This window comes from Lissotriton vulgaris, chromosome 5, assembly GCF_964263255.1.
Source record: "Lissotriton vulgaris chromosome 5, aLisVul1.2, whole genome shotgun sequence".
NCBI lineage: Eukaryota > Metazoa > Chordata > Amphibia > Caudata > Salamandridae > Lissotriton > Lissotriton vulgaris.
In genome coordinates, this window is record NC_141693.1 from 465,397,435 (window position 1) to 465,685,792 (window position 288,358).

Sequence of the window (288,358 nt, forward strand, 5' to 3'; positions counted from 1 at the left end):
TTTACATAAGTATGCAAATACTACCTACCAAAATGCCAGACCCTCTTTTATGCAAAGTCTGCCATCTATTGTGGAATGGAGCAGTTGCATAGCATTAGTGAGTCTTGGGTGGTTCCAGGAAAACTTGCACCAACACTGGTGATGTGAAAATCTTGTATGCACATTGATTGAGTGGGAATGTTTTTGACTGAGGTACACTTTCTCCCAGGCATGATGTGGCACCAATGCAATATGTATTCCACCTATAACACCAAGAACATGTGATATTCCTCCAAAACCATGGAACTCGGCCTTGATGTTGTTAAAAGTATCACTATCTATAGGAAATTAGATGACGTCATTCATAGACCTGAACATAACATTGAGGACTTGGCTGAGGACAGCTTGGAAAGTTTGCTGTGACAACCCACTGGAGTCACTTACAGTGTACTAGAAGGAGCCAGTAGCAGAGAAATGTAAAATCGCATTATCTTCACAATAGGTGAAAAGGCTGTCTGGATTTTAAAGTTTGGCAAAGGTTGTGGCTGAAACTGCAAAGATAAGGCTTCTAAACTGCCTTGATTCAGCTTGTACATCCTAATGGTGTGCCTTTCCTGCATGACTGCCAAATCAAACGTGGTTTGAAGTCTCTTTCTATTCACTGAGGTATCCATCCCCTACTTCATTGGGCTAGTGGATGAACATATCTGAAAAATATGAGTCAAATGGATCATTATTATTATTTGGGAAGACATGGGTATTGTCCATAATAATCAAATCATGTACGGAAGAGCACATGCACACTGACAAGTTTGAAAAATGTTAACATTTTCAAACAAGCATTTGCAATGCGATAGGTCTCGCATTAGTAAAATTAGAGGTATTAGTATTGTAAATGACACATTTTTTATTTATGTTTTTGTTATGAAAATAGCTAAATTAATAACTTTGTCATTTACAATGCCAATAGTGTTAACTTTTGCAAATTTGACACCTATAGCATTTGTAATGCAATATGTGTTGTATTTACATGACTTAGATGTATTAATATTAAAAATAACAATGGGTTGTATTTTTTCAATAATTAATTCTTAAATAAAAGTTATTGTAATTTATAATGACAATAGCTTAAACTTTTGCAAATAACTTTTTGGAAGATTATGTTTAGTGTATTTTATTGTGATGAAAATAGAAGAACAGAAGTGAAATATTAACACTTTTTTGTGACATTTGTAATAAAGTTTGAAACATTGAGAGAACATATTTGAATCAGTTGTTGTTGAATGGTTGCACAGATTGATGCTGTGGTGGCTCTGAATGATGTGGCGGTGACAAGTGATGCTGTGGCGTTCAGTGATGCTGTGGTAGCGCATAGTGATGTTGTGGTGCCCCTGAGTGATGCTGTGGTGATGCGATGGATAGTGAGGGCGATAGATAGATAGAGGGAGGGCGAAAGATAGATAGAGGGAGGGCGAGAGATAGAGGCAGGGTGAGAGATAGAGCCAGGGCGCGAGGGATGGAGTGTGGGCGAGGGATGGAGTGTGGGTGAGGGATGGAGTGTGGGCGAGGGATGGAGTGTGGGGCGCGGGAGGGATGGAGTGTGGGGCGGGGGAGGGATGGAGTGCGGGGCGGGGAGGGATGGATGGAGTCGGGGAATGGATGGATGGATGGATGGAGTGCGGGGATGGATGGATGGAGTGTGGGGATGGATGGATGGAGTGGGGGGCGTCGATGGATGAAGTGGGGGGATGGATGGAGTGGGATGGATGGATGGATGGATGGAGTGGGATGGATGGATGGATGGAGTGGGATGGATGGATGGATGGATGGATGGAGCAGGGGGATGGATGGATGGAGTGGGGGGATGGATGGATGGAGTGGGATGGATGGATGGAGTGGGGGGATGGATGGATGGAGTGGGATGGATGGATGGAGTGGGGGGATGGATGGATGGATGGATGGATGGAGTGGGGGATGGATGGATGGATGGAGTGGGGGGATGGATGGATGGATGGATGTAGTGGGGGGATGGATGGATGGAGTGGGGGGATGGATGGATGGAGGGGTAGAAGACAGGTAGAGGGGAGGTAGAGGGGTAGTAGAGGGGTAGAGCGGTAGTAGAGGGGTAATAGAGGTGTAGTAGAGGGGTAGTTTGGTAGAGGGGTAGTATGGTAGAGGGGGTAGAGAGGTAGAGTAGAGGTAGAGGGGTAGAAGAAAGGTAGAAGAGTAGTAGATGGGTGGTAGAGGTGTAGAAGAGGGGTAGTAGAGGGGTAGAGAGGTAGAGTAGAGGGGTAGAAGAGAGGCAGAGTAGAGGTAGAGGGGTAGAAGAGAGGTCGAGGGGAGGTAGTGGGGTAATAGAGGGGTAGTAGAGGGGTAAAAGAGGTGTATAGGGGTAGTAGAGGGGTAGTAGAGGGTAGAAGAGGGGTAGAAGAGGGGTAGAAGAGGGGTAGAGAGGTAGAGTAGAGGTAGAGTAGAGGTAGAGGGGTAGAAGAGAGGTAGAGGGGTAGAATAGAGGGAGAGTAGAGTTAGAGTGGTAGTAGAGGGGTAGTAGAGGTGGTATTATGTGTGGTGTATTTATGTAGTATTGAGTAGAGTGTAATTATGTGGCGTGTTATTACGTGGCACAGAGTGGAGTGTGAGAGGGAAGAGTGATAAAGAGAGGGAGAGGGAGTGAGAGAAAGAGAGCTAGAGAGAGAAAGAGAGAGAGATTTCGAAAAGAGACAGAGAAAGATAGAAATAGAGGAGAGAGTGAAAGAGTGAGAGAGAGAGCAAGAGAGCGCGGGAGAGACAGAAAGAGAAAGGAGAGAGATAGAGATGGAGGAGAGAAAGAGATAGAAGGGAGAGAGAAAAAGAGATAGAGAGGGGAGAGGAAAGAAAAGGAAAGAGTGAGAAAGAGAGGGGGAGAGAGAGAGATAGCGAGAGCTGTGAGAAATGTGGGCACTAGGAGGTGCTGTACAACTGGTTCTGTATTCTGCACCTACGTTGTTGAAGCTCTGGCCCTCCCCAAAGCAGAGACTTAAAAAGTCCCATACATTCGAAGATATTTTTTTTCCAAGGATGTTGTGAGATACTAACCTGCAGTTCTAATCTGCCCTTATTATAAATAATTGTTAAAAGGAATTTCTCCCTCAAAATAATTCCTTCGGATACGCTCGCTAAGGTTTGCTTATTACAGCCAATTACTTGTATCCTGCAAACAAATGGCTACGCAGGATTGCTTTACAAACAAGACAAGCTGGAATTAGCCAAATGTCGAGACATAGCTCACTGAGAACATCAAAGCTGTGAGAAGCTGTCTGAAGAGAAGGAAACGAAGCCGTAATTGAAGGCAGAGTGAAACCCTGGTGTAAAATAGCAGCAGGGAAGGGGGCGGAGAGGAGGCGCTGAAGGAGAGCTGGAACACGCTTTAAAAAGCCTCAGTAATAATAAAAACAAGCATTGGCGCCGCGCGGCAAAATAATAGTTGCTCTTGCGTTTTTCGTTTTTTTTTCAAATCTTACTTTTAACAGAAAAATAAAAAAACATTTCTAGTCGAGCAATCTTGTGTTTTTTTTATTTAAACAATGAGAGCATTTTCACAGAGGTAATAGCCAGATATCATGCGGTTTCGCTTTTACATCCCTCAAAGTAGAATAAAAACAATTTACTTGAGATTAGCAAACAGCTCAATGCGTGTACGTGGTATTTGTATAGCACAAAGCCAAACACCAGATTACTGTGCAGAGTCAAAGGCACAGATCCAGTGAATAAATGATTGGATGAATCGCTGGGTTCTGAAAATGTATTGCATGTAGAATCCACACAGTACAAAGGCTGAGCAGACACTGGGCACGAGTAGTCAGATCAGCATTGGGGCTAGCTATAATTTTAATCACGAGTTTCCTGCTTATGTAAGGGCAGCAGGCACCAAGAGATTTATGTAGTTGGATGCAAAGTCTTCCATGTAGAAACAAGCTCAATGTGCAAGCGCATAGCGTGCTAGAGAGAAGGGGGGGGGTGATAAGCGTGAGGCCGTCAAAGTAAAAGCCGTGGGCAGTGAATAAATTAGGGGAGGAGAAATGCCTGAGGCACAGCGCACGCTGGGGGATGCCTGTGGGAGGGAGGCTGGTGGCTTTGATGTGCACGTGCCTTTTAAGTCAATGCACTTGCGCATTGAGCTTGCTTTTCACGGGCACAGCATCAAATAGCCCGATGGTTAAGCTCTGGTTAAGCCCCAATATCTCTCGCAAGCTCAATGCGCAAGCGCATTGACAGGTTCGACCTAAAAACTGTATTTTTATTATTCATTATATTTGTTGGTATCAATAAATATTGTCATTCTGTTTCCATGAGTAAACCTTTAAGAATGCTCACAAAACCTAATATCATAATTGAGTGAATTAACTTAGAAATTCATTATATTTTATTTTTATATATTTTTAATGTCATACATCATTGTATGTATGTTGTGTAATTTTTATTACTTTTCTTAAGTCTACCTACTGTAACATTTATTACACTGTGTACGACATACATGTATAGTTATTATTGTAGGCGTTCTTCTTGCTATTGACAGAAGTAATGTCATGGCTGACAGATCTGTGCATCAGTAATGCACTCACCATCCGCCATATTGTCAGGCATGCCATGTGGCAAAAAATGTAGTGTTATGGTGGTGTAACAAACATGGCGGATGCCTGACTTATCGGTCATGGAGGACTAACACCTATTTGGAATCCGTGCATATCTTTTTCGTCAACAAGCCACACATTTATTACAATGGTACCTTTTTTAAAAACAAAATGCTATTGAATTTTTCCCATTTTATGCAAGAAGAACAGAACATGGGTCACAACAGAAAAGCACAAATTATACCAAAGAGTAACATCACAAATTGTCTTTCCATGAAATCACAATAATAATACACAAAAAAAATTTGAGAATAATAACACAATACAGAAGAGAGGAACCAATACTTAAGCCAATTCCCCTTGCATCCAGTCCGTAACCGGTGCCCAGATCTTCACACCTAGTGCTCTTTTTTTCCGGCCCTTCGTTCTATATATGGCAATTTCCATATTATATGTAGATAACAGGCGGGCTCGCCATGTCTCAAAGGCTGGGGGGGCTGGGCTGATCCAATCTTGCGTAATACAAGCCCGTATTAATGCCATACAAATGAATAATAAGCGTTTCCTCTCTTCTGATAAAGTATCCGTTGTTGCCCCTATCAAAAGCCATTCCCCTGTTAATGTAACTGTCGACCCAAACAATACTGCCAGAAATTTCTGAACTGCAGAGATTAATTTAGTTAGCTGTGGACAAAGAAAAAACATATGTAGTGCATCGGCTGCAAATTCCCCACATCTGCTGCACGAGGTGCCCATTGTCGTCCCCCATTTTGAAATCTTAAAAGGTGTATAATAAAGGTCAAATAAAGCCATATAATGCTGTGAGCGAGATCTACCAGTAATTAAAATCCTGTTTGCTAACATAATTGATTCTTCTATCTGAATAACATCCCTAATCAATCTTGCTGACCATTTATTTTGATATAACTCTATACCATCTGAACATGATGAGATAATCAATTTATAATTATGACTTATAGATTTTTTAGTAAACATACTGTCAATAAGAGGGATTCTCTGCATGTGAGATCGCATTTGTTCTCATAAAGAATTAAAAAATCTATGAATCTGTAAATATTTAAAAAAATCATTTCCTAACAAATTATATTTCTCTTGTAGTTCAGCAAAAGAAAAAAGATGGTCATTATTCCACAAATAACCCACATAGTGAATGCCTTTAATACACCATCTATTCATAACAGAATCCTGAAAAATTGGGGAAGGGCCCCTGGTGCTGCAAGAGGTTTATAAACCGAGATCTTTACCATACCTAGTTGTCGCTTTATTGATCTCTAAACCATATAAGCTGCTCTCAAGGTCTTAAATTTAGTTTTTTTTAAATAACTAGGCTCTATGACTTTAATTAAGCATCCCCGACACTCTTCTCCTAATGCAAATTCAAATATTGATGGTGAATGACTCAGTGGAATCCGTGCCTTTTCCCCAATTACCAACGGGCTAATAAACTGTATAACAGATGCAAAGTAATAAAACAGAAAGTGCGGTATGCCCCAGCCTCCCTATCTTTCAGTAGTATCATCTTTTTATAAGCCCTTCTCTGACGTCTAAAGCCCCATAAAAATCTTGTTGACATTCTTTCCAACTGTTTAAAGTATCTAAGAGGAAATTCAAGAGGAATAGCATGAAACATATACAAAAACTTAGGGAGTATTAACATTTTTAAAACATTAGCCCGACCATACAAGGATAAATGAAAATGATCTATTCTCTCCAACAATGAGTTTGCCTTTTTCAGTACCGCATTTAGATTTAATTCCGGAATAAGAGAAACTGGTGATGTAATTTTAATACCCAAATATGTAGCTTCCGGCACCGTTTTAATTAGAATCGGAGGATCCTGCCCTATATATAGTATTTGGGTTTTAGAAATATTCAGCTTATATCCTGAAAAGGATCCAAACTGGGTTGCTAAGTCCTCAATTATAGGCATTGCCCTTTGAATGTCTGTTGTTACCACAACAATGTCATCTGCATATGCGAGTGCTCTATAATTCATGCAAGACACTTGCACTTGCTTATTATCCTCTGATTGATTTAGCTTGTTTAAAAAAATATCAATATAAAGGGCAAACAACAGCAGGGAGCAAGGAAATCCCTGCCGAGTTCCACGCAAAATAGCCAGAGAAGCGGATTCCTGACCAGCTAATTTAACAGAGGACGTCGTAGAAGCATAAAGGGCTTTTAATGCTAAAATCATCTGGGGCCCAAAGCCCTTCAAATAAAGCAAATCCCATAAGTACGGCCAGGCTACCCTGTCGAAAGCCTTTTCGGCATACAACAGGGTAATACCAAGTGCCGTCTTAGTCGCCTGAGACCAATCCATCAAGGCAATTACGCGCCGTATATGGTCTCTAATATCCCGATTGGGAATACAACCATGCTGTAGATGTGAAACTATGGATGAAATTATACCGAGATACGATAGGCTAAAATCTCTGAGTATATCTTACTATCTGCATTAATTAAAGATATAGGTCTATAGGAAGCCGGAAAAAGAGGCGACTTATCTTTCTTCAGAAAAGCCATAATGATTGAATGTCGCCAAGACTCCGGTGCATTATCTTTCTGTGCTTCTTGGAAAGTTAAAAGCAGATGGCGAAATATTCTATAAAATTCCAACGGAATGCCATCTGGCCCTACAGCCTTTCCAATAGCAAGTGACAGAATAGCGTTTTCTATATCTTCCCATGTAATATCTTTATCTAATGCTGCCGCCTGTTCTGACGTGATTTTAGATATATTACCACTACCAAAAAAATTCAGGATACAATCAGATAAATAAGGTGTCATTTCATCTTTGTAATGTTTGCTATAGTATTATCGAAAGACCTCTAGAACCTCATCCGGCTTTTCGTAAATTTGTCCTGTCTCCTCCTGAACTCTGTTGATACAGTTAATAGTTTCTTTTGGCTGGATCGTTTTGGCTAAGATATGATCTGCGTTCTCTCCTACCTCATACACTTGTGTGCGAAAGACTGCTATCTGTTCCACTAATTTCTTGGCAAAGATCTCATAAAGCCTTGATTTATGAATAGCCAAATTTGATGTTATTTGTTCCCTATCTTTAATAAGCCCGATAGCTATTATAAGTTTAGCTTCACATTCCTGTAAATTCCTAAAATGTACTGCTAATACATCACAAGAGTTTCTTTGATTATTTATTGAATAAGATAGGGTCTCTCCACATATCCCTGCTTTAAAGGCATCCCAAATTATTTGTACTGAACCAGATCCACAATTAAATTCCATAAATTCTGTTATCCATTTTCCCATATGTTCAATATATAAGGGATCTGCCAGTAATTTACGTTCAAATTACCATGAGCTCTTTTTTGGCATACCACTACGTTCTAGATTTATCTCTACCAGAATAGGATTATGATCGGATATTGTTTCGGGAAATATCTCATACCGAAGATCGTTAACTAACCGGGAAGTAACAAAAAAATAATCCAAACGAACAAATTTCTGATAGGGAGCTGAAAAAAATGTATAGCCTGGAGCAGCACTATGTTTAACAAATCCAACGTCCGATAGCCCGAATTCCTTCACTAGGCCTCTTATAGCTTTATAAGTCTTCTTTTTTTGCCCTAGATACATCACATCACTAGTTATATCAAAATGTCCCTCAAGGTGAATATTAATGTCTCCACATAGTATCAAAGGAGCGGGCCAACCAGCTAGCTCAATGCTGAGGTAATTTAACATTTCTGGATCGTCCAAATTAGGACCGTATATTGAGCAAATAGTCCACAAATTACCTGCAACAGAAATCTCACTTATAACCTATCTACCATATGAATCAGTTTTAACCCGTTTACAGCTCCCCACCCCACTTTTCATCAGAATTGCTACTCCCCTTGTGGTAGTCCCTTGCCGAGTACAGCCAACAGTTTGCATACCTAAATCATTAAGCCAACGTCTATCATTCCACATCAGATGAGTTTCCTGTAGACAAAGTATATCTATCCTCATACTCTGGAGTATCTGTGATGCTATTCCTCTTTTCTTTTTATCATTTAACCCACAGATAATCCATGAGCATATCCTTAATTTACCCATCTTCATACCTCAGCTGGATTCCCAACAGTAGACCAAGAGATACAGCTTTCGCCCCATCATTGACAACTACACTCTCCACAGCAAAATAATATTTACTTGACACATTACAACATTTTCTTATATTAGAACAGCATGTTCTGTCCTTACTTGCCCCACCACCATACCACCCCCACCCCCACCCCCAACCTGTGCCCTCCCTCGCCCCACCCTTGCCCACCCTCAATCCCACCCAAACAAGGCAAAGGGACTGATGGTACCTTAACCCCTTTACTGCTAAGGCATTATTCTTCTTCTCATATAATTTCCATTGAAATCAATGGAAAGTCCATGACGAGTTACCCTTGTCATTAGCGGCGAAGAGGTTAATACCGAAATCTGTCATTCAATGTCTACGCATACATTGACTTATATTTGTATCATATTTATGAGCATTTTTTGAGGGCTATTATGTCAATTGCCTCCTACACATCAAATAAAGCAGACCCCTTCAACTGTTGCTTCTCAGTTTCTGCAGCTGGAACCCAACAAGGTATAGGTGACAGGCCCCCGAAAGTAACCCCAGAGGAAGTGGAAATACTTGTGGAGGAGGTCCGACAAACTACAGCCCGCTGTATGGTCCAGCAGAGTCAGGTAAGCACCTTAAATCCTATGCTGTTTGAAAATGTTTTTGTGTGTAAATTTGTGAAAGAATTAAGAAAATAATAAGTAATGTTAAAATACTGCCATCATCCATAAGTGGTAGCTATTATAAATCTATTTATGGCCCAATATAAATCATAATCCAAGATATTGGAAATTGGCATGTAGTGTTGACTAGGCGGTAAACTCCAATCCGTTCAAGGAGTTTGTGGTGTTTTCTGCACTCCGTGCTCCGCGGAGTTCCCGGAGTGCAGAAAACTCCGCTCCGCATAGTGCAGTGAAGTTTATTCCCTGCTCGCGCTCGCCAATGGTAAGTTGACAAGCGCAAGCTGCAGCTCAGGTAGAATTTCTACTCGAGTGGCAGGAAGATCAGTGCAAACGGTACTTCACACTGCACAACGCCTTCTTGAAGTTCCACGTAACGAAACTCCACGAACTCCGCCCAGGCCTGGTGTTGACCTTGTGTGTCTTTCATTTCATTTTTCAGTGTTGCTGAGATTGAAATTATTTAACAACAAGGGGTGGTGATGGACAGAGTTTCTGAATTAAGCAGAATACTCTCACCCAGTCAAGAGATCAGGGCTAGATCCAACACCGTTTTTTAGCTCACTGCACCATCCCAGTTCAGAACCTGGCTATATGCAAATTAGTCTGTTCCTGTCCCAGTGCATGATGGGAACAGGGCAAACCAAACTACCAAGCCAATTCTTACACTGGGAAGGAAACAAGCTTCCGGGGACCGGTTTCTGGCATTTCAGCCGTCGTCGGCCCGGCTTGCTTGAATCCTGATGGTGCAATGAGCAAGGGACTCACATCTGAGTATACCCTTCCACGCTTAGGGTGGACAAAATATTTAACAACAAGGGGTGGTGATGGACAGAGTTTCTGAATTAAGCAGAATACTCTCACCCAGTCAAGAGATCAGGGCTAGATCCAACACCGTTTTTTAGCTCACTGCACCATCCCAGTTCAGAACCTGGCTATATGCAAATTAGTCTGTTCCTGTCCCAGTGCATGATGGGAACAGGGCAAACCAAACTACCAAGCCAATTCTTACACTGGGAAGGAAACAAGCTTCCGGGGACCGGTTTCTGGCATTTCAGCCGTCGTCGGCCCGGCTTGCTTGAATCCTGATGGTGCAATGAGCAAGGGACTCACATCTGAGTATACCCTTCCACGCTTAGGGTGGACAAAATATTTAACAACAAGGGGTGGTGATGGACAGAGTTTCTGAATTAAGCAGAATACTCTCACCCAGTCAAGAGATCAGGGCTAGATCCAACACCGTTTTTTAGCTCACTGCACCATCCCAGTTCAGAACCTGGCTATATGCAAATTAGTCTGTTCCTGTCCCAGTGCATGATGGGAACAGGGCAAACCAAACTACCAAGCCAATTCTTACACTGGGAAGGAAACAAGCTTCCGGGGACCGGTTTCTGGCATTTCAGCCGTCGTCGGCCCGGCTTGCTTGAATCCTGATGGTGCAATGAGCAAGGGACTCACATCTGAGTATACCCTTCCACGCTTAGGGTGGACAAAATATTTAACAACAAGGGGTGGTGATGGATAGAGTTTCTGAATTAAGCAGAATACTCTCACCCAGTCAAGAGATCAGGGCTAGATCCAACACCGTTTTTTAGCTCACTGCACCATCCCAGTTCAGAACCCGGCTATATGCAAATTAGTCTGTTCCTGTCCCAGTGCATGATGGGAACAGGGCAAACCAAACTACCAAGCCAATTCTTACACTGGGAAGGAAACAAGCTTCCGGGGACCGGTTTCTGGCATTTCAGCCGTCGTCGGCCCGGCTTGCTTGAATCCTGATGGTGCAATGAGCAAGGGACTCACATCGCAAAATATTTAACAACATGGGGTGGTGATGGACAGAGTTTCTGAATTAAGCAGAATACTCTCACCCAGTCAAGAGATCAGGGCTAGATCCAACACCGTTTTTTAGCTCACTGCACCATCCCAGTTCAGAACCTGGCTATATGCAAATTAGTCTGTTCCTGTCCCAGTGCATGATGGGAACAGGGCAAACCAAACTACCAAGCCAATTCTTACACTGGGAAGGAAACAAGCTTCCGGGGACCGGTTTCTGGCATTTCAGCCGTCGTCGGCCCGGCTTGCTTGAATCCTGATGGTGCAATGAGCAAGGGACTCACATCTGAGTATACCCTTCGACGCTTAGGGTGGACAAAATATTTAACAACAAGGGGTGGTGATGGACAGAGTTTCTGAATTAAGCAGAATACTCTCACCCAGTCAAGAGATCAGGGCTAGATCCAACACCGTTTTTTAGCTCACTGCACCATCCCAGTTCAGAACCTGGCTATATGCAAATTAGTCTGTTCCTGTCCCAGTGCATGATGGGAACAGGGCAAACCAAACTACCAAGCCAATTCTTACACTGGGAAGGAAACAAGCTTCCGGGGACCGGTTTCTGGCATTTCAGCCGTCGTCGGCCCGGCTTGCTTGAATCCTGATGGTGCAATGAGCAAGGGACTCACATCTGAGTATACCCTTCCACGCTTAGGGTGGACAAAATATTTAACAACAAGGGGTGGTGATGGACAGAGTTTCTGAATTAAGCAGAATACTCCCACCCAGTCAAGAGATCAGGGCTAGATCCAACACCGTTTTTTAGCTCACTGCACCATCCCAGTTCAGAACCTGGCTATATGCAAATTAGTCTGTTCCTGTCCCAGTGCATGATGGGAACAGGGCAAACCAAACTACCAAGCCAATTCTTACACTGGGAAGGAAACAAGCTTCCGGGGACCGGTTTCTGGCATTTCAGCCATCGTCGGCCCGGCTTGCTTGAATCCTGATGGTGCAATGAGCAAGGGACTCACATCTGAGTATACCCTTCCACGCTTAGGGTGGACAAAATATTTAACAACAAGGGGTGGTGATGGACAGAGTTTCTGAATTAAGCAGAATACTCTCACCCAGTCAAGAGATCAGGGCTAGATCCAACACCGTTTTTTAGCTCACTGCACCATCCCAGTTCAGAACCTGGCTATATGCAAATTAGTCTGTTCCTGTCCCAGTGCATGATGGGAACAGGGCAAACCAAACTACCAAGCCAATTCTTACACTGGGAAGGAAACAAGCTTCCGGGGACCGGTTTCTGGCATTTCAGCCGTCGTCGGCCCGGCTTGCTTGAATCCTGATGGTGCAATGAGCAAGGGACTCACATCTGAGTATACCCTTCCACGCTTAGGGTGGACAAAATATTTAACAACAAGGGGTGGTGATGGACAGAGTTTCTGAATTAAGCAGAATACTCTCACCCAGTCAAGAGATCAGGGCTAGATCCAACACCGTTTTTTAGCTCACTGCACCATCCCAGTTCAGAACCTGGCTATATGCAAATTAGTCTGTTCCTGTCCCAGTGCATGATGGGAACAGGGCAAACCAAACTACCAAGCCAATTCTTACACTGGGAAGGAAACAAGCTTCCGGGGACCGGTTTCTGGCATTTCAGCCGTCGTCGACATGAGTCCCTTTCTCACTGCACCATCAGGATTCAAGCAAGCCGGGCCGAAGAAGGCTGAAATGCCAGAAACCGGTCCCTGGTAGCTTGTCTCCTTTCTGGTGAAGAATTGGCTTGGTAGTTTAGTCTGCCCTGTTCCCATGATGCACTGGGCCAGGGACAGACTGATTTGCATATAGCCAGGTTCTGAGCTGGGATGGTGCAGTGAGATAAATAACGGTGATGGATCAAGCCCTGATCTTTGGACTGGGTAAGAGTGGTCTGCTTAATTCAGACACTCTGTTCATCACCACCCCCTTTTCTGAATAGTTTTTGGCCACTATAGGTGTGGCAGGGTATACTCAGACATGAGTCCCTTTCTCACTGCACCATCAGGATTCAAGCAAGCCGGGCCGAAGAAGGCTGAAATGCCAGAAACCGGTCCCTGGTAGCGTGTCTCCTTTCTGGTGAAGAATTGGCTTGGTAGTTTAGTCTGCCCTGTTCCCATGATGCACTGGGCCAGGGACAGACTGATTTGCATATAGCCAGGTTCTGAGCTGGGATGGTGCAGTGAGATAAATAACGGTGATGGATCAAGCCCTGATCTTTGGACTGGGTAAGAGTGGTCTGCTTAATTCAGACACTCTGTTCATCACCACCCCCTTTTCTGAATAGTTTTTGGCCACTATAGGTGTGGCAGGGTATACTCAGACATGAGTCCCTTTCTCACTGCACCATCAGGATTCAAGCAAGCCGGGCCGAAGAAGGCTGATATGCCAGAAACCGGTCCCTGGTAGCTTGTCTCCTTTCTGGTGAAGAATTGGCTTGGTAGTTTAGAATGCCCTGTTCCCATGATGCACTGGGCCAGGGACAGACTGATTTGCATATAGCCAGGTTCTGAGCTGGGATGGTGCAGTGAGATAAATAACGGTGATGGATCAAGCCCTGATCTTTGGACTGGGTAAGAGTGGTCTGCTTAATTCAGACACTCTGTTCATCACCACCCCCTTTTCTGAATAGTTTTTGGCCACTATAGGTGTGGCAGGGTATACTCAGACATGAGTCCCTTTCTTACTGCACCATCAGGATTCAAGCAAGCTGGGCCGAAGAAGGCTGAAATGCCAGAAACCGGTCCCTGGTAGCTTGTCTCCTTTCTGGTGAAGAATTGGCTTGGTAGTTTAGTCTGCCCTGTTCCCATGATGCACTGGGCCAGGGACAGACTGATTTGCATATAGCCAGGTTCTGAGCTGGGATGGTGCAGTGAGATAAATAACGGTGATGGATCAAGCCCTGATCTTTGGACTGGGTAAGAGTGGTCTGCTTAATTCAGACACTCTGTTCATCACCACCCCCTTTTCTGAATATTTTTTGGCCACTATAGGTGTGGCAGGGTATACTCAGACATGAGTCCCTTTCTCACTGCACCATCAGGATTCAAGCAAGCCGGGCCGAAGAAGGCTGAAATGCCACAAACCGGTCCCTGGTAGCTTCTCTCCTTTCTGGTGAAGAATTGGCTTGGTAGTTTAGTCTGCCCTGTTCCCATGATGCACTGGGCCAGGGACAGACTGATTTGCATATAGCCAGGTTCTGAGCTGGGATGGCGCAGTGAGATAAATAACGGTGATGGATCAAGCCCTGATCTTTGGACTGGGTAAGAGTGGTCTGCTTAATTCAGACACTCTGTTCATCACCACCCCCTTTTCTGAAGAGATTGAAATTAGTCTTACAATTTAGAACTGTAAAAACATAGCGCCTTGGGCAAACACCCATATTTTCTTTGTTAAAATGAATACATTCTAAAAAAAGTAATTACAAAACTTGTGAATTATATATTACTGACATTTTTTAATTTAGGGAGCCAATATTTGTACAAGAATACCACTACTGGGGCGTGGCCAGCAGCATGGTCGAGTAGCCACGTTGACCGCTGGCCCCAGTTGAAATCCTGTTGTAATCCTGTTCTTCTTCACCACCACACCGATTTACTGGCGACTACTGAGCACCGGAAAGCAGTGGCATGCCTGGAAATCTGTGCCGTGGCTTCCCTGACATGAAATAGAGACCTTTCCAGCGCTGTGGTCAGCGCGCCGTCTCCCTCAAGATGGCACCTGCACTGCGGTGATGGAGGCCTGGGACCAGAGCTGTGGTGCTCCTGTCGAACCTGGCGGCGGGAGGTGCAGACAACTACAGACGTTGACCAATGCGGTTGCAGCTGCGAACTGCTTCGAACTCCAGCGGCGCCATTAGCGGTCTTCGACCACGCTGGGGCACTTTGAATGAATGCAGCTGATGGTGTGGGAGTCGGGGACCCCCGAGCTACTCCCCACCTCATGCTGCTGAGAGGAGAGTCTCTGCGGCAGGAGTGATCGACTTCGGGTCGCCGCCCATCTCCTAGAGCCCTGCGGTGGATTCTGAGGTGGGGGGACAGCCTCACGGAGTTTCCGGTATGTGAGATTGTGGCCCGAGGCTGGCACTCGGCGGATGAAGCACCTGGTGCCTGCTGCACCTGCCCTCATCCTGATGTAGACTGTACCCTGCTGCTGGCCTGGCAGTGAGTCTCGGCATAGGGATCCCAGAAGGCACCCTCGTCTCTGCCTCCCGACCGCTCTGTACTGGGACGGCAGTCACGGCTCATGAGAAGTTGCACAGGGCGGCTGTGTTCCGACCATTGGGCCAGCCGCAAGGGGTGGCTCACCACCGGAGGTTGCTGCAGTCTACCTCGAAGGGCCTGCTACCCTGGTGCGAGTGCTGGTGCCTTGCCCTGGGGCCCCCACCAATGGGGTTGTGATGGCCATTCCTGCTCCTGCCCGTGGCGCTGCCCAGTATTGAGGGTGAGTACCGAGGGTGAGTCCCGGTCGGGCCACTGACGCATTACCCCCCCCTCCATTCAACCCACACTTCCATGGACTGTAACATTATAGGAGGGGATCAGGGGGTAGTAACCCATATTGAGGGTTATACTTCTCTCTTCTGTTGTTTGCTCTGGGCTCCGAAACGTGGCTGTGCTTCGTCCGCTGCCTGCCCTTGCCTACACCTGTATCCTGGAATCCACCAACCTTCGCAGTTGAGCATATTTATGTGGTGAGTTGGTGTTGAGTCGCCTGATACCTGGATCTTGCGCAGTTCACGTGTTGCATGCAGTGACCACCGAGCGAAATACCCCAATTAGCCTACTGAGCCGAGGGCACCTAATCATATTCCCTACACCCTACCTGGCACGAATGTGCGGACTCTGACTATTGTGCGCCTATCCAGCGCTAAGGGTAGTAACTCTCCCTGTGGACCGGCACTAATGTGAGGGCGCTCTTAAAGCCCTCCACTGGTTTTCATGACCGGCCCAGTGCTGCCGCAATTGACCTGGAGACGTTGGGACGCCCGGGGGACGAGGAGTGATGGAGTCATCGATGACTCGCCGAGGGATGGGGCTGTGAGAAGATACATTTGGACATACTCTGGTGCAGGGTCACCCACGATAGCGAAGGATAAAGAACTTAAAACATCCCAACAGGGAAAACTGGACCGCTATGCCAAGGTGCTCCCAGCAACGACGGGTGCGAAGGGCGGCCCTGCTCCTCTCCCAGACAATTCGACCATATTGCAAGCCATACATGAGTCAAGAGAAAGCTTGGAGAGGAAGATGGTGGAGATACGTTCAGACGTGACGCTACTTCATCACGACCTCCGCAAGGTCTCTGAACGAGTGACCGAGGCAGAGCACTGCATCTCAGAACTTGAGGATGTCTCCCAGACCACACAGACAGATGTAACAGGACTCAAGGCTTCTATGGCAGAGGTGGCCTGTAGGGTGGACGACGTGGAAAATAGGGCCGAAGGAACAACCTGCGATTTATTGGTTTTGAAGAAAAAACAGAGGGGTCAGATTTGGGACAATTCTTTTGACATTCCTAAAGGACACCCTACCACATGCACCATTCTCGACCTGTTTTGTCATAGAACGGGCGCATAGAATGCCGAATCTCCCTACGCCTCCGGGGGCTTCTCCGTGACCCCTGATAGATCGTTTTCTGAGCTTTCAGGTCAGAGATTTGATATTGCACGAGCTGCGAAAGAAGCAGAGACGGACTTTTCACCCGGTCAAGGTGAAGCTAAGGGCGCTTGGACTTCAGTATATGCTACTGTTCCCGGCCAAACTGAAGGTTATCTTTCAAGGCTCCACATTGTTTTTTCAAACTCCAAATGAGGCATGGTCCTGCATTGAGGAGCGGCCACAGTTGCCACGTGGGACAAAAAATGCCTCGTTCCAACTCTCGGAGAAGCGAGGGGCCCAAGTCAAGAACAACCCAAAGAAAAGCGTCGAAGACGAGTGTTTAGAATCCGGAATGCAGCTGGGGGCGCGCTGGGAAGGACATTGAGATCCAGAGACACTGGGGAACACCTGTTGGAGTCTGAGGAGGAGGTGGTTTGAACACGCCCGTCGCGAACCCTGATCAGATCAGATGATTCAGCAGATGGGGACAGTGAGCACCCGCTGCTTGAAAGCATTCAACAACTAGTAGCATCGGAGCTGACCCTGCCTGAAGCCGGTGCACAGCAGCAACAACCGCCCAGCAATAGCGAAGAGGACTGAGAAGCGGGCCAGGTAGCCTCCAAAAGACAGTAAGACTACCCTAAGGCTTAGTGGGCATTACAGGACTTAGGCCTGTGCCGAGGAAGTACATTGTGTGCTTTTGTTTTATTATTGTGTAGTTAATTGATTGGGGGAAGGGAGGGCTACAGGCCTCTTAGTGGATTACCCGTGCCTGAGTTGTCATGTTGACGAATTGGGTGGTGGTGTGGGTACCTGAAGAGTGTGGGGTGGGGGTAACCTGTACACTGTTTTGCGTATTGAGTTGAGACTGTTCTATGGGTAAGGAGATTGTTTGGCTCAATCTGTTAGACAAAATGCTAGGGCGGGGCAGGAGGGTGGACCTCTGGTGGGACATTGGGCAGGTGACCAACCGAGAGACATTTTACAATGATAGAAAACAAATATACAGTACTGACATGGAATGTTAACGGATTATGCAATAAAGTCAAGAGGGGGATGGTAACTCGGTATCTCAGGAGGCTTAAACCAGATATCATATTTCTACAAGAAACACACCTTTTGGGCTCGAGCTGTTCCTTCCTGGGAAGGGGGCAATATACCACTCTGGCACATGCAGGATTTACCAAAGGTTCATGAGGGGTGGCAATACTCATTAAAAAGTCTCCTCCATTTCATGTCACACAACAATGAGTGGACGCAGACGGGACATACATTGCAGTACAGGGCATATGGAAGTGCAAGACGTTTTTACTTATTAGTGAATATGCACACCCACAAGTACAGCAGCGTAATTTGGATGGAATAACTGAGCTCCTCTTACACTCTGGCCCTTCCATACATATAATAGGGGGTGATTTTAATGATGTGAATGATCCCACTTTAGACCGCACCCAAATCCGACCTGGATCCCACGGGCCCACAATGTTGGCTCAATTCTTAGACACCCTGGGACTGACTGACCTGTGGCGGTGACACCACCCACATCTGCGAACGTACTCTTACTTTTCAGGGCCCACAGAGTATTCTCACGGATGGACTACCTCCTCCCCCCGGCAGGAGAGGTCCGACAGGTGGACACCATAGAATACCTAGCTTGGGGCATCTCTGATCACTTGCCTCTCCTAATGAAGGTGGGCGGAAGGGGGGTCACCAAGCAGCGTAGAGGCAATTGAACTCATGGGCATTGCAGAATATGAAAGTTACTAAGGAGCTTCGGGTGGAGTCCGAACTTTATTTTCGTGAGAATGAAGGCTAGGTACAATCCGCGGTCACTTTGTGGGAGGCATACAAGATGGTACCCCGGCGATAGAGCGCAAAATATAATTGCCCACAAAAAGAAATGTGAAGCCCAGGAGATTGAAGATTTAGAACACAAGCTCTTAAACCTAGAGGGAAGCAACCCTACCATGCTAACCGACCATACCCTTCGCGAAATTGAAATAACTAAAAGAGACTATCTAGCGCTTGCGACCAACGAGATGAGGGCACAATAATTGGCAACCCAACATCGGCTTTATGAAACAGGGCATTGAGCGGGGAAATTGCTTGCATGGTTAGGAAGGAAGGAACTAGAGAAACAATGGATAATATCTATCAAAGAAAACACTATCACACATACCACACGTGAAGTTATAGCAGGGGCCTTTAAAAGATACTATCCTGCACTATATGCAGCCAAACCCCAGACCGAGGAGCCACAAATACACCAATACTTAAATGCAATTGATCTACCCTCACTCTCACAAGAGGAGAAAGACAGTCTAGAGGGGGATTTGACGTTAGAAGAAGTGACCGAGGCCATTGGCCAGCAGAGAGCGCACAAAACCCCGGGTCCTAACGGTCTTCTGAGTGAATTTTTTAAACTGAATAGCACATTGCTGGCACCACACTTGCTTAAGATGTTCAAGGCGTCAAAGGAACAAGGGATTTTGCCACAGGAACTCTGTGTAGCCACGGTGGTGGTCATTCCTAAGGTGGGGAAACCCTCAGATGATTGTGGGTCAAATCACCCCATATTCCTGCTCAATATCGAGACGAAGATTCTGGCCACAATACTTGCCATGCGTCTCCTGACAGTTTTTATCCCCCTGATATAAAGGGATCAGTCAGGCTTTATGCCGAAACGGGTCACATGTTTTAATTTACGCTGTCTAGCTAACTGGATAGACACGGTACAGAGTTGAAATAGCCCCCATCTGCTCCTTTCGCTTGACGCCAAGAAGGCATTTGACACAATTCATTGGCCCTTCATGAGATGCACCTTGGAAAAGCTGGGCTTGACACGGTTTTCCGAGAGTAGTTGGCACTATTATATAACGCACCTGAGGCTAGAGTCAGGGTCAATGGGGTTGCTTCTGCGAGTTGGCCTATCCAGCGCGGCACTAGACAGGGATGCCCCCTATCTCCCCTATTGTTTTCCCTCATCCTGGAACCATTGGCCTGTGTGGTTAGAACCCACCAAGGACTTGGTGGCTTTGTAGATGAGTCCCGTCTTTTGGACGAGGAACGCATATCACTATATGCAAATGACATTTTGCTCTATGTCATGCCCCAGTTTGAGACACTCCCCAAATATTGCAGATATTTGAAGCACAGGCTATATGATTGACTGGAATAGGTCCACCCTATATCCGCTGAGTGGGGCAGTAGAGCCTTACACCTACCCGAGCTGTTTGCGGCTTTCTACGGAGGGGTTTACCTACTTGGGACTCGATATATCCATTGACTGCATAGCTAGAATGGAACATAATATTAGACGAGTTCTTCTGAACTTTCAGGAAGATGTTAAGAGGTGGAGGAAACTCCCTCTGACCATCATGGGGAGGGCTGCCATGTATAAGATGGTAACGCTCCCCCAGCTCCTTTACATTTGGCAAAATACCTATTACAAACTACCAGACACAATTCTCACTGCCATTAACAGTGAACTACGTCTCCTTCTGTGGGACAAAGCTCATCCACGAATAGTGCTGAAAACTTTACAACGCAATCCATACAATGGGGGTTTCGCCTTGCTGGATATTAGAGGTTACTATAGAGCAGCCCATCTTATAGTCATCAACGAATGGAACCATGCGCCGAGAGATCATTCTACCTATAGGCTGGAAAGACTGCAATCCCGAAACCGCACTCAATTACACTACATATATGGGGGAGCTGGTGGCGCATGTCTACTACCAGTCACCCAACGAGTGCTGGCGGCTTGGAAGAGTGCGGAATAGCAGATGAAATGGGATGGGAAGCCTACGCAGGAGACCCCTCTGTGGGAGGGTGCTAGACTGCCCGCGATCAGAAAACTGAGGGGCTTTAGGAAATTCAACCTCATAGGTATCTCCAAAATAGGAGACCTGTTGGAGAGTGGCTCACTAGCCTCGTTCGCTTCACTTCAGTCTAAATACCAACTTCATGATTCCCAAGCTTATGCCTACCTTAGACTTAAACACGCCTGGCACGCTGAGGGGTTGGACGCTGAGACACTGCCAGAATATGCCCCGTTAGAAGGTAGGCTCCTACAAGAGGAGATCCCGACCCAAGCCAAATCCTTGACATATAAGACGCAAATCAACAATATACCTGACAACCTTGGTCCGCTCCTAGCCAAATGGGAACTCACCACCGGCCCACTAGATGATATTGATTGGGAAGCTGCCCTCATACACCTGCGTGAAGTAGCGATTAGATTGAGACTGCGCCTCATACAATACAAGATCCTACATAGAACGTATTTTGACAGGGCACGCTTACACTCTATGGGGAGGGCTGATAACCCAGATTGCCTTAGATGCCACACAGAATGTGGTACGTATATATAAGGGTGAGGGGGCTCAACGACTTCCTACTCTCACAGAGTGGAGGTCCACTATGGATCTATACATGGTCGCAGAAAAGGTGATCTACAAGGCAAGAGGGTGCCCTCGTAAATTCCGAAAAATCTGGACACCATGGATAGAGTATTATGACTTGGATCTAGACATTGAAGAGGGCGGAATGGGCCTTCTCATATGGAACACAGGATATCAGTAATGTTTGTGATGAAGTAATAAATCTACCAACTCTAAATCAGGCCATGAAAAGGCATCTATCCAACATAATTTGTTTTACATGTTTATAATATCCACTTAAAATAGACTGGTTTTATTTCTGTTACAGTTGAGAGTTGCTAACACATCTAACATAATAACATACTTAACAATAGTCACAGTTTATTTGTGTGGCTGCTAATAACATATACTTAACTTTTTTGCTTCTTCTCTTACTCTCTGTAGGGCATCCTTCCTTATAAGAAGAACATTTGGTGAGTCATTGCCAGGTAAATGAGCCACCATGGGGCCTAGGGACAGCTCAGAGTTCATAGTTGCAAAAGACGGGAGGGCCTTCGGTGGTGGACAAGACTCGCAGTGCATTCTGTCTGAAAGCCATGGAGCAATGACAAGTGGGTAAGTGAATTAAACGGGCAACAATACTCATGTTATTTAGATGCAGATTATAGTTAAACAAATGTCAGAATCTAAATAATTCTTTGGGTGGATGGTCACCTACCCCAAGAACAAATTTCCTTTACTTGTCACAGTGAACCCTTAAAGTCACTAAATGACCCTGAACTCAACTCTCTGGTAGAAATGGTACAGAGCAGACAGTCTTAATTTAAGGTAATTATTCATGCAATAAAACTAGAAAATAAAGTCAAACTAAACAATAAAAACACTCAAAGAAAACCCCATTTCCTGCATGGCCACCCCAGATGTTTCGACATTGGGGGGAGCCCTTTGCAAGGACTATTTTTCTTGCTTTAATCTGATTGTGCCTAGCCACACAAGTGGGGTAATGGTTTTATTAGGACAAGTGTGTGAACTCAAGATAGTAGGAATTTTTTTGATTACTGGAGATTCGAGAAGCATCCATCCCAGAAATAGAAGTAAAATGACATTTTAGGCAAAGTTGAGGTTTGAAAAGCATTGTGGGTTAAGAAAAGGTAGAACGATCCACACTAGCCAGGACACCATGGACTCACATAGGTGTCTAGTTTTCAGAAATATTTGGTTTTGGTAGGTTTCCCTGGATGGAGGCTGAACCCAGGCCCAAAACTCACAACAAAATACATTGCAAAATAAAGGGTTGGTTTTGAGAGGAGAAATGTGATTGGTCTAGGTTGCATTTTGAGGCCTATCCTGTCTTAGGCACTGGACCACCCACACAAGTGTGGTTCAGTTTTTATCAGGAATGCTGGGTGGTAGGAAATGTGAGGATCCCCATAGATTTCAGAACTTTTTCTCACAGATTTTATCTAAGTTTGAGGTCTGCAACCCCTAAAGTGTAAAAAAACATTGTGGGATCCCTATGAGTCACCCCACTCTAGACTCCTATGGGTGTTTAGTTATCATAAATGTCTGTGTTTTGTATGTTACTCTAATTGGTGGGTGAGCAAGGGGCCAAAGTCCACAGCTATCCACATTGTAAATAAATGTGTTTATTTTGCTGGGTGAAATGTGATGTCTCCCTGTTCTGCCTTTGGGGTGTTTTGTGTTGTGGGTGCTAGGCCAGCCACATAAGTGGGGGACCATTTTTATCAAGAGACACGTGGGAATACACAAAATAAGAATGTTTGTAATTATCCATTGGACTTTTCTGCGTTTTTGGCTTGCAAATGTAAGCCATTGTTAAAGAAAAAGCACATTTTGCAAAATGACATCTGAACCACATGATAGTATGAATAACCCTAAATTAAGAGGTGAAGAAATTACCACTGTGTGGAAACTCAGTTTCTTGTGTACATTTCAGAAATACATAGTTTTGGTTCATTCCTATTTTTTATTCATTAGATTTGACCATATACATTGCTTCATAGTCAGTACACAACAAATCATTATGAGCTGCTTCGCACAGTTGTTGGCTTAGGGAATTGTGTTTTTGATGAACCCTGTATATCTTCGTGAAGAGAAGGGTCTGATCGATGTAATGGTTTATTACTTTTGGAAATCGGCTATGATGAGATAAAATCAGTTGTCACCAATTGCTATGTTTTTTGATTTATTTTTATTATATTTTAGTTTTACAATTGGTTTCTTTCGGAAAACATTCAGGGATCTACTCAAAAGGCCTCCTGCTGAATTCAGCATTTTGTCTACTTTTCAGAAATGTATTGCTCTCTGGGATTACCCATTGTTTCACACCACTTTCTGTAATAAACTGCAAGTAGGATGAAAGCACAGAAATTAGGAAAATTGACTACCAATAATAATGCAAAAACTGTGGTAAATAAATGATGTTTTGATTCAACTCTGCTTGTTTCTGAAAGCTGGGATGAAGGTGCTCCTAGCACAGCAGCCTTTGGTTGATGTCAATTTTAGAAAACAAACATTTTCTTCCACAGCATTTTTGTTCCTATATTTTCCCCAAATGTATTTCTTGATGCCCTTCAGGGAAATCCCCAAATCCTGGGTGCCTTTGGAATCCCCAAGATGTTGGAAAAATCAGAACGCAAATTTGGCATGGATACCTTACGTGGAAACATTCTATGAAGGCAGAAGAGTTAAGTACCCAAAATATAAAAAAAGGACTCTCCACTGGAGAAAAAAACCTCAGCAGCAAGGAGGTTACACATTCATGTATTTAATTCCTCTTCTTAGATTTTGCCTTTTTGATATCATTTTGTTTGTTGGTTTTCTTCTATTTTAATAAATTGGAGTGGTAGTTTTATTGTGCTGTGTTTCTGCCTTTTAAATGGTTTTGCTACTTCTAAATGCTTTACATATTTTGTTCTACTTTGTTCCATAGCAACCAGGGGTTGAGCTCAGGTTTAAATTACTGAAACCAATGCCTTGACAAAACAGGTTAGTGACTCAATTAATTGAGATGGACTACCATCCACCACAATGAATCGTTAACTTTCCTACCATGCTGATACCTAAACAAGACTCCTGTCTTGTCAGATTTGAGCCTAAGGAAATTAGATTATATTCCGAAGTCACTCTAAAACAGGCCTGGGTATTAGCTTGTGAGTGATTGACTTTTTCAGAGATAGTGACTATAATTTGGCTGTCATCTATGTATGAGATAGTCTCAAAGCCAAACAATCATATTAGCATGAACAAGGAGAGCAGGCACACATCAGAAGGTGCAGCGCTAAGTGCAGAGCCCTAGGGTGTCCCACATGATATGGTAGTGGTAGTGTGCGCAAAGAGAGCAAGAGACACAGCCTGTGTTCTGTCTGTCAAAAATGACACTGACCATTTCAGGGTATGTCTGAACACCTCAATATGATAATGCCTTTCTAAAAAGATGGAATGTTAAAAAGAGTCAAAAGCTGTTGAGAGGCCTAAAAGGACCAGTGCAGCTGAACCTCTCTGGCCCAATATCATTCTTAGATTGTCTGTAACAGCCAAACATGCAGTTTCTGTGCTACGGTTAGCTTAAAAGCAAGCCCAACTGGGGTTATTAGTAACAGACATTGGCGGCTCCTCCATGGGGGCGAAGGAGCGTCACCCCACTGCTTTCTCGCATTTCAAGAAACAGAAACATAAAATGGTATTATAAATACCATTTTATGTTTCTGCTACTGGCAATGCAAGAAAGCAGAAGGGTTTGGTTGGTGGCAGGCAGGTAAGCGTTCCTGCTCGAGGACAGGGGAGGAGTGGCTCCCCCACTGTTGTGGGCGCTGCCTGTTTGGTCGGCGCGGTGGGGCCGACCAAACCAGTCATTCGTATTCTGCCGCTTTCCTACATGGAAAAAATGGCCTCCCCATAGGCGCTTGGATGGGGGCCATCCCGACCCATCACAACACTGCCATTGCAGCGTTGTGATTTGCTTAGGGGAGGGGAGGGAGGCTGCCTGTGGCTGCTTCCTGTTGCAGAGAAGACGACGGCAAAGGTATGTTAATTTTTATTTTTATTTTAACGCCCCCTCTCCACCCCCTGCACCTCCGCCCCCCCCCCCCCACCCGCAAGTAATGCCGGCCGCAACTGAGAGCAGATAAGCTTCGAGAAATTTATAAAGCTGTTTCTAATCATTTTTTTCGAAAAATTTGGGTGGCACAGTGAACAAAGATATGTGCCTGACATTTAGACATAGAATATGTGGCCTGGTTCCAAAAGTCACCAGGACTCTAACACGCACTACTAAAGATACAAATTCTCCTATGATTCGTTTAGTTCAATTTTTTATCAACAATTCAAAGAATGTAAACATCACAATTACTTTTTATTCTCATACATGATTGCTTGCGAAGTCAGCAATTATTTCATCATTGTGACATTTTAAATACAAACAAATTCACATTTCCAAAGAAATAAAAACCCAATGCAAAAGAAACCCAAGACAGTTAACAAGAGGATCGTTTTTATGTCCAAATACTCGGCAGCTTCCAGAGACATAAAGAGAATAAAGAGAATAATTCAGAAAAGATGGGAGATCTTGTTAGCTGAGAAAGACTTCGGGACATTGTTCGCTGACAGGCCATTATTCGCTTATAAAAGAGCTCGAAATTTGAAAGAACTATTAAATAAACCAGCAAAGGAGATTGCACAACATCAGGAAATCTACAAAGGCACAACTCGATGCTTTAACTGTAAGAACTGTAATAATGCTATACTAGGAAATGTTCTACTACACCCGCGCACAGGTGAAAAAATACAACTTAGGCACACTACCAACTGCAATTCGGAGCATGTAGTCTATTCAATCAAATGTCCTTGTGGACTACTGTATATTGGGAAGACCGACAGGAAACTAAAGTTGAGACTTTCTGAACATAAAAGTCGGATTCGCAATAAAAACCACACATCTCCGTTGTCAGCAATTATTTCATCATTGTGACATTTTAAATACAAACAAATTCACATTTCCAAAGAAATAAAAACCCAATGCATTTCGGGGCTTTAGCCCCTTCGTCGGGGGTCTGCTTTAAAAGAAAAGAACAAGGAAACTTTGTTACTTTTGGAGCTTACGGAGGTTTCTGAATTTCTACAATGTATTGAATTTAGCGGTTCTTACCACGGAAATGGGTGAACACAATCAGTCCTTTACTGATTTGTTAGCAGTAATATATCTAAAGGAAAAATATTATGTGATTAAAAATGGGGTTTCTTTTGTTTAAACAGAAACTACAGGGTTGTTGTGGTAAATAAGGTTACCTGAATCTTTTTGAGTATTAGGATGTCTGTGGGTTTCTTAAAAGCGCATATGTGAAAAACCTGCGAGCCTTATGGATATAACGTTGGTGTCGCTATAACTTGAAACACGATTCACTGTGGATACAAAAAATACAAGGAGGATGGACCTATTAGGGAACTTGCTATTAATGTCAAGGTCGGTCCGTTACACGTAAAACACTTACTCGAGAGTAAGCTTACCGTTTACACGAACTGCTGCCTTTCAGAAAGCGTCCTGCGCCAAGCCTGTTGACCGGAGCTGTCTCTAACTGTCGGAAGTCTTTTCTTTATTGCTGGTTCGTTGCTATACGATGCGTAGCAATAGACAAGGGGTTCATATTGGTTTAAGCTAATTCAGTCGCCATTATCAAATGGTGAAGGTTGTTAATGCTGAAGGATACTTTATATGCAGTATAGAAAAGCTCCCACATGAACAACAATCGTCGGGACATTGCTCGCTGACAGGCCATTATTCGCTTATAAAAGAGCTCAAAATTTGAAAGAACTATTAAATAAACCAGCAAAGGAGATTGCACAACATCAGGAAATCTACAAAGGCACAACTCGATGCATTAACTGTCAGAACTGTAATAATGCTATACTAGGAAATGTTCTACTACACCTGCGCACGGGTGAAAAAATACAACTTAGGCACAATACCAACTGCAATTCGGAGCATGTAGTCTATTCAATCAAATGTCCTTGTGGACTACTGTATATTGGGAAGACCAACAGGAAACTAAAGTTGAGACTTTCTGAATATAAAAGTCGGATTCGCAATAAAAACCACACATCTCCGTTGGCCAAGCATTGGACTGAAACGGGTCACTCTATAGCTCAATTACGATTTCAAATTATCGAATTAATTCCGCAGAGACTAGGACTGGACAATGCGAAAATCCTTCTCCAGGGAGAAGCTTTCTGGATACGCAAATTACAAACACTTACCCCGAATGGGTTAAATGATAAAATGGAGATGATTTGCTTTCTTTGAGTTTCAAACACTTGACCCCCTAGGGACTCAAACACACAGTGACATGTATGTTCACACAATACTACATAACATCAATGCACACGAATGAAAGAGTTAGAATGCAGCAGAATAGAGCCTCTTTAACATATGAGCTTTTCTCAATAATATGAGTTTTCACTACTGAATAGTATGTAAATAGGCAGGAGGAAACACACAGATTATTGTTATATTTTCAATGTTTCGTATTTATTTGTTTTCGTTGCATTTCATTTTTTAATTCACACGCAATTGTATAAGTACTGATGACTAATGTTCATGTGGAAGCTCTTAAACACTGTATAACAAGCGCATCTTCCGTCATAAACAACTCTCATCATTTAATAATGGCGACCGAATTAGCCTTAAAACTAATAAAAACTCCTCGTCTAATTCCAAAGCAAATCAATTTCTCATGCAAGCTTTGGAGACAACCTGCTCAAAAACCCTATGGGATAATAATCTGTCATTTGTTGTCCTAAAACAGACCCTAAATAAAGTGGCCAAACTTCATTCGTTAATCTTGGACAAAGAAATGTTCTCCCATTGTTCGCACTCATGGGCTGTGATGAATGGCTATAAGACATTGACAGCTGCAAAATACCTGGAAACAACTTACTATATTTTTCTTAAGAAAAAGCTGATGGCGTTGAGACTTGGTGACTTTCCCACACAAGCAAATGAACCTGCCTGGAAATTGCTTGATGATTGATTGATGCTTTATTTCGATATGCACATATCATAAAAGCAGTACAAAAGATAAAAACAGCATGTCGAAAAAAGTAAGACTGTACATTTAGTATAAGAATAAAACAATTAGATCAGCATAAATTAGATAAAAAGAGAATTAAATTGATATGGACAGTCTTCTAGTTCTAATCAACCAAGCACATTTTAAAAACTTAGCAACAGCACAAACAATGGGAGGGGCTGTGTTAGTTAAAAGAATCCGAAGTGCAACGGAGTGCTGACGAGTACCCAGTTCTCTGCAGATGGGACCGAGCCAACGTGATCTGGGGCGACCGTAGTCCGGGCATTCAAAAAGAAAATGTGGCACCGTCTCTGGCTTGTCATGACAAAGAGCACAGAAGCATGATATAGGCTGGGATTTATTCCACCTCGAACAAAAGTCGGCCAAGGGTAGGGTTCCTAACCGAAATTTAATGTACAAGGACCTATCCATAGCCACTGATATAATGTCCATGTACGGCTCATACATGACAGCGTCTTTTAACAGCAGAAAAGCTGCGGTGGTTTTGCAGTGCTGCTGGCTTCTCAAGCGCTTCATACAAACCCACTCCCAAAAAAGTTTTTTTAAAGTCTCCTTCGGAGGAGCGGAGTGGCTATGCCAGCAAGAGTCCAGGCCTAGGTCCCCTAAAAGGTGTTTTATATCCTTCAGCCATTTGATACTACGCCAACCGTCAGAGTGCATCACCTCTGCCAGACCATTGGCATAGGATTTTAGCTCCGGGACCCTCCACAAACGTGCCCAAAGCAAAAGGGGTCGAAGCCGAGCCTGGTCCCTTATGGATTTGCAGCCAGTGTCCATGAGCACTGGGATGGTCGGGCTACTCGATGGAATGGCAAGGAGATCCTTGATGAATTTATTTTCAGCCTTGCTCAGTGAATCAACTTTGCCCGAGCCCCACAGTTCCGCTCCATAAAGTGACGCAGGGACCGCACGTGCTTTGTATATCTCAAGTAGAGGGGCAACACAATGTTTTGAAGAGTTGTTAAACTCCTTAAGAAGGGCGCCCCCCACCCTTTTGTGGGCCAATGTCATTTTGTCAATGTGGGCAGTCCAGCTCATCACATCGTTCAGTCGGATTCCCAGATAATCAAATTCTGCCACTCTTTCTAGAGGTATGGAGTTCAGGATGGGAGGGCGGCCAAGTTTGCGAGGTGGATGCATAACTAGGTACTTAGTCTTATCTACGTTAATAACAAGGCCCTTAGTGGTACAGAAGTCCTGAAAGCGGTTCAGCAGTGTCTGAAGACCTTGGGGGGTTTTAGAGATGAGGAGGGTGTCGTCGGCGAACAGCAAGGTTGGAATTTTTACTCCTCCCAGGGTGGGAGCGTCTGCTGGTTCGCCCAGTAGGTGATCTACCACCCCATTAATGTAGAGGGAGAATAAGGTAGGGGCCAGAACGCAGCCCTGCCTTACTCCCCTCTCGACCCTGATCTTATCGGTCTTTTCCCCATTCAACCCCCATCTAACCTGGGCATAGGTGTTGGTGTGCAGGTTGATAAGGAGGTTTAATATGTACGGGGGCATCCCTAAACCGTAAAGGACCCTCCAGAGTTCCTCCCTAGGTACCAGGTCAAAGGCAGTCTTAAGGTCAATAAAGGCCAAATAAAGACTGCCTTTGCCCAGTACCACCACCTTCCAGTATAATAACAAGAGCCTGAAGACCTGTTCGATAGTTCCTGTACCTGAACGGAACCCGGCTTGCATATCGGACAGGATGTGATTATCGTCCACCCATTGGGAGATCCTCCCCAAGATGGCTTTCCCCGCCAATTTCTGGCTTGAGTCTATTAGGCTTATAGGCCTATAATTCCCGGGTAGATCCCGACTGCCCTTTTTATAGATGGGGACCACCTCCGCACCTCTCCAGGAGTCTGGCACAGGGCCTCCCCCAATGATTGCGTTGAGGAGTGCAGTGATTAGTACCCCCCATTCTTCCGGATAAGCGCGGAGGATATCGCCTGGTAAGCCATCCGGACCAGCTGCTTTCAATGGAACCAGGGTTTTGATCTGCTTTGTTACATCCAAAACAGAAAAAAGTTCCAGGTCACGAACTAGGGTAAAGGGTGGGAGGTTAAAAGAATCGTTAAGTGGGCCTTCAACAGCAGAGTAAAGTTTTTGGAAGTGAGAGAACCAAATCTGGGCATTGATGGTACAGGTCCTCCGGGTATCGTCAGGACGGTTCCTTTTGCCCACCAAGTCCCAAAAACCTTTGGCATCTTTCCCACGACTGGCAGCCAGGAGGTCCTGCCAGAAATTATCCTCCCACTCCATCCTAGCATTTTTTTGGCAGAGTGCATAGTATCTTCTTGCCTCCCTAGCCTTGGACGGTAGTTTGGACTTGACTGCCTCAATGAGAAGTGACTTCGCCTCCCTACACTTCTGATTGTACCAGCCCTGTCCCGATCTTGAGCCTGGTTTCCTTCTGCTCGAATTAGCTGGGACTACAAAGAGGTCACTAATAGCCTGAGTTATGACACAGTACCTAGGTGCCACCTCCATCAGCCCTTCCTCTTGGGGGTCGAGATTGACTAGGGCTGAGGCAAGGAGCTGCCTAATGGCAGAAGTTTTCTCCTCTGAAAGTGCCAACTTCGCCCACTTTAGCCGTCGTCCACAGTTTGTAACCACTGACAGGTCCGGGGCGGGGTTACTAGAAAATCTACTCGCGGTGATATTAAGACACCTGTAGGACAAGGTGAGGGACAGGAGATTGTGGTCACTCTCAACCGATGGTACAATCACCATGTCCTCCACCATGCTCCACAGGTGTATGTCAAGGAGAAAATAGTCGATCCGTGACATGTGCCCTGGCCTGTTGTAGGTGTGGGCCCCTGCTTTGTCGGACCTTGTCCTGCCATTAGCAGCCCTGAGACCAAACTCCATAGCTAGTGAGTTGATCTGGAGGGCCACTTCTGTCCATTTTTTAATAGGACTAAGCTCGAGGGGCGGAATCCCCCACCCACTATCATATTCCTCTTGATCTGTTAGGATTTCTAGGTCCAGGGGCTCAAAAGTGCAGTTCAGGTCACCCGCCAACAAGGTACAGGACCTATGAGAAGATAAGCGGAGATGGGCTTCCAGACAGGCTATTACTGGGGATTCTCTACCCCCCTTTGTGCCTCGGGCGTAGATGTTAAAAATGTTTAAGATAACTCGGCCCTGGGAATTTCTCAGCAATATATTAAGGAGATCCGGGCAATTAGTGTCCCGCTCCACCACCCTGCAATTAAGTTTTGAGGCCACCCAGATAAGTAGGCCACCCGAGGGGCGGCCCCTACCAGTTGCACTATGTACTGCCGGCAAAAAGTGGGTGGAATATCCCGCCTTGTGTAGGGGCACCCGACTCCAGGTTTCCTGGAACAGGCATATGGAGTATTGCTCCACAAGCTCGTTCCAGTCCGGCAGCGCTAGCTTCCTCTCGAGGCCTGCCACATTCCAGCTGAAAACCCTAATCGGGGGGTCCGTCACAGCCGTAATGCGACAATCCTCGACAGGGAGCGGTATGTCCAAAACACCCACACCAGGGAGGCTAGCCAGTAGGTTAAAAGATGCCCCGGTCTCCCCTTGCTCTTCTACAAGCTCGGCTGTAGCCTGAATTTGCGATGAGGACGAGGGGCTATTTGTTTTAAGGTAAGGTATTGGCTCAACAACAGGGCTCGGAGCCACAGGGACCTCCCCGGAAACATCCCAGAGTCAGCAACCCCAGGATCCCCAGTTCGGTATCACTGGAGCTAGGAAAAGCTGCTGTGGGAAAACTCCCGGGGGAGAGTGGCCGTGAACGGTATTCTCCACAGGAAATTGGCCCCCAGAACTGCTAATGTGGGTGGGTTGCTCAAGGTGAAAGGAGGAAGAGTTCGTAATGGACCGGGGGTAAAAGAATGTTAAGTCGACTACGTCGATACCCGTTCCAACCGTGGGTTGTCCTTGGGAGCATATCAGATGGGCAACCCTAACATCTTGGAAATTTATCACCACGCAATCCCCTTCGAGAGATTTTTTCCCGTTTCCAATCCATCCCACCCTGCGTACACCAAGAATTATGCCATCCACTCCCGAAGGCAAGGGCCTGTTGGCTCTCAGCCAGTGGATGACCTTATTCTTAAGTGCCTGATGGTTTTCCTGCTGGGTACTCCCGATAGGGGGGACTTTGGTGAGGATAACAACATACGGGTGGCACTCAGGGGGGAGGTTAACTGGGGGACACTTTCGTCTGATATTCTGAGGAAAGCCTGAGGGAGGAGGGTTTGTGGGTGGGACAGGAATGGGTATAGACTTAAGGGTTGATGCTATGCCACCAGTTGTAACAGGTGAAGCGGCCCCAGGTTGCGAAGTTGGGCCCGTTCCTCCCTTCTGATGTTGCCTTAGGCCTTAAGTAGGCGCCAAGGTTGTTACTACTGGGGGAGGGATAGCATGCACTTGGGCAGCATGGGTGGAGACATTCGGCCTTGTCTGCCTAGGGCCATCCTGAGGGGCAACCGAGATAGTATTCCCAGAGACTGGTCGCTTGGGCGGCCGCGGCAGCTGCTCTCCTGAAGGGGGTCTCACTGGAACCTCTATCCTAGTGTTCTTATCTATCCTGTCTGTCTTATCCTCACTGAGCTTTGGCTGAAGTTTGAACAGGGTTTTGAGGGAAAAGAAATTATCCCTGGTTGCCTGTTCAAAGCAGTCGAGCCTATCCCCCAACCTCTTAACTTGGTCAGTAAGTGGTACCAAAAGAGGCCTGACCAGCTTCTCGATCGACTCCAGAGAGGGACCCACATTGGCTGGGTCAGGCGCTGATGGGACCAGCAAGGAAGGTAGTACTGTGTCAGCTGCAATTGGAGCGGTAATGGGAATCCCTGAAGATACAGGTCCTACGGCGCCCGGGGAGGAAAGACCCCTCTGGGGCGGGCACCTGGCGTGCTTAGTGAGCGAGGGTGGACAGCCCTTTCGAATGTTAATTGCCCTTTTCCCCTTCCTTTTGTTGAGCCCCTGAGTAGAACAAATCTTAGGCGGAGGTTGTGGGTCGAGAGCAGGAGCATCAGGGCAGTGTTGGGACTGGTTGCCAGGTGGACATGCTATGGAAGACTCGGTGCAGGGCTCTATAAGCACGGCACAAGGGCTGGTGGAGTGGTTACCAGTCTGCGAGCTTTCTGCCCCATCTGTACCACCCTCTAATGGTGCAATGTAAGAATCCCCAGGTAGGTCCCCAGGCAAGCGTGCAAGGGCAATAGAGTTTTGTGAGGACAACACTATTGCTGGAGATGTGCTTTTGGAAGGAGGAAAGTCAAGAGAAAGGCGCCGTTCTGATATGGCGAGTTCATTGTCGATGACAGCCGCCACCCTAGTAAGGAACTTGTCCATAGAGCCAAACATAGTGCCCCCAGGGGTACTTTCACCGCCACCCCTCAAGGCCTTACCGGAACGTGTTGACATGCTGGGTTCCGGCCCCACAGTGAGGCACCACGAACTGAGACCTGTGCGGTGGATGTAAGGGGGGTGGCCCTGCCCTGCCTCCTCCTGCCCCGGACGGCCACAGACGGCCCGCCCTCTGCCCGGGCTCCGCCCGGCGCCGTCCGCGCGCGTCCGCGACGCGGAGGGAGTTCCGCGATTTTGAGCACCTCCTGGTGCGCGGGACAGGAAGTGGTGGTGGTATCCGGCCGCTAGGGATGCTGGGAACCGTAGTTCCTCCCCGCGGCAGCCAAGGTGGTAGGAGGCGCCGTCAACGGGGATCACCAACGGCGTCAGGAGCCCAGCACCCAGCAGCAGCAAGCAGGAAGCAACAGCAGTGCCCAAGGGTGAGTGCGAACAAACTCCTGCAAGGGTCCCCGCTCCACCGAGGGAGCTCCGCGATTTTGAGCACCTCCTGGTGCGCGGGACAGGAAGTGGTGGTGGTATCCGGCCGCTAGGGATGCTGGGAACCGTAGTTCCTCCCCGCGGCAGCCAAGGTGGTAGGAGGCGCCGTCAACGGGGATCACCAACGGCGTCAGGAGCCCAGCACCCAGCAGCAGCAAGCAGGAAGCAACAGCAGTGCCCAAGGGTGAGTGCGAACAAACTCCTGCTAGGGTCCCCGCTCCACCGAGGGAGCTCCGCGATTTTGAGCACCTCCTGGTGCGCGGGACAGGAAGTGGTGGTGGTATCCGGCCGCTAGGGATGCTGGGAACCGTAGTTCCTCCCCGCGGCAGCCAAGGTGGTAGGAGGCGCCGTCAACGGGGATCACCAACGGCGTCAGGAGCCCAGCACCCAGCAGCAGCAAGCAGGAAGCAACAGCAGTGCCCAAGGGTGAGTGCGAACAAACTCCTGCAAGGGTCCCCGCTCCACCGAGGGAGCTCCGCGATTTTGAGCACCTCCTGGTGCGCGGGACAGGAAGTGGTGGTGGTATCCGGCCGCTAGGGATGCTGGGAACCGTAGTTCCTCCCCGCGGCAGCCAAGGTGGTAGGAGGCGCCGTCAACGGGGATCACCAACGGCGTCAGGAGCCCAGCACCCAGCAGCAGCAAGCAGGAAGCAACAGCAGTGCCCAAGGGTGAGTGCGAACAAACTCCTGCAAGGGTCCCGTGATGACGTTTCTTGTCGACTGTGTGGTAGCCCTAAAGAGGACCTAATACACATAATTTGTCACTGTAAGATGCTATCCAAGGAACGGTCACACCTAAAGGAAAGTTATCAGTCCATGAAACTACGAACATGTAGATCAGCCATTATTGGAAGCCTGGATACTACTGCTCCAAGAATACACTGCAAGCTGGTGAAGTTCTTGCAGGCATTTGAGAAACGTATAAAAACAATATGAACAATTAATGCTTTGAATTTTTTAACATTGTAACACTTTTTAGCGACAGATTTGTAAATTTTATATTTGTGTGTGACATTCATCAAATTGTTATGATTTTAATTAACTAAACAATAAAGTTTAAATTTCAATTTCCTCGTCTATTGCTATACATCGTATAGCAACAAACCAGCAATAAAGAAACGACTTTCGTTAGTTAGGGAAAGCTCCGGACGACAGGTTTGGCATAGGACGCTTTCTGAAAGTTAACTACTCGTGTAATTTCATTTACACGCAATTTCACATGTACCGACGATTGTTGTTCATGTGGGAGCTTTTCTATACTGCATATAAAGTATCCTTCAGCATTAACAACCTTCACCATTTGATAATGGCGACTGAATTAGCTTAAACCAATATGAACCCCTTGTCTATTGCTATGCATCGTATAGCAACGAACCAGCAATAAAGAAAGGACTTCCGACAGTTAGAGACAGCTCCGGTCGACAGGCTTGGCGCAGGACGCTTTCTGAAAGGCAGCAGTTCGCGTAAACGGTAAGCTTACTCTCGAGTATGGGGCAGATTTATGATGCCCTTGCGCCGCAATTGCGTCACTTTATTTGACGCAACTGCGGCGCAAACAATGCGCCCTATTTACAACGTGACGCATCTAGGAGATGCGTCACGTTGTAAAGCCCTGCGCCATAAGGAGGCGTTCCTGCGCAGGGGGGGGGGGGCGTTCCTGCACAGGAACGCCTCCTGAAAGTGGCTGAGTTAAATCTATGAGATTTCACTCAGTCACTTTCAGGCCAATGCTGTGTCAAAACCCTGCGCCTGCTTGAAGCAGGCGTAGGTCTTGATGCAGCATTGTGTAGATGGGGCACCCCCGAGCCTTGCTGGAGCTGCGTCGCGCTTGCGACGCAACTCCAGCAATGCGCCACCTTTACGGCACAGATGTGTCACGCATCTGTGCCGTATTTGCACCATGGTGCGCCGCATCATAAATGCGGCGCACCATGGGTGGCGGAGCTGTGGCGCACGTTAACTAGCGCATCCCTGGGGATGCGCCAGTTAACATAAATCTGCCCCTAAGTGTTTTACATGTAACGGACCAACCTCGACATTAATAGCAAGTTCCCTAATAGGTCCATCCTTCTTGTATTTTTTGTATCCGCAGTGAATCGTGTTTCAAGTTATAGCGAGACCAACGTTATATCCATAATGCTCGCAGGTTTTTCACATATGCGCGTTTAAGAAACCCACAGACATCCTAATACTCAAAAAGATTCAGGTAACCTTATTTACCACAACAACCCTGTAGTTTCTGTTTAAACAAAAGAAACCCCATTTTTAATCACATAATATTTTTCCTTTAGATATATTACTGCTAACAAATCAGTAAAGGACTGATTGTGTTCACCCATTTCCGTGGTAAGAACCGCTAAATTCAATACATTGTAGAAATTCAGAAACCTCCGTAAGCTCCAAAAGTAACAAAGTTTCCTTGTTCTTTTCTTTTAAAGCAGACCCCCGATGGAGGGGCTAAAGCCCCTAAATGCATTGGGTTTTTATTTCTTTGGAAATGTGAATTTGTTTGTATTTAAAATGTCACAATGATGAAATAATTGCTGACTTCGCAAGCAATCATGTATGAGAATAAAAAGTAATTGTGATGTTTACATTCTTTGAATTGTTGATAAAAAATTGAACTAAACGAATCATAGGAGAATTTGTATCTTTAGTAGTGCGTGTTAGAGTCCTCGTGACTTTTGGAACCAGGCCACATATTCTTTATCACAGTGGGCAGGCACTAATCTAACACAGCACACATACCTAATTAACACTCAAAAATATTGTGCAAACTGAGTGCAGGACCCTTTCTCATTCATTTGACATTTAGACATAGCCTTAAGGTCTAGTGAATGTTATTTTTAAGAGTGAGAGGACTCTTGCATGCTTACAGAGCAGAGGGACCTCTACTGTCATGATGGAGGTAGTGTAAAGAGTGAATAGGATAGGAGCCAAAACCTTTGCTACCATTGCAAAGACACTGGGCGTACATGGTTCTAGAAGCGAGTCACACTTTATTGAAGGTATCATCAATTTCACTGCCTGTTCAGAGAGAGGAAGGAAGGCAGCAAGTGAGGCTCCATTAGGTGCACCGGAGCTGCTGTGCTGACACTTCAAGCTCACTGGAGAAGCTAGAAGCTCGACGCTCTTGTAAATGTTATCACACAGTTACAGTGAAGGGAAAACAAGCTGCGAGCTGGCTGAGGATGGCGAAAACCTTTCACATTATTAAAGATTTCACGTCCTGAGTTCATCTTTGCCACCGTTTCATTGGTTACATTTCTTTACCCTACACCAGATTAGTCAGCATAATCTTGTTGATGATCATTAAATGCATTGTCGCCATAGAGTCATAAAATAAAGTAATTTGAGTTGGAAATCAAGTGCCATTGTAAAAGTGCTGATGTCAGCGACAGCAAGTTCACCTGTTAATTGTACTCAGAAGCCTAAAACGACATTCGTACATTGAAGATTGGGCCCGCCTCACAACATGTGCCAATGGTTCGCGCTCCAGTTACCACACCCAGAGCACACACATAAAGAAATCTCATCATGCCGAAATCTATTCAACAGGAAGTGAGAAACGCACAGATAGGTGGAGGTGAGATGTCACATTCTAAACGTGACGGCTTTAAGGTGGAGACAAGACGTCACATTCTAAATGTGACGGCTCTAAAACCCCTCACTGCAAAAGAACTGACGTTACAAGTTCAGATTGTTTAAGGACCATACTTTTTCGTACCCATTCATTTTCAAATACCTAAATTAGACCATTCCTTCCTAGGCTCATGAAAAGTGCAATATGATTGACTTAGGTAAGCTCAATTTTCCTTAAACAAAATGGCATGATTGATATATACTCCTTCATATCCTTGATTAGTTATTAATCACAAAAGAGACACAGACTCTTGTTCTTTTTTTCTTGCGTTCTCCAATTTGACAAATATCTCAAAACCCAATACCTTCGAAAAAATATCTGTGATAGTTCATATCCCGAACAGAAAGCTAGCACTTTTTTGCATTTTTGTCATCTAATCTGACCCACTGAGAATTTCTTTAAAAGCGTAAAAATCCGTATTTATCCCTCCCAGACTCCACATTAGCCATCCCTTACAGGAATCCTCCATGCCTCAGCATGTCTCATCCATGGCCTGAAGAAATATGATCACAGCACTATAAGCACGATTGAACTCCAATGCCTCCTCTTTCCAGCCGGCATCATTTTCAAAACCAGCTGGATCATTTACAAATCCATTACGAACAGAACCCCCACTTATAGCTCTCGTCACATCTGTAGCAAGGCCCCAATCATACTGGAGACTAAGAAGTGTAAAAAAGAACAGACAAGGCCACAGGCTTTCCATTTGTGCAATCAGAATCGGAACCAATATCCCTGTATCGGTCAGGACAGCTCAAATGCTGCTCCAATTTTGGAAAGACCTGAAGGCACACCTCTTTAAAGAACACTGCATTCCAATGCAGTAACAGTACACCTCAGCAGTAACAGTACACCCTGCTCCTAGAATTCGGCTACCTCTTCAATCACTTGTTGACTGTATGCCTGCCCAGTGGCGGTCACCACAAAGGGAGTGGGGTGGGTGCAGGGAACGCTGGAAGGGGAGAATGGGGGGAGGACGCACGGGGTGTAAGAATATATAAAAAATAAAATAACTTACCTTAAGGTGCCAGCCACCTCCCGCGTCAAGCTTTCTCTTCTCTTTCTTGTCCCATCAGACACTGGGACCATGTTACAGACTCCCATTGAATCCCAGGCACTGCTAGGAGTGCAGCGCAGGGATTGGCCTGAATGGGCTGATAAGACATTGTACTTAGGCCAGGGAGTCTGTGGGGTTCCTCCAGCCCAGCTGTTCAAAGCGGCCGGGCTGGAGAAACCTAAGTGCGCATGCGTGTTTTGTTTAGCCTGAGACGGCCGGCCAAACACGTGCGCACTTAGGGAGTGCGCATAGCACTCCTCCTCCCGTGCCTCGCCGCTCCCTGCACAAGCTGAACATCATTTTATTTTTCACTTGCTGGTTTTGAGCTAGGCAGTGGGGCGACGCTCCTCCACCATTGCAGAGGAGCTGCCCCTGTGCTTGCCTTTAACCCTGATCAGCACTCTGCTGCCTTTTGGCTAGGTTTGCACTTTATAAAATACCACAAAATACATACACATTGATTCAAGATTTACTTTTTGGAAAAAGCTGGCATGTATATGGGTAGACATGATCAGGAAAATAAACTGAAGGTTAGAAAATGTGTCCATTTTTGTTTAGATGGTCTGGCCAATAAGATTTCAAGCAGAATGTCTACTCCTATCCAGCAGATTTTGTATATTTTCCTGACTCTCAATAACATGAAATCTAAATAAATCTCCCACTTTGTGTGGTGTATGAATCCACAAATATTTAGCTGGTTGCTTTAACTTATGTAAATAGAAGCACATGAAACCAGCTCTGAAAGTATTGCAAAGGCTGTTTGTCAAAGCCGGAATTCAAGTCAAGGTTCTCTGCACACAGCCTCCACACATCCTTCGGAAAAAAGTTGCATTTAGCGCCACAATATCACAGCTGATCATCTGCTTCAAATGTCACATATCTGTACATACAAGGTTAAAAAAATGTTTAGTAACCTACTTCCATTTTCGAAATCTGAAACTATTCACTTTCATTTCTGGAAACCTTTGAACACTGGTCTATTCAAGCTCTCCTAATTATTATTATTATTAATATTATTATTATTATTATTATTATTATTATATCATTTATAGAGCGCACTGCAACCCTACGGGCATCCTGGCGCTTAGAAAAATGCGACTAAGAAGTGAACAGCAATGGGCAGGGAGGGGAAATGAACAGGATACTCCTCGGGTGGTTAGACTTTAGGGAAGAGCCAGGTCTTTACCTTTTTGCAGAAAGGCAGCAGTTCACTGGTTTTCCTGATCGCAATTGGAAGGCTATTCCAGAGGTGGGCTGCTGCTATGCTAAAGGCTCTGCCACCTTGAGTTGCTTTCCTGATTCTAGGAATACTGATAAGGTTAGTGGATGAGGAGCGGAGGGTCCGTGTGGGCTCATACCATTGGAATTTGTTTTGTAGAGGTTTGGGACCCAGATCATGTACTGCTTTGAAGACAGTACATAGAGATTTAAAGTGGATCCTCTGGGGCACGGGCAGCCAGTGCAGCTCGACCAATGCTAGAGTAGTGGAGGATCGGCGTCCTCGAGAGAGTGCCATTTTGGCTGCTGCCGCCTGGATACTCTGAAGTCTGGAAATCAGATATGCAGGAGATTTCAGTAGCAGCGCGTTGCAGTAGTCCAGGCGGCTAAGAATGGTACTCCTGACTACGGTTGCTCTGGTCTGTGCTGGGAGGAGAGGCAGCAGCTTTAGGAGGCCCCGCATTAGGGTGAAGCAACTGCTCACTTGTTTGTTTACGTTGGTCTCCAGGTTTAAATTTTCATTGAAGCTGACCCCCAAGTTCCGCACCGTCTTTACTGGTGTCATAGGTCCATCTGAGGCTAAAGGCCAGAAGTCAGCAGGCAGGCTTCTGGCAATTCTTCCCACTTTACATTGCATAACCTCTGTTTTACCGCTATTAAATTGTAGCGAATTGCTTTTTAGCCATGTTGCCATTTCCCGCATGCAGGTGTGGAAGGTCTCAAGTGATTCTGCATGGGCGCCATTAAGGGAGATCATCAGCTGCGTGTCATCCGCATAATAGTAGACATATAGGGAGTCTTGCGTCTGTGATTGCAGAACATCATATTTGGGCGTTCGCTCTATCTGACTGGATATGTTCTCCTCCTCTGTGCTTGCTTTTGCTAACTGTTCAGCATCTCTTTCCAGGTTTGTGTGCTTTGAAGTAACTGAAAAGCTATGTGTAGTGCAATTCAAACCCTCAAATGAAGTAAATACGCCATGGGGCTTTGCTTACAGTGTATTTGTGACATCGCCAATGTTCCATTTTTAGTTGAAAATCATTCCAGATGTATCCCTGAAAAAATGTTTTGTGACTTCCTCTTTTAACATGCAAAAATATTCTCTGTGTATTTTTATATCTATACAAAACAGAAAAAGCACAAACACAATTACTAGCATTTTTCCTTTTTTGGCTACGGGAACATATGTATCCCCTTGATTAACCATTTGCACTACATTTCCATCGATTTTGTGTGCGTTCACTTCCCCTTTCCACCCTATAAGGGTGTTACCGACCTGACGGATCCCACGCAACAGAGATCACGAACTGTTTTTTCTTAGTGCCCACACCGTCATCCGCTCCCACCACACATATTACACATTTTGTCCATATAATGATTACGCAGGACACATTGTTATGGGTAAAGAACTGCTGCAGGTTTATTTTCATACAACAAAGTATGACGTTCGTGGGTTATCTTACGGGTGATCAAAGGCAGGCAGCCCCGCCAAATGAGCCAGCCAGCGTGTTTGGTTGACGCCCGGACAGCGCAGTACCTTTGTAGATCCCTCTTCTGGATCACCTGATCTTGTCTTATACTCCCGCCCCTTTCAGGGCAGAGCGGTATGGCACACCCCCGGTTGGTCAGGCCCCCCAACCGCCCGAAGGACTAACGGGGCGCCGTCACGGTTTTCCCGAAACCTCCTGCGGCTCCAGGTCTTTGGCTCAGGCACCCTTACTGTGCCAGGCAGAGGTACCCTTACTGTACCAGTCTGCCGCAGAGGTATCCTTACTGTACCCGTCTGCCTCCAGATCGCCCTGTAACTCCGCCTGCAACACAAGAGAAATAATTAAAACATTCCATATGTGCGCCGCCTGCCCAGCTGCTGGGAACGAGGATAGGGTGGGTGCAGCACGGCAGGCGGGCAGCGATCCTCCACGGGGCAATTTTTCTAAAAAGAGGCCGATCTGGAGGCGGCCGGGGCATGAGTACCCGGCCCGCCCCCCCTAGGAGAGCGCCCTCCCCCGGAAGTGCATCCTTGGTATCCCCGGGGGAGGGGCTGGTGATGCTCCGAGAGCCTCCCGTCCTAACCTTGAAGAAGGAGGGGCTACGACTAGTGGCCACTAAGGGGGCTGCCCTGCTGATGTCCCCCTGCTTGGGACGCGGGCAGCGGATTAGAGCCCACACTGTCATCCGCTCCCACCACACATATTACACATTTTGTCCATATAATGATTATTCAGGACACATTGTTATGGGTAAAGAACTGCTGCAGGTCTATTTTCATACAACAAAGTATGACGTTCGTGGGTTATCTTACGGGTGATCTAAGGCAGGCAGCCCCCCGCTGCCCCGCCCGCCTAATGAGCCAGCCAGCGCAGTGGGTCGACGCACGGACAGCGCAGCACCTTTGTAGATCCCTCTTCCGGATCATGTGATCTTGTCTTATACTCCCGCCCCTTTCAGGGCGGAGCGGTATGGCACACCCCCGGTTGGTCAGGCCCCCCCAACCGCCCGAAGGACTATCTGGGCACCGTGGCAGTTTTCCCAGAACCTCCTGCGGCTCCGGGTCTTTGGCTCAGGCACCCTTACTGTGCCAGGCAGAGGTACCCTTACTGTACCAGTCTGCCGCAGAGGTACCCTTACTGTACCCGTCTGCCTCCAGATCGCCCTGTAATTCCGCCACAGCTCTGGAGGAGGCTGCCGTCGATGACAGAGCCCCCCACCTCAGAGTTTCCTACTTCCATCCAGTGCCTCGCGCACCTCAAGGACGAACTTTATCCATGCCGACTTCACCACCTTGACCAGACAACTTCGTAATTATGTTCAAATTATCCCTGGTGCCCATAGGAATGGTGTCACAGCAGGTATGAGGGAATAATTGTGAGGTGTCTATCCTTAGACACTGCACATATCGCGAAGTGCCAACCACAGATGGCCGGGCCCTGTTATCCACCTGTGGCCCTTGATACTTATACCATTAAGGTGTTGAACTACACGCTAGTGGGTCACGTGTTTAGCTATAGTCCTTTGGGAAGATTCTCTGGGGAACCAAATGTGTCCCTGCCGAAGCTGTTTCACCCCCTTCAGCCCATTGGTGCCCCAGCCCGTCGCTTTTAAGGCTCCTTACCCTGGCCTTGTGAGGGGGTTATGGGCCCCGCACCCCCAGTCTATGTGTCCAAACTATATTTCCCGTACCGGCTTCAGCTGGTGTGGGCGGCTGAACCTGCCCAGGCGGGGCACAACAATGGCCATATCCCACCTTGGAAACTCTCCTGCCATGGGATAAGAGACTTAGAAACGGTGTCCCTGAGTCCTTGTCATTTTAAAAAGCGGGGGGGAATACCTGAACGCAGAACTCTCGTCCCTTTCTGGGCCAACGGACACCAGAACAACTTTCTGCAATCCTTGTAGCCAAATTATGTTGACCCCACGTTCTCCACAGGTTATTGCATCGCAACCCTCAATTAACTGGCAACTACCACCACTGCGTAGCTCCTGGCTCTAGCCCAGGTGTTTGTCTTGGATGGGCTTGAGCCTCCATCTCTTGGTGCATGCTTGCAACCTTCATGCATCACCTTGGTTGCCAGCCCCTGGCTGTCTCAAGCTTAGCTAAGCCCCTGCTGAAATCACCTGCCTGTGTATGCCGACCAAGCTATCTAACTAGGCGTCCTGAGCAACCAAGGCTTACCTCTATAGGCCTGTCACTGATTGTCTCCTTCATGCGTTCGGCGCGATTTTGAGACCTACTTAGACAATCCCCTTCCAGTGCCCTCTGCAGGGTAACTACACCACTGTCTCATGACTAGTCATCCCTGTTGGGCATTCGTTGGACCCCCGGCGGCTCAACAAGCACTCTATCCAGATGGAAATCCAGTTGGGAAACTTGGGACACTATTACTTTCTCACTGTGCACCTTTGGGCATGGAAATACTGCCTTAGATCTCCCCACCTCAGAACCTGAATAACAATTAAATAAATCTGACTCAGGCTATATGCTTACTAGTGCACCAGCCCAGGGCCCTCCCCTAGGTGTGAACACTGCAGATCGAATTAGGACTGTTGTTATTACCTGCCCACATCTACAAAAGGAGCACTCCATCTGAAACCAGGCCAGCTGTTGGGTTAGTCCATGCTTCCTAGTTGCATAAACTACTAAGCAACCATTTAGCTTCCTCGCCTAGCCAACTGAGAGCTCACCGCCCCCATACATGTCTGCCCAAGTCTCCACTGCCCCGTGTGACATTTCCATCCTTCGATGTACTAAGGGTGTCTAAGACTAAGAATGAGACTTATTCCTGGTACTAAACAATGAGGATGGGGGGAGCCAATTACAGTAATTACTCCCATTAGACCAGCAAGGAACTCTCAGAAGACCATGGTTTGGGGCAGCCTTTGTAAGATACCCGTTCTTGGAGTGTGCATGCGTGAGACAGACATATATACCATATTTTGGGAGACAATCTACCCTCGTGGTTACTCCTCATGTCACCTATGCGCAGATGCCAGCAGCTGCCTATCGTACTTGGGCACACTTGGGACAAATGTCATGGTCATTTGTGCAACCGCTACGCTTAACACTGCCTATACTCCCCTACCAGCAGTCAGAACTTCATTGTGACCTCGCCCCCTAGAGCCCCTAACCAGGAACAACATTCGGGCCCCCAGCTCGGAGAACGCCCTGGCTATTGCTGCTTACGTTACCACCTGACCTTCTCAGATTGGTGCTTGCGTATTTGATCCGCTTTTCCTGTAATTTGAAAAGGGTTAAAATCCAATCCCGGACGTTCTGACTCAGCCCCAACACACTGGCCCCAGTGTGTCCTCCCCGTGTACCAGCTCCCGGCCCTGGCACGCCAGCCGGCTAGGCGTGATCTGCCCCTTCTAGGGCGAACCCACGCTTTTCTGGAAGAAAGCACAAATCCATGGAAAGCTCCCCCAACCCATGATGATAGGTACGCCTACGCTCACTCGATCGCCAGGATCAGAGCCCCTTATTTGCGCACCAGCTGCTGTCCCACAAACACATTCTATAATGCACATGGGATGCATAATATGTCCAGATCAGCCAGTTGGTTTAAGGAAAACGCATTTCGATTTATTATGGAGGAATGCAAGAATCACCCTTGGTCTGCCACTGCTTCTGGAATAAACACCCCAATTATTGCCCAGTAAAACCACTGTTGTCCAGGCACAACAGATGATCTTTGAAGAGAGAACATCACAATATTACCATGGGGCTACCTTATATGTCCGGACTCATCAGTAAACTAATGTATTACTTTAATGAGTGTAACCTGCGCGCCCCATGCCAGGGACAGTAATGACAACTGGGGAGAACCTGGGTCTCCCTGACCTTAGCACATTGCCACCATTGTGCTATGACCCTTATACCTGTTGACAGTTCAGGTGGCCCCCCCATGGGAGTAGGGCGGTTCTCCAGCGTGGATCCTGCATTAGAGACAGAAAACATTCATTAGAAGCCCTGCCCCCCCTCATCTACCAATCCTGTTTTTTCTGCAATGTGACAGGGGCCCATAATGCCCCACGCGCTGCCCAGACCAAGCCTGTTTGGAGTTTGATGACTTGTTTGTCTCCATTACCTCTCTATTATCTGAAAAGACCTTACAACTAGACATTATACTCTCCTAGACTCTGGGAGTGTCCTTCCAGTGTGTACCCGTGGTTTGAGAGCTTGCCCATCGTTGCAGTGCTATCCTTCACCCTGAGGTTGGTACTCAATTGTAAGGCGGGACAAAGAGGCAACACTGAACACTAGCAAGCAGGGAGTTTTAGGAAATTGACATAGACAACTGAAAATCAATAGCATGAAAGGGGGATGGACTTTAAACACACAGATTGATCATAGCAGGTCTCAAAGAGACAGCTGCGCTGTCTAATTCGACCTAAAAAGGCCCATTGAATTATTTAATCTGATCAATTTGAATGAGCGCAGATTTCTGCGTCTGCAATAGAGATAGATCTACCAAATAGCCAAGGTGGAAGGATTGGTGCTTGAGTCTGACTTAAGAATGGGAATTTTCAAATGTACTTAGAGAGTGCAGGCATGTGCAGTCAGACCCTGATTAAAGCAAAGATCTCTGATGCCAGTCTGCTTTCTTAATTACTAGCTCAACAGTGTGTAAGGCCTTTCCATTTGAATTCTCACCAGGCCTCGCAAGGGCTTAGTGGAACATGCATCTTTTGTCATGAGAGCTTGGTGATTCAAATCATGTGTAAAGCATACACCCTACTTCTGATAAGAGTCTGTGGATTAGTTTTACTCATCTTTTCACAAATGCAACACATGGGATGATAAATAGCTGTGTCTCAAAGGGACGTGGAATATATATTAAGGGTGTGGCTTAAAACAGGCAAGCCAAAACCTGTGCTTAGCATAGTGTGCCGCCCAACTGGCATTTTGCTCTTTCTGTCATTGCATCCAGATATCTAATACATCAAATAACAATACACCTACAAGGTGGCCTGGCTGATGAGGGCAGTTAGCCCAAGACCGGTCCCAGGATGCTTGTTTCCGATCCAGGGAAGGCCAGGCTTGGCAGTTTGGGCTGGACTATTCCCCTGAGCAACAGGGTCAAGACTGATTTGCATATTGCTGTGTATGAACTGAGGTGGCGCAGTGAGCTAAAGAACGATGGTGGATACAACCCAGATCTGTGACTGGGGGTGAGTGCCTGAAAAGTTTCAGTGCTCCGTCCGTCATCTCATTGTGTCTATTTTAGTAGATGAGGATTTGCATCCAAAAATACACACGTGTGTCACGATCTGCCCAAGAAATGCTTCAGTAAGATAAATGTAACGCTCTCCATCCATCATGTATGGGTATGTTGATTGGTAAATAACCTGTCCATTCGCACTGCTGTCAAGAACTTGGCCAACTCGCACCTTACATGTTATAGGCAACATGACCCTAATTAACTGTCATGCCTATGAGTATTATAATGCAGGCGAGTTCGGTAAAGTCAGTGGCTTGTGGGGGCTGCGTGGAGAGGAAAAACCCGCCCTGCCCCTGCTAGCTCGGCATAACGATAGCAGGTCCGGTGTCAGTGGAATGCCTGATGATGTCTGTTGAAGAGGAACTCTGAACACGATTGCATATGTATTTATCTATTGTAAATTGTTTATCTTTCTCATGGTGCAAGTAAACCCTACAATACAGTCTTTGATTTATGGCAGGGGCTGTTAGTACTTTGTCCACAGCATTATATTGCTATTTGTGTTGTGTTTTCGTGTTTCCTTGGAATATAACTGCTCTAGAATTAAATGAAAGTTCACAGAAGCGCATGCGCAGAGAGCTTTAGGATTGGATGCGTGCGAGATAAAAGAGGCTGTGGCTATTATAAAAGATTTATATGTTGCCTCATTACTGTGTGATGTCTCACTCGACCAGGGCCAAGCAAGCTTCTCCCGTCGTGGATCCACCTTCTAAGCTCCAGTGAGGATAACAAACACCTTTGCAAGACACGCACGTGACCGAGAGCGTGTCTGAGCAGGCACCCAGGACTCACCTTTAGCCAAAAAGCTAGGGGGCATATTACCAACAACTAGCGATAATTTTTGTCTCTAACTTGTTTAGAGACAAAAATTATCGCCGCACATCGGCGATTTTTATCGCAGATAAACCTTGCTATTAACAAGGTTTATCGCAAATGCGATAAAAAACGGCCGAAATACATGAATATCGCTGAAAAGTCAGCGATATTCATGCATTATCGAGCAAATGCTCTTAGCCATGTTATCCACCTCCCATTGGATAACATGGCTAAGAACTGCTCAGGGCAGGTGTTAGCTTTTGGAGATATTCGCGCTTAGCACGAATATCTCCAAAAGTTGGTAATAGGAGATAGCGATGTTAGGGACTGTTTCCAGTCGCTAACATCTTGGCACGCCCACTTTGCATGTCATTAGTGATAAATATCACTGACATGCAAAGCAAGGCCCAAGATGGTCGCTATCTCCTATTAGCTGTCACTAACTGGTGTTAGCGACAGCTTGGTAATAGGGAGATAATTTTATCTCCTCTTTCTTGGCTTTTAAAGCCAAAAAAGCAGAGATAAACCCCCTTGATAATATGCCCCTAGGTTATTAAGCTCTTTAAGAGAAGTGGAAGCATTCCAGCACAGGTCCCTTAACACAACATTTGGAATTCTACCGCGGGCATCGGTGGAAGCTTCTCGGCTCCCGGCACCTGGCCTTAACGCTTTTATTTGGTTCCAATAGGTTTTACTGCGGCAATAACAGGCCATGCCTGAAACGTCTGCATTTGCGTCACGTACGACTCTGTTCGTACAAACTATCAGATGAGGATGGGACGGATTATCAAACAGGCAAGTTACAGTTTGCTTCTGGATAGAGATTTACTTGACCTTTAATTGCCTTCCAGCATTCAAAAATAGGCTTTCAACCGCCATTGAACACATCTGCAGTATGAATCAATAATCCGTCCTCCTCGAAGCTGCGAACGAGACACAAGTCATCGCCTGTGGCCAGAAGATGTGCATCTCTCCCGTGACTTCTATCATAAACCAAATCACGTAGGAAGAGGGTTGTGCTGACTAAACGTTCATTCAAAGCTCCCAGCAGGGAACATGATGAACTGTATGCAGTGTGGTTAGTGCGCTGAAGTGCCTCGTTTACAACATCTTTGGGCCCTGGTGTCAGTTTACGGTGGTAAGGCCCTAGTCAGGGCACAAAACACAAAAGCTAAAAATTCTGTGCTTAGCATAGTGTGCCGCCCGACTTATATTTTGCGGTTTCTGTCATATCATCCAGATATATGATACAGTAAGTACCATCATACCTACTAATGATCGCCTACATGTGCGCTTCGGAAAAATGCTCCCTGAGCTATACTACCGATCCATGTCACACCCTCCCGCCCCAGGACGTATTGTGGGGCTGGCGGGGTCAGTTGGGCGGGGCCGCTACTAAGTCGAATGGTTAAACGCGGCAACTAGTGGGCACGGGCGGTCAGCCCCTGTGATGGGCAAGCGGCGAGGCAACCCTAACCACTAATCCGCCCTCCGCCGTGCTACTAACACCCACAAAGCGGTGGTGAGGGGGAGTTGTTATAAAACGCAAATTTGGATAATTAATACAGCACAGGCCGAGGATCAACCCTGCTCTCCAGAAACCCAGGAGACCGCAGACACGAGGCACATCACGCGCAACAGGGCAGCGCGCCTCAGCCCCACTGCGTACCAGCCCCAGGCACAGCCGCCGCCAACCAGATTGGGACCAACAACCTCGGATGAACCCACCAGAGAAAGTGGGGGAGAGCGCCCGGGGCGAGGCCCAACCTAGCGCACCCCTCGATAAGCCTAAAACAGAACTCCCTGCTAGGCCGAAAGTCTCTGGTATCAGAGTGCCCGTTGCGTCAAGGATGTATTCATTTTTTGTTAGACACAGGGAGATTAAGAGATCCCAGAATGCCGAGCGTCCCTACCGTGACTAAAACCCAGCTAAGCAGCGACGAGGTCGACCACTCTAGGGGAGGGAAGGGGGGGCTACTCGCCCGCAGTGCACTGAACCGGCTCTAGACACAACCCGCCGCGGTTAAAGTTATGGAGGACGGGAGCCCACCCCGCCTCCACGTGACCGGAGTGATGAGGGGCTTCAGAAGAGAGGAAGCCCCAATGCCATCATAAAGGAGGATGGGAGCCCACCCCGCCTCTAAGCGCCCGATGCCTTCCGTAGCGGAGGCCTAGCGTCCCTGCCTCGGCATGCTGCCTTAGAACAACCGGGCGGGGGTGTGGCTCACGAGGAAGTTAAAGGTTGCCGCACCGAAGATCTGAACATTTAGCCAAAGGGGGTATTGTCAGATCGATCCTCTGTACGCCCCTCCTTCCCCCATCCAACCGCCCTGACCGATCTCCTGCCCCCTCGCAAAGCCAAGCCTGCCCGCACGCTAAACCATGCCATCTGGCCATCTCTTCCCCCCTCCCTGTGGTACTCGGACCACAGGCCCCTGTGCAACCTGGGCTTAACCCAGGGACAGGGAAGGGGGTGGGGCGAGAGCGTGGCACTTACCGGAACAACGACGGCAGGATGGCGCTGCAGCGCGACAGGCGGTCAGCGATGGGGAAGGGGTGGGAAGATAGACTCGGTGTAGTATGCGACCTGCCTGCCAACAGCCTCAGCGGCCCGCGCTAAGCCGGCCTCCCGGCCCAGCCGCAACCGCCAGAAGGGGGGGAACGGGCATAAGAAGGGCTTCACTGGACTTACTAGGTCATGCAGCACAGTAGGCGGGCAGCGATTCTCCACTGGGCAATTTTTCTAAAAAGAGGCCGATCTGGAGGCAGCCGGGGCATAAGTATCCGGCCCGCCCCCCCACAAGAGCGCCCTCCCCGGGAAGTGCATCCTTGGTGTCCCCGGGGGAGGGGTTGGTGATGCTCCGAGAGCCTCCCCTCCTAACCTTAAAGAAGGGGGGGCTATGACTAGTGGCCACTAAGGGGGCTGCCCTGCTGATGTCCCCCTGCGTGGGACGCGGGCAGCGGCATTCTTGTCTGTCCCAGAAGGCATGCAGAGGGGAGGAGTCACGTCTCTCTACACGACCCAGAAAAGGAGGGTGACAAAGACCGGCGCATTGAAGGAGAACGCCTACAAAAACTAGAGAGACAGCATCTTTGCCGCGACGAGCGGGGAAGAGATGGAGGAACCGAAGAAACAGCAGGACAGAGAGCAAGCGTCAGGCTAGTTCATGAAGAGGCTGACATCCCGCGAGAGCAGCAGAAATTACCGGAAGAAGCGGAGTCCCCTGACCGTCGGCCGGCTCCCGAACCCCGCCACATCCCAGGAGTGAGGTGGCTCCACCAGGGTGCTGGCAGAGAGAAACTTCAAAGGATCTGCAAAAGAAGAAGACGCAATAAACTTCAAGATTGGGACTTTATGTTTGCCTATTACACACAGCTTGGTTGTTTCGTTTTTCCTCTCAATAAAGTATAAAGAACTTTACACCTATCCTGTGTGGTTGGTAAAACACTAAAACCTACGGATGGTTACAAAGGGATTTATGACCACATGTATGACCGCTAGGTTTTGCGACTTGCGATTTTTAGCTACTTGCAATTTGGAAGTCGCAAAACCTGATGTACAACAGTGTCTGACACAATGTTTGCGATTCCCAAATGGGTCGCAAGGGACCGGCCTCATTAATATTCACAGGGCTAGGTTCAATTTGTGACCCATTGGGAATGGCCGGCATTCACTGGGATGGTGGCCTGCTGGGGTCCCAGGAGTGACGTGGCTCCAACAGGGTGCTGGCGGAGAAAAACTTCAAAGGACCTGCAAAAGAAGAAGACACAATAAACTTCAAGATTGGGACTTTATGTTTGCCGATTACACACAGCTTGGTTGTTTCGTTTTTCCTCTCAATAAAGTATAAAGAACTTTACACCTATCCTGTGTGGTTGGTAAAACACTAAAACCTACAGATGGTTACAAAGGGATTTATGACCACATGTATGACCGCCAGGTTTTGCGACTTGCGATTTTTAGCTACTTGCAATTTGGAAGTCGCAAAACCTGATGTACAACAGTGTCTGACACAATGTTTGCGATTCCCAAATGGGTCGCAAGGGACCTGCCTCATTAATATTCACAGGGCTAGGTTCAATTTGTGACCCATTGGGAATGGCCGGCATTCACTGGGATGGTGGCCTGCTGGGGTCAGTAGACCACCACGTCTGTAACTGCTTTTTAAATAAAGCATTTTGTTCTAAAAAATGCATCCCAGGTTCCTTAAAGGAAAATGGGATGCATTACAAAAAATATATTGAAACGTTTTCTTTTCATTTTTTTTAGAGTGAGCAGTGGTCCGTGGAACCACTGCCTGCTCTGAAAAAATGTTGATGCCTGCGAATGGCTTCCCCTGGGACCCCTTCCCATTTGCGAATGGCTTACAACCAATTTTAAATTGGTGGAAATCTGCAAATATTTTGTGACCGCATTAGTGGTTACAAAATATTCATACATACCAGTGCGACTCGCTATTAGGAAGGGACGCCCTTTACACGTCCCTTCCTAATAGCGACTTGCAAACCCAATTTTGTGAGTCAATAATAGGTTACCGACTTGCAAAACCGGGTTGGTACATAGGAAAATTAATTTTACCAATCGCGAACGGCCCAAAATGCATCATGCATTGGGCCCTAACTCCTCTCCTTTGTAGGAGTATTTCCGTCTACTTCCAAGGGCACAAGGGGTCAGAAAATGGTTTGTGAATATCCACAACCCGTAGGATTGTGGGTATTCAGAAACATTCAGGGCATTCCCACCCTGGTTCACCTAACCCACAGCCTGTACGAGCTATTTAAAAGTGCATTGTATGATGCTGAAATCTCTGTAATTATAAAACGGCTTCTTAGCATAATCTGTTGTGGGACCTAAACTGCTCAAAGTTGCCCATTTACTACTGACTTCGTCTCAAAATACCTTTGTATTAATGTTGGCATCAAGCGCTCTAGTAGGTGCTGTAGTGTGCCCAATTAAAGTCAACAATCATCTCTAATCCCTCCACTTACAATAACTTAAATACCATCTGTTAAAACCTACAGCATGTTTCTTGTTTATTTTATTTCCCCTTTAAATAACTATACAGACATATGAGTCCAGTTTACAAAAATGCTTTCAATTACACAAGTGAATGAAAACACAGCCTGCTAGCTAGAATGATGGATGGACGCCCCCATTTGCTAAAGGGCCCCTGCTTTGTTTCCTAATCTTTAAAAAATAAATACAGACGACGTGATTAATGGCAGTAAATGAGTAGGATTTGTTCTGCTACAGGAAAAAGAACAGTACTCCAATTGTTTGCTATGTTTCCGAATAGATCCCTCAAGTTTTAAATAGAGACATCTTAAGGGTAAGTAAGAGAGGCCGGCTGAGGGGCCATTTAAAGTGCTCACCAAAGTAAGACTATCAATCAGTGCTCTTGAATGTAAAGTTACACTAATGAGCCTTGCTACTGTGCATGTTTACATTAACCCACTGAGAGGGCAGCTCAGCAGCCGGATCCCAGCAGTGCTCCAGCGGAAGCCATGATAAATGGCACAAAGGGCGAGATTCGCAGGCCAAGGAGCTGTGAATACACAACTGCTGCTCGTGCACAGCCTACGGCAACAACGAGCCATGCTAAAAGTGCACAGACAAATGTGTGTTATTTTTGACAGCTAAAAAATGTCTGCCAAAAATAGATTCGGGCTTAAATTTAGCGGCCGTTTAACATTCATCACAGCTTCTAGTGAGGTTCTCATACACAGAACATACAGAGGTGTATTACAAAACATTGTGAGAAATTATGCCTCAACCTATACATTCTGGGTTATGGAAGGACTGTTATGCAACAACTGAGCACATTGGCAAATGTAATCCTTCGCAAGACGGCCAATGCACCACTTCTTTTACAAAATGCTTGGTGTAATACTCCCAGATGACTTATGAGCACCCACACAGGGTCTATTTTGTGACCTCCCTTGAACAGCAGGAGAAAGGTGTAAATAGCTCTCAGCTTGTGCCTGATGCTCTCTCTCGTGTCACCAAGGAGTGACACTTTTTAGATGATTATTTTGTCGCCAAAGGGCGTGGGAAAGACCAATGAACTAGTCCCTTTTTCCCCAAAAAGTCTAATACCTTGGTAAGTTGAGCACTTGCTTCTGAGACTAATCTGCAACCTGCAGGGCACAGGGTCAGACCCAGAGAGGACCCACTCAGCCTTTCCTTCCTTGAATTCACCAAAAGGAGAACTGTCAACGTTGGCAATAAAATACAACTAAAAAACTTCAGGATTAAGTGCTTCATTAAAAAAATATATACTTTTTGTTATTTGTAATTATGAACATTTGCAAGTTTGCATTGCTGCACAGTGCGTGTTTTACTATATATTTCAGGTCTATTTTTACACAGAAACTGTCTGATTGGCCTACATGGAGAACTAGATGTCTGGTGGGTCAGGGCCCCACTTGCATGCCAGTCAGAATGGCTGGGGGACACGTTTATTAAGGTGAAACTGATGCATTCATTATTTAAATGTAATTAGGGAATCTCCAGGCCCATCATGCTTTAGTAAACGCGGGTGCCAGGCCAGAAGCTTCAGCACCATTAGAGCGTCAGGTTCTGCCCTCAGACCTCTTAATGTCTGGCAGATGTCTGGTGGGGTAAGGGTCCTGCCACCCTGCTGACATGAATAACATTCCTCATTACTGTCCCTGCTTCCAGAGTCACCTCCTGTTGGCTTCTTGAGAACCAGTACAATGCTGAAGGGGTGAGACAACACTCCACATGTGTCCCAGCCAACACCAGAAGTAGAGCATGCCAATAGTGTGCAAGCCGAAGAGCAGTGACCAGGGCTAGGTGAGGTGAGAATCATGTTGCTCACTCCACCAGTGAATCCCTATAAGACTGGATGACCTGTGTGCAGCCAATGAATCCTCAATCCGTCAGGAGATACAAATTCACAGTCATTCAATATCACCAAAGAAACAGTGTGTTGCCCATAGAACAGGCAAAAAACAAGGGGAACTCGAAAGGTCTGCATGAAATTACTGATTTGGAAAGTTCCATGCAACAAAAAGCGCATTCCATTCCAGGAAAATCATTGGAAAAGAAGGCTCAAATGTGGTGTATGTCATGTAACATCTGTGTTGAGCTCATGGAAGCAATATTTAGGATGTCCCTCTAAGCTGTAACTTTTCAAGGTTTCCTGCCAATGTTCAATGTATGGCATACAATAATCATAAAAATAATAACACTTAAATTTCTAAAGCACATAGCTACCTCTTACAAGGTGTCCCAATGCTTAGTACAGGTATTAACAGGCGTTAATGCAGCTATTAAACCCCCATAAATCCAGAGCGAAAAATAACAAGTTTTTAAAGACCTTCCAACTGGGTCTGATGAACCTACAGTGGCAAAGCATTCCACAATTTTGTCACTAAATAGCTGACTTTCTTCACTTTGGGAACAATCGCCAATATCTACCTTGCTGATCTTAAATTCATCGATGGTGCATATGGTCTAGCAAAGAATTGAAGGTAACGTGGACGTTTGTTAGCAAATGCCTTGTGACAATAACACAAGGCTTTGAAAGAGGATCTCTGCATCACCAGAAGCCAATGACACTTCTTAAGTATGGCCTCAATCAATGTATGCTTTGGCAAGTTCAATAAAAGACATGCAGTACAGTTCTGCACTCCCTGGAGTCTCTTGATCTGCCCCAGTGTTACTCCAAGATACAAAACATTACAATAGTTAAGCCTAGACACAATCAGGCCCTGAACTATTGTTTGGCCAACTCTTGCAAAAAGCACACATTTTCCTCAACATCTTAAACTGGTCAAAACATTTTCCTGCCACTACAGTGATTTGACTGTCAAAAGGCATTTTGTCACTTTAAAAGCCAAGAAAGCGGAGATAAAGTTATCTCCCTATTACCTAGCTGTCGCTAACACCAGTTAGCGACAGCTAGTAGGAGATAGCGACCATCTTGGGCCCCACTTTGCATGTCAGTGATATTTATCACTAATGACATGCAAAGTGGGCGTGCCAAGATGTTAGCGACTGGAAACAGTCGCTAACATCCCTATCTCCTATTACCAACTTTTGGAGATATTCACGCTAAGCGCGAATATCTCCAAAAGCTAACACCTGCCCCTGAGCAGTTCTTAGCCATGTTATCCAATGGTAGGTGGATAACATGGCTAAGAGCATTAGCTCGGTAATGCATGAATATCGCTGACTTTTCAGCGATATTCATGCATTTCGGCCGATTTTTATCGCTTAGGAGATAAACTTTGATAATAGCAAGGTTCCTAAGCGATAAAAATCGCCGCAGCTGGGCGATAAGAATATCGCCGCTAAACCAACATAGCAATAATTATCACTAGTTGTTGGTAATATGCCCCCTTGTTTTATATCTCTGAGGAATGGGTAAAAATCAGAAATCTTTTTTATGGATGTTCTGCTCTGTTAATTGCAGATGTTCGATTTTCCCTATTTTTCTCCTTGAAGTAACTATATTTGTCTTTGTGGCGAAACTGCTTTCCTTAAGCATCCTGCAAGTCTATTATCATTTGAGGTTTTTTGTTACACCGTACTTACATGCTTATCCTTTTTTAGTAGGGAAAATCTCTCGGGTATTTACCATGTTGTTGAACCAGAATATTGTTGTCAGAACATCATCCGACATAAACATTGTGTCCTAAGTATTGTTTAAGGAAATATTATCCCATAAGTGTTAATAATAGAAAACATGCATCCAAAAGAAAGCTATTTCTTTACTTTATATTCTGACAATACAACATTTTACCACATTTGTAATTGTCACAACTTTCCAACTACCATGGAAACACACGTGGTCCTATGGCAGAAAATTGCAAATATGGAGGAACTAAATAGCTAATCTTGAGCTCAACTGCACAAAGAAGAATTGGTACTTGCATACTTGTCACTACTCTTAGCATGTTATTTAGATGCTGAATCAGTCCTCACCAGATGAAAAAATATTACAAACACAATGCTCTCAGGCCAAACAAGGGAATCTTCATTTAGTCAAAACTACGTTTCAGTATAACAGTATATAATATACAAATCTCTTCTCTGTAAAAACAGAAAAAAAGTGATGCAGAGCAGTGCCAGTGAGTTGTGACAAAGATGACAACGAGTAGTCAGGTTACAGAGTAAAATATGAAACAACTTGGCTGTTTTATGTAAAATTACAGTGAGACAATCACAAAATGTATTTTCCAATGTTAAGGTTTATGTGTTAATGACGTTTCGGCCCAAAGACTAATTATATAGAAGAACGTGCGTGCCATCATCGGGAGAGAATGCAAGGTTGCACCCTCCAGCGAGTCGAAATATATGCTACAGAGAACTGCAAAAGCTGCTAAAACTCAGGTCAGCAAAACTATACATCAACAATTTCTGAATTCAACTATTGGATACGCAATGTTGGATTCCTCAGAGCTCACCGATTAGACATCATTGATTTAAAACAGGGGTGATAATATGAGGAATGCTTCTACTTTTCACTGCCATAATTCCGATAACCTTGAAGAAAATATTAGCTTTATGAAGTGATGGCCTTTTCTATTGCTGACACAGATCCTTGTCTGCTTCTGGTGCTTCGTGTGCTGTTGAACTTGCTGATCTCAGGATTCTTCTAGGAAAGTGCTGTTTTCTATTTGAGCAGGAGTGGGGGTTTGCCCACATCTGTTGCACCAATCTTTTGTAATACAGTTCATCGGCATATAATTTACAAGGAAAGCTCCCATTTCAGGGCAGGATGTTTGTACTTTGAAAGGCCAGAAGGTCTGCTGCAAAATCTGAGAATGCCAGATTTGCTTGCCATACAACACAGCAGTCTCTCACCAAATAACACTGGACTCCTGGACACATTACAACTGTTGTTAAATTCTTCTGGCCTTCTTATAGGCATAAATGCCTTTAATCTCGTTGTCAGTTTCAGGTCAGCCATGCTTTGCCCGAGTCCTGCACAGGATATATCCAAGATCTCAAGAGATGACCCGCAGGTAAATTTTATGCACAGGGGAGATCACTGATACACAGTGCTTCACTGGAAAAAAAACACTCCTACTGAAAATCTCCTGCTAGGACAAATAACTCCAGAAATAAATGTTTGTCAAAATGTAATGTCTTCAATGCCCTGTGCAGGATAATAGCCTAGTATCATTAATGTGCTAGAAAATAAAATGCTATTAGAATTGTATTGTATTGCATTTTAATTGCATTTATATAGCACTTACTACCCCTGACGAGGCGGCAAAGCCCTTTTTCGGTGGGTAGCACACTACTCCGGGACCCATAGAGGATTAGTGTTGAATTATTATAGTGAAACTTCCAAGTACATTTTAAGTGGTGGTTAGTGGTGAATTAATATGGTGAAATATGAGGTAATTTCAGTGGTGGATATTAGTCTGTTACTTGGAGTGAGAAGGATAGCGGGGAGATAAAAGGAGAAGAAAGATTTGCATTCATATAGCACTTGTTACCCCTGATGGGTGTTGAAGCACTTTTCTGGCGAGCAGCACGCCACTCCGGAACCCCTAAAGGATTAGTGTTGAAAATTAGTATAGTATAAATATGAAGTAAATTGATTAGTAGATATGTTATTCAGTATTTGGGCAGTATATTAGTATAGTTGAATATGGAATTTGAGAAGTGAACATGCTAGTCTGTTAATTTTAATTGAAAAGGATAGTGGAGGGATAAAAGAGTGAAGGATTTTTTTTTTTTTAGGTCTTAGCAGTAGGAAGAGGCTTTTGGATGAGTAAAAAGGAGGTTTGGAGGGGAGGAGTCAGAGGGGAGAGTTTAGAAAGGTTTGTTTTAGGGGATCGGTGTAGTAAAAAGAGGTGTCAGATGATGCAAGGAGGGGTAGAGCAGGAGAGAGTCTAAAAAGGGTTATTTTGGCGATCATAGTAGTGGTATGGGGTTTGGGATAAATGAGAGAGTTGATGTAGAGGATATATTGATAGATGTATAGGATGAGAGATAGGGTGGTGCATTGGAAGGAGTAGTAGAAAGAAGTTTGAAATGAGTCAGAGGTTGGGCTAGAAGATATATTGAGTGAAGTATAGGCTGAGAAATAGGCTAGTGCATTGGAAATGCTAAATTAGAAGAAAGTGATAAATATATAGATCCATAAGTACATTGAAATTATATAGATACTTAAAGGAAGTAAGTATATTTAGATTAAATATATTAATAGAGGCACAGGATGAGAAATAGAGTAGTGCATTGGATATGCTTTTTCAGGAGAAAAGTAACAGACACACAGATCCAAGTACATGGAAGTTACATAATGGAAGTATGTACATGTAGACCAAAGATGATTTTTATTTATTGATTAATATTAATATTATTATTAATATTTTTTCTTGTCTCTTACAACATAATTATTTTACATGTTTTATAAAGTAATACACAAAGATAGGTACATATCTATAGTGAAAACAAATGCTTATATACAGAGGGATATGCTGTAAATTTCTCTTTCTATATGGTGCTTATGTGGGGAAGAGCCAAATCTTGAATAGTTTTCTAAAGATAAGGTGGTTGTCGGTGGATCTTATGTTGGGGAGTAAAAAGTTCCATAGTTTGGCTGCTTGAACAGAGAAGGATGTGACACCCATGGCTTTTTTCTTGTATGGTGGGATTTTGAGGTGAGATGCTCCTTTAGAGTGAATGTGTTTGGTGATTTTATTCCTGATGAAGAGTGGTCCTATTCCATGTATTGCTCTGTGAGTAATACAAAGCAGCTTGAACGAGGATCTTTTGGCAACCGGTAACCAATGCAGGGCTTTCAAGGCAGGGGAGATGTGGTCTTGTGGTTTGATATGCAAGAGTAGTCTGGCAGCCGAGTTTTGAATCCGTTGAAGTCTTTTCATGGTCGTTAAAGGTGATCCGTGGTAGAGGCTATTGGCGTAATCGAGTTTGGATAGAACAAGGGAGATGGTAGCGTGGACCTTGTGTGGAAATCCCAAATGAGGGAAAATTTGTTGTAGTGTTTTTATAGTAGCAAAGCTTGATCTTGCTAGCTTATCCACTTGAACATTCATCGACAGCTTGGAGTCCATGGTCATTCCTTGGTTTCTTACTTCCTTTGATACTTTAGGGAGTGATCCCAGTTCATCAGGCCATGCGGCAAGCGGGTTGTAATTTTTCCAATTGCCACACGTGAGTATTTCAGTTTTTGAAGCATTCAATTTGAGATGGCTCCAAGTCATCCACTGATCCATGGCTCTGAGACAGCTGAAAATTGGTGATTTTCCAATGTCTGTGGGGCATTCCAGTTGAAGGAGTATTTGCGTGTCATCTGCATAGTTGTAGTACGTGAGGTGAAATTTATTGATCAGTACTGGTAAAGACTTCATGTAGATGTTGAAAAGCATGGGCGAGATAATAGAACCTTGAGGGACCCCTGCTTTTGTGGAGTACGGTTTGGATGAGAAAGGTGGGGTATGGATGACATTAGTTCTGTTTCGAAGGTAGGACGCAATCCAGTCTAGAGCAATTCTCTCTACGCCGGCTTCATACAGTATTTGTTTCATAGTTTCATGGTCAACCGTGTCAAAGGCAGCTGAGAGGTCCAAGAGGAGTAGCGCAGCAACCCCTTTGCGGTCAATTGTATTCTTTAGGTCATCCCAGATGGCAAGGAGGGCATATTTAGTGCCTTTTCCCGGACGGAATCCTCTTTGGAAATCTGAAAGTATGTCATTCTCTTCAATGAATTGTGACATCTGGGCAAACGCTGCTCTTTCTATCAGTTTGCCCAGGAAAGGTCCATTTGTAATGAGTCTGTAGTTGTCAGGGTTCAGCAGGTCCAAGTTTGTTTTTTTCAGTAAAGGGCGTATGTATGACTTTTTGAGTTCTTCTGGAAATATTCCAGTAGTTAAGGAATCGTTGATGATTCTTGTTACTGGAATGGTAGCAGAGGTTGAAAATTGTCTTGAAAGTTTGTGGCGGACAGGGGTCAGAAGGGCTGCTTGCAGGTCTGCTTGCTTTGACCAGGTCCATAAATTCATCGTGTGAGATGTGTTGGAAGGAATGGAGAGGCTTGATTAGAGCATTCTTGGATAGTTGTTTTGTACAAGGGTTAGTGCTGGTGCTTTGTTTCTGTTTGAAGTACAAGTCCAATGTATCTACTTTCCCCCGTGTAATGATTTGCCAGTTTGCCTGTGAAATCTTGAGTAACAGGATGAGTTCCTTCTAGGTAATTTGGTTTTCGAGATTCATTGAGTATTTTATAGAATTCTTTATTTGCACATTTAGCGATCTGAATTCTGTCTGAATAGTACCTTTTCTTAGCTTTTTTGATAGCCGACTTATATAATCTGTTAATTTTCTGTAGCAGAAGATTGTCTTGTTTGGCTTTTGTTTTGAGCCAGGTACATTGCAGCTTTCTAATTTGTTGTGTTATGTCTTTTAATTCTATGTTTCTCCAAGGCACTTTTTTTCTTTTGTTCTGTTGTGTGGTTTTAAGTGGTATCAGGATGTCAAAAGCTTCCTGTAGACCCTCATATAGATTTTCAACAGAATTTATGGTTTCCAGATTTATACTGGATGTTAGTTGTGTTTCCAAGTGTTCAAAATTGAGTTTGTTCCACAGCCGATAGGTGGATGGCTGTAAGGTAGTTGTAGGTAAGTCGCTTAGCGTTGTTTTATGTTGGAAAGCAAGCAAGTGGTGGTCTGACCAGGTGACTGGAGTTATAGTTTGAAAGGTAACTATTTCAGTATTAGCAAAAATAACATCTGGGATATGTCCAGTGGTGTGTGTCAGATTGTGGACAATCTGATGCAGGTTCAATGCATCTAGGCCGGTGATTATTGTTTTTGGATGGGTCATATTGGTTTTATCAAACCAAATGTTAAAGTCACCCAGAACGCATAGGCCTGGGTCGCTTATTATGTCATGGACAGCTTAATATGACAGAGCGGAGTGGACGATGCCAGGGATTTTGCTAAGAGCGCTAGGATTGATTCAGGAACATTTTACAATCTGCTTACAGAATTTACAATTCCATTAATAATTGAGTGAATATATGCAGCATGTTAGAGATAATGTCAAAATGTTGTTGTAATCTTTGCTTCATCATAACAAGCACAAATTGTCATGCCACGATTTGCATTGCCAACCAGTATGTAAAGCACCATTGTCATGGAAATAGCTGGCGTAGTGGTTTTAGGTGAAGCAAACCACATGTGACTACCCACAATTGACACATCAAATAAAGCATCAGTACCATGCCACTAACCCAAACTGCCCCACTACATAATCACCATTCCAGTATCCATAGTTCCCTAATATGTTAAGCATTATTGGAATGCCAACATCAACAAAAGACTTCGGCATGTAAAGCTTCATTGTTGTATCAACAACCGAACCTTTGAAATCTAGGTCATCATTGTCATACTAGACTCCACAAATGCCCCCACTATGTAAAGGACACAGTACAGTGCCGCTAGTGACAGCTTGTCCTTGCTATTTTCTGCCTCCTGTGTTTTAACCTTTCCCACCTCCCAGGTGTAACATTTTTAATAAGTCATAAAGGTGTGGGTAAGTGGGCCAAATGCCTCCCAAAATGCCATATTCAGGGGCATAGCTTTGTCAATAATGTTACGGGATGCTTGTTCTGGACTGCTGGCTAAGGGACTCGGTGACCCAGAATACCCTGCAAGGAGGCAGGAGGAGGAGCCTGGGTGGACGCCTGCGCAGAAAAGCAGTGTTTGCCTCCCGCGGCGTGGGATGCTTGCTCTGGACTTTTGGCAAAGAGACTCAGTTTCCCAGAATAATCTCCGACAGGAGAGAGGAGAGGAGCCAGGGTGCACACCCACCCATGCTGAAAAGCGATGTTATGCTCCCGCAGTGCAAGACACGCACAGGCTGCATCCGGGCTAAGAAAGGGTCAAGGGCAGGCCTGTCCGCGCCCGTCAGAGCAAGGAGGAGGCTGAGCTGGGCTGCCCCTCTTGGCGCCTGAGCGCAGAATTGTGGTTGTAGCCAGGAGTGCTTTGGAGTTCAGCTGTGTGGTCCCATCGGCAGAGGACTCTTAAGGGGAGCAGTTAACAATGGCCCTTGTGGGGCAGTACTAACGTCTCCCAGCTTGATCAGGTAGGAGGAGGTTCCACCACCCTCTTGGGCGTTGATTCTGTTTGATTCTAGTACTCTTTATTTTGTTGTGAGCCACTGCATGAGCATTATGGGAAAACGTAAGGGCCCAGCCGTAGGACCCCCAGGGCCATCAGCATCTACGATGGACTCCTTTTTACTTAGAGCGGCTCTGGATTATTGACAAAGAGATTGAGCTGGTGGCCAGCTGCCTTTCCCGTTCCCCTGTAATGGGCCCCCCTCCAGTCCAACTAGTTTGTTAAGAGTCCAGCCTGTCAAACATGCTTGGTCTGCCCTGTCAGACGGAGGACTTTCAAGTTTATCTGAAGGTCTCACCAGCCTGAGTGTGAGACCATGGAGGTTTTGGCCCTAACGAGGCATTGGTCACAACCATTGGGGCTGAACCATCTACATCGACTGCTTGACATAAGAGTACAGAGCTTCTCCCCCAGACAAGGAGTGCTATAACACGGGCAGGCTCAGGAGCAAAAAGGAAAGACCCCTGACAGGGAGTAAATCAAAACACCAAAGGGTGGAGGGGCCAGTGCAATGTGCAGGCAAACTGCAAACCCTAACCAAGGAAGACATGTTAGTAATGATGGAAGGCTCGATGGGTTCTTTGCTGGCAAGTATGGACCTTAATCTAGACCCTATTAGCCAGCGTCTAGCCACTATAGAATTGAAGCTTTCAAGGACTGGTCAGCATAACCAATAAGGGTTATACCATAACCAGTAAGGGCTTACTTAAGCTATGTCCCAGATGCATCATATAAGACTTGGAGTTATTCACTAACAGGTCACGGTCTTCCATGAATGCCATGAACGAGTTAGGTTGGGTTTGCAACCCTCTCGCGGTCCTGGCCATGAGGACGCGTCATCCGCATATAGTAATACCAGCAGACCCCGCAGACCACCTATGGGAAATCAGCCTGTGTAGCTATCAGTTCCTTCTCCAAAATATTAAATAAATCTGTGCCAATATACAGCCCTGCTGCACCCCTCTCTGAATTGCGAACTGACGGGTCACCTTGCCATCATTGGTATAATGTACCTCAGCCTTGGTATTCCCATGAAGCTCTTGTAAAAAAAGGACAATGTCGTTATCTACCCCCATACGCAGTAAGATCTCCCATAAGCTTCTATTTACCCTATACTGGAGTATGTCCAACTTTAAGGTTGGGCATACCCCTGTTCCTAAGACTACTGTTTTTTCCTATCTGGGGGTTAAGTTGGAAGCCAAGTTAAACTGGAGGTAACTCAAAAAAGTTAGCATGGGGTATTTCTACGGGCCAATGCAGCCTTTTTAATTTTGCTTCCCATTTGGGTAAAACACCTTTTTGTGCACTTCTGCAGCTCTATAGAGCAAAGTGTGTAGCACAGGTGATGTATGGTAGCCAAATCTGGGGTTATACTTCTCATGATGAGGTGCAGAGAGTCCAAAATAGGTTCCTTAGGCGGCATTTAAGTGTACCTCAAGGAAGTTCCACTTTTATGGTACATGAAGAATTGGGTATGTCCTATTTGTCAGAATGGTTGTCTTTTCATCCTTTATCCTATTGGCTCAAAGCATGGTTAAGTAATGGGACTGTCTTAAACAAAGAGATCCTAAGGGATTGTCTGGTTCTAGACCGTGCTCATTATATAACCTGGTTTAAATACATACGGGAAGGATTTAGCAGTCTAGGAAGATTAGATCTCTTTAGCAACCCGGACACAATTGGAAGGTAAGACCTGCTTTGGGCAAAGGAGTCCTTTTTTAGACATCGAGTAGAGGCCAAGGAAGAATGCGAGCTAAGGAAACCCAGTGTCCGTAGATTTATCATTTTGAAACTATACACTCAACGGAACCATATCTTTTAGGGCTTCCCTGCTCATATAATAATTTTTACTGACCAGATTTCACTTTGATTTATTTTATTTTCTTTTTGCCCATCAACGAGGCAGTAATAAAGGCGATACTCTGCTGCCCGGTGGCTGCGACGTTAAGTCTCCACAGGACATGCTTCATTTTTCAAATGCTATTGCAGTAATTATGAGGTGCACAGAAAGACTTCTTTAATCCCAGTTTTAAAACTTGAAATTTTAATAGTGTGTCCTGCTTTTACCTTCTTATCTATTCTTTCAGTCACCACGATCGGGCATGTCCTTAGCTTTTTAAAGGCCGCAACCAGGCTCAGATTGAGCTGTGACTAAGAGGTGAAGTTTCCTTGTCTCTTTTTAACTGTATTATTCATATTTTATATTGTATGCATTTTTGGAGTCCTGATTTTATATAAGTGACTTTTATGGGGGTTTTCTACAAAAGCTGAAACAAGTATTATTGATTGATTGATTGGTTAGGGGGGTGTGAGATTGAGATTTCCCAAGAAACAGAAAAGTAAGGAACATTCTTACTAGCATTAATAAATACATAGAAGCATAGGCTTGCGAAACAACATTCGCACATGCTACTAAGACCAGCTGAATAATAAATGAATGCCAGACAATTGTATAAGCCAAGCAGATGACACAGTGCTGCTTTTACGAAGAACAAATGCAGTGCTACATTGACATGTCAAATACTAACATTTATGGATAGTGTCACTCCAGCTCTATGTTGTGTGCTTAGCTTGGGAGAATGAATGTATTTGTTTTCCTGTGCTTTTTAAAAAACAAACTTCCTAGCTTACAAAATGGTCAAGGCAAGGTCACATGTCAAAACACAGTGAGGGGTATTCATGAAAAGCCTGGGTGGAGTTGGCGGAGTGCCATTACGCGGAGTTCCACGGAGTTGGATAAAAACTCAGTGGAACTCCGCTCTACTCCACTCAGCTCCCCTCCACCCTCCTTAATTTAATTATAACAAAAAAAGGCACTTACCTGCTGTGGCATCTCCGGGCTGCCCTTCTCCTTGCTGTGGTCTTTCTCTCCTCCTTGTCCTGGCCGTCCTCGTCCATGCAAATCACTACGTTGTATGTCTTGCGTGCATGTCATAAACAACCTAATTAAGTTTATGTGCAGCACAGTGAGAAAAAGCCGCTTTAGAATATTTTCTCTTTATTATGACCTGAACACTACCTTCTTTTCCTGCCACTGTAGAGCATCCATAATATCCTTGGAATTTTTCTAAGTTTAATTCGAATTTAGAATATATATCCATAATCATATTTGCAATTCAGATAGGATCCATTTCTTATAAGGTTGCAAATCCAGGAATTCTTCTCTGATGACAGCTAAGGTGCTACTTGAACCTACAAAACTCACTCCAAGTGACCTCTGTTCTTCTCCGGGTATACAAGCACTTTCATCAGCAATAACTGAAAATCCATGTGACAAACTGACTAAGGATACTAGATCTTCCCTTAATGTTTCTTCAGCTAATGTAATCAATTAATTTTCAACTTATACGGATGTATAACGCGCATTAACTGGTGTATTTTCCAGATGGTTCTTTAGGATCACATCTCTTGCAAAATTGATACGGGCTTTGTACATTTCAGGTTGTACTTTTTTCCCACGTGAAGCAATGTCATGTTTGCCACAAAATAAGACAGTGGACAAAATTGGAAATAACTTTTTCTGATTTTCTTCAACTTGCCTTCACAGTGCTGTCTATTTGACAAACAATACTTGTTTCCTGTTTCTTTCTCATTGCCAAAAAGCGAGTTGCATCCCCTTGTGCGTTTTTATGCCATGATGATTAAACATGGTTGCATGCACTTTCATAGAAGTCTTTATATTTAGTGAAAGGCATAGTTATGAATGCTTATTGAGTCCCACAATTAACTGGCTGTGGAAAAACTGTGCAATATTTGTGAATAGGACCTTTCAGTTGTGGAGAATAGCAAAGCCATGGTTATTTTTTATTAATACACACATGACGGAAACAGCGTGCTCTACCTGAATCCTTCTTAAAACTATACTTATTCTGGAGGGCTATATGAATATATTATGAGATTGTATTTAAAATCATCTGGTTTGTTAATGAATTAAAATACAACACAGTTTTATTTACTGGAGCATCTACATGGCTACCTCCAGTTGGAGCTGAGACTAGGCCTGCAGAATTGCTTGTGCTTGGTTCTGCCTCCTGTTCACAATGTTTAGATTATTTGTTTGCTTCCTTATCAGATTCTAAATCCTCCAATATTCCTTTTGAAAAACATTAGGAGGATTTCCATTTTAAATCCTCTACTCATCACCAGTCTATAGTCAATAAACTGTAAGTTGTAGATGAGCTGCAAAGAGTTAAAAAATCTCTTTACATTTCTCCTGCAAGGAGAAGTAAGCTTTCCTTGCATATAATGCATAGTTATACTGGTAAGATGAGATTTGTGAACTTCAGCTAACTCACCTAGAATGCACTATGTATTTAATACAGCCCTGTGTGTATGTAGTAATAGAAACTTTGAAAAGGAAAAGTGTGTGTGTGTGTGTGGTTATATATTTATATAAACATACATACACACATATATAAGTGTATATATATATATATATATTCACTTAAAAAACAAAGGTTACTGTGTTGTTATTGTTAGCAAATTGGACTAAACTGACCTTAGAAATTCACTGAAAAAAACAAAGGTTACAGGGATGTTATAGTTAGGCTCAGATTTCACATGTACAAAACCAATGAAATTCTGAAATTATAGTTACCTGAGCTAACTATAAGTTATGCCCCTACAATGCATTGCGTATGACCTTACAAATTGCATTACTCATGACATGGTCAGTGACATCTAAATCACAGTAAGGAGTCTGTTCCCCTATTGGGCAGTTGCACTCAAGGTTGCTACCTGACTAATGTTCAAGTCTCTGGGAGATCTCAATTTCAGATCGTAATGCCCTCACACACCTGTTAGGGTGTCATGCTTCATCATAGAGAGCTCCTCGTCAGACCGGCGCTGCAATGTCTGAAAGGCCTTGTGGCTTCTTTGGCGGAGTTCTTTTGATCTAAGGATGCCGTATGTGAAGAGTGTATGCAGGCTAAAAAGAAGTGATCAATGGTGTGTGCAAAGTGACTAGGTGACTTTAAAATAGGCACCTGAACCACAAACATTTTAATTCCAAAAATGGGACCAGAACTAAGTAAAAACAGTTGGGCTACCAGGAGTTCTTAAGGTACCAGGGAAGCTTTTATGTGTGTGTGGTCAACATGTTTCATGCCTTCGGAGCTCAAAAGTCGAGCAGCACTTCTTCAGGACCAAAAAATTAACAAAATAGGGTCCCTAGAGGATGAGGACCGGGAAGACTCACCGTAAGTTGGGAATGTCCAAATGGTATATGTCTGATCCTGTATAAGGAACCACAGGTGCTTCTCGAGCTACAATGAGGGAGACAAAAGGCAGGAGGAAAATCGCGACATGAAACTACTTTGAAGAAAATGCTGTCAATGCATTACAATGGCACATTAAACAGCCTCAACCCCACACTAGTGGGGAAGTATAGATCCTAGACAGGTTGGAATACCCGACCCAGATATACAGATAACATATTGCTGCCTGGAATGTATAGTTTAATCAGACACAAAGTGAAGGTTTAAAAACAAGGGGCGCATGTAATATGATCCCATAGCAGGGACTGCCTACAGAGAACAGACACATATCCACTCCCCTACCCAGAGGGACGGGAGTGACGCAAAGCAGATCTTACCTTGATTGAAGTGGGATGTTACTTCATAGGCGGAGAAGTGTGGCTCAGTGGTTAGAGGCGGCAGACCCGGAAGCTGGGATCGACCGTGGACCAGGGTTCGATTCCCCGCCGCAGCGGGTCTCGGGCTCAAAATTCCACGGCCTCGACAATTCTCGCTCCGGTGCCTACTCGACTCACGGGGTCTCACTCTGCAACTCTGGGCAATAGCTTGCTTAATCTCCACGACGGCTCCTCGCGGCGGGATGCCTGGCTTTCACCCTGTGGACACCTTGCCGGGGCCTCTCACAGGGGAATACCAGGACGGGTTCCCTAAGCAAGCGCCAGGATGCCCTTTGGGTGACAGGTTGCGCTATATAAATACACCTACATTTACATTTACATAGATGTAGGGGAGGGACCCGACCACTGGAGGGACCACATTGAGCAAACATGTAAGAGGTAAAAATGATCATGGTTGGCTAATAGGAAACATAGCAATGACTGCACGTGTCCGTGTGGGGACAGGCCCGCTTGCTCAAAACTGGTGGCATGTAAACACGGTGGGTGTGTCCCTCGGACCGATGTAAGATTCATAGTGCCCCATTCACAACTATCTAAAGTAAAACATGCATGTTGGAACCCAAATCAGACGGAGCAGCTAAAGGAAAGGACCTATGTCCCGGACTAAGGCACAGTGAAACTTGCGGGTGAAATGGCCATCCCGGGTTGCGAGTATCGGCTCAGAACGCCTACACCTACATATGGTATGTAAGCCTTCTAATTAAGAAACCGCGTCTCTGGGAGTATGCGCACGAGAACCCAAATCAGGCATGGAGGGAAGGCAGGATACACCGCTATAGGTATCATGCGGTAAAACAAAAGTGTGCGCATAAGCTTAACGGTGTCCTTGCATGACACGAGAAACGAGTGAGGCACAGTGATCTCTGAAATGTTCTACAGTTACCGAAGAGAAGGCACGGGCTCTGCCGTCTCACCTACGCATCTCCCTGATGTCTAGATATTACCGGCATAGAAGGCAGGCCGTCATCTTAAAGGTCCGGCACACGTGATGCCGAAGTTGTAAGTCTTGCGATAGCGAGGCTCAAAACAATGCCGCCATCTTGTCACGAGCTACCACTGCCTGATTCTATCTAAAAAAGCCTGACTCTGCCTAAAAGTGGTGCTATATTAGAGAAAGTGTTAGGAGTGGGGGACAATCAGTGGCGAACGTTGGGGAATCGTGACTATGATCCCTCATGTTGGTAAAAGGAATTCCAAATTAGAATTAAGAATAAATCCCACATATAGTGTGTCGAACTAATACTGTGAGAAATAAGAAATGGTAAAAAAGCCATATCGAGATGTAGGAAACTCAAAAAATACCGAATTCAATGAAAATCGGTATTTTAAGAGTCGGTAATTACCATGGAATGAAAGCAGGTGGAAACCAGGTAGAGTCTATAAAAGAAGGCCCCAAAATGCAACACTGCAAACACAATGGCGGCTTTCTATGTCATTGCAAGGCGGCTACAGATATAGGCAGCAGGAGAGAGGGTCTGGCAAAGGGAGGAGCAGGTGTATAGGCAGAGGATCACCCTCTTCCAACTGACTGAACCTGAAATCCTGCAAAGGCACAGACTCCACCCCAGAACCATCCTTGACTTGATCAGGGACCTCCACCCATATCTGGAACACTCAACCCCAAGAGCACACGCCATCCCACCCCACGTGCAGGTGTTGTGCTGCCTACATCTTTTGGCTTCTGGGAGCTACCAGCATGTGATTGCTGCAATAGGTGGGGTGTCCCAGAGCTGCCTTTCACGGTTTTTCAGAAAATTAATTGACGCCATGATGCAGAGGATGGAACACTACATAGAGTTCCCTGACAAACTTGCTGAACTAGCAAAAACAAAAACTGAATTCTATCACCTTGCATAGTTTTTCGCACATCATCGGTTGTATCAATGGGACGCACATCCCACTATGCCCACCAGCAGCAACTGAACACATATACAGAAATCGGAAGTCTACGCATTCCATCAATGTGCAGGTGATCTGCAACGCTGGCAACATGATACCGGACATTTTAGCAAAATTTCCAGGGAGTACCCACGACTCCTACATATTTCAGAATAGTGGGATATACAGACGCCTTGTGGCTGGTGAATTTGGGGATGGATATCTACTAGGTGAGTATGTGTCAGACTTCCTGACAGTCAATTTGTATTTGTATTTTGTATTTAATTTATTTATAAAGCGCTAACAATCATCCTAGGTAGGATATCACGGCGCTGAGGTTTGGTGCTGAGGGGTACGGTGACCGCATTGATTACTGATTATTCTGGTTTAGGGAAGAGTAGTGTCTTTAATTGTTTCCTAAATGATAAGAGACATTCTGTCAGTCTGAGATTGGGAGGTAGATCATTCCACTTGGTTGCAGCTAGATGAGAGAAAGCCCGCTCTCCCATCCTGACAGTCTTCACGTGGGTAGTGTTTGCTCTTCCTGAAGTTCTGGATCGAAGGTTTCTCGATGGTCTATGGAATTTGACTTTATTGTGTAGAATGGTAGGGCCTGTATTGTAAAGTACCTTGTGTGTGATACACAGTAATTTGAAGTTGGCTCTTTGTCGCATTGGGAGCCAATGTAGTTCTCGCATGCAACTTTTGGCCGAATCATATCTCTTCTTATTGCATACAGCCTTTGCCGCTGCATTTTGCACTATCTGCAGTTTAGAGAAAAGATAGTCTGCCATTCCAACAAACAGAGAGTTGCCGTAGTCCAGTCTGCTCATCAGCAGCGACTGGACAAGGGTCTTCCTACACTCAGTCGGAATCCAGGGGAAGACTCGTCTGAGCATTTTCAATAATGCAAAGCCTCTGCCACAGACAGTGGAGACATGTGATTTCATGGACAGAGCACTGTCCAGTACCACACCCAAGTTTTTTGCTTTTATGGTAGGATTTGGGGGCAAGCCCAGGTTACTTGGCCACCAGCTGTTGTCCCAGAGCTGGGGATTTTTGCCAAACAGGAGGATTTCTGACTTGTCTGCATTTAATCTCAGACAGTGCTCTTGCATCCAATGCAGAAGGAACAATCATGAGTATGTGACTAAATACAATTTCATTTTCCACCCAGGTGACAGTGCATATGCGCTGCGTTCATTTGTCCTGACACCCTACCTGAATCCATCTACAAGGAGCGAAAGGCGTTACAACGTGGCACACGGAACAACACGTTGCGTTGTTGAACGGGCTTTTGGACTGCTGAAAAGCAGATTTAGGTGCCTCCATAAGAGTGGAGGTGCACGGCAGTACACGCCACTGGTGTGTTGTAAAATCATAGCTGCCTGCGCCATGCTGCATAATCTTGCCACCAAGGAGGGCACTGAGGTAGAACTCACATATCATGAGGACATGGATGATGGGACAGAACAAGCCGATGACAATGCAGCAGGTGCAGCGCCAGCAACAGATGGCAGACTGAGACGCGCAGAAATCGCAAACCGATATTTCTAACATATAGATGAAACACAGGCAGGTTGACTACTTGGAGCACTCTGTTTAATTTGCACAACCTGACTCCACAGAATTAAGAACACAAGATTTAAATAAAATACACTATTCACACTGGGTGGCCAGAGTTAACTCCACTGTGACCTGTCCTGTGTGAAGGAAGAAGTGTCAATGTTTGCGTTTACGCATGATGTTTTGGGAACCACGGGGCAGGGGGCCAACCTGCGCAGTGGTGCCAGGGTCATCAGTATGTAGCCTGGAGCTCCTGCGAACATCCTGTACAGGCGTGCTGGAACCACTCCTGCTTGTGGACTCCTCCGTGTCCACGACGCACGTTTCACCGGCAGTGGCTGTCTGCTGTGTCAGCAGTACCTCCATGGCAGAGGTCATCCTCCCCATCCCCCGGGACAAGTCAGTGCAGCAGTGCACTATTTCATTCTGCATGTTGACAGACCTGCGGCATAGCAGGGTGGTTGCAGTCGCCAGGCGGTTCATGGATTTGTTTAGCTGCTTTAGTTCGTGCCTGTTCCTGCGCCTTTCTGCATGATCACTCTCCAGCCTGTCACAGAGAGCACCCATGCGCACACCCATGTCCCTCACCCCCTCTGCCATGGACTCCATTCCTTTAGCCGTGGACTTCATTCCTGTGGCCATGGCGCTTATGCCCCTATCAATGTTTGTCATCCTGCTGTTGAGGATGCGCACCTGTCTGTGCACTGCCATGATCCCTTTGACCTGCATGGGCTGAATCCTCACCATTGTGCTTTCCAACCCGGCAAACACACCCTGCATTTCTTGTCCCTCATCCTGCTGATGTGCCCTACATCCATGGGCACCTGCATGCCTAGATCTGGATGAACCCTGTTGCCCTGCATTCCCTGTAACTGTTGGATTGCTAGGTGCCTGTGCCTACACCTCATCATCATCAGACCTCTCCAGAATCCTAAGTGGTGGTACGTCCAGCCTCCGTGGCCTCATTTGCACAGAGGACCCCGAGCTTGGCGTTGTGGCACCTTCAGGTACTGCTGTTGTCTGTGTCTCAAACAGCAGGGGTGAGAGTGGTTGCGTTGTGGTGTCTTCCTCCATTGGTGTGGGTGCCTGCGTTGTGTTAGTGTCCTCGGGGACAGTCCTGCTTTGTCTGTGGCCTTCTCCCTCGCAGGCGTAGCTGTTGCACTTGCCTCCCCTCCCTGCGCTGCACTGCGCGATGACTCGCCTGTGGGAAGACATGGACAATGATCACCTGTGTTTTCATTGTACATATTCACATCATGCAGTTTCCTGAGCTGCGACTGCTTGTGTATGGGGGGTGTGGCATGGCATGCAGTGTTCTGTGTTGGCTGCTTTGTTGAATGTTTCTGTGACTACGACTACCATGATGCATTGCTGGTGAGTACTGACATCTGTCCTGGATTGTGCATGTGTAACCCACATTGGGGAAGGGCCCATGGAATGGGTGGGGATTCATGTACGTGCATCTTACCTTTCTTTCTTGCAGCTCTGGCTGAGCTGTCAGCATCCCCAATCCCATGTATGCTCTCTGGCTCCATTGTTGATTCCACCATCTGCTCTAGTTCGGTGAGGCTTGGTGTCCGGCTCTTTCCTCCACCTGTGGCTAATGATTCTTTCCTCTGGCTGGCGATCTTCTTTTTGGTGGTGATCCTCAGATCATACCACCTTTTTTTAATGTCTTCAATTTCATGGTGTGTGATACCAAGGGCATTAACTTTGCTCTGTATGGCCAGCCAGGTGGATCTTTTGACCGACTCTGACACTTGCAGGGACTGTCTCCCAAACAGCTGGCTGTAATGCTGCACAACATCCTCCACCAGCACCTGCAGCTCAGTTGGGCTGAATTTGATCTTTCTTTTTCTGTCCACACCATCCTTCTGGGCTTCCTGGGACTCCATGTTGATGCTCTGCTAGGATCAGTGCAGCCTGCTCCTCTGTCTCCCCTCCTGCTCTCCAAACAGTTCTGTGGCTCTGAACCTGCATGGGTGTGGCCAACTCCAGGTACTGGGTGTGGTACTTGCCTCTGATTGGTTGAATTTACATTGGCTTTGTCGTGGGGTGGGGTGGGGTGGGTGTCCCTGATTGGTTGACTGGCTCACATGTCTCCCTTTCGAATTTTCCAGATCGCTTTTACCGATTCGGTAAATACCGATTCGGTAAAGTCCGAATCGGTATTTACCGAATCGGTATCTCCCATTCATTCCTATGGGCCTGGAAGCCCATTGGGTTGTAAGGGTGATACCGATTTGGTAATTACTGATTCGGACTCTACCGAATCAGTATTTACCGAGTCACGAATCCGAATTATACCGATTCGGTATTTTTTTACAATTTTTTATCTACATTCGGATTTCCGATTCATAAATACCGATTCGGTATCAATCGGTATTTATGAATCGGTAAAATGGATTTACCTACATCGGGCCCATAGTCCTTTATCATAACACTGCCAATAGCCATAAATATCTCCAGTAGATATTGCTTGACTTACCCTCAATAGTAGGATATTATGCCTCACCTCAACCTGGCAGGCAGCTCAGGGAAGGAGGCCCCGCTCTGTGGGAAAAATTAAAAACTATAGGTCACACCTAACAAACATTGTTAATTCTTTAGGGTGACAATGCTACTTATGCTCCTGTGTACTCAAAAATGCCTAATTACCCAATTTGAAGTACACAATTATTTTCAGGGATAAAGTTAACATAGGTCTACCACAATTGAGGTCTACCACACTTTCAATGTAAATGGTACTCTAGCTTGACATAATACGATTAATTACTGGGCTCACCAAGCCTGTATTGATTAACAAAAGGCAGTACAAAGCTGTATTCTAATATAGACAAAACCTGGTATTGTGAGGCTCTATTCTATAAAGAGCAGTCAAATGAATATGTAAGGTTACTAATAACTTGGAAAACCTAATACTTCCAACAATAACTAGCTTTCTGTATGTCACACAATACCATGCCATCTACCTATTTGTACATGTATTTGTACATGTACAAGGCCATTGAAAACTATTCTACAAAGATTTTCCACAGAGTAATCTAGCCCCTTACCTGTCCGTCGGTACCTCGTGGCAAACGGAGGCTGCCTCTGGAGGTACCGACCAGACCAGGGAATCCGTTTTAAATACTGTCTCTTCTACCAAAAGACCCTAGTTTCTGACAGGCCCCATGGTGGCTAAAACAATGTCTGCGATAGTAAACGTGTGTGAGCCATGTTTAAAAACGGTGTCCTCATCAGTATGAATAGTTACGCATGCGCGGGAGAATAGTTCCCTGATCATAGATTCGTGCATGCGCAGTACTAAAAATTCAGGTTGCTTCACTATTGTAAAAACTACCTACTTGCTCATGCGCACTACTAGAGAAGTATACGAGCAATGTAGTTTGGGCATTGCTAACAATTTCTTAATAGCTCCTAATTCAATAAGAGAGTGCAGACAAATAGGATATTAATAGTGCTGTTTCATATCTTACAAGTAGTTCCTAATGATCTAGATTTCTATATCTTGCAGAAGCAGTATTTTTATGTGCAAGATTTGAGGTGGGCCAAAAGGTATTATGTTGTTACGTTCTGTGACCAAGTATCGCGTTACAGTAGTACTAGCGATCATAGTATCCAGAGCTAGTATATAACGCATTGTATCTCATGATCAGCAGATATATTATATATCTTATATCGTACTCACATTTCACACAAGCCACGCGCGCTTCTGCATGCAAGTGAAGAGGAAAATGATTTTCAGTCTTCCTAAAAACTAAAAGTATTAAGTTTCCATGAAATTGATGTTGAAAATGTAAGATTCAACCGCATGTCATGGGGCACGTGCAGCAGTGTCAAAAGAAAACTTGTTATGCTGAAGGACCTGACCTTCCCCTGAAAGAGATGCCAGACAACATCAGCACATAACGAACCTGTATTTGGTCACTCAAACTCACATAAGTCTCAACTCTTTATGAAATTGTTCAACCTTCAAAACATAGGGTCAGGTGTTTGTGATTGGAACCAATAACTGAGGTCCCTAATCCAGCGCCGGCTTGTGACTTGCCTCACCGGTTAGCTGCTCCCGTTGTTGCCTGAAACAGTCCCAGGGGGGGCTGCACCGTGAACGCCACTGCTGTAATTATGCCCATGAACAGGGGGCTAAGGACTACAACGCCCAGTGTCCTCCACCGCTCCTCCCCTGGCGCCCAGCACACGTCATCATCAAAGCGCCAGGAGGCGCTTCAAAATCACGCGAGCGCTCCAGCAGCGCGGGTCCCACATCCAGCGCCGGCTTGTGACTTGCCTCACCGGTTTGCTGGTCCCGCTCCCGTTGTTGCCTGAAACAGTCCCGGGGGGGGGGCTGCACCGTGAACGCCACTGCTGTAATTACGCCCGTGAACAGGGGGCTGAGGACTATATTGCCAGTGTCCTCCACCACTCCTTCCTTGGCGCCCAGCAGCACGTCATCACCAAAGCACCAGGAGGTGCTTCAAAATCATGCGAGCACTTTCCGCAGCGCGGGTCCCTCATCCAGCACCGGCTTGTGACTTGCCTCACCGGTTTGCTGCTCCCGCTCCCGATGTTGCTTGAAACAGTCCCAGCGGGGGCTGCACCGTGAACGCCACTGCTGCAATTACGCCCGTGAACAGGGGGCTGAGGACTACATTGCCAAGTGTCCTCCACCGCTCCTCCCTTGGCGCCCAGCAGCACGTCATCACTAAAGCGCCAGGAGTCGCTTCAAAATCACGCGAGCGCTCCCGCAGCACGGGACGTGCGCAGGCGTGCCCGGGCGAAGCCCAGACCAAGGGCGGGCCCGTCTGCGCCCGTCTAAGCCCAAATAAGACTGGACTGGGCCATCCCTTTGATATCACCTTAACCGGTCCTCCTTGTACTTCCTGACCGGTAAGAGAACAGATATAAGAGCGTTTGCAGACGCTTTCTTGACAGGGCAAAGCCCAATACAACTAGTCATGTTAAATTCAGGCGATACTGCCCACACTCACTGAAGTAAGTAGCATGGCCAGATCCCTTGGACACCACTTCTTTAACATGGCGGGTTCATGCCTAACCCCATTTTTACCCCTCTCTGCTTCCGGGTAATGCGATCGTGCATTCTCCAACAGCTGGCACACAGCACCCAACAGGACTTTCTGCCATTAAGCAAACAGAATTGGTAATTTAATTTATTCTGTTTTACACTCAATTTCCGTGTCAACTCCACCCCTTCTTAAACTTAGAAACCTCCACCTCTGCTTCTTGTTCATTTAGATCCCGCTGGTGCCACCAACCCCCAAAGTCCAGATGCTGAGCGCCCTTGCGCCTATAGTGAACTGTTGATTCTCTGCCACCTTAGGTAATTTGCCCATTGCCCTCTGGGTTTACCCAGGAGAATATTTCTTTCACTCTCGCACCGCGCCGTTTTTTGTTCCTCCTGACTCACTGGGAACACCTTGCTCATGATCAGGCACTGCGCCGGTTCGTCGTCTTTTAATATGCTGACTGGTTTTATCATACTTGTCTTTTCTCCGTTGAATCACTGCAATAATTCACTATGTCATGACGAAGCTGTACTAAGCACCATGAATTGGCATCAATTCAACCAACTCCTTTTTAACGTCGTCACTGCGACACGCATTTCAATCCTTACTCAGTATAAACTAGAGAAATGTCACCACTTCTGCATGAAATTCAGTCCACACTGATCACGCAAATCCAAGCACCTAAGTCACAAACATTATGCTGAAAACATGCCTAGTATACTGTTGTCAAATGTGGTTAAAATTCTTCCTTTTCATTTTTATCCCCCCTTTTTTCTCCCCTTCTTCCTTTTTTGTATGTAAAGAATTGTTAAAAAGGTGTGATACATTATTATCAAGACAGCAATGCATTATTTGTTTGTCCTGAAGATGATGCCCTAAATTTAATGTTGGCATCGAAACATTGTCGACACCCAAACACCCTATGCACCAGACTCAAGCTATAACACATTGTGCAACTGTGTTAAATGATTAATTTTTGTCTGTCTATACTAAGTACAAGTGTACAGACCCATTTTGGCTTGCCTTTTGGCCAATTCTGTGTTCATTGTTCTGTCTTGTGTTCTGTGGGTCACGGCTGTGCCCACTTGTCATTTGAATGTTTTATTTGATACTACTTTTGGAAAATACTATGAAAATAAATTCTTGTCCGGCTGGACAAAAGACATACATTCTATTCTAGTGTATGGTTATCTATCACACTGTATTCCCCCTGAATAGGGACCACTGTTCTCTATAACATGAAATTGCCCAAGGTCCCTGTCTAAAATTCCTTTGGGTTCCCTTGTTCTGTATAATAGGGAAGATTTGTTAGCCGCAGCAAGGGCAAGAGATCACTCACTTTTTTTGAGGATTATTGCAAATGGCAACAAGTCCAGTAAGCCAGCCCAGGATTATTATCTAGGTTCTACTACTTGGTTTGATCATTTTGCACACTTATATGCATCTTCGGGTTTCACATCAAGCCAGAATCTACACATAATTAATGAGTTGATAAAGTCTGATGTGAATGACCCACTATATTTTACCACCTTAGAAACCAAGCATGCCATAGTAACCATCAAGGCGTCGAAAGCTCCAGGCACAGATAACATTCCGGGGGAGCTCTTTAGACATGATCTAGACGTATGGGCACCGTACATTAATTTATTGTGTAATGCAATAAGCAGCGGTCAGCCCATCCCTGCATCATGGAAGGGTGCAGATATTGTCCCTATATACAAGAAGGGTTGTAGGGACAATCCCGCCGACTACAGGCCCATCAGTTTGATATATATTACCCAAAAAATATACTCTAAGCAGATTCTGGACATGTTGAACGACTGGTTAACAGATAATGATATACTGTCCCTGTACTAGGCAGGGTTCAGAAAAACAACCAGCACCATAGGTCAGGTGTTTAGGTTGTTAACCATTGCCTGGAAATACACTAAATTAATATCGGGCAACTTGTACATGGTCTTTATTGATTTTAAGGCTGCTTTCACCTCAATCCCAAGAGATCTGCTGTGGGTAAACCTGTTAAAACAAGGAGTCCCTAAAAAATATCCTGGTACAACGGATAAAACTCCATGAAAATAACTTTGCAAAAGTCTGCTGGGGATTAGGCGGGGAACTAACGGAGGAGATCCCGGTGAGATGAGGGGTGCGCCAGGGACGGGTCCTGGCGCCTACCCTGTTCCTCCTTTATATCAACGATATGGTGGACTTCTTACTGGATTCAAACCATGATTCTCTCAAGTTAGGTGGTTCTCATGTATGTGCCCTGACATTTGCGGATGACACTATCTTGCTCTCACAAACCCCCAGGGGATTGCAAAACCTCCTTAATAAGCTTGATGAGTACTGCAAAGAAAAGGGATTGGAAATAAACCCCCTAAAAACCAAATACATGTGTATCAGGCCTAAGCATGGGCGAATTTTGCGAATCTCGCGTTCGCGAATTTTGCAGATTTGCGAACTCGCAATCCGCAAAATCCGCGAATTCTCGCGAATTTGCGGATTTTTTTTTTTTGTGTTCGCGCGGGTTTCTGCCAGTTCGCGAGGGTTTTGTACAATTTCGCAAAACGCGAACTTACCTGTTGGGTCGCAAGTTTCGCGAACTTGTTGTTTCTACGTGTCCAGCCTGTTTGGGACACTCTTCTTCATCACTGCCACTCTCTGTCGCCACTGCCACTCTCTGACTACTCATGCCACCCTCTGGCCCACCCATGCCACCCTCTGTTTCATCACAGCACCCTCTGGTTGTCCAGTCAGTGTACATTATTGTGGCAACGCAAGCACACCTTCCCTGCCTCAAGTGACCTGAATTAATTTGGGGCTGATTAATGTGTCACAGAATATTTTTTTAGCTGGCACCTGCTTCCTTAGTGCTTCCTGATTAGTGATCTTTTGCACTTGCTAAGTGCTTTCATTGTTGCAAAATTAGTTACAACACCTGGCTTGCCCCAACTGACAATAATGAATTAGGGGCTGATTAATGGATTTGAACTTCCAGCCTGGCTCCTGCTTGTCTCCCTTAGTTGTAATTCAGGACCTTTGTGGCATATGTGTAACTATTCTGAGGTTCAGAGCAGGGTCACATAATAGTTGCAACTGGCAACTGAACTCTGGAGGGGCCCCTCAGGAAGCACTACAGGAAATGGCTACTAATGATGAGCCTGAACTTTTGAACCTGGTAAGTAGTTTCAGTTTTGCTAAGATCGTATTTCTGCAATTTTGCGCTTATTCGCGGGGCGTGAAGTTGTACTGGGAAGCCGCGAACTCACGCGAACAGTGCGAGCAAAATCCGCTGCTCGCGGATTTGCGGATTTTGCGGGAGATTTGCGAATCTCACGGATTGCGAATTTACCGAAAATCCGCAAAATCCGCGAGCGAAACGGATTTTCCGCCCATGCTTAATCAGGCCCCATAAAAGCTTAAAAAATAACATTACACGAAATGGTGCATAAATAATTTTGCTTATTTAGGGGTGACCCTAGATTCCTAGCTTTCATGGTGCCCGCATATTAGAAAATCAGGGATGATTTTGATGCAAAACTCAGTGCCCATCCTGAAAAAATTCCATGCTACTTACACTAAATCTATCAACCCGGCATTGGAGGTATATAAATCTAAGGCCCAAACTGCCGCCCTCTATGGCTCTGAGTTGTGGGGTGGGGAGCAAACTTCCACTATAACCGTGGGAGAAAATAGGGTCCTAAGAGCAATGATCCCTCTTCCCCAAAGCACCCCGGTGATCCCATACATGTATGACCTGGGGCTAAAACGCATTGAGGATAGGGCAGTTTTGATGACCTTGTCATATTGGATTAGCTTATGGGCTACGGTTGAACTTTTTATTTACAGGCAGGCACTAAAAGATTTTATTGCATGTTTGATTAACATACGTAGATGGCTCTTGGATTTGGGGCTTAGTGAGTTCTGGCACCACCCAGAAAAATTTACTCTGGACTCAAAAAAGGAACTTAAGAGAGTTTATTGGAGCCAGGCTGCACAAAACGTTTTTCAGAATAGTAGCGCTGGCTTACTTACGAATGATTACTGATGGTCAAACCCACCCCCCGTTTTGAGGTATTTCTGATCAAATCGAACCTCAAATTGCACAAATATTGTATTTAAAATCTAGGTACAGGACTCTTTGTGTTAGGTCATTTACAACCAAGTGGGAAAAGTCCCGTAACGGGGAGGAAGATAGTAAGTGTATAATGTGCCAGCTGTCTATGAAGGAAAATATAGCACATGTTCTTTTATTCTGCCCCACCTACACGAAAGCCAGACAGAAATGGAGTGTTCCGTTGGGAAGGAAAATGGGTGTGAGAAGATATATGGACATGTTACGTATTTTAAAAACGGATAATACCCAGCTTGTTGTTATTGGAGTTTCGAGATTTTTATTGGCTGCTAATTATATAAGAATGAAGAAGTGTTTGAAATTTTAACTAGGATTTTGTAATAGTGGATATAAGATCATTAAGCATGTATCCTTTTGATCACGTAGTGGATAATTTTTTGTGTACATAGTATTTAATATTTTACCTTGAAATGCATTCTTAGCAATTTTTCTTTCTTTCTTTCTTTTTTTCTTCCTTTTAAAATTTTAAATGATCGGGTTAAATTACACCAAAGGGGCATATGCATCCCTGGGAAAAACTATTACGATAAAAAAACATTGCACTTTATAGCTCTAATTGCACTTTATATTTTAACTGCCCACTGTACATAGAACTCAAAGATCGTGTTCCTCCCTGTACTGATTCGATTACACTTTATTCTAGAATTGCGTATTTGCCAAATGTAATGTTTTACGAATTGGCAATCTATAATTGTTATAATTATTATAATGGACTAAGTCTAAGCATGGGCGAATTTTGCGAGTTCGCGATCCGTGAATTTGCGGATTTGCGAATTTTTGTTTTTTTGCGTATTCGCGGGGTTTTTTGCGTGTTCGGCGTTTTTTTTGCGTGTTCACGGGGCTTTTTGCGTCTTCGCGAGCCGCTTGCATAGCGAAGTTACCCATGCAGTCGTTTATGGGAGAGGGAGAGAGAGATAGATAGATAGATAGATAGATAGATAGATAGATAGACAGACAGATAGATAGATAGATAGATAGATAGATAGATAGATAGATAGATAGATAGATAGATAGATAGATAGATAGAGAGAAAGAGAGGGAAAGACAGAGGGAGAGAAAGAAAGAGAGGCCAGATCTCTGAAGGGCCAGATTCCTGAGTTGCCCCTACCGAACATACAGCTTTTTATTTTTAGCAAAATGCATATGAAAATTGTGCTGTAAAGGTCTCTTTTAGTTTAACCCCTCCTGACAACTCAAAATGGGTGTATTTGCCATCCTCTCCCTTCTTCCTGTTTTTTATATCTGTAAGTGCTTCCTGATGAGGTTTAATTCCTTGGACAGGTGCCTCGTTGCCTACTTGTAACTATTCTCTGACCCTGCTTCAAGGGTCAGAGCAGGGTCAGAGAATAGTTGCAAGTAGGCAACGAGGCGCCAGGAAGCAATTAGCAGCAGTTGTCCAAGTTGAAGTTGAATTGTTTGTAACCCTTTTGTAAAAGGTTACAAAGAAATTAGGTTCAACTTTTGCACCTGCTGCTGTAACTCTTGCTTGGCTGAAAATTCGTCCCCGCTGATTCGCGGATTTTACCGCGATTTCGTGAGATTCGCGGATCGCCAAATCGCGGAAAATCCACAAATTCGCCCACGAAACGGATTTTGCGCTCACCCTTAGATTGCACACACAGCACCAGATTGCACCCTCATGACTAGACTGCACCTACAGCACTTGTCAGAGCACCAGATTGCAACCACGGCACCAGATCTCACTGGCTACAGCACCAGATTGTAGGCACAGCAGTTGCTACAGCACTAGATTACACCCACAGCACCAGATGGCACCCAAAATACTTGCCAGAGCACCAGCTATAAACCCAGAGCACTGGATGACATCTACAGCACTAGATATAATCGTACATCACCCGGCATAACCCCACAGCACCAGATATAACCTCATGGCACAAGATATAAATAAGCATGGGCGGATTTTGCGGATCCACGATCCGCGGATTTTGCGGATTTGCGGATCGTGAATCCACAAAATCCGTGGATTTTGCGGATTTGCGGATTTGCGGATCCGCGGATTTGGGGCGGGGCTTCCATGCGAGTGCAGTCACTGAATTTGAGCATCAACTAGTTCGAGCGACCATGTGTGTGTTACTATGCAATCGCCCCGAAGGGCGCAGGGGTCCCTTGAGTGAGCTGTCCATCATAGTGGGTGAATGGCGGGAAGACGGTGCAAACCACGAGTGTGTGGGCAGGGCCAAACGGGCAGGGCTACCATGCAAGTTCACACATGCTTCTAGTGTGTATAAAAGGTCGGAGAAAGATCAGTTCAGCAGATGAAGAGAAATAAACTCCTGGTCACAGAAACAGCACGGGTATTGCGCTCGTGAAAGTCAAGGATGCAAAAGCCTCTATCCAGCATCACAGCTGATTTTCCACGGTAGAGTTGGGAAGAAGGCACACCTGTCCAGCCTCGACGACGCTCACGATTGTTTTTGGGCTAATGAATGAGTCACTGAATTTGAGCATCAACTAGTTCGATCGACCATGTGTGTGTTACTATGCAATCGCCCTGAAGGGCGCAGGGGTCCCTTGAGTGAGCTGTCCATCATAGTGGGTGAATGGCGGGAAGACGGTGCAAACCACAAGTGTGTGGGCGGGGCCAAACAGGCAGGGCTACCATGCGAGTTTACACATGCTTCTTGTGTGTATAAAAGGTCAGAGAAAGATCAGTTCAGCAGATGAAGAGAAATAAGCTCCTGGTCACAGAAACAGCACGGGTATTGCGCTCGTGAAAGTCAAGGATGTAAAAGCCTCTATCCAGCATCACAGCTGATTTTCCACGGTAGATTTGTGAAGAAGGCACACCTGCCTCGACGACGCTCACGATAGTTTTTGAGCTCACAGGAAGGGCATGTTGTAACTATTTTAGGATGGCGCCGGCAAGCTGCCAGCGCCATCCTAAAATACTTACTAAATTAGCTTCAACAGGAAGCTCTAATAGATAAAATAAAGCAGGTGGGAGCACCTGCTCTATTTTATCTATTAGAGCTTCCTGTTGAAGCTAATTTAGTAAGTATTTTAGGATGGCGCTGGCAGCTTGCCGGCGCCATCCTAAAATAGTTACTAGTTGACAGGCCAGCCAGGCTTCAACTTTTGCCCCCGGAATCCGCCGCTCGCGGATTTGCGAATTCGCGGTAAATTCGCGGGAGTTCACGGATCGCGAATTTACCGAAAATTCGCAATATCCGCGAGCGGAACGGATTTTGCGCTCATACTTAGATATAAACCCACTACACCAGATACAAATCCACAGTACTTGATATAACCCCACTGAACAAGAAATTGATCCACTGCCCTGGATATAGATCCACTGCACCAAATATCAACTTACAGCACCAGATAGAATCCCATGGCACTAGTCATACACTCACAGCACTAGATAAAGGTCCAGAGCACTTGAACAAATTCCAAAGAAACAGATACAACACCATAGTTCAAGATATAAACCCACAGCAACAAATTGCACCCACATTTCCTACATCCATGCCATCTTTTTTCCCCCTTTATGTCTTTTCATCCTTCACCACAGCCATCTCTGTCCTCCTTTTATGTGCTTCATTCCACCACTCCTGACATCTCTTTTCCATTCCATTGAATGTATATTTCCCCTAACCCTGTCATCTCTTTCCCATTGAATGGATTTTTCTCCCCATGTTAGTCTGTCATCACTTTTCCCCGTTATGTTTTTTCCTCCTCCATTAACTTTTGTTACATGACCTAGATCCAACATTTTCCTACATCTTGTGTAGTATAGAAGGGCAGAAGCTGTCTTACACTCTAAAGCATTGATGAGAGGCTACGGAGGCACATGAAGCGTGATGCTGCAGTGAACCTGACCTGCCCTTGCGCGACGCAGACATCACAACGCACTGTGATGTCATCTCAATACTAGCTGTGCGATCTTGACATTTTTTGGAAGAGCAAGTGAGAAATCCATGGGGATGAGAGTGCCCCCACTTGCCCCCCGACTGAAAATCATGGTAGGAAGTGCATATAGCTCATTTTCTCTGATACTCACACTCTGCTACCACCATTGCCTGTACAAAGGCTAGGTGTTAAGCTAGGTATTCACCATAGGAATATTTTCTGGCTGCAGAGTGATCTCTTCTCCTACTTGGACTCAATAGCAGTCGGCCTCCTAGATCCCAATCTGATGGTAGGCAGGCCTGTCACTACAGGGCGCCAGTAAAATAGTCTGAATGGTGGTTGAGGTTGTCCACACCTGTCCTACAGCAGTGTAGGGCAGGAAGGGCATAGGAAACAGATATCAATGAACTAGGCCTAGCAGCAGACACACTGCTGAGGGAAGGCAACAAGTGTGGGTTTATCGACAGCCCACACTCAGCAGCGGATCTGGCCTTGGAGAGACAGAGCAGGGAAACCAGGCACAGCCAAATACCTAGCAGCTTGTAAAAATATAATGCACCTTAAACTTCTTTATAAAAATACTAGCTTACCCATCGTGCGTTGCTGCGATTTCAGAAGAAAGGAAATTTAAGGAAACTTGTTATGATAACATTCAATTTACATTGTGTCATTTTTATTGAAACTTATTCATTTTAATATGGAAAACATTTTAAAGTGTTGTTTTAATTCTGTTTATTTATTCGAGTGCTTGTGAATACATGGTATTTTTAGTTTTTCCGTCTGGTGCGTACACGAATAAATCAGAAGATTTTACGACGTGTGAGCTGGTTACAGTTGTCCATGTGAGAAGCATGGATTCTCCAAATCTAGTCCACACACTTGCAACGATTGTCCTTGTGCTTTGTTGATGGTCATTGCAAAAGCGAGTCGCACCGTAAACTGTAAACGTTCAGTATTAGAAAGATTATGAGGGTCCTGGGGAGGCCGATATTTAACAATTTTTTTTGTTTGCCAGAAACCTTCGCGGGAGTGTACTCAACAACTTCTAACAATTTTTTTTTTCTTTCTTTTTTTTTTTGCCAGAAACCTTTGCGGGAGTGTTCTCAACAACTTCCCAAAGTTTCATGGCAATCAGATGAATGGTGTAGTAATGCATAAAAGACAAACAAACATACTTTCGTTTTTATATATATAGATAAAAAAAGTATAATGCTAAGAACATTTGCTAAAAATCACAAGCTCTAAAAGGACACTTCAGACTCTTCCACTATATCGGAGCCTCCACAGAGGTATTGCAGAGTCAAGTGTCCTAAGAAAAGTTGAGAAAATAAGGCTAAATACATTTTTAAGCAGAGTTTCTAAAAAGCTATAGGGGAAAGAGGGACTTAATAAAATGAACATGTGCTACCATTTGCCTTAGCATCTGGTTAGATCTGTAACAGTCATTTCTTTCATACACATACAAATAGATTCTTCATCTAAAAAATACACTCATCTTGCAAGTTCTGGCAGTGCAAGAGGCCTAGAGGGCCTTTGCAGACTCAGCTGTGCAGTTGCTCAAGAAATGCAGAACTTACAGGTTCATGCAACAGTGGGGTAATGCTAATGATACAGAACAGTGTTTCAGATGGCACAAGCGCACTCATTTTGTCCGTAAACATCAGCTGATCAGTATATTAAAAGACACATATTATGTCATCAATTTAATTTTTGCAAAATACACTTGATTACACGAAACAAAAGCGTTTTATTTTCATGAAAAAACTCACAGCTTTTTTTGGCCTGAAACACCAGCGTTCATCTCGAGTAAATATGTGTTTGGTGGTCAAATGTTAACAATTTCGAGTATGAGGTTGCGGCCCAAACCAGAGTGAGAGGTGCTCACCTAAGTGGGCCTGGTTTTTTGGGGTTTTTTTTGCAGCCGGTCTAAAGTATTTTTTGAACAGGGCAGATTGGCTGTCCTCTGACGGATTTTCAAGAGTAACATGATCTTGATGAACATGTACCTATCATTTTTATTACATTGGTTGACAGATTGCTAGTGTGTCATATCCTTTGAGGTTCATGGTTGTTACATAAAAGTATGGTAGCCTTTGCAGGTAACCAGACGCTTAATTTGGAATGTTGTGTGCAAGGTAGATGGAATATTCAATTTCATCCTGAATTGTGTACCAATCAGATATCGAGTCAGTAGCTTGAAAGTTCACCAGTTGCTGTTGTTGGGTCTGTGGCTAAACATCAGAGCACAATATTGTAGGAAACAGCTGTCATGGCCAAATCATTTGTTTGTTCGTGGGTCCCAAGGAGCTTACGACACCCTTCTGGATACGTTCAGTATCTAGATAGGAGAACATGGCCCACAAAGGAATCATACATCTTTGATGTATGACTTTCAGAGGCTCACTAAAGTTGTACTTTCAACAATTCTAAAGCATTTACAAAATACAGTGTGTCTTCTAACACACTCAAGGTCCACTATGGTTAAGCTGTCAATATCTAGGCATGATTCACAGCATGACCGAGACAAATAGAAGACCGCCTCTCAGTATTGGAATCTATTTGGGTGTGGAAGGACAAAGTGGGTTAGTTACACTTTGGGGATAAGGGACATCCAACCAAGCCTATCTATGACAGATGGTATACACAAATGTAAACACTCTAAATACATCTTTAAGTACACCAAATAGGGTGAAAGGCACATCTGTCAAGTTTTGAGCAATGTCTTGCATCTGGGTTGGGTTGCAGGGCAGAAAGAGCTCAAGATTGAGTAAATACTGTTGAGCTCATAAACTGTAACAATAGATCATCTCCACCACCATAACTTAACTATATTCAGCAACATTTGCAGTCTCCACGGTGGAAGGTGCAGTGGACCAGTGTCCCTGGAATCATCTATTGGTGCCTCAAGGTGTGGATACTTCTTCCATCACTGTAGTCAGACAAGCAGTCCTCTTTGGCAGGATTGCATCACATGCCTTAGTGCCTCAAATAGGCATTTGCCAAAAGTGTTCTGATATGCAGTGCCATGATTGACATTTACACAGAAGCCAATGCACCTAGCTCCCTACTTTTGAAGCCATTCACCATTCAATTACCCGCTCATGACTGAAATGAAAGGAAATATTTGCAATAGTAAAGCGCACAGCTACCTCGGGAGAGATGTCCCTGAGCTGGGGGCCCACAGGAAGATTAAGCAAGCTATTGCCCAGAGTCACATGGTGCTAGGCTAACCTACTGCTGGTGCCAGGGATCGAACCGTGAACCCCGTGGTCCGGAGTCAGGAACCCTGGCCGCTGCGCCACACCTCATCCACATGCAAACTAACATTTTTAATAATTAATTCAATTGGAACTGCTGGTTACTGTACCAGCCATGGTGACAGGCATAGAACTACACACACACACACACACACGCTCTCTCTCATGTGTATGACACTCACGTTTACGTAGAAATAATGTGTATTTGCAAAAGCGCACATTACTCCCAGTGTAATGTGGCACTGACAAGCAGATGTCTCCACACTCAATAATAGATGTTTATAATTACTCAACTTAATGGTACTCATTTGATTGACCTAAGAAGGATAAAAGGTGGAGTGGCGCAACTGAGTTTCACACACACAGATTTCAGCACACACATGTGCACATTCACACATTTGGCTGTCCCCATACTGAATAACAGATGTTGCAACATTGAATAACAGACATTGACTGTTGCCCAGCTCAATGGTACTGATTTTATCAACCTCAGAAGGATGAAAGGCTAAGTGAAACTGCTAAGATTCAAACAGATTTCTGCACACACACTCATGTTGAAATGCACACTCATGTCCACATGTACACACACTCATGTTATGCTATGTTATGTTATGTTATGTATGTTATGTTATGTTATGCTATGTAAAAATACTTGTAGAATGCGCGTTCACCAAACGGTTTCATGGCGCTGGGGACGGAGGAGAAAGAAGCACAACAAAGAGCTAGATTAGATCACCATATGCTTGACTAAATAGCTGTGTCTTAAGCAATTTTCTAAACTCGGGGTAGGAAGTCACCGAACTTAACTCCACACTCATAGCCACACAGACACTAATGTGCACATTCACACAGACCCACACTCAAATGCATCACACACACTCTGGTGCACACTCGCCTGCACACACACACACACATTTTATGTGTGCACACTCATATCACTTAATCATAGCAATTAGTGAGTTGTGGTTTACTTTAAAAGTAGTTTAACCTTGCAACTTCAAGTAAATTTACGGTATGGCATGTCATGAGCATACAGACAAATGGTATCCCAGATGTAGTGTTGTGTGATCATGTGAAGTAGGACCCTTGTGGTCCTCAGCGGACTCCTTAGAAAGTTACATAATAAGTTGGGAGCTATCTGGGTTTCTGGATGTGTCTGGGTGTGGTCAATAAAGTTTATGACGTGGTGCGTTCAGTTAAGAGTTGGGTGCTGCAGAATAAAGACGTGTTCCAGAGCTCTGTGTGTGGTGTTGTCCGGAGCTAGAGAGAACATGACAACTGGTGATGAGGATGGGATACATGCACCGAAGGAAGAAGTCTTCTCTCCCTGAGAGTTTACTGAGGTTCAGCAAACTCCTTGTATGTTCAACGTGCGCCCCAAGAAGCAGTCCACGGTTGGCAAATGTGGATTCAAAGCACCGGTCTGTCTCTTATAAGGCTGATGTAATCAATAAGAAGCTGGATCTTCCTTGTTGATTAAGCAAGTTACTTTATTGAATTAAGATGATAAGTAACAAGTTGTAACGTTAACCCCATCAGGAGCAGCTGTCCTGCTGCTCAGCCCTCACCCAACTGACATTCATAACACACTAACATTCCATACATCCAACGTTCCACATCTCGTGCATACAAGCTGAGCAGCAGGAAGATACAAGATACAACATATCTCCCTTCGTTGGGAAACTAAAAAGAATCAAATAAAACATTGACAACAAGTCAAGTACAAATTTGTCTGTAGATTCCATACATTTAAACACAGCACAAGTAAGATAAAATGTGCAAAACAATCGACAAACCATAAGAACCCACAAACCTCACCTTACAACCAAAGACACAATCAATAAACTGACGCAAGAAGACACATCCTGTCTCTATCTATACTGACACACACATACAACAGTCTGAACAAGCATCATAAGCATCACATTTCTTCCCGAAATAAACAGCAAACCAACATCCTACACCCATATGCCACAAGTCATACTAGTTGGGCAGACCAGAACGACAAGAAAGACACACAGGAACAAACCATAACACCAAAATAAGCATCAGGAAGAACACGAACACCCATAACTCATGCATAACAGACATCCCAAACGCAACCCTGACGTGCGAGACACAAACATCACCAACGCAACCCTGACGTGTGAGGTAACAGACATCCCAACAGCAACCCTGACGTGCGAGACAACCAACATCCCCATCAAAACCCTGACGTGCGAGGCAACAGACATCCACATCGCAACCCTGACGTGCGAGACAACCAACATCCCCATCGCAACCCTGACGTGCGAGACAACAGACATCCACATCGCACCCTGATGTGCGAGGAAACAGACATGCCAAACGCAACTCTGACGTTCAAAACAAAAACAACACCATCGCAACCCTGACGTGTGAGGCAACCACCTCGCAACCCTGACGTGCGAGACGGCAAATATCCCCAATGCAACACTGACGTGCGAAACAAAAACAACACCATCGCAACCCTGATGTGCGAGGCAACCACCTCGCAACCCTGATGTGCGAGACAACAGACATTGCAGACATGCCATGGACACACCCAACACGAACACACCACTCATACACAACACACACTATGGGACAGCTCTTGGAGAATACATCACCAACAACCAAACCACAACAATGAAAAGAGTTGTCCCCAACGCTGGCTCTTGGACCCCAAATTACGGTTCCCCGTTGTGTTGACAGTTGAACTTTACAGACACTGCTCAAAACTGCATCCACACTGTTGTTAACACGCCGGCAATATCCACAAAGCAAGGAACTACACAGAAGAAAGTCATGTTGATAACACACTGTTGCTTTCCATTTTCCACTTTTCTCACTTCCCACAAAATTTCTTATCCTGGGTCTCAACTGTCTAAAAATCCAAGCACATTACCCACAAAACCACTGTACATGCACGTGGACCTCATGAACTGTCTCACCCTCCCACAACTGCTGCGGAGTTTCCTCACGAGCCACGGGTTACTTAGCAACCCTCATTGTTGCTATAAAAATGCAAATGGTTGCCATCGCGTAGGGAAAAGAGACGTCACACGTCAGAACGTTACGGCATGAGTCACCAGGAGCAGCGGCTTCTAATCCTCGAAGGAAGACAGAGGAAAACGTGTGACGTGGGACACACAGCTTGTCCACCATGAGCCCTGACAATGCTGACACGTCATCAAACAACAAACGATTACCCAGTGGAAGGATCTCTCCGAGCACGAAGAAGACAACAGTTGGCAGTTGGGCCAAGTAAGATCACTCACCCTAGTTCAAATATACGCTGTTACTAAACCACCGTATTTCCTTCGAATTCACTGTTTTTTAACTTTTGTTCCTCAGGCTCACACACCTTATAAGTCACTCGTTTTTAATTTCAATCCCCACAAAGTATTTTCCTAGTAAATCGTCCTACTTCCAACAAGAATAACAAATAGCTTTTCCAAGGATTAGTCACATTTCCTCACTGAGGCTCGATTCTCTGCCCCTGAAGTTCAAACTAATTAAAGGTCAGCAAGTGTCAATCTTTGCTCTTGAACATCCATGCGCAGACTTCTCGCTGAGGCCCACTTTTTACCCCCGTGTACAAATAAACGGCAAAGCAGCAGTCATTAAACCTCCTCTCTCCAAATGCTCACACCACTCTGTGAGGCTCGTTTTTCCGCCCCTGATTACAAATAAACAGCAGAGCTGCAATTATCGTCACTCTCCACCGAGGCTCGATTTAACTGCCCCTGATCCACATACAATGACACAGCAGCTGTCAAAGTGTAAATGCTTTACACTGAGGCTCGATTTACTGCCCCCGAATACAATTAACAACCCAGTGATGGATCTGGCAAATTTCAGTTTCAGGGCGACCGATGTACGGGTCACTGATGGGGTTAGTTTGCCAGACTGCGTCACACACACTTAAATAAAGATTCCTTTACCTCGAGATATCCTGGTTCCGATTTCCCTTACACATCATGTGCCTTTTCTCTTCAGGCTTAAATTTCTCTGCTTGTTTCTTATCGGTACTCCTTAGCTTTTCGTTTTCTTCAATTTTGCACGCGTGGGTTCGTATCCCATCCTCGTCGCCAAATGATGTAATCAATAAGAAGCTGGATCTTCCTTGTTGATTAAGCAAGTTACTTTATTGAATTAGGATGATAAGTAACAAGTTGTAATGTTAACCCCATCAGGAGCAGCTGTCCTGCTGCTCAGCCCTCACCCAACTGACATTCATAACACACTAACATTCCATACATCCAACATTCCACATCTCGTGCATACAAGCTGAGCAGCAGGAAGATACAAGATACAACAAAGGCTCTCAAAGAAGGTGAAGGCCCTACAGAGGAGTACAGTCAGAAAGCCTGCCAGAACCCTACTGGTAAGGCCAAAAGAAGAGATACTGCGCCAAAGCATAACAGTGAGCCATCATTGATGAAAAAATAAATTATTTAATTTATTTATTTATTATTTAAAACATTTATATAGCGCGACTGTCACCTTGCAGGAATCCTGGTGCTAAGATAACTCCTAAGATGGATGCACTGGGGGACATCAGTAGAGTAACCAGAGTTTAACATTTAGGGTACAGCCAGGTTATAATAAATGCTAAAGGTATGACAACCAAGGTTGAGAGCGGTGATGAACAAGTGTAAGAGACAAAACTGTCACTTATCACTAAGAAAGAAGATGGTGCCGTACGACATCAGCCTGTGTGCAATGACCCAGATGTAAGCACATGGCTGATGCTTACAGAAGATGCAATTGAATATCAGCAGAAGCCATAGTCAGGACAGCATATACTCTCAAGGTCAGTAAGTCCCAAAACAAGTTACGATGCTGCTGTGTTTTTGAAAACACCACTTCCCTTCTATACTGTCAAAAAGCTGAATATTGGTGCCAGAACGATTGCATGGATTGAAACGTTCGATGACTTGATAGATGCTCCAGAAGAAGTTGACAAAAAGATGACCAAATACTTAAAGAACCTTGCAGGTGATGGAGTGAAAGAATTGATAACGAAAATATCACGAGCTGATGAACTTTTGTACTATCTAACCAAAGAAACGTTGGAAGCCAAGTTCAATCCAATATCCAATATCTACTCTGAAAGATACATTTGTATCTATGCAAGACAGCAAGCTGGTGAAACAATGATGAGTTTGTTGAAAGACTTGATACCCTCATCAATCACCGCAAGTTTTGTGAATTCAATGACAAAGAAGCTATGTGCATCAAAGTCATAGATGGTTGCCTCTCCGATTCATTCAGAAGCAGCATGCTGAGACAGAAACTCAGTATCAAAACGGTACTCATAGCTGTGAGAGATGAGGAACATGCAGATCAACAGTCTACTGATATGAAAGAAGGAACAGGCCAGAATGAATCAGCGTTGATCATGAGAAGTAAGCAGAAGGACAAAGTGAATCCCCATAAGTCAATGTCGCCAAAGAAAAAGAAATTCTGTTTCCAATGTGGATTCTTGCTTCCACACAAAGGTAAATATCCCGCCATTGGACAGATATGCAAAGGCTGTGGGAAAGAAAAGCATTTCATAATGGTTTGTAAAATTCCAGAGGTATTCTAGCCACACACACAAGGCCAAACAGCAACATCAATTGAGGCAAATAAAGAGTCAACAAATCAGATCGTCATCAAATTCATCTTCCAAAGGCTCTTCAATGTAATAATTGAGCAACAGGAAAGAAGATGGATAATGAATGGTGATGTCGACCTCAGAATGATGCGCACATGTTGGGTTGGCTCCTTGCAAAGAAGAACACAAGTCAAAGAGAGGTTGTCACATGAAGCAACCAAACTCATTTGAACAATGCCCCAAGATCATGCTTAAGGTGAATGGCTGTGCCTGCAGAGGCAGAAAAATGCAAACTGCCTTCGAAACCACGTCTAGCACAATCAAAAACAAAGATGCACACATGGGCTACTTCTACGCAATTGCAAAGTCAAGGATCATTTGTAGCGAACATGAGACATAAGAAAACTACAGTACAAGCACCAATTCATGTCCTGCAAGGTATTTTGTCAAGTGCATGTCTAGTCAGTTTCAGCACTACTGCTGCTGGCATGGGACTTATACTCATCAACTACAACCTCAATGCACATTCTGAAATATTAAGTCAATTCCGGCTGTTGTTTCATGGATTAGGGAAACTCAAGACAATGAAGGTGCAACTTCACATTAGTGAGGACATTCATCCTCCTGCACAGCAACAACGTCAGATTGCTTTTCATTTACAGGAGGCCATTGGGAAAGAACTAGAGACATAATAAAAGCATGACATCATTGAGCACTCTACTGGCTCGACACCATGGGTGTCACCTATTGTGGTAGTGCCAAAAAAGGACAGTGGAGGTGCAGTGCGCCTTTGTGTTGATATGTGCCAGGTCAGCAAAGCAAACAAGAGAGAAAGACATCCAGGTTCATACAAAGCGGACATGATTAGACAGCTAAATGGCACCAAAGTCTTCTTTTGTCTGGATTTGAACAAAAGATACCATCAACTCCTGCTGGAAGAGAATTGTAGGTACATTACTACTTTTTGCACTCATGTGGGTTTGTTCATATACAAAAAAACTCAGTTTTGGTGTATCGTCGGCTACAGAAATCTTTCGGGATGTCTATCGCTAATTAATTCAACCTGTCATATAAGCTTTAAACTACAGCTATGATAAACTAGTGTTTGGGGCCACACGATAGTAGCATGACAAATTTCTTACACAAATATGCCTTCTGCTCGCTGATGCAGGTCTCACTTTAAATGCAGAAAAATGTGGGAGCTTCACAAAACCAAAATAAAATTCTTTGGGCATATTTTCTCTTAAGGAGGTATGACTCTTGACCCTGGAAAATTACAAGCACTGTCATGAACTTGCCCCCCACAAGATGTAACCATGCTGTCATCCTTCTTAGGCATGGCCAGCAATTGCTTCAGATACAGTTGTGACTTTGTCACTGTGAGTGCCCCATTAAAAGATTTGACTAAGAAGAATATTCCCTACCAATGGTCCTCTGAATGTGCCAGAAGCTTCAAGAAAATCAAAGAAGCAACTGAAAACGCAACTGAAATTGATTATTGTGATCCACAACTACTTACTAAGATTATAGTAGATGCAAGCCTGGTGGGGTTGGGCTCAATTCCTGCTCAACACAATGGACATCCAAATGCTCAGAGATAAACTGTGGCCTCTGCTAGCAGAAGTCTATCTCAAACTGAACTTGCCTATTCCCAGCCTGAAAAAGGGAGCCTGGCTGTAGTGACCGCTTATGAACCTTTTCATGTGTTTCTATACGGAAAACATTTCACCCTTGTCACTGTGATGTCACTGAACATGTCATGAGTGATGTAATATGTGATGTCATAAGCAGTGCATTGCGGAGCATGAGTTATAGTCAGCTCAACTAACTATAATGGCTGAATTTCACTGGTTTTGTATGAGTGAAACCTGAGCCTAACTATAAAATCCCGGGTAGATTTGGGGGTCTCTAGTTGGCACAGGTAGGTACTTGTGACAAAAATAGGGACCCTTGCCCTTAGTCAGGATAAGGGGATTACACTCCTAAAAAAAACCCTGATCACCCCATTGGTAGCTTGGCACGAGCAGACAGGCTTGTCTCAGAGGCAGTGTGTTAAGCATTTGTGACCACATACAGTAACCCAGTGACAACACTACAGATTATCAAAAATAAGTAGACTTTATAGAGATTTACCACAAGACCATAAACGACAAAAATACACAATACTGTTACTTTAACCCCTTCCGAGCACTTCCTTCCCAGGGCTGAGAACGGCAAACGGACTTCGCAGCCCCGCCCACTCATTAGAATGCCCACACCGCAGCGGAATTGCCGTCGGGGTTAAGGCGTTAAGACGGTAAATTTAGCTTAGTTCAGTTCAGTTCTTAGGATGCAACACTTTGCGTCAATGTACCTTAGGTTGCGTTGCGCTTCTACGACAAGCAATGTCGCAGCGAGGGAAATGCGTCAAAGTTCAGGTACAAAGAAATAAAGATGTGAAGATCTTCCAGATGCGGCACGCTTCTACGGGGAGGCGAGAAGTTCTCGGTTCGATGCGTGGACTGCAGCGGCGAAACCTTGTTCAGCAATGCGACGGCAGCAGCTCCAGTGGCCACACTCTTTTCCCACAATGCGTGCAGCTTTCGCACGTTGCGACAACTACAGTGGTGACATCCATGATACGACAGCAGCAGCTCCGACGGTGGTGCGCTTCTCAGGGATGCGAGGTGCTCTTCTTCCATGCGGTGCCTTTGCGACAGTTCCAGCGGTGACACCCTCCTTCGGATTTGCATTGCATGCACAGCGACACGCTCCGACTTCCTTGTGATATTCTTCTCTTGATGCGGTGCAATGCGACAGCTACAGCAGCGACACCCTCCTTCGGAGTTGCGACGGCAGCAGCAGCTATGGTGACACGCTTCCTCTTCGTTGCGGCACGCTCCTCTCGATGCGGTGCAGAACGACAGTTCCAGCGGCGACACCCTACTTCGGAGTTGCGACGGCAGGCACAGCAATGGCAACACGCTTCATTCTCGTTGAGTCGTCCTTCCAGCTCCCTGCGACACGCAGTTCCTCAGAAGGCTCAAAACAGCAGCAGGCACTTCCAAAGAACGCTGGGGACCTGGGGGGGGGTGACGTCTGCTGTCCCTGAGACTTCAGCAGGAGGCAAGCTCTTTTCCAAGCCCTTGGAGATCCTTCACAAGTTGAAAGCAAAGTACACAAAGTTTCTCCTTCCTTTGGCAGTAAGGCAACCACTGCAGGCCAATCCCCCAAGCAGCACTTCAGCTTGAGAATAGTCGCTCCTCACTTTCTTCAGGTTCCTCTCCTCAGTAAAACTTTCTTCTTGTAGTCCAAAAGTGATCTAATTTCATGGGATCAGGGTCCCAATATTTGTACCCCAAAAACTTTTGTTCTCTGAGGGGAGAGGGGCCTTTGCCCAGTCCAAACCAGTTCTGAAGCTCTCTGTTTACCAGACTTCTCCTTTCCTTTCACAGTGCAGGGAAGGCACATTAGACGCCCCACAGGAGGTGGAGCCAGCATTATGGAAGGCAAGTACAGTCCTGGAGCACTTTGTTTACAGGACTCCTTCTCTTCTTTCAGTGTGCAGGGCAGAGACATCAGCAGCTCCCCAGGAGGTGGAGCCAGCATTGTGGAAGGTAGGCACAGCCCTATTCAAGGTTCAGGTGCAACTCCTCCCTCCCATCTACATGCAGCTCTCTTTATTCACCAATGGGCTGACTCATACTGTCTCTTGGAATCCCCCAGCCCTGTCACTCACAAAACCAGACAAAGGAATACACAACCTAGCAGAGGCAGGCTTGAAAGGTTAGACAAGCAAATACCTACTTTCTAAAAGTGGTATTTGCAAACACAGAATGTTAAAACCAACTTCACTAAAAGATGTATTTTGTCATTCTGAGTTCAGGCATACTAAACTCGAATTTCTACCATGTTCTCTGAGACAGTTAGGATTATAAACATGTAATAATCTAACAGCCCATTCTGGCCTATGGAGAACAGGTAGCCTTGCAATAGCGAAAAGCGAAAATGGCTGTAATTCACTATTAGGACATGCCACACGCATCAGGGCTTGTCTTACCTTATACTTACAATGCACCCTGCCCTTGGGCCTACCATAAGGGTGACTGATATGAAGAAAAGGGAAGGTTTAAGAACTAGCAAGTGGGTACACTTGCCTAGTCAGCATGACAGTACCAGACTGCACACAGGCTCTTCAATGGCAGACCTTAGACACATTTTACAAGGCTGCTTCTGTGGGTGGCACAACCACTGCTACAGGCCCACCGGCAGCATTTGGATTTACACACCCTGGGCACACTCAGTGCACTGTACTAGGGTCTCACAAGTAAACCATATAGCCAAACATGGAGCCACTGATTAATACATCAATTTACAACTTGGCACTGGATAGCAGTGGCACAATGCCCAAAGCATATAACACCAGCAAAAAATGGAAGGTAGACCCACGCCAATGTTGCCAGGTCTAACACGCGTCCCCTCCAGCTAAAATGTGGGGAGAACTACCCTAACTCCTGGGAGTTCTCATCACTAAGGCAGAAAAATCTGGACAGACCACCAGCGTTGGCGCGTTCTGTACCAGGGCGGTGTTCCACTGTAAAGTCCATACCCTGTAGGGAAATAGACCACCTCAACAGCTTTGGATTCTCACCCCTCATTTGCATCAACCATCTGAGGGGCCTGTGGCCTCTCTGAACCCGGAAGTGAGTCCCAAACAGGTATGGTCTCAGCTTCTTCAGTGCCCAGACCACAGCAAATGCCTCACGTTCAATAGCACTCCACCTCTGTTCCCGTGGAAGTAACCTCCTACTTATGTAGGCTAAAAGTTGATTTTCAGGTTCCGGTTGAACCTTTCAGCCAACCCATTTCCTTGGGGGTGGTAAGGAGTGGTGAACTTGTAAGTTACCCCGCACTCCTGCTACAGGGACTTTATATACTTGGAAATGAAGTTGGTTCCCTGGTCAGACACTACCTCCCGAGAGAATCCTACTCGGGAGAAAATTCCCATCAGTGCTCGTCCCACCACGGGGGTTGTCACTGCCCTCAAAGGTATGGCTTCCGGGTACCGGGAGGCATGGTCCACCAAGACCAGGATGAACCTGTTGCCCATGGCTGTCTTGGGGTCCAGTGGCCCCACAATGTCAATCCCTACCCGCTAAAAGGGGGTACTGACCACAGGGAATGGCTGGAGAGGAGCCATGTGCTTCCTTTCACTCTTTCCACTTGCCTGGCAAATCTGACAGGTCCAGCAAAGAGTATCTGATCTCTTACACATTTGGGGCAAATGAAAGTGGGTAACAAGCCTTTCAAAGGTCTTGTTCTGCCCCAAAAGTCCTGCTAACGGTACATTATGAGCCAGTCCCAGTAGGAAGGCTCTGAACTTCTGGGGTACCACCAGCACACGGGCTGACCCAGGTTCAGCAACCTTAGGCTCACTATAGAGGAGACCATTCTTCCAGTAAATCAAGTGTGATCCTGACTGATCACCTGCTGCCTGGCTTGCAGCCTGTTGCCGCAAGCCCACAAAAGAAGGGCATTTTTTCTGCTCCTTGCAGAATTCTGCCCTGGAGGGTCCCCCTTCTTGCTGCCAATGGGTCAGCTCAGGCAGGTCCCCCAGTTCAGTTACTTGCTCCAAGTTAGGCTCCAGGGCATCCCCCTCAGGGTCTATCTCCTCCTTGGCCGTGGGAACTTCGGGGGCCGGTTTCCCACGCCCTCGCCACTTCTCTCTAAGGCAGGCTCCTGGGCCTCCCTCTGAGGCTCCAGGTCCTCTTGAGAACCCCTACTGGCTGACATTGACCGGGTGGTCACGCACACCCAGTCAGGCAGTCCAACCATCTTCAACTGAGTTGTTTTCTCCACCTTTTCCCAAGGGCAGCTCTCAAAATCGTTCCCCAACAAACAGTCAACAGGCATGGCGGGCCTCACAGCTACCTGAAGAGTACCAGAGACCCCCCCCCCCACTCAAAGGGAACCTAAACCATTGGACAATGACTCTCTGTGTTGTCGGCGGCAACAACTCGGCAAAATGCATGTTGGATAATCTGCTATTGAGACACCAGGTGACACCTGACAGCTGTCACACTGCCACCTGTATCTCTAAGAGCCTCCACCATTTGGCCATTGATGGTCACTCTCTGCCCATATTTCTTAGTGTTCTTGGGCAGCTGAGCTTCTGAGATCATCTCACCGTCTCATCTGTGCGGGACCCCACCCACCTTGGACATCAACCTTCTCCCCCAAGGCTACACTAGCCATATACCGGGGTGGAGCACTAGTGGGTGCTGGTTTACCATGTAGGCGGCACCTGGCATAATTTGTCTTATGACCCAGGTCGCCACCCTTGTAACACTTCAGGGGCCCCTGGGGAACAGGACTACCTGTCGGGCCCCTTGCTTCTTCTAAGGGGGAGGCTGGGAACCTTTCCCTTGCTTCCCTTTAGAATTACTTTGGGGCCATTTGCGGAACTCCTTCTGTTTACCCTTGTTCCCCCACTCTTCTGCTGAGGACCCTGTCCACCTTTGGCTAAGTCTTTCACATGACCCTTGTGGACCCAGGTGCTCACCCAGCGGTCCGCCTCCTCAGCAAGTTTCCTAGGGTTAGTCAGCTTGCTATCTATCAGATGCTGGCGCAGCTCTGCAAAACAATTATCAGACAAGTGCTCCCAGGCAATCAAATCAAAGAGACCTTGTAAACCATTAATCTTGCTGCCCTTTACCCAACCATCTAATGCTCTGCAAAAGAAAGTGACATATTCAACCCAGGTACTGTTTTCTAACTTTTTCTATTTTCTGAACCTCCTATAGAATTCAGGTGTCAAACCATATCTAGACATCAGTGCATCTTTCATGTGGCTGTATGAATTGTGGACTTCAGAAGGCAAGCCTAACAGTATGTCCCGCCCCTCACTAAGGAACCTTCCCCACAACCCCGCTCCCCAATCTCTCTCAGGGACCCGGTGGGAAGACAAGGCTACCTGATAAGCTCTGAACCACTGACCAATAACATCATTTTTGTAAAACTCTTTCACCACATCTTTGGGAATATACACTCTACTCTCTACATGTACTGACGGTACGCTGCCACCAGAGGGAGTAATCTCCAAACATTTGTTTTTAAACTCCAACTCCCTCAAAAAAATTTAATGCTAAAACTGCATTTTCTTTTCCTCTATATCTAATCTTCTATTTTCTAATTCCAGCTGCCTGTTCACCTTAAACTTGGTCATCTCCATTTCATGCCTTCTTGATCTCTCTCTGTCCTCCAACTCCTCTGGAGACAGACTTTTGCCAGAACCAATGCTAACTGCGGGAGAATGTACTCTCCTTCCTCCTGAGCCCACTGGCCCTTCCTGTTGCACAACTGCCAGGTCATCCTCCTCAATATCAGGAGTATTCCTTGATTCTACCCAAGCCCTCAGCGCCTTGTAGAATTCTTCCTTCTTTTTGAATCCAGCAGTGGAAACATTGAACTTTTTGCAAAGCAACTTCCGGTGTGCAACTTTGTAGCTTTCCAATTTCTCTTCTTCCCGTTCAAGATCAGTAGAAGCTATGGATTCTGCTCTCTCTACTACAACTGAATCAGGAATCTTTCAAAAAAATATAAAAAATCTAAAAAGGAATCTACCAAAAAGTATGTGGTTGCGTTATGGTCTGCATTCACTAAGTAGTGTTCACCAATCACTGTACATGAGTCAGAAATGCAAGTCCAGAATCCTCACCGCTGACCACCAATGTTAGATTTGGGGGTCTCTAGTTGGCACAGGTAGGTACTTGTGACAAATAGGGACCCTTGTCTCTAGACAGGATAAGGGGATTACACTCCTAAAATAACACCTGCTCACTACCTTGGTAGCTTGGCATGAGCAGACAGGCTTATCTCAGAGGCAGTGTGTTAAGCATTTGTGACCACATACAGTAACCCAGTGACAACACTACAAAAGGACACCACACAAGGTTTTATATAAAAAATAAGTAGACTTTATATAGATTTACCACAACAACATAAACAACAAAAATACACAATACTGTTACTTTAACCTTTTCCATGCTCATGACAAGGCCAGCTCGTCATGAGACACAGTGGAGCTGTGCTTATGACTAGTTGACCTTGTCATGATCCATGTAGTATTCCAATTTCCAGCGCACAGCGGGAAAACCCCTTAGCAGCCAAGGTGTTAAGATGGTAGATTTAGCTTAGTTCAGTTCATTTCTTAAGATGCAACACTTTGTGTCAATGTACCTTAGTTTGCGTTGCGCTTCCACGACAAGCAATGTCGCAACGAGGGAAATGCGGCAAAATTCAGGTGCAAAGAAATAAGGATGTGAAGATCTTCCAGATGCGGCACGCTTCTCTGGGGATGTGAGAAGTTCTCGGTTCAATGCGTGGACTGCAGCAGCGACACCCTTGTTCATGAAGCTTCCACACAATGCGACAAGTACAGTAGCGACATCCACGATGAGACGGCAGCAGCTCCGACGGCTGCACGTTTCTCAGGGATGCGAGGTGCTCTTCTTCGATGCGGTGCTGTGCGACTGTTCAGGCGGCAACACCCTCCTTCGGAGTTGCAACAGCAGGCACAGCGACGGCTATGGCGACACGCTCCGACCTCGTTGCGAGATTCTTCTCTTGATGCGGTGCAATGCGACAGCTACAGCGACAACACCCTCCTTCAGAGTTTCGAAGGCAGGCGCAGCAACAGCGACACGCTTCATTCTCGTTGAGTCGCGCTTCCACCTCCTTGCGACACGCAGTTCCTCAGAAGGCCCAAAACAGAAGGAGGCACTTCCAAAGAACTCTAGGGAGCTGGGCTGCAAAGTCTGTTGTCCCTGAGACTTCAGCAGGTGGCAAGCTCTTTTCCAAGCCCTTGGAGATCCTTCACAAGTTGAAAGCAAAGTACACAAAGTTCCTTTCTCCTTCCTTTGGCAGTAAGGCAACCACTGCAGGCCAATCCCCCAAGGAGCACTTCAGCTTTGGAATAGTCTCGCCTCAGTTTCTTCAGGTTCCCCTCCTCAGTAAAGGTTTCTTCTTGTGGTCCAAAAGTGATCTAATTTCATGGGATCAGGGTCCCAATATTTATACCCCAAAATCCTTTATTCTCTGAGGGGAGAGGGGCCTTTGCCCAGTCCAAACCAGTTCTGAAGCACTCTGTTTACCAGACTTCTCCTTTCCTTTCACAGTGCAGGGCAGGCACATCAGACACTTACAGGAGGTGGAGCCAGCATTGTGGAAGGCAAGTACAGTCCTGGAGCACCTTGTTTACAGGACTCCTTCTCTTCTTTCAGTGTGCAGGGCAGAGACATCAGCCTTTCCTCAGGAGATGGAGCCAGCATTGTGGAAGGCAGGCACAGCCCTATTCAAGGTTCAGGTGTAACTCCTCCCTCCCATCTACATGCAGATCTCTCTATTCACCACTGGCATGACTCATCCTGTCTCTTGGAATCCCCCAGCCCTGTCACTCACAAAACCAGACAAAGAAATACACAACCTAGCAGAGACAGGCTTGAAATGTTAGGCAAGCAAATACCTACTTTCTAAAAGTGGTATTTGCAAACAAAGAACGTTAAAACCAACTTCACTAAAAGATGTATTTTATCATTCTGAGTTCAGGCATACTAAACTCGAATTTCTACCATGTTCTCTGAGACAGTTAGGATTATAAATATGTAATAATGTAACAGCGCATTCTGGCCTATGGAGAACAGATAACCTTGCAATAGTGAAAAACTTAAATGGCTGTAATTCACTATTAGTACATGCCACACACATCAGGGTTTGTCCTACCCTATACTTATAATGCACCCTGCCCTTGGGCCTACCATAGGGGTGACTAATATGAAGAAAAAGGGAAGGTTTAGGGATTGGCAAGTGGGTGCACTTGCCCAGTCAGCATGACAGAACCAGACTGCACGCAGGCTCTGCAATGGCAGACCTCAGACACATTTTACAAGGCTGCTTCTGTGGGTGGCACAACCAGTGCTGCAGGCCCCCCAGCAGCATTTGGATTTACACACCCTGGGCACACTCAGTGCACTGTACTAGGGTCTGACAAGTAAACCAAATAGCCAAACATGGAACCACTAATAAATACATCAATTTACAATAGAGAGCACTTGCACTGTGGCACTGTATAGCAGTGGCACAGTGCCCAAAATATCTTACACCAGCAAAAATACATGAGGCAACAGGGCAACAGCAAAAATGGAAGGGAGACCCACGCCAATGGTGCCAGGTCTAACAATCCCTGTAACCTTTGCTTTTTTTTAGGGAATTTTTAAGTTTTTTGTAAATGCTAATTCCTAAATATAACATCCTTGTAACTTTTATTTTTTTCAGTGAACGTCTATGGTTTAAGTAGGAGTGTTGTTTGTAGAGTTGTCGAGAAAGGGGGCAGGGCCTCTGACCAGCTCTCAGGAATCCTGCTGTGTAGTACGTACATGAGGTACCAGGCGGGCTTCTTGGCCCTAGGGCCCTCAGGAGTGAAGGGTACTTCATCCCCCAACCAGTAGTGTACCAGAAGCCGTGTTTGCATAATAGTGGACAAAGGGTGCATGGCCCTCGAAGACCTCTTAGGAATTCTGCTGTATAGGACATACTGGAGGTAACAGTAGGACATACCTGGGGCCAGCTAGCCCTCCTGTTACCTCCAGTAAGTCCCTCACAGCAGAATTGGTGAGAGGTTATTGGAGGCCATTCACCCTTTCTCCACCACTATGCAAATGCGCCTCCTGGTGCCCTACCAGTTGGGGAATAAAGTACTCTTGGGTCTTGAGGGTCCTTGGGGGCCAACAACCCTTCCTGTTACCTCCAGTTGAATTTTTCAACACAGCAGCTGACCCAAATAGGGGAAGTTTTGTCAAATTGTCATGAAGATTCATCATGCGGCTCCAAAGTTAAAACAAAAAAAGCAGACCCATGAGGGAAAACCTTGACGGACAACGAGGACCAGAAGGCTGTGAAGATGGCCACGCCCATTGGGGCCGGTTCTTTTAATACCATGTGCGCAAGTAATGCTGCTTTGTTGTTCATCGCATTAGCGCCACTGAAGAAAGGAAGTGATGTTCCTGAAACGCGTCTGGCCAGGTAATCAAGTGCTGCCAGTCATGCTGAAACTCTGTTTGCAAGCTGCCAAATGGTAATAAATACGAACTATATCATCTGCTTGTGGCATCTCTCCATGGGGCTACCCTTTACGTTCGATTAATTAGCGGCCTTGCCAGCTGCGGAGAGACGCCCACTGCTAGTTTGCGGATCCTGCAGAAACCTACGAGGAATTGGCACTTGGGAAGCGGGATGTTCGTGTTTTGGCAGCTATAAAGTGGGACAGAACATTACAGCAGAGACTGTCACCGACCCACTGGGGTATTAACTCTGCATATTTGAATGGACACAAAGCAGACCCACAAGGGAAAACCTTGATGGACTACGAGGACCAGAAGGCTGTGAAGATGGCACGCCCACTGGGGCCGGTTCTTCTAATACCACGTGCTCAAGTAATATTGCTTTGTTGTTCTTCGCATTAGCGCCACTGAAGAATGGAAGTGATGTTCCTGAAACGCGTCTGGCCATGTAATCAAGTGCTGCCAGTCATGATGAAACTCTGTTTGCAGCCTGCCAAATGATAATAAATACGAACTATATCATCTGCTTGTGGCATATCTCCTTGGGACTACCCTTTACGTTATATATATATATGTAGTGAACAAGGCGGCAACGCCGAAACGCGTCTAAGCAGACAGTGAGTAAATAAATCGAGTTTGGATTGAGATTCATGGTGTCAGCGCCTTCTTCGTATCGGATGAGTTTGGCAAGACTGGATATATATATATATATATATATATATATATATATATATATATATATATATATATATATATATATATATATATATATATATTGTTTTTTTTCACTGAAAAAAACATAGGTTTCACACCAGTTATAGTTACCTGGAAATTTTACTGACATAAAACCATTGAAATTCCCACGTTATAGTTAGTTGGACTCACTATAACTTGCGTGTGTAATGCACTGCTGATGACATCACATATTACATCACTCATGACATGGTCAGTGACATCACTCATGACATCACTCATGACACCATCCAGTGAATGTGTCTTTCTGAAAAATAAACATGTTTTTTATACGTATATGTAAAGGTCGATGGAAGAATAAATGTTTCAATAAGTGTCTTAATGGATGTTAAAAAAAGTAAGAAGTTGAATGTGGTAGGAAAGTAAGGAAAAGAGAAGTAAATATGGAGGATAAGAATAAGTGAGGGAAGCAGAGTAAGAAAACAGGGGTGAGGTAGGGTGAGAGAAAAGTAGTGAGGTTAAAAAAAAAATTGATTGGTTAACTGGCTTATTAAGTGTATCATAGTGAATACATATATTAGCGAGTATTGTTTAAATATTTAAATGTTTGTATCAGTGTTTCACTTTGTGTCTAAGTGGCTGCATGGGTTGGTGAGTAGCTACATGTGTGTGTATATGGGTTATTAGATTTTTTTTAGTATCTTTATAATTGTCTGTTGATTTGGGGGGTGTTACTTAGCACATAGATGCATCAATGACTGACTCACTGTTTGTATGTGTTTTGAAGACAGCATATGTGCCGGACTGTATGGGTGAATGAGTGTCTATATGTATGTGTTAGTAAGTGAATGACTGTCTCACTAGTGTCTTTATCAGTAACTACATATGTTTTAATCTAGTATATGTGAGTATTGATGTATATAAGTGAGTATATGTGAGAGTGAGAGATTGAAAGAGTTCTTGTTTTAATAAGTATGTGTTTGTTTAACTGATTTTTTAAGAGAGTAAGTATCTGTAAGTTTCCTTAGAAGTAAGGTGGTAGTGTGTGTATAGCTGTATATGCAAAAAAATGGATGTTCAATAATTTATTTGCATGTGTGAGTATGTGTATGAGCAACTTTTGGAAGACTGTCGGTGTGTTAACGGATGTAAAGGTGTCTCACTACATATGATAAGTGAGTATATGTATGAATGACTATATAGAACTGTTGGTGAATGAGTGGATGTGTATATAAATGGTGGAATTACTGAATTAGTTGTTGTAACTGGTATAGGTATCTCCACTTTTTTGTAAATGTTAGTTTCTATTTTTGAATATGTGTTTCAAGGGTTACTTTACAGTGAAAGGAGGTCAGTAACTCTGTCACAAGGATGGTGTCATCAGTGATGTCATGAGTGATGTCACTGACCATGTCATGAGTGATGTAATATGTGATGTCATCAGCAGTGCATTACACGCGCAAGTTATAGTGAGTCCAACTAACTATAACGTGGGAATTTCAATGGTTTTATGTCAGTAAAATTTCCAGGTAACTATAACTGGTGTGAAACCTATGGTTTTTTTCAGTGAATTTAATAGGTTTTTTAAATGCTACTTCCTAACTATAACTGGTGTGAAACCTATGGTTTTTTCAGTGAATTTCATAGGTTTTTAAAATGCTAATTCCTAACTATAACTGGTGTGAAACCTATGGTTTTTTCTGTGAATTTCATAGGTTTTTTAACTGCTAATTCCTAACTTTTTATAGGGCCTCATACCTATGTGTTTTTAGTGAATTTCTAAGGTTATTTTTTCGCAAATATCTATAGCTTAGAAAGGTATGTTTTTCTAAAAATGAATCCTATATTGTATATTAATATAATATTTTTTTTTAAAGTATATTCTTTTTTTTTATATATTTCACTCTGGAGGGCTCCCGGTGCGCGTACCGGTGAGCGCCCCGGTGCGCGTACCGGGGCGCGTCCCGTCAGCGCACCAACAAAAAAAAAGAAAAAAATAATAATGAAGGAGCATGAGGAATGTGGACAAAGAGAGTGGTGTAAAGAGAAAGAGAGCTAGAGGGAGAAACACAGAGGGACTGTGTAATAGATAGTAAAACAGAGAAAAGGTATAAGAGGAAGTAACTGAGAAAAGGAAAATGAATAAGGGAGCAAAAGAAGAGAAGAAAGAGGAAGAAAACTAAAGCAGTTGTTCTGAGAGAATGTGAATGGGTGATGAGAGTAAAAGGAAGGAGAGCAAAGGATGAGGAATGAAAGGTAGTGACGGAACCAGACAAAAGGAACAGCGGTGACGGAGGGAAAGATAATAGCAGTGAGTGTAAGTAAAGAGGAGTGAAAGAGGGTGGATAAAAGTGAATAAGGGTAAGACATGGTGTGTGACAGAAAGAAAGAACAGAGAGAGTAAAGGAAGGAGTGTCAGAAAGGGACTAAGTGAAGCAGAAAAAAAGGAAAGAGAGGGAGTGTGGCTGAGCAGGGGCACTGAAAGAAGTTGAATGTGGTAGGAAAGTAAGGAAAAGAGAAGAAAATATGGAGGATAAGAATAAGTGAGGGAAGCAGAGTAAGAAAATAGGGGTGAGGTAGGGTGAGAGAAAAGTAGTGAGGTTAAAGCAAAGGGTAATGACAAACAACATTTTGTAGTCACACTTACCATATAATTAATGAAAACCTACTTGCATCTTTAAACTACACTTTGTATCTGTGAAAGACAAAAGTAAAAACAAGTTATAATTGTAAAATATATATTTTAAAATAGATGAAACAGGTCAAGAGGTAAAAATCAAAAAAAAGTGTACTAAGAAATAAAGCAATAGTGAAGGATACAAAAACAGAAATAAAGTAATGTAGAAAGACAAAAAAGAGGGAAAAAGAAATAGAAAGAGAACAAATTAATGAAGATAAGTAAGATACTAAAAGAATGTGAGATACCAAAACGAAATCAGGAAAGAGAAGAAAGTAAAAGGAAAATGAGTGAAAAGGAGAGGAGTCTAAATGAGGAACTATTAATAAGAAAGAGGAATGGAAGATGACTGAGAGTGAGTGAAGGGGAGTCACAGAGTGAAGGGATGAAAGGAATGAGGTTAATATAGAACGATAGAGGAAAAAGGAGTGAGAGAGTAAGTACACAGAAGGACAAAGGGAAGGACTGAGTGAACTGCAGTACAATGAGTGAGAAAGGAAAAAGAGTAAAGGAACAAAAGAAGAAAAGAGAGGGGAAGAGAACTAAAGCAGTGGTACTGAGAGAATGTGAGAAAGATGAAAAGTGGTGGAAGGGAGAGAGGAAATGCAGACAGTTGAAATTGGATTGAGGAGTTGTGAATGAAGTGGAGTAAAGGAACAGCGATGAAACAAAGTGAAAAAAAGGCAGTGTAAGTGAGTAAAGAGAGCTAAATAAGGGTGAAAAAAGGAAAATGAGTGTGAGACAATGTGAATACAATATAAATTACACAATGCAAACTATAAAATGACTTATATAATATGTTACATTGTTTATTTTTGCTGTTCTCAGAATATATTGAATTTCACTTAAATTAGTGAGTTCAAACTCTTCATCATATAACAGCGAGAAAAAAAACCACAATCTAAAAGATTGTATTTAAAAAAAAACATAAAAACTTACAAATCATATATGTACACTAATCTTTGATTCACTTACTTTTCCTTGAGGCCAAATAGAAGATAGTGAAGGTCCTTTTGGTGGAAAAAAAGTCTGCTGTTCTCTATAATTACCATTTCATCGACTTCCTATGAAAAAAGATCTAAGAACATCATACCTTACACTTTCCTTACAGCCAAATCGTGTCAGATATATGAGTATTTTTTACTATGAGATCCACTTACAGTACCTATATGAGATAAATAATTTTAAACATTAGACTAACTAACTAACTAACTTTTATTAACTACTCCCGTCTTCAAAGGCCAATTACATTTACTAAATCTTTGGTTTTAAAAACACTAGGTAAGAATTTTTAAAGTCATAAGGCAAACGTTGTTTAGAAGTCAAATGAGAATCATTGCAGTAACTCCAACGTTTTTGACATTTTAAGTAGCATGTATAATGTCCTGATGTTGTCGAAGAACCATCATGATAAATAATAGCTACAGTTGTAAAGGTTCTTCCTGAAATTGATAACTGAGAAGCCACAACATTTTTGATAGAAGTTGTCAATTTAGTTTCATCAGGTCTACATCGCTGGAAAACTAAAATGATATACTGACCATAACTTTGTAAAAATAATGTGGATAGCATTGGACACTTACATTGGGTACACACCATATTATGATCTGCTGCTTTAATTAGATTTTTAAATGACACTGATTAACAGTCTGGTAAAGTCAAATATATAAATCTTTCAGTGACTATTCTAGTAGTACTTGATGAACTACAGTTGTGGCAGTCATGCTGCCATTGATAAGAAAGGCTAAAAAGATTATCTACATCTACACCTTCATCTTCCAAAACACCAAACATATACATTAAAAATTCCTGACAATCCTGCTGAATGTTCTGTGAAAATGTATCTTGACCAGAACACATATCTAAAATATTTCGAATTTCTGTTACACTTTCTATTTTTGCTCTATCACTGCTACATTTCTCAAACACAGAATTCAATAAACCGCACAATCTTTGATCCCGATTTTCAACAATCTGTTCTTGTAAAGTTTGAAGAAAAAAAACAACATTAACCGCTACATTAGCATAGCAGTTGACACCAGAACTGTTTTAAAACTGAAATCCAACAACATTTTCATCAGAATCCTTTTTCTTTCTGCTTACAATTACAATTTCATCTACTTTTTGTCTTTTTGCTACTACCTCACTGCAATTATTCTCATTTCTTCTTTTTCGGCCTACCACACGTTTTTCAAACAGAGGATATTGAGGCAAATGTAGAGCATACTCTCTTCTTAACCTATTGTATTCTTTAACACAATCTAGATCTGCACAAATCTTTGTCTCATCACACTCAATCAAGTACAATCCTGATAAAGTTCTGACTCATGATAATGCCACATATGCCATACCCTCTTTAAACACAGATCTTCCAATGTTCACCAAACCTTGAGATTTATGAATTGTCACTGCATATGCCAAACAAACAGGAAACTGTTTTCGGCGAACATATAAGTCTTTCACAAGCAAAAATCTAGCAGAACAACGACTGATTTGTTGTACTTGCTCAATACCATCAAATTTTATTTTTAAAAATTCAATTCCATCTCTATTTCTATAATTAACAAAATCAACAACATAACCCATTGCTCCATTTACCAGACCTCTTTCAACATTTAAATTCCTTCTCAAAATGATACGACAAAAAACATACATTCAGAGTCTTTTCAAAACCAGCTGTTTTAGAAATACTTTTCTCTAATGAATCCAATTTTGTTTTCAAATTTTCTGACAAAACAATTGTTGCACCCATATGCTCTATTTTTATGGCTGAGATACCCGCCACCCCCTCTCAACACAAATCCCCAAGGATGGGAAACCGGAAACAATTCTGAAGTTTTTGGAAGTCGGGAGGGAGTGACCCTCCCGGCCGTATTTATTAAAATATGAAACAAAATTAAAACAAAATTAACAGTTTCATATTATGTACAATTTCATAACCACATTGCGATGTTTGGCTAACCTTAACATATTCTCTAATACAAAGGTCCTCCTAGCCGAACTAACATCCTACAAAACATTTACTTGAAATTTTGAAATTGTACATCCTAACGTTTAAGGGCCAACGGCAAGGTCGTAACCGGTGTCAAGATCCCTAACCCAGAAATATCCCCCTCACTTGTGAGGGGCGGCACAGAGGCGTACCTCAAGTGCAACTTACCAATTTCCCTTGACTTGACGGGAGCCCCAATAAAACTCGACGCCACTTAAAGGTCGTACGAGGACTCGTGTGAGGTATCTAGAAGGTAGCGTAGACCCCCCCCCAAACCCCACACAACTTACCACATCTGCCGTCGCAGACGTCCTGGCCCCGGGAAATTCCCCAGGAGGGGGCTGTAACCCCTCCTACCCAGGAAGGGGTCTTGACCGCCTTTCCTTTCCTTTCGGCGACCCATCCTTAGAAGGGACCGCCTCCCCGTTGAGGGGCCAATGGCCACCTCCCCCGCGCGCTCCCATCCGTAATGGGTGACGCCCACTCATAGGGATCTTCCAATTAGTGCTCACCGATCATGACCTTACCGCCCGACCAAAATAAATACGACAATGCTAACTAAATTACAAATGACTAATTCTAAAAGACAGTAACAACAACAACTTTATTAAATGCATGCTTACTCAGGGACACTAAAGCAGAATTACTTTATTTGCAAAACATAACCAATCGACCATTCTTTATTGCATACTCAAAGTCATCACGATAATACGACAACCTGTAAACGAAAAAATCCGAATTAACATCAAACTTTATTCAAAACCAATCGTTGTCTTCAGGGGCTGGTGGGTGGGTCAAAATTGGCTCTTCGTTCCGTCTCGAGCTCACGTGCAGCGAGGAGGTGCAGCTTCAGAGCACAGGAACAAGAGGATGCCTTCTGGTCTTACTTCTCCTTTTATCCGTCTTCAGGGCGGGCGTAAACCCGCCCCTGCCTGCCCAAGGGCGTGGCCAGCCGTGTCCGTGTCTAGGCCAACCCACTCTAGGGCGGGAAAAGGCGCGCCCCGGCTACGCCGCTTCGGGCATACCAGCCGAGACTCGCCTCCCGCCCAAGATGGCTTCCCGGGGGGATTGTGGTACTCTGCCATACGTTCGGGGGGACCGAATGGTCGCCCCTTTCCATATGGCTGAGATACCCGCCACCCCCTCTCAACACAAATCCCCAAGGATGGGAAACCGGAAACAATTCTGAAGTTTTTGGAAGTCGGGAGGGAGTGACCCTCCCGGCCGTATTTATTAAAATATGAAACAAAATTAAAACAAAATTAACAGTTTCATATTATGTACAATTTCATAACCACATTGCGATGTTTGGCTAACCTTAACATATTCTCTAATACAAAGGTCCTCCTAGCCGAACTAACATCCTACAAAACATTTACTTGAAATTTTGAAATTGTACATCCTAACGTTTAAGGGCCAACGGCAAGGTCGTAACCGGTGTCAAGATCCCTAACCCAGAAATATCCCCCTCACTTGTGAGGGGCGGCACAGAGGCGTACCTCAAGTGCAACTTACCAATTTCCCTTGACTTGACGGGAGCCCCAATAAAACTCGGCGCCACTTAAAGGTCGTACGAGGACTCGTGTGAGGTATCTAGAAGGTAGCGTAGACCCCCCCCCAAACCCCACACAACTTACCACATCTGCCGTCGCAGACGTCCTGGCCCCGGGAAATTCCCCAGGAGGGGGCTGTAACCCCTCCTACCCAGGAAGGGGTCTTGACTGCCTTTCCTTTCCTTTCGGCGACCCATCCTTAGAAGGGACCGCCTCCCCGTTGAGGGGCCAATGGCCACCTCCCCCGCGCGCTCCCATCCGTAATGGGTGACGCCCACTCATAGGGATCTTCCAATTAGTGCTCACCGATCATGACCTTACCGCCACAGGACCGGATAGTTGACCGGCTATCCGGACCCCCCACAACACTCCTACCTAAAGGTCATGTTTTAACGTTTTTAGCCAAGCTATGAAGTCTCCTATGAGTAACTCATTCCCCACCCGAGACAAATGCACACCATCCCTCAAATACATACTGTCCCCATTAATACAACCATGCGAAATAGAATGCAGTGTACTGGAACGGAACAACCTACTCACTTTGTTATTAATTTTCCTTACAGAATGATTCAAAGCTGAAACAGAAAACGCCCCCCGCCACACTTTCCGTGGGATCATATGGGACCACGCAATCGTGCACCCTGGAACTCTCCTTGCTAACCAACTTACAGTGGAAAGCATTGCCTCAAGGAGAAGTCGTCTACCAGTGGTGACCAAATCATTGCCCCCAAGATGTACTATGACTACAGACGGCGGTGACCTCATCCACCCTAGCAAACCCTCGAAAAACGATTGAAACTGGTCAATACAGAGACCGCCCCTTCCGTAGAAGGACACACTGTACCCGTATTCCCCAGCCACGTGAATCATGTCACCTGTCTTGAATACGTCCGCGGCACGCCTCACGTATGAGTGGCCCACGACCCACACCTCCCTTTTCACAGCCGGTGATGTCTGACCGCTGGCCCGGTGTTGGGTCGACTGCATAGTCCGCCCCGCCTCGTAGGCTTGCGTAACTGAAAACCAAACAAACAAGAAGCATGAGTACATCATTACAGCTTCACAACATGTGCAAACGCACATACCTCTTATAACAATTGGAGGACCAACGCCCCACCCGTTTAACTTGTTCCACATTCAGACCCCTGGCTGTAGCCTCTGTAGCAGCCCCTATCCGAAAGGAATGGGTCCCAAACTCGCCCGGGTTCAAGCCCGCAGCTGTAATCGACATCGCAAGCACCCGCTGAAACTGAAACCTCGTCAGTGGGGTGGCGTCAGCGTGTCTCAACAAGGTCCCCCCCCATGATGCCACCCTACGTGTTAAATAATCCTCTAAACACTTCACCGGGCACATGGAGGACCCGGGAATCCTGCGTATGATTATGCAGTCACCCATCCCACTCTGATCGGTCTTGGACCTCACAAACGAGACAGTCATTGTCTCCCCTCTGATCTGTACGTGTTCTGCGCACAGCCCTCCCGTCACATCCTGCTTGTTCCTTGCCACTAATTCGCTTACCCGCATAGCCCCATGAAATGCCAGCGTAAAAGCGGCCTGGAATAACACTGTCTCAAACTGAGATGAACAAGTTGCAGGGAGTCTGGATAATAACTGGGCCAACCTATCCAAACCTATCGGGCGCCTTTCATCTACTCTGCGACCCTCAAGGCGTTGCCACCCACGTAGCGCTTTTTGTACAACGAAAGACGCTGTCGGGTCCTGGATCCCATGAGCCCTAGCAACAAAGGAAATGGCAGCCCGATGCCTCTGGGCCGTGGCCACCGATTTCCCAGCCAGATGTAAAGACATCAGAAAGTTCACTACCCATTCCTCCTGACCCCAAAGCTCCTCTCTAGCAGTCCCCAAGAAGGCAAAATAGGACCGGAACGCCCCTTCATATGCCTTCCTCGTCCTGGGTGCTAAACTCTCTCCCACGAGGTTACGAAGTTCGGGGCACCGAGAGACCAGAGAGCTTCGGGAAAGGGTGCCGGCTCCGGGTCCGCTGTGGGAAGAAAACCCCAGAAGGCCTGCATACGAAAACGAGAAAGGGCATCAGCCGCCTGGTTCATTACCCCAGGGACATGTCTTGCTTTGAATAGCACATTCAATTGCATACACAGTAATACGATTTCCTTGAGCAGCCTCAAAATCCATTTGCATCGTGCTGCCTGGCTATTGATACACTCAACCACGGTCATATTGTCAGACCAGAATACCACAGAGTGATCTCTGAACCCTTCAGGCCATGTTCTCAGGGCCACCAAAATGGGGAAAAGTTCCAGGAAAGCAATGTTACTTGTCAGTCCACTGTCATGCCACCATGCCGGCCACTTTTGTGCAGACCAACGAGTGCCAAAAATGGCACCAAAACCTATGCTCCCAGCCGAATCTGTCCACAGCCCCAGCTCTTCAGAGGACACGGCCGGTTTGCTCCAGACGACTCGACCATTGAAATCCGCCAGAAATGCCAACCAAATGCGCATGTCCTGGCGGACCTCTGCCGAGAGCCTTGTGCGATGATGGCCCTCTTTCAGGCCGACCATGGCTTGAGCGATCGAGCGGGAAAAGGGGCGGGCCATTGGTATAACTCTCAGGGCAAAATTCAACTGTCCCACTAACTGCTGTAATTGATGCAGCTTAACCTTAGATTCACTTATACACATTTGCAGGGATGACCTGAACCTTAACACTTTGTCCCCTGGTAAACGGAAACAACCTTCTCCGGAGTCCAACTCGATCCCCAGAAACTCGAGGCAAGTCGAAGGACCAACAGTCTTACCTGGTGCCAATGGCACGCCAAACTGATTCATTAACAGCCTGATTCATCAACGGGCCTTTTTGCGAGCCCCTAATAGCGAATCATAGCGATTCGCTATTAAGGACTCGCAAAACGGTAATCATGTAGGAATCGCATAATAAAATGCGATTCCTACTGATTCCTTATTTGCGATTAGCAAATTGCTAATCGCAAATAAGGAATAACTCGCCATTCATTCCTATGGGCCAAAAGGCCCATAGGAATGAATGGGGAGTATTCCTTATTTGCGATTAGCAATTAGCTAATCGCAAATAAGATTGCGATTTGAAGGGTGCCAGGGGTGTCCACAGGACACCCTGTAGCACCCCTCAAATGAAATTTCACACAGGTGTTGCACACACACATGTCCGAGGGACATGTGTGTGTGTAACATGCAACTCAGGAAAATGCATTTAAATGCATTTTTCTGAGTTTTCGCAATTTACCGCGAGGTCTGACCTCGCGGTAAATTGCGGCAAGAAATTGCGAATTCGCAATTTTAAATTGGATGTTGAATTGCATTTAAGGAATCTCTAATAGAGATTCCTTAAATGTAATTCCTCGCACATTAGCGACATCGCAATTAGCGATTTTTGCATTTGGGATGCTGAATCCCAAATGCAAAAATCGCTCTCGCAAAGGGCCAGATTCTCAGAATCCGGCCCCTTGCGAGCGCAATTTTGGTACATGAATCGGGCGGTAAGACACAAAATGCAGACAAAGCCTGCCCACATTCCGGATCCCCGGCTGCCCCCAGGAACAAAAAATCATCTAGATAATGCATCACATGTTGGAAACCCGTCTTCTTTGTGAAGACCCATTGTAGGAAACTACTGAATTTCTCGAAATAGGCACAAGATATAGAGCACCCCATCGGCATACACCTATCCATGTAATAATGACCCTGAAACATGAAACCTAGGAGACGCTGATCGTCTGGGTGTACCGGGAGCAACCGGAACGCTGACTCGATATCAGATTTTGCCATCAGCGCACCGGGCCCCAGGCGATTCAAAATGGCTACGGCCTCATCGAAGGATGCGTACCGCACCGAACACACTACCGGGTCTATCGCTTCGTTTACGGAAGCACCACGTGGGGCTGATAAATTATGTATCAGCCGAAACTCCCCCGGGTCCTTCTTGGGGACCACCCCTAAAGGAGAACAAACAAAGTTAGCTACCGGGGGTACACTAAACGGACCGGCGACTCGACCTCGAGTAACCTCCTTCTGGATCTTTTCCTGTACCACGGTCGTATGCTGCAAGACCGATATCTGATTTTTACATTTCCCTATTCCTTGAAAGTCCCCCACTGGGATGTGGAAACCATATGAAAACCCGTTTCGTAACACCCCAGCGGAAGTACGATCCGGATATTCGCTGAGCCAGGGAATCATTGCCAAGGTATCAATCGGGGTAGGTAAAGGCGCCCCTCGGCCTATGTTAGACCTGTTTGGCGCTTCCTCTACCCCCGTTATCACCCGTTTTGGCTCTGCACGTGGACTCAGGATGGGATGATTGCCCACACCCACTACATTCGTGTCTAAATTTGCACGACCCCTGGGGCCTAGTACATTTACCCCTGTTAAAATTCCAACAGACCCCCCTTTTACCTGTATTGCCGGTAGGCCTCGAGTGACTGTCGGTACCCGTACTTGATCGAAAGGGCGTCCCCGCATACTGGCGGGAGGGTTCGCCAACGCTACTCCCTACCAATGGCAATTTCAACATACCAGTATCCTCCATTTTGGACCAGGACACAGAATCATAACAATCCCAAGTTAAATTCTTATCGTGTTCTTTTGCCTTTCTGAACAGATTATCATAGCAGAACCAATGATTACCCTCGTGTGATACAGAGTACCCCATGATCCGTGACTGATAAATCGGCAATTCGGGTAGCAATTCGGGCCTTCGTTCCCCCAAGATCGATGTAAATATTCCCCACGCTTTGCCCCAATTGCCAATGTTTTCATTTACCTTAAAGGCGGCCATCTTTGCGCGCCACACACTCGGATGCATGAGGTCTTTCTGGCCCTTAACATGCTCCATCTCATAATGATCAGTAAGCAACGAGAAGATGTTTACATACTCCCCTGCCCATATCTTTTCTTTAATAGCTACAGGGACATGCTGCCCCAACTTTTCCCTTCGAGAGGGTGCTGACTCATCCCTCGCAATCGGCAATGGCCGCTTACCTGAACCGGACGCTGTCTCTGCGACTGGACCAGTCCCCTGTGACTTCTCTACTGCCGCAGCCGGCGTGGATACCTTCGCTGCTTCCCGAGTTTCACGCAGTTGCTTCATCAAGACCTGCGCGTCGACAGCCGTGGCGCCCTCGCTACCTTTACCCAACCACGCTGCTAATTGTGCTGCCAGTTCGGGCGGCATATCTTCCCCGGACACGGGCGTGACCACTACAGGAATCGGGTTCCCTTCTTCCGGCACGGGAGTGGGTGCGTCGAGCGGGGTACTGGGACCCGGGATGTCTCCCCCAGCTGCTCCCCTCCTGGGCCTCTTGCCTTTTCCTCCCGGGGCTGCTCCCGCCAAAGGACGTTTCGGCCCCCCTTCCTCGTCTTTATCCATTCGCCTCTTTAGGTCGGTCACCTCTTTCATGAGAACACGCAGCATCTGGTCGGTAGTCATTCGCTTTCCCACCTTCTTCGGCATTCTCCGACAGAGTATCTGAAAAACAAACAAGAACGATTACAACGCTCAAAATTGGCTCTTCGTTCCGTCTCGAGCTCACGTGCAGCGAGGAGGTGCAGCTTCAGAGCACAGGAACAAGAGGATGCCTTCTGGTCTTACTTCTCCTTTTATCCGTCTTCAGGGCGGGCGTAAACCCGCCCCTGCCTGCCCAAGGGCGTGGCCAGCCGCGTCCGTGTCTAGGCCAACCCACTCTAGGACGGGAAAAGGCGCGCCCCGGCTACGCCGCTTCGGGCATACCAGCCGAGACTCGCCTCCCGCCCAAGATGGCTTCCCGGGGGGATCGTGGTACTCTGCCATACGTTCGGGGGGACCGAATGGTCGCCCCTTTCCAATCTATTGCTTCCAGTTTCACAATCTCTTCATTTTCTAACTTTAACATTTTGTTGTTGAAGATGGGACATTCTTGCAGAGTTGGCATCAAACATATCCCAGATATCTTCTCAGTCATTTTTAAAAAAAATATTCTCTGGAAGAATGTTTTCATTTGGATACAAATTTGAAATTAATCGAGCATGTAAAGCTTCTTTCCCAAGCTCACTTACTTTTCCGATTCTTACATCTTGTAGAATATTTTTATAATCTTCATCCTTTGCCTGTCGCATATTTTGAAGCAGTTCAGCATATTTAAAATTTAACCATATATTAACGTTTCCAATGCTTCCAAGGGACTAACTGGTATCTTCATGCGTAAGCATTTTAAACACTGGTTGTCCTTTTACTGGAGTCAACTGCAGTAGATCTCCAAAAACAATAATGTGTTTTCCTCCAAATAACACATCATACTCTGTTCTAAGAATTTCTTGCATTCTCAAATGCACAAAAGCAAGCATAAGATTTGAGACCATGCTTACTTCATCAATGATAAGAAGTTTCATTTTCTTCAAGACTCTGGAAACTTCAGAACACGCATCTCCAGATAACTTGTTGTAATGCAATTTATTATCATGCTCAACTGGCCTTTAATGTTATGTGCTGCCAGTCCAGTTGGCGCAGTTACAACACAAGACAGCGGTGATTCAGTCCTTTTCTGCAAATAAGTTGCAATGGCTTTAATCAGAAAACTTTTTCCTGTTCCCGCTTCTCCACTTACGTACAGTAGAACAGGCTTAAATGATGTACATGAGCACACTTTTTTCTCATGTCTGAATCCATGTTCAATCTGTTCTGTAACTTCGTCATATATCTTTTTCTGCTCAATGTTTAGTTGCTTTACCAAATCTTCTAAGTTAACTCCATCCTCTTGAGCTTGTTCCCTAGCTCTTTCCACCTCATCCATGGCAGTTGCAGCTTCATTTTGGATAATTGGTCCTCCTAGTGGATCCTGACTTAATGAAGTAGAACTCTGACTGTCTTGAGAACTGTCTCTAGCAATCTCTTTAGCAATTGTGGTTTCCTGCTCTATTTCTTCGTTCAACATTTGCAGATAATTTTGAAAAATAGGACATTCTATTTTATCCTTAGTTGCATTAAAAGAGTCTTCATAACAGAGAAAATCTCCAAGTAGTTCCTCTTCTGTACGCCATGGCTTAAAGAGTTGCAAAAGAGCTAAATAGTAAAATTCTCTTTTGTCTGGAGCTTCGCAACTCAATTTTCGATGAATAATCAAATGGCCTTTTCTCTGCTTCACTAGACATCCTTCATACCCAATGACAGCATATTTTCCATTATTGATATCTTCTGTGATGTTCCTCTTATAACTGTAGTTTTGCAGAACTTCATACAAACAAGTGTTCTCAAGGTGAGTACTTCTATTTGGATAGTATGTATCCAACATATTTGTCTTCAAAATATCTGTACTGTTTGGTTCTTTCTCCGCCAAATATTCAATTTCTTGTACAGATTTCAAAACTCGGTTTCGTGTTGCAGCAAGACCTAGACTCACCCAAATGATTGTTCTTGATTTGGCATAGAGACTTGCTGATGATAACCGATCAGAACATTCATATGCTCCAATTTCTTGATGCGACAACATCTTCAGACTGAAACTGTATAATTTCTTGCTTAGACTCTTTTCATGTGAAATGTCCTCCCACATTTCCTTCAGTTCTGTTTTTTCTTTTTTTTTGTGATGTAAGATGTCACATATCGAGCCACAGCAATAGAGTTGTCAGCAATGAACTGAATATCCATGTTAGCATTCCACATGAACAAAATCATTGGGTTGTAGTCGTTGATGTGCTTCGACTCTTCGTTTCTTTTTAAATTATATGTATTTTGGGGTGATTTCCTCGTCACAGTATGTCGTAGAGATGACATCAAATTATTTACTCTTCCTTTAGAAATCACTGGTCGTGGAAACGCAAAACGACATTTCGTGTAGTACTTTTCCTTGTTTTTGTATTTTCAACGACAGTACTTTCCACAATGATGAGATTGAAAACGTAAAACTTGTTGCCTTAAACTGTTTTCTTCAGTAGTTTTCGGAACAGCACATGTTGAATACTCTTCAATGAAACTCATCACTGTTTCATCCGAATCTGATCCAAATTTGGGTGCATCTTTAATCCATAACAACATATGTATATGAGGAGCACCTCTCGCTTGATATTCCTTCCTCCAAAAGAAATCCAAAACCTCTCCGAGGGGAGGATTTTTTTTGTTGGTAATAAAAGACATCATAGCTTCAAATCTATGATTAAAATATCGGCATACATTCACTGGATCCAAAGAACACAGTTCTCCAGGTGTTTTCAATTCTATATTTTGTATGTTTCCATTTGCCTCTCGTAGAAATTTAAGTAAGTCGTCCCATGCATACTCAGCACAGCTAAGAGTGAGGAACCATGTAGGAGTTCCTAAGTTTCTTAGCATACATTTCAATTCCCCATGACGACGGAACCAATACTCATTTGTTCCCCGCTGACATGCCATGAGATTGATTAGCTGAGATTCCAAAATACTGTCTTGCAGATTGACTTTCTCCATAAAGTCCCTTGCTGAAACATTTTGCAGATGAGCTCCACTTTTCAATATATGATTAACTGCATAAGAAAGCCCAGACAAATCACTTTCATACAGTAGATGAAACAAATACGGAATGCATTGACGAAACCTTGGATCTTCAGCATATAATCTTAAAGTCCGGTATTCAGCTGCAGGAATTTGAACTGGTCGATCGTCATATCGTCCACCTCGACCTGTTGGAAATAACTGTGGAAAACAACGAGCTTCCAAACTTTCTTCCCATACACTAAAAGGACTTCCTTTTGCTGCTTTCATCTGAAACAAGTCAATTGCATTCCCCATTACTTCTTTGGAATGCAAAGGATGAACAGTATAATGTTCATCTATTTCTTCACTTCTAGACACATCAACTTTTTCAATTTGGCCAACTGAACAATCACTGTCTTCTTCTGTAGCTGTTTCCTCTGCTCCAACACTTAAGGGTCCATTACGATGTCGGGCGGTTTGCCTCCGCCAGGCTGGCGGTGGCCACCGCCGGCCTGGCGGAGGCAAACCGCCCGACATCGCAAGCCCAATTCCCCCCGCCATATTAGGATGGCGGAGGGGAAGGTGGCGGTGCAAAATTCCGCCCGCCTGTGTTCCGCCCCGGTCGCCTTGCGGCCGGGGCGGAAAACTAGTAACATGCAGGCGGTGTCTGTCAGACACCGCCCGCAATATTACAATGGGCTTTCTTCAATGCCTTTCCGTGGCGGCAATGCCGCCATGGAAAGGCATGCAGTGTTCCCTCTGGGGGCCACCTGTGGGCCCCCAGAGTGAAGGCCAAAGGGGGGTGGCACACGGGGGGTACCTGTGGTACCCCCCACATTTGCATATGCAAAGCGGCAGGCACCGCGCGGTGCCTGCCGCTTTGCATATGCAAATGCAAAATAGCATTTTTTGCATTGTGGCGGGCGGTGCAGAGTGCACCGCCCGCCACAATGCTAAAACTGTGGCGGGCGGGCGGGCACATCCTAATGGCACCCACATGACCCCCGCCCTTAAGGTGGGCGGTCCCGATCTCCGTTAGGGTGGCGGGCGGACAAAGTCCACCCGCCATCCTAATGGACCCCTTAATCTTTATAGTACTCATTGTTTTTGACCAAATACACTGTTGCCTTTTTGACTTTCCTAACATCCACTAAATCTTGCCAGATTTTCTTACCCTTTGTCGGAACCCCATTAACTAGAATAACCAGAGGATCCTCTTCTACTCTTTCTACACCAATTGTATCAATATTTTTCTTGACATCTAGAGGCAAATAAACAACTCTTCTCTTTAATCCTCTTTGTAAATCTGTAGGAGGTAATTTCCCTATCTTAGGCTCCATGCGAACAATAGCTTGAAAAGGATGGACACATTGAATCAAAATTGATTCATAAGTATTTAAATCCATCAATTCAGAAGGAATATCTAGCAACTGAAGATTATTATGAGCAGCTCTAGCAGGCATTCTATTTTCATTTAATTTTTTCAAACAATAATTACAAATACGCTGATCAAAACTCAAATCAAAAGAATTCTCCACCAACAAATAACTTACAAAATCCTTCCGTTCACTATTATTTTCCAATTCACATTTTGCATATAAGTCAACTAACCTAGTCTGAATCTTATAATGAGTCCGTCGACAACACACACAAGTTAAATTAGGCCTTTCACTTGATTTCACCTTAAACTTGGTAATTTCCTCGTCAAATTTTTCTGTACTTGAAATCTGTACATTGTCTTCCACATTACCATCCATTACTATATCCATTTCTACACTGTCCTCTTTGTTCCCAAAATAACAAAACCCAATTTCTTCACAAATACTCTTCACATGTACTTCAGATCCATGCAAAAGAGCACTGTTTAACTGTTTAAGCTTAAGTGCTGGACTTTTTGCATAATACAACCTTCTCACTAATTTCCTCACCTTATTATGATGCACTGCTAACATCCTAAAATGATGAAAAACACTCTGACATACTTTTCTAGAAAGACAAGCCAGTGAATGCCCATGCAAACCTGTGTTTTCTCTCACTCTGCAAGGATCTAACTCTTGCAAGATCTTCATTTTTTGTTTTAGACTTTTCTTACTATATGTACGTAAGAAATTTCAAAGCAAATCTATTGAATCCTGTCGCACACTATAAATACTACTGCACTTCCATGTGTACACTGGACCCTTAGTACGTCTCGCTAAAACTTCATCGCCTAACACCTCTTCTGCATCTCTAGACATAAGTTTCTCTTTTTCCATCACACAACCATCTTTCACCTCATATGCTCGACCACTGGTGTCAACTGCATGCACCAAATCATTTTCCTGAAAGTAACTCGCCTCATTAAAAAATGGCTCAGAACTTGAACTATGCATCCATTCTCCAGAAAATACTTCACAAAAATTAGTCCGATTAATAATTCTTTTCCATCTACTGTTCGATTTGAAAACATCAATTGCCTTATTAAGTATCCTAATTCTATTGATTACTAAAATAAATAATTTTTTCTTAACTTGAAAAGCTTGATCAACAATCTTCTCTACACTTTTCTTTTTCTTGTAAAAAGCAGCTCTCTGTTTACCTTTCTTTTCATTTTTTAGCAGATTTAAAACTACCCTATTGTGAAACATTTGTCTACGAATGTCCCTAAATTGATTTAACCTTCTATTGCTATCCATACTCTTCTCTCCTGCTCCAATAGAGACATTTTTTGAGGGCCTGTCCTTTTTAGATTTGCTCTCTGCTTCTGGATCTTCACAATACCGTTAACATTTCTTTTTAATCTACATAAGCTGCGAAGAAAAGACTTAATTGTCTTACCAGGAGCTTTTCTGGCGTTTTTCGAAGTACTTGTTGTAGAGAATTCCTTTAATTCATTTGATGATTTTGTTCTTTTACGTATGGTATTTTTTCTACTCCTTTGCCTTGACGGCATTTTTGCTTGCTTTCAAAATGTTGATTTTAGCAAACATCAAAGTAATGACAAAAAGCAAACGATATAAACACTAGTTTGCAACATATTAAAGTTTATATCACAGCAACTCAGGGCCTTATCGCTTTTGAAACTTCACTATTTCCCAAAATACAAATCCTCTATCTTGCAAATGATTATAGCAAGCATTATCAAAAAGCAAAAACAAACCAACAGCAAACAAACTCAGGGCCTTATTTATGAAGGCCTTGCACCACCAGAGCGTCACTTTTTTCCCATGTTAAAAGAGACGCACCAGTGCCACAAGGTAATCATAAATAAGGGCCAAATGTAAATGCCATTGTTTTCCCCCCAAAATCGTTTTTTGAATAACATTTAAGAAACACTGTGCAGAACCTATGTACAACCACTCAATATCACTTTTGAAACCTCGCTGGTTCCCAAAATACAAATCCTCTATCTTGAAAATGTTCATAGCAAGCATTATCAAAAAGCAAAAAACAAACCAACAGCAAACAAACTCAGGGCCTTATTTATGAAGGCCTTGCGCCACCAGAGCGTCACTTATTTCCCATGTTTAAAGTGATGCACCGTCAGCACAAGGCAATCATAAATAAGGGCCAAATGAAAATACCATTGATTTGCCCCCAAAATCGTTTTTTGAATACCATTTTAGAAACACAGCGAAGATCCTATGTACAAGCACTCAATTTCACTACTGAACCCTCACTATTTCACAAAATACGAATCCTCTATCTTGCAAATGTTGATATCAAGCATTATCAAAAAGCAAGACACAAACCAACAACAAAAAAACTCAGGACCTTATTTATGAAGGCCTTGCGCCACCAGTGCGTCACTTTCTTCCCATGTTAAAAGTGACATACCGGCGCCACAAGACAATCATAAATAAGGGCCAAATGTAAATACCATTGATTTGCCCCCAAAATCGTTTTTTGAATAACATTTAAGAAACACTGTGCAGAACCTATATACAACCACTCAATATCACTTTTGAAACCTCACTGTTTCCTAAAATACAAATCCTCTATCTTGCAAATGTTCATAGCAAGCATTATCAAAAAGCAAAAAACAAACCAACAGCAAACAAACTCAGGGCCTTATTCATGAAGGCCTTGTACCACCAGTGCGTCACTTTCTTCCCATGTTAAAAGTGGCGTACCGGCACCACAAGGCAATCATAAATAAGGGTCAAATGTAAATACCATTGATTTGCCCCCAAAATCGTTTTTTAAATAACATTTAAGAAACACTGCGCAGAACCTATGTACAACCACTCAATATCACTTTTGAAACCTCACTATTTCCCAAAATACAAATCCTCTATCTTGCAAATGTTCATAGCAAGCATTATCAAAAAGCAAACAACAAACCAACAGCAAACAAACTCAGGGCCTTATTTATGAAGGACTTGCACCACCAGAGCGTCACTTTTTTCCCATGTTTAAAGTGATGCACCGGCAGCACAAGGCAATCATAAATAAGGGCCAAATGAAAATACCATTGATTTGCCCCAAAAATCGTTTTTTGAATAACATTTTAGAAACACAGCGAAGATCCTATGTACAAGCACTCAATTTCACTACTGAACCCTCACTATTTCACAAAATACGAATCCTCTATCTTGCAAATGTTCATAGCAAGCATTATCAAAAAGCAAGACACAAACCAACAGCAAAGAAACTCAAGGCCTTATTTATGAAGGTCTTGCGCCACCAGTGCGTCACTTTCTTCCCATGTTAAAAGTGACATACCGGCGCCAGAAGACAATCATAAATAAGAGCCAAATGTAAATACCATTGATTTGCCACCAAAATCGTTTTTGGAATAACATTTAAGAAACACAGCGCAGGACCTATGTACAAGCTTTCAATTTCACTACTGAAACCTCACTGTTTCCCAAAATACAAATCCTCTATCTTGCAAATGTTCATAGCAAGCATTATCAAAAAGCAAAAAACAAAGCAACAGCAAACAAACTCAGGGCCTTATTTATGAAGGCCTTGCGCCACCAGAGCGTCACTTATTTCCCATGTTTAAAGTGATGCACCGTCAGCACAAGGCAATCATAAATTAGGGTCAAATGAAAATACCATTGATTTGCCCCCAAAATCGTTTTTTGAATAACATTTTAGAAACACAGCGAAGAACCTATGTACAAGCACTTAATTTCACTACTGAACCCTCACTATTTCACAAAATACAAATCCTCTATCTTGCAAATGTTGATATCAAGCATTATCAAAAAGCAAGACACAAACCAACAACAAAAAAACTCAGGGCCTTATTTAGGAAGGCCTTGCACCACCAGTGCGTCACTTTCTTCCCATGTTAAAAGTGACGTACCGGCACCACAAGGCAATCATAAATAAGGGCCAAATGTAAATACCATTGATTTGCCCCCAAAATCGTTTTTTGAATAACATTTAAGAAACACTGCGCAGAACCTATGTACAACCACTCAATATCACTTTTTAAACCTCACTGTTTCCCAAAATACAAATCCTATTTCTTGCAAATGTTCATAGCAAGCATTATCAAAAAGCAAAAAACAAAAAAACAGCAAACAAACTCAGGGCCTTATTTATGAAGGCCTTGCGCCACCAGAGCGTCACTTATTTCCCATGTTTAAAGGGATGCACCGTCAGCACAAGGCAATCATAAATAAGGGCCAAATGAAAATACCATTGATTTGCCCCCAAAATCTTTTTTTGAATAACATTTTAGAAACACAGCGAAGATCCTATGTACAAGCACTCAATTTCACTACTGAACCCTCACTATTTCACAAAATACAAATCCTCTATCTTGCAAATGTTGATATCAAGCATTATCAAAAAGCAAGACACAAACCAACAACAAAAAAACTCAGGGCCTTATTTATGAAGGCCTTGCACCACCAGTGTGTCACTTTCTTCCCATGTTAAAAGTGACGTACCGGCACCACAAGGCAATCATAAATAAGGGCCAAATGTAAATACCATTGATTTGCCCCCAAAATCGTTTTTTGAATAACATTTAAGAAACACTGCGCAGAACCTATGTACAACCACTCAATATCACTTTTTAAACCTCACTGTTTCCCAAAATACAAATCCTATTTCTTGCAAATGTTCATAGCAAGCATTATCAAAAAGCAAAAAACAAACCAACAGCAAACAAACTCAGGGCCTTATTTAGGAAGGCCTTGCGCCACCAGAGCGTCACTTATTTCCCATGTTTAAAGGGATGCACCGTCAGCACAAGGCAATCATAAATAAGGGCCAAATGAAAATACCATTGATTTGCCCCCAAAATCGTTTTTTGAATAACATTTAAGAAACACTGCGCAGTACCTATGTATAAAAACTAAATATCACTTTTGAAACCTCACTGTTTCCCAAAATACAAATCCTCTATCTTGCAAATGTTCATAGCAAGCATTGTCAAAAAGCAAAAAACAAACCAACAGAAAACAAACTCAGGGCCTTATTTATGAAGGCCTTGCACCACCAGAGCGTCACTTTTTTCCCATGTTTAAAGTGATGCACCGGCAGCACAAGGCAATCATAAATAAGGGCCAAATGAAAATACCATTGATTTCCCCCCAAATCGTTTTTTGAATAACATTTTAGAAACACAGCGAAGATCCTATGTACAAGCACTCAATTTCACTTCTGAACCCTCACTGTTTCACAAAATACAAATCCCCTATCTTGCAAATGTTCATAGCAAGCATTATCAAAAAGCAAGACACAAACCAACAACAAAAAAACTCAGGGCCTTATTTAGGAAGGCCTTGCACCACCAGTGCGTCACTTTCTTCCCATGTTAAAAGTGACGTACCGGCACCACAAGGCAATCATAAATAAGGGCCAAATGTAAATACCATTGATTTGCCCCCAAAATCGTTTTTTGAATAACATTTAAGAAACACTGCGCAGAACCTATGTACAACCACTCAATATCACTTTTTAAACCTCACTGTTTCCCAAAATACAAATCCTATTTCTTGCAAATGTTCATAGCAAGCATTATCAAAAAGCAAAAAACAAAAAAACAGCAAACAAACTCAGGGCCTTATTTATGAAGGCCTTGCGCCACCAGAGCGTCACTTATTTCCCATGTTTAAAGGGATGCACCGTCAGCACAAGGCAATCATAAATAAGGGCCAAATGAAAATACCATTGATTTGCCCCCAAAATCTTTTTTTGAATAACATTTTAGAAACACAGCGAAGATCCTATGTACAAGCACTCAATTTCACTACTGAACCCTCACTATTTCACAAAATACAAATCCTCTATCTTGCAAATGTTGATATCAAGCATTATCAAAAAGCAAGACACAAACCAACAACAAAAAAACTCAGGGCCTTATTTATGAAGGCCTTGCACCACCAGTGTGTCACTTTCTTCCCATGTTAAAAGTGACGTACCGGCACCACAAGGCAATCATAAATAAGGGCCAAATGTAAATACCATTGATTTGCCCCCAAAATCGTTTTTTGAATAACATTTAAGAAACACTGCGCAGAACCTATGTACAACCACTCAATATCACTTTTTAAACCTCACTGTTTCCCAAAATACAAATCCTATTTCTTGCAAATGTTCATAGCAAGCATTATCAAAAAGCAAAAAACAAACCAACAGCAAACAAACTCAGGGCCTTATTTAGGAAGGCCTTGCGCCACCAGAGCGTCACTTATTTCCCATGTTTAAAGGGATGCACCGTCAGCACAAGGCAATCATAAATAAGGGCCAAATGAAAATACCATTGATTTGCCCCCAAAATCGTTTTTTGAATAACATTTAAGAAACACTGCGCAGTACCTATGTATAAAAACTAAATATCACTTTTGAAACCTCACTGTTTCCCAAAATACAAATCCTCTATCTTGCAAATGTTCATAGCAAGCATTGTCAAAAAGCAAAAAACAAACCAACAGAAAACAAACTCAGGGCCTTATTTATGAAGGCCTTGCACCACCAGAGCGTCACTTTTTTCCCATGTTTAAAGTGATGCACCGGCAGCACAAGGCAATCATAAATAAGGGCCAAATGAAAATACCATTGATTTCCCCCCAAATCGTTTTTTGAATAACATTTTAGAAACACAGCGAAGATCCTATGTACAAGCACTCAATTTCACTTCTGAACCCTCACTGTTTCACAAAATACAAATCCCCTATCTTGCAAATGTTCATAGCAAGCATTATCAAAAAGCAAGACACAAACCAACAACAAAAAAACTCAGGGCCTTATTTATGAAGGCCTTGCACCACCAGTGCGTCACTTTCTTCCCATGTTAAAAGTGACGTACCGGCACCACAAGGCAATCATAAATAAGGGCCAAATGTAAATACCATTGATTTGCCACCATAATCGTTTTTCGAATAACATTTAAGAAAAACAGCGCAGGACCTATGTACAAGCATTCAATTTCACTTCTGAAACCTCACTGTTTCACAAAATACAAATCCCCTATCTTGCAAATGTTCATTGCAAGCATTATCCAAAAACATGACACAAACCAACCAGAAAGAATCTCAATCTGCTTCCAAATCTGAGGTAATGCAGGTGACATCATTCTAAAAGGTTCAAATATATTTATTTAATGAGGCAAACACTATTAATTACTTCTCAAATATATAAAAGCCATTATTTTACCCCAAAAACGTTTTTAATATTACTTTTTACAAACACAGCACAAGTCCTATGTACAAGCAATCAATTTCACTACTGAAACTTCACTATCTGCTTCCAAATATTCTCCATAGAGCAAACAAGTCTCTATCTAAATTAAATGAATCATTACTTACCTTTACAAATGCTTTGGGAGATTGAGAACAGTGTCAGACACGCACACCAATTTTTCTTTAGCAGAGCAAAAGGTGTGCACTCAATACACTGAAACCAAGACTGGCATAGAAAATCTCTAATTCTACACTCATATGCCTTATTTCAACCAATCAAAAGTCTTCCCTCACTATTTTCAAACCAACACCCTTCCCCCTCTCAGACCTTTCTATCTGTTACCATAGCAACTCCCTCCTAGGTTCAAAAGTTTATCCTACAATGTTGCAATTTAAGTCAGCAAGGATGTTTGACCTCTCAATACACCAGCTTATCCAGGGCATTATTGTTTTAGGGACTTTTTCTTAACCATTCCAATTACTTCTTACACACAACACAACCATGCACCCTAACTTTCAGTTTTCAACTATCTGAATACACCAATCAATGCTTGTGATTCAACAGCAGGGAAACTCCACAATTATTTTTTGGGAAACTCCTACTGTTCCAACTGCCATTTCATTCCCACACTTCATCTGACTGCACCAGAACCTTCTCTCATCATGTATTCTGTATGGATTATTGGACATAGCTACATCCACTGGGCTCAAAGGTATGCAGCAAGCAGAAATTATCACAACCTTGATTTATCAAATGTGGACATCAAGTGGATTGGCCAGAGAGGATTGAGATGTCACCAATTGATACCATTGGTGAAAACCTTTTTGCATCTGCCAAACCCTGACCTCTTAATAGTGCACTGTGGTGGAAATGATTTGGGCATTATGGCTGGGGTTGGTCTGGAAATGTTTTTAAAGGACACCTTTAATCAATTGATGACACTTTTTCCACAAACTGCCTTGGTATATTCCAATATACGCCAAAGACTGAAATGAAACTGGTCCAACCAATTGTGTCCACAATTTGAAAAAGCACGGAAACATGTGAATAAATCTGTTTCTGCTTACATGAAAGACTATGGAATGGGTTCAAAATACAACAACAACTTGCGTTACAACATGCAAGACATCTACAGAGGAGATGGTGTGCACTTCTCAGATGATGGGAATAGAATATTCCTCCTGAATTTAAGACTGTGCATTGGAACCTACTTGTAGGTACTTAAATCAGCCACAGAACCCAAAAGCTCTTTTCAGAGCTACCCTACCTCTGATCACTCATAATCATTTTCTTTTTCAAACTTTTTTCACTATTTTTCACCGAAGTACACACCCCGGTACGCTCCCTGGTGCGCGTACCGGGCGCTCCCCCGCGAAATATTTAAAAATGTTTTTTTAGGGGGGGACATAAATGGGCCTTCTAAACCCCCCTCAGAAAACCGAGAGGGTCAGGAAGTGTCTACCGTGCCCCCTTCTACCCATTCCCAACGTTGTTTGTCCTCCATCTTGTGTCTCAATTCTACCGAAACACAAAATGGAGGACTCCCGTAACGCTGCCGGTGCGCGTACCGGGCGCGCACCGGTAAGCGCTCCCAAAAAAAAGTTGGAAAGTAATTTACAGAAAAACCACTGCAGACACTTACACCAAATATAGAATACGCCCTACTACATAGCAGTCCCTACCATTTACCCAAATTTGGTGGTATTCCATTGAGCCATTTGGGCTGTAGCCCTGTCTAAATATCCTGAGGTAAATTACATGAGAAAAACACATATGAAACTATTTGAATTTTCAACCAATTAAAATGTTACTTACATTTTGTACTTTTATGTGCTGACATTTGATTGCTTAAGTACATGAATATATATGAAAAATGAGAGGGAAACACAGCCATTTTGACTAACACTACCTAAGGTACATTTGGAAAATTTTTTGACAGAAAACTTCAACTAATTTGAAAAAGGTAAGTTGTTAATTTGAAAGGAGAACTATGTTATGCACTTTAAGTTAATTTGGGAAAACTTTTTCAGATATTAAATATACTGTCCCTCTGTAAGAGTTAGACATTGAGATAGGCTTGTCTATTATAATTATGGATTGAGTTAGGCTTCTTTGGTATAATTATGAATTTACTTAGGCTTCATCACAGGCACTTTTTAATAGTTCTACTTCCTGCCTGAAACCATACACTGCCCAAAGATAACTTCACTGTTAAAAACTCACAAGTACCTGTCTGAACTTAAACCCAACAGTGCCCTATCTCTACTGATATATTTATTTTTTATACAATTTACAGCAAGAAAATGGAAGGACAACAAAATGAAATTAATATTTCATTTGAAATTCATATGGAAAACAATCCTAATGAAGACATTAATGAATTAGACTTTTTGGATCACTCTCTGGACCAAGACTTAGTTAATTGTGTAGAAGAAATTGAATCATGGAATCCAAATGAAGACATACCAGATGAATTAATGTTGGAAATTCTTTTAGATTTTGAAAAAACACAGCAATAAATTTTTATTTCAAAAGTAAAAATTGTTTGAGACATTATTCTTTTTTATATGTAAATTATGAAATAGTACCAAAATAGATATAATATAAAGGGAGACTTAAAATATACTGTGCAACTTTTTTGTGTTACATAGTAATTTTGCTCCCACTATATTATCTCCAATGTGTATTTAACATCTCTTTATCATCTCCTGCCTCCATATTGTTCGGCTTTCCTGACAGACTATGACAGACTATGGTATGAATTCCATATACCACAATAACTTCTGTAACAACATGCAAGATATCTACAAAGGAGACGGTGTATATTAAATTTTAGACTCTGCATTGGTACCTGCATGTTTTTACTTAAATAAAAAAAATTAAAAAAAACAACAAAAAGAACAATTAATAAACATACAATTTTTCAAAAGTCTGTCATTCTTTTTTCCCCATAGTACGCTTCCCGGTCCGCTCCCCAGTGCGCGTACCGGGCGCTCCCCCCGCAAACATCGAAAAAAAAATTACTTTTTTTTTTGCTCCGCGGGCCCTTTTAAAGCCCCCACATCAAACCTAGGGGGTCAGGGAGGGTCTACTCTGCCCCCTTATGGTTAATTCCCCCTTTGTTTTGGCCACCTCCTGTGTCTCGATCCTACCGAGACACAAGATGGCGGCCGCTCCGGACTGTTTAGAATGTTTACAGACACCCGACAGCCAATCAGCTTTCCGTGCGCAAGTCGCGTAGCGCGCCCGGTGCGCTCCCCGGTGTGCGTACCGGGGCGCTGTCACAGATATATATATATTTTTGAACTTAAATTACTCAAAATCCACTGGAGCACATATCTTGAGACATAGCAAAGGCTCATCGGGCTACCAGTCCCTACAATTTTGCCAAGTTTGGTGTAAATCCATTCAGCCGTTCGGGCTAAAAGTGAGGTCGACCGCCCTATGGAAATTAACATGGGGAAAACACATTTTGGGACCCCCCTTTTATCTCGGCCCCTGCTTGACAAATCCCCCCCAAACTTTCAGGGAAGGAGCGGAGCGCCGCGAGGCCATTTTGAGGCCATTTTCAGGCAGATTCGTCAACCGGCGCCAAAGTTATTCTAAATTGAATTTTGAGATTTAACATTGAAAAAAATCCTAACTATAACTACCTACTGGCGACCGCCAGTAGGTAATATATATATATATATATATATATATATATATATATATATATATCCAACACAATCCACCAGCGTCCCCTTTCAGGCGATAACAGAAAGAACGACACAGGAGCCGTGGCCTCAGTAAATGGTGCAGTTTATTCTTGCTGATACAATGTACAATGGACATTGTATCAGCAAGAATAAACTGCACCATTTACTGAGGCCACGGCTCCTGTGTCGTTCTTTCTGTCATCGCCTGAAAGGGGACGCTGGTGGATTGTGTTGGATTTGAAGGGGGTGGCTACCCCTGCCGTGAGCCCGCCGAGACAGAGGCAAGGGTTCAGCTACCACTTTGTGTTTATATATATATATATATATATATATATATATATATATATATATATATATATATATATATATATATATATATATACATATATATATATATATACATATATGCATATATATATATATATATATATATATATATATATATATATATATATATATATATATATATATATCCAAAAAGAGATTTCCCATGTACAAGAAAACGATACGACAACACTCCAGAAGTTGCTGTGCTTAGGAATTTATTTGGCAGCAAAACAAACTACGCGTTTCACCAAACAGGCTTGATCACGTTTGTTTAGGATACATAATCTTAGTCCTTTTACCATTAACACAATCTCAACATAGAAAAAGGACTTACCGTTATAAACCTGACGATGGGGGCAGGAGATAATTTACCTGCAAACATGGTGTTTCCCTTTAAATTGTGAAACTGATTAGTATGTTGGGGTTTCAGGTTGACATGATGGCGGAATTAAGTGAATATTTACAACCTTAGTTCTTTGGACTTTCATTTATAATCTTGTTGCATCGTGACCATAGAATGTACCACTCCAACATGTCCGCTCTTTATTATGCACTGGGGGGTGTTTTGGTAAGTCCTTTTTCTATGTTGAGATTGTGTTAATGGTAAAAGGACTAAGATTATGTATCCTAAACAAACGTGATCAAGCCTGTTTGGTGAAACGCGTAGTTTGTTTTGCTGCCGAATAAATTCCTAAGCACAGCAACTTCTGGAGTGTTGTCGTATCGTTTTCTTGTACATGGGAAATCTCTTTTTGGATATTTGGGCCGCCGGGACCCTAACGACGACCCGCTCGTGAGCAGGTACTGGCCAGATACCGGAATTGTGGTTTGCAATATATATATATATATATATATATATATATATATATATATATATATATATATATATATATATATATATGCCAAGGTGTATTGAAGAATGAGTGGGTGTATAAGTGTCTGAATGGATGATTTAGTAGGTGCATGACTGATTGTATAAGTAGGTGAGTGATTGAACGTGTCTTACTGAATTAATGGGTTAGTGACTAAATTTTGTGAATGTCTGTATCAGTCTGTCTGTTGGTGTGTAAGTGGCTGCATGGGTTGGTGAGTATGAGTGTCTATATGGGTTATTGATTGGTTGTCTGAGTATCTGTATAGGTGCCTGAGTGTGGGTGGGTGGGGGGTGAGACTCTGTGCATAAATGTGTGAGTGCCTGATTCACTAGGTGTATGGGTTCAAGAGTATATCTGTGAAGGTCTGTATGGGTGGGTGAGTGTGTATATGGGTATGTTGGTGAGCGAATGGATGTCTCAGTGCTACATATATGAGTAGCTACATATGGGAAAGGCAGTATCTAATGGCTCCCTCAATTTCCCATTGATAATTGTCGGGGAGTTTATTGTCTCTTTTGAACCAATTGCCCATTTTGACTCCATTATGCAAACAGAGTACAGAGATGGAGATGTCCGGAGATTAAACGCTGGGCCCTTAAAAAAATGGTCCAGAAGGTCCCTACAGCTCAGCGGTGTGTCACTCAAACTCGGTTTGCCCCCCTGTACTGGCAAATCTAGATCAGACGACTGCAGAGAATTCACCTTCACAGCGGGAAGGCCAGAATTGATTACATCTTTCTAGATCTAGATATCTGGCATACTATGTCTGACTTTATGGTGTGTAAGGGGAGATAGCGTTCACAATCCATTTTATTTGCCTATTAATACAACACTCCATCACTGCAATAGTAACACTGAAGGCCTCCGAAATAGTACATTATCATTGACCAACCACAGAAGAGCAGTCGGATGGGGGACAATTCTGAACAGCATAGAGTCTATGACAACCATCCACAATACCTTTAACACCTTAGTTGGACCTTTGTCAGATAACTATGATGCCGAGGGCCATTTTATGGAAGTCCACTCAGAATTGTTTAGCAACCTGAACATATTATGCTCCATAGACAATAAACACATTAACCCATCCAACACTGTCCTTGATCTTTGTTTAATTCCCAGTACAAACAAGCAAAATCTGCACTATTACCAGCACTGAAAGTAGGTGACATACACTTGTTTAGAGCAAGAAGGGGTAGCTACAAAGATATTATTGCCAAATCTAAAGAGCAATGAATAGAATTTAGTTGGGAGGACTTGCTCAAAGCATCTTGGTCTAGTGACTCTTTATCCTTATGGTTTATTGTCACTCATGGAGCTCGAGAGTAACCAACAAAATGGAACCTCATATCCCAGCCCATAGCTTGGAAGAACATTTCAGTACATTGTACAATGACATCTCATCATAGAGTGCTCTAACATCTCCGTCCAAAGTAAGGTTAGTGGCAATATGCATTAAGGTGACCAGTAAAGATCTGACACTGAGCTTAACTTTAGTAGAGAGAAGAAGAGATGTTAACTATCTCAAACCTGGGAAGGCGCTAGGGCCTAAAGAAATTCAAGGCAACCTCTACCATTCCGAACAGGAAGTATGGGTCCCATATATTAATAGGTTGTCTAATCACATCCTGGAACGCGAAAACATCCCTGAAACATGGAGAAGGTTGGAAATGATCTCAGTGTATAAAAGGGTGGAAATTATCTCAGTGTATAAAAAGGGTTATCAGAAGAACCCTGAGAACTATTGTCCCACAAGCCTCATTGACAACCTACAAAAGATATTTTGCCACCAGGTCTTGGAAAAGGTTAAAAAGTGGATATTCCCCCTGTAAGCAGGTTTTAGACAGAAGACTAGTACAGCAGATCAAATCTTCGGGTTCACATGAATGGAGTGGAAGTACATCCAGCTATCTAGGGACCATCTTTATGTGACATTCGCGAACCTTAAAACAGCTTTTGATTTAGTACCTAGGACCAGACTATGGCAAGTTATAGTAGATGGAAATGGAACCCTCTTTATTAAACTCAATAATGAGAGTGCATGAATCAAACTATGCTCCGATGAGATGGGGTCCCAAAGGGAATTACTTACACACATTTCGATCAAGTGTGGAGTTCATCAGGGCTGCATGCTAGCCCGACTTTGTTTTCTTTATATACTAATGATGTACTCAATTATTTACTTAATTCACAATTTTTTGTGCCGAGAGTGGTCTCAAAGTCAACAAGTTTAAAACAAAGTATATGTACCTTAATCCTCACAGATACGATGGAGGTGGCTTCAGCCTGAAAGGGATCCCTCTACAGAGTGAGGAAACATTTGAATATCTGGGCATCTCAATAGACAAATCAAGCACCAGGTCGCCACATAGGGTTAAGCAAGTGCATGGAGCATTCACTGTGTTAAAATGATATAAAAGCACAACACCAAGATATGTCTAACTAGTAATTGAAATGTATTATGAAAAGGTACAGAGTGCTGATTTGTTTGGGGCAGAGATCTGGGGATACAATGGAAAAAAGGAGGTGATCATCAATGAAAATCCATTACTCACATCTCTGTTTAATTTACTGCAGAGCACCCAAGTCTTTCCACTAGTTCTTGAAATAGTTCCTAAGAGGATTAGTGATATGGGTAACCTAAGACCTGTGCTATTTTGGGTGCACCTGTGGAGTACCCCAGAGTTGGAACCATACCGAAACGAACTAACTGAGGTCATGAGTATCCCTAGTACGCTCTATTAAATGGCTCTCTCACTTAAAAATGACTTTTCGAGCGAGAGGCATGAGCCCACTTTGGGGCACTCCGTCCGCTATTACCACCAATGTAAAATCAGCTGTTAAATCAGCATTCTGGTCACAAAGAGTGGAACAGTATCATTGTAATGTTAGATTTAGATTCTTGACCTCAGCTTTTCTTCAAACATAGCTCAGCCTTTGAGTGATACCTAGGTGACTTAAGATCAGGGTACACCAAGACTTTATTTATCACTTTTAGGTTGGGTATCCTCCGGGTTGGACACCACACTGAAAGCAGGTACGATCATTTGGCAGATTCATCTTCTTGCAACATGTATGGTGCACCCCGTGGAGATGTTGAACACATATTTATGTTTTGCCCCAGTAAAAATTCCCTCACAGGAAAGAGCTTAAACCCCTTTGTAACAACCTAAGTCTCAGAAACTATTTATTAGCTTCAAGGATATTAAGAACAAATACAGACAGGCTTATCGTATTTGCCATGTTTTACGCACCTTTACGCAGTTTGGCTAATAGGAAAACAATCTGGGATGCCATTATAACCACTCATTATCTCCTAATGCTTTTGTATCTTTCCTGTCTGTATGGAATTATAATTATAGGGATTTGGATTTCCTGGACCTGTATGGAATTATGACTGTAGGGAGTTGGATATTTGTATATGTACAAACTGCCATTAGATCCCAGCAGCTACTAGCATCCCAGCGTGATCCTCATAGCTATATGTTTGGGTTTTTAGATGATTGTTATCGTCATGAACAACTTTTTACCAAAGCACTGGTGATATTGTTATTGCCCTTATGTAATTAGACTGATTCATAGGGCAGCTTTGTTTTGTATAACTGAAGTATTTTATTACTGTTTTAATTGTATGTTTACAATGTATTATGTATGCTCGTTGTTTATGGCTATGCACGTTTTATGGGTTCAATGTAACCTGAAATAAACTAATTGAATCTTCTACTACAGATGCTGAGTTGTCCCCCGTACCCGCCACAACATATAACAATCACATTCTTAAATACTCATACTAATTTTAGCCACCTGCACACTACTACCTTAGCATTTTCCCTTATCGTTATCAGAATGTCTCCTGTTTAGACCTCAGATGTGGACCAAATGGAACCACTATGAAACAGAGCACCTCTTTGACTACTGGTATTCGTCTTTACTGTTCATTCCCATTTTATGAACTTAGCTATCTGATTATCACAAGACAATACTCCCTCTTTTTCACCTCGCCAACTTATCTCAAAAGTTGATATTATCTCACTATTCAAACTTTATCATGAACACCAACAATGACCAACAGATGCTCACTAATAATCAACTGTGTTACCACCCTTTGAACTTCTCACGTTTCTATGACTTAAGGAGAGGATTTCATTCACAACATCTATTCTCTGTTGAAATGAGTAAAAATCCTGGATACAAATAAGACTTCTTCAAACAATCCGTGCTGTGAACTTAAGCTAGTGCTTATGCTACTGTGTAAAAAAATCACCAGGCGTCTGTGTCATAAGGGGGTGAATCACTGGTTGGCTGTACACCACAATACAATCTTTCGAGTAACTGTAAGTGAATAAAGAAGCCTAACGCTCTCCTCTATTGTACTTGTGTTTCTCTAGAAATTACATCTCGAAGTCTGAATGATATTATAGGAATGACTATGCATTACTGCTGCTATGTCCAAACATCTGTGAGAAGCAAATGAGGAAGAACAACACAGATATGCCAAAAGTGAATGGCAGGTAAATCAATCCACCCCAGGGACACAGTCAATCAATGGATGATACATTACACTTGACTCTGATACTGGTATTATTTAAAGCAAACATAGGGCCCCATTAGGATGTCGGGCGGCTCGCCACCGCCATGCGGGTGGTGGCGATCCTCCCGACATCCTTACCCACCCGCCACCCATTCCCCCCCACCATATTACTATGGCGGGGGGGACCATCTGCTGCTTTTCCGCCCGGTTAAGGAGTTGACCGGGTGGAAAATGGGTTCATATAGTGGCGGTGTCTGTTAGACACCGCCATCCATATTAGGGTGAAGGCGGGGACATGCTTTTCTGTGGCAGCCACGCAAAGGGATGCAGAAATATCGTGTGGGGGCCCATTGCAGGCCCCCAGGGACTCCGGGGGGTGGGTGGTGCACATGGGGGGTACCATAGTACCCCCCTGCACTTCACTGTACAACGTGCCAGGCACCGCCTGTCTTTTTGCGGAGGGATATCCGCCGCAAAAAGACAGGCGGAAGGACTCATCCTAATCACTACGGTGGTGCCTACACGGCACCGCTACAATCATGCCCTGGTTCGGGGTTCCGCAAGGCGGGTGGAAAATGACCGCCTTGCAGGACCATGGCGGACGGACTTTTCGTCCACGCGGAACTAATATGATTCCCACCGTCATCCTAATTTGGCGTTGGGTGAATCACGTTGGGCCCCCAAGTACCTGTCCATTATTTACAAAGTCCTTTAACTAAAGTCTTTCAAACTCATCAAAGGGCGTTGTCACAGTTAGGAAGGAGCATGAAAAGAAACCCCCTCATACCTGTGATTCAGAGAGGAGTATGTTAGTGGTTTGTGATCATATTTTCAGTTGCAACCATCGATCGGATACAGACACATCAAAAGGGGGGTGTATCTGATTTGCTTAGAGTAAGCTGTTGTTGTGTGCCATTTAATATTTAGGAACTTCGGCAATGACCTCAGGTGGGGGGGAACTGTTTGTTCTCCTGATGTCTTACAAAAAGTGAAACTTTTTTTTTAAAGAAGCATCAGCCGCTTTAATGGGAGCAGACTTTAAAAAATATCTTTCCCATCACGGCATTCAAATGCAGGGATGGAGGTCTGCTGACTCTTACAAGTCTCCATCGCTATATTTGCAGCTAATCAGAGTAGGCTGCAAACTGAGAGCTTTCTAATTAATATTCATTAGACCGGCCATTATGTCCTTCCCCCCCCCCCCGAAAATATACATGTTCCACCTAAATACATAGGCTTCATTGCAAATTGCTTTCCCTTTCAAAGAACAGCCTTGGAGCAAATTGCACCTCTCTGGTTTGCAAAAGGCTACAGTAAGCACATCAGACCCTATTTCCTAACACTGTTACTGTTTCTATCACATGTTCCTTTATGGCTCTGATTGCTCTAAGGATCCCCAAAACGTTTCAAGATCATTCAATCATGCTACATACAATTGATCTTGAACAATGGAGCTGCCATTCTATCAAAGAGACTCAGCTAGTGACTAGGAAATCTGTATCTTATTAAGGACAAGGAGCTCTTATTATAGTTCATTCTGTTTTATTACTGCCCTCAATTACGGCAATATAACAAGAAAGAACTTTCAAAAAACTCCTGCATAAAGCCCTTCAAAATCCCATACACCTCCTACTTCCGTAATTTTAATTCAGCTTACATTTTAAATATCACCAGAGCATAACACCTTAATAATCATCAAAATACCAAGTCCAGATTACATTCTCCTGTACCAAACAGACTATTAGATTTCTCCGGAGCAAAAGCGAAACAATGAAAAAACACAACCGTCATTCCTTCCATCATATAAAACCAATATTCTTCTGGATCTTTTTCAACCTGTAGCAAAAGAATGAAAACATTTGCAAATAAACCCAAAAGTATACATTTTTTAATTATTCTGATATCTCAAAGTAACACCTTTATTTTAGACTTTTACAGAAAAAATCATTAAAGACCTCAAATCCATCCATTAATGAGCTTAGGAATTTATATTCTAATTATATTGATGCAATGAAAATTCCTTTAAAAAAGGCTAAATTAATTAATTTGCTGAAAAATAAAAACATATGTAATGTGTATTCTCTTTTCACAATCAGGGAAGGGTGCATGTTCGGAAGGGATAGTATGTCCCTCCTTATTATATTAAAATCCACATTTTCTGGTAAATATTAGCTAGCAAATTCTGTGGTTTATGTCAAGACAAGGGGCTTATTTTATAGTGAAAGTAAAAAGCCATTTTAAAACAACTGTGGCAACTTCATTTCTTGACTGGAATAAAGGATTGCATATAGAAATAGTAGATCTACCTGCTACCTTTAGAATATCATCTAATCTGCCTGCTAGAGAAAAAATGCTTGAGAAGCTGTAGCACCTCTTCTTGAATGTGCTCCAAAAACCATCAAATCTATTGACCTCTCTTATCTACCATGTCTTACCGATCATGCATTGGTTGAAGAGGAAACAGTGCAGAGACAGAATATCGACGTAGAAATATTGAGTTGCATGAATATCAAATCAAGAATATTGATGGTGGAAAATATTGAGGTAAGTTTTTTCGTTGTTAAAAATATTAATTTTTGTGTAGTGTAGAAATACCGAGTTTGAAAAAATTGATGGCCAAAATATTGTTGTAAATAATATCAACTGTTTGCATTTTCTTGTTTTTGTTCAATGTTAGTTTTTTAAATTCATTTGGTACTAGTTATTTTAAATAGAATATCGAATTTGAAAAAATTGATGGCCCAAAATATTGCTGTAAATAATATGGACTGTTTGTATTTTCTTGTTTTTGTTAAATGTTGGTTTTATTATTAATTTTGTACTAGGTATTTTAAATGTTTTCATTTATTTTTTTATGCTAAAATGTTCGTTTTTATTGCATTTTCATTTATTTTGGGGTTTATAGGGGATAAGGGTTGGGAGTAATTAAAAATGTTGGTTTAAAATACACTGGGGTCTATTAGGTGCTGGGACTGGCCCCCAGTGGTGCGGTAGTCCCGCACCGGCAATCAGGATGCCACCGCCACGGTGGTGATGGCATGCCCCATCCACAACATTGTGGCGGGCGTTGCTCACAGCACCGCCCGCCACAATGCCATGGACGCACCTGGTGCATTTGCATGCACAAGGTGGCAGACACCGCGTGGTGCCTGCCATGTTGTGCATGCAAATGCAGGGGAGATCCATAGGTACCCCCATGTGCACCCCCTACTTCCCCTCAACACTCTGGGGGCCCTCAGCAGGCCACCACAGCCATGCACCGCATGCCTTTCCATGGCGGCAACGCCGCCATCGAAAGGCACTAATCCGCCTGTATGCTAATATGGGTGGGGGTGTCTTCCAGACACTGCCTCCATATCCAGCCCCTTTTCCGCCCGGTCGACTGGTCGACCGTTGGAAAGATCGCACGCGGGGTCCCCCCCGCCATGGTAACATGGCAGGGGGGAATGGTTGGCGAGCAGTATATAATGGAGGGTAGATCGCTACCGCCATATAGGCGGTAGCGATCCGCCCGAAATTATAATAGACGCCATTTTAATTAAAAAATAATTGAAAGATATAAGAAAAAAAAGTATTGCTTTTTTTTACAGTTTTGAAGTTTTCATTGGGTGAATATATTTTGATGTAAATTGTATAACATATTTTAAAATTTCTTTTTATATTTAAACAATATTTACATGAATATATGATAGGAGAATTTTGTTTTAAAATAATTTTACATTCTTTTTTATTTTTATTTGTTCAATTTTTTTGTAGTTTTAATAAGAACATTTATTTGGATAATTTATAATTTTGAAATTGAAAAATATTTTATAGTAAATAAGAATTTAATATTTATATTTTTTTATTTTTGTGAGAAGGGGTTATATTACATGTTAATTGCAAATTCTGTTAACTAATGTAATTAAAAATGGTTTCTTTTTTATTTTATCATTCGTAAATTTATTGGGACAAATTTGAAAAAATTGTGTAACATTTGTTAATATGAAGATTCTTTTATATTTTTAGAATTTTTTGTTTCTTTCATAGTTTTGAAAAGTTTTATATTTGTATTCATATATAATTTTTAAATTATTTACCATTTTCCTTTAGTTTATTTGTTTTGGTTTTGGAATAGTACATTTTTTAAGTTTATTATCCAGCAATTGTTTCTGAGTTTAGCCGGTTCAGGAGTTGCAATAGTAATTGTTTATGGCTTATTATCTAGCACTTTCCCTGAGTTTAGTTGGTTTTGAAGTAAATAGTAGTTTTTTAGGGTTTATTATCCAGCACTTTCCCTGAGATTAGTTGGTGTAGGAGTTGGAATAATAATTTGTTTTGGTTTAATTTACAGCTCTTTCTCTACGTTTAGTTTATTTTTGACTTGGAATAGTAATTCATTTATGTTTTATTATCCAGAACTTTCCCTGAGTTTAGTTGGTCTTTGAGCTGCAATAGTAACTTTTTATGGTTTATTATCCATAATTTTCCCTCAGTTTAGTTGGTTTTGGAGTTGAAATAGTATTTTTTATTGTTTATTATCTAGCATTTTTAGTGGGTTTTCACTGTAAAAATGTGGTGTGTCCACATTGCTTTTTGGCCATTTCCTGTCGTGGGCACTAGACCTACCAACACAAGTGAGGTACCATATTTATCGGCAGTACTTTCCATCACAGAAATGTGAGGAAAATGTTTTTTTTACACAGTTTCAGGTTTGCAAGGGATTCTGGCTAACCCCATCCTAGATTCCCCAGAGTGCCTATATGTATAGGTTTTCTAGGTATCCCTATGTGCTGGCTGAGCTAGGGTACAAAATCCACAGCTAGGCACTTTGCAAAAAAAGGGTCTGTTTTCACTATAAAAATGTGGAGTGTCCACTTTGCATTTTGGGCCATTTCCTGTCGCTGGCACTAGGCCTGACCACACAAGTGAAGTACCGATTTTATCAGGAGACTTAGGGGAACACAGAATTGTGGAGCATCTGATATTACCTATTGACTTTCAATGCATTTCTGCCTTCCAAATGTAAGACTAGGTGTAAAAAAAGAGATCACTTTGAAAAGTGTCCTATAGTTCACATGCTAATATGGGTACTCACAATTTCGGAGATGTGCAAATAGCTACTGTTTCTAAACTCAATATTTTGTTCGAATTTCAGAAATACATACGTGTCTTTCATACTGATTTTTTACTGTTTATATTTTCCCAAATGAGTTGGTATATACCTGAAACACAATAAAAACCATTGCAAGACACTGCTCAGGTATTGGCTCTGGGTTCTTCGGGTTCTAGGTGAACCTTTAAGTCTTATATATCCCCACAACCAGAAGGGTCCAGAAAATGTAACAGAATATTGCTTTAAAAAATCTGTCATACCAAGGGGTCGATTCCGATTTCGGACAGAAGGGATCCAAACGACTGAGCCATTCCCCCGCATCAGAATGTGCCGGCCGGATTCCTTTCCGACCGAGCCCTTCTGAAAGGCCTGGTCGGAAAGGAATCCGACTCGGATTTCCAGATGGCTGACGACAGGCTCGGAGAGCCCGTCCCCTGTCCTGAAGTCCTTCAGTACTCCCCCAGCCGCCTCTTTACGACCGAGGGAGTACGATGGCAGTTTTTCACTGCCTTTTCTTGCCGGTGTTTCTGGTACAAAAAGGCAGTCGGAAAATGTCTTTGGGGGCCCCCAGTAGGGCCCCCATGGGTGCAAGGCCACCAAATGGCGGCATGGGGGCACCTGTAGATCCCTACACCCGGTGGCAGGCACCTTGGGATGCCGGCATCAGGGCGCAGGGATGAACTGCACCCCTCCATTTCATAATGCGGGCATGCATTCGCCCGGAATGCATGCTCCCATTGTGTGACATATGATTGTGAAAGAACAGGGTTCGGTCGCATCGTACTTGCAGGGCCATAACCGACGACAATGGGTCGGTTGGTCATGGTTCTTGACCGATGTTGGACGGACTCAGGTCCGCCCGACATCAGAATCGACCCCTTAGAAGTTACAGGTCAAAACGTTTACACAAATGATGGAAGCGTATCTCCCCCGCCAGGCTGGCAGTAGCCACCGCTAGCCCAGCGGGGGTGATCCACCCACCATCCATGCCTGATTGGCCCCCGCCATATTAGTATGGCTGGGGGGTCCGCGGCAGATGGAAAGACCGTCCTCCACTTTTCCGCCGGTCGACTCGTTGACCGGACAGAAAAGGGGCATAATATGGTGGTGGTATCTGCAAGACACCGCCATCCATATAATGATGATGGCGGAGATCAGCCTTTCCCTGAAAGGCATGCAGTTTTTGCTTTGGGGGCCTGTTGCGGGCCCCCAGGGTGTTGGGGGATGGGGTATGCACATGGGGGTACCGGTGGTACCCCCCTGCATCTGCATGTACAAGGTGGCAGGCACCATGCGGTGCCTGTCACGTTGTGCATGCAAATGCACAACATGCATTTTTTACAGTGTGGCGGGTGCTGCTTACAGCACCGCCCCCCGCAATGTAAAAAAAGGTGTGATGCGCCTGCCGGTGTGGCAGGCGCATCCTAATTTGAATGGCCGGATGCCACACCTATGGTGGGCAGTCCCTTTTGCTGTTGTGGTATCTGCCCGCTATCGTAATAGACCCCTTAGCTTCTATAAATAAACCTTAAAGGATCTACACAAATGACCCCTTGCTTAATTCAGAATTTTGTCTACATTTCTAAAATGCATAGCTGTCCCGGATCTATTATTGCTTTCATACCTATTTCTACCACTTACTGGAAGGAGGTTGAAAGCACCAAAACTGTTTAAAAAATATTGGTTTTCTGACAAAAACATGTCACTCCCTGAAAGCTGGGAAGATGGTGATGTCAGCACTACAAAACCTTTGTTTAGACCATTTGCAGGGAAAAACAGTAGCTTTCATCTGCAGCACTTTTTCCCATTCAAAAAAAAAAGTTGCTGTATTTTGGCTAATTTCTAGGTTCTCTCCAGGGGAATCAGCAAACGCTGAGTACCTTTAAACTCTCCATCATGTTGGAAGAAAAGGACGCATATTTGGCATGGATACCTTATTTGGTCAAAAAGCTACAGGGGCCTAAGCGGGAACTACCCCAAATAGCCAAAAAAAGGCTTAGAACACGGGTGGAAAGGCCTAACAGTGAAGGGGTTAATATACATTAAAGATTTTTGTTTTTTGATAAAATAATATTTATTATATATTTTACAATTTTACAATTTTTTGTACATTTTTCCTATTTTTTGTTTTAAAATCTAAAAAAAAGTAGACATTTAATTTTGGGGACTTTTAGATTGTTTTCTCTTCTCTTCTATAGGGAGTGTTTTTTTTTACTATGTGTCCATTTTTCTTTCTATTTGCTCACTTTTCAGTCTATCTGTTTTGTTTTTAGATCATTTTGCAAGACGGAACCTCCCGGTTGAGAGCTGTACTTTGTCGCTTAAGGTTAGTTTGATTTAATTAACTTTTAAGGTAGTTTTACGGTAGGGGCGATGTAGTAGTAATGTAGTTAGATTTGTTAGGGCATTAAATGTTTGTTTTTTGTTTTTTCTTCAGTGTTTATCTGTATATTAATATTTTCTTAGCGCACCCTTTTGAAATGTCGTTCCTTACCACACTTTCAGTGAAAAGATCTCACAGCACATATGAAACTACTGGCCATTTGAAACACTCAAAGCATTTAATGTTTGGTATACTTATAGTCCCTGCCAATTAATTGTCTTCATTCCCTTTCCTCTCATACTTTACACCAAAAACCTTTTCATCAGCAGTGAACTTCATTTAACTAACACAATCAGCTGCATGATTGATGATCTCTGCAAAGACTATGGCTTTTTTATGCTCAGGGTTCTTAGCTAGGAATTTCTCTTAAATATGTGGGTAGTTTGTTGCTCTTAAATATTTGGTTACTGTTAATTTGGATTAAGATAACTCTGGGTTGTAAAATAAAACAGCTGAATATAAGCTCACAGGAGATCCTTGGATTAGATTTTATATCCTTGAAAGGGGACTTTCACTTAGGATAATTAACCTATATAATCGGTTTACTAGTCCCCATATGCCGGTGACTTTAATACGACCTATGAACCTATTGATTATGTCCAGGAACTAGCCCAGGAGGAAGAACAAGCTAGAGGTTTAAAAAGGCTTCAAATACCGGCCTTGAAAAAGAGCACTAAGGTTGGACAGCAAGTCCGGTCATTTACCCTTGCAAATGGGATTCGTGCATGTAATGGGCAAACCCCTTCAAATGCAGAAGCCAAATATAAGTTCAAAAGGGGAAGCGCTAGGAGCAGGAATAATTTCATTATGGTAGATATTGACCTCTGGGAATAGATAAAAGATATGGTTGTTTTAAACCGAGAAGACGGATATCACAATGCATTGCTTATGACGTTATCTGGCATTAGCATCCAACAGTTTCATCCAAACTCAGTGACAGCTCCCGTCATCACAACTAACAATAATAGGAGGATAAAATGGCTCCAGATAATTGCTGATTGTAGGAAGGGGGAGGCTCTAGTTGGCGCAGTGCAACACTAGCGACAAGCAGGGACTCTCTCTTCCTCGTCAGGGCTGAGGGTTACCTTCCAGACAACCTCTGCTTACCCTCTAGGTAGTGTGGCTTAAGCAGTCGTAGGCTAATCTTTGGGGCACATAGGGTTAAACACTTGCAACAGTACACCTTTACAACCAACCCACCACACAACGAGACCAGACTGTATTCTGTAAAAATATATACCGTTATATAGATTTTAAGCAGGCTTGTGAATACAGTCAATGTACTTTACGAAAACGGTTGCAGATTACTTAATTCGGGTTACCACAGTTCTTATACAGTTCTCTTGAGGCCCGTGGGCCGGTGTTATCCAAAGTTCTTTGTGGAGCCGGCGGCTTCCAGGGGATCTGTCCCACGTCGCGTTGCCTTCCCGGGATCGCTGATCGTTGCGGCTCTTCAGCCGAGCAGGTCACTGGTCATCCGGGGCAGCGGTGTTCTGTGGCGGCCGGGTCCTCTCCTCGTCGTCCGCTCCGACCCTGGAGGCGGCGGTTGTGCGGCGGTGACAAGTGGCAGTACGGTCCCCAAGTGCAGGACGTACCCAGCCAAATGTCGGTGCAGCTGTGGGCTCACAGCTGGGCTGTCGGGCAGGCTACCAACTTGGTGGATTCTCGTAGGGTAACTGCCCGTCTTTGCAGGTGAGTGACTGCTCGCTATGCAGTCACCTCGAGAGCTCAGACCGGACGGGTCCTCCTTCACTTTGCTCTCGGGCTCCCGGTGCAGTGGCGGTCACGGTGTTCGGGCCAGCGGCGGCTGGTCCTTACTTTGCTCTCGCTGTTGCTTTGGGCCCCGGTCACGGTGATCGGGAGGACGTTGACGCCTTAGAGGAGACTCCTCTGTCGATACTGCGGCGATGGTCAGCACCCGCAGTCGCTTTCTTCCAAGGGGGTTAGCGTCCACTGGTCCTGGGACGCTGGTCAGGGGGCAAGTTCAGTTGCAAGCCCTTGGAGATCTCTTCAGCAGAGTTTGGCACAAAGTAAAGCAAAAGTCTTCTCGTAGTCTTTTCTCCTGTCTCTCCTTCAGCAGCAAGGCACCAGACACCGGCAAGAGTCAGCACCCTTCCTTGTCTCTCACGGTCCTTCTCGTCGGGCAGAGTCCTTCTGTGGCCCAAACCGGATCTAATTTTCAAGGAGCAGGGCTCCTTCTTTTATAGGCCAATTCTTTTGTTCTCGCAGGCCAGGGGGGCCTTTGCATACCCACTCTCAGTTCTGGAGTACCCCGGCGGGTGTACTCCGGCTTCTGCTTTCAGTGTGAAGGGCAGGCGCATCAGACGCCCCACAGGGGGTGGAGCCAGCATTGTGCGGACAGGGGCGGCCAGAGTACCTTGTTGATGGGGGCTTCGCCCTTCCTGGGCCAGGTGCCGGCAGAGTCATCCGCCGCTCCCCAGGAGGGTGGAGCCAGCATTGTGGTGGCCGAGCACAGTGACAGTTCGAGTCAAGAGGCACTCCTACCTCCCACTAAGGTGTAATCTGCGCATTCACCACCTGTCATCCCTCCAGCCCTGTCTCTCACACATCCCAGACAGTCAGATACACATACCAGCAGAGGCGGGCTGAAATGGTTAAGCAAGCAAATGCTAACTTTCTAAAAGTAGCATTTGCAAACCCAGGATACTAAAATAAGCTTGACTACAAGAAATATTTTATCATCCTGAGTTCAGGCATACTAAACATGACTCGCTACCATGCTCCTTGAGCCTGCGGGGATTATAGGGTGTAATAATCCTCGCAGCTCAGTCTGGCCTAATGGAGCAGGTAGCCTTCAATAGTGAAATACGGTCTTGGTTGTAAGTCACTACTAGGACAGGCCACGCATCTCAGGGCTTGTCCTACCTTGCACCTACAACGCACCCTGCCCGCAGGCCTACCATAGGGGTGACTAATATGTAGTCAAGGGAAGGGTCGGTGCTGGCAAGTGGGGACACTTGCCCAGCTAGCGTGGCAGTACGAGACCGCACGCGGGTTCTGCGGTCGCAGTTCCCAGACACATCTTTACGGCTGCTTCGGTGGGTGGCGCAACCAGCGCTGCAGGCCCACCAGCAGTATTGGCATCTACAAACCCCGGCACTCTCTCGTGCACTTTACTAGGGACTAACAGTAAATCCAAAGAACCAATCATGGATACCAATCGTATGTACAATTTTACAGTAGGGAGCACTTGCACTGCGGCACGGATCACCCGTGGCGCAGTGCCCTGAGTATCGGAAAACCAGCAAACATCGGAGGCACATCAGCAAAAAGTGGAAGGGAGACCCACGCCAAGGTGCCAGGTCTAACATGTGTCCCCTCCAGCTGAAATGTGGGGGGAACTACCCTTCCCCAGGGAGTTCCACATCACTAAGGCGGAAAAATCTGGACAGACCGTCAGCGTTGGCGTGATCGGTGCCAGGGCGGTGTTCCACCGTAAAGTCCATACTCTGTAGAGAAATGGACCACCTCAACAGTTTCGGGTTCTCACCCCTCATTTGCATCAACCATCTGAGGGGCCTGTGGTCCGTCTGAACTCGGAAGTGAGACCCAAACAAGTAGGGTCTTAGCTTCTTCAGCGCCCAGACCACAGCAAATGCTTCACGCTCTATTGCACTCCACCTACTTTCCCGTGGAAGTAACCTCCGACTTATGAAGGCTACGGGTTGGTCAAAGCCCTCCTCAGTCATCTGTGAAAGAACAGCCCCTACACCATGCTCTGAAGCGTCTGTTTGCACGATGAACTCCTTGGAGAAATCAGGAGCCAGGAGCACGGGTGCCGTGCACATGGCAGTCTTCAGGGTGTCAAAAGCCTTCTGACAGGTGTCAGTCCAAATCACATTCCTGGGCTGCTTTTTCGAAGTCAGCTCTGTCAAGGGGGTCACGATCGTGCCATAGCCCTTGACAAACCTCCTGTAATACCCAGTGAGCCCCAGGAAGGCTCTCACTGCAGTCTGGGTCTTGGGGGGTTCCCAAGCCAGGATGGTTTCGATCTTGGGCTGCAAGGGGGCTACCTTGCCACTCCCAACTTGGTGTCCCAAGTACACCACGGAACCCTGCCCAATCTGGTACTTGCTTGCCTTGATTGTGAGGCCTGCTCTGCGCAGGGCCATCAACACTTCCCAGAGGTGTCGCAGGTGTTCGGGCCAGGTACCGCTGAACACTGCGATGTCATCCAGGTAGGCGGCACTGAACTCGTCCAGTCCAGCCAACACCTGGTTGACCAATCTCTGAAAGGTGGCAGGGGCATTCTTCATCCCAAATGGCATAACCCGGAACTGGAAATGCCCATCTGGTGTTGAGAATGCCGACCTCTCCTTTGCCCCATCAGTCAAGGCGATCTGCCAGTACCCAGACGTCAAATCAAACGTGCTGAGAAACCGGGCAGCCCCTAGCCGATCAATGAGCTCGTCAGCTCTGGGGATGGGGTGCGCGTCAGTCTTCGTGACTGAATTGAGTCCTCTGTAGTCCACACAGAACCGGAGTTCGGGTGTGGCTCCCGGCGCAGCAGCCTTCGGAACCAAGACCATGGGGCTGGACCAAGGACTGCTGGAAGACTCAACCACCCCGAGGGCAAGCATCTTGGAGACCTCCTCCTTGATGCAGGCCCGTACCCTGTCAGTTACCCTGTAAGCCTTATGCTTCACAGGTAAGCTGTCTCCAGTGTCCACATCATGGACGCACCAATCTGTGACACTCGGAACCAGGGAGAACAGGTCTGGAAACTGCCCCAGCAACTGGCGGCAGTCCTCCTGTTGTTCGGCGGTCAGGGAGGGTGAGAGGTTAACTCCATCCACTGACCCATCCTTCTCACAGGCCACCAAGAGGTCAGGAAGAGGCTCCGACTCCTCCTCCATTCCGTCATCGGTTGCCAACAACATGCCCACTTCGGACCTTCGCAAGTGGGGCTTGAGGCGGTTGACATGTAGGACCCGCAAAGGGTTCCTGGGCGTCTTCATGTCCACCAAGTATGTCACGGGGCTCTTGCGCTCCACAACCTCAAAGGGTCCTGTCCACTTATCCTGAAGGGCACAGGGCTCCACTGGGGCCAAGACATACACCTCCTGTCCAGGCTGAAGCTCGACCAGAGTGGCATTCTGATTGTACCACCGCTTCATTTCCTCCTGGCTCGCTTCCAGATTTGCCTCGGCAAGTTGTCTGAAGCGTCTGGTTTGGTTTCTGAAGGCCAGCATGTAGCTATATACATTCTGGGGAGGTTTCCTGGGAGATTGCTCCCAGCCTTCCTTTACCAAACTCAGTGGTCCTCTCACGGGGTGGCCGTACAGCAGTTCGAAGGGGCTGAACCCTAGGGACTTCTGTGGTACCTCGCGATATGCAAAAAGCAGGCATGGCAAGAGGACGTCCCACTTACGCCTCATCGGACCTTCCAGGCCCATGATCATGCCTTTGAGGGTTCGGTTGAATCTTTCAACCAACCCGTTACCTTGGGGATGGTAGGGTGTGGTGAACTTGTACGTTACGCCACACTCCTGCCAAAGGGACTTCATATATTTCGATATGAAATTGGTCCCCCTGTCGCTCACCACCTCTAGAGGGAATCCTACTCGTGAGAAAATTCCCATCAGTGCACGCCCCACCACGGGAGCCGTCACTGTCCTCAGAGGGATGGCTTCAGGGTACCGGGTGGCATGGTCCACCAAGACCAGGATGAACCTGTTGCCCATGGCTGTCTTGGGGTCCAGAGGCCCAACGATGTCAATACCCACTCGCTGGAATGGCGTACCGACCACAGGGAAGGGTTGGAGGGGAGCCTTGTTCTTCCCTCCCGTCTTCCCACTTGCCTGGCAAGTTGGACAGGTTCTGCAATAAGCATCTGAGCTCTTATGCATTTGGGGCCAGTAAAAGTGGGTGACAAGCCTGTCATAGGTCTTGTCCATCCCCAAATGTCCTGCTAAAGGCACATCATGAGCCAGACCCAGTAGGAAGGCTCTGAACTTCTGGGGTACCACCAGCACACGGGCTGACCCAGGTTCAGCAGCCTTAGGCTCCGAATACAGGAGGTCGTTCTCCCAGTACACGTAATGTGTTTTGGCCTGAACACCATTGGCCTGGTCTGCAGCCTGCTGCCGCATACCCACGAGAGAAGGGCATTCTTTCTGCTCCCTGCAGAATTCCTCCCTGGAGGGTCCTCCTTCTTGCTGCCAATGGGTCAGCTCAGGCAGGTCCCCCAGTTCGGCGATCTGTTCCCCTGTAGGCTCCAGGGCATCCCCCTCAAGGTCTGCCTCCTCCTGGACCGTAGGAACTTCAGGGGCCGGTTTCCCGCGCCCCCTGCGCCTCCTCCCTAAGGCCGGTTCCTGGGCCTCTCCTTCAGGCCCCAGGACCTCTCGATCACCCCTACTGGCTGCCATCGACCGGGTGGTCACGCACGCCCAGTCAGGCAGACCCACCATCCGCAGGTGAGTCGTCTTCTCCACCTTCTCCCAAGGGGAGTGCTCCAAGTCGTTCCCTAGCAAACAGTCAACAGGCATGGTTTTTCTCACACAGACCTGCAGAGTACCAGAGACCCCCTCCCCCACTCGAAGGGAACTTGAGCCATCGGACACTGACTCTCAGAATTATCAGCGTTGATAACCCTACAGTAGGCATGGGGTACAACCTGCTCCTGAGACACCAGGTGCTGCCTCACTGCAGTCACACTGGCTCCTGTGTCTCTAAGAGCCTCGGCTTCCTTACCATTGATGATCAGCACCTGCCCATATTTTTTAGTGTTAGAGGGCAGGTAGTTCGTAGGGATCATCTCGCTGTCTCCTAACGAGACCAGGGTCATGTGAACGGGATCTCCACCCCCGGGACCATCATTTCTTCTCCCAGGTGAACGCTAGTCACTTGTCGGGGCGGAGCACCAGTGGGTGCGGGTTTTCCAAATAGGCGACACTTGGGGTCACTGGATATGTGCCCAGGCTCGCCACATTTGAAACAATTGAAGGGCCCCTTTGGAACAGGTTTACCTGTCGGGGCCCCATTCTGCTTCGGGGGTGGGGGAGGCTGAGAACCCTGCTGTAGATTCCCTTGGGAACTACTTTGGGGGCCTTTTTGGAACCCTTTCTGTTTTCCCCCCTTGTCCCACCCGCTCTTCTGCTGGGGACCCTGCCCACTCTTGGCGGAATCTCCCACGGGACCCTTGTGGACCCTGGTGCTGAGCCAGCGGTCCGCCTCCTCAGCAAGCTTCCTCGGGTTGGACAGCTTGCTATCGATCAGGTGTTGGCGTAACTCCGGAAAACAGTGATCAGATAAGTGCTCCCATGCAATTAAATCAAAGAGACCTTGAAAATCATTAACTTTGTTACCTTTCACCCAACCATCCAGCGCTCTGCAAAAGTAAGTCACATACTCCACATACGTATTCCCAGGCCGCTTAGTACATCCCCTAAACTTCTGTCTATACATTTCAGGGGTAAGCCCGTACCTGTTCAATAAAGCTTCTTTCATGTGGGCATAGGATCTCTGATTCTCAACGGGCAAATCTAGCAAGGTATCTCTCCCTTCGCTAAGGAACCTTCCCCACAACCCCGCTCCCCAATCCTTGTCAGGGACCCGGTGGGAGGACATGGCTACCTCGTATGCCCTAAACCACTGTCCTATGTCATCCCCCTTAAAGAACTCCTTAACTACGTCCTTCGGGATGTGCACTCTTGACTCTACCTGCACTGGCGATGTGCTGCCACCAGAGGGAGGACGATCCAAGCCTCTCTCCTTGAGACTTATCTCCCTCATTTTCACTTCATAATCCATCTGGTGCTTTCGCTCTTCCAGCGCCATTCTTTTGGTTTCAAGCTCCAGCTGGATTTTCAATTCTGCCAACTTTCTCTCGTGATTCCGGGTTTCCTTCCTGTCCGCCAGCTCCTCTGGCGACAGGCCTTTACCAAAGCTGTGCTCGCTGTCTTGCCTCTCGAGATCGATCAGATCCCCAAGCGCATTCTGCTCCTCCATCGCATTCTGCTCGGCGAGGACGTCTTGCTCTTCCGGGGTCTTTCTGGACTCCACCCAGGCTTTCAGGGCCTTGTAGAGCTCCGGCTTGTTTTTGCAACCAGCGTGCGGAACCTTGAGTTTCCTACAGAAAAACTTCAGCTCCATCTTTGAGTATTTGTCCAGCTTTGCGGCGTCCCACTCTACCTCCAACACCTCGGAGGTCGTGGACTCTGCTCCATCCAGGCTCTTTGTGCCCGGCATGGTTCCTGCACTCGGAATCTTCTTTTGGCAAAATTCAAAAAGCAAAGTCTGTGGCTAAGTAACTGGACCGTAATCCTTGTGTAGTGGTCAGAAGCTCAGGTATAAATATCGCAAGTGTAAATTCGAAATCCTCACCGCTGCGTCCAATGTAGGAAGGGGGAGGCTCTAGTTGGCGCAGTGCAACACTAGCGACAAGCAGGGACTCTCTCTTCCTCGTCAGGGCTGAGGGTTACCTTCCAGACAACCTCTGCTTACCCTCTAGGTAGTGTGGCTTAAGCAGTCGTAGGCTAATCTTTGGGGCACATAGGGTTAAACACTTGCAACAGTACACCTTTACAACCAACCCACCACACAACGAGACCAGACTGTATTCTGTAAAAATATATACCTTTATATAGATTTTAAGCAGGCTTGTGAATACAGTCAATGTACTTTACGAAAACGGTTGCAGATTACTTAATTCGGGTTACCACAGTTCTTATACAGTTCTCTTGAGGCCCGTGGGCCGGTGTTATCCAAAGTTCTTTGTGGAGCCGGCGGCTTCCAGGGGATCTGTCCCACGTCGCGTTGCCTTCCCGGGATCGCTGATCGTTGCGGCTCTTCAGCCGAGCAGGTCACTGGTCATCCGGGACAGCGGTGTTCTGTGGCGGCCGGGTCCTCTCCTCGTCGTCCGCTCCGACCCTGGAGGCGGCGGTTGTGCGGCGGTGACAAGTGGCAGTACGGTCCCCAAGTGCAGGACGTACCCAGCCAAATGTCGGTGCAGCTGTGGGCTCACAGCTGGGCTGTCGGGCAGGCTACCGACTTGGTGGATTCTCGTAGGGCAACTGCCCGTCTTTGCAGGTGAGTGACTGCTCGCTATGCAGTCACCTCGAGAGCTCGGACCGGACGGGTCCTCCTTCACTTTGCTCTCGGGCTCCCGGTGCAGTGGCGGTCACGGTGTTCGGGCCAGCGGCGGCTGGTCCTTACTTTGCTCTCGCTGTTGCTTTGGGCCCCGGTCACGGTGATCGGGAGGACGTTGACGCCTTAGAGGAGACTCCTCTGTCTATACTGCGGCGATGGTCAGCACCCGCAGTCGCTTTCTTCCAAGGGGGTTAGCGTCCACTGGTCCTGGGACGCTGGTCAGGGGGCAAGTTCAGTTGCAAGCCCTTGGAGATCTCTTCAGCAGAGTTTGGCACAAAGTAAAGCAAAAGTCTTCTCGTAGTCTTTTCTCCTGTCTCTCCTTCAGCAGCAAGGCACCAGACACCGGCAAGAGTCAGCACCCTTCCTTGTCTCTCACAGTCCTTCTCGTCGGGCAGAGTCCTTCTGTGGCCCAAACCGGATCTAATTTTCAAGGAGCAGGGCTCCTTCTTTTATAGGCCAATTCTTTTGTTCTCGCAGGCCAGGGGGGCCTTTGCATACCCACTCTCAGTTCTGGAGTACCCCGGCGGGTGTACTCCGGCTTCTGCTTTCAGTGTGAGGGGCAGGCGCATCAGACGCCCCACAGGGGGTGGAGCCAGCATTGTGCGGACAGGGGCGGCCAGAGTACCTTGTTGATGGGGGCTTCGCCCTTCCTGGGCCAGGTGCCGGCAGAGTCATCCGCCGCTCCCCAGGAGGGTGGAGCCAGCATTGTGGTGGCCGAGCACAGTGACAGTTCGAGTCAAGAGGCACTCCTACCTCCCACTAAGGTGTAATCTGCGCATTCACCACCTGTCATCCCTCCAGCCCTGTCTCTCACACATCCCAGACAGTCAGATACACATACCAGCAGAGGCGGGCTGAAATGGTTAAGCAAGCAAATGCTAACTTTCTAAAAGTAGCATTTGCAAACCCAGGATACTAAAATAAGCTTGACTACAAGAAATATTTTATCATCCTGAGTTCAGGCATACTAAACATGACTCGCTACCATGCTCCTTGAGCCTGCGGGGATTATAGGGTGTAATAATCCTCGCAGCTCAGTCTGGCCTAATGGAGCAGGTAGCCTTCAATAGTGAAATACGGTCTTGGTTGTAAGTCACTACTAGGACAGGCCACGCATCTCAGGGCTTGTCCTACCTTGCACCAACAACGCACCCTGCCCGCAGGCCTACCATAGGGGTGACTAATATGTAGTCAAGGGAAGGGTCGGTGCTGGCAAGTGGGGACACTTGCCCAGCTAGCGTGACAGTACGAGACCGCACGCGGGTTCTGCGGTCGCAGTTCCCAGACACATCTTTACGGCTGCTTCGGTGGGTGGCGCAACCAGCGCTGCAGGCCCACAAGCAGTATTGGCATCTACAAGCCCCGGCACTCTCTCGTGCACTTTACTAGGGACTAACAGTAAATCCAAAGAACCAATCATGGATACCAATCGTATGTACAATTTTACAGTAGGGAGCACTTGCACTGCGGCACGGATCAGCCGTGGCGCAGTGCCCTGAGTATCGGAAAACCAGCAAACATCGGAGGCACATCAGCAAAAAGTGGAAGGGAGACCCACGCCAAGGTGCCAGGTCTAACACTGATTAAAAGCTTTTGCAGGACATCTGTAAAGAGGTGGCCCATACCTTAAATGTCTTGGGTAATCCAAATTTAAAAGATGACAACATTATGTCAATCTTACAACATCTAGTACATTTTATTAAGTCCTATTTCAGCAAAAAGTGCAGCCCAAATGTAGCAACCCGTAGTGCTGCCCAGTGGTATAATGAGGATTGTAGGCATGCTAAAACCAATTTATCCCTGGCAGTCAAAAAAGGGTTAAGGATTGATATTATTGATCGAAATAAAGTTTATAAAAGAGTAGAGGATGAGGCAAAAAGGGCCTTGGAGGAAGAAAACTGGTGTGCATTATTGGAGGCGTCCAGATTGAAGGACTCTCAGCAATTTTAGCACTTACTTGCAAAAGGGGCAAAACAGCCAGTCAGTGAAACTGATTTTCATTTACAACCTCAAGTTTGAGAAGAGTATTTCCAAAGCTTTTACTCAGGGAAGGTTCCAGAGCTGGAGAATGAGGTAGTGCTGTCAGGTAGTGACTGTAATATACAAAATCCAGTAGAAACTGTAATTAGTTTCTCTTTAAAGGAAACTGTGAATGCGATTAAATCTCTACAGTCTGGAAAGGCTCGAGGATTAGACAGAGTACCAGGTGATTTGTATCGATCCGAGTCCAATATATGGGGCCCTTTGCTCCACAGAGTCTTTACAGCAATTACAAAAGGTGGGAATACCCCTGCATTGTGGAAGGGTGCTGAAATAATACCCATTTTTAAAAAAGGATATAAGGAGGACCCATCAAATTACAGGCCAATCAGTCTCATAGATGTATCACAGAAAATATTTAGCAAAATGATTTTAACACATCTACAGAGCTGGATAGAGGAATTTAGTATACTTTCCCACCTGCAGGCAGGTTTTAGAGCCGCTACCAGAACCTTAGACCAGGTGTTTTGGTTCCTGTTGCTCATCTGGAAGGAAGTCACCATCAAGAAGGGCCACCTGTATGTCGTGTTTGTTGATCTTAAAACTGCATTTTGATTCAAAACTTTGGGCTGCCCTTAGGGAGATTGGTCATCCTGGTGGAATAATACTTCTCCTGGTACGTTTACATCTAGGAAATTATGCCAAAGTCAGGTGGAACTCTGATGGTAGCTTAACTAAGAATATTCCTGTCTCTAAGGGGGTGCACCAGGGTTGCATGTTAGCACCAACATTATTCACCCTGTATATGAATGGGCTGATCAATAAACTTTATGACTGTGGTGGAGACCCACCAAAATTAGCTGGTAAAAAAATCCCTTGCCTTCTATTTGCAGACGAAACTCAGCGTATTTCAAAAACCCCAATGGGAATTCAGAAGTGCTTACACAGTTTGCAGCAGCCTGTAAAGAGCGGGGTTTGGAAATGAATTGTACCAATACCAAGTTTATGGTCTTCAATCCCTACAAGTCAACCAAGGTAAAATTGAGGCTTGGAATACAACACCTAGATTAGGTTAAGGTGTTTGACTATTTGGGTGTCAGAATTAGTGAGAACTTGACTTGGTCTTCCCAAATTCAGAAGAGTGTTCTTTCATTGCAACACATGGATAGTGCATTAGTAAAGAAAGTAAAAAAATCCTTATCGCCCAATATCCTCAATCTTAGAAATTCACCGGGCTAGGGAGCATGGTGCTGCCTTGTACTGGGTAGAACTAGGGGGGATGGAACCTACTGAACTAGCTAGAAGTAGCTGAAAATTAATTTTTAAGAGCAATCCTAAATCTCCCAATGAATACGCCGCTAATACCACTTCGTCTTGATCTTGGGCTAGGGTCTATTAGCCATTCAGCTGTTTTAAATGTGTTAATGTTTTGGATAAGACTCTGGACCTGTAACTCTCAGGCACAAGTAAAAGAGGCAGTGGAGGAGTTACTAATGCTCCATAAGCAAACAGGGTGACTAATCTGGTTTAAAAAATATTAGGCAATGTTATGAATTGGGGCTGGGTTCATGTGGGATGACCCGCAGTCTATCACTAAAAGAATGGGCTCCCAGCTCAAAAAAAGGTATTGGGACCTTGTTGATCAATCTTGCACTGAAAGTAGAACACATATAACTTTGTTTTTTTTTTTATTTTTTATTTTTATTGCAGATGCACAGATACATGTAGGATCACTTTGGCAATATCATACGAGCAGGAAGGCAAGACATACATAAACAAAGGAATCCCGTAACCCCCCAATTCTCATCAGTGCTCAAATCAACAGTCAATTTATCCACACATAAGGGTCGTTCAGGCGGAGCCCCGCCTCAGCATAGAGGGTGCCCATGGTAGTCATCCGGGCATCTGCTTTTGTCCTTTTTTTCTCCTTTCTTTATTGTAAACCAACACCCCCCCCCCCCTCCCCCCACAACACAACTGAACAATGCGAGGGAAATTAAAAAAGACATCTTCACAGGTAACATGAGTCCGGATAGTCATGAGAATAGTATATGCGGTTCCCATCTGCCTCAGCCCCCCCTCCCGCGCCCGATAATCAAGTGGCCCCAGGACCGTCAAACAGATGGTACACGCCCGGCACAGTGGGTCCACTCCAAACCTTTCCCGCTGCCCGCCCCAGTATTCCCCCAAACTCTGGGTCAACACTTAGGTCTCCCTACCCCGGCCCACTCTCCAACCCATGGTATTGTCTCCATTTTGACCAGACCCTTTTAAACTTTTTTGGGCAGCCCCTCAACTTATATGCACCCGCTCCGCCGCCATGTAGAGGTCCAGGCCCCTCCTCCATTCCTCCAGGGTAGGTACGGACTCCACCCCCCAATACTTTGCAATGTCTCGTTTCGCTACCACTAGGGCCAGCGTCAGGAACGTCAGCAGGGGGCGGGGGAGGTCAACATCGTTAGTCATTCCTAGGATGGCCAGTTTAGGCTCCTGGTCAAGCGGTACCGCCAGGACCTCCCTCAGCTCAGCAAAGACATGCGTCCAGTAGGATTGTATTTTGCCACACGCCCATAGAATATGAAAGAAATCCCCACCCTCATGTAGGCAACGTAGGCACCTGTCATCTGATGCTTTCCCCATCTTAAACAACCTGACCCTGTCAAAGTACGTCCTGTGAAGCACATGATATTGTATCAGGCGGAGTCGGGACTTAATGGCCACTTCCCTTGGGTGCATCAGGATTAGGTCCCAGTCAATCTCTTCCAATGCACCCACGTCATGTTCCCACGTGGCCCTGAGCTTCGCCAGATCCCCTAACATGTTGTTTGTGAGTGTCTTGTACGTAAGGGAGACAGCCTTGTTGGGTATTTGCTCCTGCAGCAGTCTGCCTTCCAGAGGTGCATATTCCGGGAGACCCTCTAAAGGTATAGCCTGTGCCCTCCACGCATGTCGTAATCGGATGTATTTAAAAAACTGCGAGCGGTGGAGCCCATATTCCGCCCTCAGGGTAGCGAACGACTTGAGCTCCCCCCTGGCGATGACATCATCCACCGTGGAGATCCCGATGTCATCCCATTGCTTAAAGTCATGAAGTTTACTCAATTCGTGGAGCCATGCGCAGTGCCAAAATGGAGTTTGCCGTGTGGGCTTGCGCTCCCAACCTGTGCGTTTCGTGGCCAATTTCCATGTTCGGAGCGTGATATTTGTGGCCGTGAGTAGGTGTTTTCTTTGCGGGCCTCCGTATAAGTACGTGAGCAGATTATGTGGGGATAATTTCGCGCGCTCCAACACATACGTGGGGTGGCTCGCCGGGGCATGGAGCCAATCATTAATAGGGAGAGATGTTCCGCCCAGTAATAGGCCTCAAGGTTCGGTAAGGAAATGCCACCGCTGTATTGGTGACGTTGAAGGGTAGTGAGCGCCACGCGTGGCTGTTTACCCAGCCAAATAAAGGACCAAAGATCAGCATGTATTTTGCGCAGAAGGCCGCTCGGTATGGGGTAAAACCCGTTTTGCAGGGCGTACAAGTATTTGGGCAGTATCACCATTTTGTAGATCGCTGCCCTGCCCAGAAGGGTCAAAGGAAGCTGGCGCCACCGTGACATATCATTTGCAGAGTTCAGAAGTATTCTGTCCACATTCCTAGAGCGTGACAATTCCACGTCCAGTGTTATGAACACCCCCAAATACTGGAAGCCCTCCGTAGACACCACCAGCCTATCCGGGAGGGCGCCATCAACTGTGGCCCCTTTGGGATCGAAAAGGACGGACTTGTGCCAATTTATGGCATACCCGGAGTAACCCCCGTAACGTCTATTTCCCGAAACAGTTCGGGCACAGTGGTGTGCAGGTCAGTGATATAGGGCAAGACATCATCAGCATATAGGGACAGCTTTTCTTGCGTGTCGTCGGCGGGTGTAACTTTGAAGCCGGAGATACTCTGGTTTTGCCGGATCCTGGCTGCCAGTATCTCAATCGTCAGGGTGAAGAGAAGAGGCGATAGGGGACATCCCTGTCTGGTGCCTCTCTGGATCAGAATTTCGCTGGAGAGCGTCCCATTTACCCTAACCCTGGCCCTGGGGTTAGTGTAAAGCAGCTGTACCTAAGAGCGGAATTTGGGGCCAAAACCAAATTTATATAAGGTGGCTTCGAGAAATGGCCAGTGCATGGAGTCGAAGGCCTTTTCTGCATCTAAGGAGAGGAACCAGTGTGGCAGGTCCCTACCCTTCACCTCCGGTAACCAGTTGTGCGTGCGACGGAGGTTGAATTTTGTGGCCCTGTCCGGCAAGAAGCCCGTTTGGTCCAGGTGTATCAGATCAGGTAGAACTGCCCTAAGGCGGCGCGCTAGGACCGTAGCAAGGAGCTTCACCTCCGTGTTCAGTAAGGAGATAGGACGATAGGAGGCACAGTCTCCCCGTGGCTTACCCTCCTTGTGAATAGGGATTATGGTGGCCAATGTGAGGTCGGGAGGCAACCCTCCCTCCGCGTTGGCCTCAAGGAAGAGATTCCGCCGGTGTGGGGCCACAATGTCGGCCGTACCTTAAAAAAATTCCGGTGGAAAGCCATTCGGCCCCGGGACCTTGCCCGGCTTCAGCCCGGCGATGGCAGATTTTACTTCATCTAGAGAGATATCGGCTTCTAGCTGGGGCAGGGCCTCATCGTCCACGCTGGGAAGATCCACCTCTAACATATAAAGGAGTGAGTCATCACATGATCCTAAATGTCTGGCCCCGTAAAAGCCCTCGTAGTATGTTGTGAAGGTGTCTGCAATAAGCGGGTCTGAGCGTACAACCTTCCCCTGTTCATCAGTAACTTCATCCACCCATCTCGCCAATCACTCTCTGAGACTAAGCCAGGCTAAGAGTTTACCAGATTTATCCCCCACATCGTAAAGACGGTGCAGGGTGGCCAGATTTTGTGTTCTCGCTTCATCCGACACCAATTCCCGGTATCGCCTCTGAGTATCTAACAGCTTACGCAAGGTCGTAGCACATTTAGTACGTAGGTGTTCCTTTTCCAACTCCACAATAGTGCGCTCAACAGTCCCAACTTCTTCCACTAGTTTCTTCCGCTCCTCCCCCAGTCTGCCACTTATCCGATCTCTCAGCACCGGTTTCATCGCTTCCCACAAGGTCACCGCCGAGTCCACCGATCCCTCATTTTCCGCCATGTACACCCGTGTATCTGCCCTAACGCCTTTAAGGATCGGTTTGTTCGCCAAATCCCAAGCGGTGAGTCGCCACGTGGCCTCCTTCCTGCACCCAGTCCGGCCCATTGATAGTAATAATGGCGAGTGGTCCGATAGCCCCCTTGCCAAGTATGTCGCCGTGTCCTGTGCAGTGAATGTCTGTCGCGGCATAAAAATGTAGTCCAGTCTGGAGAATACTTTGTGAGCCGCCGAGTAAAAGGAGTAGGTCACAGTCTGCGGGTGTAGCAACCTCCAGACATTGGACAGGCCCATCTCAGACATTAATTGGGCCAGGGGAGTCTGAGTATCTCGGTTGTTGACCACCCCGGATCGATCCAAAGTCCTGTCCATCACGTCGTTGAAGTCACCCCCCACTATCTGTATGGTATCGGGAGTATCTAGAAGTATGGACGCAAGTAGCTTTAGCGCATTTGCCTGAAGTTTGGGCGGAGCGTATACTGATATCAAAGTGTAGGTGCGCCTGCGCCATGTCCCCTGTATCCCCACGCATGTTCCTAATGGGTCCCCCCACGTGCGTGTGATATGAAAGGGGAAGGTATTCTTGACAACAATCGCTACGCCCCTTGAATCAGTAGTGTATCCTGCATGGCCTAGTACCTTATACCTCCCTCTCGCTATGAATGGACAGGCCGTGCCTCTCAAGTGTGTCTCTTGCAGGAAGATGACGTCTGGGCCTATTCTCTTCAAAAAATTGTTTACCAAACCCCGCTTAATCTTGTTCCCCAGACCGTTCACATTCCATGTCAGGACTTTCAGCGTGTCAGCGGTCATGTGTACAGCAATTGAACAAGTGCACCCCAGGACGCAGGGCTAAGCTGGCGGGCATGCATTCGCAGCGATAGAACCACAAAATACTCCAGATCTCATGACTGTAATCCCCTCGCAACCCCCCCAGAAACAACCCAACAACATAAACAAGCCCCCACCCCCACCCCACCTGCACCGCCCGGCCATCCCGCCCGTGCAACCATCGACGGTTCAGAATACCAGGGAGCAAGGTCTGTCGCCCACCCTCCAAACAAACCCACCTAGGAGGTACCTAGTTGTCCAAAGTCACGTTTCGACGCGGAGTGATCCCACCCCGCAAAACAAGAAAAACAGTACTTGCGTGTCCCTAGCAGGGAACTGCTAAAACAGTATCTCAGGTCCTTAGCCCCTCAGGAGTGAGAGTCTTGCGTTTCGGGGTCAGTGCCTTCCGTGGTGCTCGGCTCACCCTGTTCCAATACGCGGATGGCCACAGCCAGAAGGTGAAGGGATGGCTCCGTGCGGTCTTCCATGTCCTACGCGGCTATATCTTCTTCCTGATCCGTTCCGTTACCAGACCCGGGCAGCAGGCACCGGAATCTCGATCCCCTATCGGGGTCTCCGGCCGCAGCTGCAGCTTCATCGCCCCGGCTCTCACCAGTTGCGCCCTGGCGCGACGGATATGGGGTCCGTTGAGATTGCCTGTCTGCTCTTTGGTGTCGGGAACGCTGTGACCTGTTTGGGCTGCACCTGAAGTTGGCCACCGCAAGTTCCTCCCGGATCCTACGACCCTCCTCCTCCGCCTCTCTCAGCAGGGGTCGCTCCTCCAGCCAGTGCCAGGCCTCCTCCGGGCGAGTGAAGAAATGTGATTTTCCCTTGTAGAGGACTTTCAGTTTGGCTGGGAAAAGCAGCATGTACGATATGTTCAGCGTTCGCAGCTTAGCCTTCACTGTATCATAGGAGCGTCTTTGCTTTTGCACGTCCTGGCTGTAATCAGGGAAAATCATCACAACTGTGTTCTCAAACTTAAGTTCTCCCATTTTTCGGGCTTCCCTCAGGATAAGGTCTCTATCTGCTTAGTTCAGAAATCTTGCTATAATCGGGCGGGGTCTCGCCCCTTCTGGAGGCCTGGCCAGAAGTGCCCCGTGTGCTCTTTCAAATATGAAACAAGTAGAGAAAGAAGCCTGTGGGAACATGGTCTTGAGCCACGAGTGGAGGAAGGCCACGGTGTCTTTCTTCTCAATCCCTTCCCTCAGGCCCACGAAGCGCAGGTTGTTTCGGCGGGCCCTGTTCTCCGCATCGTCCACCCGCCACAGCAGCTGCCTATTCGAGGCCTGTAGTTCCGCCATATCTTTCTTGAGGGAGGAAACAGATTCTTCCGTCTCCGTGATCCTAGTCTCTGCTGCGCCCACTCGGTCTGACAGGTTCCGAAAGTCCTGGCGCAGTAAGAGAACCTCCGATCCCACTTCCCCAATCTTGGTTTCAAGGGCAGCTCTAGAGTCTTGAATGTCAGTTCTGGAGGCCTGGATCGCCTCCAGGAGCATGGCGGTATCCGCGTGCGGTTCCCGGGCACCCGCGGTCCCATCTCTGTGAGTGCGCGTGGTGGTGAAGTTCTCAATGGACTCCTGCCTGGTGGATCACGGTACCGGATCTCTCTTGCCCATAATGTTCACTTGGGGATCCCCAATGCCTGCAGTCCGGCAACAGGGGTAGTTGGGCAACACAGGTTCTGGGGCCCCGGCTCACCGCTCCGTCCCGTGGGACTTCCACCGGGCGAACACTGCCAATCCGGCCCCCTCCCAAAAGCAAGGCCTCCGAAGGGTCTCCAAGCACCCCAGGGGGGGGAAGGGAGGGGGGAGCAGCAGGCGGAGGTCTGCACACCGCCAAGGCAGGGCCACTATCCAGCCAGCGGCCCTAGATCTCGCTCAGGGCCTCGTGTGCCGTTGTCGTCGGTGTCGCCAGCAAAAAAGGGGGGGGGTCAGGCCACGCAGCAGCCCCTCCGTGACCCCCCCGGGGCAACATCGGGCTCAGGCGCGGCCTCCGCTCACCGGTCTCACAGGCCAGAAACAACACTCGGCGGCAGGCAGCCGCAAATACAGCCCCCGGTCTCACAGGCCCCGATCCGCTACAGCCCCCGAGGTTCGCCATAGGGGGCCCCCAGGCTCAAAATCGAGAGTCAGGATCGTCCGCTTCCGTTCGGGAGGGGGGGCACGTCGCTCGTCTCTCCAGCAGCCCAACGCTCGCTTCAGCCAAGGTGCTGCCGGTCGCCGCCATCTTGGGCGCCTCGGGTCTCGGGGGAGAATCTTCCGTGTAGTTCGCCTCAAAAGCGACGCAAAGCCGAGCTGAAGGGCTGTGTAGATGCCTCACGCCTTCTTCCACCTTCTCATCCAAATTTCGTGGAGTTTTGCGGGCTAGTAGGTAGTTAGATCGCCGGATCAAATGCAGTGTTGCCGGGAGCTACGCCGAGGCACGTCTTACTCAGCCATGCAGCTGGCCGAACACATATAACTTTAACCATTTGTTTCCTAGATTTTAAAAGTTGTTTTAAGTTTGATCCCTTTATGGATGATGTTGAACACCCTGAGGCACGAACACTTTACATACAGTTTCAAATTGGGGACTCCCATTGAATGCCTTGAAAAGTAGATGGACGAACATGACTGTAACCTCACTGTGCCCTTTGTGTAGTGCCAGTCTGGAAACTTTAGAGCACTTTATATTTTTCTGCCCATTTTATGTCACTCTGGGGAAAAAAATGATTATTCCAGCCTGTCGAGTGTTGCATTATGTGTTTTTAGATTAGACTCAACAAGATGGCTTGTTTTCACACTATCCAAATATTTGCCTTATGTCTGGTGGCAAAGGTCTAAATCAGGTTAGGTTATAAAAAGAGTCAGGTTATAAAAAGGGTTTCACGTTTTTTGAAATAATGATTGTGAACCAACCCAACATACTGATGTTTCCTATTTTAATTATTTTAATGATCTCGGAATCTTTAAAATGTCTATTTTTAAGTATTTTAATTATACTTCTACCCAGAATAATTTAAAGAAGCACAACATGATGGTTTTAGCTTTCAATTTATGGTAATATGAAATATGTATGGTACGTGACATTTTATATGTAATGATCATGTTTTTTTAAAGTATTTGAAACCCCTCTTAGAACAGCCACACAGTTCAGTACTTTCTCCTTTTTTGATTGTAGCCTGCCAAACTTGGTTGCCTTTCTAAAACTATAGTAATCCTACCCCCAAAATGAGGTTCCAGTTTCTTGACAGTGTTTTGAAAAACACTAGGGATCCCCACGCCATCTTCTGTCCTACGTTCTGGATGGCTCTCATATACTTTCCTTTCCTTGATCCTCAATGTATGTATATCACATATTGTTTTCTCAGTCGTAAAAACTTCTCCCCCCTGTGGAAATTAAGAAAGAGTCAAATAGTTTCACCTTTGCTTACACAATAAATTAGAGTTACTAATTTCACTTACAATGATGTGGGCTCTGACACGCTGGCAGTTGCCTGGTTAAGTACCCTAATGTGTGGTGCAAGAAAATAATAAAAAAGGAAGTAAAAAAAGTAACTAATGTGATTATTACAACTATAAAACATCATGCATGACAGAAAAAAGACTATTCTGAGTCTCATATGTAGGGTATGCATGTGTTTTAGTCTATCTTCATCAGAAAATATTTCATCCACTCTGTGCGAACATCCTTGGAAAACAACCTCTATAAGCATGAATGTCAATCTGGATTCCCAAGTGAAAAGCTTCCTCCAACATATCTAGTAATCTTGGCCATGGGACCCCCATGACCAACAGTTTATCAGAACTTTAAAGATTTCAGAAAAACTTGCTTTGGATCTACGTACATCTTCAGTAGTTACCTTGCATCATGATGTTCAAATCTGATGAGATCCACTAATACAGGCTGTGAAAACTCAGCATGCAGGTATTGTGTTGTTCTGGCTCATGGTCTTATACTGATATATTAAACTAAATGATCCACTGACCTCCATTCTTTATAATGAGATTGATGTAAGTCTTCAGGCTTGAATGTTCTCGAATGATATTAAGCTCTCACCATTCAATTGCCTTTATCCTGAGATGATTTGGACCACTGATCATGATCTTCCCAGCATCCTCGTACACATCATAATATTAATTCCTGTCTTCATCCCCTTTCTTTAGATGGATTTTAAATATATTTTTTGTCTGAAGAACATCTCCGGTTTAACATCAGAACACTTCGGGGTCGGTTAGAATGTAGGGTGGATCGCCACCACCCGCATGGCGGTGGCAATCCGCCCTACATTCACTCCCGCCCGCCCGCCACCCATTTTTCCCCACCATATTAGTATGGCGGGGGACCCGGGCAGACAAAAACAGACTGTCTGTCGGTTTTCCACCGGTTGACCAGTCGACCGGGTGGAAAAGGGATTTGATATGGTGGTGGTGTCTGCTAGACACCGTCATCCATATTAGCATGGTTGTGGGTAGCCGCCTATCGCTGCCACAGAAAGACATGCAGATTCTTCTGTCGGGGGCCCATTGCGGGCTACCAGGTTAATGCAGGGATGGGGGTGCACATGGGGGTACCTATGGTACCCCCCTACATTGTCATGGACAAGGTGGCAGGCACCGCACAATGCCTGTCACCTTGTGCATGATAGTGCACACACTGCATTCCCAGCATTGTGGCGGGCGGTGCTGTGAGCACCGCCTGCCACAATGCTGGGAATAGAGGATGCCACCGCCACGGTGGCAGCCTAATTGCAGGTGCTGGACCGCCGCACCACTGGTGGGCGGTCCCAGCACCGCTATTGTGCCGCCATCCTAATCAGACCCTTAGCCTTACAGGCTAATGCCTCTTCATGGCACTTTCTTTTAAGGAAGCCTCCTTCCTACTTTTCTAAATCTACTTATACTTCTCTCATCAGTGATCTCAGGAGAATTGCTTATTCCCAACCTTAAGATTTTTTGAGGCAAACTTACATCCCAGGTCAATCTTATTCATTTATGTTTGGAGATAGGCTCATTATATATTTAGCCATTAAAGTATATAAATAATGGTGCACAGACAGAATATTGAGTTTAAAATGTCGACATACACAAATATCGTGTTTAAACAGGATGCACATCGTGGTCAAGAATATCGACTTGCAGGTAACAAATATTGTTTTTGAAAATACCAAAGTTGTTAATATAGTTTGCAAAAATATAGTTGTTTAAAATATTGATGTTTTAACTAGTGTTATGTATTTTAAAAGTATGTGATCTAATTTTTGTATAAGAATTTGCTTTTTTTTAAATATATGTGTTACATTTCTAGTAGTTATTAATTTTATTTGTATTACATTTTATGTGCTGTAGCAGGTTGTGGGTTTAAAGGAGAATAGGGTGGGACATAATTGAAGTATAATAAATTAATGATTATTTTTTATGTAATAGTATTTATTTAATTTAGATTTTATAGTGTTAATTGTGGGAATTAATTTCTTATTATTTACTTATTAATTAGTTGTTAATTATTTTTAAATAATTAATTGGCAATTATGTTGTGTCATTTTTTTAGGAGCAGGTTGTGGGTTTATAGGGGAATAGGGTGGTAAGTAATTTCAGTATAATAAATTAATTATAATTTTTTACGTATTAGTAATAATTACATTTAGATTTTAAAGTGCTGATTGTGGATATTCATTCATTCACACAGCTTTATTCGATCATTGTTAACAGATCAGACGGTGGTGCAGGAATACCCCTCCGTCCTGCAAGCCGCCCGGGGGTCTGGGCGCCCGGGACGGAGGGTCCACCGGGGGCCCAGGGGAGGCTCTCCCCGGCCTAGCCTAGGGTTCGGAAAGCCGGGACTGGGGCCAGGACCGGGCCCGGGGCTTTAGCCCCGTCCGGCAGGGCCCGGTGGTGCGGGAATACCCCTCCGTCCTGCAAGCCGGCCGGGGGTCCGGGGCGCCCGGGACAGAGGGTCCATCAGGGCCCGAGGAGGCCTGAAGCCCCGGAGCCCTGCAGCCCCGGAGCCCTGTAGCTCTGCAGCCCCCGTAACCCTGCAGCCCCAGAGCCCTGCAGCTCCTGAGCCCTGCAGGCCCGGGGCAGGCAGATTGGCATCATTTTGGTCCCGGCCATCTGGTCGCCCCTCTCGCCTCGGCCATCTGGTTGCCCGCAATGCTTTCCTATGGGCGACTAGATGGCCAGACTTCGCTGGAAGTGCTTATGAAGTGCCATTCGCCTCCCGGATCCCAGCCAGGGCTCCAGGAGGTCAGGCACGTTTGCGGCCTGGGTCCCCTCTGTCACCTTGAGTGCACAATTACAAGAAAGGGGGGTAATTTTCCTCCGGATTACTAGGTGCAAGGGTATGCCTAAACACCCTCCCGGGGCTGGTGGTTCCCTGTCGGAGACCAGATGGGCGATACCTCCCAGGCATCCGGGTCTCCCTCCTACGGCCCGCAGCGTGGCAAAGTACCTGGGACCGGCTCCATGGGTCCCGGGCCCTGCAACCCCGGAGCCCCAGAGCCCCAGAGCCCTGCTGCCCTGCTGCCCTGCTGCCCTGGAGCCCTGCAGCCCCCAAGCCCTGGAGCCCAGCAGCCCAGCATTCCCGGAGCCCTGCAGCCCCGGAGCTCTGCAGACCCCCGAGCCGTGGAGCCCTGCAGTCCCCGAGCCCTGCAGCCACGGAGCCCCGGAGCCCTGCAGCTCCTGAGCCCTACAGGCCCAGGGCAGGCAGATTGGCATAATTAAAGTCCCAGCCATCTGGTCGTCCCTCTCGCCTCGGCCATCTGGTCGCCTGCAATGCTTTCCTATGGGGAGACTAGATGGCCGGACTTCCCTGGAAGTCCCGATGAGGTGCCATTCGCCTCCCGGATCCCAGCCAAGGCTCCAGGAGGTCGGCCACCTTCACGCCCAGGGTCCCCTGAGCCTCGGGTTGCGCACTTGTTCCCAGAAAGAAGGGTAGCCTTCCTCCGGATTACTAGGGACAAGGTACTCTGGGACCCCTCTTGGCCCATCGGTCCTCAGCCGGCAGCTGGATGGGCCAGGATGCCACCCCAGCCCCGGGTCCGTCCCTGGGCCTGCCGCGTGGCAAGATGTCCTGGATGGGGTCCGGGAGGGCCCGGGCCTGGGGTCCCCGTCCTCCCGGCCTGCCGCACTGCCCGGGATGGGGTTCCGTGGTGCCTGAGGAGCCTCCCCGTGCTTGACTGGGTTCAGGAGCTCCGTCCGGGGCCCCTCAGGGGCCCCGCGGAGGGTGGCTTCCCCACCCGGGGCTCCGTACTGGGTCCTGCCACGTGGCAGGGTGCCTGGGACGGGATCCGGAGGGCCCGGGGTAGGCTTTCCCTGCGCCTCTGGGCCTGGGAGCCCCGGCTGGGTCCAGGGGCCCGGTCGGGGGCCCGGGGTCGAGTGCTCGGGCCCAGGGCCCTGTCCCCCTGGCCTGCCGCACTGCCAAAGGCCCGGGACGGGGTTCTGTGGTGCCCGGGGAGCCTCCCCTTGCTCGGCTGGGTTCAGGAGCCCCAGAGGCCGCGGGGAGGGTGGCCTCCCCACCAGGGGCTCCTTCCTGGGTCCTGGCGTTCAGCAGGGTGCCTGGGACAGGGTCAGGAGAGTCCAGGCGGCTTCCCTTTCATGCCCGGCCATCTGGTCGCCCAGATCCCCTCTGCATCTGGTCGCCCTGATCCCCTTGGCCATCTGGTCGCCCGCAATGCTTTCCTATGGGGCGACCAGATGGCCGGACTTCCCTGGAAGTCCCGATGAGGTGCCATTCGCCTCCCAGATCCCAGCGAGGGCTCCAGGAGGTCGGGCACTTTTGCGCCCTGGGTCCCCTCTGTCACCTTGTTTGCACGGATTACAAGAAATGGGGGTCATTTTCTTCCGGATTACTAGGGACAAGGTACTCTGGGACCCCTCTTGGCCTAGCGGTCCTCAGCCGGCAGCTGGACATGCTAGGATGCCGCCTCAGCCCCCTGCCGCGTGGCAGGATGCATTGGATGGGGTCCGGGAGGGCCCGGGCCTGGTGTCCCGGTCCCCCGCGGCATGCCGCACTGCCCGGGACGGCAGGGTTCCGTTGTGGCCTGGGAGCCTGGCTGGGTTCAGAAGCTCTGGCCAGGGCACCGTCCTGGGTCCTGCCGCGTGGCAGGGTGCCCGGGACGGGGTTTCCGGAGGGCCCGGGAAAGGCTACCCCTGCGCGTCTGGGCCTGAGGCCCCCGGCTAGGGTCCAGGGGGCCCGACGGGCCCGGGGCGGGGTGCTCCGGCCCAGGGCCCTGTTCCCCGGCCTGCCGCACTGCCAATGGCCCGGGAAGGGGTTCCGTGGTACCCGGGGAGCCTCCCCGTGCTCTGTTGGGTTCAGGAGCTCCGTCCTGGGCTCCTCAGGGGCCCCGGGAAGGGTGGCCTCCCCACCGGGGACTCCGTCCTGGGTCCTGCCCCGTGGCCCGGGGGTCCGGAGGGTCCGGAGTAGGCTTCCCCTGCGCCTCCGGGCCTGGGAGTCCCAGCAGGGTCCAGGTGCCCCGTCGGGCCCCTGGTCGGCTGCTCGGGCCCAGGCCCTGTCCCCCCGGCCTGCCACACTGCCAAAGGCCCGGGACGGGAATCCGTGGTGCCCGGGGAGCCTCCCCTTGCTTGGCTGGGTTCAGGAGCCCCAGGGGCCCGGGGAGGGTGGCCTCCCCACCAGGGGCTCCTTCCTGGGTCCTGCCGTGCGGCAGAGTGCCTGGGACAGGGTCAGGAGAGTCCAGGCGGCTTCCCTTCCATGCCTGGCAATCTGGTCGCCCAGATCCCCTCGGCCATCTGGTCGCCCGGATCCCCTCGGCCATCTATGGGGCGACCAGATGGCCGGACTTCCCTGGAAGTCCCGATGAGGTGCCATTCGCCTCCCAGATCCCAGCGAGGGCTCCAGGAGGTCGGGCACGTTTGCGCCCTGGGTCCCCTCTGTCACCTTGTGTGCACGGATTACAAGAAATGGGCGTCGTTTTCTTCCGGATTACTAGGGACAAGGTACTCTGGGACCCCTCTCGGCCTAGCGGTCCTCAGACGGCAGCTGGACATGCTAGGATGCCGCCCCAGCCCCCTGCCGCGTGGCAGGATGCCCTGGATGGGATCCGGGAGGGCCCGGGCCTGGGGTCCCCGTCCCCCACGGCCTGCCGCACTGCCCGGGACAGCGGGGGTTCCATTGTGCCCGGGGAGCCTGGCTGGGTTAAGGAGCTCCGGCCGGGGCACCGTCCTGGGTCCTGCCGCATGGCAGGGTGCCCGGGACGGGGTCTGGAGGGCCCGGGGAAGGCTACCCCTGCGCCTCTGGGCCTGGGCCCCCGGCTGGGGTCCAGGGGCCCGATGGGCCCCAGGTGGGGTGCTCCGGCCCAGGGCCCTGTTCCCCGGCCTGCCGAACTGCCAAAGGCCCGGGAAGGGGTTCCGTGGTGCCCGGGAAGCCTCCCCGTGCTTGGCTGGGTTCAGGAGCTCCGTCCTGGGCTCCTCAGGGGCCCGGGGGAGGGTGGCCTCCCCACCCGGGGCTCCGTCCTGGGTCCTGCCGCGTGGCAGGGTGCCTGGGATGGGGTCCGGAGGGCCGGAGTAGGCTTCCCCTGTGCCTCCGGGCCTGGAGCCCCTGGCTGGGGTCCAGGGGCCCTGCTGGGCCCCGGGTGGGGTGCTCCGGCCCAGGGCCCTGTCCCCCGGCCTGCCGCACTGCCAAAGGCCCGGGACGGGGTTCCGTTGTGCCCATATAGGACATAAAACACAGATTTACCCCAGTTAATTGCATACGCCAAGTATTTCCCAAAGTTTGTAAAAATATTGAGAACCGTGTGGATAAACTTATACAGGGAGGCAAGGTATACCAATATGTCATTGGCGTATAGGGAAAGCTTGTCCTCACACTCCAATGACCATCGGAAACCCCGCACCATCCCATCACTAAGGATCCAGGCCTCCAGGGTCTCTAGCATAAGAGAAAACAATATTGGGGACAATGGGCACACCTGTCTAGTGCCTCTCCCTAGCGTGAAGGTTCGGGTTGTATAGTTGTTAACTCTCACCTGCCCCTGGATGTCAGTATATAGCAGCTTCACCCATGGTATAAACTTTGGACCTAGCCCAACTCTCACAAGGACTTCAAAAAGATATGGCCACTCAATCGAATCAAATGCCATGGAGGCATCCAGGGACAATATAGCTGCATCTTCTCTCAAGAAATCCCTATGCGCCATAACGTTGTGCAGCCGGCGTATGTTGAGAGCTGTGTTTCTCCCGGGCATGAAGCCAGATTGATCTGGGTGCACGAGGGAGGTAATCACTGTCTCGAGTCGCGTGACGAGAACCTTTCCCAGGACCTTCGCCTCTACATTTATCAATGAGATTGGCCTGTACGAGCTACAATCATCTACCAGCTTTCCTGCTTTGTGGATGACAACAGTACTAGCAAGACTCTGGTCTGCTGTCAGAACTCCCTTCTCACAGCTTTCCTCATACATTGCTTGTAGATGCGGGACAACCTGAGAGGCCATCACCTTGAGGAACTCTTTTTTTTTTGTTGCAACCTTTACAGATTTGTTTATTAGTACAACATAATTCCAGATCAGGACCAATAAGACAAAGACAAACTGGAGAACTATTATCAGATAACGTTTTTTTTTTTTTCCCTTTTTTTCCTTTTTTTTTTTATTTTTTTTTTATTGAGAGTTCATACCGGTAAATACATATTCCTAAATGGATACATAAATACATAGATAGAGGCATAGAATTATACCGTCATGCGAGAAAAAACAGAAAGAGTAATAAAATAATGTGCTCCAGTGGCTACTTGGAGGACAGCAAAACTAACTACAAATGAATGACTTACTGGTTGTGTAGATATTTAACATGTCAATTGATTCTGTATTGTTTATTACATCACCTTGAGGAACTCAATGGGGGTGCCATTTGCCCCATCGCCTTCCCGGACTTAATTTGGCCATTGACTTTCTAGATTTCCTCACCTGTCAGATCCTCATCCAATAAGTCTCTGTCCAGCTCAGAGAGAGTTGGCACATCACTATTAAGCATGGGCGAATTTTGCGAATTCGCAATCCGTGAATTTGCGGATTTGTGAATTCGCAATCCGCAAAATTGGCGAATTTGCGGATTTTTTAATTTTTGCATGTTCACGGGTGTTCGCGGGGAGCTTTGCGTATTCGCGGGTGTTTGCGAGGTGCTTTGCGATTTCGTGGTTTTTTTTTTTGCCTGGTTAATCACTGCCACCCGCTCGTTTTTATGCCCATCTGCCCTCTGTACCACTCGTTTCTGTGCCCTTCTGCCCTCTATCCCACTTTTGTGCCCTTCTGCCCTCAGCCCCACTTAGAATGGCATATTTACAACAAGGGGTGGTGAGGGACAGAGTCTCTGAATTAAGCAGAAAGCTCTCACCCAGTCAAGAGATCAGGGCTAGATCCAACACCGTTTTTTAGCTCACTGCACCATCCCAGTTTCAGAACCTGGCTGTATGCAAATTAGTCTGTTCCTGTCCCAGTGCATGATGGGAACAGGGCAAACCAAACTACAAAAGCCAATTCTTACACTGGGAAGGAAACAAGCTCCGGGGACCGGTTTCTGGCATTACAGCCGTCTTCGGCCCGGTTTGCTTGAATCCTGATGGTGCAATGAGCAAGGGTCTCACATCTGAGAATACCCTTCCACGCTTAGGGTGGACAAAAATATTTACAACAAGGGGTGGTGAGGGACAGAGTCTCTGAATTAAGCAGAAAGCTCTCACCCAGTCAAGAGATCAGGGCTAGATCCAACACCGTTTTTTAGCTCACTGCACCATCCCAGTTTCAGAACCTGGCTGTATGCAAATTAGTCTGTTCCTGTCCCAGTGCATGATGGGAACAGGGCAAACCAAACTACAAAAGCCAATTCTTACACTGGGAAGGAAACAAGCTCCGGGGACCGGTTTCTGGCATTACAGCTGTCTTCGGCCCGGTTTGCTTGAATCCTGATGGTGCAATGAGCAAGGGTCTCACATCTGAGAATACCCTTCCACGCTTAGGGTGGACAAAAATATTTACAACAAGGGGTGGTGAGGGACAGAGTCTCTGAATTAAGCAGAAAGCTCTCACCCAGTCAAGAGATCAGGGCTAGATCCAACACCGTTTTTTAGCTCACTGCACCATCCCAGTTTCAGAACCTGGCTGTATGCAAATTAGTCTGTTCCTGTCCCAGTGCATGATGGGAACAGGGCAAACCAAACTACAAAAGCCAATTCTTACACTGGGAAGGAAACAAGCTCCGGGGACCGGTTTCTGGCATTACAGCCGTCTTCGGCCCGGTTTGCTTGAATCCTGATGGTGCAATGAGCAAGGGTCTCACATCTGAGAATACCCTTCCACGCTTAGGGTGGACAGAAATATTTACAACAAGGGGTGGTGAGGGACAGAGTCTCTGAATTAAGCAGAAAGGTCTCACCCAGTCAAGAGATCAGGGCTAGATCCAACACCGTTTTTTAGCTCACTGCACCATCCCAGTTTCAGAACCTGGCTGTATGCAAATTAGTCTGTTCCTGTCCCAGTGCATGATGGGAACAGGGCAAACCAAACTACAAAAGCCAATTCTTACACTGGGAAGGAAACAAGCTCCGGGGACCGGTTTCTGGCATTACAGCCGTCTTCGGCCCGGTTTGCTTGAATCCTGATGGTGCAATGAGCAAGGGTCTCACATCTGAGAATACCCTTCCACGCTTAGGGTGGACAAAAATATTTACAACATGGGGTGGTGAGGGACAGAGTCTCTGAATTAAGCAGAAAGGTCTCACCCAGTCAAGAGATCAGGGCTAGATCCAACACCGTTTTTTAGCTCACTGCACCATCCCAGTTTCAGAACCTGGCTGTATGCAAATTAGTCTGTTCCTGTCCCAGTGCATGATGGGAACAGGGCAAACCAAACTACAAAAGCCAATTCTTACACTGGGAAGGAAACAAGCTCCGGGGACCGGTTTCTGGCATTACAGCCGTCTTCGGCCCGGTTTGCTTGAATCCTGATGGTGCAATGAGCAAGGGTCTCACATCTGAGAATACCCTTCCACGCTTAGGGTGGACAAAAATATTTACAACAAGGGGTGGTGAGGGACAGAGTCTCTGAATTAAGCAGAAAGCTCTCACCCAGTCAAGAGATCAGGGCTAGATCCAACACCGTTTTTTAGCTCACTGCACCATCCCAGTTTCAGAACCTGGCTGTATGCAAATTAGTCTGTTCCTGTCCCAGTGCATGATGGGAACAGGGCAAACCAAACTACAAAAGCCAATTCTTACACTGGGAAGGAAACAAGCTCCGGGGACCGGTTTCTGGCATTACAGCCGTCTTCGGCCCGGTTTGCTTGAATCCTGATGGTGCAATGAGCAAGGGTCTCACATCTGAGAATACCCTTCCACGCTTAGGGTGGACAAAAATATTTACAACAAGGGGTGGTGAGGGACAGAGTCTCTGAATTAAGCAGAAAGCTCTCACCCAGTCAAGAGATCAGGGCTAGATCCAACACCGTTTTTTAGCTCACTGCACCATCCCAGTTTCAGAACCTGGCTGTATGCAAATTAGTCTGTTCCTGTCCCAGTGCATGATGGGAACAGGGCAAACCAAACTACAAAAGCCAATTCTTACACTGGGAAGGAAACAAGCTCCGGGGACCGGTTTCTGGCATTACAGCCGTCTTCGGCCCGGTTTGCTTGAATCCTGATGGTGCAATGAGCAAGGGTCTCACATCTGAGAATACCCTTCCTCGCTTAGGGTGGACAAAAATATTTACAACAAGGGGTGGTGAGGGACAGAGTCTCTGAATTAAGCAGAAAGCTCTCACCCAGTCAAGAGATCAGGGCTAGATCCAACACCGTTTTTTAGCTCACTGCACCATCCCAGTTTCAGAACCTGGCTGTATGCAAATTAGTCTGTTCCTGTCCCAGTGCATGATGGGAACAGGGCAAACCAAACTACCAAAGCCAATTCTTACACTGGGAAGGAAACAAGCTCCGGGGACCGGTTTCTGGCATTACAGCCGTCTTCGGCCCGGTTTGCTTGAATCCTGATGGTGCAATGAGCAAGGGTCTCACATCTGAGAATACCCTTCCACGCTTAGGGTGGACAAAAATATTTACAACAAGGGGTGGTGAGGGACAGAGTCTCTGAATTAAGCAGAAAGCTCTCACCCAGTCAAGAGATCAGGGCTAGATCCAACACCGTTTTTTAGCTCACTGCACCATCCCAGTTTCAGAACCTGGCTGTATGCAAATTAGTCTGTTCCTGTCCCAGTGCATGATGGGAACAGGGCAAACCAAACTACAAAAGCCAATTCTTACACTGGGAAGGAAACAAGCTCCGGGGACCGGTTTCTGGCATTACAGCCGTCTTCGGCCCGGTTTGCTTGAATCCTGATGGTGCAATGAGCAAGGGTCTCACATCTGAGAATACCCTTCCACGCTTAGGGTGGACAAAAATATTTACAACAAGGGGTGGTGAGGGACAGAGTCTCTGAATTAAGCAGAAAGCTCTCACCCAGTCAAGAGATCAGGGCTAGATCCAACACCGTTTTTTAGCTCACTGCACCATCCCAGTTTCAGAACCTGGCTGTATGCAAATTAGTCTGTTCCTGTCCCAGTGCATGATGGGAACAGGGCAAACCAAACTACAAAAGCCAATTCTTACACTGGGAAGGAAACAAGCTCCGGGGACCGGTTTCTGGCATTACAGCCGTCTTCGGCCCGGTTTGCTTGAATCCTGATGGTGCAATGAGCTCTGTTCATCACCACCCCCTTTTCTGAATCGTTTTTGGCCACTATAGGTGTGGCAGGGTATACTCAGACATGAGTCCCTTTCTCACTGCACCATCAGGATTCAAGCAAGCCGGGCCGAAGACGGCTGAAATGCCAGAAACCGGTCCCCGGTAGCTTGTCTCCTTTCTGGTGAAGAATTGGCTTGGTAGTTTAGTCTGCCCTGTTCCCATGATGCACTGGGCCAGGGACAGACTGATTTGCATATAGCCAGGTTCTTAGCTGGGATGGTGCAGTGAGATAAATAACGGTGATGGATCAAGCCCTGATCTTTGGACTGGGTAAGAGTGGTCTGCTAATTCGGACACTCTGTTCATCACCACCCCCTTTTCTGAATCGTTTTTGGCCACTATAGGTGTGGCAGGGTATACTCAGACATGAGTCCCTTTCTCACTGCACCATCAGGATTCAAGCAAGCCGGGCCGAAGACGGCTGAAATGCCAGAAACCGGTCCCCGGTAGCTTGTCTCCTTTCTGGTGAAGAATTGGCTTGGTAGTTTAGTCTGCCCTGTTCCCATGATGCACTGGGCCAGGGACAGACTGATTTGCATATAGCCAGGTTCTTAGCTGGGATGGTGCAGTGAGATAAATAACGGTGATGGATCAAGCCCTGATCTTTGGACTGGGTAAGAGTGGTCTGCTAATTTGGACACTCTGTTCATCACCACCCCCTTTTCTGAATCGTTTTTGGCCACTATAGGTGTGGCAGGGTATACTCAGACATGAGTCCCTTTCTCACTGCACCATCAGGATTCAAGCAAGCCGGGCCGAAGACGGCTGAAATGCCAGAAACTGGTCCCCGGTAGCTTGTCTCCTTTCTGGTGAAGAATTGGCTTGGTAGTTTAGTCTGCCCTGTTCCCATGATGCACTGGGCCAGGGACAGACTGATTTGCATATAGCCAGGTTCTTAGCTGGGATGGTGCAGTGAGATAAATAACGGTGATGGATCAAGCCCTGATCTTTGGACTGGGTAAGAGTGGTCTGCTAATTCGGACACTCTGTTCATCACCACCCCCTTTTCTGAATCGTTTTTGGCCACTATAGGTGTGGCAGGGTATACTCAGACATGAGTCCCTTTCTCACTGCACCATCAGGATTCAAGCAAGCCGGGCCGAAGACGGCTGAAATGCCAGAAACCGGTCCCCGGTAGCTTGTCTCCTTTCTGGTGAAGAATTGGCTTGGTAGTTTAGTCTGCCCTGTTCCCATGATGCACTGGGCCAGGGACAGACTGATTTGCATATAGCCAGGTTCTTAGCTGGGATGGTGCAGTGAGATAAATAACGGTGATGGATCAAGCCCTGATATTTGCACTGGGTAAGAGTGGTCTGCTAATTCGGACACTCTGTTCATCACCACCCCCTTTTCTGAATCGTTTTTGGCCACTATAGGTGTGGCAGGATATACTCAGACATGAGTCCCTTTCTCACTGCACCATCAGGATTCAAGCAAGCCTGGCCGAAGACGGCTGAAATGCCAGAAACCGGTCCCCGGTAGCTTGTCTCCTTTCTGGTGAAGAATTGGCTTGGTAGTTTAGTCTGCCCTGTTCCCATGATGCACTGGGCCAGGGACAGACTGATTTGCATATAGCCAGGTTCTTAGCTGGGATGGTGCAGTGAGATAAATAACGGTGATGGATCAAGCCCTGATCTTTGGACTGGGTAAGAGTGGTCTGCTAATTCGGACACTCTGTTCATCACCACCCCCTTTTCTGAATCGTTTTTGGCCACTATAGGTGTGGCAGGGTATACTCAGACATGAGTCCCTTTCTCACTGCACCATCAGGATTCAAGCAAGCCGGGCCGAAGACGGCTGAAATGCCAGAAACCGGTCCCCGGTAGCTTGTCTCCTTTCTGGTGAAGAATTGGCTTGGTAGTTTAGTCTGCCCTGTTCCCATGATGCACTGGGCCAGGGACAGACTGATTTGCATATAGCCAGGTTCTTAGCTGGGATGTGCAGTGAGATAAATAACGGTGATGGATCAAGCCCTGATCTTTGGACTGGGTAAGAGTGGTCTGCTAATTCGGACACTCTGTTCAACACCACCCCCTTTTCTGAATCGTTTTTGGCCACTATAGGTGTGGCAGGGTATACTCAGACATGAGTCCCTTTCTCACTGCACCATCAGGATTCAAGCAAGCCGGGCCAAGACGGCTGAAATGCCAGAAACCGGTCCCCGGTAGCTTGTCTCCTTTCTGGTGAAGAATTGGCTTGGTAGTTTAGTCTGCCCTGTTCCCATGATGCACTGGGCCAGGGACAGACTGATTTGCATATAGCCAGGTTCTTAGCTGGGATGGTGCAGTGAGATAAATAACGGTGATGGATCAAGCCCTGATCTTTGGACTGGGTAAGAGTGGTCTGCTAATTCGGACACTCTGTTCATCACCACCCCCTTTTCTGAATCGTTTTTGGCCACTATAGGTGTGGCAGGGTATACTCAGACATGAGTCCCTTTCTCACTGCACCATCAGGATTCAAGCAAGCCGGGCCGAAGACGGCTGAAATGCCAGAAACCGGTCCCCGGTAGCTTGTCTCCTTTCTGGTGAAGAATTGGCTTGGTAGTTTAGTCTGCCCTGTTCCCATGATGCACTGGGCCAGGGACAGACTGATTTGCATATAGCCAGGTTCTTAGCTGGGATGGTGCAGTGAGATAAATAACGGTGATGGATCAAGCCCTGATCTTTGGACTGGGTAAGAGTGGTCTGCTAATTCGGACACTCTGTTCATCACCACCCCCTTTTCTGAATCGTTTTTGGCCACTATAGGTGTGGCAGGGTATACTCAGACATGAGTCCCTTTCTCACTGCACCATCAGGATTCAAGCAAGCCGGGCCGAAGACGGCTGAAATGCCAGAAACCGGTCCCCGGTAGCTTGTCTCCTTTCTGGTGAAGAATTGGCTTGGTAGTTTAGTCTGCCCTGTTCCCATGATGCACTGGGCCAGGGACAGACTGATTTGCATATAGCCAGGTTCTTAGCTGGGATGGTGCAGTGAGATAAATAACGGTGATGGATCAAGCCCTGATCTTTGGACTGGGTAAGAGTGGTCTGCTAATTCGGACACTCTGTTCATCACCACCCCCTTTTCTGAATCGTTTTTGGCCACTATAGGTGTGGCAGGGTATACTCAGACATGAGTCCCTTTCTCACTGCACCATCAGGATTCAAGCAAGCCGGGCCGAAGACGGCTGAAATGCCAGAAACCGGTCCCCGGTAGCTTGTCTCCTTTCTGGTGAAGAATTGGCTTGGTAGTTTAGTCTGCCCTGTTCCCATGATGCACTGGGCCAGGGACAGACTGATTTGCATATAGCCAGGTTCTTAGCTGGGATGGTGCAGTGAGATAAATAACGATGACGGATCAAGCCCTGATCTTTGGACTGGGTAAGAGTGGTCTGCTAATTCGGACACTCTGTTCATCACCACCCCCTTTTCTGAATCGTTTTTGGCCACTATAGGTGTGGCAGGGTATACTCAGACATGAGTCCCTTTCTCACTGCACCATCAGGATTCAAGCAAGCCGGGCCGAAGACGGCTGAAATGCCAGAAACCGGTCCCCGGTAGCTTGTCTCCTTTCTGGTGAAGAATTGGCTTGGTAGTTTAGTCTGCCCTGTTCCCATGATGCACTGGGCCAGGGACAGACTGATTTGCATATAGCCAGGTTCTTAGCTGGGATGGTGCAGTGAGATAAATAACGGTGATGGATCAAGCCCTGATCTTTGGACTGGGTAAGAGTGGTCTGCTAATTCGGACACTCTGTTCATCACCACCCCCTTTTCTGAATCGTTTTTGGCCACTATAGGTGTGGCAGGGTATACTCAGACATGAGTCCCTTTCTCACTGCACCATCAGGATTCAAGCAAGCCGGGCCGAAGACGGCTGAAATGCCAGAAACCGGTCCCCGGTAGCTTGTCTCCTTTCTGGTGAAGAATTGGCTTGGTAGTTTAGTCTGCCCTGTTCCCATGATGCACTGGGCCAGGGACAGACTGATTTGCATATAGCCAGGTTCTTAGCTGGGATGGTGCAGTGAGATAAATAACGATGACGGATCAAGCCCTGATCTTTGGACTGGGTAAGAGTGGTCTGCTAATTCGGACACTCTGTTCATCACCACCCCCTTTTCTGAATCGTTTTTGGCCACTATAGGTGTGGCAGGGTATACTCAGACATGAGTCCCTTTCTCACTGCACCATCAGGATTCAAGCAAGCCGGGCCGAAGACGGCTGAAATGCCAGAAACCGGTCCCCGGTAGCTTGTCTCCTTTCTGGTGAAGAATTGGCTTGGTAGTTTAGTCTGCCCTGTTCCCATGATGCACTGGGCCAGGGACAGACTGATTTGCATATAGCCAGGTTCTTAGCTGGGATGGTGCAGTGAGATAAATAACGGTGATGGATCAAGCCCTGATCTTTGGACTGGGTAAGAGTGGTCTGCTAATTCGGACACTCTGTTCATCACCCCCCCCTTTTCTGAACCACTTAGAATGGCGCCGGCAAGCTTCCAGCGCCATTCTAAAATAGCTACAAATAGCTTCAACAGGAAGCACTAATAGATAAAGTAAAGCAGGTGCTCGAGTTGAAGGTCAAATTAAGTTACACAATCATTAATCACCCCAAGTTTGGGGTGATTAATGATTGTGTAACTGAATGTGAGCAGCACCTGCTTTACTTTATCTATTAGAGCTTCCTGTTGAAGCTGACTTTTGTAACTATTTTAGAATGGCTCTGGCAGCTTGCAGGCGCCATTCTAAAAGAGTTACAAAAGTCAGCTTGAACTTTTGACCCAATCCGCTCCGCTAACGGATTTTGCGGGAAATTCGCGAATCTCGCGGATTGCGAATTTACCCAAAATCCGCAAAATCCGCGAGCGGAATGGATTTTCCGCCCATGCTTAATCACTATGCACTATAAGCCAGCGCAAGTCCTCCGCTGTATACGTAGTGGAGGGAGGATACACTCCTTCGATGTAATCTGCAAATGCTTCCGCAATTTCCTTAGGGCAATGCAGGACCTCTCCGCCGGGCATCGTTAGCCGAGGCACCCACCTCATACCCTGTTCCCTCCTTTCTAACCAGGCCAATGTCTCCCCTGCCCTATCACCCAGCTCATACAACCTATTCTGGGTGGCACTCTGCTTAGCCATCATGTGAGCACACGCCTTGAGCCTGTATTCATCTTGCTTCAAAGTCAAATTATGTAATGAGTCATCCGAGGGATTTTGCGAATGGTCGGCCTCAAGTCCCCGAAGATCCTCCTCTAATTGAACCAAGATCTCACGTCTATTGGCAACATACTTTGTTTTAAGCTACAGGGCATAGCCTTTTAAGACCACCTCATATGTCTCCCACATAGTCTGTGCCAAATCTACTGACCCTAGATTTTCTGTAAGAAAGTTCCCTGTTTGTACACAGAGCTCCTCCTTAATATCCGGAATTTTCAACAGCCATGGATTAATAACAATAGTGCTTCACAGCTGCCGTTTGCCGTGGGTGACCTCAATCCCCACAGGGGAGTGATCCGAGATCCCTCTGGGTAGCGTCTGAGGGCGTCGAAAATGACCTACTGAAGCTGTATATGTTAAAAAGTAATCTATGCGGGATAGACTACTATGCACACTGGAAAAGTATGTGTATTTGGAATCTGCTGCTTGTAGCTCCCGCCCCACATCAGAGAGGCCTAGTGCCGCAGGGAATTCCGCCATAAGTTGGTCTAGCCCCCGGTCTCTGCGGATATCTGTCAACCGTATCATTCAAAGTCATGTTGTAATCACCGTCCAGTATCAGTGTACCATGGGGGAGTTTAGTCTACACTTGGCCTAGATCTGCTAGGAAATGCCTACCCAGTGCCGGTGGCAGGTATGCAGAAACTACATTAAGGGCCCTCCCCTCCCATTGGGCTTCGGCAACAGCAAACCGTCCCCGTGGGTCTGTCCATGTTTTGTGTACAATCAGTGGTGTGCCTTTTTGGACCAGAATACACGTACCCCTAGACCCGGTGGTATAGTCAGCATGTTCCAAGAGCCGGTATCCCCATCTTTTAAGAGCCTTACTGTTGTTACCCACCAAGTGAGTTTCCTGCAGTAGAACAAGGTCTGGGGACTGTCTCTTCAGATACTGTTGGACAATACCTCTTTTTATTTTGTCACCCAAGCCGTTGATGATCCAAGAAAGGACAGAGAGCACTAATTCCTGATCTGCCCCACCCCATAGCTCGGTGATACATACAACCTGATAGGTCAACAATGCGGCAAATACGGCATAATGCAACCTGCAAGGAAAAGCAACACTTTCACCCCTTTGTCTGTCACGTTGAAAACAAACATAAAAATCAATGCATAGCAAAACAATGCATCTACATTTCCACTTGCTGCAAAGGCACCTGTTTGTCAGCCTGTCCATCTAGTATCTCAGGATCTTGCAACCCCTCAGAAAACAACAAGAAACTACAGAACACCTCCATCCCAGCCCCCCTCCCTGCCCATGAATTCAAAATTACCCACGCCCAAACATAGCAGAGTGCCTCTGCCCCCCCCCGAAATGCTAAAGATGCTCGGGGTGAACTAACCCTCCCTCCCAAAAGTACACATCACACTTGACTTATAGTGCAGCCATCCATACTTAGCAGCATCTGAACCTTTTCATATCACAACAATAAAACCCATAAGTCTGTATCATATCATTAAGCCTCCCATTGTAAGACAGTCTTGTATCAGTGGGCATTTATACCCTCCCCAAATCCCCCTACTTGCGCTTTCAGCTGAGTGTGAGCTCCCCAGTCTTGTATCCACTTCAATCAGTTCTGCTCCTTCAGCTGACTGTCTTCCTCAGCCGAACCATTGTTCGCCACCTCCACGCGGGCACCTCTTTGCTGGCCAGATCGGCCATGGCAATCCCTCCTTTGGCTTCCAACCGTGCTCCAGCCTTCAAGCCACTCCCAGACTGCCTGCGGTGAGTCAAAGAACCACGACCTGCCATCCGACTCCACTCGCAACAGCGCAGGGAAAAGCATTGCATATTTCACCACCCGATCTCTCAGTTCCTTCTTCACCACTTGGAAGCTACGGCGCTGAGCCTGAACCTTGGCTGTGAAATCCGTAAAAACGACACCTCATAGTTATCTATCTTCAAGGGAGGGTTGGATGATTATGTCCCTGTCCCGATAGTTGAAACCCAGGCAATAAGGGGCCTCGGGCTGCGCCTGGTTTCGGTTTGCCCCCAGGTACCCTGTGGGCTCCTTCAATAGAGAAATAACTGTACAGAGTCTTAGTTTTTAGGTGCTTCGTGATGAGAACCTCAACATACAAGTCAGCCGCTGGCCAACTCCGTTCTCTCTGGAACTCCTAGGATGTGGATGTTGTTTTGACCGGCTCGCCCTTCGTAGACATCAAGCTGTTGCGACGTCCTCTCCTTCTTCTGCATTTCCAGCATTTGCCTTTAAGTTACGACGTGTCTTTCTGCAGGGCGCTAGTAACTATCTTCAGTTCTTTGACTTTCTCGTCCATTTTTCTGAAGTCAGCTCGGAGGAGAGAGACCTCCTCAGTGACCGAGTCCACTGAATCACGTACGCTACCAATTGCTGCATTGACATAATGAAGAGTTGGCTTTGTGCCTTGTACCGGGACATCTGCCCACCCTTCCCTCTCCTAGCACCGCAATTTGCCTTTTTCTCCTGTTTTGGACGAAGCGAATTTCGCTAACTGTTTCTGAGTGTTGGCCTTGGGGTCCTTTTCTCCCATCGCCATGACTGCGTAGCACCAGATGGTCAAACGAGCAAGGGCAGAAGGCCGCTTCATAGAGACCACATCAACTCATCAAAGATAGCGGTCAAGCTAGTGTCTAGCACTCATATAATCGCCCCTCCTGCATCACTGCCCCGAAGAGTCGGTTGCTGCGCGTGGACCACTCCGTTCGTGACAATGTAGAACCAAACCGTAGGGCCAGTCACACCAGCCTCTAGCATGCAGCGTCCCCGTCTCACCAGTCGCAGCACCAGTCTGCAATGACCTCCTGCTGACTCTTTCACTACTGCTGCATTCACTGGAGTGGGAATAGTAATTTTAACCCCTCTGCTATCCAACATTTCCTTTACTATTGTACTTAATGGAGTGGGGATATTAGGTTTTACCCCTCCGCTATCCAACACTTTCCCTACTGTTGCACTGACTGGAGTGGAATAGTAATTTTTACCCCTCTGCTATCCAACACTTTCCCTACTGTTGCACCCATTGGAGTGGGAACAGTAATTTTTACCCCTCCACTATCCAACATTTTCCCTCCTGTTGTATTCACTGGAGTGGGAATAGTAATTTTTACCCCTCCGCTATCCAACATTTTCTTTACTATTGTACTATCTCACACATGTTTAAATAACTTTTTAAATTAAATTAATTTTATTATATTTGTTAAAATGCATATATATTTAATAATTATGTTAATTTTATTATTTAATATATTTAACATTCATTTTTATTTAAAATAAAAAATCAATATTTTGTACACCTATATTTTTTACATCAATATTTTTGTTTCAATATATTTGTACTTGCAATTTTAAATATAGGATGTCGATATTTTTGACATCGATATTTTTGCATTGATATTTGTGTATGGTGTTATTTTGGGAATCTATATATTTTATCAGTGAACCACAGTGTCAAAAAACCAACATGAGACCATGGACATAATTTAGGGGTTGCCATGGGTCGAAGTTGCAATCTCTGGAATTCAGTTTTCAACCACTTGCTTATTGCCTGCGACCACAGCTTCATGACAGAAATCAGATAAGGTTTGTTTTCTGTCCTGCAGTGCTAGCACCATGTGTGCTCAGATTAAATGTGCACCATTTCTATGGGTGTTTGGAATTCATGTTGGCCAATGTGTTTTGTGTCTTTGTAAGTAATGCCTATGCACGTGTGTGTGTCTGACTGTATGTATGTATCTGTCTAAATGTGTATGACAGTGAGTGAGATAAGTAGTGAGCGTGTGTGTGTGTACATGTGTCTGTGTAGTAAATGTAAATGTAAATTGATACTTGTATAGCGCACAACTCACCCGCAAGGGTCTCAAGGCGCTTGTAAGAATACCGCTGTGGAACCCATCCTGGCTTTCCCTGTGAGGTGTCCACGCCTGGGCACCCCCAAGGTGGAGGCCAGGCATCCTTAGCGTTGTGGGGGCCGTTGTGGAGATTAAGCAAGCTATTGCCCAGAGTTGCATAGTGGGACTCCATGATTGGAATAGGCACCAAGGCGAGAATTATCAGGTCCGTGGAATTTTGAGCCCAAGACCTGCCGAGGCAGGGAATTGAACCCCGGTCCCGGCTAGACCTCTGCATCAGGGTCTGCCACTCTAATCATCGAGCCACACTTCTCCATAAGTGTGCCTACGTGCATTTGTCTGATGTGTATAAGAGGAATATTTATGGATGTGCAAGGGTAGTGTTTCTTGCTCTGTGTGTGCGGAGCAGATGCACCCTAGGCTTCATTCTTGCCACTCTGTTGCATGTAGTCCTGTTTCTCTGGTTAGAAATCCATGGCTCACACAGCCACAATGAAAAAAACTGGAATGATTGTACTATTCACGCATGGAATGGAGAAACTCGAAAGCTGATGGAGAAAGAGTGCATTTGTGAGTGTTCATGTGTGTGAGTGACTGAGAGAAGGAAGGAGAGAGAGCAAAAGAAGGAAATTGCCTCTGTCTTTCTTTGTATGCCTGTGTAATTTAATAAGCTACCTTAAATAGCCAGGTTTTTAATTGACGTTTAAATGAGTCAACCTCCTTTATTGTGCAAATATGTAGTGAAGAGCACCCTACTCAGCCGCTGCCAGAGCTGAGAAAGAGGAGCCTCTTCATTTTTGGCTTAGTCACCAGCAATGAGCCGGAAGAGCATAAAGCTCTAGATGGCTTATAGTGGGAAGGTTTTTAATCCAATAAGCACTTACCAATTAAACCTCACGGTCTCCAGAATAGGCAGCCAGAATAGGCAGCCAGTGCAGCTCCCTAAGGTGGGCCCTCACAGAGATGTTTCACGGAATGTTGCACAAGAGCCTTGCTGCAGCATTCTGCACCAGTTGGAATCTCTTAAATTGGTATACCCAATATAGCGCATTAGCGTAGTCTAGACGCAAAGTAATCAGTGTGTGGACTGCCAATTGCTGACAAGAGATCGAGAACAAGAACAAAAACTTCCTAAGGAGTCGCAAAAGACTAAAGCAGTTTGCAACCATACTTTCTACTTGAGGTTGAAAGGACAGATTATTACCAATTTGTCTCAATGATTCCGAACCACTTTGGCCGGTTTAGGAGGAGATTATGCAGAGCTAGGAAATACTTCAGTACCCCAGGAAGGGGGACGAGACCAAAAAAAACAGAACATCCATCTTACTTATGCTACACTGGAGGTTACTTAACCACATCCAATGGAACACAGCTGACAGACACATTTTAAATGTTAGATGGGCGATGGAGACATTTCGGTCCGATGTCAGAAGGATGTGCATTTCATCAGCATAAGAGATTACCTGAACTCCAAAGGTTTCCACCAGGGGGGCTAAGGATGACATATAAACATTAAACAAGGTTGGAATCAGAGTCGAACCCTGGGGGACACCAAACTAAAAAAGTTTAGGGTCAGTTACATAAGGAGGCATCCACATGGTTTGGACTCTGTTTGATAGAAAAGAGCCCGACCTGGCAAACACGGTCCCACCTACCCCTATGTCCTGCAGGCGATGTTTTAAGTTCGGATGGGAAACCATTTTGAATGCCACAGAAAGGTCCCAATAGCAAAAGAGCAAGGTTCTTACCATTGTCTACAGCCATTTTAATGGTGTCAGAAACTTCCACCAGCGTGGATTCAGTGCTGTGGTCTGGATGAAATACCAACTGCGTAGGATGTGACAGCCTGTAGGTCTCAAGATTACTGGAAAATTGGACCTTGGCCAGTTTTTCAAGGATCTTAGAAAAGGCAGGCAGGAGAGAAATAGGTATGCAATTTGACATAAAGGTTTTGTTCACTGCCATTTTGTTTTATGAGTGGTATCAATTTATCATTCTTCCAGTACCTAGAGACAATGGCTTGATGAAGTGACATATTCAACAGAGGGTTCAAAATGGGATTAATAATCTCAGCATGTCCCGCTTGAATCTGAGGAGGACACAGGTGATCTTGGGAGCCAGACTTGCAGCCTCTAAGAGCTTACATGGAATCTTTCAAAGCCAGCAAACACTGTCAGAGAATAAGAGTGAGTGATAGGAGCAATTAAAGGCTAAACTTCCAATCCTCTGTCATTGCTGATGTCAATAGTTGCTAAAGGCTGGAGGTCAGTTGAGCCAGCAGAATCAACATGGTCAGTGGCTCTGGCAACATTTAAGGACTCAACAATATTTAGAATCTTATGCTAAAAAAATCCGAGAGCTGAAAGCAAAGTTTCGGGGAGGCTGGCACTGATTGTGAAAGGACTAGGCATATGCATGGATATAATTATCCCACAAAATGCCCTGAGGGCAAGAGGGAAGTGAGTGCCAGAGCCCATATATGAGAAATGAAAATGGCAATTGGACAACATAATAAATAGATAACAATGTATGTCAGATAAAATAAAATAATATGATGGATAGAAATTGCAAAACATGCAGTAGTATGAAGATCTGAGACTACGTATCAATAAATTCTAATAGACTGTTTATAGATTATGTACAACTTGTCTACAAATGATCATAAGTGTCTAGTATTACAAAAGAATTGCAATGTACTAGATAGGATAAATGTTTCATTTTTACACAATATTTATATAAATATGTTTACCTGCAGGATTCCTTGAAAGTGGCAACCATCCAGTGCCCTTTATAGGAGAGACATATCAAATTTGTCTTGAAAAAGATGGTCTCTTATAACTAAAACCATCGAAGCGCGTCGACGCCCAGATCTACACAATTAAGGAACAGAGCCTTTTCTGTAGACACAATAAATTGAGTGTGTCCAGGATCAGCTTTTTTAAAAATTGGGTTCCCTGATGTGTTTACATATGACAAATAGGATTGTCTGTTGTTTGTCTTTCTTTTTGATTACATATTGTTTAGAAATATTTTTAGTATAATTTTTATTGTCTTAATGAAGTATAGATATAAATGTGGTGCTAATGTACATGTTTTCAATGCAATTGTAATGTACTGTTTTTAGAATTTGTAATATTTAGGTACTGTTTTTAACCAAAAAAGAAAAAGAAAACTATAGAATCTACTGATTGTGTATTATCTCATGCTAGTCATCACTTCTAATACATGGGCTAATATTGGTGTAAACTATATACCAATCGATCGGTTCGAGTGGTGCCACCAAGGCATCTCCCCCTTTTTTACTGTTTGCCAGTACTCTAATCCCCTGGTGTGTCAAGGGGTCTCTCTCAAACTATTACGTATTGATTGTACAGTCCTGTTGGATTGGAGAGGTTTATACGGAGGGCCTTAGATAAAATACTTATTCTCTGGCTTTTACCATCAGTAATTCTGTCCTTGTGATTATAATTGACACATAATGGACAATTTCAAGACCTTTGGGTTCACCGAAAAACAGCTAAATAGGCTGCTAAATCAAAACCCACGATCAGGGGGTACGCCTATGACTAGCAAAAGCAGTCATGAGGAGTTAATTAAAATCCTTAATCTTAGAAAAAAGCTATTCAGAACAGAACTTCACGCAGAATTCTTAACAGGGTATTTAAGAGCTGGGGTCATACCACTAGGACTACGCATTAGATATGAACCTGGACTTTTTACTGATAATAAAAAAAATTGGGAGATCTGGACACACATTGCTAATCGATGTAGCAGAGATTGGCTTATCTTCATAATTGAAACAGCACAAGAAGTAGTGATATTGGAACGCCAACAAATAGAAGAACTAGAAATTGCACTACTACAAAATACAGCAGTAGAGGATGCCAAAAAAAATTAGAAGAGATAGCACTAGAGACTGAAGGATACCATGAGTATCTAACAAATAAAAAATCAATGAAAATCAGAAATGACATAGAGAAATTTAGTGCAGAATCTGTGTATCCATTTTTACACAAACATTATTACACTACCAGGAGAGAAGTAAGATGGGAGAAACCCCAGTACCCAAGACAGGTTTATTCCAGAGGAGGTAATAAGAGAATCACGTTCTCAGAAACTTCCGGGTCCAGTGATGATGAGGAACACAACAATGAACAAGCAGGAAGACCTGTCCCTAATTTTCAAAAAGAACCTTAACATTTTTTAGGAGGTCGCCCCTACAGGGGCCAGAAAGGATATCGGAACTACTCTCGAGAAGAACCGATGAGGAACCATCCACCTCCAAATCAGGGAACACCAAATTACCTGAAAACAAGAAATCAACGATATTGGAGGTGAATGAATTCCCTATAATTAACCTCTCAGATAGGGTATTAACAGTTGAGGAACAGGAAGTTTTAAGATTTGGCTTTAACTTTTCCCCCACAGCCCCCAAATAGAATTGAGCTTGTAAAAGATATGAAAAGCTTTTTCAGGAAGAGCAGATTAAATAGGTTTTTTGCGGACAGAGAATATGAGCCGACTTCCAACATGACAGGCTTTAAGCCCAAATCCACCTTTACCCCAAACCTAAGTCAGGTAGAGAAAAATGTAGAGTTGTTCGAGAGAATTGTGGAAATTGAAATTAAGACCAGCCTCGGCTCACACCAGGGAAAAGTCAACAATCTCTCAAAATGTCATAGATCAGCTCTGATGTAGCTACAAGAGTGAGACCAAATAACAATAAAACCCACAGACAAGGGGGGTGGGGTATTAGTTTTGAGTGGCACAGACTACGATAGCAGAATGAGGACCCTTTTAAATGTAACCGAGCATTATATACCGGTTTCATTTAATGTGATTGAAAAGTTAAAGAGAGAGGTGGTACGTTTTCTAAATTATGGTAGGGAAAACGACATGATCTGTGAAGATGAATACAGGTTCTTATTTAACACCAATCCAATAATTCTGGCCATATATGGATTGCCGAAAATCCATAAGAATGTAACAAATCCCCCTATGCGGCCCATAGTTATCAGTTTGGGTTCATTGTTAGAGCATCTCAGCAAATATGCTGACTTCTTTTTGAGACCGATTGTCCAGAAGCAGAGGTCATACCTAAAGGACACAGCTCATACCATCACAATGTTCGAGGGCCAGAGCTTCAACAAGGTGACCCAGTTATTGGTCTCCTTGGACATCGAAGCTCTGTACACGAATATTCTCCAAGACGACACAATTAGTGTTATGTCCTCAATACTGGATGAAGAAAATCTAAATGGTGGTCACAAAGAGTTCATTCTTGGATGTATAGAGCTAGTATTGAAAAATCATATCTTCTTGTTTAAAGAGGCGCTCTTCAAACAGGTGAAGGGGACCAGTATGAGGGCCACATGTGCCCCCAGCCTGGCATGCCTGTACATTGGCCATTTCGAGCAAAAGCATATTTATAACGGAATGGCACCATATTTTGAAATTGTTTCCCGCTGGCACCGGTCCATTGATGATATTTTCATCTGGAACGGTGACAGCGAAGAACTCAAATTTTTTTTGGAATGGTTGAACCTGGGAGATGAAAATCTCAAGTTCACGGCACTATAGTGATACTAGTGTGGATTTCCTTGATATTAAGTTCAAGGAATCAGAAGGTGTGGTGAAAGTGGAGCTTTTCTCAAAGCCAACAGATAAGATTACCTTGCTCCAATACCAGAGCAATCTCCCACGGTCACAAAAGGACAACATTCCTTTTGGGGAGTTTTTACGGTTGCAACGCAACTGTACAAATTTAAATGACTTTTACTACCATGCAGAAATAATGGATAAAAAATTAGGAGAGAGAGGATATCCAAAAAAACTTGTAAAACAGTCCCTGAAACGGGCAAGATTTTACGATAGGGACCACCTATTGGATATGAACAAAAAGAAAAAGAATAATGTCCAAGACAGGATAGTGTTTGTAAGCCAGTATTCTGGTGTATGCAATAAAATTAAAAATATTGTGAATCGCAATTGGAAAATCTTGAATAATGGCCTTACAACCCCCACATCTAAACCACTCTTTTCATTTAGGCGGAATAAAACAATTAAGAATGCCCTAGTAAAAACGTATAAAAACCCTGAAAATAGCATTCAAAGTACCATAAATAAGACAAGAGCGGTAGGGAACTACAAGTGTGGCTCTTGTTCGATCTGTCCAAACTGTATAGAAACTAAAACATTCAATTTTAATGGGAAAGCCCTGTCCTCCAAAACACTCAATAATTGTAGAAGGAAGAGTGTTATTTACCTACTCATTTGTCCCTGCGGCTGGGGGTACGTGGGCGAGACTGGTAGGGAGCTCTGGATAAGACTCCTTGAACACAGGTCATCTATTAAAAATAAAAAAGAAAATGCACCTTTGACTGATCATTTTCTTAAAAACAACCATGGGTGCAATGATTTTACCTGGTACATCCTGAAAAGGTTAACATAAGTCGAAGAGGCGGAAATTTGGAAGCAATAAGGAAAACGTGTGAACAATGGTTCATGTGTCACCTCAATACAATTGATAAAGGCCTCAATACTAGAGAAGAATGGATGAAGCTAGTAGCCAATCAGTAAGATTTGAAAAATGAAAAGGCATATGAATAATAAAAAATGATCAGGAGCCAAGGATTACAGGATTTCTAAATAGAATGTTGTATCCTTATATGAAGTTTTAAATAAATAAACAAATGTGCAGAGAATGACAAACATAAATCAAAATAAACTATGAAAGGCATCACTTAATGAAGAGGAGAAAGGATCTTCTGGATGACAGACATATAATGTCAATTACATCATTGTATTCCATTTAATGAGAATATGAGGATGTATAAATGAAACAGTAACATATGAACCTAATAGTAAAATAGCAATATATGAACATGAGGTTCTATTCATTATGCTAAAATTAAAGAATTCCAATAAAATGGGTGTACTCAATTATTGGTGCGAGTCATCTGGGGGGAGCCCAATAAATGCCAATAGACCACCATAAATTGATAATTGGGACGAAACAAATAAGAATAACAACGAGCCATCAACAATAAATTAAACTGAAAACGAGGCGTGGAACTCGTAAAGCAGGTGCCAAAATGAGGCTTAAACCACGGCTGTTGCCGAAATGTAGTAAAAATGATAGGGGCAATATCAATAGGGGGTAGTAATTGACCATACGAATAGATTTTACTGACCAGGCACTGGTTGATGAATAAGAGGCTTGGTGTTGGAGGGGAGAGAAAGAAAAAATTTTTAAAAAAATTAAAAAAAGAAATGTGAAGCACGCAAGGTACGTAAACGCAATTACCAGTCATTGGCAAATGAAGAAGAGGCTTGGTGGAGGATGTGAACTACAAACGAGGCGGGGTAAACCGCCATGCATGCAAATGATACTGGGCTTAGACCACGCCCAGTGTTGAAACGAGGCTTGGATGCCGTGTATCGTGGTACGGCTGGAAGTAAAATTATACAAATAAGATGCCTAAAAATAAGTTTCCCAAATATGGGATAGAGTGGTGAAGTCCCAGAAATAAGGAAAAATATGTGTTTAAAAAGCTTGTGTTGAAATGTTTACACAATCTCCCTGAATGCAAGCCAAATCGAGGCTTGAAAGAGGCAGCCAATAATAATGTCAGGGAATATTACTTCCGGGTCTATTAGGGTTAGATTTCCGGGTCGGGAGAGGAAGAGCGCGAATAGTAGAGTTAAAACACCTGTAACCAATTGAATTCAACCAATGACAGTTGGGGCTCTAACAGTTAAATAAACAGATGCAAGCAACATAGGAATCCAGCCGCTTTCTGGAAAGACGACCCGGGTGAGGACGAGTGAAACAACCTCTAGATCAGCGTTTAGAGCTCTGAGGTAAGGAGGGATACTTTTGGCCTTGAGCGCTGAGTTAATAGGTGGAGAGAAGATAGTATTAACAAAGGGAACCGTTTTGCTTTTGCTTTTGCCCCAGAGAATACCAAGTCTAATCAGGAGGCACATGATTTAAAACCACACCGGGGACCACATCGCAAAGGGAGGACAAATAACACCTTTTTTTAAATGTAAGTAATATTTTTTCCTAAGGATAGCGCTATCAAAATAATAACTAGAAAATAGCAGTAAACAGAGCCCAATGTTATTTTATCTCACTCCAGAGCCATCAAATAGGGGTAAAAATTGCTGAATCTCCTCCCAGCCGCCATACATAACCTGGAGAGTTGAAGAAGATGACTCTCTATATATAGCGCAAGCAAAAGGAGGTATGGTAGAGACAAAACAACTACCACAATAAATCGAGTTATTTAAATACTGCCAAGTAAAAAATCTTAATATTCTTTTCTGTAGACAAAAAAATATACAATATGTTATTTTATTTCACTCCAGAGCCTTGAAATAGGAGTTAAATTGCTGTATTGCCCCTCAGTTTTCATACATAGGGCCATATGCATCAAGCCGTTTTTGAATCGCAAAGGCCGAAATTATCAGAATTTCGGCCTTTGCGATTCGCAAACGGCCTTTTTGCATTTTTTCCAATGTATCAAAAAATCGCAATTTAAGGAATCGCAATAATTTGCGATTCCTTATTTTGCCATAGCATTTAAGGAATCGCAAATTTTGCGATTCCTTAAATGATATGTATGATGCATTTTTGAAGTGCGAATTTGTGTTAAGGAATCGCAATTTACCACCAATTTGTAGTTGGTGGTAATTTGCGATTTCTCATAATAATGCCCTATTTGGCATTTGTGAGGGTGGTATGTGACACACATACATGCCCAGAGGGCATGTATGTGTGCCACATGCACACACATGTAGATTTAAGGGGTGCAGCAGGGTGTCTTTGAGACACCCCTGCACCCTTGTAATAATTCTCAAATTGCGATTAGCAAATTGCGAGTTCGCAATTTGAGAATTATTGCACCATCATTCCTATGGGCCTCCTGGCCCATAGGAATGCATTGGAAATCATTCTTTATTTGCGATTTCGCAAATTGCGAATTCGCTAATAAAGAATGATAAGGAATCGCTAAAAAATAGCGATTTTGTACATACATCCCGTTTTGCGATTTCTAAATAGCGATTCACAAAAAAACGCTATTTAGAAATCGCAAAACGATATCTTGATACATCCGGCCCATAAACTTGTGAGGTGCAAAGGACAACTTTATATATAGAGCAAACGAAAGGAGGTATGTTAGAGATACAACAACTGCCACAAACAAATCGAGTTTTTCAAATATTGTGAAGTAAAATCTCTTAATATCTCTCTCTGTAGATAAAAATTATACAAAAAAAGCATGAAAGGAACATTCATGAACCAATGACCAATGGATGTGGAACGTAACAAATTAAGAATACTAAGAATTAAAGGTAAACTGTGATGAAATAACATTATAGGGGAGTTATAGTTCTAAATGCAATAGAGAAGTAATACTAATACATTTCATTACAGAAACTATCCTGATACCCGAAGGGTAAAAAAATATGACATGTGGAATAAGTGCAATGCAAATGAATAATATGATATAAGGTAAATAAACAAAACCACTAAAATCCACATGACTGAATCGGCCAAATGATTTTTGTAATGGGAGGGGTGAGAAGGACTAGGCATATGCATGCATATAATTATCCCACAAAATTGCCTGAGGGCAAGAGGGAAGTGAGTGCCAGAGCCCATATATGAGAAATGAAAATGGCAATTGGACAACATAATGAATAGATAACAATGTATGTCAGATAAAATAAAATAATATGATGGATATAAATTGCAAAACATGCAGTAGTATGAAGATCTGAGACGACGTATCAATACATTCTAATAGACTGTTAATAGTTTATGTACAACTTGTCTACAAATTATGATAAGTGTATAGTATTACAAAACAATTGCAATGTACTAGTTAGGATAAATGTGTCATTTTTACACAATATTTATATAAATATGTTTACCTGCAGGATTCCTTTGAAAGTGGCAACCATCCAGTGCTCTTTATAGGAGAGACATATCAAATTTGTCTTGAAAAAGATGGTCTATTATAACTAAAACCATCAAAACGCGTTGACGCCCAGATCTACTCAATTAAGGGACAGAGCCTTTTCTGTAGACACGATAAATTGAGTATGTCCAGGATCAGCTTTTTTAAAAATTGGGTTTACTGATGTGTTTACATATGACAAATAGGATTGTCTGTTGTTTGTATCTCTTTTTGATTACATATTGTTTAGAAATATTATTAGTATAATTTTTATTGTTGTCTTAATGAAGTATAGATACAAATGTTGTGCTAATGCACATGTTTTCAATGCAATTGTAATGTACTGTTTTTAGAATTTGTAATTTTTAGGTACTGTTTTTAACCAAAAAAGAAAACTATAGAATCTACTGATTATGTATTATCTGTATACCAATCGATCGGTTCGAGTGGTGCCACCAAGGGATGTCCCCCTTTTTTACTGATTGTGAAAGGGCCATAGCACTGACAAACTTGTTTTCATTTTAAAAATCTTTTTAAATTTCTTTTTGGAACTGGCAATCAGCTTAGCAAAGTACTCTGCTTGAAGAAGGCACAGAAGTATGGACTTGTGGTGTACAGGTGAAGGAATTCTATGCGAACACAGGTGATTTGTTTTTCTTAAAACAGCCAGGGGCTGTATTGCACATAGAATGCACTGTCGCACTCTGCGATGTGGTGCAGACTCCAAATTGATGCGGCAAGTGGAGACCGGGACAGTGCACTCTATTACTGCAAATAAGCTGTTCACTGTGCAGGCACAAGCTTGCATCTGCATTAGCGAAAGGCAGACTGGCATTAGGAAGCTGTGTTTCGCTGCAGGAGCCTTTCCCAATATCACTTTCAAAGTAGTGAGCGATTACTCCACAGGTGGGATCCCAGTAACACCCTTCAAAGCGACTCCCTCTTGTCGCACAGAGGCTGTGTGCCACCTTATATATTCCGCACAATGAGTGTGCTGATAGCTTCTATGTTTTTACATCCACCTCTGTAATATGGCACAGGCGCAATGGCAAAGGCTTCCCTCAAAGCTTGCGTTCATGCTGGCGCAAATTTGGGGTCAGCATGATCAATATTACAAAAGGAGGTGGTTCCTCGGGTAAAAAGGGCACGCATTGGGGGCCGGTCTTTCAGGCTGTTGGCGCCACAGCTATGGAACACTCTGCCCGTGTCACTGCGTAGTACCTCCAACCTGTTAGCTTTTAGGAAGGGCCTTAAAACTTGGCTCTTTGCTCTCTAGATATGCTCTTTCTTTTGATTTCTGGTCCCTTTTATTTTGCCCTGTTGTGTTCTCTGTTACAGGTTAACAATAAAAACGCCGGGACACTCCTTGGAGTAGCCGAGCGCTATAAAAGATACAGATAACATAACATAACAGATAAGAAGCGTCTGTAGCCCCTTCTGTAGTGTCAATGTGTCACAAGGTGCAGCCAACTAACGTTCTTGCATGTTGCGCACACCAGGACACTTTGTGTAACACAACCGAGAGTCTGCAAAAATTTCATAATGAATGGGTTCTCTTCAAATGTGAACTAGCACAAACATTACCTTAACTTCAATTAGTATATGGAATCTCTATCTGAATGGTGCACGTATTTTAATTCTACGACAGGACACTCCTAAACCTGTTAATTAATAAGGCTACAGAACGGCCTGTCTCTGAAGTCATGAACATACAGTACAGGCCAATTCTTTCCCAAGCACACTCCCACAGTACAGCGCTCATATTTCTGTGCTGGGTGTCCTCATACAGGATGTCCAAACAGGAGTCACGTAGTTAAAAATATTACAGAAGCTATCAATAACCTCGCCACTGCAAGCCCAACCTCTGTAGACAATGACATAACGGAGCGGAAGTACTCCAACAGAACAAGTGCTCACTTGAAAAAAACTCTAAATGCACATAAGTAAAATTGATAAGAACATGTCAAATGCCAGTCACCAGAAAGGGATTTAACCTGACAGTCAAGCACACTGCGAACAACAGCGTCCCTAGTGACTTCACTTCCTGTCTCGGGGTTTAGGTTTCCAGTGACTCATACTTTGAACAGCTTTTATTCCCTTGAGCCCAGCAGCACAGAGGGAAAGATGCCTTTTACTCGGTGTGCCCTGACTCTAACTCAAACGCACAGCAGCTGCTTCATTTGAACGATTCAGGGCCTTCCGGTACTCTATCAAGGTTATGGCAGAGACACAAAGAAAGAGACACACTGTGTACCCCAGTGTTCTAATATACACTGCGGTCAGTACACAACACCTACTGATTTTTATTTCAGAATAAAGACGAGTGTGTGTGCATTATCATTTTTCCATGAAAGTGCAAACAGAAGATCAATTACACTATTTAAGGAGGTATTCATTTTTAAAATATAGTTTTCAGAAAAATAAATAGTTTCCTAAAAGCCGTACACATACAGACTTTGTTATCTTTCTGACTTATTAGTGTGATGAAGGTCACACTCTTTGGGAATAGGACCATGGGAACTGTGGTTTGTTGGTTTATATATGGCAAAATGAGTTTCTTACTTGATTTTTATTAACCTAACATTATTTGTATCATTTGAAACCCTCCTTCAAGCTGTTCATATGATTTCACTTACTCTATTCTTTGCAAACAATTTGCCTAACCCTCGATCTCAGCTAATTTAAAACCATGGGTAGCTACCTTCATAAGAAGAGGTTCAGAAGAACCCATTGGTCCCAGTAGTAAGCATAGTGCCCTACCAGAATATTTTGTGACAGTTCGCTGTCACCAGGCAGTACATTTTTTGAGGTAGTTTTCAACCAGATTATGGCCTAATTTAGGGGCATATTATCAAGAACGGCGTTAAAATTATCGCCGGTTTAGCGGCAGAAAACTGCCGCTAAAGCGGTGATAATGGGCTTGATAATATACCCATGAAAATTCCAATAGAAGCCCATGTTCACACCAGAACATGGGCTTCTATTGGAATTCTCAAGGGCATATTATCAAGCCCATTATCGCCGTTTAGCGGCAATTTTCTGCCGCTAAACCGGCGATAGTTTTTAACGTTGTTCTTGATAATATGCCCCATAGATTTCTACTGCAGCCCAACAACATGGCAACTTTTAAAGGTCCAGTGACTGTGGCCTGCTCTTTTCCTATTTGTAAACAAATAATGCAGTGGGAAAAGGGGGGCATACTTTCTCAACAGGTCTTGGTTACCTTTTCAGCAGAGATTTCCAGTTTTACATTTGTCAAAAACGGAGGGATGACATCAAGGTTCACTCTAGAAGTTACCAGGTGGAGAAGTGAATGTGTTCATTCTGAAACCCCAGAGTTAACGTTACTGGCTGTTCTGTTGACTCCAGGAGTGCAGATGAATAGATATTCTGGGTTGATTCCTGAAAACCTTCTAAGTGATGAAGAATTACCAAGGAATCTGTAATTATAGGACTGGTTCCCTTAGTAATTCCTCAGTCTCCCCTGCTGTTACCCCTGGAGATTAACTTTACAGGGGTTTAACCACGATGGGCCAATGTAATGGGACCAGCAGCTGGAATGATGGGGATCTCATTTATTTTTTAATTTTTTAATTTTTATTTGTTTTGTTATCCTCATTGTGCGATTTTATGTATAAGGAGTTAACGGGAGCTCGTCGCTGCAACATCTGTACCTTCACTGCTCCTTGGTGGCCATCCTGGGTGGGGAGTTTCCCTTTGACGGTTGTTTTAGTTTGGGGTCCCCTTGGTCCTTTACCATAATCAATAATTCCGTACACTCGTGGGAGAGGGGGAGCTAGCCCTCCTGGCTACTCGGCGGGAATGTTTCCCGTCTGAATTATTGTCATTGCTTAATCATTGGATTTTGTTTTTCCGGAGTCAAATAGTACATTAAGTGCCTGATTGGTGGTGGTCTTCCCAAATTTCCCAAAAACTATATTTTTTACTGGGTTTTCCTTTCCTATCAAGTTTATTTATTTTTACGATGGAGTTCAACCAGTCCCCATGTGATGGTGGTGCTGGTTTAACCCAGTTTATGCATATCTCTCTCCTTGCCAATAATATTAATACAAATAGCAGGTTTTTACTGTTTTTTTGTTAACTTACCTTGATCATTTGTGGTATCGATCCCAAAGATGATAAGGTTTATACTTACGTCCAGTTGTTTTTTCAATTCTAGTCCTGCCAGAAGGAGTCGAGGAGGGGGTATTGCTGGAACATGTGTAAGTCGTTTGCCTTCTCCATTCCACATTTAGGGCAGGTCTTTATATTGGTCCCCTTGAATTTGGATAGTCTTTTGGGGGTCCAGTAGGCCCTGTGTATAGTGAATAGGTGGTTTCTCTTTAAGGGGGCCGGTTTTATGGTAGACCAGCATTTTTCCAGGGATCTTCGCCATATGTTTTTTAAGTCTAGCTCTGGCAGATCTTTTCTCCAGATTGTTTCTGGGATCAAGAAGTTTTCTTCCCCGGCTGTTATGAGGGCCCAGTACCACCTAGATATTTCTTTTTTTTTTGTGGGAGGATCTTTCATCATCTCTTTCTCTAGATCTTCATTTCCCCTTTTTTTCACGGTAAGTGATTTTGCCCAGCTAGTAAGTTGGTAGTATTTGAATTTAGATAGTGATGCGTTGGAAATTATGCTTAGTTGATCCCAAGTGATTATGGAGTTTTCTATCATCAATTGGCTCCATTCTTTAATTCCTGCTGCTTTCAACGGGGAGGCCATGCAATCTTTTAGGCAGTCCGGGGTGCCCAGAGATTCCCATATAGGGGCCAAGGCGCTGTAGTATGGTATGTTTAGCGTGCTTCTTATTTGGTACCACAACTTTACTGCGCTGTTTCGGGTCTTTGGTTTTATCTTCTTGAAGAATAACAAAGTTGGCACTTCGAAACAAATCACCTGAGATACATACAAGGCAGTAATCAGGGGGAAGCTGTTAAGTATGGGAGCATATAGATCCAAAGTTATGAAGCATGAAATAAGAGACTTGGAAAAAGGTATAAAACTACTCGATATGCAAATAACACTTCATACACTAAAGAAGAATTAGAAAAGGAGAGGCAAGAACAAAAAGGAAAACTAACAGACCTTCTTGAGAGTAAAGTGAGGAGAAAATGGGAAGCCAGCAAACTATCGAACCATGAATATGGAGAAGGATGCGGCAAAATGCTGGCATGGAAAATGAAGACGGATCAAACCAGAAACAAAGTATCCAGCATCCAACAGCATCATCAAACAGAACCAAGCTCTGAGGACACTGTAATAATGCAGGACTTCACAAACTTCTTCGCCAACCTATATAATGAAGACATAAACCCTACTGAGGAACAGCTTGAAAATTACCTAGATCTCCAGCCCCTCCCATCCTTATCGGAAGAAGAAAAAGAAGAACTGAATGTAGAAATTACAATTGAAGAAGTAGGAGACGTGATAAAAGGACTGAAAAGAAGGAAAGCAGCTGGCCCGGACGCCTTACCCAACCAGCTCTACATAAACCTGAGAGAGACCTTGGCTCCACCAATAACGGAGTAACTAAACACAATCTAAAGAGTCAAGATAAAATCCCTGACTCCTGGAATGATGCAACTATTAGCATCATCTTAAAACCGGGGAAAAACCCAACAATCTGTGGATCATACAGACCTATTTCATTGCTGAACTGCGACTACAAAATCTCTAGCAGATCATGGCAAAGAGGCTAGCAACAGTAATGACAAAACTGATTAACCCAGACCAAAAGGGCTTTGTGAAAGGGAGACAAATACAAGAGATAACCCACAAACTCTTTGCTGCAATAAATATAACCACCCGTGAAAAAAAAACATTAACAATAATCACCTTCGATGCTGCCAAAGCATTTGACAGAGTCAACTGGACATTCTTGAACAAGGCCATCAGCAAATACAATCTAGGGGAGAGCTTTAGTCGCATGGTGGAGGAAATATATAAAAAACCAAGAGCTAAGATATTAATCAAGGGAAACCTCATCGAAAACATTGAAATTCGAAGAGGAACAAGACAAGGGTGCCCGTTGTCACAGCTACTCTTCAACCTCTATATTGAGCCCCTAGCAAGCAGCGTCAGAAACCATAGCCAATAATGCCCTTTAAACACCATGAATGGACCAAAAAGGTGGCTCTATACACGGACGACCTTTCAAAATTCTATTGCAGCAATAGAAGATACATTAACTAACTTTGGGAGAGTGTCAGGGTATCAGACTAATCAGGCAAAGACAGAGGCTATGAGCTGAAACACGCAATCCAACATCCCTTATTCCAAAGATGATATAAAATACTTGGGGATCAATCTGGTTAAAGACCTGGAAAAAGTGCCCCAGATAAACCTCAGCAGAATCGCTGGAGAAACTAGAAAAGTTCTTAAAGTATGGGGTGGGCTTCCACTAAGCTTCCTGGGAAGATCCAATATAATAAAAATGTCCATCTTACCTAAATTTACCTACCTGTTCAATACTATACCTTTGGAATTCAAGAGAGACGTATTGAAGAAAATTCAGGGAGAAATAACGAGTTTCATCTGGTCATCCAAAGGAACGAGAATCGCATGGAGTAAATTAAGGAGGAAAAAAGAACAAGGGGGGATAGCCAGTCCTGACCTTTTTGAATACTATAGAGCATTTCACTTCAAAAACATGAGACCTCTCTTGAAGAGCTGTCATTACTACCCCGAATTTTTACAAATTATGACAGGAAGAACAGATCACTTTCTATATACATTTGGTCACCCTAAATTCTTCAAGAAGATAAAACTAAAGACCCTAAACAGCGCAGTAAAGTTGTGGTACCAAATAAGGGGATCTCATTCATGTATTGGCTGTTGCCCAATGATCTAAGAAGCTGGACCCTGATTTTTCAGAAAATCTCCTTTGTTTATCGATTGACTGTGTTTGCATCTTTCATTATGAACTCTTTTAGCCATTACCCTATAATTCTAACTAAATACAATTCCTGATATACTACTTACTGAGCAGAAAATGTATGCTTTACCATTGGTGGATTCAGTGTCAACCACCTATGAAGGATCAAAGTGGAACTGTATTGTTGGAGGATACTCTATTGTATAGCTGACCATGTGCCTTTTAGTCAATACAGTATTATTACAAATGAGGCTGTCCCCTCTGCAAGAATATTTCATTTGTTAGCATCGCTAGTATTGGGAAGACTCTCAAGTTTTAATTCTGGCCAAAATCTTTCCAGCCACCTATATATCTTCTGTACTTTCGTGCCTGTAATCTAAGGTCATTATAATTAATGCTTTTTATTTTTGGCTGTGTGATATATTTATTTTCACCTATTTCCCTCTGTCTTTCCAGTTATTAAAAATAGAGACTAAGGGGCTGATTTAAAGTTTAGCAAAGAGGGTACTCCGTTGCTACATTTATGAAGTATCCAAACGACTAAACTCATGGTCCACCTGCCCGATTTAGAGGTGGGCGAACCACAAGTATGTCGACAATGATGCCTACATACTCCTCCAACAGGCTGATGGAGTATGGGCTGCCGGAGGCTAGCCATCTGACCATCCGCCCAATTTACAGTGGTTGGTTGGATGGCCTTTTGTGCTATCTGTCACTGACAGGTAACACGTGGCAGTGAAGGACAGTAAAAGCTTTGAAATAAGCACCACGCCATGGAAGAAATACTACCATGGTATGTGGGGATCATTAGTTTTATTTTTTTTTAAAACAAACTTCTATTTTAGCCTTCTCTCAAACTTTTACAAGATTGACAGGAACAACTGTGATGGCATTTCCTGCCAATCTTAAGTGATGTTCACGAGTCCGGTGGACATCTTTACATTTGGGTGTTGGGATGTCTGCCAGGGTGACACAGTGATTTACTCTATCGTCCTAACTGACATTACTCCTTCCACCAAGATCTAATTCAGGTTCTAAATCCTAAATGTTGAGAGTTTTAAAATTGACCAATTTCAGTTATAAAAACAATCTACTCACAACATAAACAATTTCCAAATGGAAGTATTTTCACTTTATATTTTCAATATGTGTGTTTTAGATGTGTCTGTTTCATCTTTTATGACTGCATACTAATGCCAGACTCATCTACTAGCAGCAAATGTACCCCCATTACTAGCAGAGTGTAATGGCAAAATGTCACCGGTTTTAGAGGGAAATTTCCTTGGAAGGACCTGTGTTAAAATTATATTAATATATATTGTATGCCCAGTAGTCTTTTAAGATGTATTTCCCAAACAATGGTATCTTTTATCACCTCACATTGATGAGAAGAACTGTTTTTGGTATGCCATATTAACTCTCTATTTTAGATAGAATTTCTTTGTCCACAAATTTCACATCAGTATCGCATTCGTTAGTATTCATTGCTGACTTTGCATTTCACCATTGCTTTACTGTTCCAATTTCTTTCCTTATCCCTTTCATGTGCCACCTTTTTAATATGTAAAGTAAAATAGGTGTAGTAGGAGTTTAGCCTATTCCTTAATTCTGTATTGCTCAGAGTTTGCCTGACCTTGTGCAAAATCCCTATTTGTGAGGGGTCGAAATTCTGGGTAGCACAAACTTCCTTAAAATTTGGCACCCCAAACTTGCTGGAATTTAACAGGATAAAACGTCATGGTATTTGCTACAGTATGTGGATTTTGATACATTTTCAAATCAATCAGTTCCACATTTAAATGAGCAAAAACTCAAAGTCAGTGCTATTTATTGCACAGATAAATTCCGAACCCCAGGTATCAGATTTAATCGGGTGTGATAAATATCACTGACTCCACCGACCAAATTGGAATCAGGGCCTGGGAGTAGACTCAAATATGATAACTTTTAATACTTGATTGAAAAGATGGTAGACTTGAAATTATTTTAAAATCACAAATTATAGTAAAAAAGTAATAGTAAACCTGTAGATACACATATAATTAATCAAACATTTGTAAAGCGCACTACTCACCCGTGAGGGTCTCAAGGAGCTGAGGGGCTACTACTGCTCGAACAACCAGGTCTTGAGAAGTCTCCTGAATGTCAGCAGGTCCTGGGTCTGTCGCAGGAGGATGAGGAGGATGTTCCATGTCGTGGTGGCAAGGTGGGAAAAGGATCTGCCGCCGGTGGTGGTTCGGTGGATGCGTGGAATGGTGGCGAGGGCGAGGTCAGCGGAGCGGAGCTGGCGGTTGGGAGTGAAGAAGGTGAGTCGTTTGTTGAGGTATGCTGGTCTGGCGTCATGGAGTGCTTTGTGAGCATGGGTGAGGAGCTTGAAGGTGATCCTCTTGTTGATGGGGAGCCAGTGCTGGTCCCTCAGGTGGGCAGGGATGTGGCTATGGTGGGGGATGTCGAGGATGAGGCGTGCGAAGACGTTCTGAATGCGTTGGGGTCTCTTATGGAGTTTGGCCTTGGTTCCCGCGTAGAGGGCGTTGCCGTAGTCCGGCCTGCTGGTGACGAGGGCCTGGGTGACCATCCTACTGGTTCAGGTGGGGATCCATCTGTAGATCTTGCGAAGCATACAGAGGGTGTTGAAGCAGGAGGAGGAGCCGACGTTGACTTGCTGGGTCATTGACAGTGATGAGTCCAGGATGGACCCCAGGTTGCGTGCGTGGTCAGTGGGTGTTGGTGCAGCTCCTAGCGAGGCTGGCCTCCAGGAATCGTCCCAGGCGGAGAGGGTGGAGCTGTGGATGAGGACCTCCATCTTGTCCGAGTTCAGTTTCAGCCGACTGTTCATCATCCTTTCGACCACGGCCTTCATTCCTTCGTGGAAGTTGGTTTTGGCGGCGGCGGGGTCTTTGGTGAGGGAGAGGATCAGCTGGGTGGCATCGGTGTATGAGATGATGTTGAGGTTGTGTGATCAGACGATGTTGGCAAGTGGTGTCATGTAGACGTTGAAGAGGGTCGGGCTGAGGGATGATCCCTGGGGTACACCGCAGGTGATCTTGGTGGCTTTGGATCGGAATGGAGGGAGGGGGACTCTCTGGGTTCTGTCAGTGAGGAAGGAGGTGATCTAGTCCAGGGCTTTGTCGTGGATCCCTGCGTTGTGGAGGTGTGTGCATCGGGTGTGGTGGCAGACGGTGTGAATGGCAGCTAAGAGGTCTAGGAGGATGAGGGCCGTGGTTTCGCCGATGTCCAGCAGGGTCCTGATGTCGTCAGTGGGAGCCATAAGGGCGGTTTTGGTGCTGTGCTTGCTACAGAATCCAGACTGGGATGAGTCCAAGGTGTTGTTCTCTTCGAGGAATTGTGTCAGTTGTCTGTTGACGATCTTCTCGATGACTTTCACCAGGAACGGTAGCAGGGAGATGGGCTGGAAGTTCTTGAGGACTTTTAGGTCTGCCTTGGGTTTCTTGAGTAGGGCGTTGATCTCTGCATGTTTCCAGATTTCCGGGAAGGTGGCAGTCTCAAATGAGCTGTTGAGGATCTTTTGGAGTTGGGGTGTGATGATGGAGCTCGCTTTGTTGAAGATGTGGTGGGGCAGGGGTCTGACAGTGAGCCGGAGTGGGTTGTGTTCATGGTTTTGAGGATGTCTTTGTCGTTCACGAGCTTCCCGGAGGTCAGGAGGCCGGTGTGATGGGGCGGTGAGTCTAAGGTGTCGGCAGCTGTCGAGGAAGTCTGAGTGTTGAAGCTGTCGTGGATGTCTATGATTTTGCAGTGAAAGAAGGCGGCTAGAGAGTCGCAGAGGTCTTGTGACGGCGGGATGTCGTTGGAGCTTGAGATGGGGTTGGCGAGTTCCTTCATGATGTTGCGGAGCTCTTTGCTGTTGTGCATGTTGTTGTCGATACGTTCCTTGAAGGAGTTCCTTTTGGCGGTTTGAATGAGTTGGTGGTTCCTGCGGCTGGTGTTCTAGAGGGCTGTGCAGTTGTCCAGTGTTTGCTCGAGGCGCCATTTCTTCTTGAGTCTTTAGCAGGTTTGCTTGGATGTCTGGAGGTCAGCGGTGAACCAGATGGCCCTTCCGTTGGTGCATCTGTTTGAGGGTTTCTTGATCGGGTGGAGAGTGTTGACTCATTCGTCGATCCATTGCCTAAGGTTGTGGGCGGCTCTGTCGGTGTCGGTGTGGTTGGTTAGTGGGTCTCGGGCGAGGGTGGTGATTAGCTGGTCTTTGGTGACCTTGTTCCAGCTGCGTTGGGGTATTCGTTGCGGGTGGTTGTGTGCGGTGTTTTTCTCGAAGGAGAAGTGGATGCAGAGGTGGTCGGTCCAGTGGAGTTTGATGGTATGGCTGAAGATGACATTGCTGCCGGCGGGGAAGATGGGGTCAAGCGTGTGTCCGGTGGAGTGGGTGGGTGTCGTGATGAGCTGTTTAAGCCGAGGTTGGCAACGTTGTCGATCAGCATGGTTGATTTGCTGTCGGCGTTCTCGAGGTGGAAGTTCCTCCGAGGAGGATGTAGTCAGTGGAGCCACGGCGTGCGAGCTGACGATGTCTGTGATGGAATTGCTGAACTGTGGCCGGGGTCCGGGTGGTCTGTAGATGAGGTTCCTCTGAGGGTGGTGTGGGGATCGTTCTGAAGTGCAGGTGGTCGGTGGTGCTGAGGGTGTCTTCGGTGTTGGTCGAGATTCTAAGGGTATTTCTGTGGACGATGTTGATTCCTCTTCCCGGTCTGTTGGTGCGGTCCCTGCTGGTGCTCTTGTAGCCATCCGAGATGGCTATGGCAATGTCGGGTGCCGATGAGTTATTCATCCAGGTCTCCGTCAGGAAAGCGACATCTAGGGATGATGAATCGATCAGGTCCCAGAGTTCGAAGGCGTGCCTGTGGATGGAGCGAGTGTTGAGCAGTATGCATCTGAGTTTGTTGTGGCCAGCCCTGGTGGGAGGGGCAATACATGCGGTGTACGCTGGCTGGTGTAGCTACAGTTTCGGTAGGTGAAGGGTACGTGTGTGCACTTCGGGGAGGCCTGGAAGCAGGAAGTTAATCGGCCGGCGTTGAGTGCGTGGAGGAGGTTGGCATCAGAGCGACGTCTGGTGTCGTGGCGCTTCTGGGGCCAGGGGGTCTTGCTCTGGGCGCGGTCCAGGTGCGGATGGGCGCAGACGGGCTTGCTGTACGCGGCCGCACAGCAGCCGCCATTAAGAAGGGGAGGTGGGAGGGAGGAGCAGCTGGGAGGGCGAATAGGCGAGTGCGGGGGCGGGCCGCAGGGAACACAGCAGCGGGAAAAACACTCAGCGGGGAATGGGGGAAAAGGAACCAGGGATCTGCGGGGGAGGGGGGGCAGGGCGACAGAAAGGAAGAAAAAGGCAGGCAGGAAGGCAGACACAGTAGCCCAGAGGAGTGGGCCAAAATCAGTGGAACAGTGGAAAATAAAGGGTGAAAAAGGAAAAAAGAAGCGAGAGCAGAAACAAGAGTCTCGAACTCGCGCTCGTGGCAGCAGCAAACGCAGGAAGGACACGGGCACAAACAGGTGGTCATTATCAAAAGTGGGGTGACCCAGCGGTCCTGGACCTGGGTTGTATATGGTACAAAAAACAATGGTCCTGGGCCTTATTCTGTAGATGAAGCAAATCACAACTGACAATATATTGTTTCAGGAGCTGGTAACCTATTGACTCATAGTAATTAATACAAAATACAAAACGATATATTAAAGTGCAACAACCAAGGGATACTTGATTAACAGCAGTTTTTTTCATCATAACGTTTGCCACATTGTTTATCATTGCTGCAATAATTAGTTTAAAAAGGATGGATGGTGGGGAAGGGGAGGTTGCTCCAAGGAACGTTCAAAAGGAGGAAGTGCTCAAGTGTGGGGTGGTGAAAGGAATTCAAACAGTGTCAAACAGGGAATGGTTTCAATAGTTAATTTCAATTAGACTGATTAAAACTTCTAAGTCTTTTTTCTACCTAGCCACATTCATATAGTATAATAACAGTTTGTTTTTTATTATCCATTACACAATGTAAATCTTGTGTTGCACGTTATGAACAGGGGTACGTGGTCCAGGTGGGATGGGTATGGGCGTCGACGTTTCGACCCAACTTGGGGTGCAAGGTGTGGTTGTGGGCCTCGGCCTGCGGGTCTTCCTCAGGACGGTTGTGGGGCAACCTAGGTACAGATGTGGTATCTGTGTCCCACACCCGCTGATCCTGCGTGGGATGTGGGGGTACCTCCAGAAGAATTGGAGAAAGAGTCCTCATCCAATTAATGGAATGGTACAGTACTGGTTAAGTTTCAAGGCATCAAATGCTGGAGCTGTAATTCCGACTATCCTGCGTCCGTGGTCCGCCTGGGATAATGGCAAGTGGTGCTAGCTGTGTGGCGTGGGGAGCGACCTGCCTGAACGCAGAGTCAAGGGTGGCTATATATATATATATATATATATATATATATATATATATATATATATATATATATATATATTTTTTTTTTATTTTTTTTTTTTTTTTTCTCACTCTAGCATTATTTTCGACATCAAAATGTTCGCTATTTTCTGATAGAAGGCTATTAAAGACTAAAACATTTTGATACCATACATTTGCACACATATGTTTTGCTTACGTTTGCAAATAGCGGTTTTAAGTGTAAAACCACTTTTGAATTTCACAAAATGTGATGTCAGTAATACTAGGTGTGCTGTGACTGATTGCAGTAATTTGCCTTGAGTTAAGATACTCTTAATGAGGGCGAGATTGAGAAGCTCATTCAAGGAATTCTCTGTTCATTATTACTTGTTGTTTTTTAAAATAAAAGTTAGGGTGTAACCATGAGTTCTTTCCAAAACGGTACAATAACTCCTGCGGGAACCCTACGTTACTTTCTTGTCAAAATCCTCCTCGCAAAACTTGGGGGATTTTGTGTCCAGAAAAAGGCATGACATTTTCCAGTGTTTATGGGGAATTTGGAATGAAGCAGAGTGTGACGCAATCCACCCTTATTGAGGGCATAAGTCTAGAAAAGGCTACATTTAAACGTTCCTCAGTGATACACTGTAGATAAATAATGTTCTTTATTCTACAAATGATGATTATGGAACCAAGAAGGTAAAAATAACTTCCTTTTGAAAACAAAAAGCAAATTATATACATGAGTACCTTTCGAGCTGCATTATACCCTGAAGTGGCAAATATGTGTGAAAAGGTAGCAAGCAACCTGTGAAGAGAACGGGGTACAGGGGCTGGAAATGAAATGTACCCATTTGCCAAAAAACAGGATTAATAATTTGTCTGTCTGTAACTCTATTTCTTTTTGAACTGGCGCACATTGATCCAAAGCCAAAACTACGTCAGAGGTGAGTCAACCATTCCAATCATAGGTGACACCATCCCCGCGTAACCACTCTGAGTTCAAATTCTTGGAAAAAGAAAACCTACGTCCGAACGGGGGCACATGGCATGTGCCACCCGGGATCTGATTACACACCGACAGGAGACTCACTTGAACCACGTTCAGGAATCACAAGAACTCAGATGCAGGCGGCCGATGCATAGTGGTAATAGGCAGCAGCGACCTCTACGTCATTAATCTGCACGGATCACTTGCTGCCGCGGTCTGGCTCTTGTTGCTTCCAAGCAGGTGTTAACATGAGGCAACACAGCGGCATTCATTTTAACCGCATGATCAGAAAGAAGGTTGGAAGGCTGAGTCACGCTTGCTGGTAACCTGGGGGCATATTATCAAGGGGGTTTATCTCCGCTTTTTTGGCTTTAAAAGCCAAGAAAGCGGAGATAAAATTATCTCTCTATTACCTAGCTGTCGCTAACACCAGTTAGCGACAGCTAGTAGGAGATAGCGACCATCTTGGGCCCCACTTTGCATGTCAGTGATATTTATCACTAATGACATGCAAAGTGGGCGTGCCAAGATGTTAGCGACTGAAAACAGTCGCTAACATCGCTATCTCCTATTACCAACTTTTGGAGATATTTGCGCTAAGCGCGAATATCTCCAAAAGCTAACACCTGCCCTGAGCAGTTCTTACTGTGAACCAAGAAAGGTTTTGGATCCTACATCTACCCAGCCCGGATCTCAACTACAAAGTAAACAGAACAAAGTGGCTGGATAGGGAAAGTTTGTGTCACAAATTTAGGTCACGCAGCCAATTTGTACTATGTAGCCAAGGTCTTCTGTACCAAAACAAATTTATTTAATTTTTATCTGGTTTATCAATTTTTTCAAAAATGCATGGGCAAACCAAAAAACTGTCACGACAGTGAGTACATGAATACAATATTTACATATATACACACATACCAATATACATTATTTACAAAATGAGAGAAACACAATTAATAAAGACAATTTATAAATGACACACCAAAAAAGCAATAACGTGATTCAATAGTCAGACATTAGTTGCATTTATGTGCAGTTAGAAAATTCATACAGAACACAAGGGTACAGCCAGTCCATGGAGATGTAAAACCAGGGGACAGGCGGGGACGGATGGATTAGTACACCTGCCTGCCTGACAACACTGTGGTATAATGTTTATGATAGGTTGCACCGTTAGGGTCCCAGATGGTATATTATTTCTTTTCCTAGGTGCACCCTTTTGAATAACCACAGGGTGGAAGTGTCGACGCGTTTCGAACCGGATTAGTGACGGTTCTCTTCAGGACGGGGACTGGGATCAGTAAGTCTGTAACAATATACAGAAGGGGTGTCAGAGTTGGAGACCATAGGATTCTTAGAAAAAACTTTTTAGTGACTCCACACCGTGAAATAGACTTTTACCTGCACGTGGCAAAGAGTGTGCCGTGGTGTCGGTAAATCGCCAAGGAAGGAGAAATTTCTGTAAAAACATATAAAAAGGTGAAGCTTAGCACTATAGTCCGTGTTGAAACGTTCAAGATCTAACCTAGTCATATCACCTAATACCATCAAAGGTAGGAGCTCATACCTGTGGTTAGCCTGTTCAAGTTCTTTCACAAAATGTTGTCCGCCACACGGTACCAACACGAAGGAGTAGAGCTGCTTACATGTTGATTAATTTTTTCTTTTCGCAAGCTGCAGATAACACACAAACATTGGTGCGCGAAATTAGGAAACTGCTTCTGTGTAGAGCAGAGCATGAAGAAATGCGGAGACTGGAAACGGTTCCTACCTGACTTACTAGCTTGTGACACGTGTAGCGTCAGCTGTCGTAGAATTAGTTCGGAACTGATATCCGAACGAGTCGGGACCTGCATTGAAACAAAGCGAGTGTATTACAACCCGACATTCCCATGGGGCGAGGGGTTAAAGCGATGTGGTGCTACGCGCGGTTGACAGAGAACCTGCAGTGCACTTACTTTTTCTGTTTCGGTAGGATTCAATCACTCGGAGACTCTTGACGCACGGTCTGTCTGTGTGTCTCAGCGTTTTCCCAGAGTATTTGAAAACTCCCTACTCTGTTGGCTTGTGGGTGTGGCCGAGGGGCCGAGTGAGGAATCATGGTCCATGTAGTTCGGGGCATTTCTACAGTGAACATTCACAGGCTTTTGGAATAAAAATGTTAAATTATTGTCGACTAGTACACAGCCGATGGGGCAGCCTCGAGCAGCTGGGGTTTCAACGCGTGATCATACCGGGGCGTTGATATTTACCAACATATTTTCAGCGCATTGAGCGCTATGTTAACTAGGCTGGTCGATTTTGGGATATTCAGAACTTACAAAGGTGGTGACACGGTGCTAAGACAATAGAACAGCGTACATGCTATGTACATCATGTAAAAAAATGAAAAACATGATTGAACAATATTAACAAACAATATTAAAAAACAGCAGCACAACCAAGCTCAGCCGAGAGGTTAGATAGGAATCACAGACTAGAAATTTCAGACATTTCGTTCAGGCCAGTATTAGACGTGTCGAATTTTAGGATGAGGTATGCTTCTTTCTGAGACAAGCGCAGGTCAGGGTCTCCACTGCCCCCCCTGATGACTGCCAGGACTGTCCATTTGATGTCTTGACTGGAATGTTTTTTTTGTAAGTAGTGTGAAACAAGAGGAGCTGTCATGATTTTATTGTTAATTCTAGAACGGTGCTGAATGATGCGTTGCCGAACCTCCTGGGTGGTTTTGCCAATGTACAGCATGTTGCATGGGCATTGGATGGCGTACACAGCGTACTTGGTTTTGCAGTTTGTGTGTTCTTTGTGGCGCCAGAACTTCTTCCCATCTGTGAATAATGACCCCTCCATGGTAAGTTCGCAGACGGAACATGTCCCACACTTGCGATGCCCAGTGACGGGATTAGCTCCAAAGATGGTATTCTGGTTATCCTTTTTAGGTTGCGGTCTGGTTGATGTAATCATTTGCCCAATGCTCCTGTTTTTTTTCAGAGCAAAAAGGGGGGCGCCTATGTCCGGAAGAATTTCCTTGACCAGGTGCCAACTTTGCCTGATGATTTTTTGCAACTGGTTGGTGTGGGGGCCGAAGGTGGAGACACATACCATCCGGTCCGTCACAGGTTTGGATCTTTTTTCGAGGAGGTGTTCTCTGGGTGTCCATCTCGCTCTCTTCATAGAGTGTTTCAGGAGCTTCTGGGGATAGCCACGTTCCTGTAACTTGGAGGTCAAAGCTTGGCCATGTAGTTCAAATTGCTCAATGGTAGTACAGTTACGGCGCACGCGAAGATATTGGCCATAAGGGAGATTGTCCCTTAGGCTGCGCGGGTGGTAGCTCCTGTAATGAAGTGCATTGTTTTTGTCCGTCTTCTTCTGGTACAAAGAGCAGGACAATGCATTTTCTTTCACTGAGACTTCAACATCCAGAAATGGGAGGGTTTTTTCATGGTAGTTCAAGCTGAATTTGATGTCCGGGCTCCTATTATTCAGCCACAGATGGAATTCTTCTAGTTGTGTAGATGTGCCATTCCACACGCACCAGACATCGTCTATGAATCGGAGCCATTGTCCAATGGACTCTCTATAGGGGTTATTGTTCAAGACAAATTTCTCTTCAAACTGGCCCATAAACAGGATGGCCATTTCGGGGGCGAAAGGACAGCCCATCGCCGAGCCTTTAATTTGTAGGAACATTTCGTCCTCAAAAGTGAAGAAATTTTTCTTGAGGGCTACTGTAGCCAGAGAGATTATAAGTTCTGTTGGCACCCTATGAGGGCGAGGTCGACCTTCCAGATAGAGTTCCATGACATCCAACCCGTCTTGCTGGGGTATTTGGGTATATAGCGAAGACACATCCATGGTAGCCAATAGTTGACAAGAGGGATCAAATGGTACGCCCTCAACCTTGTTAATAAAGTCCATTGTGTCCCTCAGGTAGGATGGCACTTGAACGACCAGCGGTTTCAGGAATACGTCCACAAATTTGGAAATGGCCTCAAGAACAGAGTCGCACCCAGACACTATTGGGCGCCCAGGCGGTACTTTGGGATCTTTATGTACCTTGGGGAGGAAGTACAAGTGTGGTGTCCGTGGGTGTTGTTTAATCAGATATTGCGATTCCTTGGGCCCCAGAATTCCCATTTCCTTGGCTTCATTTACAAGTCTTCTTATCAGATCCTGAATTTGGGCAGTTGGGTCGTGATTGATCTTGCGGTACCACTCCTGGTTGTATACGTGGTTACGTCCCTCTGTCCTGTAAAGATCTTTGGACCACAGGACAACCGCTCCCCCTTTGTCCGCCTGTCTGATGACCGCTTCCTTTTGAGTCTTGAGTTCCATGATGGCTTCTCTATGTTTTTTGGTAATGTTTCTTGGAACAAATGGGCGTTGTTTTTCTAATGCATTGAGTGATGACATGACTGACCGTTCAAACGCTAAAATGTTTTTAGAAACGTTGTGATTGGCTGGACAAAAGGAAGATTTGTTCCTCAAGCCAGAGGCTTCCGTGGTGACTTGGTCATTTGCATCCTTGAAGAACCACCGCAGTCGGATCTTCCGAAAAAATTCCATCACTTCCAGTTTTATCTTGGTAATGTCCATGGCGACACCAGGAACAAAGGAAAGACCCATTTCTAGGACCTCTTGTTCGGCTTTTGATAGAGTCTTCTCAGAGATGTTAATGATTGCTGACGGTTTTATGAGTTGTAATGCTTCTTGCGTGTGGTCATTTCCCATTGGGGCTTGAATCGTGTCCTCTTTGGCTGTTGGCCTTGGCCTAAAAAAGGCCTCTTAGGGGTGTTCCTGTTTTGCTGGTTTCTATTTGAAGGGCCCTCTCCTGCATCAGAGTCCTCCATCGATTCAGAGGAAGATGTTTCCGAAAAGGTCGTGAATCTTCTCTTAGATCTCCCCTGGTTGGAGTTCAAGTACCTGATTGAGTCCGATCTAGTATAGAATTCGTCTTTTAGGTAGGGATACACATTATCAATATTAAAGTTCTTCTGATCTTTTTCAAACTTTGTTGTTTTAAAATTGATAGTGTTGTCTCGAAACGTGACCAGTTCCTTTTCGATTTTTTCAAGGAGAGCTTTAGCCTCTGTTTCCGTATGGTTGTCTCTAATGGCTTTGAGTTGTTCCTCAATTTCCTCTTCTTCCTTTTTAAGGATTCGCTGGGCAGTCTCGACTGTGTGAACCATTAAGTCCCTACTGCATTTAGTGCTGATGAAGCTGAACCCTTTACGATAGACCGGGTCATCGGTGAAGATGACAGGGACATTTTTAATCTGGAGGCCCCATGGGATAGTGCCAGCTCTCAAGTTCGCAAGTAGAAAATGGCCATGTAATTCCGTACGGACATGTTTTTTCCGGAGTCTGGTTAACTTTTCGACATAATTGAGCTGTTTGGCTGTGCTGCTGAGTTTAACAGATGAAAAAAGTGTGGAGTCTGCCATAAGCTTTTTTATATGGTCCTCACTGAACGATAACGTGTCTTGTTCGGCCATGCTACGTTTTTTGACGGAAGCAGGAGCCTCCCCTGTTGCACTTAATGGAAAAATCGACTACACTTTTACGTCGAAAATGAAAAAACCTTGCGAGTTGGCACCCGCTCAACCAAACTGTGAACCAAGAAAGGTTTTGGATCCTACATCTACCCAGCCCGGATCTCAACTACAAAGTAAACAGAACAAAGTGGCTGGATAGGGAAAGTTTGTGTCACAAATTTAGGTCACGCAGCCAATTTGTACTACGTAGCCAAGGTCTTCTGTACCAAAACAAATTTATTTAATTTTTATCTGGTTTATCAATTTTTTCAAAAATGCATGGGCAAACCAAAAAACTGTCACGACAGTGAGTACATGAATACAATATTTACATATATACACACATACCAATATACATTATTTACAAAATGAGAGAAACACAATTAATAAAGACAATTTATAAATGACACACCAAAAAAGCAATAACGTGATTCAATACTCAGACATTAGTTGCATTTATGTGCAGTTAGAAAATTCATACAGAACACAAGGGTACAGCCAGTCCATGGAGATGTAAAACCAGGGGACAGGCGGGGACGGATGGATTAGTACACCTGCCTGCCTGACAACACTGTGGTATAATGTTTATGATAGGTTGCACCGTTAGGGTCCCAGATGGTATATTATTTATTTTCCTAGGTGCACCCTTTTGAATAACCACAGGGTGGAAGTGTCGACGCGTTTCGAACCGGATTAGTGACGGTTCTCTTCAGGACGGGGACTGGGATCAGTAAGTCTGTAACAATATACAGAAGGGGTGTCAGAGTTGGAGACCATAGGATTCTTAGAAAAAACTTTTTAGTGACTCCACACCGTGAAATAGACTTTTACCTGCACGTGGCAAAGAGTGTGCCGTGGTGTCGGTAAATCACCAAGGAAGGAGAAATTTCTGTAAAAACATATAAAAAGGTGAAGCTTAGCACTATAGTCCGTGTTGAAACGTTCAAGATCTAACCTAGTCATATCACCTAATACCATCAAAGGTAGGAGCTCATACCTGTGGTTAGCCTGTTCAAGTTCTTTCACAAAATGTTGTCCGCCACACGGTACCAACACGAAGGAGTAGAGCTGCTTACATGTTGATTAATTTTTTCTTTTCGCAAGCTGCAGATAACACACAAACATTGGTGCGCGAAATTAGGAAACTGCTTCTGTGTAGAGCAGAGCATGAAGAAATGCGGAGACTGGAAACGGTTCCTACCTGACTTACTAGCTTGTGACACGTGTAGCGTCAGCTGTCGTAGAATTAGTTCGGAACTGATATCCGAACGAGTCGGGACCTGCATTGAAACAAAGCGAGTGTATTACAACCCGACATTCCCATGGGGCGAGGGGTTAAAGCGATGTGGTGCTACGCGCGGTTGACAGAGAACCTGCAGTGCACTTACTTTTTCTGTTTCGGCAGGATTCAATCACTCGGAGACTCTTGACGCACGGTCTGTCTGTGTGTCTCAGCGTTTTCCCAGAGTATTTGAAAACTCCCTACTCTGTTGGCTTGTGGGTGTGGCCGAGGGGCCGAGTGAGGAATCATGGTCCATGTAGTTCGGGGCATTTCTACAGTGAACATTCACAGGCTTTTGGAATAAAAATGTTAAATTATTGTCGACTAGTACACAGCCGATGGGGCAGCCTCGAGCAGCTGGGGTTTCAACGCGTGATCATACCGGGGCGTTGATATTTACCAACATATTTTCAGCGCATTGAGCGCTATGTTAACTAGGCTGGTCGATTTTGGGATATTCAGAACTTACAAAGGTGGTGACACGGTGCTAAGACAATAGAACAGCGTACATGCTATGTACATCATGTAAAAAAATGAAAAACATGATTGAACAATATTAACAAACAATATTAAAAAACAGCAGCACAACCAAGCTCAGCCGAGAGGTTAGATAGGAATCACAGACTAGAAATTTCAGACATTTCGTTCAGGCCAGTATTAGACGAGTCGAATTTTAGGATGAGGTATGCTTCTTTCTGAGACAAGCGCAGGTCAGGGTCTCCACTGCCCCCCCTGATGACTGCCAGGACTGTCCATTTGATGTCTTGACTGGAATGTTTTTTTTGTAAGTAGTGTGAAACAAGAGGAGCTGTCATGATTTTATTGTTAATTCTAGAACGGTGCTGAATGATGCGTTGCCGAACCTCCTGGGTGGTTTTGCCAATGTACAGCATGTTGCATGGGCATTGGATGGCGTACACAGCGTACTTGGTTTTGCAGTTTGTGTGTTCTTTGTGGCACCAGAACTTCTTCCCATCTGTGAATAATGACCCCTCCATGGTAAGTTCGCAGACGGAACATGTCCCACACTTGCGATGCCCAGTGACGGGATTAGCTCCAAAGATGGTATTCTGGTTATCCTTTTTAGGTTGCGGTCTGGTTGATGTAATCATTTGCCCAATGCTCCTGTTTTTTTTCAGAGCAAAAAGGGGGGCGCCTATGTCCGGAAGAATTTCCTTGACCAGGTGCCAACTTTGCCTGATGATTTTTTGCAACTGGTTGGTGTGGGGGCCGAAGGTGGAGACACATACCATCCGGTCCGTCACAGGTTTGGATCTTTTTCTGAGGAGGTGTTCTCTGGGTGTCCATCTCGCTCTCTTCATAGAGTGTTTCAGGAGCTTCTGGGGATAGCCACGTTCCTGTAACTTGGAGGTCAAAGCTTGGCCATGTAGTTCAAATTGCTCAATGGTAGTACAGTTACGGCGCACGCGAAGATATTGGCCATAAGGGAGATTGTCCCTTAGGCTGCGCGGGTGGTAGCTCCTGTAATGAAGTGCATTGTTTTTGTCCGTCTTCTTCTGGTACAAAGAGCAGGACAATGCATTTTCTTTCACTGAGACTTCAACATCCAGAAATGGGAGGGTTTTTTCATGGTAGTTCAAGCTGAATTTGATGTCCGGGCTCCTATTATTCAGCCACAGATGGAATTCTTCTAGTTGTGTAGATGTGCCATTCCACACACACCAGACATCGTCTATGAATCGGAGCCATTGTCCAATGGACTCTCTATAGGGGTTATTGTTCAAGACAAATTTCTCTTCAAACTGGCCCATAAACAGGATGGCCATTTCGGGGGCGAAAGGACAGCCCATCGCCGAGCCTTTAATTTGTAGGAACATTTCGTCCTCAAAAGTGAAGAAATTTTTCTTGAGGGCTACTGTAGCCAGAGAGATTATAAGTTCTGTTGGCACCCTATGAGGGCGAGGTCGACCTTCCAGATAGAGTTCCATGACATCCAACCCGTCTTGCTGGGGTATTTGGGTATATAGCGAAGACACATCCATGGTAGCCAATAGTTGACAAGAGGGATCAAATGGTACGCCCTCAACCTTGTTAATAAAGTCCATTGTGTTCCTCAGGTAGGATGGCACTTGAACGACCAGCGGTTTCAGGAATACGTCCACAAATTTGGAAATGGGCTCAAGAACAGAGTCGCACGCAGACACTATTGGGCGCCCAGGCGGTACTTTGGGATCTTTATGTACCTTGGGGAGGAAGTACAAGTGTGGTGTCCGTGGGTGTTGTTTAATCAGATATTGCGATTCCTTGGGCCCCAGAATTCCCATTTCCTTGGCTTCATTTACAAGTCTTCTTATCAGATCCTGAATTTGGGCAGTTGGGTCGTGATTGATCTTGCGGTACCACTCCTGGTTGTATACGTGGTTACGTCCCTCTGTCCTGTAAAGATCTTTGGACCACAGGACAACCGCTCCCCCTTTGTCCGCCTGTCTGATGAGGCAACACAGCGGCATTCATTTTAACCGCATGATCAGAAAGAAGGTTGGAAGGCTGAGTCACGCTTGCTGGTAACCTGGGGGCATGTTATCAAGGGGGTTTATCGTCGCTTTTTTGGCTTTAAAAGCCAAGAAAGCGGAGATAAAATTATCTCTCTATTACCTAGCTGTCGCTAACACCAGTTAGCGACAGCTAGTAGGAGATAGCGACCATCTTGGGCCCCACTTTGCATGTCAGTGATATTTATCACTAATGACATGCAAAGTGGGCGTGCCAAGATGTTAGCGACTGAAAACAGTCGCTAACATCGCTATCTCCTATTACCAACTTTTGGAGATATTTGCGCTAAGCGCGAATATCTCCAAAAGCTAACACCTGCCCTGAGCAGTTCTTAGCCATGTTATCCAATGGGAGGTGGATAACATGGCTAAGAGCATTAGCTCGGTAATGCATATATATCGCTGACTTTTCAGCGATATTCATGCATTGCGGCGATCTTTATCGCATTTGCGATAAACCTTGGTAATACCAAGGTTTATTTGCGGTAAAAATCGCTGCAGCTCAGCGGTAAATTTTTGTCTCTAACCAAGCAATAGCGATAATTATCGCTATTGCTTGGTAATATGCCCCCAAATGCGTGAAATTATATTTTACACTACGATCTCTACGTAGGTTTTTGTTTGTCCGAAGGGTGAAGGCAGTCTCATAACAGGAGAACGGAGGTCGAAGTTTTAAAATATAGAACAGTTGATATTAGAGGGGGTGAATAAGTCTGGAAGCCTGGACCACCAACAGGAACATGCTGGATGGGTATAAACCCCTTCCTTAGATTGGCACAATCAGTCCAGGGGTGAGCAGGGGGAGATATTGGTGTTATCCCGCCACCTTCTAGGCCAGTGATAACCTGTAAAGGAGCAGGCCAGTAAGATTAAACACCAGGGGACAGATTTACAAGCCCCTTGTGCTGCTTTTACGCCGCCGCTTCCTCACTGTTGTGACGCAGCGGCGGCGCAAAAGATGCGCCATGATGCGGGGTATTTACAACGTGACGCATCTCCCAGATGCGTCACGTTGTAAAGCCCTGCGCCAGAAGAGCGTTACATCGCAGGGGGAGGCGTTCCGGCACAGGAACGCCTCCCAAAAGTGGCTGAGTGAAATCTACAAGATTTCACTCAGTCGCTTTTGGGCCCATGCTGTGTCAAAACCCTGCGCCTGCTTGAAGCAGGCGTAAGGATGGACACAGCATTGTGCAACTCCAGCAATGCGGTGGTTTTTGCCCAATGCGGCGCATCAAGAGTGGCGGAGCTGCGGCGCACAATTACTGGCGCATCGCTGCCGATATGCAGGGATGCGCCAGTAATTGTAAATCTGCCCCCAGCAGACAGTGTAAGCATCAGGCTTGCTCACTATGTGGTGAACGATCCATTTGAATGAGAAAAACTAGTGTAGATGTGGACATGGCAGGGCAGTAGATGGAGTGGAATTACTACCCACATGATGGGTAGGACCTAATAAAATTAACTTTTTTGGAGCAATTGTACAATGGCCGTGCGAGGCGAAGAGCCTATAACAAACACTACACATGAAGAACATCATTTGCGAATTACGAAAAAATCTTAGAGGAGAACTTAAAAAAAGAGGCCGAAGGAGACTGTAGTTTCGTTCCTTTTCTATGTAGATATATAATTATACAGCTATGCCCTTCAACGTATGCAAAGAAGGAAGATGCTTCCAAAAATGGGAAAAGGTTTAAAAGAAGCCTGAAGGTAGAAGAGAAAATAAAGGGAATTAATCACAGGTAAATGGTAACCCTGGGCGTAGTGGGCGTAGTGGGGCTTCGAGGAGCCACATGAAGTGGGAGAGAAACTACGCCCACCTCCGCACTCCGCGTAGCCCCACTACGCACCCCAGGCCTGCCTCCCTCCCGCCCTCCCTAAATACTTTAATTTAAATGTTAGAAAGAATTAAAAGGCACTTACCTTGCCCGCCGCTGCCCGCCGCGTCTCGTGAGAAATGCGCATGCGCGGCCGCCCGCGTGTGTGCATTAGTACCCAAGACGGCGGCGATGAAGAGAAGAAGCCCCGGAGACGCGGCGGGCAAGGTAAGTGCCTTTTAATTCTTCTAACATTTAAATTAAAGTATTTAGGGAGGGCGGGAGGGAGGCGGGTGGCGGACGGCTACGCACCGTCTGCGTAGTGCCGAATTCTACGCCTGCTACGCAAAATGCGTAGAAGACGGCACTACGCACACTCCGTGCACGGAGCGTAGCTACCCGCCCACCCTTAGTAAATGGAAGAACGCAGGTGTGGTGCTATGTCAAGCAGGAAAATGAGCTAGGACCCAAATGGCAAACACCAACACCAAAGGAGGGAATCTATAGGATTCACAGTGAGTGCAGTGCAAATACATAACTGCATTCTAAATTACTCCGCCATTGTGTCAACAGAAGGGCATTCTTAATGATGTCCAACAGCACGTTATCACTCTGCAAATCTTTAGTTTTTGAGTATCCTTCAGTTAGGGGCTAAGCTAACATTAGCGCAGTCACCTCGGTGCTCAAAAGCGCTAGGTGCTTACTACACCTGGGGTCATATTCGCAAGGAGCTATCGCCGAATTAACGGCAGTTTATCGCAGCCAAAGTCGTGAAAATATACCTCCCCATTCACAAGCTGGTGTTAACAGCACACAGCACCAGTTAACCCGCGATAGCAGCCACAAAAAACATCGCCACAGAGGACCTCCGCAAGTATCGCTAATGAGAGGCAGAGTAGGCGTGCCCGTGCAAAAAGCTGCAAAACACCACAACTCAACATTCACAACGACTATCCAGATCTGCGATAAGAACACAAAACACACGATAAGGTGCGTTAGCAGCAGGAAATAAACACCTGCTCTGACCTGGTGTAAAGTTGGACCACAGCCTGCACCACAAAAAGGAGCCCAGCCCACAGCCACACCTGAAGACAAACAGATGCCATGGAGCAACTGAACATGCAGCACGGACACCCAAGAGGACCACAACACCCACCAACACCACCCCAGGACCACCCCTCCCTGGCACCCCCGACCAAAGACATGCCACATCAGCTACACCTAAACATGTACGAAATTATCTGCCTGATGTTGCACAATCACAACTGGTGACATGCATGTGTCGTCACAGAAATGACCATCGCACATTTACTTTTAAAGCAAACAATGAAAAATTATTGAAATTAACACAGAACTGAAATGAAGACACATGGCAGCTCCCCTCAACACAATCCGTAGGTCACAGCCTGCAAGACAAAAAACATGATGAGAAGGTGTGTCCTGCGCATATCAAAGGACAGAGAGAGAGCGAAGGAGAGAGAGAGAAGAAGAGAGGGGGAGAGAGAGAGATAGAAGAAGCGAAGGTGAGAGAGAGAGAGAAGAAGAAGAGAGGGAGAGAGAGAGAGAAGAAGAGAGGGGGCGAGAGAGAGAAGAGAGGGGAGAGATTGAGAGAAGAAGAGAGTGGAAGAGAGAGAAAGAGAAGAAGGGAGGGGAGAGAGAGAGAGAAGAAAAAGAGAGGGGGAGGGAGAGAGTGAAGAAGAGAGGGAAAGAGAGAGAGAGAGTGTGCCGCCCCTGCGCACCCAGGCCACACTGCTCACCTGCTGCCACCGGTGTGTCTCCAACCACTTGCTGGTATGTATAGCAGTATACCAGGTCCCACATCAGAGTCAGAGCCATCATCTGAAACAGAGTCCAGATACATGACTGGCACGGTACACCACCTGCACAAGACAATATCTCCTGCCCGCACATGCACACCCAGGCAGAGGCACCCCAGCCCCTCCCGCCGCACATCGGAGCATAACCGCCCATGCACACCTGGGCCTCACTGCTCACCTTCCACCACTGGCGTGTAGACAGGATGTCCCACCACGTGCCGCTGCAAGCTACAATCCCAGTGCCCGCGGACATGGCACCCTCCACACAATGCAGCCACGCTGCGCAGGCCACCAGGTCTCACGTCTGGTGCTCGGTCTTGATTACTTCATGGCATAGGACATACCAGGGCACCCGGCACCATCGCAGGCTGCAAATCCGCTCAGCCCAATGGGTGCCACCAACTCTGTGAACCCGGAAGTGAGGCCATGTGGCGGTAGGCACGCGCAGCCCGCTGGCTCGGCCTACACTGCGGTCCAGCAAGGCACACAAATCCTGAGCAGTCCGGACCGACGGGACGGGGCATCATCGCAGGCTGCACACCCGCTCAGCAGCTTAAGGTGCCAATGACTCAGCGCACCCAAAGTCACCATCCCGTGGCAGGGTGCCTGTGCCGGCCGAAATGCACCGTGTGCCACAAACCCTGTTTAACATCAGTCAGCGCCCCATGGCGGGGTGCCTGTGCCGGCTGCAATGCACCATGTGCCACAAACCCTGTTCAACCCCGGTCAGCGCCACGTGGTGGTCGGCCCATGCCGGCCTCAAGGCCTCAGGTCCGTCATCCAGTCCCCACCGGCAGAGGGGTAGGTGAAGTCGTCGGCCCCTTATATTTTTGGGTCACATGGCCTGTGACGCCTGTGCCGGATAGGTGTGGTGTGGGTGCAAACCGGCTCTCAGGGAGTGGCTGTGACATGCTGACAACTAGACCAGTGACCTGTACACCACCAGTGAGTATGCCTGCGACAGGTAGCAATGAGGCCCCCCTTGGAGCATTAGCGGAGTGGTCTGGCCTGCCATACGCCGGAGCAGCACAGAGCTTGCAGAAATGACTCATGGGCACTGGGTGTGGTTCAGTCCATGTCCGGACAAGGAAATGGCTGATGCGTCTGCCCCTGTTATGGTGTCCACGGGACCCGTTACACAAATTGCTATGTAGCACGCCTTGACTGTCATCCCACAGGATGAGCAACATTGACGCTAGGGAAATCACTGTTCCTACATTCTTCCACACATACATACATGAATGATGAAAGACATGACACAGCAGTGCATCACTGGATGTTTATTGCACATCCAGTGCAGTTCTGCAGCTGGAGCGGTACAGGGCAATGCCACGCACACTACACAATATGTAGAGTCCCCATCCCCAAGTCATGCGGAAGAGGAAGGGTACAGTCCGCAGTCTGGTCGCCATGTCATTGGTCATCAAACAGAATGTGGCAGTCGTGTTGCTGTCCAAGGTGAGTGCATCTGAGTGAATCGGGGGTCATTAGAAGGTTATAAAGACATGTGCGGGACAAAGAAGAAACAGGCCAGGTGGCGGAAATGAATGCTAATGAGTCCTTCGGATCACAGGCACATCCACGTCCTCATCCCCGGATGTGTGCTACGGCCCACCTGTGGGTGTTGCTGTACCAGCTCTGGCACTGTGTGCCACTGACACATCAGGTGCCAGAGTGGTTGGGCCTGCCGCACTGGGAACCAGAGACACATCAGGACGGAGATGTGGATGGTGTGGGGGCAGCAGCATTCATCATTGCCTCGCCTTGTGGCAGCAATGCCATGATGGGGATCTGCAGGGCATGGTAGATCCCAGGTACATTCCACTGATGTGCAGTGGTGGCTGCCATCATTTCCGCCTCCATCCCACCATGTCCTCCATGAGCCTCTGCATGTGTACCAGCTCACGGCTGGTATCGCTGGAGCCACTCTGAGCAAACAGGTGTTCTTCTCTCTGCGTCATGACTCCAGTGATGTCAGTCAGGGCTCGTTGGAGACCATGGATCGAGCCTACACATCCAAGGATGGCATCAAGTTTGGATGCCATGATGCCGAAGCCCAACTGCACCTGCTCTGCAGGCTCCCTCTGGCATTTCAGCACACAGTGTTGGAAGGCCATGTATTGTTCCTGGGGGTCTTGGGGGAGTGCCGGGACTGTGGGTTATTCCTGCTGGGTGGTTTGGGTAGTGGGTGGGGTCTCCTCGTTATAGCTGGCCTGCCCTGATCCTGGAGGTGAGTGGCGGATGAGGTCAATGATGTCTTGGATGGTTTGGGTGTCGATGCTGGTGTTGTCCTCCTCGTCATCAGTGAAGAGTGGCTGGGACTGCTCTGCAGGATGTGTTGACGTGCCCATGCGATGTGAAGAGGAGATGGTGTATTACAATGTGTCCACATATATGTAGCCGCATGATACATGTTGACATTCAGACAGCATGGCATTGTACATTGTGACAGTCTGTGGATCTGGGCGAGGACCCAGAGTCATTGTGGGTGTGCACTGAGCTCTGCTTGATTGTGCATGTGTGCCATTGTGCCCATCTCCACCTGCCCCCCAGTACCTGGTGCTCACTCACCCTGTTGTGGTTGTGTTGTGTTGTGTCGAGCAGTGTCCGCTCCCCCAACTCCGGCCACAGTCTCCACACTCATGACTGTCGACACCAGCTCCTCCATGTCATCCAGCACGAGCTGTGGCGCTGGGCCTCCACCTCCAGTCTGCATTGCTGCCTTCTGCTTGGCGGAGAGTTTCTCCTTGGTCCGCCGCTTGATGTCATTCTATCGCCTCTTGACCTCGTCCATTGTCCTCTTGGCTCAATGTCGGCATTCACCTTCTCCATGATGTCCCGCCATATCCCATTTTTGGTGCCCATTGACACGTTGGAGGTGACAAACAGTTGTTGATGGTGTTCCATCCCCTCCGTGACGTGTTCGCCTGTGGACTGAACTTCGTCTTCCTCTTCTTCTTGTCCTTGCCCTTCCCTGTCGCCCAGGTCCCGGGCTGGTCGGTCGGGGTGCTTGTGGGGTTGCGCTCGTCCTCTGCGCCTGGTCCGGCTGCCTCCATGGTGCTTGGGTGTTGGTCAGTTTGTGTTTTGGTGTTTTTTCTACTTTTATGGTGATTTTTCCCGCCTGCCAGGTGTGTGTAGCAGGCCTGGTGCTGCTTATCGCTGATTTTGCTAATCGCGCTTTGGCCCATCGCAGGTTTTTTGGTGTTGTGGTTTGTGTTTTTGTCTCCATCGAGGTGGTTGTATTGCGGACTTTGCCGTGTTGTGAATTTCACTTGTCACAGAGTTGTTTTCCTGCAATAGGCTGCTATGTTGAAAGTTGTGTTATGCTACTCTGGCAGTAGTTATCACGCGTTCTTGTGAATATACCCCTCAGAGTATGGGTATCTTTCACTACCCAAATACCGACAAGCTACCTTTTTTTGCCTTATTTCCTTTAGGGTGCATGTCACCATTGCTAGGCCTGTAGTCAATTATGTTCATTTAGAGATGCATCTATCTTAATTATCTTAGGCTTGGCTAAACTTGTTCTATCCATTGTTTTCTTTGACAATGACGCTACCTTAGGAACGTAACATGATCATATGTGATAAAGAACCTGCCTTCTTCTTAGAGTTCACTCAGTAGTTGGATTAAATAATTTTTTTTTTTTAAAACCTTTATTGAAAAAGACATGAAGATACAAAAGCAAACATACAGCCACTGTGGGTCGACTGGCAACTGTACCAATGCAATACAGGATGAAAAGTACACAGCCCTTCAGCCGACAACCCATAGGGCCCGGCGGCAAGTGGAAAACCATGTCCAGCCATACGTACATGTAAAGGAGAAGAGAAGGTTTCGGTTTTAACTTTTTTGAAAAACAACCCCCCAACCAACAAACATAACAAAACTACTGCAAGGGCTCAAAATAAAATGGGAACAATCTTGGTGAATCCTTCTGGAGAGGGGTACCGTTCTGCAATGATATATTGTCAACAAACTGAATGTCCGGAATGGAATGAAAGAGGGAACAGGTAGTAGGCAACAATACGCAAATAAAACCTGGAAAAGAGGGAATGTCATGTTAAGGGGACTGGAGACGCTCCGGTGGCGGCTCAAAGGGAGGGGTGCAAATCTCACCACGGTATTGATTCCACTGACCCCATATTTTACCCCACTTTTTGGGTCTGCCCCTGGCAATATATACTGTTTTTTCACGGAACATGCACCAATCCATGTTCCTAGACCAGGCCGACAGACTCAGTGGCTTTGCCGACCCCCACAATTGCGCAATGTCACGTTTAGCAATCATATTGCCCAAGGTGGCCCACTGCGTTTGGGCAACATTATAGTCGTTGGGTTCCCATACATTTAGCAGACATCTCCGGGCCTCAGGCAGAAGCGAGACACCCGTCACCTCAGACATAACACCATGCGCACGAGCCCAGAATGAGGCAACCGCAGGACATTCCCATATGATATGGAGGAATGTACCCACCATACCACAGCCACCTTTACACAAAGCATCTGAAACAAACCCCATCCGCAACAATCGAGGACCCGTCATGTACACTCGTTGTAAGATTTTATTTTTAATTGCACCAATCTCAGACGAGCCGAGATCGCCACCTCCTTTGGAGAGGATATTGCCGCCTGCTAGTCCTCATCGTCAAGCTCCACTCCATCGCCGGTCCAAGACGTGCTGAGCTGTAAAAGAAGGTCCACCCGATGGTTTATTAATTTCTTATATATTAGCGAAATCGTACTGTCCGGGATATGCCCATCTAGTACTCTATCCTCCAGGGGCGAGGAGTCCGGGACGGACGTCCCAGGCACCATCACAGAAGAAAGGGCGTGTCGAACTTGCAGATAACGAAAGTGTTCGCGAGGGCCGAGTTGAAATTCCCGCCGCAGCTCCTCAAAAGATTTAATCTCGTTCTTCCGCAAGAGATCACCAGCCACACTAATTCCAATAAGGTCCCATTTGTCGAACCCCTTAGTCGTCCACAATTTACCCAACTTTTCAGACGCATAGAGTGGAGTCACCCGGGTGAGGGTATCCGACCAACCAGTGGCAGCGGTGGCGTTGTACCAAACCCGTACCGCGACCTTTGTAGGCCCGTTCAGGTCCACTTCAGCCCGTTTCGAATAAAGTGCCCTATTGTAGTCTCCGCCCGGAAGCAACCATTTATCCATGGCAAAGGCTGGATTAGCAGCCGGACCGTACATCGCATGGTTAACCGGGCTCAGTTGTGAGGCCCATTAATACCGTCGGATATCCGGTAACGCAATTCCGCCATCGTACCATGGTAGCGTAAGCTTGGCCAAGGCAATCCGGGGACGACCGGCCCACACCAGTTTCCTTTGCAAGCTTTCTATCTCATGAAAGTAGCTGGAGGGCACTAGGTCTAAAGTGTTCTGGAGAGCATACAAAAACCTGGGAAGAGACATCATCTTGAATAAGGCTGCCCTACCCACCAGGGACAGAGGCAGCCTGCTCCACGCCTTCACATCTGCTCGTAGCCGAGCGAGCGGGGGAAGCAAATTGAGCCGGTATCCAGTCGTCGGGTCACGTGAAATGTGGATGCCTAAATACTTAAATCCTGTGGACGAGATCTGTATTGGACAATTACGTGGTACTAGTGGGACATCATCCGTAAGCGAGTACACACAGGACTTGGCCCAATTAATGACTAGTCCCGAGTTCCTGCCAAAGGAGCTAAGGACATCAAATAGTACTCCCAAGGATTTCCGAGGGGAAGTAAGGTAAAGAAGAATATCATCCGCATAGAGCGAGATGCGATCTTCAAAACCGGGGGCCCACCTGATGCCCTTAAGGGATGGCTCCCATCTCAACCAGGCTACCAAAGGCTCCAGAGCCAGCGCAAAAAGCAACGGGGAAAGGGGACATCCCTGCCTCGTACCCCGACCTAAAGCGAAGGAAGCCGACACTCTACCGTTAACGACCACCTGGGCCAAGGGTTCCTCATATAACAAACGGACCCAACCAATGAACACCGGCCCAAAGCCAAACTTAGCCAAAGCCTCCCATAAGTACGGCCTTTCCACAGTGTCAAACGCCATGGTGGCATCCAACGAGACCAAAATGGCCGGCTCACGCAATGTATCCGCCCTCGCCAGCACGCTATGAAGGTGACGTAGATTCAGCGCAGTATTACAGGCAGGAATAAAACCGGATTGGTCCGGGTGCACCAGATCACTTATCACGGTTATCAATCGGTTGGCCAACACCTTCGCCAAAACCTTGGGTTTGACATTTAGGAGAGAAATAGGCCTATACGAAGAACAGAACTCACGTGGTTTACCCTCCTTGGGAATCCCCACAATGGAGGCAAGTCGTTGATCACGGGGAAGCCGGCCTCTCTCTCTAGACTCCAAAAACATTGCGCGAAGATACGACGCCATTTTGTCTGGGTACAACTTGTACAGCTCGATGGGCAGGCCGTTTGGTCCCGTAGCTTTACCCGAGCGAATGGAGCGAATAGCGAGCGCTACTTCATCAGTGGAAAAATCCGCCTCCATTAGCTCCCTATCAGATTCAGACAGACAAGGCAAGGCGATATCCCGAAGCAAAAGACGGGAGTCCTCTTCTGGCCGGTCTGAGACCGGAGCATACACCTTTCGAAAATGGGAGGCAAACTCCTCCACTATCTCCAGTGGATCCGTCACATGTACCCCATCCACTCGCTCAATCACAGGCACCACACGACTCAATCTCTCTCGTTTGTTCAACCACGCTATCAACTTCCCGGCTTTATCGCCCACATCATACAGACGGCCCATTTGCTCCCGACTCATGGCTTTCGCAGCATTCGTGACCAAGGCCTTTTAGTCAGACTGTTTTAACTGCAGAACATGCAACTTCTCCTGCGTGACTCCAGTGTCAAGATCTCTCTCTAGAATGACCACCTCGGCCTCAAGCCGCTCAACCTCCTCATTGTGTCGCCTCTTAGAGCTAGTGATAAGCGATAGCGCCTGGCCCCGTATCACAGATTTAAAAGCTTCCCAGAGGGACACCGAGGACGAAACAGATCCCACATTCTCCGCAAAGTAAAGGTCTACGGCTTTAACCAACCCCGCTCTAGTCTCCGGAGCCCGGAGATGCCAGGGATTAACTGGGGCGATTCGGCCTCCAGCATTCAGATGGAGATCAATATGAACCCACAGCGGGGAGTGGTCCGAAATGCCTCTGGGCAAGTGTCGGGCCTCTCGCACCGTCGTGGCCTGGGCAGCGGGCACAAGAAGATAATCAAGCCTAGCCAGGCTCCCATGTGCCCCAGAGTGAAAGGTATATTGGGCCTGACCCGGATGAAGCATCCGCCAACAATCTACCATACCAAACATATCCAGTAACCCACTAAGACCGGATTGGGATGGTGTGAGCACCCTGGGAGGATGTCGATCCAGCGAACCATCCATCACTGAGTTAAAGTCTCCTCCCATCACTAGAAGCCCTTCAGGAAGTCCCAGCAAAAATTTACCGAAGTCAACAAATGTGGTAGCCTGCAGGCCAGGGGGGACATAGACCGAGAGGACAATTACAGTTCTTCCCTCCCACCTCCCAACAATTGCAGCGTATCGACCCCTGTCATCCAATATCGTGTCGTCAATCTCCAAGGGAAGGGAACTATGAAGCATAATACCAGCTCCTCTGGAGCCCGAAGTAAACCCTGAGTGTGCCACCAACCTGTAGCCCCTCCGATTCATAGCATGGAACGTATTCCCAACCAGGTGCGTTTCCTGCAGGAGTATGACGTCGGGAGAATGACGTTTCACATACTGGAGTACAATTCCCCGCTTTATCTTGTCCCCCAAGCCATTGACATTCCAGCTCAAGACCCGTAGCCCCCTACCCCCCATCCGGGAAGTAAGTAATCAGGTCCACCAAACCCCACGAAGGAAAAACAGAAAATGCAACAATACGTAGCCCCAAATGCAGTATTAACAAAAAAAGGAAAACCCAACCCCCCTCCCCCCAAGCCCCAGAACAACAACCCCCCACCCTGCACCCCTGCGAGGAACCAAGAAACCACCCCATTCAGCAGTGTGCCTGTCGCCCTACCCCAAGAACTAAACTACAGATGAAAAGGAAAAACACCCCCGGAGGAGGAGAAGTCCCGAACACCCCGCCGCCCCAGGGTCCAAATTATAAAAGTCATCGACCCAGAGAAGGAGAACAAACCATCGTAGCACAGTACAATGGAAGCATACGCCAGTGCCTCTACTCCTCCTGTTCCTGTCGGCCACCTTCAGCACCACCAGTGTGATCCTCATTGTCTCTAGGCATAGATAAAGTGTCCAACCAGTCGCTGGCCACCTCAGGCATATCGAAGAAGAGCACCCGCTCATTGTGGTCAATGCGCAGTCAAGCGGGGAAAAGCATGGCATACTTCATGCCCAAATCTCGTAGTCTACGTTTCACCCCGGAGAACGCCAGTCTCTGCTTCTGCACCAGGGGAGTAAAGTCAGGGTAAAAGTTAACGGAGGTATTCTCAAACCTGGTGGGGCCGTTGGTCCTCGAAGCCTGAAAAATGGCGTCTCTGTCTCTATAATTGAAGAGCCGCGCAATGATGGGCCGGCCGGGCCGTCCCCTGTGCTCGTCTGCCGCCCGGAATCCTATGGGCGCGTTCCACAGCAAAAAGCTTGCTCAAGCCTTTAGGAGCAAGATGATTAACGATCAGGTCCTCAACAAGAAGGTCCGTTGATTGATCTGCCGATGTGTCCGGAACTCCGACTATGCGTATGTTGTTGCGCCTAGCACGACCTTCGAAATCCTCGAGGCGGCCAGCAAACCGTTCGCTAGAGGATCGAAGGGTACGAACCTCGGTCTGGAGCTCGGATACATCTGAGGTGAGACTGGCAGTTTTAATGTCCAACAACTTCACCCTCTCGTTGGTTTTACCCAGATCTGCCCTGATCAGGCCCACGTCCACCGCCACTGTGTCAATCTTGGCCGCCAAGGTCTCATATTGTTGGCCCATCGACGATTGTATGCTGGCGATGGCGCCCATGACGTCTCGAAGAGTCGGTTCTTTCGACTCCGGGGTGCCACTACCCATGCCCTCCGAGGTTTTACCTGTCCCACTCGGCGAGCCCTTGTTCCGTGCGAATCTGTCCATGATGGAAGCTTGGGTCCCGCCACCACGAGTTGCAGTCTTGAGAGACCGTTTGTCACCCTCAGACTTAGCCGCCATGGTGAATTGCCCGCCCCGCCGGGGCTTTCGAGATCTGGTGTAAATGGCTCCCTCGAAGAAAAACTCCACAAGGTGTTGAAACACAGGGCGCAGTGGGGATCAAGCAGGGAGCTGCAGTCGCCAGCAGGCTCAAAATCAGCTATCTCCAATCCTCGAGGCAAAGGAGAAACGAAACCGAAAGTAGTCCCCGGGCAACCGTCTCATGCCACAGGCCGTTGTTGTTCAACTACGTTCGGGGTGCTCCCAATGCCCAAGGTCCGGGATAAGCCACAATGTAGGCCTCTAGGCTCCAGAAGGAGCAAGTCAGGCATCCGGCGTCCAAATCAAATTCTGAAAAGGGTCTTCCAGATCAGGAGAGTCGCAGCTAGAAGAACCCGTCGTCTAAACCAGGATTAGTGCCAGGATAGTCGGTGGATTTACAAAAAGGGGGTGGTGATGAACAGAGTGTCTGAGTTAAACAGACCACTCTTACCCAGTCCAAAGATAGTCGGTGGAGGCAGCGAGGGTCTCGGGAGCTCACAGCTCACGCGACCATCTTGGATGCGCGCTAAGCTCCTCCCCGGATTAAATAAAATTAATGTTGATCCTATGGTGTTTGTGAACCCCTGATTTTTTTTAACACATACTTTATTGCATTTCAGAAATTCATAAGCATGACAAACACGTCATGGTGGGATGAACATTATATGAGTAATATGGCATATAGCTGACAGTAATATTGCATCCACAATAATGCTAAGTATGTCACAAAGCTGAGGAAAAGGAAGATTCATTAAACAGTATAGATGGATTAGTGGAACAATAAAACAACCAACAATAACATTGAGAAAGGACATCACGCCACATAGTTGGCCTCACATTAATGCAAACATAATAAACAAAATGTCCCTGTACATATCCCACCCTCCGGTTCCCCACATTTGTCATCAAAAGGCTATGTCGCATGGGTGACATGCGCTACTGAGTGAAGGCATCCTTGCAAAGGTGGAATGCATCTTTTGTGTCTCTCAAGGGGGAGCTTGGTATGTGTGCCGTGGTCTGTCGTGAAATACGTAAACGAGCCAGTGACGCTTACGGGGAATGCGCTAGAAGCAACAGTGGTGTTTGTGAACCCCTGTTATGGAGCTTTGTTAATAAGTGTGCTTGTAACTGGACAAACACATACACCTCTGTCAGTACTTAATGTGTGCAAGTAGTGTGCACCAGCCCTCAATGCCTTGGGCTTGTTTTTCAGAATCAAATGTTGACTCCAAGCAAGCGAGAGAGGCTGAAAACTGAGAAAGACAGAGGAAGAAGGCCAACTACTGGCCTATCACTCACCTATCATTTAATAACACTCAGGGGGTGGTTAAGATGGCGTAACGATCGCCACCTCTGTGCCGGTGGTGGTGACTGTCACGCCATCGTAACCTGAATTACCCACCGCCATATTACGATGGTGGTGGGTATCGTGGCGGACGGAAAGTCTGATTGCCGGCCGGGTGGAGCTGGGGCCCATATATGGTGGCGGTGCCTAGCAGGCACTGCCATCCATATTATGATGTTTGGGATATAAGGCCTTTCCGAAAGGCTGGCGGAGACTTGCTTTGGGGCCCGTTGCGGGCCACCGGGGGGGGGGGGACTTTAATTGGGGGTACCTATACATGTCCATGCACAAACTGGCAGGCACCGTTGCGGTGCCTGCCACGTTGTGCATGGAAATGCACATCATGGAATTTAACCATTGCGGCGGGTGCTGCAGCCAGCAGCACCCACCGCAATGGTAAAATGCCAGATGGGACCGCTGTGGTGGTGGTCGCATCATGATGAGGGGTGGGGACCGCCACATGGCAGGCGGGCGGTCCCGTTCCCGCTAGACCCCTAATTCGGCACATAAGGAACCATAAAAGATGCACAAATAATAACATGCATAAAATACATTACAATTACATAGAAAAATCAACATTAAAGAGTCAGCACAATACAGACGTATTACAGCTGTCCTTGGCATGCAGGAAAACAGTCTACAAGGTAATTAAACTAGACAAATCCCAATGACCACTACGTTTCCCCTTGGCCAATGTCCTATCAGACCACCTCCCACAACCAGAAAACTTAATTCAGTTTGCCCACTTCCAAGAATATAAAAAATAATATTGCACTAGCACCTCATCGGTTTCCTGCTTCTCAACACTGCTTTAAGAAAAGAGCAAACGCCATAACAAACATCATAGTAGCTGCTTAATGACCGAAGATAGAGCAATGCCTCCTGGCATTTCCTAAACCTAAAAGATCGGCTTGATAAATAACTGATGGAAAGGCTTATAAAAAGTAGAAAAAAAAATAAAATGCATCAAAGTCTGCTCTGACAATCAAAACTGAAGCCCCCAAAAGAGCACCAGTATTTGAGAAGCTCATTAAACGCCACGCTGTACCAGTCCTAAAGTGAACAAGAGCTTGCAATGCAATATGTCTCGCATTTGCTAGAGTTTAAGCGATTGGCATTGCAAATGACGATGCCTTTTATTTATGTTGTAAAAACAACACATAAATAACAGTCATTGTCATTTACAATGCCTACAGCTTAGACTCTTGCAGATGAGGGACCCATTGCGGTGCAACTGTTTGTAAAAGCGCCCCATGCCCCGCTTTCACTTTAACGGAGGCCACGCCCCTTTCTTTAGACGCGGCTCATGTGAAGAAAGGTGCGCAGCCACTATTAAAGTGAAAGCACGGTATGGGACGCTTTTACAAAAAAAAGCATTTGTTTGTCAAGTTGGCCCTATTGTTCATAAAAATGTAAAAGCGGGAGCAGTGCTGAAACTGTAGCACGGCACCAGGAGACAAAGTGGGCACCCTTGCAGGAAAGCACTCCGTGGCTGCAGTAGGGGAAAATCATTAAAGAAAATAGTGCTCACAGATCATAGACAACACACGTAAAACGTCCAGTCCTTATGGGAGGTTACAAATGCCGACAAGGCAGTACTAAGCAAGGACTACTAAGCCTATTCATGAATCAAAAGCAAGCATTTAGAAACAACAGTAACAAGAGCCAATTGAAAAGATGGGCGTAAAATTGGAGGAGCTTCAAGCCCATACCTGAATACAGCATACCGTGAAGAGCTGCCCAGGCACAGAACTGCCCAGGCTCGACCTAAAAAGTAGGGATCTCTCCCAATGTGAAAGAGCTAAAGTTAAATACAGTACGGGATCCATAGGTACAAAAAACATGAGATAATCTTTAATAGAGCTTTTCTTTTTAATACAAACTTTATTGCTTTTTCATAAACAAGCAAGCACCACTATCTGGTAGTGACTATTGAAACGTTCTATCTACATAGTTTGCATATCAATAAAGTTTCAGGACACAGTTACAAATGTATGAAAGATTGAGGCAAGAACAACAAGCTAGATTTACATTTGGTATTTAAACAGCAGATAATGCAATCCTTAAACTGTATCAAATACCACCAGTCCAACTGAGAGAGCGCAATTTGAATGCAAAGTATATCATAGCCATATCTAGACGTATATGTTATAAACGTAGGAATGAAACGCACATTGTAATGTTAAGTTGGCAATTATAGCACAAAAGCCAACGAATGTGATAACATGGTATAGGAGATGTAAATGTATTTACATGTTAAAATGCATTAGATTTAGAAGGCCCGTATACATGATGGGTAATGTAGAAATGCTTAGGAAATATCGAACGTGCACAGTAGAATTCGTGTACGTGTGTAACTTTAAAACGTGTGTAACTTCAGACATGTGTAACTTTAAACGGAGAAACGTGGATAAATGTATAAGAGAACTCACATAAAGATGTAACCAAGGAAAATGCATAAGTTATATTCTATGCAGTCGTATTCTATGTATTACTTATATTTGATGTAGAATGTATTTAAGTATAACTAAGGCTTTTTGCTAAAGTACGAATATATATAAATGTATGCCAAAGGTTATACTGTGTAGAGGGTTTCAGTAGGAATGTTGGAAGAGTTTAGGTCATTTGTGATTGTAACCTAACTGGTCAAGAGTTCGCAGGAGCATAGTCAAATGTATGTAATTTAGAGGGCTTGTAAAAGTCGTAAATAGCTTGATGTGGACGTGAGAGCCGAGAAGTCTAGCACTTGTTAGATTTAAGGTGACAATGCCGGACGGAGCTTATTGCTCGAACGTGAGGAGAGACACTTTTGAGGTGGACTATGTTTTGATAAGACCATTCACAGGATCTAGAAGGTTAAAAAGTTGTACAGATAAGTTAAAGCCTTGTCTAAGTCCATATGACACCCGATCTGAAAGAATCAATAAAAGTCGACGATGAGATGATGAAGATGACATCTAAAGAGAAAGGTCAACTTAACGAACGACGAAAGGAGTGGACCAATGGAAGAAGCAGGAAGTTGACATCATCGGGGAAAGTCCGTGGTGGGCGTCAAGGGGCGTTCCACCCACACTGTGATTGTGTATTTTAGGGACAGCACCCCGGGGAGGAGAGCAGAACCATCAGCAATGAGCAATTGGGAGATTAGGAACAGTGAGACGAATTGCTCAGAGCAAGGGCGAAGGTAGATGCCTTGAGCAGATGCGCTGAGAGATTAGAGCGCAAGGGAGCAATAGGCCGAGGACCCTTAGAAGAGCAGATGGGTAGGCAGATAAGGTACTGCTTCTGAAACTTAAGATTTCCTTTAGAGGCTAAGAGAGTTTGAACTTCTTTGGAAGTCAAACTGCTGACACCTTTTTAGGGAAGAAACTTGCGAAGTAGGGATGCCACATAGCATAGAGTAGGGACAGTTTTAACTTGATTATTTTATCTTACTGCAGATGACGCAGAAGGAACCACTTCACACCGAAGCTTAAGATTCTGATATTGTAACTGATTTTGTATTTTGTATACTTTGAGATTTTATCCCGAGTGGATTGTATTGCATTCAAACTTACTTCATATAAACTTTTAAACTTTATCCGTTGTAAGTGGTTCTTCAGAGTGGCGTCAGTTAATGGGGTTTATCTAACCAATGCGGGGGTGGTCCTTTCCTCAATGACAGATACGAGCGGTCCAAAACAGATGAATGGGATTCTTTATTAAATTTATCATAATCATAAATTGATATCAAAATCTCGTTCCCCGCAGTTGGTAGCAGAGTAATGATGGTTATCTTCTTGAGGAAGACGACCTAGGCCAGGTTAGTTTACCCCAAGGTCCCTAGTCATCGTCGACCAGAAGAAGAATTGCAGCCGAAGACGGTGCTGACGGTGCGTCGAGAGAAAAGCAGCAGAATCGGTCGAGAGTGAGTATAAGGGTCATGCGTTGTAAGATTGCGGTGTTTTATGTGTTCCTGTGTTGTAATGTCAAGCGGAGTTGAATGCCTGTAGTGTGACTGGGGGAAGGTTGTGAGCGCGCGCAACCGGATGAAATCTTATGTCCAGAGGACTTAAGTGGTTCGGGTGTATCGAACACCCAGAGTAATTTGTCTACCATTTAAAGGGGGTCATGAGGTACCATTGATTTCCCGACAGACCGATGATAGGGGGAGCGTATGTGTGAGTGAATGAGTAGCGGACGCTGGTCGTACGTTTACTGTGTGTAAGTAACCTATCAGTTGAGGCAAGTGTCCGACCGTAAGAGGAAAGACGCTGTGCCAGTTGAGGTAGCAATTACACTTAGACTGTGGCCGTACAGTCAGAGAAAAGTGATCGCTTGGACGGAAGTAGTCATTTTTCAATGTATGAATGAAAACGCATATGAGATCGTGAGACGAGTTGAGAAACGAGGGAAGCTGCTGAAGAAGAGACAAGTGACGTCAGCGTAGAGCCGCGCTGAGATTGGTCGGTTGGTGTAGAACCGTGCTGGGATAGGCTGATTAGCGAGAGTCGTACAGGGATTGGTGGTTGTTATCAAGACGCAAATAAGGAAAAGAATTAGCAAGGATCAAAATGAAGTGTTTTAAGGGTTTAGGAAAAATCTTTAAAAAGAAAAGGAGAAATTTATATGCCGGAGAAGAAGCTCCACCGGAAGGCACACCAGCATATCATATGGCAGTAAAAGTAGGCTTACACTCGATACTATGGATTTCCGAGTGGCACAGGCTAACTGAAGGGCAAAAAGAACTGGCGTTTCCAAGATTTGGAACGTTTAAATTAGAAGTGTTGAACCAACTGAAGGCGACGATGCTTTCAATGAGACCTTTACCGAGGCCAACACAATTTGAAGCTCTTGGTGTGTGGTTTAGAACAGCACACGAAAGGGGCGTAAAGAGGCGCCAAGAAAGAGTGAGAAGATCGGTAAAAGCAGTGCAGGATGCTAAATGGGACGATGAAGCCAAGAAATGGAGGGTGCAGAAGATAGAAGCAGATAAACTGTACCCGATGTTGGAAGTTACGGGAGAAAGGAAACCTCTAGAACAAGAAGATGAGGAAAGCGAGTCGGAGGAGGATCTGATAGAGAGGCTATTAACAGACAGACCACCTCCATACAGCGGTGAACTTGCGAGTCCCATATTACCACAAACAGACGGAGCTAGGTGGGGGGAATATAAGTCGATCCCGGTAACGGAGTGGGACGCTAACAAGACTGAGGAAATACCCCAAACTAGTTCTGAACAGAGAATAGTGGGAAGATTTGTGGTCCAGAAGGTTCCAGAGACGCAATGCGCAAGGTCGTACCAAATGCCAGACGCCTTGCAGGTTCCGGTTACCATAGGCCCTATTGTGTCAATCTATAACCCAGAAGGGGTCCAGCAGGATGAACGGGCACGATGGGACAATGAAAGAGCAGAAGTGGAGAATAGGAATGCCACAATGAATCCTCAAAGGCAAATACGAGCACCAATAAGTCGGAGTACCCCATTAGATTCTGCAACGGGTCCCAGGATAGAACAGGGAGATCAAAGAGGGCCAATGGATTTGAGGGGTCCTAAACCGAAGTCCTTTAAGGAGTTAAGGGAATATTTGAAGGATTGGGACACTGCCGAAGAGGCTCGGAATAAAAGTTTAGAAACGGGATCCGAGTGGAGAGAGCAGGATAACAGGATTCTCTCTCATTGTGGAGCTGGCGAAAGCAGCCCCGAGTGGGAGAGAGGAAGCCAAGAGAGCAGAAGAGATACTTATCCTACTGATAACAGCAATAGGCTAATGTGCGAAGACAGAAGTGCAGGGTGTGGCGAGGTGCCTCGCGTCACCTTCAGTGAAGGGGAACGCAGGACACAGGAGTATCAGAATACCTTTAGGTGCACACACCATGCCCCAGGTGAGAATGTGAGACATTGGAGTCACGGAAACATGGAGAGTCGCGAAGCGTCTCGACATGCATCCGGCGATAGTGGACGGAGTCAGGAGAACATAGGAAGTCGCGAAACGTCTCGCCATCCATCCGGTGATCGCGAAAGAGATCACGGGAACATGGAAGACCGGCGAGGACCTTTCATTTTATTAAGCGACACCAGACAGCAAGCGAGTTATCGTGGGTTAGAGCAGAACGGTGGATCCTATCTCACATCTGGAGAAACCGAGCCTAAAAATCGGAACGTAGGGTTGGGGGACGGAGCCTTATTCCACCATACCCCACGTGGAGATGGAAAGGCTTGGGATCTAGAAGGGTGGGAACGTAGAGATGGAAGGAAGACTCCTCATAACTCACCTATGCTCAGGCGTAGGGCGCATAGTGGAGGTGAGAGGGATATGAGAGAAGAACATAGAACTGAAATGCTGAAAGCTGAAATAAAAGCAAAACGGCTTGACGTGATGAGTTTGAAGGCAGATTTGGATGAATTGATTGATGGTACAGTGTCATTAGAGAGATTAGCCTCATATACACCAGATGAGATACTGTTCCTATCCAAAGATATTACTCGGAGGGCGAGGTCAGCTCATGAGAACTTATCTAATTTGGCAAACAGGTACATGGTAGACCTGTCACGAACTAAAGCTTTACAGAGTAACCATAGGCTAACTTGCACGGATCAGGATTTGGATGATCGCAGAACGATCGCGCTGAAAGTACACATAAGGGAATTGATCGTAAGTATCAGAATATGGAGAGATCTGGATAGATGGGAGGAAAGATGGTCCAGAAAGGGCTCCGTCAGACGGAGTGTGCTTGAGGAGTCCCAGGACGCAGGCTTGATGCGAATGGAAGCCTTCCCTTTGCGAGAAATCGCGAATGGAAGCTACGTTCATGTACCCTGGAGTAGGGGGGATTTGGCGGCATTTACCAATTCCTTCCCAAAGCTTAGGGATAATCCCGTCGAGTGGTACAAACAGGTAGAAAGATTCGTGAAGATCTCGAAGGTACTGTGGATCGATTTGAACACACTGTTCGATATCGTAGTACCCGGAGATTTGTGGACGGCGTGCAAGCTTAGTGTCGAATGGCCTACTTGCGAGCCACCGAGAAATATTCGGACAAATGGTCCATCAGTTAGAGTCATGGAAAAATACGAGAGGGTAATAACATGGCTTAAAGAGAAAGTGCCAGTGCAGGACATAGACTGGGTAAAGATAGATCGGACTACCCAAGAGCCGAAGGAGACAGTTCATGAGTTCTATGAGCGATTGCTGAAAGCATTCAAGCAGTACAGCGGGTTAGATGTGATGGATCCCAAAGACATAGGACAGTTTGTTTCAAAGTTTGTCCTCGGATTGAGACCAGAAATATGCCTAATGATCCAGCAGCATCTGATCTGTTGGCAGAACAAACCTTTAGATGAAATTCTGAGGTATGCAAGGTACTGTAGTGACGAGATAGATTCTAAGGCAAAGAAGCTTAAAGAAAAGTTAATGCTAGTGCAAATGCAAGCTGCTGGAAAGGATAAACCGCGGCAGCAGGGAACAGGAACGCAAGCAAAGAAACAGAATAATCAGAGCAGAGATGAGGAAGAAAGACCGAGACCGAGAATGGATATCGCGACACTGAAAAAGACGACGAGATGCCATCAGTGTAACGAGGTGGGACACTGGCGACGCGAGTGTCCTTACAATGTTGAGTCAGGGGAATTTGAGCAGGAGGAGGAAGAGGTTCAGAACAACGTGGTTAAGGGAGCCACAGTCCCGAAGGGCAGGTTTGTCAAAGGGGGGACTCAGACTCCTCGAGCCCCGTTTCCTCAACCACCTCGCATCTCAAACGGAGGGAAAACCTACAGACAGATGCCATTGTTTGTAGGAGGAGAGGAATGCTACTACGTTGATCCTCTTACAGGGCAGCGGGTGAATAGGGAGGAAGATTGTACTCTAGGAGCCGCTTTGGAAGTAGATCAGAGAGGACCATACGTAGAGGCTGAAATAGCGGGATGTCCTACAACCTTTTTGGTGGATACAGGGGCCACCCGATCCACGTTGAGATCTGCGGTAGTCCCAGGTCTGCCAATATCAGGAGAAACGGTTCAGGTGGTAGGAGTTGCGAACAAAAGGATGACAAATCCCTTGACAGAACCAGTGTCAGTAAGGATAGGGAACTACAGTGACGAACATCAGTTTGTGATCTGCGATTCTAGTCCTGTGTGCTTATTAGGGAGAGATTTGCTGTGCAAACTGAATTGCACGATACATTGCACACCTGAGGGAGTAGAAGTGCAGACCAATGATGAGGATGCGGATTTCAAAGTTGTAAACTCAAAAGAATGTGTGGAACTTTATCCTACCTTAACAGTGGAGGAGCTTCCACAAGATTTGAGAGAGAAAGTCTCAGCTGAGGTATGGGATTTTACTGGGGAAGAAATAGGACTGATCAAAGGAGTAGACCCGGTAAAAATCTTGGTTAGACCCCATGCTGAGTATCCAAGAACACCACAGTATAAGCTAACACCAGAGACGATTGCAGGAATAAAGCCTGTGATCGAGTCCATGATTAAGCAGGGAATACTGAAGGAGATCGTGGGTAGTCCATGTAACTCCCCGATCATGGGTTTGCAGAAACCTAGTGGAAAATACAGGATAGTGCAGGATCTTCGAAAGATTAATAACATTGTTGTCTCATGTTGTCCAGTGGTACCGAATCCATCAGTGATATTATTTCAGATACCGTTCCAAGCTGAATGGTTCACGGTGATAGATTTGTGCCAGGCTTTCTTTTCGATACCGTTAGACGAAGAGAGCCAGTATCTTTTCGCTTTCAAGCTGGAAGATCGCGTCTTAACATGGTGTCGTATCCCTCAGGGGTATACAGAGAGCCCATCGATCTTTAACCAGTTATTGAAACGAAATCTTGAGAGTCTAGTACTGCCCAAGAATTCGGTTCTGGTCCAGTACATAGACGACCTCCTAGTTGCGTCAGAAACTGAGGAAGCTTGCAGAGAAGACACCATCACCTTGTTAAATCACTTGGCCGAGAACGGACACAAGGTGTCTCCAAGTAAATTGCAATATTGTAAGACTGAGGTGCAATACTTGGGCCATAGGATTGAAAAGGGAAAGCGGAAGGTGTCTCCAGACAGAATAGAGGCGATTATGAAAATGAATGCGCCTACGACACAAAGAGAAGTCAGGATGTTTCTAGGCATGGTCGGTTATTGTCGACAGTGGATAGCAAACTTTTCACTGAAGGCTAAACCGTTATTACAACTGACGCACAAAGGAGTAAGTGATCCGGTACCATGGGACAAAGATTGTTTGATGGCGTTTTTGCAGCTGAGGGAGGACTTATGTCGTGCCCCGGCTTTAGGAATGCCAGATTACACCAAACCATTTTTGCTTTACTGCTGCGAGAGAGAGGGATGCGCTTTAGCGGTATTAGCTCAGATCCACGGAGATGCGCGTAGACCAGTGGCGTATTTTTCGGCTACATTAGATCCAGTGGCCGCAGCGTTGCCCGGATGTCTCAAATCCGTAGCTGCAACGGGTGTCAGCATTGAACGATCTGAAAGCGTAGTTATGGGTCATCAGTTAGAAGTGTATGTACCACATTCTGTAGAACTGTTAATGACCAGGACGAAGACTCAGCATCTGACGAATAGCAGGCTCACACGCTACGAGCAAGTCATACTGGCTGCCGAGAATGTGACCCTAAAGAGATGCTCTGTCTTGAATCCTGCAACCTTGATGCCACTTCCGAATGAAGCGGACGATGAAAATTGTACAGAGCATGACTGCCTCGATGTGACTGAACTATGTACCAAACCAAGACCTGATATCGTAGATGAGCCATTGACAGACCCAGACGAAATTTTCTTCGTTGATGGTTCATGCGTAAGAAACGATGTCGGTCAGCTGAGAGCAGCTTATGCAGTATGCACGATTACCAGAGTTATAGAAGCCGCTTGCCTGGAAGGAGTACACTCCGCACAGGTAGCTGAAATTGTGGCTTTGACTCGTGCTTGCTTAGCAGGCGACAAACTTCGAGTCACTATATACACCGATAGCCAGTATGGTTTCGGCGTAGTTCACGATTATGGGCAGTTATGGTCTCAAAGAGGTTACATGACCTCCTCGGGTTCTCCTATTAGGAATGGAGAATTCGTGAAACTACTGTTAGAGGCTTTGCAAAAACCTATGGCCATAGCCGTGGTCAAATGTGTAGCACATACAAAAAATACGGACTTTGTATCACTTGGAAACAGATACGCAGATGAAGTAGCGCGTTACTGCGCAGAGCAGGGATATTCTCACACTGATGTAAAAGTGGGGGGAATCCAGGAAAGAACTGAATTGACCATGTTACTAGATACTGTAGATACGTGGGATGAATTAAGAGCTGTACAGGAAAATGCACCAGATGATGAGAAAAGGAGCTGGGAAACAGCAGGTTGCGGGAAAAGTGAGATGAACTTTTGGGTTTCTGCCGACGGAAGGGCAGTTTTACCAAATGAACTCATTAGTCCAATGGCAAGGAAATTGCATGGATCAGCACACATAGGAAGAGATGCTATGGTGAGAGTATTCAGACAAACGTGGTTCAATCCTAAGTTTAGAATAGCGGCAGAAGCAGTGTGTCAGCGATGTACGATCTGTCAGCAACTAAACGTGGGAAAGAGAACACCAGTTACCTTGAGTCACATAGGAAGGTCGGGGGGGCCTTTCAATAGGATGCAGATTGACTTCATAGAAATGCCTCCATGCAACAGACTCAGATACGTGTTAGTGATTGTCTGTATATTTTCTAGATGGGTTGAGGCTTACCCTACACGTAGGTGCGATACACTTACAGTAGCAAAATTGTTGCTTAGAGAATTGATACCGAGGTTTGGGGTGCCATCCTCTTTGGAATCGGACAGAGGAACTCATTTTAATAGCGAAGTGGTGAAGATGCTGTGTTCAGCTTTGAATATCGATCAGAAGTTACACTGCAGCTATCGACCAGAAGCTTCAGGGATCGTAGAGCAAATTAACAGTACTATCAAGTCCAGACTGGCTAAAGTTTGTTCATCGACATCCCTGAGTTGGCCAGACGCACTTCCAGTAGTTCTTATGAGCATACGTAGCACACCTGATAGAAGAACAGGCCTCTCTCCACACGAAGTGCTAATGGGGAGAGCTATGAGATTGCCATCGGTTCCGACTGCAGCACTAGTGAACATCACAGACGATTTGATCTTGGACTACTGCAAGGGACTATCTGATGCCGTTAATTCTGTGTCCCTCCAGGTCCAGGCTGCAGAGGTTCCATCAGTACAAGACTTGTGCCATGACCTGAGTCCAGGAGACTGGGTCCTGGTGAAGAAGCATGTCAGGAAGAACTGCTTAGACGTGCGTTGGCGAGGACCATTTCAAGTCATACTTGTAACGAATACCGCAGTGAAGTGTGGAGGTCTGCCAAACTGGATACATGCCTCACACACCCGAAGAGTGCCAACACCTCCAGAAGACACAGCTCCTCTCTCGGATGAGAATCTGGCGGGAAGCGGAGAAGCCATAGAGGGGGAAAGCCAAGCTGTGGAGGTGAACGAAGAAACTGAAACTGTGTTGGAACAGGACGACGAAGGTCAGGACACAAGTGGGACCGAAGTCGCCTCAGGAGAAGAAAGTAATTGGGAATCCGACACAGATATCGAGCAAACTGAGAGTGACCAAGAGACCGGTCCTAGAACAAGGAGCGGAAAGACAAAGAGTGACGAAGCCAATTGGCCGGAGAGAAGGAAAAGGCCAAGTTCGGAAGGAAAGAAAGAAAGAACTCTTGCTCCTATCGCTGAAGAATCGGATCAGGAGGAAGAGACGACAGACTCAGGAACGGAGAGTCCACGAAGATCGAGAAGGGTACGTGTGCCCTGCAGAAGGTACGCCACCCCAGAGTGGACTTATCTAGCAGATGTATTGGGGACAGAAATCTGGGAGAGTGAAGAGAGTGAAAGTAATCGATCTCGATCCATTTGTGGCAGTGGAGATATGGATGTTGGCGCCTGGACTCGAGACTGAGGGGTTACTGACTTTCACACTTCCCATACCCCCACGTTTGAGTAAAATTCAAGATCTAGTGCTAAAAAGATTACAGTTTCCAACAGTTGGTCAGCAAATGTCAGAAGAAGAAGAAAAAGTTATTCGCTTTGAACTGTTAATAATTGTTGTGAAAGCTGCAGGTCCAAAAATAATTGTTGATGCATAAAAGACTTTTGTACGTATGTTATAAAGAAGAAGATAACCTAGCACCGAGTGGAAAGAAGAATAAAATTAGGGATTACATTTAGAGGACGGAGAAGGGCTAGGGTTGTCTGCTGCTAAGAAGAGAAAAAGACATTGTGGTGAAAAAGATACCTGTTGACAAAAAAGGCACTTTAAAGACTGAGAAAGCAAACAAGCAACGAAAGACTGGAAAGAGAATTTTCGCTAGAGAACGAGGTACGCTGTTTTGATGACATGGAGAACGGCAACCCAAACAGAAAAGCTAGATGTATAGTAGGTACACTCATAGCAATAGTGATATTCCTCATAATCATAGTAGTAACGATATCTTACATGACAGGATATGAGAATGGTAAGGAAATAGCGAATGAAAAAACTGTAACGACCTTGAAACCTGCTCTTGTGGGAAAGAAGGAGGAGAGCACTGTTACACGTGAAAAGGCGTTACTTACGGATGAAGCTCGTAGATTACATATAGACGAGTCACAGGGAAACTTTAGGTCAAATGCATATGCCAAATTATTGTATGAGTATATCGATGCCATGGAGGCCAAAGATTGCTACGTTTGTATGCAATTGCCGGCTTCTGTAGACGAAGGCATTAGATATCACCATCTCCCATTGACTTATGGGATAACCTGTAGTTTACTGCTTAGTATATTTTATGGTAGAGAAGGATTTGAGTACTACTTTTCAAATTATGATTCGGTACTGCCTGAAGTTCCGAATTATAAGCAAATGAATAAGTGGGACTATTACAAAAAGGAGGATAGACTAGCTAAATTCTTTCTTCCTTGGGATACATTAGATACATCATATGCACGTAGAAATAATCTGACTTGCAAAATAACAGAGGTAGAGAAAAGGTTTATAGCACAAGTAGATGATAGATGCAGACGGCAGAAGATTCTAAAAATGTCAGGACAATGGAAAACAGATTGGACAGAAGAAGAGAAGGCACATAAAAAGAAAGGTAGCAATGGTCCAATAGCATTGGATAGAACGCAGAAAGGAAAGTTATGTTTAGCTCGAAGCAAAACGTATTATGAGAGTGAATTTGTAGGTGAAGTTAGTTGCGAGCACTCTTTTAAATTAGAGTACTACACGAAAGATTTTATGAAAGGGATGCAAGCTATTCCGAATGTGTATTTTGTATGTGGGAGAAATGCCTATGTAAAACTGCCTGACAATTGGTATGGTTCGTGTTACTTGGCAATTGTCTTCCCCAAAATATATCATGCAAAGGATTTAGCGATAATAGAAGGAAAGGCTTCGACGAGAACGAAAAGGGAAGTAGGAGATGCGGAAGTAGTAGGAGACGTATTTGGAGCGATGTTTCCATTGTTAGGTTTGATTCTTAACGATGTTAAAATTAGAAGGTTAGCGACAGTCGTCGATAGATTGTCTGCTAGTACTGCAAGATCATTAATGTTAGTAGAAGGTGAGATGCAGTCGATTAGAGCAATGGTTTTACAGAACAGACTTGCTTTAGATGTGATATTAGCAAAAGAAGGCGGAGTTTGTAAAGCTTTGAAAGTTCAGGAATGTTGTACATATATTCCTGATAATTCAAAACCACTTGAGAAGGTCATACAGAACATTACACAGATTCATCAAGAAATTGAAGATTTATCAAAAATAAATGTTTGGGAAAAAGTAGGAAATGGAGTGGGAAAGGTTGGAAGTTGGTTTGCAAATCTTGGCAAAAGTATAGTTTGGTATATTTTGAAGCCTGTATTAATAGTATTAATTTGTATAATTACATTATTAGGATTAGTAAAATTGTATAAATGGTATAGGTCGAACCAGTTACAAAGATCGATGAGAGACCAAGAAAGGAGACTAGCTGTTCTACAAGATCAACAGTATAAGAGTCTGAGAACACTTGAATCGATAAAAAGAGGAACTGATGTAACTAGTTCGGTATAAGAGATGTATTCAAATTGCTTTTAGTGATGACTCCTAAAAGTCATCAAAGGGGGGAACTGAGAGAGCGCAATTTGAATGCAAAGTATATCATAGCCATATCTAGACGTATATGTTATAAACGTAGGAATGAAACGCACATTGTAATGTTAAGTTGGCAATTATAGCACAAAAGCCAACGAATGTGATAACATGGTATAGGAGATGTAAATGTATTTACATGTTAAAATGCATTAGATTTAGAAGGCCCGTATACATGATGGGTAATGTAGAAATGCTTAGGAAATATCGAACGTGCACAGTAGAATTCGTGTACGTGTGTAACTTTAAAACGTGTGTAACTTCAGACATGTGTAACTTTAAACGGAGAAACGTGGATAAATGTATAAGAGAACTCACATAAAGATGTAACCAAGGAAAATGCATAAGTTATATTCTATGCAGTCGTATTCTATGTATTACTTATATTTGATGTAGAATGTATTTAAGTATAACTAAGGCTTTTTGCTAAAGTACGAATATATATAAATGTATGCCAAAGGTTATACTGTGTAGAGGGTTTCAGTAGGAATGTTGGAAGAGTTTAGGTCATTTGTGATTGTAACCTAACTGGTCAAGAGTTCGCAGGAGCATAGTCAAATGTATGTAATTTAGAGGGCTTGTAAAAGTCGTAAATAGCTTGATGTGGACGTGAGAGCCGAGAAGTCTAGCACTTGTTAGATTTAAGGTGACAATGCCGGACGGAGCTTATTGCTCGAACGTGAGGAGAGACACTTTTGAGGTGGACTATGTTTTGATAAGACCATTCACAGGATCTAGAAGGTTAAAAAGTTGTACAGATAAGTTAAAGCCTTGTCTAAGTCCATATGACACCCGATCTGAAAGAATCAATAAAAGTCGACGATGAGATGATGAAGATGACATCTAAAGAGAAAGGTCAACTTAACGAACGACGAAAGGAGTGGACCAATGGAAGAAGCAGGAAGTTGACATCATCGGGGAAAGTCCGTGGTGGGCGTCAAGGGGCGTTCCACCCACACTGTGATTGTGTATTTTAGGGACAGCACCCCGGGGAGGAGAGCAGAACCATCAGCAATGAGCAATTGGGAGATTAGGAACAGTGAGACGAATTGCTCAGAGCAAGGGCGAAGGTAGATGCCTTGAGCAGATGCGCTGAGAGATTAGAGCGCAAGGGAGCAGTAGGCCGAGGACCCTTAGAAGAGCAGATGGGTAGGCAGATAAGGTACTGCTTCTGAAACTTAAGATTTCCTTTAGAGGCTAAGAGAGTTTGAACTTCTTTGGAAGTCAAACTGCTGACACCTTTTTAGGGAAGAAACTTGCGAAGTAGGGATGCCACATAGCATAGAGTAGGGACAGTTTTAACTTGATTATTTTATCTTACTGCAGATGACGCAGAAGGAACCACTTCACACCGAAGCTTAAGATTCTGATATTGTAACTGATTTTGTATTTTGTATACTTTGAGATTTTATCCCGAGTGGATTGTATTGCATTCAAACTTACTTCATATAAACTTTTAAACTTTATCCGTTGTAAGTGGTTCTTCAGAGTGGCGTCAGTTAATGGGGTTTATCTAACCAATGCGGGGGTGGTCCTTTCCTCAATGACAGATACGAGCGGTCCAAAACAGATGAATGGGATTCTTTATTAAATTTATCATAATCATAAATTGATATCAAAATCTCGTTCCCCGCACACCCCTCCCCCACCTGACATTGTCACTGTATAAATAGGTATGTCCGTTCCTTTAAAATGGATAGTGATGGTAAAATGAGAGCATGGACTTTAGGGATGGTTCATGCACAGTGGCCAAATGTCAATACAAGGGAGCTAGTCTGTTGCATGTGTTGACATATGTTAGCATATCTGGGTGGTGCAGGTGAGTACAGGTGTATCAGTGGTACTAAGATCAAAGGGTCAGGCCCTCCCACGTGTTGGTAATGGTGATTTGTCCTCATCGGACTCTTGAGCTTTGAAGGATTTGAACAGTACACCCCATTCCAACGCTATGGGCCGCTTCCACTAGCTCATATACTCCTCCCTTTGTAAGGCATCGCTTTCCGCCAGTCCCCATCGTTTGACCTCTGTCTGCTAATGGGAGACTAGGGGAAACGTCAAAGACTTCCAGTACCACGTCAATAGATGTTTTGCCAGTCAGAGTTCTAGGTCCATGAACAGCATAATCACCCTGGCACCTTTCGGCTATGGGTATAAGCCTATGACACACTGTTCCACCATTTGCCAGTGATCCCGGTCAGCCAGTTCTGCTAGTGCACCTCAGATGTTTGCCCAGTAAGAGGATAGTGAGGGACAGGCCCACACATATGCAGGAGATCAGTGTCTGGAGTCCGACAGCGGGGGCATGCAGGGGATACTGCAGGGAACATTGAGGGCAGTCTGTGCGGGGGAAGAGAAGGGACAATAGAAGATGGACAACTAGATGATTTTGAATTGGGAATTATGAGAGACCCTCCTTGGGTATGCAAGGAGGAAAGACCATTCCTTGTCTTGGCGATCATGGGAAAGGTTCACTTCCCATTTGGCTCACAGAGAGACTAAGGTAATCATCAAGTGTGAGCAGAACCCAGAGTATAACAGCGAACCAGGTGGCTGCCACATCCCATCGTGTGTATTACCTGTACAATTTTGTGCATGCCTTGTTGGGTACATTCTGGCGCCCAGTGTTGATGAATATAGTGCGTGATGCTAGCATGTGTTAAAAGACAGACTCTGGCAACGCCGGGTTTGATATCCGAGTGAGACAGAATCATGGCATTTGCGAAAGAGACACCACTATTGTGACCACTCCCCTCTACCAGGGACATAGTCTTCTCACAGTGAGAGTACCAGAGGACATCGGGAGGCTATGTAATGGAATGTTCAGGACATACAGAACTCAGGGGGCAGTGTATCGCAGCGCCATTCTCCAATATGCAAGGTTGACGCGCAGCAGAAAGGGGCCAGAAGAGGGTATGGTGGAACCTGGGCAGAAGTGCCTGTGCAGTGTGGCATGCTCGAGCATGGAGTTTGACTAGCCAGTTTCCGTGAGGTTATGACCCACCAACCAATAGGAGAGCCATTGTAGCTGGCCTGTCAGGCAGTAGGATTTTAAATCTGGGGCACCAAGCCCACCTTTGCTGGGCGGTAACTGTAATTTGGACAGGCTGACACTACGACGGCCATTACCCCACGCTAAGTCAATCAATAGCGTGTTTAGCAGTTTAAAAATCCATGCCACAATAAGAACGGGTAAATTCACTTAATGGTAAAGAAGTCGAAGTAGCATAACCATCTTCGCTAATGTGTGGCAGCCTGCCACTGATAATAGCAGAGTGATCCAGAAACTGATTTGAGATTTAAGAGACATGAACGTTTTGGGAGATTGCCTTCCAACAAATCCAGTGCCCTGCGATATATCTGTATTCCTAAGGCTAGATACAGTACTGGAAGAGGCCGTATTTACCTTTGCTAAACTTTTTGATAATTTGGTCAAACAAGACCTACAAAGAGTAAGAAGTAAAACGTCACTTGTTAGTGGACATAGCACAGCCTCTTCCAGTACTGTATCTAGCATGGATGATGATCTGACAAATGAGGGTCAACCGGGGGGAGCCCTGGTAACTCTTTTTTTTAAAAAAATCAACGCATTCGTATGGGCAACAAGGAACCAAACATCTCACAAAGGGAGGATCGCCCAAGACAAAAAGAGGCACAAGGGGGGGAGGAAATCAAAGAGTAAAGGAGGGCATGCATACCAGATCATGGAACAAGAACAACCAGTAGATATGAGGTCTGAGAATGATATTCAAGTGATCAACCTGTCCAATGTTGTGTTGTTAAAAGATATTATTTTTGTTTTAGGTAAGGGGATGAGTTTTTGCGCGACACCTAAATGTGACATGGCTAATGTAAAAATTGATCTGTACAGGTTTACGCAGAATTTAAAATGAAAGAAATACTTTGCAAATGTTCAAACAAATAAACCACTGGAACAAAATCAAGTTTGTGTGGGTTACCAATCTATTCAAAACATTAGGGACACAGCTTTGTTACTATCAATAATTGAAAATGAGCAGGATCCTGTTATTTTTGAACGAGTTCTGAGAGACCTTGAAATACATACAGATGAAAGTGAGGACAGAGGCTTAAAAACAAAGTCTAAATGGACGCCACAACTCCCTAGCGGGAATAACATTGAGGTGTTCCACAGAATTGTTGATCAAGAACTTGACAAATACAAAGATAAAATGAGAGGAAAACAAGATAGGCCTTTTTATTCACATAACTTAACTAAAGGAAAACAATCTGCCCTTAAATCATTGAGTGCCAATACTAATATCATCATAAAAGAGGCCGATAAGGGTGGTAACATTGTTGTTATGCAAAAGGATATGTATGAAGCTGAGTTATTGGGTCAACTTGATAATGTAGAATGTTATGTGAAATTAGCCAGTAATCCCATGTTTGATATAACACGTATGGTGAACTTAGAGTTTAGGAATTGGAATGCTAAAGGTCTCTTTAATGATGATGAACATGCATACCTCAAAATTGTGAAACCACGTTTTCCCTGTATACATATACATTGCCAAAAGTCCACAAAAATGCCTCTAGACCACCAGGGAGGCCTATTGTTTCTGGTATAGGGGGTCCTTTGGAACGATTATCGGAATTTGTTGATATATTTTTACAACCTTATGTATCTAATTTGGCCTCCTATATCAAAGACACTAAGCATGTATTTAATGTACTGACAGACTTAAATTGGGACAAAACAATGACCTTGGTGACATTAGATGTCGTATCTTTATATACGAATATTAGACATGAACAGGGATTGCAAGCTTTGGAATATTTCTTATATAAAAGACCTATTGAGATGATGGAACATTCCGACATGTTGATTGCAATGTCACGGCTCATTCTGGAGCATAATGTCTTTCTGTTCAAACAGGACTGGTACAGGCAGAAATGCGGAGTAGCGATGGGCTCCAGGTTTGCGCCATCTCTGGCATGCCTCTTTATGGGGAGGTACGAGATGGCGCACATCTGGGGCCCAAAGGGTGCTAAATGGCAGGAGAACATCTTGTACTATGGAAGATATATAGACGACTGTTTAATAATCTGGACAGGGAGTAAAAATTATTTGGATGAATTCTTTAATCATATGAATAACAATCAATTCAATATGTCATTTACAATGACTGCCAGCCAAGAAAATATTGTCTTCTTGGACACTGAATTCTTCATAACTGATAGCAGAATTAACAGTCGTCTACATAGGAAGAGCACATCATGTAATTCAACACTATATGGATGCAGTGCCCACCCCAACTTGCAGAATAATACCATACCCTATGGAGGAAATATACAGAGCACGGAGGAACAATAGCAGGGATGAGGATTTTCACACTTGTGTTAAGGACATGGAAGTACGTTTCCTTGAGAGAGGTTACAGTAAGGACATCATTAGATAAGCCAAAGAAAGATCGCTGAAATTAAGCAGAAATGATACATTGAAACAAAGTACCAACTATAAGAATGGAAAAACAGATAGCATCAGATTGGTAACAAATTATCATCCTTGGTCCCACAAAATTTATAGCATTCTAAATAAACATTAGCACCTGTTGACATCGGACCCGACCATAAGTACATATGTGAAGGGTAAACCGGGTATTTCATATAGAAGAGGCAAAACTATTCGCAGTATGATTAGCCCAAGCTACCCAAGGATTGAAAATAGTGAACAACCATAGCTCCAAGCTCACAATGTGGGCTTGTTTAAATGTGGACACTGCAGTATGTGTAGATATACAGAACATGGCATTAAAGAGTTTAAATATAAATATAGAATTTGCCAACTTATTGACTGCAGTACGAAGTTTGTTGTTTATGCAATCAGATGCAAGTGCCTTAAATTGTATATAGGGAGTACCATTAGATGTTTAAAAGATAGAATTGCAGAACATTTCAGGGCTCTGAAAAAGTTGGACCTTAGGTATCCCTTGGCAAGTCAAGCTAGTAATTGTCAGAGCCAGAGAGGGAAACTGTCATTTACATTTCATGGTATAGAACATATCTCAGGTGACAGACATGGCGGAAATAGGGAGCTTAAAGTCTGCCAATGTGAGGCCAAGTGGATACTTAAACTGCGGGCAGTGGAACAGGGGATTAATGTTGATTCCGAACTTTAGTACTTTTTAGGATGTTAATTTAAATATATTAATCGTCTGTGGACATTTTATATACTGCAACTTATATAAAAATGATGGGTACCAATTGTTCCATATTTGGTGTATAAATACATATATGTATGATGATTTAATCTTCATCTGTGAGCAATCTACGTATTGTTATGTAATAAGGTTATGAGCATTGATTAATGTGATCCATTCAATGTCAAGGTAAAGTTGTATGAGGTGCTAATTTGAAAATGCTTGTTGATGGTAACCTCTAGTATCATTTCTCTTTTAATATGTGGGACTAGACGTTGTAAATAGCATGATAAGGTTTCTCTTCTTCCTCTTAGGGAGCACCGGAAAAGGTGGGATTTACCCGTTTTTCCCATGGTTCCTCCTGTAAAAATTTCATTTTCTGTCTGTCTTCTTCGTTTTTTTTGTTGTTTTTTTTGTAGTAATTTTATGTACGTTTGTTTATGGTATGCAGGGAGCGTGAATATGGGTTAAGTATAGGCTTGGGACCCGTGATAGGTTGGTCCTTCGTCATTTTTATTGATTACTAAAATAAACAGTAAGGCGGTTGGCTAGAAGCCACTCGATTTATGGATTATATGTGCCGGGAATAGGAAGTATTGAAGATAAGCGTGGTATAGGTTTTCATTTTAATTTAAATATTATCGTTGGTGACTTTAGTTAAGATTGAATTGATCGTAATAACTTTATTAATACTAAAGGGGGTTTGTACTGACTAAAGATGGCACCTGCGAAATCGGGACCCGTGAGATGTTGGTCTGCCGTCAGTTTCATTGAGCATTAAAATAAACAGCATGGCGGCAGGGTTAGACGCCACTCGACTAACGGATTACATGTGCTGGGAAATATGGAATATTGAAGGTAAGCGTGCATTTCTTAAAGCATAGCAAGGAATACTTTGGAGTAGCTTTTGAATTATAATGTGAAAAATATGGGATTAGCAATGCTATATGGGGCCTCACCGGCCAGTATGGTATAATGAATATCGAGAGTTTGATTGATAAGTGGATATTTAGCGCCATGTGGAGTTTGTTTTATGCAGAATAAACATGCACCCGATATATAGAAATTTCTCTTGGATAATGGAGTAATGTTTAGTATGGGTGAATAACCTTAACGGGTTGTCATGGGTGAATCTGTACAACTGGCCTATATTTACACTAAGAGTTGGATTTATTCCAACAGATTACAATCGTGAACAGAGTGAATATGGTGCTGGGCTAACGGGCCACTTGTTTTGGAATAAGTAATCTGGATAATTGAGTATAATAGATAAGGATAAGCAGAAAGCTACTTGGTTGTTTCCTGGATTATTGTTGGGTTATTTTATTTGCGTTTGGAAAGTGTTACTGAACAATATGTTACTCCAATTTGTATTTCTAGCTATTTTTACACAGCCAATTTATATTAGGAGTGAAGATTTTAAGATTTTGTAGGTGAGTCATTTGAAATATATTTTCTAGGTGTGGGTTTCACGCTGCGCTGCATATAAATAATAAATACAAATAATCTTGCACAAACTTCTAGGCAATTAGTAGAATTGGTGTTGTCTTGAACTTTTATGACACAGGTTGGTTAATTGGTTGTTTTTTTGAAAGGCACATATTGGGTATTTTTCTTTTCTTTTGTAATCTCCTATATATTACCCTTAGGCTTCCTTTTAGTTTTTTGGATTATACTCTCCTTTTTTCTATATGGTGGAGGTTAGGCTTAGCTTCCAACATGAGTATGAAGGTAGAGGGAATTTATTGTGTGTAATTTGTATTACAGCCCTGATGAAGTCTTTTGGAGACGAAACACGCGTGTTGGCTGTATCTTTGGCGATTGGAACTTTGGCTGTATTGCTATGAATTAACGTCGAAATTTGAGAATTGGAAAAATTTGCTCAACAAGTCCCTGTGGAGAAAGTGAAAGAATTACGGAAAATAAAGAAATCACTCACTTATGCTTGAACTTCTGTGATTGAAATTATCCTTCTACTTTGACTTACGATATTGTGTGAATGATGTTTTTTGCTCGGGGATTCTTATCCAATAGAAATAGATTACGCAATTGTAATAAATTGCGTTTTAGGAGCATAGGGCGGTGGCTGCTTAGACTCCCTTTGAAGCATAGTACAAATTTAAAAATTCAAGATATTCAAGCCATCAGACATTGCGCAATTAGGACCTCACAACCCAACTGTTAAGTATCCATTATCATAGATTAGATACAACATATGTTTATCCACCTGCTTTAGCCCCAAAACCAAAGCAGTTATGGGATCCGCTTACTTCATTTTTTGATTCTTGTGCCCTTCGTTCTCTGCCAAAATCTCCCTTTCAACAAGAAGTTGCTAAACCTCCTTGAGTTCCTCTTTTTGTATTATCTTTTTTCTTTTTCATAATATTCACAAAATTGCTATGTTGTTTATTATTATATTTCAAAGTAATGTATTACTCTTTATCTCCTAGCTGGTATTTTTCTTTTTTCTTTTTATATTTAGCTCATATGAACTGTTTTTTCTTATTTATTTTTGATTTTTGATTCTCGTTCTCATGTGTTTCATTTATTCTTTCTGTATCAAGTTCATGCATTCGTGTATTTAAATTGTTTATATGACTTTTTCAAAACTTTCAATAAAGCTTATTTTGAACTGAATAAGTAGCACTCCTAGGTCCAGACAAAAGCTGTGACAACTTTTTCAGGTCTATAGGCTGAAACATTTAGACCTTTTTTCGTCCACTACCTGCAGGTATAAGTTACCCCTGCTGGTGCTTTGTTTTTAATAGTGGCCCCATGTTGAGTTAATAAAGTTACATTTCGTACCTGGTAGCTAGTTTTACAATTATTCTCCTCACAGGTTGAATTATTTTGCGCGGCGCCCTCTACTCAACCTGATATATCTCTTTCTAATTGTAGGATTTAGTATATCCTAAAATTAGAAACAAAACATCCCTGAGCTCTTCCCTCTCAGTGAGTGGGTTGTAGCCCGTGGCGGGACTAGGCTTTTCCAGTCAAGAGGAGAATCCCAATGATGACACATGCCACCTATGGTGGATCAGGGATTTCGTCCTAAAAAAGAGATTCCCCCAAAGGTGTTAAGAGAAAATCTCTGGATGTGTGGATTCTTCCTCTGTTTGCTAGTCTAGACCCAAAGATTTTTTCAGTGCGTTTTGCGTTGTGCTGTTCTACCCAAGCCCATGCTACCTCCAGGGTGTCGAAAAAGAGGGATCGCTGCTCGTGATTCATTTTGAGTCTGACCGGGGGCAGTAGATCTTTGGTACTGAACTGTAAGCGTATAATCTGGGAATAATCAGATCTTCACATTGTCCATTTTGATCTGTGAAGACTTTCTTGCACTATGAAGTAGAACGTCCTGTTCTTTGAAATTTAGTACACAGGCTACAATATGGTGTGACGGGGCACCCGGTTGTGGCCTCCGCACTGCCACCTGGTTTGCTCTTTCAATAGTAAAAATGTCTGATGAGCCGGATGGTGCCACTTTGGTCTGGAGCCAGTTCTCCACATATTGTGTGGTGTTAGATCCTTCAGTTCATTCTGGCATCCCAATGATCCTGACATTCTTTTAAAATGCCTGCCCCTCTGCACCCTCTGCTCATTCTTGGAGTATGTCAACTTGCCTATGGAGTAGGGCAATGGTGGAGGACTGTTTCATTTGCAGGGTGTTAAGGACGAAAGAGTTGTCTCATTAACTTTCAGCCTGTGTGACAGTTTTCTGTAGTCATCGTTGAGCAGACTTAAATCAGTTGTGATGACCCCTGCTGCTCTGGCATTCTGGAGTCCCGGAAATCCTGCAATATAATGTCCAATTTGTCCAAAGTAGGAGCTCACCATCATGGGGGGGCTACACAGTCCTCTGGCGCCTTTGCTGAGGAACATTCCGACAGGGTGTACTGGGAGCGAGAGTGGCCCGGGTGCTTTGTTGTCTTGGCTCTGGTGTGGCCCATATTTTCCAACATCCAATGCCAGTGTGGGGAAGGTTGAGGGCCAGCAGTGAATTATAAAGCCTTAACGCCTGTCCAAACCACTGTTTTCAGGCAGTTGAAAATCAACCGTCCAATGATCTTAACCAAGCTATTGATGTGAGAAATAGGGCAATAACATTTGGGAGACATGCCATCCCCTTTCGTAAAAATAGGGACTATTGTGGAAAGGGCCCAGGAGCTTGGAACCTTACTGCTTAGTGATTTATTAAAAACATTAATTACCTCCTCGTCCGTCTTCCTCGCCACAGTATTAACACACGAGCCTCCGGCTCCCACAGAAACTCCATGCAAACGTTTAGCATTCTAGTCTCCCTCTCCCTCCTCCAAGATGGCCCCTAGTGGCTACAGCCAATCCCATAAAGGGATACAGAAACCAGCCCAACGACCGGTTTTATGGTTTCTGCACTGCTCCAAGTGTTGTCTGCCTGGTGTACAGGTGAGTGGGGCCTGGGGTCTTGCTGGAGCAGCCCCTTATGGCCTTCGGTATCTGGAAGGGATGAAGTTAGTATTGTTGTGTGTTTTAAATTACAGTTTTTTTTATGGATTTGTGTCTTCCCACCTTCTTCTACCGGCGCGCTCCGTGGCCTGCTCTAGGGTACTTGGGAGTGTGTGTGTGTGCTGAGGCTCTTTGGGCCTCACTCTGTGTGAACGCGCCTAGGGTCCTGCTGTGCCGGATCTTTACTGGGTGTGTTCTTTTTCCCGACCGTGCGTCCTGCTTAGCGGACGTGGGCGCGGCCGGGTGCGATTTCCTATGGGAGCCGGAGGCTCCCGGTGACTCGCGCTTACCTTTCTGCTGCCTCTGTTGTTCGGGGGCTACGGGAGGCGCAACGTGGCTTCACATGCTGTTTCTCTGTGCACGATGGGTCTGGGCATTCTTACTTTTTGAATAAACGCTATCCTCTACAGGACTTTTCAGTCAAATTTCCTTCATCCGTTAAGGTTGATTCCTTGATGGCCAGTATGTCCTCTCATGGGAATGTTGTTTCAGAGGATTCCTCTCCTACTGACCCTGTGGATCGTAAGGTGGATGGTGCGGTGAAGCGTACCTCTGCGGCTGCTAATTTGTCCATCAGGGCTGCGGCCTAGTCTTCTTACAGGATCCAGTCTTTGCTTAAAGATTTTCAGTCGTTGGCTGAATTATTGGACCAGGTGGAGGATGTTTCTTCTACTCTGGCGATTATGGAACAACAGGTTCGGCTGCTTTCTGATGTTTCTTTTGATTCATTGGGGGCAGCTGCTTCTGCTGCTGGATCTTCTGTCGCTGTGAGGAGGCAGTTGTGGCTCCGCTCTTGGAAAGCTTATGCTATGCAGAAGGGTCTGCTGATGAAGATCCCTTTTTCTGGTGTTAAGCTGTTTGGTTCACCGTTGGATGATACGGTGAAGAAGACGGTGGAGGACCGTAAGCTGCTTTCTCCTGAACGTGCTGGTCGCTTCTGTGCTTTTGGTTCCCAGAGGGCTTTTTGTCCTTCATGGAGGGGCCGTGCTGGTCAGACATCTCGTGGGAGGGGGCGTAGCCGAGGTGCTCCTTCCTTCGACAAGTCCCGGTTCTCTGGTGCTTCGGCCTCCGCCTCTCCGGCTTCAAAGTCATGACTGGATTGCTCCTGGAGTGGGTCCAGTTGGGGGTCGCCTCAGTTTCTTCCTAGACTCTTGGCGCGAGACTGTGTTGGATCAGTGGGTGCTTCAGGTAATTTCAGAGGGTTAACATCTTGGATTAACCCAGACTCCCCCAGACTGTTTCAGATCCACTCCTTATCCCAGGGACGCTCTAAAGAAGGTGGTGCTTTTGGAAGGCATCAAATCCCTTATTGTGAAAAATGCTGTGATTCCCGTGCCCGATGGTTAGTTGGGTTTGGGCGTTTATTCCATTCTCTTCCTGGTGTCCAAACGCATGGGGGATCTCAGGCCAGTGATGGATTTGAAGTGGATGAATACTTTCATTCCTCATCAAAAGTTCAAAATGGTTTCGCTCCAGGTGATCCTTCCTCTTGTGTCTCGGGCAGATTTTCTGGCCTCAATAGACTTGAGGGATGCTTATCTGCACGTGCCTGTGCACCCCGACTCTCAGAAGTTTCTGCGGTTCTGCCTCCTGGGTCGCCACTACCAGTTCCAGGTATTGCCTTTTGGGCTCTGCTCTTCACCCAGGGTTTTTACTAAGGTTCTGGCTCCTCTTATTGGCCATTTACATGGGGAGGGCATTAGTGTTTTTCCTTATCTGGACGATATTTCTGTTTCTTCTCTTTCTAAGGCGGAGTTGCATGTCCGTAGAGTGTGCCATGTCCTGGAGCATCACAGATTCCTGGTGAATGTTCCGAAGTCCTCCCTGGTTCCTGCACAGTAATTGACTTACATTGGGGCTCTGTTCAAGACTCAGTTGGGGATGGTGTTCCTGCCCCCTGCTCGGATTCTGTCCCTGATGTCTGCTGTTTGTTCACTGTTTTTGGGGCCTTCTCATCCTGTGAGCCTGTGATTGAGAGTTCAGGGTCTGATGTCGGCTTCTTTGTTGACGGTGCTGTGGGCTCGCCTTCACATGTATCCGGTGGTGTCCCACATTTTGTTGCATTGGGACCCCTGTTCCCGAGATGTGGATGTTTTGATCCCTGTGTCCTCCGAGGTTCGGCTGGTCCTGGGTTGGTGGTTGGAAGAGGTTCATCTGTCTCAGGGTTGCCCGTTTCTGGTTATTCCAACTCGGATTCTCACTACCGATGCCAGCCTGCTGGGTTGGGGTGCTACTCTGATGGATTTGACGACCCAAGAGGTTTGGGCTCCCTCTGTGATGTCCTGTTCATCCAACTACAAAGAGCTGAAGGCTGTTCTGTTGGGTTTGTTGGCCTTCTCGGATCTTCTTCGGGGTCACCATGTGCAGGTCCGGATGGACAATCAAGTGGTAATGTCCTATGTCAACTATCAGGGGGGTTGTAGGGTTCTTTCTCTCAGTTGCCTCAGTCGTTGGATTTGTTCTTGGGCGGTGTTGCACCTGGCATCCCAGTCTGCCATTTACCTGCCTGGTCGGAGAAAACACTGTGGCGGACTGTCTGAGCCGGGTGTTTCCGTCCATGGGTCTTTGTCCCTGACGCCCTTGATGTTCAGGAGGTTGGAGCGGATGTTTGGGTCTCCGATTGTAGACCTCTTTGCTTCCCAGTCCAATGCCAAGGTCCGCTGCTTTTGCACAATTATGCCTTGCCGGGATGCTTGGAGGGTGGATGCTCTGTCATTCCTTTGGCAGAGAGGCCTCTTGTATGCTTTTCCTCCTGTTCCCCTGATTCCGGCAGTCTTGCAGAAGATCAAGAGGGAGGGGTCCTTTGGACCTCTGATTGTTCCGGGGTGGTGTCATCACCCTAGGTATCCCCTGTTGTTGGATTTGGCTGTGACACTGGAGTGGGCCTTGCCGTTCGTGCCTTACCCTCTGTTGTGCCCTCTACTTCCTCTGCCTGTGTTCCGATCTCTGGGTCTGCGGGCATGGCTCTTGAGAGGGATTCGCTGATCCGTGGAGGTTGTTCGTTGACTGTGGCTGATGTTATACAACAGTCCCGGCGGCCTTCTATGCTGAAATCCTGTGCTAAGCATTGGGATAACTTTGCTTCCTGGTGTGTTCATCGCGATCTGTCGTGGCTTCTTTGGACCCGACTCGCATTCTTGATTTTCTGAATTATGGTTTTGAGTTGGGTTTGGCCATTTCTACACTTCGTGCGCAGTGGGCCGCCATTCGGGCCTTTCATGTCCTTCCTTTGGTTTTGGTGGCTCCTTTGGTGGCGAGGCTTTTTAAGTCTCTGTCTTTCCAGCGTCCCCGTCCTATCATGTGTCCTCCTCCTTGGGACCTTCCTTTGGTGTTGCGTTCCTTGCAACCGGCTCCTTTCAAGCCTTTGGAGTCGGTTGACTTGAAGTGTTTGACGCTTAAGGTCGTCTTTCTTGTGGCTTTTGCCTCTGCCAGGCGTATTCGGGAGTTGGGGGCTTTCCTCCGGTCTGCTCCATTTTTGGTTATTTTGTTGGATCGGGTGGTCTTGCGGCATCATCCTACTTTTGTGCCGAAGGTTGATTCCTTCTTTCATCGGTCTGCAGAGGTGGTCCTTCCTGTTCTGTGCCCTGATCCCTCCTCGGCTGAGGAGTGCCTTTTATATCTGTTGGATGTTCGGCGTGCCTTGTTGGTATATTTGTCCCGCACGTCTTCCTTCTGTAAGGTGGACAATTTATTTGTCAATTTTGGTATGTCCCATCAGGGCTTTAAACCTTCCCTTTCCACGGTCAGTCGCTGGATTAAGGAGACTATATTGTTGGCATATGGTTCTGTTTCCGAGGTTCCTTCCCATCCTGTTCAGGGCTGTTCCACCAGGTCTGTGGCTGTCTCTTGGGTGGCGTTTAAAGGGGTCTCCATAGAGGATGTTTGCGGGGTTGCCACTTGGTCGTCCCCTCATACCTTCATGTCCCATTACCGCCTTCAGGTTAGGGGTGGGGGCTCTGTTTCCTTTGCCTCTTCTGTGCTGACTGCTGGTGTTCCTTGAGGGGATTTCTTTGTTTATCTGCCTCTTGTTTAATAAACATATGGTTTTGCTGCCTTCTTCTTGTGAGCTGTGTTCCTTGCATGAAACTGCTATGCTTTGGTATAGGCTCACGTGTTAATACTGTGGCGAGGAAGACGGATGAGGAGGTAATTCCCCGGTTACTTACCGGTAACCTTCATTACTCCGAGTCCTTGTCTTCTTTGCCACAGTATAGTTTCCCTTCCCTCCTGTCCCTCTTGGTGGCTTCATGTCTGCGGCTTGGTTTTCAGGTCGTTGGGCTGTTTTCTGTATCCCTTTATGGGATTGGCTGTAGCCACTGGGGGCCATCTTGGAGGAGGGAGAGGGAGACTAGAATGCTAAAAGTTCACTTGGAGTTTCTGTGGGAGCCTGAGGCTCACGTTTTAATACTGTGGCGAGGAAGACAAGGACTCGGAGTAATGAAGATTACCTGTAAGTAACCGGGGCATTAACAGGGGCCTCTTAGATCGATATTACACTGAAGGTCCTTTGGGACCCCATTCGGCTCCGGAGCTTTTCCGCTTGGGCTTTGCCTGATAGCATGGATAACTTCCTGTCTTATAATTGCATAGGATAAATTCAAGCTTAACAAGATCCCAGGCTTTCCTTTTCCACCGAATGGTAAATAGCTCTAAAATTATGAACCCAATCTGAACCCGGGACATTATAAATCAAAAGGGAATCTGATGCAGCTTCCCTTTGTTTGATCTTGTTAATCAGATCCCAAAATGTCTTACTGTTCTTGGTGAAAACCGCACTTTCCAGAAGCTCCCAATCTATACTATTCAAAGCTTTCATCCTTATCGTCAGGGTGTTTTTCTAGATCTTACAAGCCTCCCACATTGCAATGAGGTCCTTCGGGGTTATAGAGAGAGCTTTCCTTATCCTACGATTACCTAATGAACAGTGGCTGTCAAACCAGGTAGGGTTCACCTGCCCACTCCTAATCAGTTGTAACAGAAACTGCCTAATTCTTAAACTAATGGTTTCATACGGGGCAAGTATTGCATCCCCCCATTTGTCCCCCAAACAGTGAAAATATAACGCTAGATTGAACTTCAAAAATACTGCATGGGTAGACCCGGATAGTTCAGATGCCAAACAAATCTGAGTCCATCACTAGTATGCTGAGCAGTATAAATAGGGGCCTCTGGTAACGCTGTTTTGTACAATGGCAATTGTCCCACTGTGCAGAGCATTGTGGTCCCTTATTCTGTTGATAAAACGGCACCATACTAAAACCATAGTGACAGGTTACAAATATGTAGTTTATGACCGAGGCTTGACCATGCCCTATAAAAGAGGCCAATGTAGCCCCATCATTGCTAAATAATCCCACTATGTCAACAAGATTTTGTTTAGCAAGATACCAACCCAGCTCCTCCCCTCTAGTGTCTGCTTTCGCCCAGGGGGACGTGGAGCATTCCAAGGCCTGCACCTGAGTCTTGTAATTAGTGACCAGCTTGCCATTAAAATCCTCACAGAGAAGATAGTTGTCTGTGACATATGCCAGGTACATCTAGGTTTTAAATCAGCAAGGATGGCAAACAGACAGAAATGAGCACATACAGAGATTGAAAAATTATTATATAAAAATGTATTACAAATAAAAGGCCCTTGGTTCATCCATAATAGGCAAAGTCTTGAAAGTGAGACTTCTAATATGTAAAACTGAAACTTCTACTTTAGAATTCAACTTGATCCATACAGAGAGACGTACCTTTGCTCTGACTCGTAAGGAGGGGATGGCTCGGTAAGAGTAACATGCAAAGCCAGGGCAGGAAGAATAAGTGTTGCCCATGTTTTCTGAAGATGAATACAATTGTATTTGACAGCTAGGTTTAATACAGCATGGTTGAACATCTTATCTTCTAAGCCAGCCACATTCCAGTTCATCAAGATAAACGAGCTCCTTATGCTAACATTCGCAGAGCCCTTTGTGGTAACCCAATCCTTCCAAGGGATTATGGTGCTATAAGGTGCAGGAGAACAAGCTTGTTTTCCATCTATAGTACCATCTGAGAGTCAGTACCCATTAGAAAGGATGTCAAAATGATTCGAAAGAGGAATGGAAAACTGGACCCCCTATAATGAAGAGGGTCCAGGTTCCATTCCATTTAAGAAGTCTTTATTCGATTATTTCATCTTAAAAGACGTACATACAAAATATACATGATAAAATAACAAATTCATATAAAATCAGTTGTAACCAACATTCTTATAATGGGTACAAAACATTAATTCATTGTGACGTTAAAAAGTATTAAATCAGTTATAACAGACATTCTTATAATGGGTACATAACAATAATTAGTAATACAATGTAAAAAACCTGGAAGACCTAGATCTACAATTAAAAATCACATTTAAATGTTCAAAGGCAAGCCTAGCACTGGCTGTTTTTTAAATACCTAGTTCTAATCACCCACGCCCATCCAAGGAATTTTACCACACCAATGACAATAAGAGGGGTTAGGTTGGTTCTTAAGATTCTGCTAGCCTCAATAGCTGAGCGAGTACCCAGGGATCTGCATACTGGGCTAAGCCATTTGGACCTTGGAGCAGCATACAGTGGGCAAACAAACAACAAGCATTTGCAATGCAATAGTTCTCGCATTAGGAAAGTTTGAGCTATTGGTATTGTAAATGACAAATTTTTTAGTTATGTGTTGGTTTTAAAAATAGCGAAATAAATAGCTTTGTCATTTACAATGCCAATTGTTTTAACTTTCGCAAACGTGACCCCTATAGCATTTGTAATGCAATATGTGTTTTATTTACGTACATCTGCGACTCGAGCCCTGGTGGTTGGTGTGGATAAGTGAGCTGACAAAAACACCCAACGCTTCCGCTCAGCAGCCTCATTTAATTCACTACCATTAGCAAGGGGGGCACATGTCTGTCCACCCAGGGTGCAATTTTAGCACAATCCAGCTCTGCCTATGGAAACCCACCAATCTGGCAAATGCTAAGCCCGACGGGGGCATCATCCGAGAGGTACTGTGGCCAGTTTGAGAATAATAAAAAGAAAACATGTGTTTAGTAATTATTAACCGGTGGTATGGGCGCCAAAGTCAGTGAATTCAACATGGTGAAATGATGAATCACCGAAGCCAGGATTGCAACCAGTAACCTGCAGGAAACAGTTCCTTCGGGTAGACTGACGCTATATGTGCTTTAACCCACTGAGGTGCAGTAGCAATGGGGCAGGAGTTCACTGACCAGACAGACCACCCCAGAACCAACACAGCCCAGACACCATCAGAGGCAATCCCAGTGCTGCAAAAGAACCCCCCCCGCATGGCTGTCAAGAGGCACTTTGTCATGAAGGTGACTTTGCCTTAATCCTGTTTTTACAGCCAGCCAGCCGAGCAGCGCTGGAATGTGGAGTTTCGCGGTTCTCATGCGGGCCTGTGGGCTTAATGTACTGGCTGAGAACCCAGGGCTGGCTGACAGTCTCAATCAAGATCAGGGCAAGACCAGTCAACAGCTACACTACTACAGAAATACCCCTGGAACTACAAGACTCCTACGGCAAAGTTGCCAAAGGCCCCGCACGTAGCTATTGACGCACTCAGCCCATCCTAGCTTTTCACTCTACAAACTTTTTCACGTTGGGATTTAAAAACCTCTAGTTCTAAACGGGAAAACGAAACTACAAGCCGCATGAAGCCAACACTGCTATTAAAACAAGGGCAGTGGCGAAGTGACAGATGACGTGGGGCACTGCACAGCCTTGCTCCTGAAATTCAAGAAAAAGTACCCCTGCCCCGCCCTATATTACACCCCTCTGCCCCAGCCTTACAGTTTAGTCACCATAACAACCTCACGAGAGATCTCCTAGTACAGTAGAAGGGCCATGTTAGGCGCCACGGGAGACGCCCGCAGCACTAGAAGCGTGTCCTCAGCAGCACTAGGCGAGACAGCCTCAGCAGCGATAAATGAAGCGCCCCCTTAGCACTGCACGAGTGAGTCCTGTGTCAGCTCAACTGAAGAAGCCCCAATGCAGCCAGAAACACAGGAGCAACAGGAACAGGCAGGGGAACTCTTAACGCTAAAGGAGAGTCAGCCTCACTAAGGAAGAGAGGCACTCGGGCCAGGCCTCTGCAATACTACAGACGAGACATGACGAGCCGGAGAGACAGCTTCAGTGCCACGACTGGACAGACATCCAAGGCACTGCCGGGCAGACAGCCTCAGCACTACAGGAAGTGCACACTCAATACAGGCCCGCAGCACTACTGGAAGGATAGTCTCACTCACACTCTAAGAGAGACAACCTGAAGGGAAACTGCCTCTACAACACCACCAAGGAGGCCCGCCTGAGCACTGCTTAAGGGGCGCCCTTAACCTGCCCAGGGCTGTGGCCTCTCCGCAGAGAAGCCCTCGGCACACCTGATATAATGTAAGAGAGCAGCCCGCTCGCAGGACCCCCTCCGTCCCCCCCCCCCGTGGCCGCAAATATGCTCCGCTTCCTTACCAGGTCCTGGGCCGCGGGGCTGAGGCAGTTCTCCATTTCCTCCATGGTGGCCTCCACTAAAGCTCAGAGTTAAGCCTTCCGTGCCGGCGTCCCAGTGCCGGGCAGACCAGCTTCTATCCACTCCACTCGCCGCCGCCTCGGTCCAAGACGAGCGTGGGTCCAAAACTTCCTATGAAACCACCCGGCCCACCTCAAACAGCAAGCAGAGGGGTCAACGGGGCTCCCCTCAGTAACTCAGCGAAGCCTGCACAGGGATGACGCCCCCTCCGCCCTCACCCGGGCGCCCTTCTGGCCGGTCCGCGGCGACTCCTAAGTACGCAAACAAAGAAAACAAGTTCATGTTGTAGGGTGCCGCCGCGCTGCCCGCGGCGACCCGGAAGCTCTTAGCCGGCCGGCCAATCCGGTTGCGGCCGACCGGAAGTCCCGCCTCCCGAGGTCCGCGAGCTGCCGGCGCATGGAGCGCCCTGCCGGCCCGGGTCCCCAGGAGGGGGCCGTGGAGAAGGAGGAGTGTGGCGCCTGTTGCGGGGCTCCTCGGACCTGAGGGAGCCCTGATTGAGAAGAGGAGCGCCGCGCCGTGAGGAGCGGAGCGCGAGAGGAGCCCGCCGGAAGAGCGCAGTCGGTGAGTGGGGCCCAGGGCTAAAGTGAAGTGCGTGCGTGCCTGTGTGTATGCCTGGGAGGGGTGGGGGAGGGTGGGGGATGGGGGGGGAGTGTGTGTGCGCGTGTGTTGGCTAGGGAATGTGTGTGCGCATGCGTGACTGTGTGATTGAGAGAGAATGCGAGGTAGGGGATAGTGTGCCTGTATGTGTGCCTGTATGTGTGTCGTATGCCTGCGTGTGCATGCGCGCGCCTGTGTGTGTGTGCGTGCGTGCATGCAGAGGGGTGGGGGCTGCCTGTGTGTATGTGTGAGCAAGGGATTTCATTCGCGCATGCGCAGCTACCAGACGCTCGCTCCCGAGGTGAAATCTGACCTCGTCAAAGCGCGCGTCTGGTAGCTGTCCACATTCCTAAATACGGGCCACAATTAGGCATGGGCGGAAAATCCGTTCCGCTCGCGGATTTTGCGGATTTTCGGGAAATCCGCAATCCGCGAGATTTGCGAATTTCCTGCAAAATCCGCAAATCCGCGAGCAGCGGATTTTGCTCGCACTGCTCGCACTGTTCGCGTGAGTTCGCGCCCCGCGAATAAGTGCGAAATTGCAGAAATATGATCTAAGCAAAACTGAAAGTAACTACTTACCAGGTTCAAAAGTTCAGGCACATCATTAGTAGCCATTTCCTGTAGTGCTTCCTGAGGGGCCCCTCCAGAGTTCAGTTGCCAGTTGAAACTATTATGTGACCCTGCTCTGAACCTCAGAATAGTTACACATATGCCACAAAGGTCATGAATTACAGCTAAGGGAGACAAGCAGGAGCCAGGCTGGAAGTTAAAATCCATTAATCAGCCCCTAATTCATTATTGTCAGTTGGGGCAGGGCAGGTGTTGTAACTAATTTTGCAACAATGAAAGCACTTAGCAAGTGCAAAAGATCACTAATCAGGGCGCACTAAGGAAGCAGGTGCCAGCTAAAAAAATATTCTGTGACACATTAATCAGCCCCAAATTAATTCAGGTCACTTGAGGCAGGGAAGGTGTGCTTTGCTTTGCCGAAAATAATGTACACTGGACAACCAGAGGGTGTGGTGATGAAACAGAGGGTGGCATGGGTGGGCCAGAGGGTGGCATGAGTAGTCAGAGAGTGGCAGTGGTGACAGAGAGTGGCAGTGATGAAGAAGAGTGTCCCAAACAGGTTGGACACGTAGAAACAACAAGTTCGCAAAACTTGCGACCCGACAGGTAAGTTCGCAAATTGCGAAATTGTAAAAACCCTCGCGAACTGGCAGAAACACGGGCGAACACAAAAAAAAAAAATCCGCAAATTCGCGGGAATTCGCGGATTTTGCGGATTGCGAGTTCGCAAATCCGCAAATTCGCGGATTGCCAATCCGCAAAATCCGCTCATGCCTAGCCACAATAGGTCTGAAGCAGACACCCTCAATGCTCACGCATTGAGCGTAGGTCTGCTCGACCTAAAAAGTGATCAACACTTTCGCTCAAAACTTGACAATGAGGACAACATTCAGACCCACTTGAACACCATTTGTTGGTAAATACCCTTAAAGGCAGCGTACCACATCTAAGTTGATGGAACAATTTACGATCCATTGGTTTGGTGATTAGGTCCCAATATTTTTCAAGCTTGGGGGCATCTTTGAGGTCAATGAACTTACTAGAAAGGTTATTGGCAGGCAATCTCTGATGACGGTTTGAGGTCACCCAGTCCCAATACAGTGCTTTTAATATTTTCTTTGTGGGGAAGACTACCGAATCAGGGGCCGCCCAAAGATTACTTAACCCCAAGGCATAAAGTGACGTTTTAAGTTCTCTAAACCAACTTATGTTCGATGAGCCAGAGGTAGTTCTAACATCTAGACAGGCCCTAGCATACAGGTTGAGTTCCGGCGTCGTCCATAGGCGCCTCCAGAACGCCAATGGTCGAAATCTAGCCTGCTCCTCAACCGGAAGACACCCTAGATCATACATAAGTGCGATCCTTGGGGTTGACTGCGGCAGACCTGAGGCCACCCTGAGAAATTTGTTTTGGGCTAATCTCAGCGGGTCCAAGTTACTATACCCCCAAAGTTCCGCCCCATAAAGAACAGAGGGAAGAACCTTGGATCCATAGATCTTAATAAGGGGCGAGATAGGCCGAGTAAAGGAGCGTTTATGCTCTTTAATCAGCGCACCTCCAATCTGCAGATGTTTCAAGGCCATAAGCTCAATCTGGGGGGTCCAGCTTAGGGAGTCGCTAAATGTAACTCCTAAATATGTAAACAACTTCAATTGTTCTAAGCGCAAACCCCCCATTGTGACCCTTGCGGAAATCTGATTGTGGCATCTTAAGACCATAAATTTAGTCTTAGAAACGTTTACCTCCAACTCATGTTCGTGACAGAATAGCTCAAACCTAGAGAGGGCCTGCTGAAGACCCTGTCTGGTTTTAGATATTAAGAGGGTATCGTCAGCGAACATGAGTAGAGGTATTTTCATTCCTGCTAATGAAGGGGCATCTGTGGGGTGATTAGCAAAGTAGTTGACAACCCTATTAATATATAAAGAAAAAAGGGTAGGGGCTAAAACACAGCCTTGCCTAACACCTTTAGCCACGGAAAACCTATCAGTCACCTCCCCAGGTTTGCCCCAACGCACCTGGGCATAGGTATTCCTATGTAAGCTAATTAACAGATTGACAATAGGGGCTGGCATGCCCATATCTAAAATGCACTTCCATAAACCAGCCCTCGGTACAAGGTCAAAACAAAGCAGACCTGAGATCTACAAATGCTGCATATAGGTTGCCCTTGCCTAAAAAGACCGTCTTCCAGAAAAGTAACATAAAACGATAGGCCTGGTCTAGAGTGCTTACATGGGACCTAAATCCAGTCTGTAGTGGAGTTAGAATATTTTCTGAATCTATCCAATCATGAATCCTAGCAAGGACAAGACGGGCTATAATTTTTTGTACTGCATCTATTAGGCTGATAGGCCGATAGTTAGAAGGAATCGACCTATCACCTTTCTTATATATAGGCAATATTTCAGCCCCAGCCCAGGAATCAGGAACTCTGGCACCAGAGGCCAGAGCGTTAACCAACTGTACCAGATATGGAACCCATAGATCTTGATCCTGGAGGAATAGATCGGCTGGGATGCAATCTGGTCCAGGAGCCTTCCCTCTCGGAATAGAATTCAAGACAGATTTCACTTCTATAGAGGTAAACACTAGAGGGTCTGCTGATAATGGCCAACAAATGTTATTTAGAGAACAATCTGGGCCCTTAAATTGGTTCCCAAAGTAGCTAACCCACTGTTTTTCGCCCACCGATGAAGGGCTCGGCCGATCATCCTGAGACAGGCCCCATCTAAGTAAATGCCAGAACTGCTGGAGATTCTTGGAGCTACATGCATCAGCCAGTGTGGACCACCTTTCTTCATCCCATTTCACCCTGGCTCTATGTTTCGCTGCGTTAAAAGCCTTCCTACAATCCCTTATGAGGCACAAATCCTTAAGTTTAAGGGCCTTAAACAATTCGGCATGGTTTCGACGACACTCATCATCGAACCAATTTAACCTTTTTGTGCACCCCCTTCCCCCCCTTTTAGTGAGGGATTTAATGAAAAATTTCTTTAAAGACCCAAACATGAAAGTGTGAGTATCGGTGATCATAGAGTTAATTGCCTCCTGAGACTCACATTTGGAAATGTTATCCAGGGAATTGGAAACCAAAGCTCTGATAGTTTTACAGGCTTCAGGATCCGCACTAATTTTTGGCCAACGTACTCTTCTTGTGTCATTAGTGAGAGTGACATTATCCTGTACGACATTAAGAGCATGATTATCTTGGCCTGCAAAACTTGTGTCCCTTAATTCTACCACTAGGGGATCATGATCACTTTCAGGGCGTGATGTTACCTCCATGTCCACCAACAAGTGCCACAATTTAACATCCAGTAGAACATAGTCGATTCTACTACTATGTCTACCATTACTAAAAGTATCCTTGCCTATCCTATCAGAGGTTGTTCTACCGTTGAGGGCACGCAAGCCTTGGTCCAAGCACATACCGTTAATGAAAATAGCCACCTGAGACCACCTTTTAACCAGGGCTAGATCCAATTGTGGGATCCCCCAGGCCTGGTCTTCAGGCTCAGAAAAAGAGCCGTCATCCTGGCTCAGGGGTTCAAAACAAGAGTTTAAATCACCCATTACCACCTTTAGCCCTGGATTTGAAGCTGTACTTAAATAGTCGTCCAGGGTAATAAGGGATGGAGAGATCTTACCTCCCTGAATACCCCTGGCATAAATGTTAATCACCAAAATATCCAAGCCACTTGTGGATTTTATACTAACAAGTAGTATGTCCGGACTATCAATAAAGACTTCTTCAACTATGATACCCGCTTTCTGCCTAACCCACACTGTCAGGCCCCCCATGGCACGACCTTTTTGTCCCTTAATAGCCAATTTGCTAAAGGACAAGTAGCCAGTAAGAAACAGTGGTTGGAGTGCCCAGGTCTCTTGGAAGGACCAAACATCCCCTCTACGTATAAAACTGACCCAATCCGGTATAGACAATCTAGACTCCAGACCTGCTATATTCCAGCTACCCAGAATAGTACCATGTCCGCCTGATAAAGCACTAGATATCCCCTTGTCGAGAGGACACTCAGTATCTTCAGTTGGGATAGCAGCTGCCTGCAATCTAGCAACTCCCATTTTAGCAAGACCGTCACCCAGTTCATCAACTGTACCAGAGCCAGAGAGCTCACCCAAAGTACTTACTGCTAGGGTTACAGACTCTATAGTTGCAATTGATGGTTCTACGGGTTCCAGCACCACTATTGAGTCCCCGGACCCATACAATTCAACAGAAGCAACAGTTACATTTTGAGCAGAATGACCCCTGGGGTCTAAAATTTTACAGAAATCATTCAATTTAGAAATTGCAACCCATGGACTTTCCAGACTGCCCACACCAGCCCTTGTAAGGGTAGTTTGTCAATCAATATGATTCAAGTCTGATAGGGGCTCATACAAATTCCTCAGCGGGATGTTCCAAAACTCGTTCTGTTGGATTAATTTGCCAGGGTTGTTGAAATTGGGAGGGTGGCTATACTGTTGCCGAGGATTAGGGAAAACATGTGGTGCGGGATAACCCGAGAACTGGGGGTTTGCATTGTGGTTAGCCCAGGACGGTGTATAAGTAGAACTGTTTTATGCTGATTGTGAATAGGCATGATACATGGCTTCTGGGTTGATCTGGGGCCCATTGAATCTGTGGGTGAAGTTGGTCCATTTGAGGGGGTAAGGGTTACTTATCGGACGTGATTGTCCTTGTAATTGACCTTGTGGTTTAACCAGGGACTCAGGGTAGAAATAACTTAGATTCCTCGTGGAAATTCCACCATCGTAGTTTCCCACATACCAGTCGGTGAGGTGGGAAACTACCCTGTGATCCCTGAAGTTAATAATCACAATATCTCCCTCAATATCTTTTGGGCGAGGACCCACCCACTTACATCTACGAACTGAAATAATATCACCATTAAGATGGGCCGGAAGTGGTCTGTTGGTCTTCAACCAAAAGATGACCTTATTCTTTAGATTAACATTACTTTCCCTATTACCATTTAGGAGTGGAGGCACACCTGTCATAATAATAACATATTTAGCAGACTTGGGTGGAAGATCTACTATATTCCTGCGAATTAGATTGGGTCTAGAAGTGGAATTGACCGACTTGGCTACTCCTGTGTTGTGGGTTGACTTACTTCCCACAGCCGATGGCTTAGTACTTGGTACGCTCGGCTTATCTTTAACAATATTGGAAGCACTTTTTGGAGCGATTGGCACTTGCTGTGTTTTTGGTTTACTATGTGTTGTACTGTTACTGGTGGCTCCAGGTTGAATATTCGAGGGAGCAGCAGTAACACTAGGCTTTGGTGGAGGGGCAAGCTGGCCGACCATACTCGTGGGTAAAGGTGGAACCCCGCTGAGTAAAAGTTGATCCATCTTTTCACCTAATAGCCTTGCACGTTCCAGGAGGGGTAACATGTAAGATTTCAGGAGTTTCTCAAAGATATCATAACACTCCTTGTTAAACCCAGTTGAGGTATCCACCGAGGGCGTTGGTAGATAGGGAGACCCAGCGGGAACCTCAATTACAGGAAGTACCGAAAAATCGGTTAACTGCGTGATTGGGGAGGAGGGACAAGTTTGTTGATCTATACCTTTTCTTTTTACACCACCCTTTTTCCTTTTCTTCCTGGGTGGGGGGCAGACAGCTCGTACTTTTCTAGAGGATTTAGATTCAGGGACAATATTAGAATGGGTCAGCGAATTCCTTCCCTGAGCTTCACTTAAACATGAATGATTAGTAAAGGTTGAATGTAACTCTGGGGCAGCAATCTGCTCAACATGATCAGTAGAATCAATAAAACTACTCCGGACAGCATTTGGACTATTATGTCGACCCTCGCTATTCATAAGAGAGCAAACAGGAGAACAATTGGGTACACGAAAAATACTCGGTATTTGGTCAGTGCTTGTTAGGTCCAAATCGATAATCGTTTTCCCTTGTACTGTCAAATCTTGGGAATTGTTAGGTGCAGGCTGAGTGGTCAACAATGTTTGTTTCAGAAGTTCAATAGAACGGCGACGATCAGCCCGCTTTTCTGCTAGGAGAAGTTCTTTATCAATCTCCTTAGTTACCTTGTCAAAATATTTATCAAGGGGCCCCTGAAATGAGACACCCGCACTTGGTGGAAGGGAACTAGTCATATTTGCAATAGGACAAAAGATAACCACAAGATACAAAACCCTCTGACAGCATGCACAAGAGCTATGTAACAGGGGATGGAAAACACACAGTTACTGGATAGGAGTTAGAGACCTGGCCCAGCCCGGCCTCCTTCGGCCCCGGACGGCCACAGACGGTCCCGCCCTTGTCCCGGGCTTCTCCCGGCGCGCTCCCGCTCGCTCCCGCAAAACGGTGGCAAAAGTCGCTTTTCAACACAAATGCAGCTGGCTATGGGCAGGGGGGTGTGGCCAGCGGGGAGAGCAGCCCAGGTGTGGTGGATTGGGCGCGCAGGGGCTCCTGGACACTGGAGTCCCTGCCTGTTTGCTCGCAGCCCCGCCGACGCTATCACCTGCCCGCGCCTCTCCAGGAACACTCCCACACGACCAGCCGCCTCTGCAAGGCAAAGCGCTGCGGGACCCGCGAAGCGGGTCCGGCGAGGTGGTGATCGCTTTCCTCAACGGCTTCCTTGGATGCAGGGATTCGCTGGATTAAGACGAAGATCCGAGGGTCAGTTCAGCGCACATAAGGTCCCCAAGGGTCCAGGTTCTCCTCTGTTGATTGTAAAATATTAAAAGAACTAAAGGGACCAACTTGAGTGTTCATATATTTCTTTTGTTGGCATGTTTGTGAGGTAGGGGTACTGCGGTTGCTGAGAAAAAAAGCGAGGTCTGTAAAAGTAATCTAAAGGAACTAAGGATAAGTCCCCCACCCTCGCATGACTCAGTTGCCCAAACAATAGATTTTGCACTAGAAATTGTGATCTAAAATGAACAATGACACAGTCCTCCTCTGTAGCAACTGGACCATGCCCAATCCATCCAACTTTGAGAGTCAGCAGAATGTCATTAGCAAAGGCAAAAGAGAACCCTCTATGGTGTACAAGCCAGTCCAACACTTTATTACACCGCTCTTCGTTAGACTCCACCTACCCATTGCACAAAGCTGGGACTCCAATAAGTATAGCCACATATGGGCAGGCGCCCGAGGAAGATTTGTTTTTGGCTGAATTAAATTAGGACATGAATTGCTTCTAGGTTTCCCCCTCGCACAACGATTAGTATGAAAACCATTTCTGCTTTGGTTCAGGCTAGATTCATCAGGTGGTGGAGTGTACTGCCCAGAGGTCATATTTCATGGACCGGCCATGGCCAATGCTGCAAGAAACCGCCGAGACATATCAACCCATAGGAAGTAAAGAAGGATCCTTGGAGATGTAGTCTGCTCCCCCCTGCTGCTACACACAATACACTGCTATGTGCAGTAAAGTATCCTGTGCTGAGGGAGACTGCAGCGCAGTATTGGGCTCACCTAACATTCAACTGCAAGATCATTGAAAAAGTAGCCTGTGTTCAACTCCAAGATCACATTCCTGGGTGACTACCAGTCTGTCTTCAGATCATTGTGTAGCATGGGAGCCACTACCTTACACATGATAGGCAATGCCTTCCTGACCACAGATGTAGCTCACCCCTTCCTCTTGATGTTGCTGGACCTCTCAGCTGCCTTCAACACAGTCGACCATCCCTCCCTCATATGTACCCTGGAGACTGCAATGTGATTCTCTGGCATGGTATTCCTAGTGGTTCTCCTCCTATCTTTTCAGCCGCCACCAGTGTGTTCACATGCGCACCTTCAGGTTCCAAAAGATTCCGATCACTTGCAAAGTCCCCCAAGGTTCCTCTCTGTCTCCTGCCATCTTCAGCTTTTCGTGGAGGCGCTTGATGCTCTACTCACTGATATCAGCATCAAGATGAACCAATACATGACTGATACATAGCTCTACCTGTTGAAAGTCACCTTTGCTCAGACATCCACTGCCTCAACCACTGCCTGCACATCACCCAGACATGGATATTCAGCACCTACCTAAAGCTCAAGACAACCAAATCAGAATCCTATTATTTGCCAAGAACAGAAAACAAAAAGAGTGCAAACCTGACCCAATGACATGAGCTTGGACAGCTTTGAACCCCAACTTTAAGTGAATGTCAAGTCATTTGGATTCTCTAACTTCACTCTCAAAGAACATATTACTAAAAAAACAAAGAAGAGGCTCTTCTAAGGAAAGTGAAACCATTTGTTCTAGAAAGCAATTTCAGAGCTGCTTTTTAACACCTTCTCTGCTGCGCGAATTCCGCTGCTATGCTCGGACATTCCAATCTTGGGCATGGCTCAGACGGCCCCCGGCCGTCGTGCACACACGCCCACCGTGACTCATGACGGCCGGGGGATGTCATGAGCACGGAAGAGGTTAAGCCTCCACACTCTCATATGTGGCAGTGGTTCAATCAAATCCATATCCTCTCAGACCCTACACTGTCACCCCATAATGGCATCCCACATGTTCCAGTATGACTTAGTTAGTACCTGAAGAAATATGATCACATCAACTCAACCTCAACCTGAAGGGACTCCATGGGCTCCCCTTGCTGACACCCACTTTCTTCAAAGCCAGTTGCAACATCTACCAAGTCATTAAGACCAGCCCTCTTGCTTATCTTGCAGACAAGTTCACCATCTCTAGTGGTTCTTGGCACACCCACCATATGGACAGCAGTAAGAAATGTAAACAAGAAAAGACCAGGCAGCAGGCATTTTCCACCTATAGACCAGGATCTGGAGCAGCTTCCCCATATCCACCAGAGCCACCCCAATACAGTTCCCAATTAGGAAAGAGTGGAAGACTCAACTCTTCACAGAACACTACATCACAATGCATTAATTGTCAACAAATCAGCCACCTCTCCTATCACTTGTTGACTTCATGGTTGTCCTTGACAATATACAGCAGTCCACTCCCTTTTCACTAGGTCAATACATAGCAATACCTTATACATACATTCCACACACAAAAATAAGAAAACAATAATAAAAGCACAAAGTAGGAATAACCAAGAATCTGCAAGAGAGAGTGAGACAGTAAGCATAAGGTGGTAGAAGAGATAGAAAGCATGATGAGAAATCAAAATGAGGCATTCTTGGTATGCGGCTATCCTGGCTTTAGGGCAGCAGTGGCTGCAGGTGTCTAAGGCACTGGCACTTGTATTTTTTAGAAATCAAGTAGGGATCCTGTTGTCTTGTTTTGCACTGATTCACTTGATATATTTGTTGCCACATTCAGGGATATTTGTTTATGCAACCTCTTTCTAGATGCAAGATAAACATATAATTAAAAATGCAGAGATTCTTTAATTTCTATTGACCCGATAGTTAAATGTTTCTTTGCATTATTAAAACAGACAAACATCAGAGCTGGAGGCATTAAAAACTTTCTGAACTAGTCAAGTCTGACTATACTGAATATGCCGACTCTCTGCCCTTGGGGCATGGAGGTGCAAGGATGCACGAAAGATGAGGGTGTTGGGGGGTGATGCCTGGATGAAAAGCACAACATGATCGATGGTTGCAATGGTTTTATAGGAGACAGAACGTAGCAGACATATGGGACAAAAATGGTGTAGACTGGCACTGGCTAGGTGTTCCTAACTCAGCAGGCGGGGAGGTGATGTGGAATCATAGTGCCCGATTCACAGAACTAACTTAAGAAAAAATCCTTAACTTACTACCATTTTGGTATTCACAGAGGGCACTTACTCAGTTTGGTATTCACAGAAGGCACTTACTAATTTCGGTATTCACAGAATTTAGGAGTCCTAACTTTAGGACTCCTAAATGCCTTCTGTAAATACAGAAAGTCTTAAAGTTATGATTTTTCTCAGTTTAGGAGTAGTAAAGTTAGGACTCCTAACTTTAGGACTCCTAAACTGAGAAAAATCCTAACTTTAAGACTTTCGGTATTCACAGAAGGCATTTAGGAGTCCTAAAGTTAGGAGTCCTAACTTCTGTGAATACCGAAATGAGAAAGTGCCTTCTGTGAATTCCAAAATAGTAGTAAGTTTAGGATTTTTTCTTAAGTTAGTTCTGTGAATCGGGCCCATACAGCTCTTGTTCATGGGTTTAGGAGGTAGACTCTTGTCTATGTGGTTGTGCTGTGTGTGAAGGCCAGAGAGGTGCTGTGATCTGGGCACAGTGAGCTGTATGCACAGCTATGATCAGGAATAGCTGGGAAGAGTTTGAGAGTCTATAGCAAGATTAGATGAGAAGGTGTGCAGTTGTGTATAAGAGAGGTTATCAATAGGTTTAGTATGTGAGGAATGAAGATGTGCTTTGATTACTTGTCAGCAAATAGAAAATTAGGGGTTTTCAAGGTAATTCCTAGTTGTTTACCAGAGGTCAGATTTTCTAAATGAGGCCTTGTCATCAAGCGTATCTCAGTGCTATTTACCCATTTAAATGACATTGACCTACGGAAATGACTGTGTTGGGCAGAGTAGATCCTAGCAGCAGTGAAGCAGTTAATCGCAGATATTATTTAGGGGATACCTAGGGGTGGCGGAAAGTCTGTACAATGGATGCAGAGATGTACAGGAACAGTCAAGTGATGAAGCTGATGGCAAGACAGACGAATATGGAGAATCTGTTTTGGAGTGAAATGGCAGCTCATAGGGAATACCAGCACACAATATGACAGTTTTTCTAGCTGATCATATGTTAGGGGTTAGTCAGGAAAGTATAGCCAAAGCACAGTCCAGAGGGTGTTAGGCAAGCAGGTGCTTGGTATTAGAGACAGGTTTAGCTAAGCTGTAAATTTGTCCTAGACTATCTGAGTTTCTCAGAGGCCCTGGCCCTAGGAGTTCAATACTCTAACCACGCCAAAGAGGGAAACTACCACAGGAAATCACTCTTTGCCACGTTGACCTTTCATTGTAAAACCTTTGTTTGATGTCCTAAAAGGAGATGCAAGTGGGTAAGAGCGGAAGGTCCCCTAATTCAGCAAGACAATCCACAGTCGCTGCCACAGCTCCGAGGAGACTGCTTGAAGTGACAAATTTGTGATGGGAATGACAAAGAAAAAACCTTTCAGCAATTCAATAGGGAAATACAAGAAATAAAGGATCCTGCTAATCAAAATTCCAGTGGCGGCTCCTCGAGGGAGATCTGCGGGGCGCCGGACAGGGAAGGGGCAGGGTGGGGGTAGTAAACTTCGGCATACGGCCAAAGTCAGTTAAGTAAAGAAAAAAGAAATAAAACTAATTACATTGCGCGCGCTGCATTGCCATTTGGCCCCCGCCCGCCTCACTGCCCGCAGCACTCCCTCGAGAAGTCGCCACTGCAAAAGTCCTCACAATGAAAGCAGTTGAAATTGATAAGCCTCCACCAATTAACATGTTGCAACAAAAAGATTTTGCTAAATTAATATCAAATTCCTACAGAATTATTGCAAACATTCTTCTTAGTATATAAAAGGAGTGCAGGCCTGGTCACTTATTACGTTAAAGGCAGCAGTTCAAATACTATCCTTCTTAAACAAAATACTCACATTGGAGATTATCTGGGTCCTGGAGCCAGCCAGCAGCTTCAGCTGGAGCTGTAAGGAGAAATGTTGTAATATGTCTGTGTTTCGAGAAGGGTTGTACTCTGAAAAGACAATTTTGTGATATTAGTATGATCTGTAAAGTGTGATATAATCACTTTCATTTTATACAAATTTCATGCCCAATAAACATCGGTTCTGCTCAACAAAATCAGTTTGTTCGGGAATAAAACACTTTTTTTAATGACTGATATGTAAGGAGAAGCTGCTGAAAATCGGTATGTTTTTTACATGAAATTAAAAGTCAGAGGGATTAGACCTGCACCTGAACCCAGGATTCCCAGAGTGACTCAAAGGGCTAGTCTGCTGGCCTTAGTTCATTGCCACAGGGTCATAACAGGCTCACAACCACCTGCACCAGCACCAAGATCAAGCTATAGCAAGCCCCTGACCTACATGGGGTGTCCCTAAGGTCTTGGTCCTTTGGTGTGGCCTTAGAGAAACTCAATAGAAGATTTGGAGATCTTCCCAACAACGAATGGGCCCCTTGGTGCCAAAACCTTGTTGCTCGCACAACCACCAATGCAAAGTTCCGTCATCCTGACTGTTCACCCTACAGCAACCACTACTCACGGGGAGCACCATCGCAAAACTTTTCCCCGCCACTGCGACGATCGTCTGCGACGCTTCTCTGCTCTTCACGGTCTCCTCCACCGTGAACGGACTCAGTGCTGGACTGAAAAGGTACTTTTTCAGTGGGACTAACATGGGCCATAGTGTCAAGAAAGTGCGATACATTTACTCCGCTTTTATCAGCAGGAAACTGCTGCTAAAGCGGCAATAATGGGCTTGATAATATGCCCTTGTGAATTCCCATAGAAGCCCTGGTTCAGGTGTTAACCTGGGCTTCTATGGGAATTCACAGGGGCATATTATCAAGCCCATTATCGCCGCTTTAGCGGCAGTGTCCTTCCAAAAAAAGCGGCGATAATGTATCGCCCTTTCTTGATAATATGGCCCTTGGTCCTTTCACCCGAACCGTTTTCATTCCCGGTTGGCCTGCACTGCTGACTTTCTCCTGGTCTCGCATGACTAGATAGCCACGAGTGGTGCTTTGGGCTTTTTGACACTATTCTCACCTACATGTTTAACATTGCATACCTCCAGTACTATTTACAAAATTTTTGTCATTATGATCTTGATTTATTTATGAAACTTTACTATATTTCCCTAAATTGGTGTGGGATTTTTCTTGTGTTGTGTTTTCACTTTATTACTGTCGGAAGTGCTGCATATATACTTTACACATTGCCTCGAAGTTAAGCCTGAGCAGTGAGCACTCTGTGCCAAGCTACCAGAGGTTTGTACACATGTTAATTTGGGGTTTGCTTGTGCTCCACCCTGACAAGGTATTGTGGCAGCTGATTGAATAGGGGTTCATCCCCCTCAGCCAGTAACCCAATTTCTCACATTCACCTTCCACAATGTTTGTTGGGGGATTAGAATAGTAAATATGACTTCTTCAAATGAACTGTAATTTTGCCAATGTTGTTTGACTCAGCTAAGGACAGCACATCTTACCTCCACTTTAAATTATATGCATTTTAAGAAGTGTCCAGGATTGTAATTCAAAACACATTTGTTGATTTTTTTAATATTGACTTTAATTACTTTGCTAATGTTTCTGTGATTTATATATATTTTGATTTTTATTCGAACATTATTCGAATTTGTCCTTTTTGGCATGTGTTTTGATCTACACATGTTTCTTTTAATATTAATAATGGATTTTCATGTTGTGTGTTTTAATGATTTCAATTATATAAAATGTTTGCAATAATACTATATAGTTAAAATTGTATTTATGTTTAAATTATAAATATAATGTAGTTTATGTACCAGGAAACTAAATGCTGGTACCACCTGCCCGTAGATAAGAGTTGGCTTTTTTTGTTGTAACAGTCATGACACTTGGTTAGGCAATGTAAGCACTTCAAAAGCTCAAAAAATTCTTTAGACGAACACTATGCTCGATAAAATGTATACATTAATTTTAGCAGTCGTGCAATTGTCCTATAATGTATTATAGAGTGATGCCATCACTGGCAGGTACACGGACAACCCTATTTGGGTTGAGCACTACAGAAAGCTAAAAAAAAGAACACAGCAAAATAAAATGATGTCCTACACATTTTAAGAATTTGTGTCCATCAGTAGCATAGCAGGTAGTTGACTGCACTGCAAATAGTTTTGAATGCATCACTAACATTTTGCCAGTTTATGCATACACGAAAATGCATACACGAAAATCATGGATGTGCAACAAGCGACACAGCTCAGTTGTTCGTGAACATTTTTTTTTTAACATCGTTTACTCAAGGCAAAAAAAATAATCAGTGTGGTTGATATTGTTAACAAATGTTCTGTAGGCTGGAGAATAAATTACACATGACAAGCCATGAAAGATATGTGTGATTTCCCCCTTGGGATCTTACTTGAAACAGGAAATTGAAGTCATAATTCTGTTAGCAAAGATTTGGAATTTGACAGCATATAAATGAGCACCTAACCCACAAACACATTGGTGTACATGAGCAAATTACCAGAGCTGCCAGGCACTGGGCTCATCCATCTCCGCCCTCGTGTTCATGACAGGACTTTCGTGAATTTATGTCGGCACTTGAGTGCACGAGATAGTCTTGCATTTACATTACTTTTTTGTAATGTGAGGTGAGGTACGGCCAGGCAGGAAATGCACAAGGAAGTGATGCTCTTCCCAGATTAATTTCAGAGCAAAATTCAGCTTACTGTTGTGGATAGAAAGTAAGGGGCGTATGTATGAAGAAAGCATTTTGCGAGTTCTTAATAGCGAATTTTTGCGATTTGCTATTAAGGACTCGCAAAAGGCAATGTATGCAGGATTCGCAATATTAATTGCGATTCCTACGTATTCCTTAATTGAGAATCGCAAATTGCGATTCACAACTAAGGAATACCTTCCCATTCATTCCTATGGGCCTAGAGGCCCAGAGGAATGAATGGGAAGACATTCGCAATTTGTGAGTACCCATGAGGTACTCGCAAATTGCGAATGCAATTTCAAGGGTGCAAGGATGTCAAAAAAACACCCTGTGGCACCCCTGAAATATGTATGTGTGCCCTAGGGCATGCATATGCTCTACATGCCACTTTCGAAAAAGCAGAAAAATGCATTTTTCAACAAAATCGCAAATTACCACCAATTAGAAGTTGGTGGTAATTTGCAAATTCTTAGGGCAAAATCGCACAACTTGGGTGCTTCCTGCATAGCATTTAAGGAATCGCAATTCGCAAAATAGGGAATCACAAATATTGCAATTCCCTATATTGAGAAGTCCTTTTGGGTTGACACATTCCAAAAGGCTTTTTCCTGTTCGCACATGTGGCGATTCTGAGAATCGGCCCATTTGTGAACGGGAATTAGGCGTCATACATATGCCCCCATAGGCCATATTTACGAAATGTTAAGCAGCGCAGGGCAGCAAGCAAAGTTGCTGTGCTGCATTGTGTTAATGAGAGAGAGCTGAATAGCACCATGTCGACAACGATATGATGGTCTTCAAAGATATGGCTCTCTACTTGCACTGGTACACTTAAGGCTGCCTAGCACCAAAACCAAAAGGAAGCTTGCGTTACTGGCACAATTGTTTTGTGCAGGGTAATTGTGCACAAAAACAATCCTAAGAGGCAATTTCCTCTTTCTATGCATGAAACAGACTGCATCCCACATAGAAAGAGGAAATAAAGAGGAGAAATAAATTATTTCTCCTTGTTACACCATGTTCTGGGTAGCATACTTTTCTGGTGCAATCCCAGGTTTATTGATTTCAGTAAGTCGAAAGTGGACCAATTTCCATGGGTGGGTGCACAGGTACACCCATGATCCATCCATGGAATGCCTACTACTATGAAATGAGATGCAACGCAGTGAAAACTGCTCCATTTTGTTACATTTCTTTACAAAGTCACGCAAGCCAGCACAAATCACAGATTGTATGGCTTTGTAAAACTTACTTAAGCCTTTCTGTTTTCTTGCATCGCCTTGCACGAAGCAAGGGCACTGAAAAGGTTTTGTAAATCTGTGCCTAAGGAAGGAGAGTCTAGAGAGAGTTAATTGCTAGGCAGGAAACAGGGAATTATTTACGTCAAACATGGCAGACACATTAAAGTTTGGCATTAGTTCAAACTCCCTTTCAATAACAAGACCACAAACACAAATCACACTGGAATGCCTGCCCTTAAGTGTTTAGGCATATGTACAGTACATACATATATAAAAGTAACAAGTTTTATTATCCACAATATTTAGTAAGTCATCTTTATTAGATCGCAAGTTAAATTCATCAACCTTAGTCATTAGAATCTCATTAGAAATCAATGAATCAACAAGTAATCAATAAAATAAATTATGCGTGTTCCATGAAGGAAAGAAAATCCTCATTCTAAGAATGGGGGAAAATGGTATCAAACAGAACCCTTAAAGAGTTCTAGTTTTTAGAGTGAGAGTAGAAGCATAAAGCTTTTGCATTAATAATCGGCTCAATAAATCTATAATCAATCAGAACAGAAATTCCCATCCAGAGAGGTTCAAGAAACTCAGTGCAGTCTCAGAGCAATACGGACTAAGGGTTGGACAGGATGTCAGAGAGATCTCTGAGTGAATGAGGGTAATCTACTCTAGGAACATGCACTATTATAGGCAAACAAAAATACCGACTTGATCTTCATGTTGCTTCTTCTCTCTTCTATTGACAAATCATCTTCTGTTGTACTCATGGGAACGTTATAAATCCCAGTCTTCTCACAAGAATACAATAGTCCACAACAGACAACAATGTTGACTGAAACATTTCTTATCAAATACAATGTTAACTCTCTTAAACCTTCATATGACTCATTCCCTTTAGAAATGCTTCATCTTCATGTATCAATTTCTTCATTACCTGAATAAATGACAAATCTCAAATCATTAATTAACAGGGATCGCTGTGTACGCAGAAACATTTTGCAGACTTACATGAAAACATTTATGCAACTATTATTTGATATGTAAAACATGTCCATAAAAAGGTCAAGAAATAAACATTTTATGCACATTTAAGAATTTTCTAGCCATGTAAGATTGTTAGGCATTGTTGCTTCAGCCATTTGAAGTCAAGTACAAGTAAATATGGTTGCCTACTACCATTTTTGTATTTAAATGCATTTTATTTTTAATGAAAGCTTACACATTAATTCCGCAAATTTTAATATAAACTGTATTATTTTCTCAATATTTTTAAATGCATCTACAAGCCTTACAATAATATAATGACTAATACACAATGCTGCTTTACACACAATAATTTAATTCCAAATTTGTTGCACAATGAAAATGAAAAGGGAACATTTTACAAGTAAGATCTGAGATCTAGGCATGTGTATCTAAATTTCAGTACTGAAGAGGTTTTCAGTACAAAAAAACGAAATTCAAACAAGAGAGTAGTCTGTAGTGAGAGTGTCAAAACCACCAAAATAGGTGCATGATTCTTCCAGGAACAGAGTCATCCTGGGAGCTGAGATAGTTGAGGAAGGAAAGTAAAATGAGGATATTTATGAAAGGCTGAAGAAAACAGTAAACAGATCAACTTTGAAAAAAATCATACAAGGGGCAGAATTTCCACTGGAAATATAAAACAGTTTTGATGAAATAGAGGGAAAAGAAGTCAACTGGGGAAACAGATCAGCTACTCAAGATAATCTGGATAATTATCGCTATTGCTTTTTGTTTTTTGTTTTTTTTATTTTATTTGTATGTTCACAGCAACACATTAGTACAACATAGGATTTAAAACCAACATATTATAAAAGCAGTATACCTAATAAAACATTAGACAACCTGAGGCAAGTAATTATTCCATTACAGTACATAAAGCAATCATTGTCCAGTGTAAATCCATCATTAACAAAAATAGTTCATTCTTATATCCATTCTCAATCTTCATAGTAATCAGAGAAAGAGCCCCAAATTTTCATGCCCATCTTCTTTTTTCTCCTTGATCCACTAATTAAGAAGAGCCTCCACTCCAGTTTATATAAGCTGTACATTCTTGCTTGCCATTGTTGATAATCAGGCGGCTCTTCCTGAAGCCACTCACTGGCTATACATAATCGTGCCACTGTCTTAGAAAATAAAATAAAGTGGCGATGTGGGTATAAACTCTCCAAGGAGCTATTTATGGGTATTTTCCCCAAGAGCATCATAGCGGGTGTAATAGTTACGGGCATATTAATGACTAAAGAAATTAACTTTTCAATTCCTCCTATAAAGCAATGCAGCCGGGGGCAAGAGAAAAAAATATGAATACTGTCTGCATAGTCAGCCTTACATCGAAAACATTTGCCATCATATCCCTCGCCCCACTTGACATGCGTAGAACACTTTGAATACTGAAAGTAATATAGTTGTTTATGAATATATAAGTGTTTTGTCATTTATATTAGACATAAAACTACATAACTGATGCACATCATAGTAGACTCCACCTACCCTTTTCATTTATGTCTTTGTGAGACTTTCTGGTGTAGTGCTCCTACAATAGAAAAGGGTACCAACAATAGCTTTTGTATGTTTGAAAAGACAATTTCTTGTTCAGAGGTCAGTACTCTAACCTCATTCAGTGATGTGCTTTCTGATGTTTTACACATCAGCACGGGTGGGTGGAAATTACAGAAGAAGTCCCATTTATCAGCACCCCAGAGCCAGAGAAGGAATGAGAGAGACATTTTGGGGGGTTTCAGAGTGGAAACCCATTATGGTATCGTCATCAAGTGGGCTGAGCATCGTCTAATTACAAAGTCCTTGCTGAACTGGTAATCTGTTTCCATCATCAGGAAATGCTTGACACAGTGATGAAGAGGAACATCTCTTCCTTAAACAAAAACCCAGATCCAACTTTGTTTTCAATGCTTGTATGGATGACCCCAGAGCAATGTGCAGGAAGCACACAATCTAATTTGCAGCTGTCTTTTCCATTTTTGCTAAATGTCTTTCGT